The sequence below is a fragment of the Triturus cristatus genome, chromosome 8 (assembly GCF_964204655.1).
Source record: "Triturus cristatus chromosome 8, aTriCri1.1, whole genome shotgun sequence".
NCBI classification, from domain to species: Eukaryota; Metazoa; Chordata; class Amphibia; order Caudata; family Salamandridae; genus Triturus; species Triturus cristatus.
Window position 1 is genome coordinate 248,630,908 of NC_140591.1, and position 245,551 is coordinate 248,876,458.

Below are 245,551 nucleotides of genomic sequence, written 5' to 3' on the forward strand. Positions count from 1 at the left end.
AGAATCAGAGTGATAGATTCTGAAGTGATAGACGAAGAACAACCAAGCACAAGTCAGTGGGAATGGATACCAGTGATTGACACACCTGAAGTTGTTATTCAAACCAGAAGAGGAACCAGATTAGAGAGACAGGAAAGTAGTGAGGATCAGATAGGTGTAGAAGAACACGCTCAGGTAGAAGAGCACAAAGCTACCCGAAACCCTAAGCAGGACAAGACAGGGAAAGAAGAACATACTCAGGCAGAGGTGAACAGATCCATTCAAAGACACAAGCAGGGACAGACAGGAAAAGAAGAACACGTTCAGGCGGCAGAAGAACAAATTGTAGTAAGACCTGAACAGGACCAGTTAGGAGAAGAAGAACACGTTTGGGCAGAAGAAGAAGATCGAAATGAAATAAGATCCGAACAGAACCAGATAGAGGAAGAAGAACAGGTTCAGGCAGATGAAATAACAAGAAGAAGACCTGAACAGGAACAGTTACAGAGTGATCCAGATCAAGGACAGATTGTGCCTAGACATATCGATAATAAAAGGACCCTAGAAAAAGACAGAGAGGGTGAAAGTGCAGTTCAGGTTAAAAAGGTCAGAAAAGGTGACAACTGGCCAGGTAGAGTGGAAAGATTGAGATACTATCTGAGAAAATCAAAAGAAAGACCAGAGCAAGTGAATGAGGTTACTAGTCAAACTCAGTCTAAACAGTCGATTGTGAGAAACACTCGAAGAAGGCCAAGACTGAGAATTTTGAACAACAAATACAAGGGCCTTGAGTGGACCTATGAAATATTAGAAGAGTTTGAGAATTTAGATTTGAGTAAGGAATCAGAAGAAGTAGATACTGCACAGATTGATGATTGAAGATTGAGACCACCATAGAAACCAGAGTTTGAATTTCTAAGTGAAGAAAGAAAGAGAAGAGAGATCTTCTTAGATCAAAATGGCGAAAAATAAAGTCACTGAGCACCCGCAACGAAGTTTAAACCAAAGATGTTGTAGAGCTTGCATATGTAGTATTTTGTTAGTGATTTCAATATGGCTATTACTAACAGTAGTGGTGCCTTATTTTATGATACAAGTAAGAAGAATGAAACAGTTACTAATGAGAAAACAGCTACCATAAAAGGAGATAGAGTAGAATTAGAAGCACCAGATGAGACAGATTTTCATCACACAGTATCAGATAATGATACGTCCTTAAATCCTTTCACAAAATTGTTATTTCAGTATGTAAATACAATGGAGATTAGTGATTGTAATGTTTGTATGAAGTTACCAGTGTCACTGTCAGAGGGAGTTACATATCCCCATTTACCTTTAACACATGGTATATCATGTAGTGTTCTAGCAAGTCTGTTCTATAAAACCGGAAAACTTCAGTATTACTATTCAAACTTAGATTTAGTATTCTCAGAACTTCCTATTCGAAAGAATATGAATCCAGTACTTAGTAGTCAAGATGCACAGTTCATGGGTGAATTTTTCTTAACAATGAAATCAATAAATATAGTAAAAGCACACAAGAATAATTTAACATGTATATTACGTGAAGAAGAGAAAGCATTTTTGAATTTAGTTGAGGAAACAAGATAGGATTTCCAAAAGAAGGCTGCTGAACAGAAAACTCATGCACCACCATGGGCTTAGAAAGAGGGAATTTATACAGCTGGCAATGCTCATGCTGTCCTTAGACTTTGTGAAGAAAGGGAAAACCTGCCTCCATAGGTTAAAGACAGATTATAATAACTTATTTATTGGTTCCAGTGAATGTAAACATAACTTCCTAATTTTGGGAGGTTGAGGACAAAAATGGAGAACTGATCCAGTATTTCCTGGGGTTTACTACGTGTGTGGGAATAATGCTTACTATAAGTTACCTGAACGGTGGTACAGAAGCTGCTATTTTGGGATAGTATTTCCGAAAAATTTTCATGTAAAAAGAATCACTGGAAGCAATGAAACACTAATGGACTAACACGAAGAAAGACAACTAGTTTTTCAGAAATATTAGGTGATATATTTGGTGCATTGATGCCTTCAGTGGGAGTCATTCTGAATTCACACAGAATTTGTACATTGTCGACAGTAGTTGATCGTCTCTCGACTGATACTGCTCGGGGTTTCTTGATGATTAATACAGAGATGGTTGCGATTAGGTCTATGTTTTTACAAAATCGACTTGCGCTTGATATCTTATTAGTAAAACGGGGCGGAGTCTATAGAATGCTAAAAGTGCAACATTGTTGTACTTACATTCCTGATAAGAGTAAGGAAATTAGAGGGTATATTAAGAATATTACAAAACTTCATGAAGAATTGAAACCACTGGAAGTTAATAGTGTATGGGAGAGACTAACAAAAAGTATTTCTTCAATAGGGACTTGGTTTTCTGATCTAGGGAAAAGTATTTTAGGTGAAATAATTATTCCAGTAGTTGGAATAATGATAATAGTTTTGATAATAATGATTTGGGCTAAATGTTGCAGGAACAAAGGAAGAGTAAGAAAATATGAAGTGAATGGGAAATGAAGGAAAAGAAAGAGGGAATATGATGAGATTCGAATGGAGGAAATGAAAAGGAGGATATACAAAAAGATGAGAGATTTAGAAAATAAAGATGAAAATGAGAAAGCAAAAGAGGACAATAAGAATGAAAAGTGCTAAAAGTTGGCATCTGGTTTGGGATGGGTAATTTTGTGATGGCTCATAATGCCATCAGAGAGGGGATTGATGGAGCAAGGACTCGTAGAAAAAAGACTTGCTCGGACGCAATCCGCTCCTTTAACTCACTAACAAGTTATAAAAATTGTTTTGTGTTAAACTAATGCACACCACATGAATACGCGGGTTAGTAAAGCTTGCTTATCTGTTTACTAACGTGAATAACATGAACGAAGGACTAAAACCGCTTTAAACAGGGAATCTTTATTGTGCATGCATCAACTACATCTACGTAGTATGACGAGCTGTCGCTTGGAGGAAAATTCTTGCGCACGAGCAGAAGGCATTAACATGGCAGCTTAAAGGCTCGCGTGCATGACATCTGCATTGCTGAAGACAAAACAGGCTATTATACTAACTCTAATGTGGAAAAAGTATTAATAAGTAAAGGGGAATAGAATACAGGTGGGTGGAATACAGGGTGACCACTTTATTTTTTAAACTAATATTTTTCTTTCTGACTTTATCACTAGTGCACAATTGGGCCTCTCATGTATAACTGAAGTAAGCTGAATCATGTGACAACTGCGCTCGTCTACTGAAAGTTAACTAAGAATTATCACATAGAGGTTGAATGGAAGCCAAGGTTGCAACGTGCTTTACCCTGGGAACGTACGGTAAAAAGTTCAACGGAGAAGAAGTCTCGCTTAAATGTATAATAATGTTTCAAGTAAAAAGTAAAGGCGTGTGGGAAACCTATTTATGAATAAAATTAAGGGGATGGGTTTGCGGACAATAGTTGAATAGAATCTAATGTCATGTAAGCATGGTTTGATGGAGCTTCCCCCCTTGCCTGACCAATAATAGTTCGTATTTTACGATATTGAAACATTAATGGGTGGAACATCCAGAACGAAAGGTATAATTAGTACAGCGTTAGTTAGTTAGTTAGAATGGAGAGGCTGATGGAGATTTGTTGTATGCAGAGACGGAGATGCTGTGAGTGGCGCAGAAGAGGAAGATGCTGATGCTGGGAGAGATGCTGTGAAATGCTGATGAAGAATCAAATGCAAAGTCTGAAGCAGAACTTCCTTTCCTAATTTAATTGGGTTAGTTGAAGACTTGCGGAAGAATTTCAAGGAGGAAGAGAGTGTCAAAGAGGGGTACAGCGCAATCGTCGGTATTCTAGAGAGGTAACTATCCTGCCCTGAATCCTGTCCTGAAATCTTTGTTTAATGATCTGTTTCAGGGGACCCTCACCAGCCCTTTGACCAGGGGGTTGGTCTTTCACACCATCCTTGGTAAAGTATTTTTCGTTATTTGCAAATGATCTTTTCTCTCTGTCCTCTCCCTTTCTTAGCATTGATCATTGTTTGAGTCCGCAGTATATGTATTGTGTCTAATGCATTGAATTCTCTCTCCAGTGAATGAAAGTGACTGTACTGTATTTTTGGAGTGGTTCACATGCTCTAAAATTTAGATAAAGTTTTAAAATACTAAAGGAGTCTGTGGTATTTCATTTTAATTAAAGTATAAGTCATTGTCACCATCAACTAGTTTAACTAATGGTCCATCGACCAAAGGAAATAACTTTTTGATCTGTGAAGGGTTAGTTAAAGGAGAATAAAGGTATTTAGACTAATCCTAAATATTGAAAGAAACTCATAAACTTAACAACCAATGGTTTACTCAATTGTGTGTTTATGGGCCCAGGTGAGTATATGGTAGTGGAGTATCTGTTGTTGTTGAACCGCTGGATCACATGCACACAGGGGGGCACATGTTGTGCCCCCCAGCATGCACCCCAGGGCACAGAGGCAAAAGGGGGATGTGGAGTGCACATTTTGCCTTATACAAGGAAGATTTAGATTCCTACACAAGAGTGGTGATGTGGAGCACTGCATTCTACCCCAGAGACATGCAAAATCAGAGACTGGTGTGCAAATACACATAACATTGTGACAAGAATATGTCTGCCCCAGTACCTGTTGATGAAAACTCAGATGATAAAGATCACCCCCGCCCCAAACAAGTCATGTACTTTAATGTTTCTTTCTTTCACAACCCGGTATAGCAGTCTCAGCTCCATCTCTCTGCATTCAGGCTCCTTATGTGGCCTCCTGAACAGAGACACTACTGGGGTTGGAATCTCCTACGCTTCTGGAGCTGCAATTTGCCCCACTATTACAATATGTGTTGTCTCACACTTCTCAAGTGAGTTTTTAAAGTGAACAAAACCATGTGCAACATCTCCACTGTAATATCCCAACTCAATTTCAACAGCAGTGGAATTAGCCACCCGGTTCACAAACCTTCCAAACCTCTCCATTCTTGAAACGAGCTGACATTGTGTCTTTGTGCATGTGACTCCTCCTGTAATGTAGAACCCACGGCAGTCAAAGCCTATGTCAAGGCCTCCATATTATTATTGATAGATCTTTAATAATATTTACTTGTGTGGTAAACATCATGGTGCTCTTCTTTTACTTATGTACCAAGACCTCCACGATTCTTGCTGATGGTCTGCAACATCTTTAATTGTTAACAGGGGGGGCTTCTCCATTTGAGCAGAGGAACATTGCCCCACAAGCCCCAGAGCTGAAAAATAAAATGGTAATAAAGATTAATTATTACCATTTTATTTTTCTGTAAACCGTCGCAAACAGAGTGTCAGGATGGGGCGGGGCCAGTGCTACCGAGTGGCAGCAGCAGGGAGCTGTGCGCTTTAAATTGTGCATGTCCCTCTTGGGACTGCCAGCCAGATATGCACATTTTAAAGTTCTCTAACCTAGTCGGCTTTGACGGCTGGGTTAGAGAAAGCACATGCCTCTAGTGCTCTTAGGAGCAATGAGAGAGCCTGCTCTATCCAATATTGGCTCTGCTCTCATGCTGTGAGAGCAGTTCCAGGATTAAATAGTGCAGTTTCCTGGTTCAGAGCTACCAGGAGGAGAGAAGACACCAGAGGGATGACGACGCTGCATAACAAGTTAGAAAGGTAAGTGAATTTATTTATTTATTTATTGTTTGTGCCCCCTTGCTTCACCACCCGTGGTACAAGCCAGCCGCCGCTGATTGTGGACACTGTATACCAAGCATTGAGGCATCTAGATACCAAAATTGGCAAGGCGTTACAACACCCCCCACTGGAGCTTGCAGCCTATTTCGTGCATGGCACCTAAATAAATTGATGTTTCAGTATAGTCCTGCCATTACTACCACCTCAACTGGGTGGCTGGTATGACTGAAGGTTAGGTGAGTGGGTGTGGGCATTAGACAACTCTTATCCCTGCTACTCTGGATTTTTCTATGCAATGGTCATGACTGTTTGTATGCTGGGATTTCCAATTTCTATTTCCAGCCCATCCGCTTTCCTGGCTCAAGCTTCTTCCTGTAGTGATGGCATGCTTGTAGAAAAAAGCATTTGTTACTGTTTTGATTTAGTAGCATGCATGATTGAGCACAATATGTTTTAAAATAACCATCGTTGTGTAGTAAATGTGATGGTGTATATTCATTTGAAAAATTTGTTTTACAAACTCAGACAAGATTGAGACATTAGTAAGCTTTATGGGTAGGTTAAACTTTGCATTACATTTTTGACACTACAAATCCCAAAATGTATTTCTTCAGTCAAACATAAAGCAGATATGGACTTTGTGGTCTTCATTCATCGGCTTACAGATGTGCTTATACTTCACATCCGCATATAACACCAGTTTGTTAGGTAGGTTTTAATGGGATAGACCTATTAATGGGGTGATAACTCCCTCTGGTGGAAGTTGATGGTGTTTCAACTAATTGTTCCATGAGAGTTGGTGGTGTTTCCATTGAAGGGCTTCTTCAGTCCTACTAGCCTCTTTGTTTTGACTTACAAGTTTCTCCTTTGTCCTGAAGCACAGGTCATATCAAGTTTTGGATATCTCTTTAAAGGTATGATGTGTAACTCCTACATCATTTATCCCGTCTGAGGTGATGATTCCTTTTATGAGCTTGAGGCGCTTTTAACAATGATTTACCAACTAATTGATCGCTGTGAGCTGCTCCTTTTTCAACTAGGATCTTCGACTATTTCTCATTGAACATATGTATGAGAAATGGGGTTGTTGGTTGACTGAGATGTGAGCCCTGGTCAAGCAACAGCCTCGATCCATTGCAGGGTGAACCAAAAAAAGTCAATAAATGAACTGGTGCTTAACCAACGGTAGCTTGGCACAAAAAGCTGTCAGGCTGAACTTAGAAGCAATTTTTAAAGTATTTATGCAGCACAAAAACAGCAATAAAGTGAAAACACAACACAAGAAACATCCCAAACCAATAAAAAAAATAGATTACATTTTAATAAATTATTTGACACCAAAATGACAAACGTCCAGTCAGTAGAACTTGGGTTATGAATTTGTGCAGTTTTTAGTAAAAACGAGCACTTAAAATATCAAAGTGCCAACTGAAGACATCCATCGCACAAGCCCGGGTCAAAGTAAAAAAAAAAAATGGCCGACCATGAAGAAGCATGGTTTGGATACAAGAAGTGGACTGGGCACAGTCAGTCCTTACCTTCGAACTTGAAAGGAATTCTGAGAAAAAATGTCTGAGACCTTAAAGTTCATCGAAGCAAGGCTGCTGGGCGTGTCCGAGGAGGGAACTTCGTCATCAGATGGTCTTGGGTGAAAGTCAGAGTGAAGATTTCTACATTTGGACTTAGTCTCCAAAATGGAAGTCAAAAATCTCCAGCTGGATGAGGCAGAGGCCTGTACCTGAAGACAGTTCCGCAAGGTTGGATACCCCTTTGGTGAAGGACTGTTGAAAAGGATTTGCTGCTGCGTAAAAGAACATAGTGGGAGAAGCCGCAAAGTCATTCCAACCGGAGGACAGGTAAACAGGTTGGTCTTGGTCTCCTCCAGGATCTCTGAGCAGTTTTTCGCAAAAACTTTCGAACTCCTCAGTTTTGGAAATTGGGCATTTGTGCACAGTTAGTACCACGACCAAGTTTCCAGGACTGGTGGGAAACCTCTTGGTGGTTCAGGGCTCACTCGGGCAGTATCCAGGTGCGGGCACAAGATGATGGAAGCCTTTTATGTTCATGTGACACTGAACAAAAGACCAGCAAACTAGCTCTTGGTGTCACTTATGGCAATCCTGGGTGCAGGGCTCGTCAGCAGGGCTGGCCTCTGAGGGATTCAAGGCAGGCTCCAGGCAGCAAAGTACTCCTTCCAGGTACAGCAGCCATCTGGCAGAGTGCACAGCAGGTCACAGAAGCAGGCAGTCCTCTGAGAGTCCTTCCGCAGGTCCAGTAGTAAACTGAAGAGTGAGTATGAAGCTCCTCTATTTACATCCTTGTGCCCTCCATCTAGAAGTTGGGAGAAGCTTCTGGAAATTTTCTTTGAAGTGCATGGAACGTCCTGACTCCCCTGTCCTGGCTCCAACTTGGCTGCAGCGATAACACAGGGTTGTTAGGCTCTTAGTATGTTGACCGAGCACAAGCTATTCACCTCTGCCCCCCGCCATCCTGGCAGCAGATGGCTCATTGAGATACTCCTCATCCCCCTATTGTGTGACTGTCTGGGAGGAATTCACAAAGTCTGTCAGCTGCACCCAGTCATGTGACCCAAGGCAGACTGCAGGCAGAAAGGGCTAAGTCAAGAAAAATGCCAACTTTCTAAAAATTGCATTTTCAGAATGATAATAAAAAATCCAACTTTACCATTTAAGAGTGTTTATCATTACAATTTCATAGGAACCAAACATGATACATCCACCTGCTCCCAATTATGAATTACAGCTTATTAAATGTAATTAGGAATTACTAATGTTATCCTATTGTATGGGATACCCTCACAGTAGTGAAAAACGAATTTAGGAGGTGTTCACTACCAGGAAATGCAAAGCTTAAAAGTACATGTCCAACTTTTAATTACACAGCAACCTGCCCTATGGGTGGCCTAGGGCCTACCATAGAGGTGACTTATATGTCATGTAAGGGGAGTTTAAAGCTTGGCAAGAGGGTTTAAGTGCCAAGTTGACATAGCAGTTCAAAACTGAATTCAGGCTACAGTGGTAGGCCTGGGATTTGTTTTAAGGTACAACTTAACTGGGTGGCACAAAAAGTGCTGCAGGCCCACTAGTAGCATTTCATTTACAGGTCCTAGGTATATGGGATACCACTGTACAAGATACTCATATGTTAATTAAACGTGTCAATTTAGTATAAACCAATGTAACCATTTTTAAGGGAGAGAGAGAGCAAGCACTTTAGCACTGGTTAGCAATCCTATTGCCATTGGATTCTGCCTCTACTCAGCTTCTCTTTTATGTTCTCTCCTGGCCTTCACTGAGCATGTAGTGGTCTACTTCCTGGTTGTGATGTTACGAGAGACATCCGGAGCAACTCTTGCAATTTGTGACTCTTTCTCAATTTCAATTAGCAATTCAGTAATTTAAAACTATGACTCCTTTCAATTTGCTGTTTGGTAGTAGTTTACAACAGTACACAGGGATTAGCAAATCAGCAATAGCAATTTATTATTTTTTTGCTTATCTCTTTGTACATCGGGAACCTATTGCAAACCTGTCTTTCTGTTTTGTCCCACGCTGCACAGAGCTATTTCCAGCAATGGACGTGGCATGGCTTAGAGCAGTCTAAATCCTTGGAGAAAAGCAACTCCATATTCCATGCCCCTTGTAAATCCTGAACGTGAGGACTCCCTGTGGTGCAGATAGTACATCAATGTATTATAAGCTCTTATCAGTGTGACATCCTTCATAACTTGCTAAAGGCATGATCTTGATTCACAATCAGTAGATTTTTAAATAATACCAATTTTGTAAAATATGCTTTTTTTATAATTTGCAGAAGCATTTTTATCTCGGATGCATTAAAAAGGAGTTCAAGAAAGGGGGGAGCGTGGTCAAGATGGTGACCTGAGAGGACGCAGGACCTCGGGGCTCCTCGTGCCGGACCCATCTCCGGGCCGATTTTGAGCACAAAGTCCCCGATTGTGTCTCAGATATTGGCGGAGGACGGCACGGAGCCCGGGAACCAACCCGTGGTGCACTTCTGAGGAGCGCGCCGCTCCCAATCGACCCTGCAGCACTTCTCATCCCAAGGCCACGACATGGCGCCCGAGCCGCTCGGGCACTGAAACGGTCTCTGCAGGGAGGCACCACAGAAAGGATTCGGCGCTAGCTGTGCCTGGATCATCGACGCCCCTGGACCTCGCCGCGCTGTGGAGGAGCGGCGGCGGCTGTGTGGAGGCGGGGCCGGGGATCCGGCGGAGTATCGGCAATACCGTGAGGTGTGCCGCTCCTCGCAAGGAGCGTGAAAATTGAGGCCGGGGCTCCTGGGCCTACGGAGCTGCGGCCGGCTGCTGTCCTCTCCAGAGCTGCCTTGGAGGGCTCACCGCTGGTCCCCCTGAGGAGCATCTTGGAGCCCTGACGCCGCGGAGGTGGACCAGACCCCCAGCGGATTACTTTACAGGTACTGCCTTGCAGCCACGGCGGAGGGGGGCGAGAGAACATGCGGCAGCGTGACAGAGAAATGCGGCCCTCGGCAAGACTCACTGAGGCAGTAGAGCGGAAAGCAGACTTAAAGACCTGGGGCATAATACCGCAAGCAGCCAAGCACCACTTACTCGTGGGTGCCAGGGGAGAGGTCTGAGGGAGACCTATTTCCCATCATCTCGAGGTACGGAGCCCTCAACTCCCCCTGCACACGCGCCAGGTGCCGGCCGCCTATGGGTTCCGTCAGGCACTGCGGAGAATAGAAGCGAGGTGCTTGACTCGACACCATCACCAGAGTAGTGCACACGGTGGGCCCTCCGCATGGATGGTAACTGAATGAACAAGGGACCTGGCCGTCTAATGGGTACCCACGAGACAGAAAGCGCGTGTCCCCTACTTACCTCAGGAGCAAAGAAGTAGGGGGACCTACGGCCCACGCACCAGCGGTCGGGGGCGCTAGTTGCCGGTCCTATTTATCACAGGGCAAGAAGAGCCAGGCGGCAGCAGACAGTAACCCCTGTGGGTGGACTTTCACACTGGCACACCGGCGGCCTGACCCCGGAACACATACAGGGCCTCGCGCTACACCGGCTGGGAGAATCTGATTCGGCGGCTGGGCCGTGCGCTGGCCCGTGACCACCCTAGCAGCATTCCAAGGCAGCGAGCAAGACAATCCTGCGCCCCCACACAAGGCTCCCCGGTTGGCACGTCTACCCCCGGCAACCACGACACACGGTGGGAGCCCCGAATGGCCTAAGCCACTAGGGGGAGAAGAGCTCCAGTAGATGGCGCCATATCATGACCAACACAAGGAAGAAGGGAGAACGCTCGCTCACAGACATGCTCCTTAACCCCTTGCCTGCTCATGACGGAACCACTCCGTCATGAGCCACGGGTGCCGTGTGCTCATGACGGAGTGATTCCGTCATGCTGCGGCCGTTGGCGGCCGCTCCGCCCACGCGCACTGATTCCCCGCCTGTGCGGGCGAACAATGCAAGTGGGCGGAGTCGTGACGGAACCACTCCGTCATGAGCACAGCGCTCCCGTGGCTCATGACGGAGTGGTTCCGTCACGAGCATGGCGGCGCCGCTAACACCCCGAACCCCCCCAGCGCTGCGGCAAAATTCATGCCGCGGCGAAGGGGTTAAAGGTCCCCAGAAGGGAAACAGGGGGCCCCCCTCCCCTACAACACCACAGCAACAAACGGATCCGGGGGTCGGGGCGACACCTATCACCAGGTCTTTCCTGGAAACCCTCTTCAACTCCCTGCGTGAAGACTTCCACACACTCAAACAAGAGGTGGCGGGAGAGGTGAGAGAGATACGCCATCAAGTAGACAGACTAGGCAAATGAGTGGCGTCCCTCGAAGACTCCGACCAAACTAGAAGCGAGGAGGTCGAACACCTCCAACAAGAGCTTCTCCGCCTTAGAGATCAACAAGCGGACCTGCAGGCGCATGCGGAGGACTTAGAAAACAGGTCCAGATGCAATAATATCTGAGTCCGGGGAGTTCCATCCAAAGAAGAAGGAGCGGACATCACCACGTATTTACAGGGCCTCTTCTGGGAGATATTAGGGAAACCTATGGAATTTGCAATTCGTACTGACCGGGCCCATAGAGTAGGTTTGGCAAGGCGCGCACCTGCCCCTCCCCCGGACATCCTGGCCTTCCTGCTGGACTTTCCGCTGAAAGAGAGAATCCTCCGCGAGGCGCGTCTGAAGCAACCTCTTCAATACCAAGGACATTCGGTAACGCTGTTCCAAGATTTGTCAACCATCCCGCTCCAAAAAAGAAAAGAATTCAGAGAAGTCACGACGTTCCTGAGGGCCAAGGGGATACCATACTCCTGGGGTCACCCTTTCCGCCTGATCTTCAAATGGAACAGTGTTTTGCAACAGCTGAAATCCCTTCAAGAGACCTGCGCTTTGCTGGGGCTCAAACACACGGAGATGGATACCTCCCCGGATCGCTCCCAGAAACCTTCGAGGGGAGGGTGGCAACAAGTTAGTCGTAGATGCTCACCCATTGTGGAACTGAAACTGGGCCCAGCCACCATGTCACAGGAACAGGCCTCGGCCCTCAATGCAGTGACTAGAGACACGTCGCCTACTGAATGATTTACTCACGAGATTGGGACTCAATTGCATTACTGCACAGCTGGCCCGGGGGAAGGGGCGGGGAGCAGAGGGGTGTGCTCTTCTTTTACTTATGTACCAAGACCTCCACGATTCTTGCTGATGGTCTGCAACATCTTTAATTGTTAACAGGGGGGGCTTCTCCATTTGAGCAGAGGAACATTGCCCCACAAGCCCCAGAGCTGAAAAATAAAATGGTAATAAAGATTAATTATTACCATTTTATTTTTCTGTAAACCGTCACAAACAGAGTCTCAGGATGGGGCGGGGCCAGTGCTACCGAGTGGCAGCAGCAGGGAGCTGTGCGCTTTAAATTGTGCATGTCCCTCTTGGGACTGCCAGCCAGATATGCACATTTTAAAGTTCTCTAACCTAGTCGGCTTTGACGGCTGGGTTAGAGAAAGCACATGCCTCTAGTGCTCTTAGGAGCAATGAGAGAGCCTGCTCTATCCAATATTGGCTCTGCTCTCATGCTGTGAGAGCAGTTCCAGGATTAAATAGTGCAGTTTCCTGGTTCAGAGCTACCAGGAGGAGAGAAGACACCAGAGGGATGACGACGCTGCATAACAAGTTAGAAAGGTAAGTGAATTTATTTATTTATTTATTGTTTGTGCCCCCTTGCTTCACCACCCGTGGTACAAGCCAGCCGCCGCTGATTGTGGACACTGTATACCAAGCATTGAGGCATCTAGATACCAAAATTGTCAAGGCGTTACAACACCCCCCACTGGAGCTTGCAGCCTATTTCGTGCATGGCACCTAAATAAATTGATGTTTCAGTATAGTCCTGCCATTACTACCACCTCAACTGGGTGGCTGGTATGACTGAAGGTTAGGTGAGTGGGTGTGGGCATTAGACAACTCTTATCCCTGCTACTCTGGATTTTTCTATGCAATGGTCATGACTGTTTGTATGCTGGGATTTCCAATTTCTATTTCCAGCCCATCCGCTTTCCTGGCTCAAGCTTCTTCCTGTAGTGATGGCATGCTTGTAGAAAAAAGCATTTGTTACTGTTTTGATTTAGTAGCATGCATGATTGAGCACAATATGTTTTAAAATAACCATCATTGTGTAGTAAATGTGATGGTGTATATTCATTTGAAAAATTTGTTTTACAAACTCAGACAAGATTGAGACATTAGTAAGCTTTATGGGTAGGTTAAACTTTGCATTACATTTTTGACACTACAAATCCCAAAATGTATTTCTTCAGTCAAACATAAAGCAGATATGGACTTTGTGGTCTTCATTCATCGGCTTACAGATGTGCTTATACTTCACATACGCATATAACACCAGTTTGTTAGGTAGGTTTTAATGGGATAGACCTATTAATGGGGTGATAACTCCCTCTGGTGGAAGTTGATGGTGTTTCAACTAATTCTTCCATGAGAGTTGGTGGTGTTTCCATTGAAGGGCTTCTTCAGTCCTACTAGCCTCTTTGTTTTGACTTACAAGTTTCTCCTTTGTCCTGAAGCACAGGTCATATCAAGTTTTGGATATCTCTTTAAAGGTATGATGTGTAACTCCTACATCATTTATCCCGTCTGAGGTGATGATTCCTTTTATGAGCTTGAGGCGCTTTTAACAATGATTTACCAACTAATTGATCGCTGTGAGCTGCTCCTTTTTCAACTAGGATCTTCGACTATTTCTCATTGAACATATGTATGAGAAATGGGGTTGTTGGTTGACTGAGATGTGAGCCCTGGTCAAGCAACAGCCTCGATCCATTGCAGGGTGAACCAAAAAAAGTCAATAAATGAACTGGTGCTTAACCAACGGTAGCTTGGCACAAAAAGCTGTCAGGCTGAACTTAGAAGCAATTTTTAAAGTATTTATGCAGCACAAAAACAGCAATAAAGTGAAAACACAACACAAGAAACATCCCAAACCAATAAAAAAAAATAGATTACATTTTAATAAATTATTTGACACCAAAATGACAAACGTCCAGTCAGTAGAACTTGGGTTATGAATTTGTGCAGTTTTTAGTAAAAACGAGCACTTAAAATATCAAAGTGCCAACTGAAGACATCCATCGCACAAGCCCAGGTCAAAGTAAAAAAAAAAAATGGCCGACCATGAAGAAGCATGGTTTGGATACAAGAAGTGGACTGGGCACAGTCAGTCCTTACCTTCGAACTTGAAAGGAATTCTGAGAAAAAATGTCTGAGACCTTAAAGTTCATCGAAGCAAGGCTGCTGGGCGTGTCCGAGGAGGGAACTTCGTCATCAGATGGTCTTGGGTGAAAGTCAGAGTGAAGATTTCTACATTTGGACTTAGTCTCCAAAATGGAAGTCAAAAATCTCCAGCTGGATGAGGCAGAGGCCTGTACCTGAAGACAGTTCCGCAAGGTTGGATACCCCTTTGGTGAAGGACTGTTGAAAAGGATTTGCTGCTGCGTAAAAGAACATAGTGGGAGAAGCCGCAAAGTCATTCCAACCGGAGGACAGGTAAACAGGTTGGTCTTGGTCTCCTCCAGGATCTCTGAGCAGTTTTTCGCAAAAACTTTCGAACTCCTCAGTTTTGGAAATTGGGCATTTGTGCACAGTTAGTACCACGACCAAGTTTCCAGGACTGGTGGGAAACCTCTTGGTGGTTCAGGGCTCACTCGGGCAGTATCCAGGTGCGGGCACAAGATGATGGAAGCCTTTTATGTTCATGTGACACTGAACAAAAGACCAGCAAACTAGCTCTTGGTGTCACTTATGGCAATCCTGGGTGCAGGGCTCGTCAGCAGGGCTGGCCTCTGAGGGATTCAAGGCAGGCTCCAGGCAGCAAAGTACTCCTTCCAGGTACAGCAGCCATCTGGCAGAGTGCACAGCAGGTCACAGAAGCAGGCAGTCCTCTGAGAGTCCTTCCGCAGGTCCAGTAGTAAACTGAAGAGTGAGTATGAAGCTCCTCTATTTACATCCTTGTGCCCTCCTTCTAGAAGTTGGGAGAAGCTTCTGGAAATTTTCTTTGAAGTGCATGGAACGTCCTGACTCCCCTGTCCTGGCTCCAACTTGGCTGCAGCGATAACACAGGGTTGTTAGGCTCTTAGTATGTTGACCGAGCACAAGCTATTCACCTCTGCCCCCCGCCATCCTGGCAGCAGATGGCTCATTGAGATACTCCTCATCCCCCTATTGTGTGACTGTCTGGGAGGAATTCACAAAGTCTGTCAGCTGCACCCAGTCATGTGACCCAAGGCAGACTGCAGGCAGAAAGGGCTAAGTCAAGAAAAATGCCAACTTTCTAAAAATTGCATTTTCAGAATGATAATAAAAAATCCAACTTTACCATTTAAGAGTGTTTATCATTACAATTTCATAGGAACCAAACATGATACATCCACCTGCTCCCAATTATGAATTACAGCTTATTAAATGTAATTAGGAATTACTAATGTTATCCTATTGTATGGGATACCCTCACAGTAGTGAAAAACGAATTTAGGAGGTGTTCACTACCAGGAAATGCAAAGCTTAAAAGTACATGTCCAACTTTTAATTACACAGCAACCTGCCCTATGGGTGGCCTAGGGCCTACCATAGAGGTGACTTATATGTCATGTAAGGGGAGTTTAAAGCTTGGCAAGAGGGTTTAAGTGCCAAGTTGACATAGCAGTTCAAAACTGAATTCAGGCTACAGTGGTAGGCCTGGGATTTGTTTTAAGGTACAACTTAACTGGGTGGCACAAAAAGTGCTGCAGGCCCACTAGTAGCATTTCATTTACAGGTCCTAGGTATATGGGATACCACTGTACAAGATACTCATATGTTAATTAAACGTGTCAATTTAGTATAAACCAATGTAACCATTTTTAAGGGAGAGAGAGAGCAAGCACTTTAGCACTGGTTAGCAATCCTATTGCCATTGGATTCTGCCTCTACTCAGCTTCTCTTTTATGTTCTCTCCTGGCCTTCACTGAGCATGTAGTGGTCTACTTCCTGGTTGTGATGTTACGAGAGACATCCGGAGCAACTCTTGCAATTTGTGACTCTTTCTCAATTTCAATTAGCAATTCAGTAATTTAAAACTATGACTCCTTTCAATTTGCTGTTTGGTAGTAGTTTACAACAGTACACAGGGATTAGCAAATCAGCAATAGCAATTTATTATTTTTTTGCTTATCTCTTTGTACATCGGGAACCTATTGCAAACCTGTCTTTCTGTTTTGTCCCACGCTGCACAGAGCTATTTCCAGCAATGGACGTGGCATGGCTTAGAGCAGTCTAAATCCTTGGAGAAAAGCAACTCCATATTCCATGCCCCTTGTAAATCCTGAACGTGAGGACTCCCTGTGGTGCAGATAGTACATCAATGTATTATAAGCTCTTATCAGTGTGACATCCTTCATAACTTGCTAAAGGCATGATCTTGATTCACAATCAGTAGATTTTTAAATAATACCAATTTTGTAAAATATGCTTTTTTTATAATTTGCAGAAGCATTTTTATCTCGGATGCATTAAAAAGGAGTTCAAGAAAGGGGGGGGCGTGGTCAAGATGGTGACCTGAGAGGACGCAGGACCTCGGGGCTCCTCGTGCCGGACCCATCTCCGGGCCGATTTTGAGCACAAAGTCCCCGATTGTGTCTCAGATATTGGCGGAGGACGGCACGGAGCCCGGGAACCAACCCGTGGTGCACTTCTGAGGAGCGCGCCGCTCCCGATCGACCCTGCAGCACTTCTCATCCCAAGGCCACGACATGGCGCCCGAGCCGCTCGGGCACTGAAACGGTCTCTGCAGGGAGGCACCACAGAAAGGATTCGGCGCTAGCTGTGCCTGGATCATCGACGCCCCTGGACCTCGCCGCGCTGTGGAGGAGCGGCGGCGGCTGTGTGGAGGCGGGGCCGGGGATCCGGCGGAGTATCGGCAATACCGTGAGGTGTGCCGCTCCTCGCAAGGTGCGTGAAAATTGAGGCCGGGGCTCCTGGGCCTACGGAGCTGCGGCCGGCTGCTGTCCTCTCCAGAGCTGCCTTGGAGGGCTTACCGCTGGTCCCCCTGAGGAGCATCTTGGAGCCCTGACGCCGCGGAGGTGGACCAGACCCCCAGCGGATTACTTTACAGGTACTGCCTTGCAGCCACGGCGGAGGGGGGCGAGAGAACATGCGGCAGCGTGACAGAGAAATGCGGCCCTCGGCAAGACTCACTGAGGCAGTAGAGCGGAAAGCAGACTTAAAGACCTGGGGCATAATACCGCAAGCAGCCAAGCACCACTTACTCGTGGGTGCCAGGGGAGAGGTCTGAGGGAGACCTATTTCCCATCATCTCGAGGTACGGAGCCCTCAACTCCCCCTGCACACGCGCCAGGTGCCGGCCGCCTATGGGTTCCGTCAGGCACTGCGGAGAATAGAAGCGAGGTGCTTGACTCGACACCATCACCAGAGTAGTGCACACGGTGGGCCCTCCGCATGGATGGTAACTGAATGAACAAGGGACCTGGCCGTCTAATGGGTACCCACGAGACAGAAAGCGCGTGTCCCCTACTTACCTCAGGAGCAAAGAAGTAGGGGGACCTACGGCCCACGCACCAGCGGTCGGGGGCGCTAGTTGCCGGTCCTATTTATCACAGGGCAAGAAGAGCCAGGCGGCAGCAGACAGTAACCCCTGTGGGTGGACCTTCACACTGGCACACCGGCGGCCTGACCCCGGAACACATACAGGGCCTCGCGCTACACCGGCTGGGAGAATCTGATTTGGCGGCTGGGCCGTGCGCTGGCCCGTGACCACCCTAGCAGCATTCCAAGGCAGCGAGCAAGACAATCCTGCGCCCCCACACAAGGCTCCCCGGTTGGCACGTCTACCCCCGGCAACCACGACACACGGTGGGAGCCCCGAATGGCCTAAGCCACTAGGGGGAGAAGAGCTCCAGTAGATGGCGCCATATCATGACCAACACAAGGAAGAAGGGAGAACGCTCGCTCACAGACATGCTCCTTAACCCCTTGCCTGCTCATGACGGAACCACTCCGTCATGAGCCACGGGCGCCGTGTGCTCATGACGGAGTGATTCCGTCATGCTGCGGCCGTTGGCGGCCGCTCCGCCCACGCGCACTGATTCCCCGCCTGTGCGGGCGAACAATGCAAGTGGGCGGAGTCGTGACGGAACCACTCCGTCATGAGCACAGCGCTCCCGTGGCTCATGACGGAGTGGTTCCGTCACGAGCATGGCGGCGCCGCTAACACCCCGAACCCCCCCAGCGCTGCGGCAAAATTCATGCCGCGGCGAAGGGGTTAAAGGTCCCCAGAAGGGAAACAGGGGGCCCCCCTCCCCTACAACACCACAGCAACAAACGGATCCGGGGGTCGGGGCGACACCTATCACCAGGTCTTTCCTGGAAACCCTCTTCAACTCCCTGCGTGAAGACTTCCACACACTCAAACAAGAGGTGGCGGGAGAGGTGAGAGAGATACGCCATCAAGTAGACAGACTAGGCAAATGAGTGGCGTCCCTCGAAGACTCCGACCAAACTAGAAGCGAGGAGGTCGAACACCTCCAACAAGAGCTTCTCCGCCTTAGAGATCAACAAGCGGACCTGCAGGCGCATGCGGAGGACTTAGAAAACAGGTCCAGATGCAATAATATCTGAGTCCGGGGAGTTCCATCCAAAGAAGAAGGAGCGGACATCACCACGTATTTACAGGGCCTCTTCTGGGAGATATTAGGGAAACCTATGGAATTTGCAATTCGTACTGACCGGGCCCATAGAGTAGGTTTGGCAAGGCGCGCACCTGCCCCTCCCCCGGACATCCTGGCCTTCCTGCTGGACTTTCCGCTGAAAGAGAGAATCCTCCGCGAGGCGCGTCTGAAGCAACCTCTTCAATACCAAGGACATTCGGTAACGCTGTTCCAAGATTTGTCAACCATCCCGCTCCAAAAAAGAAAAGAATTCAGAGAAGTCACGACGTTCCTGAGGGCCAAGGGGATACCATACTCCTGGGGTCACCCTTTCCGCCTGATCTTCAAATGGAACAGTGTTTTGCAACAGCTGAAATCCCTTCAAGAGACCTGCGCTTTGCTGGGGCTCAAACACACGGAGATGGATACCTCCCCGGATCGCTCCCATAAACCTTCGAGGGGAGGGTGGCAACAAGTTAGTCGTAGATGCTCACCCATTGTGGAACTGAAACTGGGCCCAGCCACCATGTCACAGGAACAGGCCTCGGCCCTCAATGCAGTGACTAGAGACACGTCGCCTACTGAATGATTTACTCACGAGATTGGGACTCAATTGCATTACTGCACAGCTGGCCCGGGGGAAGGGGCGGGGAGCAGAGGGGTTTGTCACGGCTGCAAGCTCATTCATTTGACTTCACCACAGGCCTGCGCCACGAGTATACAGGCTTGGGACTATGGTAACTTGTTGGGGTTGTTTTGTTGGGGTTAGGGCTGGGGGAGGAGGGGTCTGGGTCGAGGGTTCAGTAAATGTTGAGGTCAGGGTTGGAGGCCAGGGGGGAGGGGGCCGGGTGAGGTTTGGGGCAATGGGAGGGGGTGGGAACCAGTGTGCCATGGGGGAACGGAGCTTGAGTGCGACTCCACGCAGGGGTAGTCCCCTTTGAAACCAAGCTAGCTCCTGTTCGACTTGTAAAATGACAGGGACCACTCTAACAGTCATCACCCTAAACGTGAAGGGACTCAACAATCCCATTAAACGACGTGCAGTCCTCTCATACCTAGAGAACTCTGGCGCATCTATATGCCTGCTACAAGACACACACCTTCTAACCAAAGACTGGCACCGGATGAGATCCCGGGCCTTCCCTCAGCAATTTTATTCCTCTACCACTGATAAGAAAGCGGGAGTAGCAATTCTATTTGCTAAACACTTCCGTGGGCAAGTAGGGGAAAAAGTGTGTGAGATTAAAGGCAAATTCCTAGTTTATAATGTCCGCGTGGGCAGCTTTTCCTTGATTGTGGGGTCCCTGTATGTCCCTAATTCTGGTCGAGAACCCTTTCTTAAAGGCGCCCTCTCGGAGACCTTACGCTCCCAAGAACGATACTTACTCATCGGCGGGGAACTTAATCTAGTCATGGACAGGGAGGTGAATAGATCAGGTCATCGCCTGGGTAACACCGGTGCGCTTTCACCGGACGGAAAGGATTGGATGCATCAAAGGGGGCTGGTGGACTTGTGGCGGGGCATGCACCCTCGGAGCATACATTACACCTTATATTCCCATGTGCACCATACATACGCCAGGCTGGAACATCTTGTAGGCTCCTCGGAGCTTCGCGCGTTAGTGGTGGATGCAGACATTATCCCACCCGCTGTCTCAGATCATGACTCCGTGGTGGCAACCATAAGGGTCCCACGCATCAGGGCGACAGGGGGTAGGTGGAGACTGCGGGAGGCCCTACTACAACGTAAGGATATAGTCCAACAATTACACAACCGCATCACTGACTACATTACACTTATTGACCGGCCAGATACACCCTTCGCTGCTATCTGGGGAGCCTTAGGCAGTAGTGAGGGGGGAACTGATAGCCATCTCCACGGCAGGAGTCAAAGAGCGCAAAGATAAACGGGACTCCCTAACGGCCAAGGTGACTGAACTTGAGAGGATACACAGCCATACAGGGGCCCAGAGGATCTGGAAACAGCTGAAGGCTGCTAGGGCACAGCTGGCGGGACTAGATATAGATCGCGCCGAGTACGCAGCACTTAAGCTCCAACGCACATACTACGTGGGAGGCGACAAAACTGGACGGCTCCTCGTAAGCGGGCTCAGAGCCAAGGTCTAACGGTCCAAAATCACAACCCTATATAATGCTCGGGGCGAGAAGCTCGGAGATGATGAGCAAATAGCTGAGACTTTTAGAGAATATTACGCATCCTTATACAGCGCAGAACCTTCTCTTGACGAAAATGGAGAGGCATACCTGTAAGGAGCGCCCACAACTGCTCTCTCCGCAGAAGGCGCAGCCTCGCTAGATGCGCCTATCAGAATAGAAGAGGTGATCAGCGCAATATCCCGCCTCAAGCCCCTAAAATCACCTTGGCCAGACGGCTTTTCTTCAGGTTTTTACAAAGCTTTCTGCCCATTAATAGCACCGCTTCTTACCAGACTTTTCAACTCATTCCAGGGCCAGGTTCAATCCCCACTGACATGTTGGAGGCCGACATCATTGTAGTGCCTAAGCTGGGCAAAGAGGGCACTCACTGCGCTGCCTATAGGCCAATCTCCCTACTCAACCTCGATCTTAAAATCTTCACAGGGGTATTGGCTTCCAGGCTCGGACCTCGACTCCCTGGCATCATAGAGCCCGACCAATCCGGATTTATCCCCGGCAGACAATGCAGTGATAATACTAAACGCATCCTCCATTTAATAGACAAAACCCACTACGTGTAGTCAGACTCCATGCTCCTGTCCATAGACGCTGAGAAAGCGTTTGATAGAGTGGACTGGGGTTATTTGGAGAAAACCTTAATACACTTTGGCATTGGGGAACGCTTTAGAGCATGGATTGCCAGTTGTTACGACAAAACCAAGAGCAAGGATCCGTGTCAACGGCCTGAGCTCACAACTCTTCGACATTCAACGTGGCACACGAGAGGGGTGCCCGCTCTCGCCCCTTCTCTTTGCGCCTTATATAGAACCCCTAGCGCAGAGAGTTTGAGACAACCCAAACATCCTCGGGACTACCTTTGTGGGGGAATCCCACCCAATCAGCTTGTATGCTGATGACATCATGGCCACGCTAGACAATCCCACACAGTCAGTGCCTGCCTTTCTAGAAGAGATAGAGGCCTTTGGGAGGGTGTCGGGCCTCAAACAGAACAGGGGGAAATCAATGCTCCTACCAATGGGCAGCAACTCACATATCACCCATGAAGTATCTCTGACCTACGGGGGCTTGCAGGTCCAGACCGAGCTCCCATACCTGGGGATCACCCTTACCCCCTCCACTGAGTGAACAGTCACCCTGAACTACACAAACATCACCTCTCAAATTCAAGGGGACCTCAGGAGATGTCAGAAACAGCCTTTGTCGCTGCTGGGGCGCATTGCTGCGGTAAAAATGTCCGCTCTCCCCAAACTATTATACATTTTTCAGACCGTTCTGGTGATTCTCCCCAGGGGCACCAGTAAGAGACTGCAGGATGCGCTGCAGCACTTTATATGGGCCGGGAAAAAGCCAAGGATGCGAAGAAGCCTGTCCTATCAGGCACCAGATGACGGGGGCCTAGGGATCCCCAACCTACAACAATACTTCCAAGCGACACAGTTAAGATACTTAGTGGAGTGGTACAGACCCGAGTCAGAGAAGAGATGGCTTTTCCAGGACAGGGCGATGGCGCAAACCTCGCTTTGGAAGATACCCTTCTTAAAATGCGTGGACAGACCTGCATACCTTCAGAAATCCCACATAACTCGCACGGTGCTACGCATGTGGGACTCAGTGGCAGCTAAAAGAGGGCTTACTACCTTCCCTTTGCCACTTACACCATTGTTCGATAATCCCGACTTCTCCCCAGGAATGGATGCGAATGCGTTCCAGCAATGGCGAAAGTCAGCATGCAGATCGGCGGGTCATCTTTTTGGCCTTGAGGGGTTTATACAGTTCACCGAACTACCACAGTGCTACAACATCACTGCCCCACAACAATTTCAATACGTTCAACTCCAACATTGGCTAACACATCCTGAAACACGCCCCCTAGTTGGTAGGACGATGACGATATTTGAAAAGTGGCTAGTTACCAAAGAGTCGGACCGCAAACTTATCATGGTCTTATATAAGATAACCTACCCGCCCCCAGATGAGCACAAATCGGCAGGCCAGCGGCGCTGGGAGGTGGAGTTGGGGAGAACCCTCACAAGCAAGGAATGGCAGGCTATATATTACAGGGCCCATCACACGGCTAGGAACACAGCCAGTAGGGAATCAGCGGTGAAACTTGTGACATACTGGTACTTGACACCTGTGCGGTTACATAGAGGTAACCCTAACCGCAGCCCGACCTACTGTAGAGGGTGTGACGAAGAGGATACACTAACACACCTACTTTGAGATTGCAGGGAGGTCACAACCTATTGGACAGCAGTCCTTAACGATATTGACAGTCACTTTGATACCGCAATTCCCCGATTCCCCGTCTACACACTACTGGGGCTTCCGAACGCACTTACATTTCCACTGAAATCGATCAGAGGACGACAAATGGGTTTGGTCATGAGTGCGGCTGTTCAGCACATCTTATCTCTACGGGGTACTTGCACTCAGCCAACTCACACAGGCTGGCTACATAAAGTATGGTACACATGCTGGGTATGGAACGCATCTAAGCCACTCATACGCAATCTACTGCATCCTCTCATACGACTTGGCAACCTATTTTGTCACTCCTCTCGACGGAATTTAATGAAATAACCTGCCCAAAGTATCTCCCCCTCTTGCGACATACTGATGCACAGACCCAGCAGGCCGCTTCTGGAACGTAGACACTTACCTGCTCTCATGCACAACATCACATGGAGGTAAAGACTTGGCACACTGGTTGGGGTGGGGGCAGTTTCAGGGGAGGCTTTTGTTCTTGGTGGGGGTTTCAAGAGCCAGCACGAGACCGGTAGCAGGAGCTTCGGCCAAGATAGCATATAAAAACGCTCGCTTTATAGAAGAACTTCTGCGGAATTGTGTTATTGAGCACAGGAAGAGTGGGTACCAGGACTCATTTTCGTTATGTTTCTTGGGACGCCAGAGAATTGTATTGTGCTTGCCTTATGTTAAACTCAATAAAACAAAGTTAAACAAAAAAAAAAAGGAGCTCAACAGAACAGGGTATATTTAACATTCTTCTTTTAAAATTCACAGAATAAAGAAGGGTTAACAGGGGTACACCTGCATCAGATTGTAGATCTGGTCTTTTGAAATAGACAGATTACGGTGTAAATCAAAGTAGCAGGTTTTAGAAGTGTCAAGGGTTTCTTACGACTCAAGTAATCAAGGATACAGGAGCTAGTCACATACTCTTCTCTTTCCTACAGGTGAATGTGAATGGGGCATATGTACCTATTGATTACTGCACACTGGCACAGAATCAGTGGCTAAGAGGTTTCTGCTGACTCATTCAGAGAGGACCACGGCGATTGATGTGTATTTTCATATTGCTGAAGATGGTTTGGGGTACAGGTTCATGCTGACCAAGTATTACAGCCAGCAGCAGTAGAGCTGGTGCTGCATTTACTCAGAATGAGATTTTTTATGGTTATCTGTGGTATCCTGTGCATTGCTTTTTTAAACAATTTCATTTTAATTAATCAAAAATGCACAATCAGCAGTAATAGCGATCATTCAGTCATCACAGGAGTTCAAATGTAGACTCTCCTCTTTTAGGTTTAAACCTATAATAACTGATTAAACCTCTCCGAAAGGGAAACGGCCCTCATCAGTGCGAACATATGATCACTGATAAATACCAGCACAACCACAAACTAAAATGTCATTCAAAGAAAGGAAAGTGAGAGAGAATTGGTCATTTTTATTTCTTCCTGAAGAGTCCAGCACAATGTAACTCTGTTATTTAAGGTAACAGCAAGAAAAACTGGTCGAAGATCATTCTGCCTGAGTTTTTTTTGTTTAGGGATGTCACTAAAATATTGTTTCTTTTTCTTTTTGTTGTCTCCAGTTTTGTGTGCTTGAATTAAAGGTGAAGGGTTTAGAAACTTGTTAAAGTCTGATATAATTATGTTATGCACTGTTGAAAGGCTAGGAATATTAAAACCATATTTGATTGTTGGGCAGTGCTTAATTGTTTTACTGGTTGGTGAAATGGGTGGCCCATAAGAATTGTGACCAATGTGTACTATCACATTTAGCACCAGACACCGAATGGATAAAACTCTTTGATACATCTGTCCCCTTTTCTTACAAGTCACAATTGATTGCATGTAAACTGACAAACACCCCAGGCTTTTAACATTCAAAGCAAGGTATAGTGGCAGGTAACTGTGAAAAGTATGCTGTCATCATGCACATGGAATAGTGGTGAAAACATGACACACAGCTTTCCGCATACCAACAAAATGCATAGCTGCAAGGTGATTTACTTTGTTATGAGTGATACCTTCACCTTTTTACCCAACTGAACTTTACTGCGGTGGTTTTGAGCCCATAGTTACAATCTTAACACTACACTTTCAAGTCCTAGACACAATACAATATGCTGTCTTTTAAAAGGTCAGGACTGACTTTAACTGAGACATTTGCGTAGGGGAAATTTGGCAGCTATTGAATGTCCACACAATAGCAGCACCTCCTTAATGTAATCAGGCAAATAGTGTAGAAAGCAGTAGTGAACATTCTTAAAGCACCAAGGGGTAAACTTTTTAAATTTTTGCGCTGGGTTAGCTGCACAAAAGTGATGCTAACCAGCACTAAGGGGCCGAATACAATGTTGGTCAGAAAGATTTGGTTTGTCCGAATCTGATTCGGAACTTGTATTTCTGACCAACTCGTTTATGATAGTCGGAAACCGCTTGGTCATTCGAACTCGATTCTGATCGACATTTGGAGGAATTGAGTCAGTTGGAGCCGAACATTACAGGTCAATAGACCGCGTTTCCGACCGACGCATTACGATGTCTGATTTGGACAGCCTTTCTGAATCGGTATGTCCCTCATGGATCGGCTGTCGGAATCCGAATTTGGGGGCCTGTAGCAGGCCCCTCTACACCCGGAGACCTTTGGTTGGGGCCCAAAGAGGTACCCATGGGTCCCCTCTTTCCAACCATGCACAGTGTGGCAGGCACCAAGGGGTGCCCGCAACAAGGTGCAAGGTTTTCTGCAACCACCCCATTTTTCAATGGGAGCATGTGAAGTCGGTCGAAACAGAGGCTCCCATTGAAGTCAATGGGGGTCCGACCGAACAGTGTTCGGAAACATCGTATTCGGTCGGTTGGGCTCCTCGAATCCAATTCAGTTTGAAAACATTCCGGTACCGAGTCGGTCGGAATACTTTCTGACCAACATCGTAATGAGGTCCTAAATGTTTTTTTTATCAATTTTCTTTCCAGTGCAAAATGTGCTTTGTTGTAGAAAGTACCCTACAGGTCACACAAAGCAGTGGGAAGCATTATTTTGCTTTACTTAGTGCCAAGGAGGCGTTACATGGTGGTTCATTGGCATTCCCATGCAACCACCCATGCCTTTTGATGCAAAACCCTATCTACAAACAATTGTAGACAGTCTTTATCGCCAAAAGTTAACACCATTTGAAAGGAGGTATCAGAGGAAAATGTTTTTATTTCTCCTTTCATTTCCTACTTGGCATATATGCTGCGCAGCACGCATACAAAGTGGGGAAAGTGTTTGAACTCGTCTAGACTTGTTTCTTTGTACAGGAAGGGTATCCATCCTGTACAAAACCTATGCTAGACTTAGGCACGCACCTTAGCGCTATGGAGCTAAGGTGTGTGCGTGGCACACAGCAGCTGAAATTAGTGCCAGTGCTAGGGAGAGGGAAGAAGAGAGCCATATCTCTGTAGATATGGTACTCTCCTGCTCTCTCCTTCTCACACAACGCAGTGCAGCATCTTTTAGTGCTGCGCTGCGTTGCATGACTTTTTTGAAAATCTACCCCCAAGTTTCAGGTGCCTTATTATGTAGGACTGCAAATTAATCTGGTATATTTAAAAAAGTTAAGGTACTATTCTATTGGTAGGGTTGAACCACCTACAATGTTGTAATATCCAGTAAAGAGTAGGTGAATGAACACCCATCCTCCAACTGTATCCAGGAAATTGTTGATTAAAATATTCTAATATGGCACTGTTACTTTTTAAATCCATTAATAGTTCTGTAAACTGAACAAAGACATGACAGATTGAGTGTAGGACTTGGCCTTCTCTGCCTTCTCTGCAGGTTAAACCCCAAACTTTTTGCCGCCACCCCTCCTGTATTCTGAACCCATTTTTGTTGGCTTTCAGGACTCTGTGCACTTTACCAATGCTAACCAGTGCTAGCATGCTTGTGTTCTACCCCTACAACATAGGACAGTTGACTTACATCTGATTAGTACATTTAATTTACTTGTAAGTCCCTCATATATGAAACTACATGTACCAAGAGTCCGTAAATTAAATGCTACTGCTGGGCAGCATCACTCTTTACGCCACACACAATAATTTGTTTTTAAAAACATGTCTCAAGTCAGCCACTGCAGCCTGTATTGTAGTTTTAAACAGCAACTTCCACCTGGATAAATAATCATTTTGCCAGGCAAAAACCTTCCTTTCTAGTACTGGTAAGTCACCCCCAAGATAGGCACTAAAGCCTCATAGGCAGGGTGAATGTTATTTTAAAAAAGTATGAAATGTGGATTTAAGTTTTACATGTCCTGGAAGTGAAAAACACCAAAAGTCGTTTTTTTACTGCTGCAAGGCTATCCCTCCCATGGACTAATACTGCGTTGCCTTATTACACTTAATAGGTGATACCTTAAATTTGGGACCAGAAAATAAATGCTGCTTCCTCTAAATTAATTGTAATTTAAAGTCCCCTTTGATGATTTAATCAAATTATAAGTTACTGGTCAGAAATTGCCACTTTTAGAAAGTTGCCATTTTTCAGTCTAAACCAAATGTGCCTTTCTGCCAGTGCCCAGGGCTACAAAACTGTGAATAACTCTCCTATAGTGTTTTGTGGATTCCTTCCAACATGGGGACAAAAGTTCCTTGGGTGTGAGGCAGGGTGTTGCTTTTCTGAGCAGGATGTCCTGCTAGGTTGTACTCTGCCCTTCCTGGGCCTCAAATGATAGCTGAAGGACTTGCCCACCCCTTCTGGACATCCAACGGTTGCCTTCCCTGTTCTGACAAATGCAGCTTACACATAGGCCTGCCTGCCCTTTGTTACTCTAGACAGTTTGAGCCAAACCCATAAAGGGGGAAGGTTAGACAAAAGGGGCATCTCCCACCTACAAGCTAGCACTGGGGTTAAAAGTCCAGGGAGGTGAAGGTTTGAGTTGCCAAACCCATGGTCGTTGAGTAAACGTACCAAGATGAGAAGCTGCCAGGCACTGTGTTCTTGTGTAAGTATGCTTAAATATTGACTACACCTTATGTGCCCCGGAAAAAGGAATTGTCTGACCCGAATGGAGTAAGGTGCCATCTTGTATAGGAATGAGATCATATTGGGCTACGGGAACCGAAAGCTGATACTGTCATGTTACTACGGGAGCCATGCTGTTTGCTAACTGCAGTTGTATGATTCCCACAATCTTCTAAGGACCTAGCTGGCCATTTTCCATTATTTGTAAAGTTCTGCACAGAACTCAACAGCAGAAACGATGACTTGAATCCATGTTCATCCTCCGAACCACACAATGTCCTGAATGAGTTGTGAAGCAAGCCAGGAAAAAGAACTCATCCTAATTCTGAGCCCAGGATACATTCTAGTGTGGCATGTGTTAGCCATTTTGCAAGCAAGGCAAGTCTTACACCAGAGATCTATTTACTATGAAAATGCTACTTTGAAAGTTCCTAAAATACCTTAGTGATACCCACATGTTGTACCTTGCTGCTCCCCTCACCTCATGCTCCTAGAGAACTCTGGATGGATGTCAATAAATTAGGGGTGGGTAGAATGTTCCATTCCACCCGTGAAGTTAGTGGATTTTGGCCACTTTGCATTACTCTTAAATGCAGAGTTCAGGCCAAAATCCATGTGGGCGGGCGCTGGTGTTTGCAAACGGTCTGAGGGCTCCCGTTTGAGTATATTTGCTGCCACTCGAGTGGCAGCAAAATCAAGTCGAATGGCTGTATGCTCTTGTACAATACATGGTGCTGTTCAAGCTTATTTTTGGAGATGCTCGCGCTACCAGTGCTAAATTGCAGAGCGAGCTTCCTCCTATTTTTCTCCCGTTGCTGGAATTCCACTGAATCTCTCAATGTTTTTCTATAACTCTGCTGAATTCAGTGGAGTGAAACTCCATGAGTTCCGCCCACCCCTACAAATACTAAACCATGCCTGTTTTTCTGTCACATCTCTTCGAACAGGCTATCTTCCCCCAAAATATCCTTTGTGCTTGCATAAGAGCTACTTCACACATACTCTGTTATGTAAAGGAGATTTGTACAATCACTGGAATCCTGACAAAGACCAGTTTAATCTGCCCTGCCTTCTTTTAATAAAACACATTTTGAGGCCTTTTTTTTTACCAAAGATCTATGCTCACCAATTAATTAGATTTCTGTGAAAAATAGTTTATTAGCCTGCAGATGAGTTTTCCAGCTTTTTGCTAAGCTATAACTTCCATTCCTCAACAGGCTTTTTTAACAATAGGGAAAAGATCTTATACCATGTGCAGTGGAATGTAGCTTTTCTTCACGTCACTGCAGGATCTTATACGGTACTAGGATTTGCCATTTGTCACTTCTATACTTTGTGCGTCCAGGCCTAGTGAGCTCCAAGACACTTGATATAGATAACTTAGCTAATATTAAAGTAAATTTCCCACTTACCAAAAATGACTTCCTTTGATATGTGCTGGCTGAAGGTTTTGACTACAGTAAATCTGTTCTTCAATGGAAGCCCCAAAGCCATACTTTGAGAGTTACATTGCAGCCCACTTGTCACATCTGACCTCTATTTAAGGGGCACAGCATGATCTCTTGAAGCCCCCTTGTGCACAGGCTCATCACAGGCCAGTAAATGCAGCTCTATAAAAAGAGAAATCAGGGGCGCATGCACAGAAAAGTAATTTTCGCTGCAATATTAACTTAAAGAAAAGAAAAAACAAACTTATTCTTATACAACTGCTAACATATCTATTGGAGGTGTGATTGCAGAAAGGAATTATCAGTTATGAGGGATTTTATTCATTTAATGTGACACATCAATCATTCTAATCTTATGCCCTGTCCCCGAAATCCACGAAGGCATGCATTTTTCTTCAGTATGCCCATTAATTCTGGGTGCAGTGTATTTAAAAAGTTGGACATAAAAAGTTGGACATGTACTATTAAGTTTTACATGTCATGGTAGGGAAAAATTAACAAATGAGTTCTTCACTAATGTGAGGCCTACCTCTCCCATAGAAAAAAACTGGGTTACCTTTTTATATATTTAATAAGTGATAACTGTTTGGGAACAGGTAGGAATGTCATGTTCGGTGTCTAAGGTATTGTAATTTAAAATCAAATGTAATGGCAAAGTCATATTTAAAGTCACAACTCTGAAAATGCTACTTTTAGAAATATTTTTTACGCTTTTAAAGTCAACCGAATAAACCCTTGTGGGCCTGGGTGTTGAAAATTAAACAGGCAATCGTGCCGACAAGGGATTTTGATTTTCATTCATTTTTTCAAACAATGTATCGCTTATTTTCAATGTCCAATCAGGACATCCCAAATCAATTAGCAAAATATATATCAATTCTTCTGAAAGAAATACATTTTATCAGCTGAGTGTATATCTTTTTGTTATGTTTATATCAGGAATAAGTCAAATACATAAAATCCGGGGTTCACTACAAAAATCTCACTATACATTGATAACAGATATTTTGATTATTATCAACACACAAACAGTAATGAAGTAAAAACATAACACAAAAAAATCCCACACCAAGTTAGAAAATAGAGTAAAAGGTAATACATTATTTGAAACCAAAATGACTAACATCCAACCAGTGGAACCTCAGACATGCAATTTCAAAGATTTAAGGTAAGTATCACACCTAAAAGCACAAAGCACCGCTGTTTTGGTAGTGTGTAGAGAATTGCAACATTTAATCACACCCCATAGCGCCAGGATAAGTGGATTGCATATTTAAACAAATGTGCTTACCACTTTTATTTTATTTCTTAGGTAATTAATCACTAGACCACAACACCATTCAGGTAATGTTATTATCAAATAAAAACTTAGCAATAGAACAGTTAAAAAAATATTTGATGTCTAGAGAGAATGCCGGAATCATCCCCAGGAGTTGAAAGATTCCACTATCATGCATTTTACTTGGACAGCTGCATTGTTGATACATTTTTTATCTAAAGATTAAGTAGCCACTTTCTTTCAGAACATATAGGTTACTTAGATAGCAACGTATTCAATATTTCACAGTGGATTACAGTCACATGCACAGAGTGTATCAGGAGTGAGGGCCATCTATAATCATACAGAACCCCCAAAAATAAAGGGTATACGTTTATACTAAAGGAATCAAGTATCCTGTATAATATCTGTTGTCCCTTAAGTGGGATTCATTGGGGCAAGGAGAGATATAGAGGATAATTTCAGAGATATTATTAACCAACTAAGTTGTCTGCTGGAGGAACCAATCATTAATTATTAAAATACACAGAGTATAATGATCTAATCCATCAAATTTCTTCATATTGCAAACAAAATGCATTTAACAGAAAAGTGCAAAAGTCGATGCTAAATAACATATATATTTGACTGTAATTTTTAGTATTTAATCATACTTAAACAAGTTGAACATATGTCAGAACTAATAATGTTCTGTTTTAATTAGCTTAACTGTAGATGCCCTATTAATTGCAAAATAATACACTAGCATTGAAAGGCCTGTTTTCCACGTTGAGCTGTTGTTTTGCACAAGATGTTTTTCTCTTTTGCTGCAGATGCTGTAACTTTCAAGAACGCTCCTGTTGGTTAGTAAATAGGCATTTGTTTTGTATTAGAAAACTGATAGTTAGGTGGTTCTCACTGGGAGGAGAAGAGACAACAGGATGACTGATTCATGGGAAGAACTGTCTGAATTACAAAATGTGGACAAATTATCTTGTGTCTGTGGCCGATTGTGAAGACAAGAGAGACTGCGAAGTTTACCTATTCCCAAGGGTTTTCATCCAATCTTATTGCATGTTCTGAACTAAGAGAGTGAAGCATGTTACAATTTAGAATATTGCTGTTGGACTTGGCCCTTTTGTCAGGATTATCCTCAAACCTTTTGCTTCTTCCTCCTATTTTTTCCTGACCTGTTGTTTCATCTTAGGGCTCTGGGCACTTTACCACTGCCAATCAGTGCTAAAGTGCATATGCTATCTGTGCAAATTGTGCACATGATTAGTTATCCATGATTGGCATATTTGATTTACTGGTGAACCCCTAGTAAAGTGCACTGAGTGTGCCAGGGCCTGTAAATCAAATGCTACTAGTGTGCCTGCAGCACTGATTGTGCCACCCACATGAGTAGCCCTGAAAAGGTATCTCAGACCTGCCACTGCAGTTTCTGTGTGCATTTTTAAACTGCCATGTCGACCTGGCAAGTGCACCCACTTGCCGGGCCCTAACCTTCCCTTTTCCTACATGTAAGGCACCCCTATGGTAGGCCCAAGGTACTCCCATGGGCAGGGTGCAGTGTATGTGAAAGGTAGGACATGTTCTGGTGTGTGTGACATGTACTGGTAGTGAAATACTGCCAATTTCGTTTTTCACTATTGAAAAGGCTATCTTCGCCATGGGATAGAATGGAAGATACTTTGTAACATTTTACAAGTATAACTTCCCATTGGGACAAGATAGAAAGTTGGAGTTTAGTATGCCTGAACTCAGAATATACAAATGCATCTATGAGTAAAGATGATTTTAAAATTGTGTGTTTGAAAGTGACACTTTTAGAAAGTAGCCATTTTCTTGTTTAACCATTCTGTGTGCCTCTGCCTGTTTGTGTATTGACTGTCTGGTTTTGGAGCGACAGGGGCTGCAGATGTGCATTCACTGTACATAGCCACTGGCGAGGGGGAGTTTGAGGTGTGCCTGGACCTTCCTGAATAACACAGAGCTGAGCTGAATAGACCATGGCTGAATTTAGAGTGATGAGAGGAGATTACCTTGTACCTAAATAGGGCCTGTCTCCCTTGCACAATACTGTCTCTACCCCCTGTGGTCATACTGCACCAGTGAGGACAGAACTGATTTGAACTGGGTTCACAGACCCTTGCACAAATAGAACTAAGACATTTTGGGGTATAAGTATTAGACCTAAAACCCCTGAACTTTAGATTACTTTTGGACTCCAGAGGAACTTTTGCCAGGACAGCTGGTAGGAGGAGTACTTTCCCTTTGCTGTTTGATGTGTGGGGTTGGCCTGCAGTTGCTGTTTCTGCCAAGGAGAGGACAAAGACTGTAACTTTGCTTTGAACCTGCTTGAAGAAGATCTCCAAGGGCCTGGGCCTCTTGTTCTGAAGTCTCAGGAACCCAAAGACTTCACCCCCAGCTCCCCTGAACTCTGCTGCTGAGAGTTCTTACCTGCCGGGAGGTGCCTGTTCCAGTTGTGGGCCTCTGGAGGTGCTTCCTGCTGTTGGGAGCTGGAAGAAAGCTGAAGAACTGAAGAAATCGACGCATCGCTCTCTTCTGGCTGTTTTTCCCGATGCAGCGCCGCCATGCAAGAAGAATCTTCAAGAACCGACGCAGCATGGGATTGCGGCTGAGGAAACCACCTCAACAATCACCGCCGTATCCTGGATTTCCACGCATCGCACATGTGCGGAAAGATTACCCGGCGCATCCCCTGCAGGCCAGAACTGTCTTGGAGTTGACGAATCACTTCCCCCTACAGTTCGGATTCAAAGCATCACTGTTCCTGCGTGCAGCAGAACTGTTGCATCACCTCCTCAGGGACTCAGGAACTGACGCATCTCCTTGTTTCTTGACGCTACCCATCTCTGCGGCTGTTTGGGCTTGTGAATTTTGACGCATCTACAGGTACTTTGTGTAGAATCACGCATCCACAGTTTTCTATTGACCCAGTTGTTTCAAACCTTTAAAAAGTCATATTGTTATTACATGTATGTTAGATTTCTGTCGTTTTAGTCTTATTGAGTTTAGATAGCAATACTTTATTTTCCTAAACTGGTGTGGTGCCCATTTGTGGTGTTATCACTGTATTAGTGTGTTTTGAGTACAAATACTTTACACATTGCCTTTGTGATAAGTCTGTCTGCTCGTGCCAAGCTACCCATGGGGTGAGCAGGGGTTATCTAAAGAGCAAGTGTCCCAATTTCGACAAAGGAACCCACCTCTGCCGACTAGAGCCCCCCATTTCTAACAAATGTGTGTTTATATTAGGAGAGAAATGTGATAAAATAATTTGCCCAAATTTAGAAATGCCCATGTACCATTAGTTCAAAGCCCAAACTTGACAACTGAAGGAGTTTGCCGTTCTCAAAGCGGTTGCAGTGGTGGAAACGTGAGTACCAATAGGGTTATGGTTCACAATTGTGTTAAATTTTGGCACTGTGTGGAAGTGTTGCATTTTGTATTTTGGTAAAAGCTAATACATTAGTCATGTCTGAGAGCTTGATGTTGAGCAGTTGAAGGTGTTATCGGACTCAGAGTGGTCCAAGATCCCGGGATAGTTAAGAAATAATAAGTAAAATTATTATTTGTGTGTTGAGATTTGTGGTGCAGATTTCCAAGGTACAATCGACTGCACATTTTATATAGGTACTATAATAATTGGTTGTGATTCTACTAATATTTATTGGTGTTAGTGGATCCCATTGCGCAAAGGGGAAACTACGATCAGTTAGCGTAATTTCCCACTGGTTGAGAATTCAACTGTGTGTCTGTGTGTGTGTAAGGAAGTCAGAAGGTGTTGAGGTATTATCCCCGGTTTATTTCTTGTGTGAATAAACTACTTTAAATTCTGACAGTGGAACAGACAAGTGTTATTTGTTTATTGTGCTTGGTTAAAGTTGCAGAATTTTGTATACTAGAAAATTGTAATGGCGAGTTAACCTCTGCAAGGAGTGACAATTACATCCGACTGTACCATGCTGGGATATCTCAATTAGAGTGAAGTACAGCTCTGAGATTGGTCGACAAGTCATCAAGTACTAAACTGTTATAGGCTTACGAAAAAAGGATTCTTGTCAGGATTGGAGGAAAATATTGACATGTACAAAATTATAAATAGAACAAAAAAATGAAATTTTCTGAACTGATAGTTCCTCATTTATTATTCCATTCTTGTAATTATGAAATGGTTTAAAGCTCTTAGAGATGATGAGAGGTGATGTTCGTGTCCCTGTTTGGAACGGTGAGGAGGCTCCACCAGAAAGTACGCGGAGTCATTATATTTCATCAAATGTAGGGCTTCATGCATGTTTGTGGCTTCATCAATGGCAGAATATCACTGAAAACGAAAGAGCATTCAGATTTCCATAATGGGGTAATTCTAATTGAAAGATTATTGAACATTTAAGGGAAAAGTCATATGAAATGAAACCACCTCCTAAACCCACACAGTACAAAGCATTAAATGCTTGGGAGAAAAATGCTCATGCGACAGAAAAAAGAAAGGTATCAATATAGAGCAAAGAGAGCAGCACAAAAGTACACAGATGCCCAAAGGGATGAAAGACAACAGAGATGCAGCAAATGCGTAGTTGAGGGAGCTAGAATGTACCCAGTAAAAATGATATAAAATCCTAAAAAGAATTAGAAATAGAGAAATGATGAGTCTGGAAGAAAAACTGACACTGATAGAGATTTTGGGGGATGACATTTTAGATGCTTTGTTGTCCTCACTCCCACCACCATATGTAGCTCCAACATCAGGTACAAAAGGTGTTACAACTACTAGTGGCAGATCCTGTTGACCTGAATATAACTCAGATTGAGAGACCACTTCCAGTACTTTCGATTGAAACTGCACCTGCTGAAGCATCCCTTACGGTAATAGCTCCAGGTGTTACTGCTTCTACTGTGACTATTCCTGCACCTGTGTCATAGAATATATTAGCTCAGACCTTAAGGATCACTGTAGCAATCAAACCAAGAAAGTTTGCTCCAAAACCTGCTGTTCCAAGTGCTATGACCGGGGTTATCCCAATGTCACAAAATTCACAGATAGTTGCCTGGACCCCACCCCAGAATGTTCGATCCTTGAAAGAAGGGAGACGGATTGTCTTTATGACACCTATTGCACAAGGAGAGACAGGATCTTTTGATGATGGGATTATTCCCCAAGGGTTTGAGAGAACTCCTGAAAGTAAAAGGAACAGTAGAAACATAAGTCTACCTACTAGCCACAAAAGTGTGATACCTGTAGAGGTACTAAAATTGAAGGTTTAACTGGAAAAAATTATTGGAGGATGCCCAGATATTTCACATTTGAATCAATATCAGGAAAATGAATTGATATTTCTGAGTGAGGAAACCACAAGACGTGCACCTGCTACACATGATAGATTAGAAGAATATGCAGGAAAATGCAAGGTGGACCTCTCTAAGAGTGTTCCTTTAAAGAAAAGTTTTAGGGCACAGTTAGATGATTATGCTATTGTGACTATGCGGATTGCACATTGCTGAATTGGTAAAGTGCATTTGAAAATGGAGTGATTTTGACAGGTTAGAGAGTGAGTGGGCAAAGAAGTAAGGCAAGAAAAATAAATAATCAGATGCAACAGAAGCTAATGGTACACCACCACTAGTAGCCCCAGATGAAGATGATGTTCTCACTTTCCCTATAAGGGAGATACCAGGTGGGGGTATGTTTATGTACCATGGAGTAGAGGTGTGTTAGAAATGGAGGTCTCTACTTGGCAGTGGTATACACCCTGTCCAAATAGGGACCCTTCCTTCTAATCAGGATAAGGATATTACTCATCCAAGATCTCCCCTGCTCATCCTCTTGGTAGCTTGGCACATGCAGTCAGGCCTGTCTCAGAGATCATGTGTAAAGTATTTGTACCTAACAAACACAATAACACAGTTAAAACACGACAAATGGACACCACAACAGTTTAGAAAAATAAAGTATCTTTATCTAAACCAAACAAGACCAAACCAAAAAAAATCCAACATACACAACTCATAATATGACTTTTTAAAGGTTTTAAGCAACCCTGTCCATAGAACTCTGTGGATGTGTGATTTTTACACAAAGTACCTCAAAGGCGTCAAAATCCCCAAGGCAAAATAGCCGCATAGGAGGGAAGCCTCAGAAAACACAGTGATGTGTCAGTTACTGAGTCCCTGGAGAGAAAATGCTCAGCTACACGCAGGAGAAGTGATGCATTGATTCTGGACTGTAGGGGGAAGTGATGCATCAATTCCAAGACGGTTCTGGCCTGTGAGTGCTGCGTCCGAGATGGTTGATCCACAGGTGTAATGCATGGAATTCTGGAATGCGCTGGAGATGGATGCGCTGGCGGCGGCAACGGCAAACAGGTACTGCATCGGTTTCTTCAGCCGCGGTCCCATGATACGTTGATCTTAGCAGTCGCACAGCAGTGCCTGCCTCAAAGTCAGTGTGGTGGTCTCAGTCTTTGGAGACGGTCTGTGACCTCGGCATGCTGTGGTTTTTCGGGCCGCAAACTGGTGCTGCACTGATTTCTTCAGCCATACTGAGACAGTTGGTGAAAATTTCTCCTTCATCACAGTGCTGTGTCGGAAAAACAGGCACTGGAAAGGCTATGTGTCGATTTTGATGTATTCTTGATGCTTTTTGCAGCAGGAACAACCTCCATGGGTCCAGAAGTGGAATTGGCTCACCAAGGCAGCTCAGAACTCCCAGCGGTGGAGGTCAATAATATTGCAGGTGAAGTCTTTGTGTCCCTGAGACTTCTTAACAGGAGGCAAGCTCTACATCAAGCCCTTGGAGAAGCTTCTTTAAGGAGGATACCAAATTAAATTAAACGTCAAATCCTTTCCACTGCCCACAGACAGAAACAGCAACTGTAGGCTAACTAAACAAAGCAACACACAGCAAAGGGGCAGAACTTCTCCTGGTAACTCTTCAGCTCTCTTCTTGGCAGGGTCCTCTTGATCCAGAAATGTTTTAGTTCAAATGTTTATACCCCTTTTGGCCTTGGAAGTCTTTGTGGTTTACAATTACAAGTCCCAGCCTTGTTCCGCCTTTGCACCAGACACACTCCAGGGGGGTTGAGACAGCATTGTGAGAGGATGAGCACAGCCCTATTCAGGTGCAGATGACAGCACCTCCCACCACTCTAGCTCAGGAAGGCCCATCAGCTTAGTGATGGGTCCTCAGCCTGTGCAGGGCAAACCTCAACTCCCTTTGTGTGACTGTCTAGAGTGAATGCACAAACAGGCCCCCGTCATTCTAAACCAGACGTTGATTCCACAGGCAGGCAGAGGCACAAGATGGTTAAACAAGAAAATGACCTCTTTCTCTAAAAGTGGCATTGTCAAAAACACAATTTAACAATCATTTGCGATGCAATTGGTCTTGCATTTGTGAAAGTTAGAGCTTTTGGGATTGAAAATGACAATGTTTTTTGCTTTACAGAAAAACATTTTTGGATCCATTTCACAGGGTCACAAATAAAGGAAAGGAGAGGAAAGAGAGTGTAAACACTGTTTGTTGAAGCCACATTTTTCAGCAAGTGAGGAGGAGCAAGACAGAGACAGAAAGAGAGGGAATAAGAGGAAGAAAAGACAGGGGGGATGGAGCAGTTGCCAGGGCAGAGCAGATGAAGTGAACATTGTAGGAAGGTGGGCGGTGTGAGATGAGTGTGATGAGGGGGAGGGAGGTGGGGTTCATTATATTGAGATGGGGACCCCTACATCCTGCTTAGGCAGATAAATCCATGCAATCGGTTGGATTTATTGCGAGTGGACCAAAGATGTACATTGTGACTAAACATATACAAATAATTTAAACACTCTTGCTTGTGGATTTAAAAGTGTCTGCGTCTTTTTTTCTGTTAACGAGTGACATGTACATTTTGTTACCACAACACTGCCTTAAAAAAAAATCAACCACAGTAGGCAATGTGGGGTTAGGGTGGCAGATGACATGTGCCTCATTTTTGCAGTGCTGTTAAAGCAGTGCCTAAAACTCATCTTTGTGTTTCAAAGTGAGAGAATTATCACCTGTATGCAGCATGAGGGTATTCAGGGCTTCAAACATGTTCAGAGGAGCAGGGAACATTATGCAAGGAGGATGTTTTAACACACGTTTAAACTCACAGCAAGGAAAACAGCTTATAAGGATCCAATTAAACATTTTAGACTGTACGCATCAACCAGGGATTGCAGTACTTCCAAGAATGGTGCACTTCCCCACCACGGGAAAGCAATTTTTTTCAAAGAAAGATGAGAAAACAAAAGTAGCGCTTCACTGTCAAACTCTGTAAAGCGGCTCTAATGTATGTGGGAAACACACGTAACTGCTAGGTGATGTGCACAGTGTCCAGGTGAAAGGAAAAAGGGTGCAGAGTCATCTGTTACCCTCCCGTCCTTGAATGGTGGCTGCGGCGGCCCTGCAGTAGAGGACGAAAGCACCAGGCACAAGGGTGAGTGGGAGTGGCTGCAATGTATGTTTCAGGTTTTGTTTTATATTATGCACGACGGCAGAACAACATTTCAAATAAACCAACCTTGCCGCCCTCACGCATTTTATGTTAAAAAACATTGTCCAAAATACTCCACGGACGGGAGGTGACGGTAGTGGGATGGATGGGAGCCAAAGGTAAACCACACCAAAGAGCGAGCAGGAAATAAATAATAACAGCAGGGAGAAGGAGAAGGCAGCTGCAACTTGAAGAGCGTGTGTGTCTGGGATGTGTCGTCGGGAAAGTACGTAGCTGTCGTGCCTGCAACTCCAGTAACAACGAAGAAGTCATTAAGGAAGAGGGACTAAGGAGGGGCTACTAAAGACATTAACCAAAGACAAAAAATCATTTCCAAAAGACAGTCAAAAGAGCCAATTAAAAACATGGGTGGAGCTTAAATCCCATATTCTGAGAACAACACATCTCGAAGAAACAGAGCAAGTGTTGCCTAGGCAAGTCCATAGCACCCACATTTACTAAAAGATGTGTTACTAAATTCTGAGCTCAGGGAGCCCAAACTCCAAATCTCCAGCTTTTCTCAATTGAAAGTTACACTTGTAAAATGTTACAAGGCACCTCTAATGATATTTGAAGGGAGAGCTAGTCCTTGCAATAGTGAAAAACAAAATTGGTTGTATTTCACTATCAGGGCAAGTAAAACACAGCAGAACATGTCCTACCATTCACAGCCAGCCTGCCGTCTGCTCCAGGACCACAGTCACCACCGAAGACACCACTTTGACCATGAAAGGCATCCACTCGGGGTCCCCCACGGACCCCTGCCTGCCTCACATTTACCACAGAGCTGCCTCCGCCATCGTTCCAGAACTACAACGCACCATCAACACCACCTTCAAGACAGGCACTTTTCCACGACTGGAAACATGCAGAAGTCAGACACCTGCTCAAGAAGCCCTCAGCAGACCACACAGACCAAAAGAACTACCAACCCATCTCCCTCCTCCCCTTTGCAGCCAAAGTCACTGAAATGATCGTCAATGCCCAGCTAACAAAATTCCTCGAAGAAAACCCCATCCTCGACCCCACCCAATCCAGATTCCGCAGCAACCACAGCACCGAGACTGCTCTACTCGCCGCCAGAGATGACATCCGCACCCATCTCGACCAAGGACACACCGCGGCCCTGATCCTACTCGACCTCTCTGCAGCATTCAACACCGTCTCCCACTGCACACTCACCGCCAGACTCCATGATGCCAGCATACAGGGAACCGCCCTAGACTGGATCCGCTCCTTCCTCACTGGCAGGACCCAAGGGATTAAACTGCCACTCTTCTTCACCGAACCCACAGAAATCAACTGTGGAGTACCCCAAGGATCATTGCTCAGCCCCACGCTCTTCAACATCTACAAGCCCCCCCTCAGGAAACAGCGGTTTTAACACAGGTGTTACCACGCAGATAGTTAACAACACGGTCATTACAACGACCGTGTTGTTACCACGCGTGGCTTTACATCGCAAGTCGTTTCTATGTCTTGCGCTGGGTGGCGTGCAACACTAGGGAATGTGTTGGATTTTAAATCCAACACATTCCCTGCTGTTGCGCTACTTGGAGTAGGAATAGTAATTTATACTATTCCTAAATCCAGCACACCATCTAGCGCAAGTTGTAGAAATGACTTGCGATGTAAAGCCATGCGGTGTAACAACACGGTCGTTGTAACAACTGCGTTGTTACCTACCGCGTGGTAACACCATGCGTTGTAAAGAGACACATTCCCCCCCTCTGCACCAACCTCAGACAGCACGGACTCAGCATAGTATCCTACAACATCCAGCTCATCCTCTCCCTCACCCAGGACCCCGACACCACCAAGTTCAACTTCCAGGAAGGAATGAAGGGCGTCACATCCTGGATGAGCAGCAGCTATCTGAAGCTCAACTCTGAGAAGACAGAGGTCCTTGTCCTCGGACCCTCCCTCTCTGCATGGGACAACACCTCGTGGCCCACCTCCCTCTGCAGCCCTCCCACCCCCACGGACCATGTCCAAAACCTCGGCATCGTACTCGACTCCTCCCTCTCTATGAGCAGCAGGTCATCGCCGTCGCCTCCAGCTGCTTCAACACCCTCAGCATCCTCCAAAAGACCGTCAAATGGATCTCCCGAATCAAGGAAAACCGTCACCCATGCACTCATAACCAGCAGACTGGAGTACGGAAACGCCCTCTACGCTGGGATCAACAAGTCTCTGCTCCACAAACTCCAGTCCATACAGAACACCACAGCCAGACTCACCCTCGGCATCCTCCGACACAAACACATCACCCAACACCTGTGTAACCTCCACTGGCTCCTCGTGGAGAAGAGAGTTACTTTCAAGATACTCACACATGCCTACAAATGCCTCCACAACAACGTACCCCAATACCTCAACAAAAGAATCTCCTTCCACGTACCCAAGAGAAACCTCCGATCCGCCGACCTCGCCGAAACGTCACGCATCCGCAGAGCCAGAACAGCTGGAAGAGCCTTCTTCTACATCACAGCCAAGACCTGAAACAAGCACCCGATCGACATCAGACGCGTCCCCTCCCTGAACATCTTCAGAAAGAAGCTCTTCGAATGAACGGAGCTGCTTACCCCCCCACGCCTTGAGACCCTCACGGGTGAGTTGCGCACTTACAATTCTCCTGATCGATTGATTGGACATACAACGCACCCTGCTCATGGGGGTACCGTGCACCTACCTTAGACGTGACTTACATGCAGAGAAATGTTAGGTCCTGGCAAGTGGATGCACTTGCCAGGTCGACATGGCAGTTTAAAACTGCACTCACAGACAATGCAATGGCAGGCCTGAGACAAGACAAGTTTACAGGGCTACTCATGTGGGTAGCACAATCAGCGCTGTAGGCCTGCTAGTAGCATTTGATTTACATGCCCTAGGCACACATAGTACACTTTACTGGGGACTTACCAGTAAATCAAATATGCCAATCATGGAGAATCAATCAGAATTGCAATTTACACAGGGAGCAATTGTGCTTTAGTACTGATCAGCAATGGTAAAGTTCCCAGAGTATCTAAACCAGCAAAAACGAAGTCCAGCACACAGTCAAGAATATAGGAAGTAGAGGCAAAAAGACATGGGAAACCATGCCAAGGATGCCAGGGCTAACAAGGTGATATTGCAACATTCTCAAATATCTTTCCAAAATTGAGAGAGAATCCTGCCTAATGGTATCTACAAGTTGAAAGATTTTTGAAGATTTTGAAGGTGTGGTGGACAGACTTGAATACTTTTTTTGATATTGTGGCACCAAGTGATTTATGGGCTGAATGTAAAAAATAAGTGGTGATGGGCAAATGCAAGGTGTAAATCAAACACAAATGTTCCAGTTCAGGTCTTAGTCCAGCGAATGTAGATGTCAACACAGTCACAAGTTCCTATGATGCAGGTCTCACAAGCTCCAATGGCCCCTCAGAATATTGGTAATCCCAGATTCAACATAAATCAAGTATCAAGAACAATTTCAAATCCTTTCCAAATCAAAACCCATTTCAGTAGTTCCCCATGTTGGAGAATGAGAGTTTTGATTCTGACAATTCTGACAATTTCCAAGGATGGTGCCTGAGAGGGGAGGAAGATTGCGTACATGGCCAGTCTAGGAGGTAGACCAGAGTGGACCATTTGTAGAAAGAGAGGCAAATGACCACCAACTGTGATATTTCTCATTGACACAAGTGCTACTCGTTCCATCATTAGAACAGTGGAAGTGCCAGACCTCCTGCTCTCGGGAAAGAAGATCCAAGTTGTATGAGTCACAATTAAGAAAATAACAAACCCTGTTTCAAAGAAAGTCCCTCTAAAAATAGGTTCATTTGAGGAAGATAGCCAATTTGTGATGTGGGATTTCAGTCCTGTAAATCTATTAGGAATGGATATTTTGTGCAAGTTAATTTGCACCATTTACTGAACACCGGATGGTGTTGAATTTCAAAAACATGATGAAGATGTTTAACTTAAAATGGCACAACAAGAAACATGAATGGTATAGGCCTTACCTCCCAATTTGAGAGACACTGTAAAAAGTATGGGATTTTTCGGGAAAATATAGCGGACTAATCAAAGGTGTATAACCGGTCCGTCTCACAATAAGCAAAATGCAGAATTTTCTGAGAACACCAACCTATAATCTAACACCTGAAATTGTGGCTCAAACTAAAAACATGCTAAAACAAGGAATTTTGAAAGAAATTGTAGGAAGCCCAACGTCAAGTGTCGAATTATACAGGATCATCAAAAAATGTATTGTATTGCAGTCCCATGGTACCGAATCCGGCAACAATATGTTTTCAGATTCCCTACAATGCGGAGTGGCTTACCTTTGTGCATCTCTGTGTATATGTGGGCGGGTGCGTCTGCGAGATGCTAGCGAGAGTATCATGAGAGCACAAATTCAAACTGGGGCCTTGTAACTGGTCAAGAGGCCCATTTTTACCAGCAGCCTTCTTGCTCCCACTGGAGTGAGAGACTCCCTCATATCCAACAGGAACGAGTGCTCTGATTGGCTGACTGTTGGAGGTTTAGAAATGAAATGGCCGCCATTATTGTTTACAGTGAAAACTTGCAGGTGTGTTGGAAAGAAAGTAAAAAAAAGTACATGTGGTATATAAAGGGGCAGGAGAAAGGCATTCTACCCCCTTATGTTTGGACTGGAGATCTCCAATGCATAACTACTGTGATGAAAGCAAATGTATATTGTTTTCAACAAAATGTTGTGAAATTGCGGGATTCTTGCAGGATCGTGAAAAAGAAAAAATAGTAGGTGAGCTCTCAAAACACTTTACTAGGAGAAATGCAAATTACTATCATAGCAATTGAAAGAGGTGTGTAAGGCCTAAGTACTATGATAAGTAAAATGTTGATTAATTTTCAAAACATGTTGTGCTCTTGTGAGACTCTTGGGGATTGTGAAAAGGAGTAAGAAGCAGGCAATTTCTGAATACACTCTGGTATTCACACTTGTCACTGTAACAAGCAGTCTTACAAGGGATGGTTATTAATTATCAGAGCTTAATATTCACAGCCATCACTTTGGTAAGAGGTTTGAGGCACACCCTCCCACATACATCTGATGCCCTGGGGATAGCTGTCAGCAGACAAGACAGTCCCTACCCACAGCCTACTATGGACATTCTTCACCGCAAACAGAGGTCTCAGCCATAGTCCCAGAGAAAGGTCTAAGTGGAGAGGCCAGTGCCTCTCCACACCCTATTATGCACACCTGTTATCCAAGAATGGTGTCAGCAGAGAAGATAGTTCCTCCCCACACATTCTATGCATGCTTATCATCCTGTGGAGGCATGTTAGTGGAGAGGTTAGTCCCTCCCTACTCCCTACTATGTACACCTGATGCCCTGGGGAAACCTGTCAGCAGAGAGGCCAGTCCTACCCCAAACCATACTATGCTCTTCTGTTGTCCAAGAGCGAATTCCCTTTTCACTCTCTACTACTATCCCTATATCATTTAAATGTGGAGTGTCAGGGTATAATATTTGGAGATATTTGGCACATGGGCCGTGGTCCAACGTGCACTCACACCTAAGGTAGTAGGGTGTGGTACCCTTTGTTACACTGTAACTCATCCTAATGCTTTATACTTAATTCATATGTACTATATGCCCACTAAATTGGTTGCCATATGAGGTGCTACTCCTCTTTCCACTACTACCCTTTCTTGTTGTATGTTTCTCAACCATGTGTTTTTTCAAACTTTGAAGAGTTTCAAAGAGTGTGGGGGACTACTCTCTCCGCTACAATCTGTTATTCCATGTGTAACATTGTGCTGTATACCCCCTCCGCCCAGTCCAGCACCTGTGTTTCCAAATATGATGCATTTGACACTCTGTCTGATTTACTGTTCATTCCTAGGCAACTCCTAGTGCACACTAACATACCATAGCAGTAGGTCAAGGCTTTAGAAAAGCCTCTCTATCTCTATCTATAATCATATTTCTGACCTCAGTCGCTGACCTCCAGTATTCCACTCTCACTGAGGAAATCCATGTCATGTCGAGAAACCCACTTCAGTGTGTCGACGTCTATGTCAGAGAGCGTTAAAAGAGACTATATTTTACTTATCGTCCTAGAACTAAAATACATTCTGTGTAGGAAGTTAAATTGTAGGTGCTTGAAGCATGCTTTTCTAGAAACATTGGCAGTTTGCTTCAGTATTAAGTACCAATATTCCTCAGTTAATTTCTTACCATATCTGTCGATCATTTTTCCTAGGGGTCTGTGAATGAACACTTTAAGCCTTTATATAGGATTCTGTATAGAATTGTCACAGCTTTCCTTCTCAATCCTATTTGGAGCAGTTTGCATAGGGTAGTGTTTGTTGATGACTCCTAGCCTTCACCAGCCTCAATTTTCTTCATCTTGTTAACTATCTTCCCATCTGTAAGATATTGGACAAGTGGAAAAGCAGAGGGCCATATATAATCAAGAATGGCGATAACATTATCGCCGCTTTGGCGGCAGGAAACTGCCACTAAAGCGGCAATAAGGGGCTTGATAATATGCCCTTGAGAATTCCAATAGAAGCCCAGGTTCACACCAGAACATGGGCTTCTATTGGAATTCTCAAGGGCATATTATCAAGCCCATTATCACCGCTTTAGCTGCAGTTTCCTGCGCCTAAAGCAGCGATAATTTTAACGCCGTTCTTGATAATATGCCCCAAAGTCTTTTAGCAGTTCCTGAAAGATTCCTGAAAGTTCCTGCCTCACATAAAACTCCCAACGAAAGACCCTCCACATCTGCCCAGACCACTAAATTATTCTTCCAATTAGTTCCCTCTAACCACTGAAGCTCTCAGTTCCAGAGATCGGAAGCATATGTTGCTTCAAACTAAGGGGGCGATTTAGAGTTTGGCAGACAATATGACCATCTGCCGGAGTCGCGGATGTCAGTTACCTCTGCAACTTTCATGGACTACTGCTTAGTGTATTTAGCAGTCACCACTGGCTCAGCTATGACCTCTGTGCCTACAGAGGAACAACTGTCATGGCGGCTCCTCTGAAGCCACTGTTAGTTTGGTGCTCAGCCACCATCTTTCAGGCGGCGGACACCAAACTATTTTGTTTAGTAAAAACAAGCTCTCAAAGCAGGAGCTTGTTCTTGAAACTTAAAACACTAATGACCCTAACACTCTGGAGTTTTCTGCCAGGGTGTAGTGGGTCATTTTTATGTTATTATGTCTGTTACTGGCAGATATTCCTGCAGTGACAGACAGAAGAAAATACATCCGACTGTTTATCCTACATAGGGCTTGGTGTCTCATGTCCTGACTTCAACGGGCTCTGCTCCATCGGCCTGTAGAAGTACGCTTTTTGAAGGCTGAACCACCAGGGACACCACTATCGTAAAATGATAGGCTGTCTGATTCATAAAAGAGCGGGCACAACAAGGGTTGATGGAAAGGGTACTTTGCCACAATTGTGACTGAGTACCATGTCTGCCAAACTCTGACGCTTTTATCCAGTACCTGCCGCATCTGTGTTTCGCCACCTACTACAGCCACGATAATTTACTTATTGGGCCATTTGGTTTCAGCAATAAAGTTATAGTTTACTTCCTTCTAAATTTGATAGCAGATATCTTGCGTCTAGTGTGAGGACGAATAGTAAATCTATAATTACCTATATATACTTACCCTCTTGTTATTGTGGTAGTTGATATTGTAGCTATATTTTCGCAGGACAATATTTTTTCACAGGATATTCTGGCATACAACCCTCTTGGACACTTAGAATAACTTGCAATATATTTCTACATATTTATTAATTCCAAACAACATTTCTCTGTTTAACCTCCTCCTCAACACTTCTCTAATACCCACCACCTCAATATTACATTACAGAGCCAGTGCAAAAATATCCAGAATCAATTTCCCATGATCTCTCAGCTCTCCTATGATCAACGGAATCAGCCAGTAATTGATTATTCTCTCCAGTAGGGATGGGCTCCTCGAGTACACCAGAAATCCCAGTTCAGATCTGCCTGAACTTACTATGAGTTCAATTCTCAAAGTGATTGGTGCACCTAAGTAAAGGAGAAAAGTTAATCAAACCATTTAACTAGCAGAATGATTGGGGAGAATAGAATATCCTGCTGAACACAACTGTTCATCCTTTGCTGAAAATACAGCAGTAGGGAAAAATTTGACAATTATTTACATAACTATGAGTATCGATACAGCTAATACATATCTATAGTTCTAATGAGCACATATCCGGCCAGGCAGGGATCAGATGGTCATTTGTGTTATGTTAACAGGATGCAGAGGTGTGTGGCATGTCATGCTGGATTCCTGACTGCAGTGCCACATAAACCAGGTTTTAAGTCCATAGTGCTTCATTTCAGCATCCAAGCCATGCATTAGTGGGCCCTGTATGGAGGAGTCGCTTCTCATCGTATCTGTATGCAAATGACTGCGAACCAACAAAAAAGTATAGAATACCTGTGAAAAATAGAGAAGAAAAAGTAATATGGAATTAGTAAAATATTTATAAATATGTATGTTGATAGTCAGTCTGTGAACATACAAGCAAAAAGTCACCAACCCCAGTGCTCAGTTACATAAAGGAGTTTTAGGGACTGTTGTGCACAGATATATATCAATGAAAGCAAAGTGGAGGTGTAATAGTCGAACCACGTTTACACTCGTATGCAAGATTTATTAGATTCGTTGAACCTTTTCTAATGATTTTCTGAAGAACTACCCATAATAACGAACTGAGCTTTGCAACACATGCTCTTTATTTTTGTATTTACCATATTCGGGTTTTGGCTGGTTGTAAATATGATGTAGCTCACATTATTTCATAGTCTAACAACTACATTACGCAAGTAAACACGCAAATCAATTTTGTCCAACATTGCATCAGAATATTGCTTGTAAGTGCAGATACAGATATGACGAATGGCTTTCAAATAGAGGTGAATGCTACTTCAGGTTTTGATGTAGCATTAACCCGTTTCTAAGGATTAGCAGAATGTCCTACAGAAAGCAATGTACCAGGAGTAGCATTTACAATAAAACAATCTTTGCTTAGAGCACCAATAGGATTCAAATACAATCAATTTAAAACAAGCATTAGTAATGCAATAGGTTTGACTTATGAATGAAAGTGCCTTTTGTGTCACTGGTGGGTTTAGGCACCCAAATAAGCCATCATGCTGCAGTCTGTCACTCATATTTGCACTCATGCATCCATTCATCCATCCACTGACTCATGCTTGCATTCACCCTTAAACACAACCACAATAAAGCACGCTCAAACTCAGAAGCATAAGCAATATAAATTAAAAGAATACAAACATAAAAAAGAAAACATCCTGCTCTCTTAACACGATAGGCATATGCTTGGATTAGCAAAATTAAACATAGGAACAATTGTCCATCTTGCAGTATTATTGTACATAGTCAATCATTTTTAAAGTTCTAGAATCGCCACCACATCTGGTTTGACCATCATGTAAAAGCAAATCAATAACATTCTATGGACAACAGCATTCCATAATGGTTACCTGGTATAGAGGAAGTAGCCAAGCTTTGTGCAGCATACTGCATATGAAATGAGAGGCAAGTAAGTGGTCTGTTAGCACTGCCTGAGGAGCTGCTGTATCCTTTTAAGAAAAATTTATATAGGGCAAGCAAAGAAATAACTATGAAATAAGAAAATTGAAAACTAAAGGACTAGCTAACCAGTCCTGACATTGAAGCATGCTCATTTTCAGGTGAATGTGTTCATGTGAACAGAAAATGCCGCCATCTTATAAAGGTCATGAGGACTGAACCATTACCCTGTACAGTTCACTGTCATGGATGGCAGCAGACAAAATCCTGGCTAACAGCCAAGCCTGTCATGCCTCCTGAAAAGAGTCTAGCGAAAATCAATACAGTGCAAATCTTCTCCGTATAGGGTTTGTCAAAGAGGGAAACAAACACCAAAATCCTTCCCCACAAAGGTGATCTGTGAAATTTCATATACAAAAATACCTGATGGCAAGCTTTAACATGATGCAAAATTGACCCATGCTTACAGAGCTATTGGTATTAACATATTTGTAAATAATTCAGGCCTACTGCCTTTGTTGTAACTTTTCACAATAAATCAGACCATTGGCATCTTAATTACGTCTTCTCAATGGACCAATTCGGGCCTATATCTGTTATCTTTGCCTTGTCACCATAACCAACTCAGGCATACTGTATTGAGCTTAAGCTTTCCCACAAGGGAACCATCAGCCACACAGTCATAAAATTGCTAGAAGTGTCACTCCAAAATGTTACCTCGAGAAAGAGGGTATAACAAGTATTCTTGCAGAGAAACTATTCTATATCTACTGTTTTTCAGAGGAGATTTCCAACACTCTTACCTATTATGGTAATCTGTGAGATTCCATATATCAAAATACTTATCTGTAAGCTTTAATACAGAGTAATACCAAGCCATTGTTACATGCCTATTGAAGTTAACATATGCTGCTCCACAATCACTATGTCAAGCCTAATGCCTTCATCACAACTTTTCATAATGAACAATTAGTGATATAAACTTTATAATTGACATAACTATAACCAACTCTGACCTATTATGTTAGGTTTTGAACAAAGTAACCATCAAGTATGCTGTAATAAAATTACAAAAGTGTACATGAATCTTGTTTTCAAAACAATATAAAATCTCCCCTAATGAAACTTAATAATGATTAATAAAGAAAACACAGGGTGAACCTCACCCTGTGTGCCCTCGTTGCACTCTTAAGGGTCCGAAAAACTCAACTGGAGACTTCAAAAAAGAAGTTCAATGAGACGTTCTCGAAGCTTTTAGAGATTTATTGTCTTCTTTTCAATTCATGATGTTAACCATCACATGTGAATTTGTCATCATTTGTTGATGAAATTTTTGTTTAAACAACTTGACATTCCTGTATTCCCAATGCATTTCGGGATGATCCCTTCATCAGGGGAATAGTTTCTCTAAAAAGAATAAAATTAAATCAAGAGCTAATCAACTCCAATAACATGTAAACAACTTGCAATGGTCTGTGAGTGCTACCATGTGAAAACGTGAAAAAAGATCTGCAAGTGCTTCTATGTGAAGACTGGATTGAAGAAAACAAAGTGTATTAAGTCTTGTGCGTGAAAACGGCAAGAAGAATACACCCCAGATCAAACGTGTGTACCTGTGAACTGGCAATAATGTGAACGGCTGATGTGAAAAGCAGCAAAGAAAAGCGAGTGCAAGCTCAATCGTGTTAATCTAATGTATTCAGACTCGGTGATAATGCCGTGTGCAAAAGTGCTCGACTTTCAAAAAAATAGCCGTGAATATAAAAGTGCTCCTAGGAAAAACGTGAGAGTGATATTAACACATAAGGAAATGTGAGACGGAATCTACCCAGTAAATGCCATAAATCGGTAATATCACTGTAGCCCACAGTTAAAAATGGATCCGATGCTGAAAGCAAGAATTGGAAACTTAGAATTTCGGCGCTGAGTCTGATATCTTAAATCAAGAAATCCTAGAGACAATCGAATAGGCTTACCGAGTGAAAGCGGTGCTGAATGCGGTTGAAGTCATAACTCCTATGCGCCTTCTGTAACTTCTGCGAGGCATAACATGGGTGTTAGATGGGTAAGAATCGCTGACGTCCGAAGTAGAAAGTGAACTAGGTGAAACCGGCGCCATGTGTAAAAGTGCAACATAAACGAAGAATGAAATACGGGTTTTTGAGAATGTATGTAAATTAAAAAGTGCAAAATGTTAAAGTGAAGGTTAAAAAATTCATGTGGTCAAAAGGTGAAATAAGAGATGAACACGACTAGAATGATAAGCATGATTAATCAAAGAAAATATACTGACAATTCTGTATACTGCGGTCATATGACATTTTGAATGTATACAGCACGAAATGGGACAAGATTAATCATAGGGTAAATGGAACGAGAATATTACAAGAAGCAACTGTATTCCAAATGGTCATTGAGACCCTTAGGTTGGCAAGAGTCCAATTGTTTTTATCCAGATCAGTTCTCGCTCTAATAAGCGTTTTCTGTTGTCAACACCTTCGAGGAGAGGGACCAGTTCCAATACCAGAAATCTTAATTAACTGATGTTGTGTTTTTGCGTGGTGAAATGGACTTCTACCAGAGATTTCTCTGATTGGTTTCTGATGTTACTTTTATGTTCCTTTAGGCAAACTTTTATTTTACTTTCCGTTTTTCCTACATATGTCAAGCCGCATGGGCACTTCAATAGGTAAATCAAGTTTTTTTAATCACATGTGGCTGTAGTACGTAATTTGATTGTGATATCCTTGGAAGGATGTGTGATTGTAGTTCCTTTGATGATATTGTTGCAGTGTCCACAATTTCAACATGGTACCGTGCCTTTATAGGTTCCTTCAGTATCATGTTTTGGTTGGGTTAGCAGTTCTTTCAGATTTTTTGTGCGTTGGTATGCGAACAAGGGATTCGTTTCAAAAATTCCATTAAAATCTGGTTCATTCCTTAGCATTGGCCAATATTTCAACATTGTTCTTTTGATACGGTGACTTTTTCATGAAAATCTGGATACGAATACTGGCCTATTGCTTGTATCGACTTTGTTTTTGCTGATAAGCAACTGATTTCTCTCCAGGTGTTCGAATCTGTTAATCGCCTTTTCCAATACTGTAAAGGGTATTTTATTTCTTTAAATCTGGTGATTAATCTGTTTTTATTGACTTCAAAATTCTCACTGTTGGATGTAATCCGTTTGGCTCTCAAAAATTGGGAGTATGGCAAATGTTGTTTCAAAGATGCCTGGTGACAACTGTAATAATGCAATGTGATATTCCTGTCAGTACTTTTGACGTACAAATCTGTTGCCAATTTGTTGCCTTGTCTGGATACCATGACATCAAAGAATGGTAATTGTTTCTGATCAATGTCGTTGGTGAATTTTATATGGTTGTCGACGTTGTTAATGTATTCAAGAAATTGTGATGAATCAGATTTCTCTCCTTGCCATATCAAAAAGATATCATCGATGTATCTCCAGTATGCCTTCAAATTAGTGTACCAAATGTTGTTAGATAAAATGTGATCCAGTTAGAAGCGGTACATGTACAGATTTGCGTAGCAAGGAGCTGCGCAATTGCCCATGGAAGTTCCGAACAGTTGTTGGTAGTACTCGTTCCATCGAAAATAACTGTGAAATAAAGTGAACTGAAGTAATTCCAAAAGGAATAATTTAAGTTATTCGTCAATGGAGTGATTCAAAAGGAAGGATTCCACTGCTTCAATTCCTTGAAGGTGGGGAATGGATGTATATAATGAACAAACATCAATGGAGCATAAGATGACAGGTGTGTTTTCATCAAGTTGTATGTTGTTGATTTTATTAAAAATATCTGTTGTATCACGTAGGTACGTCGACATGCTCTGGACCAACGGTTGTAAGTGTCGGTCGAGGTATTTACCGGTTGGTTCATAAATGGTATTTACTGTGGAAACGATGGGTCAAAATGGTGGCCTTAGTACGTTTTTGTGTACTTTAGGTAGCATATATATGGTCAGACTTATTGGGTGGTCAAGCAACAAGTATTTTTTGTCATTTTCTTTGATGGTACCCTTTACACATGCTCTCCCTACAATGGATTGTAGGATTTTTGGAAACGCTTCTGTTGGGTTATTTGATAACTTCAAATAGATAGACTCATCTTGCACATGCTCCTCCACACTTTGTATGTAAAATGAGGTATTCAAAATCACTAAGGTGCCTCCCTTATCAGCTGTGCAACAGGTGATGTTGGTGTTGTTAGCTATGGTGTAAATGGTCTGTCTCTCCCTGGTTGTTAATTTGGAAACTTTCGGATTGGGTTTTTTGTGAATGTCTTGAAGTTCTTTGAGTACAATGATTTCATAAGAATCCAGGATTTTGTGGCTCAAGGGTTCCATGAAGGTGCTTTTCGTTTTAAGACCCATGGTGGTATCTTGACGATGAGAAGTTTGAACGGTGACCACATTCTTAAAAAAGTGCTTTTTATCGTAAGTTCCTCATGAATTGAAACACAGCAATTTCTGTTTCAAGATCATTAGAATGATGTGTGGGTACGAAAGATGTACCTTTTTGCAGAGTGTTTATCTGAAATTTAGTCAACGTAGTGTTTGAGATGTTGATAATCAACATTCAATCCGAGTTGACTTGTCTATCGGTTGGTCCATGTTTTTTGCAACCTTTTCCCTCCGGGTTCTACGCTTGTGATTTTGCCTTTCTCTAAAAAATGAACATCAGTTGTAGAGCTGGTAGATAGTGTAATACTGTTATCAGATGTGGTAGTATCCTTACTGGGGAAATCTCTGTTGGATCCCGATTTGGGGATAGACTCATTGGGTGTTGAACTTTCACCGTCGGTGGAACGGTTGAAAAATGGACGTTGTTGCCTGCACTTGGCATAGATATCTGCCCAACTATAAACTTTGCCAAGTTTACAATAAATTGTGTCTCTCTTATATTTTCTTATTTTTCTTTCGTTGATTTCTTTGGCATAACTGTCAAGTTGTTTATTGATGTCATTCAACACAGTGTCTAATTCGTCAGCTGAGAGTTTGGTGTTTAAATCTCGTTTGATTTGGTTGATTTCCTTTTCTAGCTCTTCAATGACTTTGGCTAATTCGTCGACAATCAGTAAGATCAAATCAAGCGAACATTTGCTAAGGATTACATGCCAACATTCAGTGAATTTTGGATTGTTTTTACATAAAGTTGACTTAAGTGAGATCCTTAGGCCCCTTGGAATCCTTTGTGCTCTATGGTACCTAATTAAGGAACTGGTGTGTAAACGTTGATTTATTTCCCTTTTTGTGATGTATAGCAATTATTTTATCATACTTTGAGTAGACACTGGACTGGAAGTGGAGGGAGCAGCTTCTTGAATTAAAGAATAAATGCGATTGGTTTCCTCACGTGAAAATCCAAATGTTTTTGCATGCTTGTCCATGATATTTGTAATTTCATCATACGACATGGTCGCTGAATAGCTGCTCCAACGTTAGGAGTCAGAAGTGAACAATCTAAATTTACTGTTGGTGGAGCACACTTACTGTTCAGAAAAAAGTAAACAAAATGGTAGTGTTCAATTAATCAGCTTTGGTGCATGTAGGGTGTCACCCTCTGACTTTAGGGTATGAAGACAGCAATTAATAAAGAAAGCACAGGGTGAACCTCACCCTGTGTGCCCTCGTTGCACTCTTATGGGTCCGAAGACCTCAACTGGAGACTTCAAAAAACAAGTTCAATTCAATGAGACGCTCTCGAAGCTTTTAGAGATTTATTGTCTTCTTTTCAATCACAATGTTAACCATCACATGTAAATTTCTCATCATTTGTTGATGCAATTTTTGTATTAAACATTTAGACTTCCTGTATTCCCAATGCATTTCAGGATGATGCCTTCATCAGGGGAATAGTTTCTCTAAAAAGAATAAAATTAAATCAAGAGCGGATCAACTTCAATAACATGTAAACAGCTTGCAATGGTCAATGAGTGCTACCATGTAAAAATGTAAAAAAAGTGCTTCCCTGTGAAGACTAGATTGAAGAAAACAAAGTGTATTAAGTCTTGTGCGTGAAAATGGCAAGAAGAATACAACCCAGATCAAACGTGTGTACCTGTGAACTGGCAATAATGTGAATGGCTGAAGTGAAAAGTAGCGAAGAAAAGTGAGTGCAAGCTCAATCGTGTTAATCTAATGTATTCAGACTCGGTGATAATGCCTTGTGCAAAAGTGCTTGACTTTAAAAAAAATAGCCGTGAATATAAAAGTGCTCCTAGGTAAAACGTGAGAGTGATATTAACACATAAGGAAATGTGAGACGCAACCTACCCAGTAAATGCCATAAATCGGTAATATCACTGTAGCCCGCAGTTAAAAATGGATTCAGTGCTGAACGCAAGAATTCGAAACTTAGAATTTCGGTGATGAGTCTGATATCTTAAATCAAAAACTCATAGAGACAATCGAATAGGCTTACTGAGTGAAAGCGGTGATATTACTGATTTATGGCATTTACTGGGTAAGTTCTGCCTCACATTTCCTTATGTGTAAATCCATCCTAGGGAAACTAGCATATAGAGACCTTTGACATTTGGCATAGTTATTTCATTCCACCAATTGTTTCATAGCTTGTCATTGATGAGCATCATATTATATAATTGACCTTTCAGCACCACATGCACATATTTACTTTTTGAAACTTGCTGGTTAAGAAAGATGAAAACCAATTGAAGAACTGGCCCTGAATGCCAGTGATGCTCCAGAGTAGCTGTCCTACAATGATCAAGTGCCGAAGGATGATGATAGGTCCATAAGAGTGAGAGGCAGCAGTTTATTGTACACAAAAAGATTGACTCCTTCCTTACTGTCCATTCATAGGTTGTCTCTGTCCCACCTCACACCTTTGATTTGCAAAGGCTGAGCTGTGATATCTTGCTGGAATCCATTCACTCCCAATTCCAGTTTAACATTGAAATGAGGACTCTAGACTAATACATGGAAGGGGGATCAGCTTCTGCATGCATCCTGATGACACTCAACTGAGGTTCAAACTGTCCATTAAGAATTTTAATACAGTGGTATGGTCACAGCAAGTTATATTCGCATTAGACCTTGCAACCCTTAGATGGTGGCGATCAGCCAGCTTTTAAAAACTAATCTAACCAAGACGGAGCTGAAAGGAGAAATTGATTGTGAAAAACAGGTTGCTATTGATTCCCTACACTGCTTTTATTCCGTATAAAAATACTAGGCAATATTTTACCTTTCATACCTTCACATCTTCGTAAGACTGTAATAAATGACATTGTCTGGTCTTGATTGAAGTAAGGAAACAGGATTTGTCAGATTTAACGAAACACTGGCTTGCCCATAATGTGGCGGCTTATTTCTTAAGAGTTCATTGCAATTCATTCAGGTATCATTCACACAAACGTTGTCAGTACACAAAACTATCTTTGCATTTACAGTTAAGATATACCAGGCCACACATGCACTCTCATGCCCTCTCTTCTTCCTGGTGATTCCTCCATCCAAGTATGTGAGTATCGAAATGAAACCACATGCGCTAAGACCAGTTCTTCCAAGCTGGAAAGACCACAGCAAAACAAGTAAAAATACCACAGAAAAAATGTTAGATGGTGACCACCGCCTAAAAGCAAGTTATAACTGATTTCAATCAAGCACACACTCTTTAAATAACATTTTGCAAAGCGAAAACTATGGAAAAGTGCATAACAACTGACAAAACATTATAACGGAACAATCAATCAAGTTTTTTGTGCAGGTCTATCTATATACAACAGTGCCAAAATCATGTAATAAAGAACACCTAAAGACAACCTGCACATAGGTGGGTCCTATCAACCACTACCGATAAATGCAATTCTCATAAACACTTACATACACTCGCAAGCACCAGCATGGATACAGTTATTGTTACACATTTAATTACAATTCACCTTATCTCAATGCTGAAGCGGTATCATACTGCTGGAGAAAGAAGAGCATGCTAAAGGCCAATACCATTGCAATGACAGAGAATAAGCGCTAGGATTTAAAGGACAAGAATCAGAAATTTGAAGATGTTAGACCCTGATATCCTATTGGCATTACATTGACACTATATATCACATCCTGTCTGCCATTGCAGATGCCCTTCAGCCAAACACATGGACAAAAACCGCCATTCCCGCTCTCCTTGTCAAAAAAATTATTTTTGAAACTAGCTGACAAAGCATACAGTGGCCTTGTTGCTACATTTTCGACAACATTGGCAAAGCCATTTGATCTGGCATTTGCCGCCAGCCTTCTGGCAATTCTTATTTTGTTTTGGCTAGGTTTTTGAAACATTTTATTGTTTGGGGATAAATCTGGCCTTCATCAATCTAAAAAAAAAACATTTGCTATAGGCAAAAACGTTTTATTGGTCTCAAAATACACATACACATTGCCATAGTACTCCTTGACACTGAAGGGAACTACCTTGTGTGTGGATATGTTCATTGTGAAAGGGCAGCATGCTGTGACTTGTAGTGAAGTTAGCCAATGGCTGGAGGGTTCTAATACTTTGTCCCTTAATGGATGCTAGAGTGGGTGGAAGAAAAATGTGATTGAAACCAACGATGGCCTAATGGATGAGGTCTGGCTGAAACCCCTGTAAGTAATTATGTTAAAGATATTATTTTAGTAACATCAAAAGGTCTTCGCTAACACAGATCAAGAAAAGTCAATCAGTTTGGCATTGGCTGCAAGCTTCTTGCATTTAAGAAAGAAAGAAAGAAAGAAGGAAAGAAAGAAAGAAGGCAGGCAAGAAAGAAAGAAAAAAGAAAAAACGAAGACAAGAGAAAACGAAAAAGAGAGAGGGAAAGAAAGAGAAGGCAATAGAAGGAAAGCAGGAAGGAATGAAAGAAAAGGAAATAGAAGAATGAGAAAGAGAAAGAAGGAAGAAGGAAGGAAAGAGAGAAGGAAAGAGGAGGGAAAAGAGGAGGATGGAAAGAAAGAAAGAAAGAAAGAAAGAAAGAAAGAAAGAAAGAAAGAAAGAAAGAAAGAAAGAAAGAAAGAAAGAAAGAAAGAAAGATTAAAAAGAGGAAAACAGTTTCATATGGACATAATTTGGTATACTGTGAAATAGTAGCAGTCACAAAAGCACTGGCTTAAGTAGGCTGACACACTGCCCCATTCTGTATGCTGCAGTGAGCAGAAACAAAATGTGAATGACACAACAACAGACAAAAGTATGAAGAGAGGTGGCTGAAAACCCCTATATGTAATTGTACTACACATATTTTAGTAAAATCAATTGGTCTTAGCTAACGCCAGGCCTAAGAATAAAACATTGCATGCATCACTCAATTCAGTCAACCATTCTATGGACAAGTTAGCAGTGAATTCTGTGAAGCCAGAATGTTAAACAATAGCGGGTTCACTAAAGTAATAAGGGCAATTTAATATATGGAGCAAGCATGTTTCAGCCACAAAATGCAGTACAACAGCTGCATGCAAATAGTCTATCAAGTAGAACAATTCATTATTTCAGGGTTCCACCTATGACTCCAGACACCGAGGAACAGCTTCACATTATACACTAAAGCCACACATAATCTGCTCAGGACCTGACAAGTTAATGAGTACAATATAAGATTTTGTTTTATTTCATAAATCCATACCAGAAATGGATATTGCTAATTCTTGGTGCATGGCGGATACGTGCCCTCAATGAGGACCCCTGGATTGATTTGCTTTTGAGCACATTATTGGTGTATGGCGAAGACTTGCCTAATGGACAGTACTAGACCTGAATTGGGATAAGCAAGCAGTGGTGGCGTTCACAATAGGATAGTTGCCTGGCCCATAAGGACTGCCTCCCACCATAACCTGCCTCTAAAACTGACTAATGGTCATAAGATTTCTGCAAGCCGCCTTCATCCATTGGTTTGTTAAGGTGTCATTCAACTTTTTCTTCTGCCCACTGTAGCATAAATTGTGGGTCAGCTGGTCAGCCTACCTTAGCCATCGGCTAACCCTACTGTGAGTGACTACCTTCTATCATGCCATCTGTAAAAGGCCAACGGTGAGGTGCAGCTGGTGAAGATGTATTAGAGCTGATAGGCTGCACCATCATAGCGGGAATTTGGGGATATTTTATTGCTAAACCTGTGGAAAAGGCTACGTGTTGTGACACTCCTTATTTTATAATGTTGTTAAACCCAACAGGTGATTTTCTATAAAGACATTACAGTAAACATCAGAAGCATGCTTTGAATTAGTTTTCATGCCGGTATGTGTTTTTAGCAACATACTAATAAATACAGAATGATTGATCTACAAGATGGAATTGTTGGGATAAAAAAATCATTCGATAGAGGAGCACTATAGTAAGAAGGCGTTTAGCTATAGATGAGCATTTGAATAATGTAAAGGGTGTGGCATTTAAATTGACCAGGTTTATCGAAGTATGCTGACAACAGTCAAACGTTTTCATACCAATTACACAATGATGTGATATATAACAGCATGCTTAATAATGAAAGCAAATCTATTTAATACTTCTAGTATTGAGTAATTACACTGCGAAAGTCTTTGACATTTTTTACTATATTTTGTATGTGAAGCAATGACCACGTATGTGTTTTTATTCAAAAGACCATGTAGTTTTTACTAAGCAAATACTACTGTTTAGCTGGCAAAGCAACTGACATGTATACTATATCATGCCCTTTGAGATATACTCACTTCCTCCCCTCTATTGCATATATTTCAGATAATGGTTTGACAAAATGTATTTGATGTTTCAAGCCTGCTATATTGATCCCCTAATGTTTTTTCCCAAATGAACCCTTCTTCTTCAGTGTGACTCACAATCTTTCAGTTTATTGTTTTCAGCCCAGAAGTGCATCCATATTTATTTATTGACTTCAATTTGAGGAAGAGGGTCCCCACTCCCTCCCTCTCGTTTGTTCTTCTTTGCCTCAATAGTTAACTTACATTATCTTAGGTTCTTATCCAGGAGTTTTTATTTGGCAGACTTTCCTTGAAATATGATGCTACTGTAGTTTAGGATACCGACTTGCATGGAAAGTGTTGTGTTAATTTAATAAAACCTCTGCTTTTCCTAGTTGAACGAATGTTAAATGCCTGACTCAGTATGGATGCCTGTTTCTATTTTCATCTAGCACCGTTGAATAGTCGTTCCATGAACATGCTAGCCCATTAAACATTTCGTCTCATGCCTTAAAACTTCTGCTGACTACATAGATTTAGCTCTTCATCCCTCTCTCAAATCCTTTTATCTGTCTCTTTTTTCCCCTCTCATCTCACACCCTCTCCGATGTCGCCCATTCTCTTGCTGTGTCTACCAGTCTCGCTTCGTCCCTTTCCCTCTGCCGCTCACTTCTACTCTGTTTCTCTCTCTCGCTCATTGCCTGCCTAACGTCTTCTCTCTCTTTAACTATCCGCCTTGCTCTAATTAATGTCATATTTCTCTATACTAATTCTCACTAATCCTGTTTGGGTTCTGGATAGCGTGCTATTCACCAAAAAGCGTTACAACACCTCATCAGGGATAGCAAGCACTATATAAATGCAAACCTTTTCCCTCTTCTATCCCTCCACTATCCTTCTCAATCCAAATAGCTGACTAACATATCCATCACTCAAATTACTTATATATTTTACTATAAAATTCACCACTAGTCCTTCATGGGTTCAGGAGTAGCGTGCTACTCACCGAAAAAGCGATTCAACACCTCGTCAGGGGTGGAAAGCTCTATATAAATGCAATTACAGTACAATACAATAAGTACTCTACCGCCTACCAGCAAATCAGATAACGCATAATACAATGAAATCTTTTGGTGAGTACATTCCAATAAAACATATAATGGTGTTTCATTATGCATTAGGCGTGCATAATGCCCAGCATGTTTTCTTGTCTGTTAACTGTCTTGAAGTAAAAAAATGTGTTTTCCTTTTCGAATCCAATATTTGCTAATTCATTCACACATGTTATTGGTAACAACTACCAAAGTCAGGTATTCACAAAATCACTCATTATAGTGGAACACTTAAATGCAAGGCAACGTCAATTTATAAAAAATCAATTAAATGGTTTATTTGATTCACAAAGCTTCTTTAACCACAATCAGATCATAAAAAATGCATTAGTTTTTAAATAAAACAAAGACACATTAAAAACAAGTTAAATTAAAAATTACTGAATGAAACAAAAGCACAAATCAAGGAGATTTTGAAAAAAGACAGTCAATTTGTCATAAGCCAGTTAATTCGGAAACCTTATGGGCAACAATTGAATAAGGGTTAACTTCCTCATTTGACACAGGTATTGTATGCCCCCTTCCAAATTTAACACAACGGAATTGCGTCGACGCGTTTCGGAGGTTATTCGAAGTTTGTGACCTCCTTCTTCAGGACTATTAGAAATGGAATCTCCTTATCCATGAACGTTTGCCTAAGGCACAAATGAAAAACAATATTTACTATCAATGTACATGATGTTTTCTTTCCCCCTTCTTTTTGAAAAACAGGAGTCTAAAACATATATATCATGTCTTACGTTTATGCGACAAATACAGTTTTCTAACTATTCATTCTTTCGTACAAACAAGAAATGTACCCTCATGGATATATAACCATAGTCATATTATCTAAATTCTCTGGTTTTATAAAGCAACGTAGCCCGCATCAAGAGTGTTTCCATTTACTCACTAGATCCATTACTCATCATTCATACTTTAACTCAACACTAGTAGGAAGACTTAGTGATGAAATCTCATTAGGTTTTTAAGAAACTCACCTGTGCGACCAGCGCACTAGGCTTGCTAATTGGTTTTGCTGCGCTCCTACGGGAATGGTTTTTTCGATTAAGCACTTCCCTGGGCTGTCAAAGGAATAATAAAACGCTTATTATATCTCGTTCAATGAGTTCTGAAGATACTCTATCTTTTCTTTTCCTGTAGATTTGAAGCTCCCAAATGAAGCTTCAAAGTGGAGGGTTCTAACTTTGACTCCCCTCTTCATCTGTCTACACAGTTACTATCAAAATTCTTAAAGATACCTTTCAAAGTTCTTCGTGGGTGTGGGCAAAGGACATCTTGTTTACTTTTCCTCACTGCGTGCTTCTTTGTAGGTCACTTTGTTCCTACAAACGAGGGAACTACATTTAGTTTCGCTAGGGTTGTATATGAAAGCCTATTGGCTAATCGAAGTCGTGTGCCCACTGTTAATTGCGTCTATTCTGTATTAATATAATGAATTTGATTTATAGCTCACCTTATGTCAAACAATTCTGAGCTGTTAAGGATTCTTTTACTGCTCCGGGTACAATCAATTCGTGGCTGTATATAGAAACGAGTGTGTGAAAAAATGTGTACACACGTGTGTCTTAAATATCACGTTTTTTGCAAATAGACCTCGACTGTTTTTTAACCAAGCGAAAGAACAAGGTAAAGAATATATATACTTAGTGGCGTAGTCACTTAGTAACAGCCTGAACAGAAATCTCAATTGGCTGATTAGCGTTTATTTTGGGTGTAACATGCCGGCGAGATCTTACGTTATAAATCCACGAAGTTATTTTTAAACGAGAGTTAGTTTAACTAATGGCAACGTATCTCTAGTGCCTAATCGTTAAAGTGGATAATTTCGGCGTGCGATTCCCCGATCAGACTCGAACGTACCTGTTGAAGTCCGACGATCTACGTTCCCGGGCAGCTACTTCCGCGTCTTCCGATCGCGGCCAACATCAAAGATGGACTATGTGGCTGGGACTGCCTATTTATTCAACGTCAGTGATAGACGTCATAATAGGGGGCCGGCGAACAGTACTCGGCTAGTTCTTTTTTTGATTTTTTTGTTTGGTATAGATCTTTATTAAAAAGCCTTATTAGACTATGCTGGACAACGACGCGTACTCGCTGGAAATCTTGTACTGTATATTTTATAAATTACCTTTTCGTTCGGGCTATGATATTTGTTGAATCAGTCATTAAAACACAGCCCTATACTCGAGTGCTTAACGTTAAAATGTATAAATATCTCATGATTTTAAAGTCTCTGGTGAGATTAATTGTGATAGGGACAAGAACATAATTATGTATATGCATATCCAGAGCGGTGTGTCAAGGGAAAATATGAATCCCACAATGTATAGTATAATTAAAACCCTGGTGTAATGGAGTCAAAGAAGAATATTTTTTTGACTTTATTGACTGTATCTGAGCATTATTTTTATTAGTCTTGAGTGCGGATGTTGGAACATAGATCCGCACTCAAGACTAATAAAAATAATGCTCCCATGGTTGAGCATTTTACTAAATATAAACACAAACATACGGACTTCTCATGGTACATTATTGAAAAGATTAGCTGCTCAAAACGAGGCGGCAACACTGAAACAAAACGCAAAAATAGAGAACAATGGTACATTTCTGCTTTAGATACAGTCAATAAAGGCCTCAATACTAAGGAGGATTGGATGAAAATAGTAACGTAACTAAATGATTAACAGATTAGTTCTGTGAGTTACGATTTATCAGTGAATAGCTAGGCTAGTGATTTAAAGATAACATATAATAACTAAATCACATTTATCAATCATTGTCTCCAAAAAATACGAATTACTATGCCGTGAAAACTTGGCACTGTCGCGATGAATTGACAGATCTAAATATGGAGGATTATGCACTTGATATCTGTCCTTCGGGATAAATCGGGACCAAATAATAGATCTCTCTTTGAGAATCAAATTAAAAAATCAAATTAAAATATGGATGCCAGCCCGTTTAAATAAATAAAATATTCTTCTTTGACTCCATTACACCAGGGTTTTAATTATACTATACATTGTGGGATTCATATTTTCCCTTGACACACCGCTCTGGATATGCATATACATAATTATGTTCTTGTCCCTATCACAATTAATCTCACCAGAGACTTTAAAATCATGAGATATTTATACATTTTAACGTTAAGCACTCGAGTATAGGGCTGTGTTTTAATGACTGATTCAACAAATATCATAGCCCGAACGAAAAGGTAATTTATAAAATATACAGTACAAGATTTCCAGCGAGTACGCGTCGTTGTCCAGCATAGTCTAATAAGGCTTTTTAATAAAGATCTATACCAAACAAAAAAATCAAAAAAAGAACTAGCCGAGTACTGTTCGCCGGCCCCCTATTATGACGTCTATCACTGACGTTGAATAAATAGGCAGTCCCAGCCACATAGTCCATCTTTGATGTTGGCCGCGATCGGAAGACGCGGAAGTAGCTGCCCGGGAACGTAGATCGTCGGACTTCAACAGGTACGTTCGAGTCTGATCGGGGAATCGCACGCCGAAATTATCCACTTTAACGATTAGGCACTAGAGATACGTTGCCATTAGTTAAACTAACTCTCGTTTAAAAATAACTTCGTGGATTTATAACGTAAGATCTCGCCGGCATGTTACACCCAAAATAAACGCTAATCAGCCAATTGAGATTTCTGTTCAGGCTGTTACTAAGTGACTACGCCACTAAGTATATATATTCTTTACCTTGTTCTTTCGCTTGGTTAAAAAACAGTCGAGGTCTATTTGCAAAAAACGTGATATTTAAGACACACGTGTGTACACATTTTTTCACACACTCGTTTCTATATACAGCCACGAATTGATTGTACCCGGAGCAGTAAAAGAATCCTTAACAGCTCAGAATTGTTTGACATAAGGTGAGCTATAAATCAAATTCATTATATTAATACAGAATAGACGCAATTAACAGTGGGCACACGACTTCGATTAGCCAATAGGCTTTCATATACAACCCTAGCGAAACTAAATGTAGTTCCCTCGTTTGTAGGAACAAAGTGACCTACAAAGAAGCACGCAGTGAGGAAAAGTAAACAAGATGTCCTTTGCCCACACCCACGAAGAACTTTGAAAGGTATCTTTAAGAATTTTGATAGTAACTGTGTAGACAGATGAAGAGGGGAGTCAAAGTTAGAACCCTCCACTTTGAAGCTTCATTTGGGAGCTTCAAATCTACAGGAAAAGAAAAGATAGAGTATCTTCAGAACTCATTGAACGAGATATAATAAGCGTTTTATTATTCCTTTGACAGCCCAGGGAAGTGCTTAATCGAAAAAACCATTCCCGTAGGAGCGCAGCAAAACCAATTAGCAAGCCTAGTGCGCTGGTCGCACAGGTGAGTTTCTTAAAAACCTAATGAGATTTCATCACTAAGTCTTCCTACTAGTGTTGAGTTAAAGTATGAATGATGAGTAATGGATCTAGTGAGTAAATGGAAACACTCTTGATGCGGGCTACGTTGCTTTATAAAACCAGAGAATTTAGATAATATGACTATGGTTATATATCCATGAGGGTACATTTCTTGTTTGTACGAAAGAATGAATAGTTAGAAAACTGTATTTGTCGCATAAACGTAAGACATGATATATATGTTTTAGACTCCTGTTTTTCAAAAAGAAGGGGGAAAGAAAACATCATGTACATTGATAGTAAATATTGTTTTTCATTTGTGCCTTAGGCAAACGTTCATGGATAAGGAGATTCCATTTCTAATAGTCCTGAAGAAGGAGGTCACAAACTTCGAATAACCTCCGAAACGCGTCGACGCAATTCCGTTGTGTTAAATTTGGAAGGGGGCATACAATACCTGTGTCAAATGAGGAAGTTAACCCTTATTCAATTGTTGCCCATAAGGTTTCCGAATTAACTGGCTTATGACAAATTGACTGTCTTTTTTCAAAATCTCCTTGATTTGTGCTTTTGTTTCATTCAGTAATTTTTAATTTAACTTGTTTTTAATGTGTCTTTGTTTTATTTAAAAACTAATGCATTTTTTATGATCTGATTGTGGTTAAAGAAACTTTGTGAATCAAATAAACCATTTAATTGATTTTTTATAAATTGACGTTGCCTTGCATTTAAGTGTTCCACTATAATGAGTGATTTTGTGAATACCTGACTTTGGTAGTTGTTACCAATAACATGTGTGAATGAATTAGCAAATATTGGATTCGAAAAGGAAAACACATTTTTTTACTTCACAGTTTGTCGGAGCTCTATTTCCTTTTTGAGAATACAGAGCCCCTCTCTTACCTTGTTTTATGTTAACTGTCTTGGCCTTCTCTCTTGAGCTGGGGCTTGCCCTCACGTATTGGAACGAGTGTACATGCATGAATATCTGGATGTATATTGTCAGAAGTGTTGCTTATGTACCATGATGTGGCCATCTGTGCATTCCATGTTGGTGACTAGATGTATGCATTGTTACCATTATTAATGATCTATCTGTAAGAAGCCACTTCTACGTAGTAACAAGAATACAAAACAGAACACATCACTACTTGCAATACAGAAGAGACTGCAACTTGTCTACTAGAGGTCGATTTCCAGTGTCCGCCCTGCACTAATGGAGTGTTAATTTAAAAAGCAGGTAGAGTGTGAGTGTACTAATTTGTGTCTTGCTGCACAACATTGCAGAGAACGTGTGATGATGGCAGAAGAGGAAATAAATATTACAAGCATCCCATGGCGCTAATTTCTGAGGCTACCATCATATACATTGTGCCGATAAAAAATAAACCATTCATTCTTTTACATGAATTTCTTCTAGTCAGATAAAATGAATGTACAGAAGGCCACTCTCTTCAATAAACACTTTTTTTGTTTATATATTATGCTATTAATACACAATTAAGGTGCAGGCAGCGTAATGCTCAGGATAGCACAAGCATTTAGAATCTCTTACAAAATCACTGGAGCAATAAAGGTTGGTCACTCAGTTTATATTTACATTTAAATCATCCAATCCTGTTTGAGATCTCCAAAGTATGTCAATCAGTCTACAATTTAAGATGTGTTATGGACATTTTGGCCAACAGTAACCTAATGGGTCTCATGACTATGCCATCTGTCTCAATGATCTCTCGACATTTATTCTTATTGTAATTCACAACATGTGCAATGAGGCTTCTCAGGTGATTTCATGTCCCTTATTCTATAAGGTGAACCTCCATTAAGCTAGGAAGTCGTTCTCCTTCCGAATAAGTCATGCTCCACAGCCACATCCCCTCTTCATGGCGTCCCTCAGGGAAAGAGCAGGAGACATCAAACAAAAGTGATGACGATGATGAGGAGACAGAAGCTGAATATGTCTGACATTGACAGAACGCTGATCACTGAAAGCACAGACAATATCATTCCAAATTTCTTCCGGAATTACCTCTGTAACAATGTTTCACTTTATTTGCAAATAATATACTTCACAATAAATTGTAAACATTTATTTTGAAAAGTGCCTTCCAGGTCCTGGCAGTTTACCTAGACCCATCCCCTGGCTACACTATTTTACCACCCACCCTAACCCTTTAGCAGCTCCATCCTACTTCTTCCACTTACCGCAACTGCACCATCCCATGGCTGCATAGCACTATGACCTACCATAACTCCTACACCTCGTGCCCTCAGCACCACAAACAATCACTGCACAACGTAACACTCTTTACACTTAAGTCAAAGCAAGCGGTGTCTATGGGAATGGTTACTGGAACGGAGGGGTAAGCCAAAAAGGCATGTACATCTTCCAGGTGGCAGGAAAAGTTCTAATAAGAAACAAAGGATCACTTGAGCAAGACATAAAGAAGCATCAGGAGCTGAGACTGCTCTGTCCAGCGGCAGAGCAGAAGAGGCCATGGAGTCCAGAATTATGACAGACTGGCATACAAGTAGAACTCTGAGATTAAAAAACATTCAAATGGGATACAGATTAATGGATGCATTTCAGGCGAACAGCCCACCAACAAAAACAAATTACAACTGTTATAATACACTCCGTTTTGAGCCGGCATTCCATAAATAAAGGAGACTAGGAAATTGGCAAACGGGAGTGTGTGACCACAATGGATTGGAATAGATTCAATACGAGGTAATAAGGACGAGACCATCTAGGAAGAGTGGAAAGAAAAGAAAAGTACCCACCTACCTCATATAGGAGATGATGGAGGACAACATAGCCAGGCTGGAGAAGATTGTCGATGGCAGCATGGTGTCTCATGAAAGCATGCTGCAAAAGTTCTCAATGTCTGGACTTGAAGGAGAGGTAGAACATAGGAAAGCATTGGGGTACAGATGATGTAAGGGTCATGAGATGCCTGTCTCAGAGTGTGCCTGAGTGTGGTGCATAAGACCTGACTGGCATGTGGGCTGCCATAACTACGGACGAGTGTGGTGCCCTGCAACAATGCATCCACAGAAAGGAAAGACTACACCTCTGCCATTTATCTCTGGATCGATACAGCACCAATACCTGGGAGTATTGGTAAGGGAGGGGGGAGCAGATGGATAGAGCTGTACTTTCCTTGGCCCCAAAACTGAGACATCTGAGACATGTTGAGCTACTGTTGCTCAAGTTGCGAGACCTGAATGTGAAAAGGTGATCCTGTCTTCTGCTTGCTGCCTCTCCTCTGTCTGTTGGCTGATGGTGAGGATAGACTCTGTGAAAGTTCTCATGACTCTGAAGAAATCCCATCCCTGACCCTTTTTGTCCCACTTTGCTGACCCAACCTCCCATTGAGATGACCAAACCTTCCTGAAAACATATTGAATGTTCGTGAGGGCAGACAGGGGGGGTTGCAGTGTTGTGGAGATCTATAGGGGCGATGGCTGCTCTTCTTCCAGGCCATCTACTCCATCAATAATTGCAGTTCCTCTGCAGCTGTTGACATCTCATAGAGTAGCAGCTTCGTCTACCTGAGCCAGTGGGTTCTCAGGGCCCCTATCAACTGAGAACTCCAATGCTGCCCTCCTTCTGGGTAAGGGGAGGAGTGGAGCATCCCTGGTTCAATAACTTTTACCTGTTCTTAATAGACAATATAGGGGAGGCAGAAATTGCTGCCCTGGTGGAACAGGCAACAGAGCTGTTAGACGTGGTGGCAGCAATGAGGCTGGCAGCAGGGTTGTTGATAGTGGTAGATGGCTGGGTGCTGGTATTTGTGATCTAATAGCAGTGGCTGGTCAGGTTGCAGTCATCGTGGTGGTGCTCACTGACATGTTGCTGGTAGCTATGGAAGTTGTGGCTGCCCTGCATCTGGCAACCATGGTGGTGGTAACAATGGCTGGACTTCTGCTAGCAGCTTGGTGGTTGCTGATGTAGGGTGGGTTGATGATCCCTCAATCATCAGTTTCCTCATGGAGGATGTCACCTGTCAAGGGAGGTAGTAATCTGTGTGTGCCATATTTACACACATCTTTCACTCTTCCCTCTGGTCTCTGCATATCCAAAGAACATGCCATTGAAAGCCCAAATAGAGCTCACCCTAGGTGCAGCTACTGTTGAATTCCTACATCCACTCATCAGAATGTTTGATATTGTGTGTTACTGGTGTTTAAATCAGGTGCAGTTTTAAAAGTTACACACGTTGCAAGCATGAGTATTCCCGCAGGGGTTAATGGGGGAATGTTCCTGGAGTCCAACCATGTAATCAAGTTTTGTTGTTTTTTTAATTCAGTTATAAAAGCCAACTCAATCATTGTCTGTGGAAAATGAGTCTGTTGGTGGCACCCCTTCTTTCATTATCAAGAATGATCTACATGATGGTGCAGAGTTGTGAATGCAATTGCCACCTAAATGGATTCTTGGGGGCACCAATCTCCTCTTTATACCTTCCAGGCTTGCCAAGTTGAGGATGTTGAGTTCCTTCTTCTCTTATAGATTCATCTCTGATTGGCTTTTGCCACAGTTGGCCGGGGTTTCACAGCAATGGCTATTTATTTATTTAGTATTTTTACATTGTGCATATTTTTACATTTTTACTATTTACTGATCAAGGGATCAGTAAATAGTCTCATAAGTACAAGAGTTAAAAAAAAGCTTTCGCCAGCTGTTTCCTACATGGAGATAACATGTATTAAACTTATTATTGAATACCAATGCTTTCCTCTAGAACAGCCAAACCTGCTACAGTGATAATCACTCTGAGGTGCAAGTCACTGTAAAGGTATTTTTAACATTAACATTTAAATGTCTTACTTTTAAATATCATCCATCCTGCCTTAATGGGCAGTAAAAATTACTTGTGGGTGACTTATAGATATTTAAAAGGAGTGTTTTAGGTCTGTCAACGGGGTTATTTTGAAAGGTTGAATATGCAATCCTGCACAGCCAGGCAACTGGCGGCAGTTCTGCAGTCATGTTTGCATTGTCACTGCAATTAATAGCACAATGAGTGGTGTAGTCCACTGGTGATGCTTAACTTGCAGGCCTAGGGACTCTGTGGGTACCATATACTAGGGTCATATAGGTAAGTTAAATAGGCCTATCGGGAGTATACTAATTTTACAATGTTGAAAGGAGGAGCACAGGCACTTTACAACTGATTGACAGGGGTAAAGTGCACAGAGTTGTATAGCAAACAAGAAAATAAGGTTTAGATAAAAAAGGCAAAAACCTTTGGGGTGACCCTTTAGAAAGGGCAACTTCCAACACCATCTACCTGAGAATAGACTGCTATATCTTTGGTCTTTTCTTTGTTAGTGCACCAAAGTCTAGATCACACCTTCGGAAGAGGGGGAGTGTTCATGTTCAGATGGCCAAAGATCTCAAGTTCCTCTTTAACCACCTCCTCTTACAGTACTTCTAACTCATGATCAGAGAAGATAATCTTTTCTGTCAACTGACAGATGATGTTAACAAGTTCGCTTGATGTTGCACAGAATGTACTCTGGGTGCCTGGATGATGGATCCATTCTGTTGCATTTAGCTGTAAAACACGGAGAAAAAATTGTCACGTCGTTGTGCAGGTTGTGGGGGTGCAAAATGAGGTTACAGGACACCTCTCAGGGTGCCCTATCCTTCAGCCAGATGGTAGCATGTACCACCACAAGTTATTGGTGCTATGATGCTTGGAAACACACTTTCAAAAAGGTTCATTTGTACATTGTTTCCTTGTGATTTAAATACATACAAAATTTATGGAGGTATTAATTCCACTGCCTTCGAAAATTTACAATACTCATACCTTGCAACGACAATTTTCCATGTATTCATGTGTGCACTATTATCCCATGGCTTTGTGTTTTCCTGTGCAGATTTTTGTGAGCAAATTTAGTGTTAGACTTCTGTTGGGCAGCACTCTGTTATTATTTAGTATGATTGATATTCAGGTTTTTAATCAAAAGCGTGCACACCAGAAGATGCTGCAAAATCCCCCATGACCTTTATTTAGACCAAAGATTGTCATTTCTTCCAAATTCTGCCAAAAATACATTTTATTGTGTTATACTATTTTTATAGCACTTACTAGCCCTATGTGGGGTGCTGAACTAATTATCCATTTAGGTAGAATGCTACACAATGTGTGGGTAGAAGTGTGTTCTGCAGGCTTTGAGTCTATTTGGGAAATGCTTCCATGTCATGTGCGGTCATCTTGTTATGGTATACAGTGCTTAGTTGTGTGATGGATGAGTAAGTGTGAGAGACAAATACATATTTTTATATTTTGTGTTATGCAGCTCTGATGAACTCTGCAAGTCCCTTTATTGTGTTTGTAATTTGTCTTTTTTTTTCTCAATACGACTTTCTATGCTGGCTGTGACAGGAGATCGTCCACTCTGGACTTCATGGATCTGTGAATGGTAGCAGGTGTATTCAAAAGTGAGGACTATTGGAGATCTGCCCACATAGAATATGTCATAGTCTGCTTTTATGTAAGAAATTTGGTTATTTATTGAGGGAGATGGAAGCCCCACTCAGGCAACAACCACAATCCTTGTCAGGGTGAATCACAAAAGTCAACACTTTTTTCAAGTCATTATTTTAGCAGGCATGGTGGCACAAAAGGTAGCGTCTCTTATTGTTTTTTTGTTTTTTTGTTTTTCATTGTTAATCACGCTGCATGACATAAGTTCACAAATGCTTGGTGGAGTTCACTTCATGCTATATTTAAAAGTCTTTGAGAATGCGCATGTTCACATAAAACAATAATGTCCTCTAAATTCATAGGATGCATGTAAGTAATAGTTAAGTGGCACCAACAAGGGCCAATGTATACATGCAGTGTTAAAGTGAAGCTTAAAAAAATCATGTGGTCAAAAGGTGAACTAAGAGATGAACATGACTAGAATGATAAGCATGGCTAATCAAAGAAAATATACTGGCAATTCTGTATACTGCGGTCACATGACATTTTGAATGTATATAGCACGAAATGGGACAAGATTAATCATAGGGTAAATGGAACGAGCATATTACAAGAAGCAACTATATTCCAAATGGTCATTGAGACCCTTAGGTTGGAAAGAGTCAAATTTTTTTATCCAGATCAGTTCTCGCTCTAATAAGCATTTTCTGTTGTCAACACCTTGAGGAGAGGGACCAGTTCCAATACCAGAAATCTTAATTGACAGATGTTGTGTTTTTGCGTGGTGAAATGGTCTGCTACCAGAGATTTCTATGAGTGGTTTCTGATGTTACTTTTATGTTCCGTTAGGCGAACTTTTATTTTCCTTTCCGTTTTTCCCACATATGTCAAGTCGCATGGGCACTTCAATAGGTAAATCAAGTTTTTTTAATCACATGTGGCTGTAGTACGTTATTTGATTGTGGTACCCTTAGAAGGATGTGTGATTGTTGTTCCTTTGATGATATTGTTGCAGTGTCCACAATTTAAACGTGGTACCGTGCCTTTATAGGTTCCTTCAGTATCATGTTTTGGTTGGGTTAGTAGTTCTTTCAGATTTTTTGTGCGTTGATATGCGGACAAGGGATTCATGTAAAATATTCCATTAAAATCTGGTTCATTCCTCAGCACTGGCCAATATTTCAACATTGTTCTTTTGATAAGGTGACTTTTTGATGAAAATCTGAATACGAATACCGGTCTATTGCTTGTATCGACTTTGTTTTTGCTGATAAGCAACTGATTTCTCTAGGTGTTCGACTCTGTTTACCGCCTTTTCCAATACTGTAAAAGGGTATTTTCTTTCTTTAAATCTGGTGATTAATTTGTTTTTATTGACTTCGAAATTCTCACTATTGAATGTAATCTGTTTGGCTCTCAAAAATTGGGAGTATGGCAAATGTTGTTTCAAAGATGCCTGGTGACAACTGTAATAATGCAATGTGATATTCCGGTCAGTACTTTTGACGGACAAATCTGTTGCCAATTTGTTGCCTTGTCTGGATACCATGACATCCAAGAATGGTAATTGTTTCAGATCAATGTTGTTGGTGAATTTTATACGGTCGTCAACGTTGTTAATGTATTCAAGAAACTGTAATGAATCAGATTTCTCTCCTTGCCATATCAAAAAGATATCATCGATGTATCTCCAGTATGCCTTCAAATTAGTGTACCAAATGTTGTTAGATAAAATGTGATCCAGTTCGAAGCGGTACATGTACAGATTTGCGTAGCAAGGAGCTGCGCAATTGCCCAGGTAAGTTCCGAAAAGTTGTTGGTAGTACTCATTCCATCGAAAATAACTGTGAAATAAAGTGAACTGAAGTAATTCCAAAAGGAATACTTTAAGTTCTTCGTCAATGGAGTGATTCAAAAGGAAGGATTCCCCTGCTTCAATTCCTTGAAGGTGGGGAATGAATGTATATAATGAACAAACATCAATGGAGCATGAGATGACAGGTGTGTTTTCATCAAGTTCTATGTTGTTGATTTTATTAAAAAAATCTGTGGTGTCACGTAGGTACGTTGACATGCTCTGGACCAAAGGTTGTAAGTGTCGGTCAAGGCATTTACCGGTTGGTTTATAAATGGTATTTACGATGGAAACGATGGGTCAAAATGGTGGCCTTAGTAAGTTTTTGTGTACTTTAGGTAGCATATATATGGTCAGACTTCTTGGGTGGTCAAGCAATAAGTATTTTTCGTCGTTTTCTGTGGTGGTACCCATTTCACATGCTCTCCCTACAATGGATTGTAGGATTTTTTTAAACGCTTCTGTTGGGTTATTTGATAACTTCAAATAGATAGACTAATCTTTCACATGCTCCTCCACACTTTGTATGTAAAATGAGGTATTCAAAATCACTAAGACACCTTCCTTATCAGCTGTGCAACAGGTGATGTTGGTGTTGTTAGCCATGGTGTAAATGGCCTGTCTCTCCCTGGTTGTTAAATTGGAAACTTTTGGATTGGGTTTTTTGTGAATTTCTTGAAGTTTTTTGAGTACAACGGTTTCATAAGAATCCAGGATTTTGTGTCTCAAGGGTGCCATGAAGGTGCTTTTCGTTTTAAGACCCATCGTGGTATCTTGACGATGAGAAGTTTGAACGGTGACCATATTCTTAAAAAAGTGCTTCAAGCGTAAGTTCCTCATGAATTTAAACACCGCAATTTCTGTTTCAAGATTATTAGAATGATGTGTGGGTACGAAAGATCTACCTTTTTGCAGAGTGTTTATCTGAAATTTAGTCAACGTAGTGTTTGAGATGTTAATAATCAACGTTGACTCCGAGTCGACTTGTCTATTGTTTGGTCCATGTTTTTTGCAACCTTTTCCCCTCCGGTTTCTACGCTTGTGATTTTGCCTTTCTCTAAAAAATGAACACCAGTTGTAGAGCTGGTAGATAGTGTAATACTGTTATCAGATGTGGTAGTATCCTTACTGGGGCAATCTCTGTTGGATCCCGATTTGGGGATAGACTCATTGGATGTTGAACTCTCACCGTCGGTGGAACGGTTGAAAAATGGACGTTTTTGCCTGCACTGGGCATAGATATCTGCCCAACTATAAACTTTGCCAAGTTTACAATCAATTGTGTCTCTCTTATATTTTCTTATTTTTCTTTCGTTGATTTCTTTGGCTAACTGTCAAGTTGTTTATTGATGTCATTCAACACGGTGTCTAATTCGTCAGCTGAGAGTTTGGTGTTTAAATCTCGTTTGATTTGGTTGATTTCCTTTTCTAGCTCTTCAATGACTTTGGCTAATTCGTCAACAATCAGAAAGATCAAATCAAGCGAACATTTGCTAAGGATTGCATACCAACGTTCAGTGAATTTTGGATTGTTTTTACATAAAGATGACTTAAGTGAGATCCTTAGGCTTCCTCAAGTGAAAATCCAAATGTTTTTGCATGGTTGTCCGTGATATTTGTAATTTCATCATACGACACGGTCGCTGAATAGGTGCTCCAACGTTAGGAGTCAGAGGTGAACAATCTAAATTTACTGTTGGTGGGGCACACTGTATTGTTCAGAAAAAAGTAAACAAAATGGTAGTGTTCAATTAATCAGCTTTGGTGCAGGTAGGGTGTCACCCTCTGACTTTAGGGTATGAAGACAGCAATTAATAAAGAAAGCACAGGGTGAACCTCACCCTGTGTGCCCTCGTTGCACTCTTGTGGGTCCGAAGACCTCAACTGGAGACTTCAAAAACACAAGTTCAATGAGACGCTTTCGAAGCTTTCAGAGATTTATTGTCTTCTTTTCAATCACAATGTTAACCATCACATGTGAATTTCTCATCATTTGTTGATGCAATTTTTGTATTAAACATTTAGACTTAGCATTCCTGTATTCCCAATGCATTTCGGGACGATGCCTTCATCAGGGGATTAGTTTCTCTAAAAAGAATAAAATTAAATCAAGAGCGCATCAACTCCAATAACATGTAAACAGCTTGCAATGGTCGATGAGTACTACCATGTCAAAATGTGAAAAAAGTGCTTCCATGTGAAAACCGGATCGAAGAAAACATAGTGTATTAAGTCTTGTGCGTGAAAACGGCAATAAGAATACAACCCAGATCAAACATGTGTACCTGTGAACTGGCAATAATATGAACGGCTGAAGTGAAAAGTAGCGAAGAAAAGCGAGTGCAAGCTCACACAGCACACATGGAAACAGCAAAAATGAGGAAAAATTAAACATTTCTCCTCATACTGCCATGATTAAGACCAGGTTTTCCCTGGTCTTAATTTTGGTGCTGTCCAATATTTACACCACCCTTGCAAAAATGGGGCAGTGTCAAAATCAATTGGGTGTTGCGGTGGAACGCCCACCGCAACACCCATTGCCCTCCCCTTTCACGCTAAGGATAGCATGAAAGGGTGCCTTATTTACAAGGCAGCGTTACGCCCCCTTAAGTGGCTTAATGCCTTGTAAATAAGCCAAAACCCATATCGCCACTACAACGTCTTTAAAAGTGACGCTATGGTGGCGGCAGGGGCTTGTAAATATGCCCCTTAGTTTCGTGTTTTGTGTTAATACATTAATAAATCAACACATACCTTCTGATTCAAATGCTGCATTAACTGTATTATTCATCCCGGGGAAATCATCCTTAATTTGTTTTGGATATTCCATTTCCATGATGCTAGTAACTTCATCATATCTAGTACAAAAGGAGAGATGTACACTGTAATTTGAAAATAGTGCAATATATATGTGACAACATGCATACCCTTACCATATTTGGAAACATACAATGAAACAAAATGAAAAAGTTTTGTTGGACTTGACTCTCTCTGAAGGGTCACCCCAAGTTTTTTTTTTGCTTTCCTCCTCCTGTTTTCTGAATTTCATTTTTGTTGTTAATAGGATTCTGCACACCTTACCGTTACACTTTAATAAGTGCTGTAGTGGGCCTACAGCACTTATTGTACCACAAACTTAAATAGCCTTTCCAAACATGTCTCAGACTTGCATTTGCAGCCTGTAGTGCAGTTTTAAACTGCCAATTCGACTTGGCAAAATAAATCTTTTGCCAAGACTAAACATTAAATACATATGAGTCAATCCTAGGGTAGGGTGGATTTTTTTTTAGAAAGTAGGACTTGTGGGTTAAAGTTTTACATAGTCTGGTATTGAAAAACTCCTACATTTTGTTTTTTGCTTCTATAAGGCTTATCTCTTTCATTGGAACATTGGGTTACCTTATTACATTTAATAAGCGCTAATGTTTGTTTGGGAGCAGGTTGAAATTTCATGTTTGGACTCAAATGAAATGTAATTTAAAATCCATTTTAATGGTAAAGTCAGATTGTAGATTACAATTTTGAAAATTCATGTTTTAGAAAGTTGGAATTTTCCTGCCCTAAACTTTTTATAGGTTTCCATTTGCCTGGTTATGTTAATTCCTCCCGGATCAGTAATGCGTATTGGGCACCGACTCTGAGCCATGGGACCTGGGTGTAGCTGGGAGAGGATTATCCTGACAGAATGGGAGGAATGGAGCTGTTCCTTGCCCCACTAACATTTCAAAAGAGCTGCCTCAGCCCACTCACAATGAACTTGACACCAGGCTATTGTCACCCCAGACATCTTAGGACCCGGGCCGGGAGGAAGAACATTCCACAGACATCTGTGGGGGGGAAACTCCGAAGGTTTCTACCACTTCAAAGCTGGCTACTGATATAAACAGACCCACTCTTCCATACACTCCTGGACCTGCAGAAGACTACAGAAGTACTGCCTTGAACTCCAGAGGGCTGCTTTGCTGCTTGAGGTCTGCCATGTTTCACAGAGGACTGCCCGCCTGCTGGTTGAGGACTGCCCTGCTGCCTGAGGCTTTCTTTGCTTGAAGGAGAGAAGACCATCTCCTTGAGCCCAACACTACTCCAGTGACTTCAAGGGTCACTTGGCTGACCTCTTATTCAGAGCTACAGGGACACAAAATGTTCCAGACGATTCCCAGCAGCTGCCCAGCTGTCCTGCTGTGACTGGACTTGCCTGAACCTGTAATTAGCCCTGTCTTAGCCTTGTTGGCCTCTGCTAAAGTGAGTCTATGATCCACAAGAGGCACCACCCAGGTTTTGGGCCCTTGGTTGGCATAAGATTGCACTCCTCTGAGGAAAGATGAGAAATCCTGAAGTTTTGGGTTCTTTGCGAGTGAGAACAGGCTTGTTCGTGCTGAGGTCTTGCTGCCCTCAATAACCGCATATGCTCTGGTGAACCCGACTCTTTAGCTTACTGCCAGCTAAGACCAGTAATGCGAGATCTGCACTTCACTACAGCGATGACAGTCCTTGGTGATGGCCAATGAAAAGCTTCAGCAAATACCGTCCTCGGCACCCGACAGGATCTTTGTGCTACAGCGACAACCCTCTGAGCCGCCAGCCCTGCTCTTTGCGCTGCAGCGACAACCATCTGTGATGCCCTCCTTGCTCTTCATGGGCTCCTCCACTGCAAAACTGTACTCTTCGCGCTGGAGTTTGAGAAAGTGGCTAACTTCTTCCTTTTATCTGGAATGCGCTCAATTGCGGTCAGCCTGAGCTTGTGACTTTCCCACGGACTAGCATGACCAGATAACCGCAAGTGGTGTTTTGTGCTTTTGGGTACTATACATACCTAAATATTTGAAATTGCATATCTCCAGTTCCAGTGATTGGATATTTTTGCTTTTTGTCTTCTTTTATAGATTAATTCCTACTCTATTTTTGTAAGTTGGTTTAGGAATTTTCTTGTGTTCGGTTTTCACTTTATTATTGTTTGTGTGCTGCATAACTACTTTACACATTTTCTCCAAGTTAGGCCTGACTGCTTTCATGCCATGCTACAAGAGGGCTAAGCACAGGTTAATTTCATGACTTGTGTGGTTCACCCTAGCAGGGATTCTGGTTGTTGCTTGAGAAAGCTTCACACACCCCTCAACCAAAAACCCAATTTCTCATATGTTTAACATACCAGATTAGCATTCTTCTCTCTCAATACAATTAATATGCCCGACTCCAAAGGGGGAAGTTATCTTGCAGAAAGTAATACTCTCAGCAGCCAAGGAAACACGTGTTGCCAAAGCCAATTGGTAAGGTTTTTCTGTGTTAATGCTTTCACACAGGTATGCATACATGTTGTCTGCATGCATTAGCACTTTTGAAAAAAGACCTATTGGCTTTGCTTATGCTTGTTCATAAAATGTGTTAAAGAACACTTATGACATTCCTAAATGCAGTAAGTAACAGATGTTACATTGCTCATTAATGGTGCTCCATTGCAGACCTCGGTAGTATGGAAGCCCAATTTTGCCTGCCAGAGTTTGAACTTTACAGATGGCAGGGCCCGATTCACAGAACTAACTTAAGACAAAATCCTAAACTTACTATTTTTGGTATTCACAGAAGGTATTTAGTAGTAGTAAAGTTAGGATTTTGTCTTAAGTTTGACTTAAGACAGACTTAAGATAAACTTAAGACAGACTTAAGACAGACTTAAGACAGACTGAAGTTAGGATTTTGTCTTAAGTTTGTCTTAAGTCTGTCTTAAGTCTGTCTTAGGTTTGTCTTAAGTCTGTCTTAAGTCTGTCTTAAGTCTGTCTTAAGTCTGTCTCAAGTTTATCTTAAGTAAGGCTCCCTGTTTTCCGTTTTTACTGATTTTTACATATACATACAGACAGAAAACCATTCATTTTCTTGTCTGTATTTATTTTTAAATGTGGATAAAAACGGAAATTGGGTGCTTTTTGAGTGATTCTAAATATACTTTGAAATGACTGTCAGGCCAATAACTGTGTGGATTGATAGGAAAGGAATTTTATTAAAGAGGCTTAAACTGCAGTACCAATGCACAAGGTTGATACTGAAATGTGCATATTTTCATGTAAGTGCATTTATTTATCTTCGGCAGTTGTTCATATCCCTGAAACCTGGCAGGCATTCAACCATGACTGCATATTTATTGGTTAAATAAATGTGGAAATATCCCAGTTTCAGCTTTACTTTTTTCAAAAAACCCATATAAATATGGATAAATACAGATAAAGCTGACAAAAAATAAATATGGATAAATACAGACGGAAATGACTAAAAAATAAATACCATAAAACCGGGAGCCCTAATCTTAAATTTGTTTTAAGACTAAATCCTAACTTTACTACTACTAAATGCCTTCTGTGAATACCAAAAGTAGTAAGTTTAGGATTTTGTCTTAAATTAGTTTAGTGAATCGGCCCCTCAGTGTCTTACATAAACTTGTTTAACACATTGATTTAGAAAAGATTACCCAGAAGTGATCTCATATAAAGGTATTCCCCTAACATACTAGTCTTGCAGTTAAAGCAGCCTTGCTCAGTTTTTTGTTATCTCAGGCCTGTCGCACTGAAATTGTTAGACTGGGACTTCCCGAGTTCATATTTATTCACACACGGAAATTAAGCTCTCCTGGGATAAATTTATCGAGCATCTATTTTATACGAATCTTGATCTTTTTATCATTTCTCTAAAAAACCCTTTATTCTAGCAGTGTTCTATCATTTGACAGTATTTAAAACTTTGATTTCGGATTATTTTGTGTTATTTTTTATTTATTCTCTAGATGGGCATTGGAGTAGAAATATTGCAACAGTTACGGAGCCATGCAGCAGAATGAGGCTGTGACTGGGGAATGTGGAACAGTGTAGCTACAATAAAGTCCTTGGAAATGCAATGTATCTTTTTGAAGTATGTTAACAGTTTAATGAAATTTCCATGAACACCAGACACGTTAATTTTGGCAAGTGGCACAGCAGAAGCACTTCTGTAAAGGACATTTGACAGTTCTCTTTTGAAACAATGCACCCGAAAGGCACAAAACAAGTCCTTTGCCTTTTGCAAAGTTTCCTGGGTGTGCGGGGGTGACGAAACAGTGACTCATGTGGCCGGTTCGGCCTTCAATACTTGTGATACTTTATTGTCAGTAATGTATTAAATACAGCGCTATTAATATATTCTAATGAGGACACACATGCACATCTGCAAATAGCTGTTTATAATATCAGAAGCTGGTAAACTTTTACAATGACGGGCATATATATATATATATATATATATATATATATATATATATATATATATATATACATATATACATATATATATATATCAACACAGATTGGAGTCCCAAACGCGCTCTCGGAGTCACAAAATCACCAGGGAAACGGGAGGTCACTTAGACACAGGTAGGTTTATTAACGTCATAAACCTGCTGCAACGCGTTTCACCCGCGAACGGGCTCGTTCGCGGGTGAAACGCTACGGTCTGCACGCATGCCCTCACCCAACCGGGTTAACATTGTTTGTGACACTGGGAGGCATCCAATCCACTGGGGTGTATAGGGAACGTCAGTTTTTAGCAGATGGACTGCATTTACCAGAATGCCATGCCTGCTTACGCCCACTGGGGCGGGACTGTTATTTACCAATAAAAGTTCCTAATCTATGTGGATGCCTCTCTGTGTTGATTGCAGGCTGGTGATCAAGGGCTACGGCCTGAAACGTTTGGCATACTGCAATCAGGAAGGCTACGTATGCCCGTGGTGTGGGGTTGCTGCCGGAGATGGTGTGCGGATACCCTGCTGTGTGCGACCTTTCCTTTGGGGACACCCTTTGCTTTTGATGTTTTGCGGCTCGTCCGGCCGCGGAAAGGTCCCGCTGCTGAACTTTGGCGGATCCCGGTGCTCGTCATTACGGGCACGTATCGAGAACAGAAGGGGCCTCATCTTTGGATTGTATTGGTGAGCTACACTACGGTCTGCACGCATGCCCTCACCCAACCGGGTTAACATTGTTTGTGACACTGGGAGGCATCCAATCCACTGGGGTGTATAGGGAACGTCAGTTTTTAGCAGATGGACTGCATTTACCAGAATGCCATGCCTGCTTACGCCCACTGGGGCGGGACTGTTATTTACCAATAAAAGTTCCTAATCTATGTGGATGCCTCTCTGTGTTGATTGCAGGCTGGTGATCAAGGGCTACGGCCTGAAACGTTTGGCATACTGCAATCAGGAAGGCTACGTATGCCCGTGGTGTGGGGTTGCTGCCGGAGATGGTGTGCGGATACCCTGCTGTGTGCGACCTTTCCTTTGGGGACACCCTTTGCTTTTGATGTTTTGCGGCTCGTCCGGCCGCGGAAAGGTCCCGCTGCTGAACTTTGGCGGATCCCGGTGCTCGTCATTACGGGCACGTATCGAGAAAAGAAGGGGCCTCATCTTTGGATTGTATTGGTGAGCTACACTACGGTCTGCACGCATGCCCTCACCCAACCGGGTTAACATTGTTTGTGACACTGGGAGGCATCCAATCCACTGGGGTGTATAGGGAACGTCAGTTTTTAGCAGATGGACTGCATTTACCAGAATGCCATGCCTGCTTACGCCCACTGGGGCGGGACTGTTATTTACCAATAAAAGTTCCTAATCTATGTGGATGCCTCTCTGTGTTGATTGCAGGCTGGTGATCAAGGGCTACGGCCTGAAACGTTTGGCATACTGCAATCAGGAAGGCTACGTATGCCCGTGGTGTGGGGTTGCTGCCGGAGATGGTGTGCGGATACCCTGCTGTGTGCGACCTTTCCTTTGGGGACACCCTTTGCTTTTGATGTTTTGCGGCTCGTCCGGCCGCGGAAAGGTCCCGCTGCTGAACTTTGGCGGATCCCGGTGCTCGTCATTACGGGCACGTATCGAGAACAGAAGGGGCCTCATCTTTGGATTGTATTGGTGAGCTACACTACGGTCTGCACGCATGCCCTCACCCAACCGGGTTAACATTGTTTGTGACACTGGGAGGCATCCAATCCACTGGGGTGTATAGGGAACGTCAGTTTTTAGCAGATGGACTGCATTTACCAGAATGCCATGCCTGCTTACGCCCACTGGGGCGGGACTGTTATTTACCAATAAAAGTTCCTAATCTATGTGGATGCCTCTCTGTGTTGATTGCAGGCTGGTGATCAAGGGCTACGGCCTGAAACGTTTGGCATACTGCAATCAGGAAGGCTACGTATGCCCGTGGTGTGGGGTTGCTGCCGGAGATGGTGTGCGGATACCCTGCTGTGTGCGACCTTTCCTTTGGGGACACCCTTTGCTTTTGATATATATATATATTACCTACTGGCGGTCGCCAGTAGGTAGTTATAGTTAGGACCCTCTTACCATAGGAAATCCACAACATTCTATTTTGAATAACTTTGGCGCCGGTCGACGAATCCTCGCCAAATTTTCAAAATAGGTGGGGCGCTGCGCTCCGCTCCTACCCTGAAAGTCTCGGGGGGATTCGTCAAGCGGGGGCTGAGATAAAAGGGGGGTCCCAAAACGCATTTTTCCCATGCATTTTTCCATAGGACCTTTAGACACAGCTACAGCCCGAACGGCTGAACAGAGTTCCTTGAAATTTGGCAGAGAGGTAGTCTACAGGTCAAGGAAGTGCCTTTTGTAGGTTTGGTGTAAATCTGTTCAGTAGATTCTGAGAAAATAGCCTTTAAATCAATATATATATCTGAGCCAGCTTACGGTGCGCTTACGGTGCGCTTACCGTACGCGTACGGTGACGTGCGCGAGCGCGATTCTGATTGGCTGTTCGATCTAAGTAAACATTCGAATCGGTCGAAACCAGGAAGCGGCGGCCGCCATTTTCTCTCTTGCACTCTGAGGGGGGCAGCAAAAACAAAGACAAAAACCATCTAAAGGGGCAGTATATTCAGTTTTTAACCACCTAGCATCGATATAGGTGTCCCCAAACAACCCCCAAGGCCAAAAAAACAATTTTATTTTTTTTCTAAAAATCGCCGATTACGCTTACCGTACGCGTACGGTTAAAATTATTAAAAAAAAAAAAATTATCCACACTCTCCACACCCCGTGTGCAAATGGTGCCCGAAGGGCACCATTTGTGCATGACATATATCACCACGAAATAGTACAAATGAATACCTTTTCACAACGAAGCGCATAATATGTCCCCCATGTGCGCACGGTGCGCGAAGCGCATCGTGCGTACATGGCCCATCCCGCATAACGTGGGCACGCGGTGCGCGCAGCGCACCGCGTGACCACCGTGCGTGCACGGCACTAACTGCGTAAAGTGGGCGCAAGGTGCGCGGAACGAACTGCGTTAACTGGGCGCGCACGCCACAAATGGCGTAAAGTAACTTAGCATTTAAAAAACCGTACAAATTCACTGAAAAAACCATAGGTTTCACACACGATATAGTTAGGAATTAGCATTTAAAAAACCTTGCAAATTCACTGAAAAAACCATAGGTTTCACACAAGTTATAGTTAGCTGTACATTTCACTCGTAAAAAACCAATGAAATTCCCCCGTTATAGTTAGTGCAGGCAACTATAACTCACGCGACCGCAATCCTCTGCTGATGACATATGTGTCTTTATGAAAAAAAAATATTTGTAATATATGTATAGCTAAAATTTAATGGAAGAAGACATGGGCAAATAAGTGTCTAAATACAGTATTAGCATCAGCAGAGGATTGCGGTCGCGTGAGTTATAGTTGCCTGCACTAACTATAACGGGGGAATTTCATTGGTTTTTTACGAGTGAAATGTACAGCTAACTATAACTTGTGTGAAACCTATGGTTTTTTCAGTGAATATATATATATATATATATATATATATATATATTACCTACTGGCGGTCGCCAGTAGGTAGTTATAGTTAGGACCACGTTTCCATAGGAAAACCTCAACATTCTATTTTGAATAACTTTGGCGCCGGTTGACGAATCCTCGCGAATTTCTCAAAATAGGTGGGGCGCTGCGCTCCGCTCCTACCCTGAAAGTCTCGGGGGGATTCGTCAAGCGGGGGCTGAGATAAAAGGGGGGTCCCAAAACGCATTTTTCCCATGCATTTTTCCATAGGACCTTTAGACACAGCTACAGCCCGAACGGCTGAACAGAGTTCCTTGAAATTTGGCAGAGAGATAGTCTACAGGTCAAGGAAGTGCCTTTTGTAGGTTTGGTGTAAATCTGTTCAGTAGATTCTGAGAAAATAGCCTTTAAATCAATATATATATCTGAGCCAGCTTACGGTGCGCTTACGGTGCGCTTACCGTACGCGTACGGTGACGTGCGCGAGCGCGATTCTGATTGGCTGTTCGATCTAAGTAAACATTCGAATCGGTCGAAACCAGGAAGCGGCGGCCGCCATTTTCTCTCTTGCACTCTGAGGGGGGCAGCAAAAACAAAGACAAAAACCATCTAAAGGGGCAGTATATTCAGTTTTTAACCACCTAGCATCGATATAGGTGTCCCCAAACAACCCCCAAGGCCAAAAAAACAATTTTATTTTTTTTCGAAAAATCGCCGATTACGCTTACCGTACGCGTACGGTTAAAATTATAAAAAAAAAAAAAATTATCCACACTCTCCACACCCCGTGTGCAAATGGTGCCCGAAGGGCACCATTTGTGCATGACATATATCACCACGAAATAGTACAAATGAATACCTTTTCACAACGAAGCGCATAATATGTCCCCCATGTGCGCACGGTGCGCGAAGCGCATCGTGCGTACATGGCCCATCCCGCATAACGTGGGTGCGCGCAGCGCACCGCGTGACCACCGTGCGTGCACGGCACTAACTGCGTAAAGTGGGCGCAAGGTGCGTGGAACGAACTGCGTTAACTGGGCGCGCACGCCACGAATGGCGTAAAGTAACTTAGCATTTAAAAAACCGTACAAATTCACTGAAAAAACCATAGGTTTCACACACGATATAGTTAGGAATTAGCATTTAAAAAACCTTGCAAATTCACTGAAAAAACCATAGGTTTCACACAAGTTATAGTTAGCTGTACATTTCACTCGTAAAAAACCAATGAAATTCCCCCGTTATAGTTAGTGCAGGCAACTATAACTCACGCGACCGCAATCCTCTGCTGATGACATATGTGTCTTTATGAAAAAAAAATATTTGTAATATATGTATAGCTAAAATTTAATGGAAGAAGACATGGGCAAATAAGTGTCTAAATACAGTATTAGCATCAGCAGAGGATTGCGGTCGCGTGAGTTATAGTTGCCTGCACTAACTATAACGGGGGAATTTCATTGGTTTTTTACGAGTGAAATGTACAGCTAACTATAACTTGTGTGAAACCTATGGTTTTTTCAGTGAATATATATATATATATATATATATATATATATTACCTACTGGCCAGTAGGTAGTTATAGTTAGGACCACGTTTCCATAGGAAAACCTCAACATTCTATTTTGAATAACTTTGGCGCCGGTTGACGAATCCTCGCGAATGTCTCAAAATAGGTGGGGCGCTACGCTCCGCTCCTACCCTGAAAGTCTCGGGGGGATCCGTCAAGCGGGGGCTGAGATAAAAGGGGGGTCCCAAAACGCGTTTTTCCCATGCATTTTTCCATAGGACCTTTAGAACGAGCTACAGCCCGAACGGCTGAACAGAATTACTCAAAATTTGGCAGAGAGGTAGTCCCTAGGTCAAGGAAGTGCCTTTTGTAGGTTTGGTGTAAATCTGTTCAGTAGATTCTGAGAAAATAGCCTTTAAATCAATATATATATCTGAGCCCGCTTACGGTACGCTTACCGTACGCTTACGGTAAGCGTACGGTGGCGTGCGCGAGCGCGATTCTGATTGGCTCTTAGATCTTAGTAAACATTCGAATCGGCCGAAACCAGGAAGCGGCGGCCGCCATTTTCTGTGTTTCACTCTGAAAAAAAAAGAGTGAAAACAAGAAAAGGGGGCAATGAGGAGAGTTACAGACCCCCTTACATTTGTGAGGGGGTCAAAGAAGGACTGTAAAGTACAAAACAAACATTTATTGATTTTTAAAAAAAATCACGGGGTACGCGTACGGTAAGCTTACGGTAAGCGTACGGAAGAAACATGGCGTGCGCGAAGGAGATTCTGATTGGCCCATAGATCTTAGTAAACATTCGAATCGGCCGAAACCAGGAAGCGGCGGCCGCCATTTTGTGTGTTTCACTCAGAAAAAAAACAGAGAAAACAAGGAAAGGGGGCAATGAGGAGAGTTACAGACCCCCTAACATTTGTAAGGGGGTCAAAGAAGGACAGAAAAGTACAAAAAAAACATTTATTGATTTTAAAAAAAATCACGGGGTACGCGTACCGTAAGCTTACGGTAAGCGTACGGTAAAAAAAATAAAAATAAATAAATGAAAAGCAGATTTAAGAGTTTAGAAATTAGGGAGCTCTAAAAAGAGCTGTTGTGTTTATGAAGTCATTTTTTTAGTGGTACCTACAAGTAAGTACCGATGCAGAGTCTAAGGTTCAAGAGGAAGACTCTGTTCCCTTCATCATTGAAGTGCACACCATCTCCTCTATAAATGTCTTGCATGTCATAACGCAAGTTGTTGTGGTAAATGGCACCCATACCATAGTCACGGAGGAAAGCAGAAACAGATTTGTTGACGTGCTTTCTTGCTTTGTCAATCTGCGGACAGAAATGATTGGACCAGTTCCATTTTTGCCTTTGGCATATGTTGGAAAACACAAAGGCAGTTTTAGGGAAAAGTGTAAACAGTTGTGCAAAGGTGTCCTTCATAAGCATTTCCAGACCTACCCCAGTCAAAGTGCCTAGGTCATTGCCACCACAGTGCACTATTATGAGGTCAGGGTGTTGGATTTGAATGAAGGATTTCACCAATGGCATCAATTGGTGCCACTTTAACCCTCTCTGACCAATCCATTTAATGTCTACATTTGGCAAAGCAAGGTCTCTCACCATACCTGTTTTCTCTGCAAACTTTTCACTCCAGAAGACATAGCTGTGCCCTACAATCCACACTGTGAACATCTTCAAAGGAGAACTGGATGCACTCAGGAGGTGTCTTTCAGTAGAATGGCAATATGAAAAGAAAGACAGTTTGGAAATGGAGGCATACATATTTTTTTCAAAACAAAAAGAACTGATTGGCTGTTTCATACCATTCTAGAATAAAAACTAGGCTGTATGTGTAAATTAATAGAAGCATGTTTTGTATTGGTACAAAAAAATGTGTAACCAAAGAACAGTACTATGGATTTGCTGTAAGGTTTGAAAAGTCAAGCACTCTTGCTCTGTGGAATTGAAACATTGTGTGTCGAACTTCTGACCTAACTCTACACAGCAGTGTTCCATGAGCTGTTGCTATGGTAGCAGGCAGAAGTCAAGTTGGGGGAAGGGTACTAGGCAGAAGTCAAGTTGGGGGAAGGGTACTTTTGGAAAAGGGTTGGTTTTCAACCAATAGAAATGTGTGATTACATTTGAAAAAAAGGGGGAAGGACTGAGATTTGAAACTTACATGTATATGTGTGGAAAAATAGAGGGAAAGTTTGCCATTATCTGGTTCTGCTGAGAGGAGAGAGGTGAACACAACAGAGATCCTGGCTCTGATAATCTGCTGTTTGAGTGTCACATTTCTTTCACAACTAACTAATTTTAAAGGTGAGTTTACAGTTTGAGAGGGGATGTATGTGGTAACTTAAGAAATGAATAATAGAAATGGGAATTGTTTTTGTTGTAGTTACACATGGTGGTTTCATAATGTGTCAGTCTGTAAAAGTGATTTACACTTGCCCCGAAAAAAAAAAGAGCAGTAAGTGTGCTTTCAAATTGGCAAAGAAATTTCGTTTTGGGACTAATGTGAAAACATGACTCTGTGTGCATAGAAGAATTATAGGCAGAGATTTATTGCGTCTTGCTCTGGTGATTTCACAGTTGCATTAGATGGAAAGGGGGAGCGAATTTTTGGGGGAAGAAGCAGAGTCTTAGCACACACCCATGTGCTTGCCATGTATAGTCATGCACAGTATTTAGAAGCAAGTGGGGTTTTCAGGTTTAAGTCTGTAATGCAAATACATTCAGCATCACTAAGGCTGGTTGCCCTTGCTGGAGTGTAGGCAGTCACAGAGAATACACATGGTGGTGGTCTGAAAAAACAGCTTGGACATGTGCATTTAAATAAATCAAAAAAAGTGGTTTTATAATGTGTCAGTCTGTAAAAGTGATTTCCAATTGTAAAAAGTGATTTTCACTTGGCCCGAAAAAAAAAGAGCAGTAAGTGTGCTTTCAAAATGGCAAAGAAATTTCGTTTTGGGACTAATGTGAAAACATGACTCTGTGTGCATAGAGGAATTATAGGCAGAGATTTATTGCGTCTTGCTCTGGTGATTTCACAGTTGCATTAGATGGAAAGGGGGAGCGAATTTTTGGGGGAAGAAGCAGAGTCTTAGCACACACTCATGTGCTTGCCATGTATAGTCACGCACAGTATTTAGAAGCGAGTGGGGTTTTCAGGTTTAAGTCTGTAATGCAAATACATTCAGCATCACTAAGGCTGGTTGCCCTTGCTGGAGTGTAGGCAGTCACAGAGAATACACATGGTGGTGGTCTGAAAAAACAGCTTGGACATGTGCATTTAAATAAATCAAAAAAAGTGGTTTCATAATGTGTCAGTCTGTAAAAGTGATTTCCAATTGTAAAAAGTGATTTTCACTTGGCCCGAAAAAAAAAGAGCAGTAAGTGTGCTTTCAAAATGGCAAAGAAATTTCGTTTTGGGACTAATGTGAAAACATGACTCTGTGTGCATAGAGGAATTATAGGCAGAGATTTATTGCGTCTTGCTCTGGTGATTTCACAGTTGCATTAGATGGAAAGGGGGGCGAATTTTTGGGGGAAGAAGCAGAGTCTTAGCACACACCCATGTGCTTGCCATGTATAGTCATGCACAGTATTTAGAAGCGAGTGGGGTTTTCAGGTTTAAGTCTGTAATGCAAATACATTCAGCATCACTAAGGCTGGTTGCCCTTGCTGGAGTGTAGGCAGTCACAGAGAATACACATGGTGGTGGTCTGAAAAAACAGCTTGGACATGTGCAATTAAATAAATTAAAAAAAAAGGTTTCATAATGTGTCAGTCTGTAAAAGTGATTTTCACTTGCCCCGAAAAAAAAAAGAGCAGTAAGTGTGCTTTAAAAATGGCAAAGAAATTTCGTTTTGGGACTAATGTGAAAACATGACTCTGTGTGCATAGAGGAATTATAGGCAGAGATTTATTGCGTCTTGCTCTGGTGATTTCACAGTTGCATTAGATGGAAAGGGGGAGCGAATTTTTGGGGGAAGAAGCAGAGTCTTAGCACACACCCATGTGCTTGCCATGTATAGTCATGCACAGTATTTAGAAGCGAGTGGGGTTTTAAGGTTTAAGTCTGTAATGCAAATACATTCAGCATCACTAAGGCTGGTTGCCCTTGCTGGAGTGTAGGCAGTCACAGAGAATACACATGGTGGTGGTCTGAAAAAACAGCTTGGACATGTGCATTTAAATAAATCAAAAAAAGTGGTTTCATAATGTGTCAGTCTGTAAAAGTGATTTCCAATTGTAAAAAGTGATTTTCACTTGCCCCGAAAAAAAAAAGAGCAGTAAGTGTGCTTTAAAAATGGCAAAGAAATTTCGTTTTGGGACTAATGTGAAAAAATGACTCTGTGTGCATAGAGGAATTATAGGCAGAGATTTATTGCGTCTTGCTCTGGTGATTTCACAGTTGCATTAGATGGAAAGGGGGAGCGAATTTTTGGGGGAAGAAGCAGAGTCTTAGCACACACCCATGTGCTTGCCATGTATAGTCATGCACAGTATTTAGAAGCGAGTGGGGTTTTCAGGTTTAAGTCTGTAATGCAAATACATTCAGCATCACTAAGGCTGGTTGCCCTTGCTGGAGTGTAGGCAGTCACAGAGAATACACATGGTGGTGGTCTGAAAAAACAGCTTGGACATGTGCATTTAAATAAATCAAAAAAAGTGGTTTTATAATGTGTCAGTCTGTAAAAGTGATTTCCAATTGTAAAAAGTGATTTTCACTTGGCCCGAAAAAAAAAGAGCAGTAAGTGTGCTTTCAAAATGGCAAAGAAATTTCGTTTTGGGACTAATGTGAAAAAATGACTCTGTGTGTATAGAGGAATTATAGGCAGAGATTTATTGCGTCTTGCTCTGGTGATTTCACAGTTGCATTAGATGGAAAGGGGGAGCGAATTTTTGGGGGAAGAAGCAGAGTCTTAGCACACACCCATGTGCTTGCCATGTATAGTCATGCACAGTATTTACAAGCGAGTGGGGTTTTTAGGTTTAAGTCTGTAATGCAAATACATTCAGCATCACTAAGGCTGGTTGCCCTTGCTGGAGTGTAGGCAGTCACCGCGAATACACATGGTGGTGGTCTGAAAAAAACAGCTTGGACAAGTGCAATTAAATAAATTAAAAAAAAAGGTTTCATAATGTGTCAGTCTGTAAAAGTGATTTTCACTTGCCCCGAAAAAAAAAAGAGCAGTAAGTGTGCTTTAAAAATGGCAAAGAAATTTCGTTTTGGGACTAATGTGAAAACATGACTCTGTGTGCATAGAGGAATTATAGGCAGAGATTTATTGCGTCTTGCTCTGGTGATTTCACAGTTGCATTAGATGGAAAGGGGGAGTGAATTTTTGGGGGAAGAAGCAGAGTCTTAGCACACACCCATGTGCTTGCCGTGTATAGTCATGCACAGTATTTAGAAGCGAGTGGGGTTTTCAGGTTTCAGTCTGTAATGCAAATACATTGAGCTTCACTAAGGCTGGTTGCCCTTGCTGGAGTGTAGCACTCTGGACATGGGCTTTTTAAAAAATCTGAAAAGTGGTTTCATAATGTGACAGTTTGTAAAAGAGATTTTCACTTGCCCAAAAAAAAGAGCAGTTTGTGTGCATTCAAATTGGCAAAGAAATTTTGTTTTGTGACTATTGTGAAAAGAAATGTAGTAATATATTTAAATACAATAAAGGATTTTTTTTTAGTTTTTTTCAGGTATTGCTGAAGAACAGTGAACAAAATTTAAGATGCCTACAAAATCTCGAGTTCAAAAAACGCTAAAAAAAAAACTATATTTGAAGACAACTGGAGGACCAAAGTTAGTAGAAGATGCTCATGTTGGGAAAAAGAAAAAATCTTCTGGTAAGCAGAAAAAAGAATTTCTTAAAAAAATATTCAAAACAAAGAAAAATGTACAAAATGTCTGTCCAGGGAAGAATGTAACAAAACGAAGAGAACAGCAAAAAATTGAGAATTTAGTTAATGCAAATATACCTTCTGCAACTGAAAAGTTTTACATAAACAGAAAAACAGCGTTTAAAGAGATACGTAGAAAAATGTTTCAGAGAAGAGTTATGTCCAATTTGATAAAGGATGTGAAGAAATATAAGCAAAAGGCAAAATATTACAAGAGAAAAAAAGAAATTGAAGCCATTGCAGCAAAAGCATTAGAATTAAAAAGGAAACTATTCATATTAATTTTGAATAGGATGCGTACATTAGATAAAATGGTTAATGTACTGAAATCACAAAGCAAAAGCAAAAGAGTAGTGAACAGAACAAACTTTTGTAAAGTGTTTTTAGGAAAGTGGATGCATAGTTCAAGTAGTGAACCTTTTTTTAATGAAGAGAGCTATTTTCAAAGTAATAGTTTGCTGCATGCAGTTGACACCAGAGGTCGTTCATACGAAGTAAAAAATGGTTGCATAATGGAGAAGGAGATAATGGTTCCAAGAGATGAGGTACAAGTGATGGCAGATGAGGCAATGGGGAGACGTCCTAAAGCCCCAGTGTACACTTGGAATTGTAGTAGTATTTGCACTGTGCGTCAGGAATCTATTGACAGATTTCGAGAGTTTCTAAGAGAATATAGTAAAAAAAGTGTAAAACAGAAGATTAAGGTGCTTCAAAGTCTGGATCCATGCAGAGTGAGAGAGAATACTGGTTTGCAGGGTCATTCTCTGGCTTGTCTATCTAGAAAAGTGTGCAATAGTGTTTTCCATCATTTTAGGATGCTGGCTGTTCATCATACTGAAATGAGAAAGTTTGTGAGACGGTTGTATTTTGCCAAAAGTCCAGCAATAAAGTTAAATGAATTGAATAGGGCTCTGTTCCGAGGAACGGTATCAGATGTAGAGAAGGTTGTTGATGAAATTCAGTTTTGTTACTTTGGTCCTGAACAAAACAGTGCAGAGAAGGACACAGTAAATGAGGAAGAAGTGGAAGAGAATGTAGAACCTTCTGTAAGTAAGACATTTAATGATCACATAACAAAATTTGCAATAGTCTCTAATGAAAGACCAAATGTTACTTGTATTTGTTGCCGCAGAACTCATTATAGAAAACAAACTAGGAATGTTGATCTCTACAGAAAGAGTGAAAATGAAGATAATTATAAGTGGATGGATTTTGCCACATATATATTTCTTGAAAATTGTTTTGAATTGGGTGAAGATCAGCGTATTTGTAAATACTGTTACAACAAGTTAGAGGAAAATAGAATGCCGACCAGAGCTGTACATAATAATTTAGAATTGGATGCTATTCCTGCTGAACTTTCTGAATTAAATACATATGAGTCTATACTCATTCAATGTGTTCATCCGTTCCAGACCATAGTACGTATGGAGCCCAAAACTGGTAAATTACCTCCTTCAGATTTACTGAGAGGTTTAAAAGGTAGAGTGGTGTATTTGCCCTTGGATTTGAAAAAAAATATGGAAACTATTGATGCGGATACTTTGGAAACTGAACCATTAATTATTCTGGTTAATGGTGTACCTACAAAGAATAAGAAGATTTGGCAGGAGCTGGTAGATGTGCGGAAAGTACAAAGAGCAAATTTGTATTTGAAAAAAAATAACAAATGGTATGAATCAATTTATATAGAAGAAGAAGAAGAAGACGAAGATTTTCAAGAAGACACAGAAACACCAACTGGACAAATTGAAAAAGTGGACAAGACAAAGGAAGAAGAAATTTATGAACATTTTAGCATACATCCTCTTCATTCGAAAGAAGTTATGGGAGACAATATTGATCTCTTTCAGATGAAGAAAGCAAAAGGAACTCCCGTGAGTGTATGGGAGGAGAGCTTGGAAGCTCGATGTTTTCCCCAGCTGTTTCCTACGGGAAAAGGAGGACGATACGATGAACGTCCAGAACAGATTCCAGCTTCAGAGTATCGGACTACAAGACTATATGCTGAAGATCCCAGATTTCGACAAAGTATTCCTTATTTGTTTCATCTTTTATTTGAAAGCGACTTGTCTGCACTGTCTTATGCAGTAAATCACATTTTAAAAAGTGGAGTACATTTACAAAATGTGTCTGCTAAGGATTTTATGGAGAAAGTGCAGCACCGAGATGATCATTTGGAAACACAACTGATCAATCTGATGGCTTGTCAGCGTGGGACAAATGAATATTGGTACCGACGCCATGGTGAACTAAAATGCATGTTACGCAATTTAGGAACACCAACATGGTTCCTTACCCTAAGCTGTGCCGAGTACGCTTGGGATGATTTACTGGATTTTCTACGAGAGGCCAATTCAAACATTAAAAACATCGAATACAAGACAGCAGGAGAACTGTGCTCATTGGATCCGGTTAATGTTTGCAGATATTTCAATCATAGATTTGAGGCTATGATGTCCTTCATCTGCAATAAAAAAAATCCACCCCTTGGAGAAGTAGTGGATTTCTTTTGGAGAAAAGAGTACCAGGCAAGAGGTGCTCCTCATATTCATATGCTGTTGTGGATCAAGGATGCCCCAAAGTTTGGAACAGATACTGATGAAGCAGTGTTATCTTACATTGAAGAATATGCAACATGTGGTATACCAAAAAGCACAGAAGAGAACAAGTTAAAGGAGCAAGTTTTACGTTTCCAAAGTCATCGGTGTGGAAAATACTGTCGACGGAAATACAAGAGCAAAGAAAAATACTACACTAAATGTCGATTTGGATTTCCTAGACCTGTTCTTTCAAATGGAAGAGTAAACAGTTTTATGTCAGCTGTGAGACATACTATCACAAGAAAATCACCTAAGAATACCTACAACCTTAAAAGAAAAGAAGAATCAAAAAATATAAATGACTACAACCCAGTCATTTTATCCATGTGGAACGCTAACATGGATATACAGTATGTAGCTGACAATTCCATTGCTGTTGCACGATATGTAACGTCTTACATTACGAAATCAGAAAAAACAGAATTGAAGGAAATGTGGGAAGAGATTTCTCACGAGAAGACTGTCAGTAAGAAGCTGTACAGTTTCAGTTTGAAGATGTTATCGCATCGAGAAATTGGATCCTACGAATGTTCAGATAGGTTATCTTCTGCAAGTCTCTACTCGAAGTCAAGAAGAATAATTTGGGCAAGTTTAGGCCTTGCAGCAATGAGAAATCGGGTACTGAAATCTGTTGGAGAAATTGAATATTTGGCCGAGAATGACCCAGAAAGTACAGATATATTGAAAACAAACATGTTGGACACATATTATCCCAAGAGAAGTCATCATCTGGAGAACATGTGTCTCTATGAAGTGTTGCAGAACTACATTTATTCACGGAAAGCTGCAGAAGACATTAATAATGGAAAATATAAAGTTGTTGGTGAAGAAGGATGTTTGGTGAAGCAAACCAAAGGAAGTTTGATAAATCACCGGAAGCTGAGTTGCGACACTACCGACAAGAAAGAATTTTACTACTTGGCTCTTTTACAGTTGTTTAAACCATGGCGTACAGAGGATGAACTACTGGGAGAATTTCAAAGCTATGAGGATTCATTTAATGCTTGCAAAGACAGCATACAATGCAATACATTCACAACTTATCTGCAAATGTTAAATGAAGAAATTGAACAGGAAACTACAATTGCAGCAGAAATAGCTAGAGACAGTTCTCAGGACAGCCAAAGTTCAGGAACACACAGTCAAGATCCCCTAGGACAACCAATCGTTGAAAATGAAGCATCAATAGCCATGAATGAAGTGGAAACAGCTATGAATCAAGCTCAAGAAGAATTTATAGACTTAGAAAATTTGGAAAGACAACTGAATCAAGAGCAGCAACAAATTTATGAAGAGATCAAAAACAAAATTGATCACGGATTTCTACATGTAAAAAAAGAGTGCTCATGCACATCATTTCATCCAATCAGGATGTATGTAAGCGGACAAGCTGGCACTGGAAAAAGTTTCCTAATTAAAGTCATCAGAAGCTACCTAAAGCAAAAAACGGATTCTACTTTGTCTTGTGTGGTTACTGCTCCAACTGGGTTAGCAGCATATAACATAAAAGGAATCACCTTACATCGTTTGCTAATGTTACCAGTGGAGCATGAGAACAAAATACAATTCAACAAGCTAACTGGAGAAGCATCCTTGGAAGTTTCACGAGTATTGAAGAAGATGCAAGTTCTCATTATTGATGAGGTGAGCATGGTATCAAACTTAATGCTTGCCTTTGTGCATTTAAGAATGCAGCAAATTTTGAAGACAGACTATGACGTGTTATTTGGTGGAAAACACGTCATAGTTTTTGGAGATCTTTTGCAACTTACTCCAGTTAAAGGACAACCAGTGTTTAATACTGTGACACATGAAGACACGAAGAAGTCATTGGGAAGTATCGGTAATACAAATATTTGGTCCTTCTTTGAGTACAAGGAACTTACAACTAATATGAGGCAAGCAAACGATGAAGAATATGGAAGTATTCTGAAAGATATCAGGATTGGACTACTCACAGAAGCTGGCAAAAAAGCATTACAGACTCGGCTGCTACATAATTTATTTCCAAAGGAAGAAATAGTTGCAGAGAAGATATACAAGAACATTGCAGAAAACAAAAGTGTCATCTGCTTAATGCCTACTCTACGTGAATGCTCAATATTCAATGAGGAGCTTTTGAAATTGGAAAAGGAAGAGATCAGGAAATTGGAAGCAGTGGACAAAATTGAGGATGGAAGAATTACTGTCACAGTAACAGGCAAACTGAAAAATAAATTGGACTCACTAGAGAAGAACATCTCCAAAACAGCTGGATTAGAAAAAAATCTATATGTTTGCATGAACTGTAGAGTGTTTTTAAGGAGAAATTTGGATGTTGAGAAAGGTTTAGTTAATGGAGCGATGGGAAGAGTTGTGGGTTTTATTAATTATCAGAAAAAAGAAGGAATTGAATGTTTAAAAATAAAATTTGATCAGATAGATGAAGTTAAAGATATTTGTCGTTGTACAGTTCGTTTTATGCTTGTGAAAGACTTATATGTACGTAGGAAGCAGTTTCCGTTTTCTCTAGCATATGCTGTAACTATTCACAAGTCTCAAGGATTGACTGTAGATTGTGCATTTGTGAACATTGGTTCAACTGTGTTCAAAGAAGGTATGGCATATGTTGCTTTGTCACGAGTCAAAACATTATCAGGTTTATTCATGATAGACTTTGAAGAATCAAAAGTTAGTGCTGATACAAATTGTGTAAAGGAGTATAATAGATTAAGAAGAAGCTATGCTCCTCATTTAGGTCAGTATCCTGTGTTGGAGAAACGTGTAGTTTCTCGTAAAAGAAAAAATGAGAATATCTGTAGTGAAGATGTAGAGAAGAGGAAAAAAAAGAGGAGTGATGTAATTGCAAGCAAAAAGAAAAAGGAAAATGAAGAACAGGTTGTAGGATGTCATTTTGAAAATAGCTCTGGTGTCAACTGCTACGCAAATGTAGTGCTGAATGTTGCATTTTATCTGGAAAGTTTGCAAGAGCAGATAATAGTAAATCAGGGAAAAAGATTCTGTTCAGAGCTGAGTCTCCTTTTTCAAAAGTTGAGTAAAGATAAAACTCAAATAGAAAGTGCTACTGACATTAGAAAACTTTTAGATGTATGTTCAGGACGAACACAGTTTTCTCAAAATGAACAGCAAGATGCACATGAATTTTTGATGTATTTTCTTCAGGTAGTGGAAGAAGAAGGAGTTCCCATTGACATTTTTTTTGGTCTCTCTTATAAATGGGAACATAGTTGTGATAATTGTTATAATATATGTGGCTCTATTGTTGATAATGAAAGGTTTATTTATTTGACATTGCCAGAGAGTAAAACAGTCACTTTTGCAAAATTAGTTAAAGATGCTAATCATAGCATGAAATGTGGTGAGTGTAATTCTGACATGTTTTCAACATTAATTTTAAAGGAATACGGACAGTATGTAATTTTAATGATGCAACGATGTAGAGCTGATGGTTCAAAATTGGATACTTTAATAAAGAAGTTTACAGGACAGCAATTATCAATTTCAGGAAAAACTTTTGTAACTGTTGCAATAATTTTCCATGATGGACCTACTGTTACTTCTGGACATTACACAGTTTATCTAAAATGTGAAAAAGGCTGGACACTGTGTAATGATTCCCAATTGATTTTCAAACAACGTTTGCCTTTTGATTTAGCAAATTCCTATCTAATCTTCCTGAAACCTAAATTTTAGAGAGACTTGGCAAGATCTGGACAAAATAATTTTACCATTTTACTGGATTACCATTGCAATTTTGTAAAAAAAAGATTTTTAAAATTATCATTTGGCCTAATGGAAAGATAACCAATTGTAATGTGGACTTTTTTAATTTTTAATGCAATTTTGAAAAACCAATAATTTAGAGATTATCGGTAACTTCTGCACATTTTAAATTTTGGAATGTTATTGGACTGCCATTGGAAATTTTTTCAAAAATGATTTAAAAAATTACTATTTGGCCATGTGGAAAAGTAACCAATTCTATTGTGGACTAAATAAATTATTCAAAAAATTTTCGTGAACCAAAATGTTACAGAGAATCGGTGAGATCTGGACAAATTAAACTTTAGAATTTTATTGGATTTCCGTTGGAAATTTATTCCAAAAAAAAAATTAAAATTACTATTTGGCCTAAAGGAAATGAAATCAGATGTATTTTGGAGTTATTTGAGATATAATATTGTGATTATAGTTCTGAAACAAACATATCAGACGGTATTTTAAAGAAATAAGTATTGGTATTAGATGATATTTTTTTACAATATTATGCATTTCTATAATGTTAAGTTTAATTAAAAAAAGAATCAGGGCTTTTTTAATACAATCTTTGTGATTGGTATTTTTTTTTGCCCGCTGTAAAATGATGAATGCAATTGCTTTCACAATTTATAGTGAAATGCAATATATTCTGAAAACAGCAAAAATAAGGCAAAAAGATTTTTTGGTAAAAAATGTAAATATGTGTACTGTATTATAAAATGTTTAAAAAATATTAATACTTTTTTCTTTTTTTCCAGATAGATATAGAAAATTTTCGAAAACTACAAACATTTTTAAAACTATTTTTTAAAAAAAGAAATGAATAAATATTTTTTCAGTGAGTATGGTAAGTCAATAATAATAATTGTAGTCTCTCAAGGACAATGTAATGTGATAAATGATTTTTAGTGTTTTTTTTAAAAAATAAAAAAAAAGTACGCGCACCGTACGCGTACGGTAAAAAAAAATAAAAAAAAGTTTTTAAAAACATATGTAAAAAAAAGATGAAAGATAAGGTTGGCTCTTAAAAGAACCGTTGTGTTCATGCAGGGACAGAGGAAAGGAAGCATGGGAAAATTATTCAAAGCGACAAATGTGCTGATCTATTTTGTTGTTCACTAGGGAAACACTGGTCTCCCTATGGCAAATTAGATCTTTACAAAATGTGCAATGAATATCAACCTTCCGAAATCGAGGGTTCATTTCCAGAGGGCCAGCAAAAGGAGATTCTCCCCCCACAGATGAAGGGCTCACCTGACCTGCAGAAGAAGGAGTAAGCCCTGCAGGTGATGGTCCAGGCTGAGCTGCTGTGGATGTACTGGCTCGTCTTTCTGAAGAGTTACCTCCAAAAAGATGACCATGTGTCCTTCTGTGTACATCCTGGAGGTGTCTCTTCATGGTGTGATTCCCAAAGGAATACTTCCTGTTAGGATTACCTCTAGAAAGTACACGCTGACACAGCTTGCAAGTAACTAAGGGTGCATTCACCTTTTGCTGGCCTTCTGGAAAAGTAAAATAATCCCAAACATAAGAAGGCTTTTGTTTCCTCGATCTCTGCCTCAAGACAGTGCTGCTAGTGCTAGCCTCACTCTCAGAAGAGCTCTGCTGTTCTGCCATCGTATCCCAAAGACAAACCAGCTCCTTCTCCCAAGGGATCACAAGCAGAAATGAGGGGAATGGGTGTGGTGTAGGAGAGTTCTAGAACTGAAAGTAGTTTCAACCAATCAAAAGTTGTGTTTCAAGATCACATGACCTACCGTACGCTTACGGTACGCTTACGGTACGCTTACGGCAAAAAGTACGCGTGCGCGTAAAAAAGACACGCGCTTGCGCGCATGCGCATAACAGTCACTCCCCGGCACTTCCGCGTAACGTGCGCGTGTGGTGTAAGCGCGCACGCGTCCCACGCGCAGTACGCGCGGCTACGCAAAGTGCGTAACTATACGCAAGCAGCGTAGATAGATTACGGACGTTGCGTAAACCGTACGCTTACCGTGAGCTTACGGTACGCGTACCAAAAAAAAAAAAAAAAAAAAAAAAAGAACTGGAAATAAATTTTACATGTTTATTTTAAAAAATATATTAAAAAAAAATATTTAAGGATTTTAAAAATTAAAGCATAGTCTTTATAAAAGGTAAGTAAATTAAATTAAAAATATGTTTGAAAAAATTGAAGAATAAAAAAAAAATTAGCATTTAAAAAACCTTGCAAATTCACTGAAAAAACCATGGGTTTCACACACGTTATAGTTAGGAATTAGCATTTAAAAAACCTTTGAAATTCAGTGAAAAAACCATAGGTTTCACACACGTTATAGTTAGGAATTAGCATTTAAAAAACCTTAGAAATTCAGTGAAAAAACCATAGGTTTCACACATGTTATAGTTAGCTGGACATTTTACTCGTAAAAAACCAATGAAATTGCCCCGTTATAGTTAGTTCAGCTAACTATAACTCGCGCGCCCGCAATGCACTGCTGATGACGTCACATATTACATCACTCATGACATGGTCAGTGACATCACTCATGACATCATTGATGACATCTCAAATGACATCACTGATGACATCACTGATGACATCATCCTTGTGATAGAGTGGCAGACCTCCTCTTCCCCTAATATAACCTTTGACACACACATTCAAAAATAGAAACTACAATGTTCAAAACAATGGACATACCAATACCAGATAAAACAACCTTTTCAGTAATTCTAAGATCCACATACACATCCACTCATTCACCAACAGTCCAATTCAGTCACTCATACATGTACTCACTCATCATATGTACTCATACACCTATACATCCTGTTACACAATGCCACTCATCCATAGAGTTACTCACACACATAGTCACTCATGCTAACAAAGAATCAAACATACATTTACTTGCATATACAGTTATACACACACCACCACACTTACTTCTACGGAAACTTACACATACTTAGTCTTTTAAACAATCACTTATAGAAACACATACTTATTCATACAAGAACTCTATCAATCTCTCACTCTCACATATACTCACATATATACACCAATAGTCACATATACTAGTTTAAAACATATGTAGTTACTCATAAAGACACTATTGAGACAGTCATTCACTCAATAACACATCCATGCACACACTCATCCACCCATACAGTCCTGCACACATGCTGTGTTCAACACATACAAACAGTGAGTCACTCATTCATACACCTATGCACTACGTAATACCCCCCACCGAACCATGCAGACACTCAGACTGATACTCAAAAAACCAACTAATAACCTATATAGACACCCATGTATCTACTCACCAACCCATGCAGCCACTTATACACAAAGTGAGAGACTGATACAGATATATACATATTTAAACATTACTCACTAAAACATGTATTCACTATGATACACTTAATCAGTCAGTTAAACAATCAATTTTTCAAAAACAAATCATCCATTTAGACACTTATATACCCATTTATTCTTCCATTGACCTTGAGATATACATATATAAAACATATTTAATTTTCAGAAAAACCCACATTCACTGGATGATGTCATCAGTGATGTCATCAGTGATGTCATTTGAGATGTCATCAGTGATGTCATGAGTGATGTCACTGACCATGTCATGAGTGATGTAATATGTGACGTCATCAGCAGTGCATTGCGGGCGCGCGAGTTATAGTTAGCTGAACTAACTATAACGGGGCAATTTCATTGGTTTTTTACGAGTAAAATGTCCAGCTAACTATAACATGTGTGAAACCTATGGTTTTTTCACTGAATTTCTAAGGTTTTTTAAATGCTAATTCCTAACTATAACGTGTGTGAAACCTATGGTTTTTTCACTGAATTTCAAAGGTTTTTTAAATGCTAATTCCTAACTATAACGTGTGTGAAACCCATGGTTTTTTCAGTGAATATATATATATATATACATATATATATATATCAACACAGATTGGAGTCCCAAACGCGCGCTCTCGGAGTCACAAAATCACCAGGGAAACGGGAGGTCACTTAGACACAGGTAGGTTTATTAACGTCATAAACCTGCTGCAACGCGTTTCACCCGCGAACGGGTGGCCATCCAAATTGCCAACAAAGAATTTCGGGACAAATTGGCCAACTGGAGGGGACGCAAGCTCATTACGGAAGCGGAATTTAACTTCCTGAAAAAAGACAACCCTGTAATTCCCACGCTGTACTTTATCCCCAAGATACATAAGGACCCTGTCAAACCACCAGGCAGACCTATAATCTCAGCACGTGAGGGTATGTATGAGAAAACGTCGCAATACATTGATTATTTTTTACAAGACTTTGTTAGATCATTGGATTCATACATACAGGACACTGGGGATTTCTTGCAAAAGATCAATGGAGTCCAATGGAGGGATGGCTATTGGATGTTGGCTTTAGACGTAACATCTCTTTACACCAGCATTAGCCATGATGATGGCATACAGGCCACTAAGTACTTTCTCTCACGCAAACCCACTCAATTTGAAAGCCATAATGCGATGTTAACCGAGATGCTTGAACTCTGCCTCCTTAACAACAATTTTATGTTTAACGGCTTGCTATATCGACAATTGAGGGGCGTAGCAATGGGGGCTAGTTTTTCCCCTAGCTACGCCTGCCTCCACATGGGGTACTGGGAGGAAACTACCCTTCGCCAGGACTATGCACAGTGCCTCGCTGATAATGTTGTCCTATGGCTAAGATTCATTGATGACCTTTTTGTTTTTTGGAAAGGGTCACTGGAGGAGGCACTTGGGTTTATTGAAAGTATAAATGTGAACAACCTCAACCTTCATTTCACTGCCACATGTAGCCAAACACGAGTCACTTTTCTAGACACTGAGGTATACACCCATGCGGGCAAACTAGAAACTAGGCTACACCGTAAACCCACAGCAGGCAATACAACCCTTCATGCCACGAGCGCACATCCACCCCACCTCATAAATAGTATACCTTATGGGGAGATGGTACGACTGAGGAGAATCTGTAGCAATGAAAAGGATCTCCAGATAGCTCAAGAGCTCAGTAAACTTAGGTTTAGGGCGAGGGGTTACTCGGCGAGTACCATTGAAAGTGCCATAACCCGATCCAATGCTCTGAATCGTGAAGATCTACTAAGACCCATCAGCGGAGTGACTGGCAACGCATTGGTGCCCTCCAATCCTGAGGAGGCCAATAAGAATTCCTGTCACAATTTTAGGATCATCATGGGCTATAGCAAACAACAGACTGATTTGCGTAAAATCATTAACAAAAACTGGCCCATAGTACGTAGTGACCCGGTACTAGGTTCTTTACTACCGCGTCAGGCTTCTATTACACACAGCCGAGCCCCCACTATGAGACAAGCATTGGTCAACACTAATCCTGAAACAGTTGACAAAACGTCCTGGCTACAGCTCAGCAGTGGTTTTTACAAATGCAAAACCTGCAAAGCCTGTTCTCATGGAGTAAATACTAAAACCTACATTGATCCTTTTAGCATGAGGCAGCTCAGGATCAATAAATTGTTGACCTGCAAGACAGAATTCGCTGTATATGTCCTCACTTGTCCATGTAACCTGAAATACATAGGCAGCACGAAGCTAGCGGTACACAAACGTATTTTACAACACTTGCGTGCAATTACCAATCAAGACAATACCTACCCCGTGGCACGCCATTTCAGGGAAACACATAATAGTGACAATAGGGGCTTAAGCTATTATGTTATTGATTGTATTGAACCCAGTAGAAGGGGTGGGGATCGAGAGTCTAACCTCCGCAAATTGGAAACAAGATACATTCTACAACTGAACACCAAGGTCCCCACAGGTCTAAACATGACAGAGGACATGCATACATGCTTGGGTTGATTTTACACTTCTTTTACTGTTTTTTAATGGGAAACCTGTTTTATCTGATGTGTTCTTAGCCATTTTTTACGGATTTTTAGTCATTTGTCATAATCCTATTTAATATGTTTTTTAGGTTATTTATTTAGTATTTTACTATTTATTGTTGACATAATGCACTTTATCCCATGTAAAATTTATGAGATTTGCACATCCGGTTGCCATTATAGAATGTAATGTTCCCCAGCCTGAGATCCATCACTGAACTCACTGTTGCTCATATGCTGTCCGTTTGACCATGATAGTTCAATCACACTGGTACAATTTTGAAACCCTCTCCGGTCCCATCGAGCAGTATGAACTCTATATGAACTAGTCTGGCTCTCTCAATTGGGAGTCCACGGTATCCATGAATTTACCTTCCATGCCACCGATTCCACCTTAGTGGTATTCACCTATTTAATTACCCCAATCCCTGTGTAGCATCTGGATGGGAGCTGCATATATAATAATTCTTTCTATTACCCTGGGTATGCAGTATCCCTTAACTTAAGAATTCAGGCACTTTAGATAACATGCTTATCCACATGTTTTTATATTTACTACATTAGTTTATTCATTTTTATATATATTTCTTTCCCACACTATTCACTTTTTTAATAAGAGGGGTTCATGGGACAACTTGAATTAACCGTATTCAGTAATGTTTTTATGCCTAAAATGTTTTTTTTATATATATTTATATATTTATTTATATGTATTATGCAGTTTTATGGCATTACGGTCTGACTAGCATGTTTGTGATCCATCTGATTGGTATTTTGATAATCATGAGCAACTGGTTATTTTTATTTCCAGGTCTCACAATAGACAATTGCTCCTATCCTTTCCGAATTTTTAAAGCATTCAAGCCGATATTTTAAATCATTACTTGCTTGTTTAGCTATTTATTATTTTACGTGTTGAGTTATTATCTCTTGTAAATTAGCGATTGGATACTTCTTCTCTTTTTACCAACGGTGTTTTATTCTTGTCTATGTCTATGGCTGTAAATGTTAAGTGATTCCCCCCATGTGACCTACCTTTTCACTTTAAATTTGTTACCTCACGAACTATTTGCTGTCATGTGATCAAGGCTCCACGGAGCCGAAACGTTATGGCCGTCGCTCTGGGCAAATAAAGAAACCAGCACCAATTCCAGGCTCGTGTACTCTTTCCTTTAGCAGTTGAAGGATCCTCAAGGCTGTTGGAAGTAGTCGTTCTGATATACATATATATATATATCAACACAGATTGGAGTCCCAAACGCGCGCTCTCGGAGTCACAAAATCACCAGGGAAACGGGAGGTCACTTAGACACAGGTAGGTTTATTAACGTCATAAACCTGCTGCAACGCGTTTCACCCGCGAACGGGCTCGTTCGCGGGTGAAACGCGTTGCAGCAGGTTTATGACGTTAATAAACCTACCTGTGTCTAAGTGACCTCCCGTTTCCCTGGTGATTTTGTGACTCCGAGAGCGCGTTTGGGACTCCAATCTGTGTTGATAAAATTGCCGGTTGTCTCCGCCGGTCCGCGCCACCCCTCCCAAAAGGGGCTTGAACTTCAGAAGGAGTAACTTTGTGGACTAATATATATATATATATATATATATATATATATATATATTTATATATAGATATATAGATATATAGGTGCCAATTCCGATCCGGTAAAAAAATTCCCCGTCCGACTCGTATCCGGATTTTTTTCCGTCCGAATCGTCAAAGTAGCGTACAAACTGCCAAGTACGAATCGAACGGAAAAAAGTCCATACGAATCGCATTGGGAAGATTTCCCCACACGTCCTCGGGTCGGGAAAAGTCACCGACACGTCCCCGGGCGAGAAACCCACCGTGCGGAAAAATAAAGTCCGACTGCGCAAGTACGATCCCTCCCGTCCTCCCCATTTCACAACCGTACGCAAAAAACACCGTCCGAACCGAACTCCCATAGCAACCATGGAGACATGTGCCAGCATACGCGCCGAACACCCCACCACCCCCCCCCGCCCGCGTATGTATGCCCCGAACCCCCACCCGTGTATGTACGGACCGAACCCCCACCCCAGCAGAGTATGTACGCCCCGAACCCCCACCCGTGTATGTACGGACCGAACCCCCACCCGTGTATGTACGCACCCAACCCCCACCCCAGCAGTGTATGTACGCCCCGAACCCCCACCTGAGTATGTACGTACCGAACCACCACCCGTGTATGTACGCACCAAACCCCCACCCGTGCATGTACGCCCCCGCACCCCCACCCGTGTATGTACGCACCGAACCACCACCTGTGTATGTACGCCCCCGAACCCCCCCCAGCCGTGTATGTACGCACCGAACCACCACCCGTGTATGTACGCCCCCGAACCCCCCCCAGCCGAACCACCACCCGTGTATGTACGCACCAAACCCCCACCCCAGCCGTGTATGTACGCCCCAAACCCCCACCCGTGTATGTACGGACCGAACCCCCACCCCAGCAGAGTATGTACGCCCCGAACCCCCACCCGTGTATGTACGGACCGAACCCCCACCCGTGTATGTACGCACCCAACCCCCACCCCAGCAGTGTATGTACGCCCCGAACCCCCACCTGAGTATGTACGCACCGAACCACCACCCGTGTATGTACGCACCAAACCCCCACCCGTGCATGTACGCCCCCGAACCCCCACCCGTGTATGTACGCACCGAACCACCACCCGTGTATGTACGCCCCCGAACCCCCCCCAGCCGTGTATGTACGCACCGAACCACCACCCGTGTATGTACGCATCAAACCCCCACCCCAGCCGTGTATGTACACCCCGAACCCCCACCCGTGTATGTACGCACCAAACCCCCACCCCAGCAGAGTATGTACGCCCCGAACCCCCACCCGTGTATGTACGGACTGAACCCCCACCCGTGTATGTACGCACCCAACCCCCACCCCAGCAGTGTATGTACGCCCCGAACCCCCACCCGTGTATGTACGGACCGAGCCCACACCCGTGTATGTACGCACTCAACCCCCACCCCAGCAGTGTATGTACGCCCCGAACCCCCACCTGAGTATGTACGCACCGAACCACCACCCGTGTATGTACGCACCAAACCCCCACCCGTGCATGTACGCCCCCGAACCCCCACCCGTGTATGTACGCACCGAACCACCACCCGTGTATGTACGCACCAAACCCCCACCCGTGTATGTACGGACCGAACCCCCACCCGTGTATGTACGCACCCAACCCCCACCCCAGCAGTGTATGTACGCCCCGAACTCCCACCCGTGCATGTACGCCCCCGAACCCCCACCCGTGTATGTACGCACCGAACCACCACCCGTGTATGTACGCCCCCGAACCCCCCCCCACCCGTGTATGTACGCACCGAACCACCACCCGTGTATGTACGCACCAAACCCCCACCCGTGTATGTACGGACCGAACCCCCACCCGTGTATGTACGCACCCAACCCCCACCCCAGCAGTGTATGTACGCCCCGAACCCCCACCTGAGTATGTACACACCGAACCACCACCCGTGTATGTACGCACCAAACCCCCACCCGTGCATGTACGCCCCCGAACCCCCACCCGTGTATGTACGCACCGAACCACCACCCGTGTATGTACGCACCAAACCCCCACCCGTGTATGTACGGACCGAACCCCCACCCGTGCATGTACGCCCCCGAACCCCCACCCGTGTATGTACGCACCGAACCACCACCCGTGTATGTACGCCCCCGAACCCCCCCCAGCCGTGTATGTACGCACCGAACCACCAGCCGTGTATGTACGCACCAAACCCCCACCCCAGCCGTGTATGTACGCACCGAACCACCAGCCGTGTATGTACGCACCAAACCCCCACCCCAGCCGTGTAAGTACGCACCGAACCACCACCCCACCAGGGAATGTACGGACCGCACCCCCACCAGTGCATGTACGGACCGTACTGACGCCAAAAAAACACGTACTGAACCCGGACAAACCATATTTACACAAGGAGAGTCAAGTAGAGTTTCCCCACACCACCAAACATGCCCAACAACCCCACAAACATCACATACACTCACCTGCAACTGCCAAACAGAGGCCCAAAACTCAATCACTCCTCATAACACACCCACACAAATTTCAAACACAGCCACACCCACAAATGGACCAATAAAAATGGACCACACACACAAACCATGAGCCTTTGCAACAGACCCACTGCTGCCAGAGCCCACAGACGACCCACACCACCATACTTGAACCTCACACTTGCATACCTTCACACAACCACCTACACAAACACCCCCTCATCACATTCACACACACACCTCCACTACCACACCCACACACCCACAGCCATCCACACCCACACCCCCACAACCATCCACACCCACACCGGACGCCATGTCCACCACCAAGAATCCAAAGTTCACAAAGGAGGAGCTGGAGATCCTTGTCGACGAAATCCTCAGAGTCGAGCCACAGCTCTTTGGGACATTGGTCAGACAGACCAGCATATCCGAAAAAACCGCCATGTGGCAGAGGATCGTCGATTCTGTGAATGCTGTTGGGACAACCAGAAGGACCAGGCACGAGTGCCAATCCAGGTGGTACGATCTGCGGAGGACGGTCAAGAGGAAGATGACTGACAATCACAACCAGGGGAACATCACTGGAGGAGGGCCGCCCCCCAGACCGGTACAATACTATCCCTGGGAGGAGAAGGTGATGTCCACGCTGGCGGTGGAGGGACTACACGGACTGCCAGGACTCCCAGACCCTGGTGAGTACACAAACAACTCACCTCACATGGGGGGGATGCCATACACAATCAATCATGCATGCCACCCCCCCCAAGCCACCACCGGACACAACAACACTCCACAAACACACACATGCCACTAGCGCCTCCATGCCCCATGCATCAATCAGGGCCATGCCAAGTCACAGGCCACACAAAACACCAACACAACACAGGATGTGGTCGATGCTGGGAGTGGGGGCAGCAAAACTAACATTGAGCAACTCACAAGCACACAACAATGCCCTCAGCCCATATGGCCCAGGGCACAGCCATACAAACTGTGTGTACCCACACAGTACTGTCTTGCCTGCAAATGGTGGCTGCCATGCAGGATGACATGGGTCTGAAGGCACAATTTGCACATAACAGCAGACAATGAAGATGCATCGCTCTGATAGAGTCTCAGCACACACCGCCACAGCAGCAGCCTACACTCAGACACACTGCCCAATGGGTGCCCGGAGAACAGGGACTAACTCACATGAACAAGCCAATGGCCATTCAAAGACCGGCTAACTGTGTGTGCCCAGGAAGCTGGCCTGAGGTGACAGAGAGTGACAAAGAGAGGGAGGGAGAGGGGGAATGAGAGGGAAGGAGACAGAGGGGGACACAGGGAGACAGACAGAGGGAGGGAGTAGGGTGACAGAGGGAGACCGACAGAGGGAGGGAGGAGGGTGACAGAGGGAGACCGACAGAGGGAGGGAGGAGGGTGACAGAGGGAGGGAGGAAGGGAGACACAGGGAGACTAAATCACCCTTGGGTGGTGTGGCCATGTCCACTCGTCAGCCGGTGGACTGTGTGCATGCAGACCAGGTCTGGCAGTGCCTCAACCCCCCCTTCCGTAGATGAAGACCGGTCCATGTGTCAATCTGTGCACGAGTCCATCCGTGCTGCAGGCACAGACCTAACCACACACCCAGTATACCCACCCACTGTGTCGGTAAGAACCCTGTCACAAATGCTTCAGTCCCCTACCTGCAACATTAAATTGCCTTGCCAAAACACCATTTGGCCACGTACAGTGCAACACGTAAGGCGCCTCTGCATGGCTCGCTACGCCCGCACACCACACTGCTGACTGTGTACCCAAATAGATGCATCAACTAAGATTGTGTCTCACACATGCGTAAAGCCCTGACAGCTGTGGCCAAGGGACATAGCCATGCACAAGTGCACTGTGAGAGGAATGCAGGACAGATCCAACTACCCAGAGGAAGAGTGCCAAATCAGAAATGCATGCAACATGGATGCCACATGTGACACTGTTAACATTGTCTCTCTCACACACAGGTCAACGTCGACGAACACCCCCCAACACTGGGGGGGAAGTCTCACAGGACCAGGCTCCGCGGGATGAGGACCCCACCGCCAGCGATGACTCTCACCACTCCGTGGATGACGCAGACCAACCTGGCCCCTCTGGTGTCCAACCACCTGCAGCACCTGCGTCAGGTACAACTGTGCCAACCACCACCCCCATTCCAGCCACATCCCAGGAGACGTCCAGGAGCCCTGCCCGCACACGACCACCCAGCCAGTCTGCCCAGGAGGGACACGGTCCTCCGGGCACCCAGGAGGAGGCAGGCGGCAACGCAGATGCCATCCCTCAGGGGTCCCGGAGACCCGATGCACCCACAACGGCAGGCCAGGTGCACGTGGGCAGGGGTGGCGGGAGTGGAGGACGGCGGAGGCGCAAACCTGACCAGGCAGCTCAGGACCCGGTAGTGTCCCAGGTCAGCAACATCCTGGATACATACCGGCGTGACACCAGGGGCATGGACCAGATTGCGTCCACCCTCAATGACATCAAGGGGACCCTCCAGGAGATGAAGACCCTGCAGTCCCAGCAACATGCCTGTCAACTGCAACACCAAGGAAGGATGGAGGATAGACAGGCTGAGCTCGTGGCGGTGCAAACCCAAATGACCGGTGTACTCCGTCGGATTGCCGACAACATGGGCAACCCTCCCTGTGGCACCAGGCGAAGGCCATTACCAGACACAGGGAGGGATCAGGAGGAGGAGGATTCATCCGACGGAGCGTCACAGACATCGTCACGGACTGCTTCCGAGGGTCCCCGCAGGAAGGTGGGTCGTCCACGAAAAAGACTGTGAGAGTCAGCAGAACATCACCATCTCCCAGGTCACCTGGCCTGGCACCTGGCCCTCTGGCCCAATAGCAGCACATGACATTCTCTGCCACATGGACTTGCTGGTCACTGTCTGACCTATGTTGACAAAGACTGTGGCATGGACTCTGACATTTTGCTACGGCAAGGATACCAACTCCCCCAGTGAACTTTGGATTCTACACTCCCGCTGTGCACCTCTTGTCATCCCCACAAACCCGTACCCCACCACAAATAAATTAATCACACTTACAAGATGATGCCGTGATTCTACATTATTACAATACATGTGTGTGTCGTACAGTCAAAGCATGCCTGATCTCAGAATTAACTCCAACCATCCAAACCGTGGGGTAGCAGTCTTGCCCAGGACACACATGGGTCCCAATGTCTCATCTGATACAAACATGGAGTACCATACTCACCTGTGCTGGGCCCAACCAGCTGAGTGGTTCCCGCACAACTGTGGCTACAGACACATTCAGGGGAGCAACAGTCATGCGCAGAGGTCAGGGATCATGTGGAGTGACCTGGCTTGCCGCTCCCAGGTATGTCTAGACATGTGTCCCTACAATGTGCAGCATGCTTGCGTCAGGCGGATGTTGAGAATGGTGGCTAGGCCAAGGTTGGATGCATGGAGATGCCAGAATGCAGTTTAGGATCACAGTGCCACATGGTTGTGTTGGGGTTGTGGGCTGCATCATGAGTGTGGGCGTGGATCGAGAAGGTCATCCTGCAGCTGCCTGTGAAACATTCCCCCCATCCCGTTTGGACGTTGATGTGGCCTGGTTGCCCGACGCAGTAGCAGAGCTGTGCAGATGCACTCCGGATATGGACAAGTACCATGGGAGTCGTAAGGCACATGTCCGTAGACTGCAGGGTAGGATTCGACACGGATGTAGTAGTTGCCCTGGGGGATGGTCTCTCTTGCATTGAGGTGGATGTAACTGTGCATCTTGTGCATAATACAGTTCCCACTCCCTGACAAACCCCTAGCATCTTGTCACTCTACACATAGACACATATGCACCACCTATGAAAACTATGCCAGACCTGCCGCACGCACAGTGGCAACAGGGCACCATTGACAGGGAAGAGGCACCTTGGAGACAGAGGGACAAATTTATTAGTCATGTGTGTTGGAATGACAATGATACTCTGTCAACACATACACAGGTCATGTGGATGAACATGTGGGAGCAACACTGGCACCCCCCATTGCAACACAGATGCTGGCATCCCATTGACCTGGCACACAAGTGACGGATAACAGCTAAACACCCCCTGCTGCCACGGAGAGGCCGCTATACACCATTGAGGCCCTGATGGGGCAATCACACACCATGTCAACCCGGTGCAACCTGTATGTTTCCGAGGCCAGTGTTACACACAATGATGGCCTCATCACAATCCCCAATCCCCTGCCACATGACAGTCACCAAGTCTGAGCATGGCTCCAGGTGAAGCCTGCCCCATGTCATGTTCCCCATGTAGGATCACCATGTATGCAAATGGAACACACATGAACCGGAGAAGTGCACACAGACTACAAACAATTCACACACCCAAACCGACGTGAGGCATCCCTTACCCTAAGGAGATTTCAACACTTGCCCGTGCATGTGACGCTGAATCAGCACATGTTGCTGTGTTCATGAGGAGTAGCAGGAGCACAACAATGCCACCAGCAGACAGCATGCACATGGACCTGTGGAAGAGAGACACACAAGGATTCAGCACAAAGGAGCACATCCGCAAGCATGTACTCAACACGTATCATGTAGTTAACATGACAGGTGACAATGATGACCCTCAGACAACATCCTTCCATTGCGCCATCACTTGAGTGACACTTCAATACACACCACTGACTCACTTGGCAGACATGCAGATGGACACACACATTGCAACACATACCACACACGGCCCAATGCGTGCACACTCAGACACTGGAACTCACCACTAAGCAAAGAAGTTGCGTATGAGCCGACTCCGCATGTCCTCCACAGCCTCCTCCTCCTCCACATCACTTGCCCCGTTACCAAGGCCTTCATCCTCCACGGGTGGATGGTCCTGGTCATCTTGATCCAGTATGAGTGGAACAGCTTCCTCCACTGCCATGTTGTGCAGCATGCAGCAGACGATGATGATCTTGCACACCTTCACCGGGGCATATGGGAGTGCTCCGCCGGTCTTGTGGAGGCACCGGAATCGGCTCTTCAGAAGTCCAAACGTCCTCTCAATGACTCTCCTGGTCCGCCCATGTGCGTTGTTGTAGCGGTGCTCGGCAGCCGTGCTGGGGTTGCGGACAGGCGTCATCAGCCATGGCATGTTGGGATAGCCAGCGTCCCCTACAAGGAAACATCATGGACAGAAGTGTGTCAGCACAGGCAGTGAGATTGGAAGATGACGCCAAACACTGAACTGCCAGAGTCTACCCACCAACAATACATGCTCGCTCGTTCCGCAGCTGCAGCATCATTTCAGGCACCCTGCTACGCCTCATGATGAAGGCATCGTGTGCTGATCCTGGAAAGCGAACACAGACATGTGAAATCACCATGTTGGACAGACACACCACAAGGGCATTAATGGAGTGATAATGTTTGCGATTCCTATACACCACCTCCTGTGCCTGTGGTGGTACCAACGCAACATGTGTCCCATCTATGGACCCAATGACATGGGGCATCCCTCCCAGGGCATAGAACTCACGCTTGACATCTGTCAACTGCTCACGATTTGGGAATTTAATGTACTCATCCAGGTGAACCAACATGGCCTCTAAGAAATCATGCAGAACACGGCTGAACATCGTCTGGGACATGCCCCCGACATCAGCAATGGTATGTTGGAACGTACCCGTGGCAAGGAAATGTAGGGATGCCATCACCTTCAACTTGGGTGTCAGTGCACTGGGATACCTGTGGCGCGGGCGGAGTTGTGCTTCCAGCCGGCCAGTCAACTCATCAATCAACCGTTGGCTGAATCTGTAGCGGCGTATACAGTCCCGTTCATGCAGGGCAGCAATGTCTGGCATACGTCGAGGGAGAGGCGGAGCCCTGCAGTGAAATGGAAGGAACACCTAAGAGTGAGCACTGTACAACAACATCGTCAATGCACTGAGCACATGTTACACAGCCAATATACATATGCCACGTTGAGAGTCAGGTCTGTGCCACAGTTCCTGGACACGTACGCCAGTCAGGTGACACTCCTACCAAGGGATAGCCACTAACGGAGGGGGGCAAGATCACGATGACATGGCATGAGACTAGCTGTGGGCCAGTGTAAGTGAACATGCACACGCATCACAGGATTCACAGACATCCACACATGTGCAGAAGTAGTATGCGTATGGTACAGACAGGTAGTTGGATGCGATATGCACTGGTCACATGTCATAGGAATAGGACAGGCCACACACATTGCCTTTGAGGAGTACATGTCGAGACAGAACATACATAGGGAGCATGTGGATAGGTACTTGTGTTGATACTCCGTGTAGTTGGATACATACACACCTCATGGCAAATCACATATGTGGGCTGGTGTGCGGAACAGTGTGCCATGCCCATCGACACACAGACACATGTTGGCAGCAGCAACTGCTGACGCATTGAACCACACACCTACAGCAAAATCATGGAAAGACATGCCACACACATGACATGGTTGCAGCGTGCAACGCAGCCATACACGTGTCATGTGTAATATTCCGTGTACCTGGCATCAGGGGACAGGTGCGGGTGTCCGTGACTGGGACATGCAAGTGACTCATGGCTCCACTAGTGTGTACGACATGCACACATGTCAAAGGAGTGCAGGGGATGTGTGGTACAATGCGCACCATCACACACGACATGTGTACACAGCTCATCGTACATGTGCTTTGCCCACACCTCAGGGGTAAAGTGCCACATCACATCCTGACACACCTGTGTCACACACATGTGGTATTGCACAGACAATGCATTGGTGTCCACCCTTGGCAATACCTGTCCGCTCCATTCCTGTCTGTGTGCCGCCTGTCACCACTGACAGTTGTGAAACGCACCGTACATACGCTCGGAGCGCGTGTATAGGGTCCCTGGGCCAATATTTCCGCTGGCGTATGCGTACGCCACAGTAGTACGGACTGTACACGCGCTTGTGCGGTCCGGATCACAATATGGGCGCTGGCGTATGCGTACGCCACAGTAGTACGGACTGTACACGCGCTTGTACGGTCCGTACTACTGTGGCGTACGCATACGCCAGCGCCCATATTGTGATCCGGACCGCACAAGCGCTTGTACGGTCCGTACTACTGTGGCGTACGCATACGCCAGCGCCCATATTGTGATCCGGACCGCACAAGCGCTTGTACGGTCTGTACTACTGTGGCGTACGCATACGCCAGCGCCCATATTGTGATCCGGACCGCACAAGCGCTTGTACGGTCCGTACTACTGTGGCGTACGCATACGCCAGCGCCCATATTGTGATCCGGACCGCACAAGCGCTTGTACGGTCCGTACTACTGTGGCGTACGCATACGCCAGCGCCCATATTGTGATCCGGACCGCACAAGCGCTTGTACGGTCCGTACTACTGTGGCGTACGCATACGCCAGCGCCCATATTGTGATCCGGACCGCACAAGCGCTTGTACAGTCCGTACTACTGTGGCGTACGCATACGCCAGCGCCCATATTGTGATCCGGACCGTACAAGCGCTTGTACGGTCGGTATCACTGCTTGTGGGGTGCCCTAGGGCGTGGAACGCACCGTACCTGTGTGTAAATGTATGAAAACACATAGGGGACACATGAGGGACAAGTATAAGGGCCTAAATGCCTGATGGTTGCCATGGAGACTGAGTTAAATTTTTGAATTTGAGCACCAGGTGCACAGCAGAAGTCAGTTTGAAAGAATCTACATTGTTGCAATGTGGATGTTGACTTGACATCATTATCAAAACTGAAACCATGCAAAGCCACACACTGGGGTAGGTTTGAAGGGATTGGATGAAACGTAGGATGCTAATGTGACTGACCAATCAATCTGTACTCCTATACATGAACAGGCCAGCCAGGCATATATAAGGCAGCCAGGTCCCATGAGAGAGCACTTGCCTGCACATCCATTCATCCATGACCACTGCTGCTGATAGTGATTCCTCTGGCACCATGTCCAGGACTGTGGAGAGGTCACAGCCATTCACCCAGGAGGAGAACCTTGCCCTGATAGATGTGATCCTCCCACAGTTCCAGAGCCTGTATGGTCGACCAGGGGTTCAGGTGAGTGCAGACTCCACTAGCTTAGACTGTGCCCCTTTTGTGTGACAGTGACTTCTGGCATTGTGTCCATGTGTGACAGACATGCGCTGTTGTTTGGAGTGGGTCCCAGGGTGTGGAAGGCCTCATGTCACCCATGCAGAGCATGCTGTGTTTCCTGTGTGCACTCCTCACTTGCATAGTGCCTACTGTGACAATGAATGCAAGGTGCATGCCACATTCTGCCTGTATACTCCTCCTGGGGATGTTGGTTCCACAGTCCTGATGTGATCCTGTGTTCCCCCCAGTGTGACAGGTGTCAGTACCCATGGATGTGTGTTTGTTCAGTGTACCTGTGCTGTGAGTGTCCAAAGGCCGTGTTCGTCCCCTGCACATTGGTGTGTGTGTTAGTCCCCTGTCATGTGGGTGAGTGCATATGGGGAGTGTTGCACACAAGCAGCATGAGGGATGGATATGGCCTGGCCATCCGATGTGAGCAGGGAGCAGTGCTGTGTGCATGCCGTGCTGAGCCAGCCCCACACCTGTGACACCCCCGTCTACTGGCACATGGGCAGAGTGAGGTGTGTACCCGCAGTTGGCAATGCCATGTGATTGTCCTGTACCTGTGTGTGTCTGTGTACTCTGCTGAGGTAGCATCAGTGTGCTGGGGCAGGTGACTGCTGTGAGGTGCTGTACATAATCCTGGTGTAGCCTGTGAGGCACAGTGTGATCCCTGGTCAGTGAGTGTGTGGTACCCCTCATGCCACCCGTGTGCTTTCACTGGCACGTAGTGCATTTGGCCTTCCACAGTGGATAATGTCCCTATGACAAAGGTGCAATTAGTTGCATGCATACCATGGCCTGTTCATAATGAGGATTGTTCTATATGTGTGTCTCTGTGTCTTTGCTCATGTGGATTAATGTATTCTCTCTTTTGCATCCTCACAGGTAGGCGCCATTGCCAAGGGGGAGATCTGGAGGGAAGCCGTCAGTGCCGTGAGGGGTACAGAGGGTCGGAGGCGGAGCCTGTCTCAGGTGAGGAAACGCTGGCAGGACATCCGGTGCTGGACGAGGAGGATTGCACGGCTCCTGCTGGGGGACTCACCTGAGAGCCGTAAGAACCGTGGGCGCCGTCGTCTGACCCACATCCAGAAGCGTGTGCTGGCGGTGGTCTTCCCCGATATGGACAGGCGCCTACAGGAGAGGCAGCAGCAGGAAGGGGGTAGGTACATGTGTGTCAGTTGTGTGTCCCCAGCCAATGTAAGTGTGCAGTTGCATGGATACACTGCCAGGGTTTGATTGTGCAGTGCGTCAACTTCTCCACAAAGTAGCACAGTGCTGTTCTCACTCCCTCCCTTCCCCTCCTTGCAATGTGTTCCCTGGTCTGTCGCCACTCTTGCACAAGGTTATTTAGGCAGGCAGTTCATGCAGGTGCCCTATGCTATCAGCATCATGTGTGGGGGTGATGTGCCACAGGTATGGGGACCTTGCGTGTGCCATGGCCAATTTCAGTCATTGTGGTGTCCATGTCACTTGGCACTGATTGTGAATCACGACATAGGGGTGTGTCTCCAAAATGTACAGCCTTCCAGCATGCATGTCCAATTGTGTGCCCTCTGACATGATGTGCCTGAGTGGGAGGCCTGCTAAGTGCAGGGACGGTTGCTTAATTTGCAGTCATGTCCATCCTGGACCATGGAGGAGTGTGGGCACTACTGTGCCCTGGGGCACCTCTTCCTAGGTATCATGTGCGTCATCCAACAATATGGCCATTCACTGTGTCTTCGCCATGGGTTGCGTAGGGTGGCATTGTACCCTGGGCTCAACTGTTAGGACCTACAGGTTGCTACATGTGTCCACTGTACAGGGGGACCCATTTTGCTTGTGCATACTCACAGTGGGCATTACCTGTGTGTGTTGTTGAGACAATCTGATGATGTTTGCCTGTCAATGATGTGTGGACATGGCCACCAGGGGCTGTGTGTGTACAGTCATGAATTAGTGGAGGCCATGTGTTTCCATCCCAGAGTAAGAGGTGTACATACTTTCTCCGTCTCAATGAGATTGTCTCAGGTGTGGGTGGGTTGTGCGTACAAGGCCTACATGTCAGATGCTTCATCCTCCTTGCTGGGTTTAGCCTGTGTGTGATGTTTGACTGGACATACGCTCAAGGTGCAGTGACCCTGTCATGTGTGGCCTGGTTTCATGTATTGCCTTTGCAGCATGCGGCAAGAGTAAATGGATATGATTCATGCTCATCCCTTTTTGACGACGCAGTGTGGTGCAGGTGCCGTGCACATTTGTCCCCAGAGGCTGACTCCTCTCTAAAATTTCAGGTGCAGTGATTTGCTGTTGTGTCATGATCTCCATTGTGTCTCAGTGGCATGGTGGGTCGAAAAACTGTGTGTTCCATGGCCTACATGTGTACATTGTTTTGTAGGTGTTACTCCTGTTGCTTTTCAGGCTATGCAATGTGACCTATGTATATTTGACTCATGTGACATAAGTGTACAGGTGTCTGATTTTCTCCTGTCTCTTCACCTTGCCCACAGCATCGCCGGGGGACACGGAAGGAGACACTAGCACGGACCGGGAGGAGGGATTGAGCACCAGTGCCAGCAGTGCTGTCCTGTCTGCCACATGGAGTGGCACGGAGGCCGAAGGGAGTGAGGCGGAGGACCTGTTGACTGCCAACACAGACTATGACGCAGACGGGTCCGAGGCTGAGCTCCCAGAGGTGGCGGAGTCTGCCCCCCCAGCTGATGGCAGCCCTCCACATCCCCCCGCCACCTCAGGTTCCATCACCGGCCTCCCACATGCTCGTGGCCCTTCCCTCCGTGCTCGGTCCCCACATGTCTCCTTCCTGCCAGGCACCGCACCCCCTGCCCCTGTCACCACTGCTGCGGTGAGTGCGGAGTCTGTGGACATCCTGAGGCAGTTGCAGGTTGGTCAGACTGCGATGCTAAATGTCCTCCATGCCCACACCCAGGTGCTGACCCAGATGGAGGCATACATGGAGGGCATGTCGGCTGCGCAGTCTGACCAACGGCAGTTGCTGAGGTCCATAGACTCCACACTGACTGCAGCACTGGATCTCCTGCAGCGCTGCGTAACACCCCCTACCCCTGCCCCATCCCCAATTCCCACTCCCGTGCCTGTCCCACGCACATCCAGACGTCAGCGTGCACGCACCCCAACAGACACAGGCACCACACCACCAGGGAAGTCGAAGCGCACACCTCCTGTCACGCACACACAGGGTGAGGAAGGCACACCCACTGGGTCGGGGGGGGAATGTAGAACACGCAGCCACAGTGGGAGTCCGCATTCCACACAACCCACTCCCTCCAAATCCACTCCCCTTAGCTCTCCTGGCCAACAGTCAGTGACAGCATCATCCACTGCGAGTGTGCCCCCCAGCCCCAGGATGACACCACCCCGCAAGCGGTGGAGGCGGGACCCGGCCAGGGGAGTTGAGTCCCCCACCCTGTCCACACCCTCCCCCAGTGGCGCTGCGACCCATCCCTTTGCCCCCCCCCCTCCTTGGGGCCTGTGGTTGGATTGGGTGCGGGGGAGTCGCTGGGGGAACTTGCCGATGTGTGCAGCGCCATTCTGTCCTCCAGCTTTGGCGCTGGCACCCCCCCTGTGGCAGATTCATCCCTCCCTGCACCCACAACACCTACCCTTTCCCCTCCTGTCCCTGCGGTGCCTGTTTCCACCCTCCCCCTGATGCCCCCTCTTCTGTGGATGAAATGGACTTGTGAACTGTGCAGGCAAGCTAGGGGACACACGTCCCGATGTGTACCCCCCCCCCCGGACATTGCTGCTGGGCTGGCCCATGGCCCTTGTACATAGTGGACATTTTCTCTGATATATTTTCCTGCTGAATAAAGCCTTTTCTTTTTGTTTTGCACACTGATGCTTTCCTGGACTTGCTGTTGGTGCTGGTGCTCCCTGCGTTGGGGTGGTGATAATGTGTTAGGGGTCTGTGAAATGTTGGAGTGTGCTGCTCATGGGGTGTACCCTGCCATCTGCGTGCCATCACAAAGGTCTCTGCCAATGGTATTTGGTCATGTTTGCTCTCACTGTATGGTGACATTGTCCCAAGGTGTGTTCCATCCTCTGTGGCCCAGGCCATTTTCCCTGCAGGGTGTCTCCCAAATGCTGTGCTGTGCTGTGTCTACATTTCCTGGATGTGTGAGGGTTGCCGTTCAATATAGCCATGCTGGCTCAGCGATGGCTCCGCCTGCATCTGGGGTTTCACCCTTGTAGGTCACTGAACTTGTTGATGGGGTATATTGTCCTATGTCTGGGCACTGCTGGGAGTGATAGGTACACACCCCTCCTGTGTCTGGGCACTGCTGGGAGTGATAGGCACACACCCCTCCTGTGTCTGGGCACTGCTGGGAGGACCCTGCACCCACCCCTCCTGTGTCTGGGCACTGCTGGGAGGACCCTGCACCCACCCCTCCTGGGTCTGGACACTGCTGGGAGGACTCTGCACCCACCCCTCCTGTGTCTGGGCACTGCTGGGGGTGTTTTGCACACCCCATTCTTATAGCAGGTTCGGTGCGTACATACACGGGTGGGGGTTTTGTGCGTACATACACGGGTGGGGGTTCGGTGCGTACATACACGGGTGGGGGTTCGGTGCGTACATACACGGCTGGGGGTTTGGTGCGTACATACACGGGTGGCGCTTGGGTGCGTACATACACGGGTGAGGTTTCGGTGCGTACATACACGGGTGGGGGTTCGGTGCGTACATACACGGCTGGGGGTTTGGTGCGTACATACACGGGTGGCGCTTGGGTGCGTACATACACGGGTGGGGGTTTGGTGCGTACATACACGGGTGGCGCTTGGGTGCGTACATACACGGGTGGGGGTTTGGGGCGTACATACACGGCTGGGGGTTTTGTGCGTACATACACGGCTGGGGGTTCGGGGCGTACATACCAGGGTGGGGTGGGGGTTCGGGGCGTACATACACGGCTGGGGGTTTGGTGCGTACATACACGGGTGGCGCTTGGGTGCGTACATACACGGGTGGGGGTTCGGGGCGTACATACACGGGTGGCGCTTGGGTGCGTACATACACGGGTGGGGGTTCGGGGCGTACATACACGGCTGGGGGTTCGGTGCGTACATACACGGCTGGGGGTTTGGTGCGTACATACACGGGTGGCGCTTGGGTGCGTACATACACGGGTGGGGGTTCGGGGCGTACATACACGGGTGGCGCTTGGGTGCGTACATACACGGGTGGGGGTTCGGGGCGTACATACACGGCTGGGGGTTCGGGGCGTATATACCAGGGTGGGGTGGGGGTTCGGGGCGTACATACACGGCTGGGGGTTCGGGGCGTACATACCAGGGTGGGGTGGGGGTTCGGTGCGTACATACACGGCTGGGGGTTTGGTGCGTACATACACGGGTGGCGCTTGGGTGCGTACATACACGGGTGGGGGTTCGGGGCGTACATACACGGGTGGCGCTTGGGTGCGTACATACACGGGTGGGGGTTCGGGGCGTACATACACGGCTGGGGGTTCGGGGCGTACATACCAGGGTGGGGTGGGGGTTCGGTGCGTACATACACGGCTGGGGGTTTGGTGCGTACATACACGGGTGGCGCTTGGGTGCGTACATACAGGGGTGGGGGTTCGGGGCGTACATACACGGCTGGGGGTTCGGGGCGTACATACCAGGGTGGGGTGGGGGTTCGGTGCGTACATACACGGCTGGGGGTTTGGTGCGTACATACACGGGTGGCGCTTGGGTGCGTACATACAGGGGTGGGGGTTCGGGGCGTACATACACGGGTGGGGGTTCGGTGCGTACATACCAGGGTGGGGTGGGGGTTTGGGGCGTACATACACGGGTGGGGGTTCGGGGCGTACATGCACGGGTGGGGGTACGGGCCGTACTTCCACGGGTGGGGGTACGGTCCGTACATACCCCTGCCCACGCTCTGCGTGCCTGGGTACGGGCCGTACCCATGCCTTTGGTGGGTGGGTACGGTGCGTCCCACCATTGTTGCGGGGCCGTGGGGTCCGCACCGTACACAGGCCTTGGGGGCGTGGCTACGGGTCGTACCACGCGTACCCCTACATGACCCCAGCAATGCTGGTACGAGCTGTACCAAGGCCTTTCTGACGTGGGTACGGGCCGTACCGCTATTGTTGGAGTGACGTAGGGGGACGCGTGGTACGTTCCGTACCCACGCTCTTGCGGCCTGGGTAGGGTACGTACCGGTTCGCGTGACCATCCACTTCCGTTGTGGCGGACGCTTGCGTTGCTGGCCTCGCCCCCACACCCTGGCAGTGTCCAGGCCCTGATGGTCAGGTATGTCCAGGCCATGTGTGATTTGGTACCATGTGTTGGTGTTGTGTGTCCTGCCCCTGCCCCCCCCTTTGCCCCTGGTTGTTGTGCTAACCTTCTGCGGCGTCTGCGTCGGTTCCTGTACGCCAGGTGGACTGCTAGGAGGGCAGGGATGGCACGTAGGTTCGGGTCCATGTCTGTTCGTCGCGTCCAGCTGCTCCTTGCGTGTGTCGTCCTGATTTCCCGGCAGTTTTTGGCAGCCGGTAAATATTTTCCGTGCGGGATGACGTCGGTTCGAATCGTACTTCCTGGTTCGTGAAACGTAGGCTGGATGCGTACCGACGTCGCGTCGGCGCCTTTCAGGATCGGAATTGTGTTTAGTTTCTGTTCGGTCGGTGTTTTGTTCGATTCGTACGGAAATGGTGTTTCCGTATGAATCGTACTTGCATTTTCGGATGGATTTCGCACCGGGTACGAGTCGGACGGAGAAAAGGCTCCGTCCGACGGTTCGTACCCGGTTTTTACCGGATCGGAATTGGCACCATAGTGTTAGAAATGGGGGTCTCTAGTTGGCAGTGGTACACACGCTGTCCAAGTATGGGCCCTCCCTTTTAGTGATACACACCCAAATAACCCCTGCTCACCCCATTGGTAGATTGGCACGAGCATTCAGGCTCATCTCAGGGGCAATGTGTAAAGTATTTGTACATAACACACAGTAACACAGTGAAAATACTACAAATGGACACCATACCAGTTGAGAAAAATAAAGTATAATTATCAAAACCAAAACATACCAAAACGGTTGCAAGCAAGCAATTTTGGCCATAGAACTCTATGGATGCAGTGATTTTACACAAAGTACCTCAGACGCATCAAAATCCACAAGGCAAAACAGTCGCAGAAGAGCGAAGCGTTGCAAAATGCAGCAATGTGTCAGTTCCTGAATCCACAGGGAGGCGATGAGTCAGTTCTGCTGCACGCAGGAGAAATGCTGCGTCAAATCCGGACTGCAGGGGGAAGAGATGCATTGAAATCTAAGATGGTTCCGGTCTGCGGGTGATATGTTGGAGAAACCTGGAGCACCGGTGTGATGCATGAAAATCCAGATGCACTGGAGGTTGATGCAGCAGCGGCAAACAGGTGCTGCAACGATTTCTTCAGCTGTGGTCCCATGATGTGTCCATTCTTTCAGCAGCACAGCAGGGTGTGCATCAGAGTCAGTGCGGGGGTCTCTGAACTCAGGCTGAGGCGGTTTCCTCAGCCGCCGACGGGTACTGCGTTAATTTCTTTAGCTGCGCAGCGGCAGTGCATGGAAATTTCTCCTGCACAGCAGTGCTGCATCGGAAAAAACAGGCGCTGGAATGTTGATTCGTCAGTTTTGATTGTTTCAGGCAGGTCTTTGCAGCAGTAACAGCCTCCATAGGCCCAGAACTGGATTGTGCACCCCAAGGCAATGCAGAACTCCCAGCAGAGTAGTTCAGGGATGCTGCAGATGAAGTTTTTGATGGCCCTGAGACTTCCAACAAGAGGCAAGCACACACAAGCCCTTGGAGAAACTTCACTAGCAGGGTACAAAGCAAAGTCCAATCATTGTCCTATCCCAAGCAGAAGCAGCAACTGCTGGCCAACCCAGCAAAGCAACACACAGCATAGGGGCAGTACTCCTTCTCACAGTTCTTCAGCTCTTCTCCTTGGCAAAGGTTCCTCTTAATCCAGATGTTTTCTACAGTCTGGGGTTTTAGGTAAAATACTTATACCCATTTGGCCTTTAAAGTTGGTATTCTTCAAAGGATTGTCTTTGTAGTTCACAAGTTCCTGTTCTGCCTTGGTTCCAGACACACTCCAGGGGGGTGGTGGTCTTAGTTCCAGACACACTCCAGGGGGGTGGAGACAACATTGTGAAATACCAGGCACAGTCCTATTCAGATGCAAGTGAAAGCTCCTCCCACCACTCTAGCTCAGGAAGGCCCATCATACTGGTGCACACCTCAACTTCCTTTGTGTGACTGTCTTAAGTGAATGCACAGACAGGGCCTTTTCAGTCTAAACCAGACATTGATTACACAGACAGACAGAGGCACAAGATGGATAAATAAGAAAATGCCCACTTTCTAAAAGTGCCATTTTCAAACACACAATTTAAAAACCACCTTCACTAAAAGATATGTTTTTAAATCCCGAGTTCATAGAGCCCAAACTCTAAATGTCTACCTGTTCCCAATTGAAAGTTACACTTGTAAAACATTACAAGGCAGCTCCAACTATAGCCTATGGGAGAGCTAGTCCCTGCAGTAGTGGAAAACTAAATTGGCAGTAATTTACTACCAGGACATGTACAACACTACACTTGTGGGTGGCACAAGCAGTGCTGCAGGTCTCTAGTAGCATTTGATGTACAGGCCCTCAGCACGATAGTGCACTTTACTAGGGACTTACCAGTAAATCAAATATGCCAATCATGGAGAACCAATCAGAATTACAATTTACGCAGGGAGCACTTGCATTTTAGCACTAATCAGCAGTAGTAAAGTGTCCGAAGTACATTAACCAGCAAAAAAAGTCCAGTATGACATCAAAAATTAAAGGAAGTAGAGGCAAAAAGACAGGGAAAAACATGCTAGGTGTAGAGCAAGAAGGGGTTTAGGACAACTGGACAACCCAAGGTCACACAGTGCACAAGTCCGTAAACAAGGGGCAAGCTGGAACAACAGCCATAAAGAAGCTCCTTAACCACATGTGTGACAAAAAGAAAAAAAAATATTGAAAGTATGTACGCAGAGGAAGAAAGAGGGATAAAATGCAGCTCAGGAGCAGAGCAAGATGAGAAAACTGAAGTGGTACTAGGGTTACCAGTACAAAAACGATAGACCTGGTACTATATTTGTATTACTAGCTATGAGCACTCCATTTTTGCGGAGAATGCTCACTCCAAGTCAAATTTATGAGCCACACAAAGCCACTTTGCAAGGCTTTGAATAGCTTCACAAATATGGAGTATTTCAATGCAGCGCAAATCTCTGCGTTGCCTTGTTCTGAACAAGGGAGGCGTTCCATGGGCGTTGTGGTGTATGTTGCCACACAACTCCCATTGTTTGTGATGCATTCCCAGATTTACAAGGACTTGTAAACCTAGGAATGCATCGAAATAGTACACCTCCCAAGAGGGGAAATATCTTTATTTCTCCTCATTTTTCCTCTTTCTATGAGTGCTGCATTGTGCAGCACAAACACAAAGAGGAAAATTCCACTATGTATTGTTTTTGTGCAGTAGAGGGCCCTTTCCTGCACAAAAACAATCCTGTCTACAACACAGGCACCCTTGCACCACGGTGCAAGGGTGCCTGCATTGGCTCTAGGCTGCCGAAACAGCACCAGCACAGGGGGAAAGGACAGGAATGCAGCATATTGGATAAATAAAGTGCATTGCTGCCCGTTACCTGTGGCACAGGGCAGCAAAAAAAGGTAACTTGCTGCGCTGCCCTGCTCCACCATCTCGTAAATATGCCCCTAAAAGCAGACAAAAAGTCAATGGCGCTTTCAGTTCAGGGCATGGATATCAAGAATGCAATTTTAGCATCTGGAGGTGAGGGCAGAAAAAAAACAACTTTAGACCATTCACCCTAATTAGACAGTGTAAAGTCTTTCCTCCGACAGCCTATACTCTCACAGGCCATTGGTGGAAGCATTCCGTGGACAGAGCCAACGGGTGATCCATCAGCAGACTACTTACGGTCCACTTGACACACTCCAATTAGGAACGTCAGTTTGTCGGACAGAGTATATTAGTGATGGAGTACCCTGTCCGCAAACTCTACATCGAGCCTTATGTAAGATTAGAACAGTTTACACAGTAAGAACTAGCTAACTTACAATAAATGTGGCAAACATAAGCTTAACTGCAGAGAATTATTTCAGAGTTGCTGGAAGTCATTTTAACTAGGAATACTCAGAACTCTTGCCGGTAAAAAGATTTGTTACTTCTGTCGAATTTAGGACATAAGGTATAATAAACTTCATTCAACTTGCTGGTCCAGGGTCCTTCTTTCCTCCATAGCCCCCTGTGGAAGGGCTACTTTCTATCTGTTCATCAGATGCTTTTGCAAAGTTCTATCGCGTGTGGTCAATTTAATATTTTTATTATTTATTTAGTTATTTAGTTATTTGTTTATTTGTAAAGCACACTTAGCACATCTTGTCCTTACATACAAGGCGGTTTACCAGGAAAAGCCTAACTTTTGCTTTTATGACAAGGGATATGGATTGCATTTTTCGTGCTACTGCAAAAGTTCTAACTGGGACCTAAACCTGAATCATGCCTTTCATGAGCAGGCGAAGAATGAACAGTTACATTTCCTTATGTGCAACACGTTGGGTCATAAACGGAATCCTTTGGGTGCCCAGCAGTCAATAACGTCACCACAGGTTTGCAACACGTAGTCAAATTACTGCAGCACAGACAGCAGTCTGAAATTCGTACTTTGCACACTTCGAAGTTTACTGATCAGGGAGGCAAGGCTGGTCTTATTGTGATATTAGAGCTGGATTGTATCACCTCCTATAACAATGACCTATACATATTCAACTTAAGAAACGTGGGGCATATTATCAAGCACGACGGTAAAATTATCGTCTCTTTAGCGGCAGAAAACTGCTGCTAAAGCGGCGATAATGGGCTTGATAATAAGCCGGAGAGAATTCCCATAGAAGCCCATGTTGACACCAGAACATGGGCTTCTATGGGAATTCTCCAGGGCATATTATCAAGCCCATTATCGCTGCTTTAGCGGCAGTTTTCTGCCGCTAAAGAGGCGATAATTTTAATGCCGTTTCTTGATAATATGCCCCCGTATTCCTTATTTAGAAACAAACTGCTAAGCAGTATAAAAAATCTGAAGGGCATATTATCAAGAAACGGCGTTAAAATTATCGCCGCTTCAGCAGCAGAAAACTGCCGCTAAAGCGGCGATAATGGGCTTGATAATATGCCATTAAGAATTCCCATAGAAGCCCATGTTCTGGTGTCAACATGGGCTTCTATTGGCAATCTCTGCGGTGTATTATCAAGCCCATTATTGCCGCTTTAGCGGCAGTTTTCTCCGGCTAAAGCGGCGATAATTTTAACGCAGTGCTTGATAATATGCCCCTGAGTGCCTTTGTTATATGCAGGTGACGAATAATTTTGTGTCATTATTTAAAAAAAGTGAAGGTGGGTGACTGAAATGGTGCTCTTTAGTGCTTAACTTGAGCCTGTGGTTGCAGTTGGCGTCAGCAGCACTTCTTTTTGGGCCCAGGCACTTAATATTCCGCAGCTGATATATACCGAGAGCACCAGAGGGAAATACATAGAAATCAGAAAGTGAAGCAATAGAAAGCATCACAAAGGGAGAAAGTGTGAACTTGCAAGTGTGAGATAAAGAGAGGGGGAATTTCTGGTATTGGATTAAAGAGAAATGAGGTGGTTTAAGAGTATTTGGCACAACGATGTTCAATTGCACCTGCTTTCAGATTCTGAGCAGAGCTGCGGGCACCTGCACTCTTCCTTGTACACATGAACCACTGGCTGAGCATTAATACTGAATACTCCAGAAGACATACCCTGAGGAAATACATAAATGTTGGGGTGTGTCCTGGAGGTAAACAGAGGGAGAGACAAAAGCAGCCCCCTTGCCCTCACGAAGAAGCAGAATGAAGAAAAAGAAGTTCTTTTGGAACCTGCCTATACTGATCTGGAAGTGTGAAAGGTCGTCCAAAAGAACCACGGCTGAAACCTCTAATGTATCTGCTGTTATTCAAAGACCATTTTGTACCCCCCACCCGTACGTATTCAATAGTTCGAGCCGGACCAGATCCCGCTTGCCATTCATCCAGGTGGCAAATTAATTTTATGTATGGACCCAGCCTACTAGTGACAAGTGAGTTTGCTAGTTAAAATTGTGTGGCTAAATTTGAGGTAGTCCTTAAATTGGCTGAGTCCACTGGATAGAGTGAAAGCATTTTATGTGCAAAAGGGCAATAGTTTATTTAATGTTTACTGGGACTTTACCTCTTGGTTAGTAGGAATTTCAATATCTCTATTGGTACAGTGAATACTTATTTTGGCATACTAGAGACAGTGACAATCTGCCATTATAGTGTCATGCTTTGACTAATTGAGGTCTTTGTATCTTCATAGTGGAGTTTTGTTTATGATCCTATGATGCTTGCATAATCCTATGACCTACTAATCTTGCTCATCTGATTCTGAGCTGTCCCCAGAGAGCACTGGTGAGAAACATATACTGTATTACACTCATTCTGGGCCACAGTAAATTAGGTATATCCTTTCAAAGACACTTGCATTTCATTAAAAACATTAGGCGAGCAGGTCACTACGACTCTCTACAGATAAAAATAGGTATTTATTTTCATATTCATATTGACGGTATCTGAGTTCATTGTCGCTGCTGAATGTGTTTACCTGCTCGCTACAAAATACAAGTACGCTCTGAATTGTAGAATGAGAAAAGTGCAGGATGATCCGACCGAGAACCGTAGGGGCTTTTTAATTTTTTGTAAAATCAGATTAGGCAGAAATAGTGTCTAGCATATGCCCAGGGATATAAGTGGATTGTGTCACCAACTGGGCTAGAGGAAGGGACTCAAGAGCAGGTTCCTACGAAACCAATGACAGGACTTTCTATAAACGAGCTTTGCTTAATTATAAAAAATCTGTGCATATGGAGAAAATGTGTTATTTTACTACAGCTATAATTACGGCAAATAATTCCTCAAAAGAACTTTTTTCCATAGTAAAAAAGTTAGCCAAATCCCCCGAGGACGAGAGGCAACTACCTCGAAACACGTGTCCAGGGATGGCTAACGCAACACATACTGTTCTTTATACATTGTGGCATAGGCGTACCCGCCGTCGCCACTACATCTACCACAGTCCCTTGGGGCAACTTGCTGGTGTGACGAGCAGTGTGCGACCAACCTTTGCATAAATGCCCCGAGGAGACTGACTCACCAATAAACTAGACCTTTTGCAATTCATTGGCCACGTTCTTTCAAGATAAAGTTAATGCTGTTTACTATGGCTTCTCCAGATGTTTTTCTCACAGGACGTTGCCCTCTTCAGGGACTCCAGCTATTTGCAGTGAGGAAAGGGAAAGTCCCCTATGCACTTCAGACATCAGTGAATTATTCTCTTTTCCTTCTTTAACTACTGATGAGGTCACCAATCTCCTGCTGTCTACCAAATCTGGCTCCCCACTGGATCCATGTCCCGCTAGAATCTTCCACCTTCTACCATAAGTATTTGCCTCTCATCTGTCTCTGATTTTCAATCACATGTTTTCCGCTGGTATATTCCCCATCAACTGGAAACTGGTGTCTGTCCCCCCCCTCCTAAAGTGAGCAAACTTAGATGGGGCAGATCCTAATAATTACCACCCTATCTCCAGACTCCCTTTGCCCTAAAAAATGGTGGAAAAAGCCATGAATAATGTTATATCAGACTATATTGAGAGGCATGCCTTTCTGGACGCCACTCAGTTTGGCTTTAGAAAGCACCACCGTACCAAACCGGCACTGATTTCGGCATCCGAATTAATTAGGCAGACAGTCGATGCAGAAGGCAATCCAGCACCTATGCTGCTTGACCTCTCTGCCGCTTTTGATATTGTGAATCACCATAAACTATTGGAAGTCCTGGAGGGGATTGGCATTAAAGGGAAAGCGCTTGCTTTACTTAAATCATTCATATCTGGCTGGCAACAGTTTGTGGCTCTATCAGAATTTAAGTCACCAAACTCTACTCTGCCATGTGGAGTACCACAGGGCTCTTCGTTGAGCCCCACTCTTTTTAATATGTATGTTGCCCTGCTGGCGAGGCTAATCAGATCTCTGGGCTTCTCTGCTATTTCTTACGCAGATGATACCCAGATTGTGGTTTCAGTGACAGGTTCACCGGCAAACACAGCGGCACAGTTCCATACCTGTCTTCTCCAGGGGGGGGGACTGGATGGCCACTAATTGTCTCAAACTGAAATCTAGTAAGACGAAAGTCTTACTATTTGGTAGCCACATTAATGTCTGGTCCCCTGCTCTTTGGCCTTTGGAGTTGGGCTTGTTACTGAATCCTATGGATAATGTAAAGAACCTGGGAGTAACGTTTGACTCCATGCTTTCCTTTGAAGGCCATGTAAACCAAGTTATATCCATTTCCTTCTATACACTAAAATTACTTAGAAGGATTCTTCCATTTATTCCGGTGGATCTGCGGAAGTTAGTGATCTTGGCTCTTGTTTTACCCAGAGCCGACTACTGTAACGGTTTATTCATGAAACTTCGCAAGGATTGCTTGACCTCGTTGCAGATTGTGAAAAATGCTGCTGCTCGTCTATTGATGAACATTCCAAAATATAAATCTGCCTCCTTGGTACTCAAAGAGTTACACTGGTTACCAGTGAAATGACGGATTGAGTTTAAGGCTCTCTGTATAGCTTTTAAAGATATTCATGGTACAGGGCCTACCTTTTTTTAAATAGAATTTGCAGCCATACATCCCAGCCTGCCATCTCCACTCAGCTCACGCCCATAATCTGGTAGTCCCCAGGTTCAAAAAGTGTTCTTGGGGTGGAAGGAGCTTTCTGGTCAGCATGACCAGACTTTGGAACTCGCTTCCACTGAAGTTAAAAGAAGAAACACACCTGTTGGCCTTCAGGAAGGCGTTAAAGACGTGGCTTTTTAATCTCTGATGTGGTTTTAAAATCGTCCGGTATATCTTGTCTGCTGAGCTACCGCCTTGACACCTTCGGGTGAATGACTTGCATTTTATAAATTTCTTTTTCATTTTATTTAATTTGTAAGACATGGATCCCTCATCCCTGGCGATATCCCCTAGTGGCTTGACAGCCCGACTTCCTAGTGGAAACGACCAATACACCAGTGGCCCTGCTCCCTAAACGATCCCTTACGCAGAAACCTTTCTGGTGTTTCTTATCGCCACCCCTTTTCAGGGCCAGACTGGGAACACAAACCAGCCCTGGCATTTCTAACGAACCTGCCTGAGGGGGGGGGAGAGAGTAGTTGCTAGTTGGAAGCACTGCTGCGGCTTTTGTTACAGGGGCTCAATATTGAGGCACTGCTGCAAAACCTGCCCCCAGTAACAAAAATGGCCCTCACTGCTCCAAAACAGGACCCCACCCTTCCAGACCACTGGGAAACACCCGCTATGGCCAATCTGGCCCTGCACCTTTTCCACACCTTGCTACCTCAAACATATGTTACTAGGAAGAATAGACTGGTTCTAGTGCATGACCCAGGGGGAGGGTGTGAGTTTAGGGAAGTTGAGAAGAGATCTAAATATGGGCCCGCATAAACATGTACTGTTTCTAAGATATATGACAATGTTATTTGACTGAATGGAATATGATGATTTGTGAACCAATAAAATCTGTTTGAAAGTAAAATACAATTGATGTGCAGTTTCAGGGTAGACCATACCCTGGACTGAACGTGGACTGAAAAGCTGAAGTTGTAGGAAGGGAGATCAGTTTTGTATCAAGAGCAAGAGATTCAGAGATGCTTGGGAGATATTGGCACTTTCACCTCCCTGGTGATACTCACAATTATGGTCTAGTATTTATACCATTACTGGACTGTGTGCAAGTTTTGGTGAGGGGGTGCCCTCAACCCAGCTTTCACTGATGAATATTGTATTTGGTTTATTTTTGTCAATAAAATTTAACTTTCTCTTTATGGAAAGTAGTGATTAGGGATTCAACAGGATACAGCGTGGCACATTTTGTATAGGAATCCATGACACACCAGGATCGCAAGATGGTAGCCAATGCATATATCTGTAATCATTCTAATTGTAATAGATGATGGATCGAATACGATTTAACATAAACTTTAACTTGCTCCACTGACTAGTACATCATCACAGGGTGTTTCGCCTGTATTTGCTGCTTGTTTAAGCTCTGGCCTTCTATCATATCCCCTCACTCACATGCAAACACCAGGCATTTCTGTCCTAGTATACTTCCCAAAAAGGATCAAACAATCCTCTTTCAGTCTCTCCTTTTGTTCATATCTTGTGAACTTCCATGCTGTGGTCAAGACCTATTGCAAGAGCAGAAGGCACAGATGTTTAACTTACACCACAGCCCCAGCCCAACTCAAGTATCTGCAGCACTACCAGCCTTCAGCCATGCAGGGAGAAACTAAAAGGGCCACTCCAAAGTCTATGCCAACTGCCATAAGCATGCTTATTCCGCCAAGTGCTACTCTACTCCCAGGCACTAAGACACTCACAATTGACGTGGGGTTGTTGTTGACTCATATAACTACTGTTATCTTTTTATGTAAAAGGAAACTCCCACTTTTCGGTACTAGATAATAGGGGTTTCTAGGTCATCTTTTACAGAGGTGGGCGGAATTTGCGAAATCCACTTTCGCAAACCATCGCGAAAATGTTAGAAATTATCGCAAACACGCGGAAATATCGCGAAGATGCGGAAGTTTTTTTACCGCATGTTCGCGAGATTTTCTGCATGGTTGCGGCTCGCCAACTTACCCATGAGGTTGCTCGCGGGCGCGGCCATCTTGTTTTCAGTTGTCTCGCGGTGCATGATCGCGAGAAGAAAGACGTGATCGCGCGACGCATGACGTCACTGCAGGCGCGAACTGTCGCGAGACAGCGCAAATGGCTAAAAACAATACAACATCTCATGGAAAACGCGACCGGATCAAGAAAACTTGTCGGTGAACGCAGGGATTCAGGTAAGGCAATCGCACGCGCACGAGAATGTATTATTTTACAGCGCGAGCAAGAACCAAATTATCGCTAAGCTGCGGAATGCGGACATTTTGACATTTTCGCGCTTTCCGCAGAACGCGAAAATGTCAAATTATCGCAATTTCCGCGAACGGAACAAAATTTTCGCCCAGGCCTATCTTTTACAAGACTCAACATTTTGTAGACCACCAAATATAAGATTGCTCTAAATTTCTCCTTATCAGTAATCCTAAAGATCAAAATCAGGGCACCTTATACAAAGAAACCAATCAAAAATGATTTTAAGAATCATACAATAAATATTTTCTTCAAGAGATATTGTATGTGTCCGTTTAAGCACAATTAAAGCAAAATACGTGTTTGTGGTCTGGGCAATGTTTAGCGTTGAAATAGATGAGCAATGCTCTACACTGCAATGTCTGTTCGACCTAACCACACAATGCATGTTATGACTGCTGGCATCACTGTAAACAAGATGGAGACTATTGTAAGCAATTATGTATTGCAGTGTATGAAAAGGAAATTAAACCTAACATGTCGTAAATACCGCCAGTAGACGTTTCCCACGAAGAAGAGGGTCTTTTGAATACTTCTTATGTAGACTGCTGCATCAATATTGTTCACATTTGAAGGGAATCCAAAATCAACAAGAGAGTGCTCTGACATCTCCATGGTTAAAGTATTTATGATCCAGTATTTAGAACCTAGGAAAATAGTCGACAAACATATTTTAACTGGATATTGCAACATTTTCATTATTTCTAACTTCAGGTAGTTTATGATCATGATAATTGCAATAGCTTATGAAATGCAGAACGATTTATAAACTTACAGTTACTTTCTAATATTTTAAAGTGAATGAGGATTTTAATAAATCTCTATACTGATTTATTTTAAGTAGGCCCCGGCGGAAAGTTTCACTCTGCTTGAGGAATTGGCATCCCATAGCACAATTTCTGGTTGCTAAGAGGATTTCCGGAAATATTCCGAGCAGTCGTGGATGCAGGCACGGTCAGAGGACTGCTTCCCGAGAAGGTTTTCTACTCAAGCAGCAGCAAAATGAACTTGGATAGCCACGCACTCTTTCACTCTGTGTGGTGCCTTTCGTGCTGAATTTTCAGTGCGGGATGCGCTCTCTGCGCTAAATTGCAGCATGAGCAGCACTACATACATATTTCCGCCCATTGGCTGAAATCCGCAGAATGTCGCAATATTTTTATTAACCCCCGGGCGGAGTTGGTGTAGTGCCACTACACGGAGTTCCACGGAGTTTGAAAGAAACTCAGTGAAACTCCCCTCAGCTCCGCTCCCCTCCCCTCCCCTCCACCCTCCCTAATGTAATTATAATTAAAAAAAGGCACTTACCTGTTGTGGCTGACTTCTCCTCGCCATGCTCTCACTCCCCTTCCTCGTCCTAGCCAAGGACGGAGGCAGCCACAGCTGGTAAGTGCCTTTTTAAAAATTATAATTACTTTAGGTATGGTGGAGGGGCCGGCTAACTCCGCTCCTCCATGGAGGCAGAGTTTTGCCTGAGTAGGCAAAACTCCATAAACTCCGCTGGCGGAGCGGAGTTACCCGCCCCGGCTTAGTTTTTATGAAACTCTGTGAAATTCCACAGAGTAAAATTCTGCAAGTTCTGTCCACCCCTAATTTTACGATTGCAGTAATTTGAGAACTGAGTGATATAAATGGCCAATAAGACAACCAATACCCAGTGCTGTGCAGCATAGGAAGACGCTGTGGTTCATTTTCTTGCATGTGAGTCAACATACTGGGCACCGTCAAAGGGTTTCTGCTGGGGATTGGCAAAACTCACATAATTTAGTGTAGTATAAATCACTACAAAATGATGTGAAATGATGCATAATTCCAGCAAAATGCATCTTGCATTCCAAAAATTCCCAGAATGCTCAGTTTGGGCAAAAATTCAACTTGAAAATGTAAATTCAAGTTGATTTCTGGTTGCTTGCATTCAAAACCCTGCTGCTCGTGTTTTGATAGTTTTGTGCTTAAAAGTTACCCAAAAAATCCACTTGGGTAAAAATCTACTTGGAATGTTTGTTGACCGCCCGCGTTAAAGGAAGTCGATGCAGGAATCTTAGTTTCTGGTGGGGGGGAATCCCTAATCTGAGTTTCTGGTGGGGGGGACCCCCTACCCAAGCAGTAACCACAAATTTTGTTAGGGTCAGACACAAGCAAAACCCAAATCAACCTGTGCGCAACCCTCTGGTAGCTTGGTACAAAGCAATCAGGCTTAATTTAGAAGCAATATGTGAAGTATTTGTGCAGTACTTTAAAGTGATAAGAAAAATCCTACACCAATTTAGAAAAATAAAGTAATAGCGCAAACTGTGGTCCTCTGGTTGAGATGCTAGGTCCTGCGTCGGAGATGCATCGTGCAGCGGTGGTTCTGATAGAACTGCAGGATGCGATGCAAGGTGCTGCATTGGAGATGCGTTACACAGTGGCTGTTTTGATGTGGTACTGTGAGGAGATGCGTCACCCTGCATCGGTTCTGCCCAAGAGACACAGCTGAGGCTCGCAGAGCAGGACTGGGGAGGCACCACTTATGGATCACTTGGGGGGGAGGACTCACAGAAGGCGGAGTCCAGGAGCCGGGTTCAAGGTGGTTGGGACCTTTTCTGTCCCTGAGACTCTGATCACGAGGTCAGTCAACTGGCCCTTAAAGTCAGCCTGGCGGTCCTGGGTTCAAGAGGCAGGTCCAGTCCTTTTCACTCAAGCAGCAGGGCAACACACAGCAGGGCAGCAATCAGCAGGGCATCGGAGTAGCAGGGCAGCAGTGTAGCAGTTCTTCTTGCAGAAGAGCAGCACAGCAGTCCTTCTGAGTCTTCCACAACTCCAGAGGAGTTGGGACTGAGGGTCCAATATTTATACCTTGCACCAGCTTTAAAGTAGGAGAAGGTTCAGGAGGTTTCCAACCCCAGAGGAGTTCAACATTTCCTACCTCCCTGCCCTGGCCACAGCTTGTCTTGGGGCACAACAGACTAATTGAAACCCTGTGTCTAGTGTGCTGAGGCAGAGCTTTTATAATGTGTAAGAGTGGTAGGTGTGAGCTCCTCCCCCTGTCAAGTCAGAGATCGCCCATCCTGCCAACACCGCCTCCCCCTTTGTCTCACTGTCTGGGAGCAATACACAAATGCCCATTGTAAGCTTCACCTAGTCATGTAAACCAGGATACAGGAAAATGACACTTTTCTGAAAGTGGCATTTTCCAAATTGTGACTTAAAATCCAACTTTACCATTAAAGAGGGTTTTAAATTACAATGCTTTATACACCACACTCAACATTCCTACCCGCCCCCAATTGAAAAATATAACTTATTAAATGTAAAAGGGTAACCCAATATTATCCTATGGGAGAGGTAGGTATTGTAGTACTTAAAAGTGTTTTCACTCCCAGGACATGTTAAGCTTGAAAGTACATGTCAAATGTTTTAAATACACTGCACCCTGCCCTATGGGCTGTTTAGGGCCTACCTTCGTGGTGATGGATATGTACTAAAAAAGAAGGTTTTTGCCACACACAGGCTGCAATGGCAGGCCTGAGGCATGTTTGACAGGCTACTTAAGTGGGTGGCACAATTCGTGTTGTAGGCCCACTAATAGCATTTAATTTTCAGGCCCTGGGTACAGGTACTACTGCTTTACTAGGAACGTATGAGTAAATTAAATGTGCTAATGGGATGTAAGCCAATGTTACCATGTTTTAGTGAGCAAATGCACTTTAGCACTTCTAAGGCAAATAAAAACAAGATCAGCAAAAATGGAAGAGGAAGGTAAAAAAGCTTTCAGGAAGACCACCCTAAGGCTGATAGGTCTTGTACTTGCATTCGTAACACTGCCATTCGTATTGAGATTTGTATTTTCACACTCAAAAATTACCTGAATGGTTTGCTTGGGTAAGAAATCTGTTCAGGTCAGAAAATTACCTGAACAGTGCACCTTGCATAAACATTTCTCTCCGAAATTACGCAATGTGGCGTAATAGTATAATCATGGCCATTACGTAATGGGAAATCACCAAAACTATCCCAATTACTCTAGCATGATTAAAACTATGCCCAGGCCTACTTTCTGAATGCTGAGATTACAATTTTTTTTGAGAGCCAAGAAGCCTGACTCTCCTGAATCAAACCGTAACGGAAACAATGTTCCCTATTAATTCAATGATAAACATTTCGGGGTCTATACAGGAAATCATTTCTGAGTTCTCAAGGGGGTTCTCCCGCACTACTACTTTATGTACTTACAAATGTTATTCACAAATCTCTGGGGTTAGCTCTCTGCCAGTGTCTGCCCTATTTCCCCAGGCAGAGATCTCTGTTTTAGTAGTAAATACTATAGCACTGTTGCACTTGGCAGACTGGCAAATGTCCCTTGCAGTGTACTGCTTTGAATCCAAATGGAAGAAATGTAATCCAAATTTGACAAAGGTTGCTCCAACATGTCATTTTATTTCAAGACATGGGTTGTGGGTCTTTCATTATTTCATAAAGTATATTTCTCTTCTATATCTTACCATGACAGATAACCCCCTGGCGAAGGGCAGGAGATTGCCCGAAATGCATTGGGGCTAAACAAACACAATTTGGTGTTTCTTAAGCATTTTAATTATGAATTGATATAGAAGAGATTCAAGGCAGTGCACTGCGAGGGACATTTGCCAGTCTGGCAAGTGGAACAGTGCTATATTATTTACACACCCAGGTTTAGAGGGTGATACCTCGGTGCACGCCGCCACAGCATTTCTAATTACGAATAACGCTTGGATTAAATCATTGGTAGAGAACACGGTGTGCAGTTTCCAATGCCAGTTGATTAGTAGTAAATAAGACAGAGACAATAGGAAGTGGTAGAAAATAGGGAATATCCACTACTGAATGGTTGGGGTTAAGAATAAAGCATGAGGGGTTTAGGGAGGGATATGCAAACACTAAATTACATCAATCAAACAGTAAGACAATTGCCATTCATAAAAGTTACACCTACCTCTTATCCAACAGTACTACTGACAAATTGGCTCAAATCGACTCCAGCCATGCCTCATAAAAAGCCAGGAGCCATACATGAGTAATCACAGGTACCTGAATGCACTCTCTTAGAATTCAATGAAGGCAAAGAATAATACTACCCACCTCATAGGAAACAAAATGAAAATGTAAGTTTATAAATATAGATAATTTTTAAAATAGTAATTTTTGGTAAAAAATAAAAAAATCACAATAAGTTTAGCTAGAATAATAGAGTACCTATATTGCAACAAACACATACCTTACACCTGCTACTGCAATGATGGGAGTGACCAGTCAGATGACAGGTGGAAGTCAGTACTGAACCACACACAGACTGCCGACATAAGAAAGCAAAACACAGCCTGAAACCTTTTTAGTTGCCTTTTTTATTAGGAGAGGGATGGTTTATAGACAGAGGATCGACATTTTTGGGATGTCCAGGGAAGCAGTCATTCATAGATATTACTTTCCACTTAGATATGGTTGCAGACTGGGAGAAGGCGCTCAATTCACCTAAAACCTGCTAGCCTTGTGGAGAGTATACATTCATTGGGGGAGAGGAGAATAAGACAAAATGAGATCCAGATCCACCAAGAAGAGCCTCGGTCTCCTAAGCCCTTGAGAATGCTTCCTAGAGAACTTCTCCTTTATCCACATTCTCTTGTCCTGCCACTTTTTTTTCAGGTCCTGATGTGTACTTCCACCCCCAGTGTGTTGACAGACTCTGACAACTCCTGTTGCATTCTCCGCTCCATTGAGGATGTATGGAGGCCATGTATTTCCCTGTAATATGATACACCAAAGATCATTTCAAAGTCTATTACCTGCTCAGTGAAGTTCCTCTTCCTGTTCAGTGGGGTGGGCTGCATTTTGCAGCTTGAGTGTCAATATGGCATCTTAGAAGCCACACAGTCCAAGAATTCTGTGTTTGCTGGATTCATGAGAGTCTGGTGTGTGTGATTGAGGTCAGGTGAATAGCATTTGGCTATATTTTCCATTCTGAGATTCACTATGGAAATGTCAGTCTACAGAGGTAGATCAGAAATCTAGTCATACCGTTACTAAACTGTACAGTTGTAGATTCTGTGGTGAGAGTATCCACCACATCATGTAAGTGGGGTGGAGACTCAGAAATACTACAACATTTTGGAGATTTCTATCCCAAATTGAAAAATACCCTTTGGGCAGAGATCTCCATCCAGGTGTAGGCGGACATCTACATGTTCAGGGATCTTCACAAGTAGAGCTCCTATTGTAAAGCAGGTCCTCAGTATCCTTATTATGAGTCTGGTGCGTGCTTACTTCTATACTTGCTCAAAATGAGCCTTTAGTCATAAATGAAGAAACAAAGTGGGAGCTGTTGGTGATCACTGAAAGTGGCTTATTTTCAATGGCTTAGTCATCAAGTACTGTCAAGTAGCATCTAATTTCTACATATTAATTAAATCTAAGGAGACTCTACAGACAGGGCAGAGCTCTCTGCATCATAAAATAAGGGAAAAAATAAAAATGTTTATTTAACTAGAAAATAAATATATTTTGTTAAAGCAAATATCAATGTAAATGCATTGTATATATTTTCTATATAAAAAATGCCATAGCACTATCTTTTGGATTAAAACTTTAATTAATGGAAATATATCAAATTAAAATAAAATTAATTTTCTGAAGTTTAAATTTGCACCCAAAGAAAACAAGAACATGTTAAATATGCATTTAGAATTATTAAAACTGATGCATAGAATTATTCAAAATTAATGTTATTGTTTTAAATAAAATGTATTCTTAGATTATTTTCAAATTCAAAATAGGTTGTTAATATATTTTATAATTAAATAATAAATATATACTTTTTATATTTCATAATAATAATTATATTTTTTATATTTTTTACTATTTTAAATAATTTAATTGGGTTCCTTTCCAGGGTTATGGAACTCTGAAGTGACTTACAATATTCCAACATGTACAGCAGGGGGTACTCCATGGTGACACCATCATCTTTTCCACAAACAACTTAGGGCCTGATTCCGAAGTTGGCGCAGTTACACCGGCTCTGCGCCGGCACAGCTGTGCCAAACCCACGTAAGGAAGGCTTGCCGTATTACGAGTTGAACTCGTGTACGGCTGATGGTCCTTTGCCTTTCCCATGGCAGTGCCTGGAAAACCGGCACCGCAATGGAAACGGCAAAAAAATTCCAGCATGGCATGGACGGTGACGTCCATGCCGTGCTGGAACTTTGGAGGTATACAGACCGAGGGGCAATGAATTCCTATTGAAGGGGAGCATGGGGGCCCTGTGGGGACCCCTTTGTTCCTCCACTGCCAGTATTTTTTTATGGCTGGGCTCCTGCCATGAAATGGCTGGCGGTGGTGGAACTTGTAATATGCTCAGCGGGACTGCGCCCACTGAACATACTACATTGTGGCGCACCCCGCTACTCATAATCAGGTGCTTACATCCTTGTTGCATAGAAGAGAGAACATGTTTGCAAACATAAAGAATAAAAATCTAATCTCAATTTCAAAACTAAACCCATTAAAAAAGATGTTAGATATTTGTTGCAAAAAGATATCAGAAACAGCTTAATAAATGTCAGTATTAAAAAAAAGGCGTAGTGGAAACGCGCAGAAAAATTCTAACTTATCATTACTTACCCAAGAGGTGAAAAAAATGAGTGTGTTGCCATAAATATCTCCTTTCTTCTTGTCGATGTACAGCTAGAAAAACATTTTGTTTTTCGTTCTTTAAACAGCAGCTGTAATAAAGTTCCTCGAACTGACCTGACTTTCCCCTCGGCTGCTGACAACAGGCACTATGACATCAGAACTCAACTGTAATAAATAATTTCAGTTGAGTTTTGGTATTATAATGGGCGACTGGGTGCATCACAAGTTTGCTGTTATAAAGAAAATAAAGACAGGTTTTTATACAGTGATTGCAGAATCCTAGGTATTGTACTCATTATAACATGTACCAATTGATTCTTCTCTTTCAATTTAAATTTTCTGTTAATTCCATCTATTGTGATGAAATATGAGTTTAAATATGTTCTTTCTAAAGCCACTAAAATGGTTTCCTTTCATGTAATGCTAATACTATCATTTTATTGGTCCATTCTTCAATGTTGCTTCATTCATTTATTTCACTTCTGTAAAATCATTCATATTAAAAAAAAGGGATAGATATTACAATCCATGATGTGTGATAGCTGTTTCCAATTATGTCAGGTGTCATAGGAAAGATAGATGATTTATCATATTTAATCAGTGAACTCTGCCTCTTTGGTGAAATCCCAATTTTTTCACCTTGCTTTTCTTGCAGAATGCATTTATGTTAAATGTCAAGGAGCTAAACCTGCAACGTTGATACGATTTATTGGTTGGATTATCATCAAATTGGAATTGCACAGATTTCAGATGACCTTCCCTGTATAACTTCAGATCATAACACTTTAGTCTTCAGATTACAACTGTGAATGCACTTTTTAGTCCAGGCCTGAGGATTGAGACAGTATAAAAACATGGTACTCATGAGGCTTTCTCTCAATACCACAAATTCAAAGTGTTCCTTACTGTTTGTTGCATATAACCAGAATGGTCTTACCTGTAAAAAGATAGACAGCACTCTTGAATGGAACTTCAGAAGCAGCTTCAATGTTTGTCAAAATCTTTGGAAAATAACTTTGGATGAATCCTTGCAAGTTGTTAATTCCCCAATGATTGTTCAGCCACATATACCTAATAAAATATAACCATAATAAAGATCTTTATTTTCAAACATTTGAGGATGCATCTTCCTGAAGCAAAAAGGCACATTGATTTATCAATTGCTTGAGTTCAAATTTTCAATTATACCACCTACGAAAACAAAAGCACTTTATAACAATTTAGCATTGCTTACATTTAGGGGCAGACTCGATACTTGAGTTATGGCTACATTCTCCCATTCTTCCATGTAGGTGCCACTCGCTCTCAAATAGATAATCTGTTTGCCTTCTGAGTAGAAGCTAATAGTATTTTACTATTCAGAAAATGCGAATATTTGTTTTTAAAATACTAAAACACAATTTTCTTTGAATGGTCCATTTTTATATTGTAATACCCTAATTCATTTCCTTGGTTTTGCTACATGTGCTTCTGTAGTGTCTGTCTGACATGATTCTTTCTCCTTCCTGTTTTCTTGCTTGACTACCTCTCACTCAAAGGACCTCATTTAGGGCCATATGTAGGTAGCTAAATACCGGTCGGTAACGGCCGAAATTCTGTAAATATCCCGTTACCGACCGGTATTTAGGCATTTGAGATGTAGGAGGTATGATTTAAGGATTCGGTAATTTACCGAATCGGTAATGGATCGGTAAAATACCGAATCGGTAAAATACAGATTCGGTAAATTACCGAATCCTTAAATCATATGTAGGGAGCACTAAAGTAAGTGTTTTATTGTATTCAGGATTCGGTATTTACCACCAAATACAGGTTGGTGATAAATATCGAATACCTTTCAAAAATCAAATTTTTTGCTGTTTTGACAGTGCCATGTGGTAGACATACATGCCCTTAGGGCATGTATGTGCGCCACATGTGCACACATGCACGATTCAGGGGTGCAACAGGGTGTCAATGTGACACCCTGCCACCCTTGAATATGCTCCCCGTATTACCATTCGGTAATGGTGAATGGCTTCCCATTGATTCCTATGGGCCTCCAGGCTCATAGGAATCAATGGGAAGGTATGCCTCATTACCGATTCGGTAAATACCGAATCAGTAATACCGAATCTTTCCGAATCGGTAAAATTTACTGATTTTTTACCTACATACTATTTACCGATTCTTAAATACCGAATCGGTAAAATTCGGTATTTATGAATCGGTAAATAGTATGTTACCTACATATGGCCCTTAAAGTCTGATGGCATATGAAACACTTCACTCCTTTTAGCCTTATTTGGCATCATCAAGTGAAAGGACATCTAATCCCTGTTAAGAGGCCATTTGTTGACAACACCCAGCCTTCATGGGCCAGAAGTCAAGCCATTGTCCTTTGGCAGCAGGGTTGTCACCCCCAGCCAGAAATGTGTATTGAGTCTCTGGAGTGTGCTTACAGTCAAAACTACTTCTAAACCAGTATTGACTTAGACAGCTCAAAGCACACCAGTCTATCTATCTATCTATCTATCTATCTATCTATCTATCTATCTATCTATCTATCTATCTATCTATCTATCTATCTATCTATCTATCTATCTATCTATCTATCTATCTATCTATCTATCTATCTATCTATCTATCTATCTATCTATCTATCTATCTATCTATCTATCTATCTATCTATCTATCTATCTATCTATCTATCTATCTATCTATCTATCTATCTATCTATCTATCTATCTATCTATCTATCTGCCTCCCTACAGACATACATATCACCCAGTGGTGGTTGCCACTAAGTAGTTATAGTTAGGATATAGTTCCATAGGAATGCATTTTTGTGTTACTAATAATTTTGGCCCAGCTTGAAGAAACTCCACATGTACTGAAAATGTTCTACTTTTGAACTAGTTTGCACATGGAAATTTTCAGGTTGATCCGTCGGAAAAAGCGGTGGTCCCAAAACGAGTTTTCCCATGCAATTTCCAGCAGGGACTTTAGACACAGCTGCAGCCAAAAGAGCAGAATGCAATTACAATGAATTTGGCAGAAAGCTAGATCTGTACTCAGAAAGTGTGCAGTTGTGATTTGGTGCAAATCCATCCAGTAGGTTTGGAAAAATGAAGGTTCAAATTTTATGTATGTTTCAGGCCACGGAGAATCTGTGGATATATTCAACAGTTCAAAAGGTTAAACCTAATTGTCTGCCATCAACACCAACAAAAATGTTGCGGCAGCCATTTTAGTATGCGGGGACTTAGTCCCCTGTCCTGAAATTATTATTTTTTACATTTAGGAGGGCATACTATAGGAATAACCTGATCCTATTGGCCCCCCCCCCCCCTGGGGCTCAATCTTATTTTTTCAAAAGATCCATCGGGTGGGCCAGAGTCCAGGGATGAGGGGGGTTGATGCATCATTTGTTTGCAGAGGAGTTTTGAGGAGTTGTTTGCCATATTTTTTTTAAAGAACTCCAATTGTGTTTGGTTTCATGGTTGAAGTTTGTTACCTGAAGATTGTTAAAGTAAGAATCCATTACATGTTTGTGGCTTTTTAGAGTGAAAGTACTTTATTGAGATCATTTTTGCAGCAATATTTATGATTAATCATTGAAATGTATGTACATTGGAATACATTGGATTATAATTGTTGATAAATTATTGTGGTGATTTAATGACAATTGCAGTAGGACTGGTTTATATATGATGATGTCCTAATTCACTGATAAAGCCAATAGGCCTGTCTTTTTGGTTTTGGATTTCTGACCCTTACACAAAGCCAGTAGGTCTGCCTTACTTATAATGACATCCGTAATATTGTCACTCTACATAAAATGGTACACAAATATCTTGGTAAAAATATCAGCCACAACAAATATCAACTTTACATCCTTATAATGTAAAATATAAAAATATTGTGATCAAAATATCAACATTATAATTGTAAGTATACATTTAATTGCAATTATATTTCAAAATAAAGATTACATTCTTTTTTTTTTACATTAATATATCCAAAAACATGTAACAGATAATACAAAAATAACCTTAATTTATTAACTAGAAAATGATACATATAACTTCTAGAATTAATTTTAAAAAATCCAATAGATATTACATTAAAAATGACAAACACATTATTATACACATAAAAAATTATTAAATACAAATGTATAAGTGTAATTTATAGTAAAAAATAAATCACCACATAAACATATATTTAAGAATCCTGTTTGTATAAAGCAATATTTAATAATCTAACTCTATTACAATCCTATCATAAAACTAAATAAAAACGATTCAAATGCGCTAATCCAACTATAAGCTTACAAAAACCGGGAAATTTGCGAACACTGGGAAAGAATGGGGATAGAAGTTCCTATTCTAACTTTGAAGGTGATCAGGTTTACTATTCTAACTTCACTGTCACAAACATTGGGGAAACTGCATACAAGGGGGGTAGATTTAGTATTCTACTTTAGTCAAACTAGCATTGGTGAAAGAGCATGCATTAGAAGGGGGGAGAATTAATATTCTAACTCCAGTCTAGCAAACATGCAGGAAAGGAAGGTTCATCTTGGAGGGGGTAGGTTTGCTTTCCTCCAGTCTAGCATACATTGGGGAAAGTATATACATTTGAATGCTGAGATATATCATTCTAACTGCAGTCATACAAATACTGGAGAAAATGTATACATCTGTAGAGGGGCAGATTTACTATTCTAACTAAACTATAATAAACATTGGGGAAAGTGTATACTTTGAGTGGTGCGGGCGATTTAATATTCTAACTCCAGTCTAACAAGCATTGGAGAAAACACATACATTGAGGGGAGGGTCAAATTTACTATTCTCCAGCCAGTCTAACAAACATTAGGGAAAGTGCATAAATTGAGAGGGTTGGACTTTTTTATTTATTATTTATATATAGGTTTGTGAGCACTGCATAAAACATCTTTACATACATAAAGCCAATAATATTTTTTACTGTGGTAGAATTTATACAAAATTTATCAACATTTTTACAGACTTTGTTGATGTTGTCAGACAAACTGCCCTGTCCCACCTCACCTCGCTCCCTTCGGCCATAAATCGGAACTCCCCTCTCCACCCCCCACCTGGGCTCCCACCCCTCCCTCACCCCAGACTTCTCGTCCTAACGCAGAACGTCCTCCAAGTCCCCCCGAACTCCCAGCCTCCTTCCCCTTCTCCCTGATTCCCCAGATGCATTTTAATATAGAACTCCATCTCGCTAACCTATCGTTTGAACTCACCTCTCTCAGAAAGGATGTTAACTCCCTCTCCTCACTTAACCACCCCAATCATTCTATTTCCCTGTGTACTGAACAAAACAATACTACATTCCAACAACAATGGGATACTACCCCCCTCTGTAACGATACACTTAGAACATTCCGCGCCTCGAACCTCCTCCCCGCCTCTGACCTCCCTGACCTCTGTAATCCTTACCCCACCTGCTCTTTGACTACTGACCCTCTGATCCCATAGGCACCTATCCCTGTGATCCTTGGGACTAGCAGAATTCCAACTTCCCCGGCTTCACCAAGACTTCCCCCACAATTTACCTTCTATCCACTCCTGGCCCCCCACAGCCAGCCCTATACCCCTGACTTGCATGCTGGTTAACTGTCGCTTGGCTGTCCAACATGCAATTGAAATTTTGGAACCCATCCTTAGTGAATCAATTGACATCGCCTTTCTTACCGAAACTTCGCTTAAAGATCACTCTTCTTCCATTCTTGATATGCTCTCTCCCCCTGGCTACTCCATCCTCAGAAAAGATAGACCTGTCAAAATTGGAGGCAGTCTAGCAATAATCTATAAAAACGAACTCCAACTCTCCTCTATGCTAAATTCCGATCATTCTACTTTTGAATACCTCGGAGCAGAACTTAAAGTGCAGGGCTCCCCTCCTATTCGACTACACAATATCTATCATCCTCCCGGCGACCCTCTTCCTTTTGTAGATGAATTGTCCGACCTTCTTACCCAATCCTCACTTTCCAACTCTAAAAACCTCTTCCTCTAGGATGATCCTTTGGTTAACCTCCTCACTGATCTACTTGACAGCAATGACCTAAAACAACTATGCCACTCTCCTACTTACTCAAAGGAGCCACTCTTGACGCTATCATTACTAGCAATGAGCTGGCCTCCCTTTCCTCCATCGTTCCCATCGACTGGTCCGACCACCACCTCATCCTTTTCTCGATCACTAACACTGTACTTCCCCCTCCACCCAAAACCACCAAACAGATGAAATTGAACGGGAATCTTCATCTTATTCCCCCAGGCGAACTTGAGACCAAAGTCAAAGCTCAACTTCAACTCTCTCCTCCCTCCCAAAATGCCAATGACCTCACCGAACACTTTAATAAATCCATTGTTGAGGTCCTTGACCAAATTGCCCCAGCCAGACTAAAACAACAGAAAAACTCCTCCTCCAAATCCTGGTTCAATCCAGATCTCAACAATGAGAGGCGCGCACTTTGATCGACTGAACGCATTTGGAGGCAAAACCCTTCCCCCTTTAATCTCTCTATCCTCAAATCCGCTAGGTCCAACTATAAAAAACACACCCTCAATGCTAAGACTTCCTTCTTTCTCTCACAACTCGACCGGGCCAAAAACAAACCTAGGAAACTCTTCAGCATTGTTAAAAACCAAACATCCTCTGCACACAACAAGGTGATTGCCACCACTAAGAGATGCGAAGAAATTGCCAACTACTTCTCAGAAGAAATCTTCAAAATTGATCAATCCTTCGCCCTAACTCCCCTCCCTCTTAACCTACTTCTCTCACCAGACATTCCCCCATCTCTACTTCACTCTCTACGCTTCCTCATGACTCCTCATCATTCCCTTCTATCGTCCCTATTCTTGAACCCGTCCCCATCATACTTGAGCAAAAAAATAATGCTTCCTGGCACGACTTCCAACCAGTAACTGAACTTGATGTCCTTAACATCATTTCCAGACTTAAACCGTCATCCCACACTAAAGACCCTCCCTTCCAACCTTGTCCAAGATCTAAAACATATCATTGCCCCCTATTGGACCTCTATCATCACCTCCTCCTTTAACTCGGGTTGTGTCCCTGCTTCCCTCCAATTGGGACAAATCACTCCCATCCTCAAAAATCCTGCTGGTGACCCTAATGACCTAAATAGCCTTCATCCTAGCTCTAACCTTCCTATTCTCTCAAAAGCCTTTGAAAAATGCGCCTTGCTCCAACTAGATAGACACATTGATTCATTCAATCTTTTAGACTCTTTCCAATCAGGCTTCAGAAAGGGATGTAGTACAGAAACGGCAATGCTAAACATAATTGATGACATCTATCACGCCCTCGACAAAGACGAATCCTCCCTTCTCATTCTCCTTGATCTCTGCGCTACTTTCGACACTGTCAACCACTCCACTCTACTTAACACACTGAAAGATCCTTTTGGCCTCAACGGTTCAGTCCTCAAATGGTTCACTTCCTTCTTCCAACACAGAACCCAGCAAATTAAAATCCGTGACTGCCTTTCCAAACCTCTGCCCGTCTCCCTAGGGGTCCCCCTGGGCTCCATCCTCTCCCCCTCTCTATGTAATCTCTTCATGGAACCACTCACCCTTATCCTTAAACAAGCGAGAATCAATTACCACCTATACGTCGATGACACCCAACTCTACTATAAGATTCAATCCCGCTTGGATGTTCTTCACCTCAATGATGCCACTACAACCACCTCAAACTCAACCCAAAAAAGACCAAAATCATTATTTTCTCCCCTAAGAATAACTCGCTCCCCATTCTATCATAGATCTCTGACCATGCCGCACTCAACTGCTCTCTCACTATATAAAACTAAGATAAATCCCTCGGATGGAACATTGACCAGAACCTTACCCTTATCCCCCACATAAAACATTTGGCCAAAAGCGCTCTCTTCACACTCCATCACCTCAAGAAAAAGAAACCCTTCATTCCTGCAGACGACTTTAAATTAGTTGTCTAATCACTGGTCTTGTCCAAAATCGACTATGGTAACCCCATCCTCGCTGGAACCCCTAAAGCCCATCTAGCCCCAAACAAATCTGATCTGAACCTGGCTGCTAGGCTCATTACAGACCTCAAGCGGTTTGATCACATCTCCCCTACACTTAAAGCCATCAATTGGCTTCCCGTTGAAGGTAGAGCTTACTATAAGACAGCTTGCATTATGCACAAAGCCCTGCATCAACGCTCCCCGCAGTACCTCTCAGATAAACTTCACAAAGCTGGCTGCTCTAGATCATTGAGGAGCTCCAACACCCTCGCTCTTGTCCCTCCTCTGTTAAACAAAAAAACCACACAATCTCGCTCCTTTTCCGGGAACGCGCCTAACATCTGGAACTCCCTCCCTAAAGATCTTCGTTGCAACCCCTCTTACATCAGCTTCAAAAAAGACCTCAAACTTCTCTTGCTCAACAAATACTGGTGTCCTTAATCCCTTTCCTGAGCACTCATTCCACCCCGACCTCCTACTGTTCTCCTCCCCCTCTCTCATTTTCCTTTGCCCATTAACTCCTCCCACTAGCCTTTCCCATTGGACTTGCTTCTTCCCACTTGGTATTGCATTAACCTCCCCCCTCCTCAGCCTCGCCCCATTCCCATACCCTTCCCCCTTCTTCTCCATCCTTTCCCTCCCACGCTAGGCTAATAACCCATTGCAATACATATAATTTGATTGTGTAAAACTGGAGTTGTTTTTAATGTCCGGATGGGTTTTGAGTACTACCTCATTGTAATTCTGTTACATTTCAATTAATTATCCATGTATAGCGGTAGGATATTGCCTTAACCTACCCCCCTCCCTAGCCTCTCCCCATTCCTATACCCTACGTCCCTCTTTTCCATCCTTTCCCTCCCTCACTAGCCTAATCTCTCAAGATTTGCTGTAGCCCATGTCAAATTTTTAATTTTGATTGTGTAATATTTATGCTGCCTTTCTGCTGTTTTTTTTTTTTTTTTTTTAAACTACCTCATTGTAATATTTTGCCTTATTGCAATTAATACCCATGTAAAGCGCTCTGATACCCTTGAGTCCAGCCAGCGCTATATAAAACCTTTTTAAATAAATAAATAATAAAAAAAAACTGATAAACCTTTACAGCATTTGTCAGCCATTGTTATAAAGTTATCAATATTGCACCACAAACTGCTATGTACAGGAAATACATCTGTGTCAGGCGTTTCACCTGAGGCAAAAACACAAGGCACCTCTTGGATGAGTTCTCCATCAGCACGTTCTTCTTACTCAATGGTAGAGAGTACACCATAATTCAGGTACGGAAGGAGGAGAGTGGAGCAAGGTGAGATAGTAAAGTAGTGAGAAACACTATTGGGTAGATGTAGTTTAGAGAGTTATGCTTGAAGGTACAGAGCTACGGGTGCAAGTCAAAAACTTTATGTTGGAGATGCTCATGAGTAAATAAGGATATTCTTCCAAGGGTCAAGAGATTGTATAACAGAAAGAGCCAACATTATAAAGGTACGACAGGGGTAAGAGTACAAGCTGAATATAGGTTGTAGTAATGACATCAGTGAAAATGGTACAGGTTTGCAACAATATCAAGCTTTTCACACGAACCTACAAAACTGTTAAAATAAATCAATAAAAAAAGACACCAGGCAGAAATAATGAGGAGGGCAGTAGAATAATTTGCTAAGCCATCCAGATTTCTATATGCAATGTGTACATGTGATACCTTACCCATCTTTGATTAAAAGAAGGCCATTTCCAAAAGTGGTTACTGCATCAAGTGATAAAGCAGGATTACATTTTTCAGGAACAGTTACCATGGTCGCTTTTCCAGAACGAGGACCTTAAAATAAACATAATTCCTAATATTTACTACAGATTGAAATAGCATGCACATAGTAAACAGCATATGAGGCAACGCTCAGCTACGTCATAAAGCTGTTACACAAATGTATAGATTTTTTTTTAATTGTAATTTTTAATAAATGTGAACTGGATTATGGAGCAATTAGATTAATGCATTTGATTTGAAGGAAGCTAAATGTTTTATGCCACTTTTTGAGTTACTCTTTACCACCCATGTAAATATTCTTGATCACGTATTAAAAATGCATGTTTAGTAGAATTTGCATTTCCTCGATAAGTATTAGTTCTCTAAAGATCCCAACCTCAATAGAACAAATTCATGCTTAGTTCAATATGTTGCATGACTCTTTCTAATATACCCTAAATGTTGTTTCACTTACCATAGAGAGACTGAATCCCCATGACGTCATCAAGTGAAAGGTGATATGTGCTGGGCTCGAAATACTTATACTTTGGAAACATCAGAGCATTTGGGTCCTTTGAATGTCCTAGTCCAAGTGCATGGCCCAACTCATGAGCAACAACATTAAACAAATCATACCCTGCAAATGTAATATGATAGGTTAATTACACTTTTAAAATAATTTTTGATTGGTTTTAGTGAATATGAGACATTTTGAATGTGTCCTCATTCCAATATGTCTTGGGAATTATTGCTGATGACTGCGAAATGACTAACACAGAGATCCTACTTAACCTAATACACCAAACAATCAATATTTTTCATGTGCAACAGTCCTCAGGGCACAATGAACACTGTAAATACTATCATTCAAACTGATAGGGGTGTTGCTTGACAATCAGGAGACTGGCATCAATGAGCATTAAGATGACATAACAGTAACCTCAGCATGGTACAGAGTGTGTTCCTCTTTATGACCTAGCATCAGGATCTCAGGTCAAATCCAAGTCACTTGCTTGTTTTCACCTCCATCACTCATGCAATGCATTAATTTAGTATGCTTATACAATGACTTCCAACTCCTCTGTTTTTTGGCCATGTGAATAATAAGTCAAAAATAGCCAATCATGCTCCTAATTTCTGCTCCACCATCCATACTCTGCTATTTTCTTACATAGGTAGGGACATGCTCTGCTCCCAAGCCTACAAATAATCGCCATGCCGTCAACAAAAAAACTTGATCTATGCAGCTGCGTCCCTGACCAAGTATAATATAACATATCCAAATCTCTTCCAAGCCAGGGGAATGAAATTGTCCCACATCTAAATCAAGACATACTGTACAATGAAAAATTTCCTAGCTATCGTAACGGAAAGTTTCAATTCTATTGAGAACTCGGTGGCAAGGATTATGGCTTCTCTCTTCTCTTTATTCAACAGCAGCCATTCAAAACAACAAGACTACATTTCCCATGAACCTGCTGCTGTCCAATAAAGTGAAGAAAGAACAGCATAATCCTAGCCTCTGGTCCTGACAGAGAATCTTAAAATCAATCAATCAATCATTTTGCTCCACTCAATCCTTTGGAAGTTTTTAAAACGAATGTGGTTGCTGAAGGGATTGAAGGTAATGCTACACACACCTGAGAGTTGTTGTATGGAAAATGTTAGATCTAGACTATTTCATATTGCATCTTTACCTGCTAGATTTAAAAATGTTTATTGACATTTAATGTTTTTTTATTTGATTTTATTTAGTTTTGCTTTGATTTTTTTTATAAGAGGGAAGATGATGTACCAATAGTAAGTGATTATTATTTACTGTTTAGTTTCTTGAGCTGCGTTTCAAATCTGTTTTTGCGTCTTTGATCTGCATCTTGAGTCTGTTTGTGTTCTTGTGGGATTCTATGTTCTGGATTCCTTGGTAGGGCCGGGTTTGGAATGATCGTTTCAGGAGGTTGGAGGCTTGACTTTACCGGATGGGTGCAGGACGTGGGGCTCTCTTTAAATGGAAATACGTTCTTCTTTAAACTCACCATTTTGCTGTGCGACCTCCTTCTTTACAGTGATGCAATGCCCCATTGTGTGAGGGCTAAACTTGAAATAGAAGCTAATTTTCATGCCTGTTAAATTTTGAACCTCCTTGAAAAATAACAACCATTGGTTGACCAGGACCTCAGTGTGATATCAGACTAACTGTGATGGAGCAGAGGTCAGAGACATCAAGCTGGTAAACCTGGGTGAAGGTTTTACCTTCAGACTTAGTCTTGGTAAGAACAGCAAAATCCTTCAGTGGGGCCATCTTCAAAGCTGAGGCCAGTGAGGATCCCCCAAAGTTAGATAAGCAATTTCTGAGCGACCACTGAAGCTGTTGTTTTTGCACCAAAATGTAAGAGTGGGCTGAATTTAAGAGCTAAGTATATCGCTTTGTTGCTTGGATGAATTTGCTTCCTCGCTCTATCCCTATCTCTTTTGTGGTCTCAATTAACTTCGGTGGGACATGGCTGAAAGCTGTATCCAGGCATGGCTCCAAGAGGCCAGATACTTTTACCACGAGGCCTGGCTGAACCCCTTTTCAGCACAGCAAAATGATCTGAGTGGTACATACCTGGTTTTCTTTCCTGCCTTTCCTGAGCTGGTCCTGGTTCTCCAAAAGGGGGAAAAATTATCAAGTTCCACTTTCCCCCAACTGCTGGAAAAGTTCTTTTGGGACAGTTTTGCAGCCTCCCTGTACTCAAGGCAAGTTTCTAGGCACTAGCTCTCTTCCCAGTCAGGGCTTCCACAGGGTCCAGTCACAGCCCATGGATTCCAGCAGGAGTCCTTGAATCCTCTTCCTCTGGCATGTGCCAGAAGTGAAGAGTCTTCTTTTTTCCAGAAAGACTGTTGATGAGGTGGCAGTGGGCAGTGAGGTGCCACTGTTATCCTGTGCATGAGCCAGTGATTGGAGAATTTTCCCTAACCAATCTTGTCTACTTTCTTGCAGTACATCCACCTCCTTTTTATCAGAATTTCCCAAATCCCTCTGTTAAATACTGCTGAACCCTTTTTTCCTCTTGAATGTACAGGCAGACCCAACATTTTACCGATTTATATAAGATCTCCTATCCTCTGGCATGGCCAGAACTGGCTTTCCCTCCTGATGCGATTGGAGCCAAATGGTCTATGAGGGTTAGGGAATGAATGAGAGCAGAGCCTACCTGCCCCATTTTGGATTAGCAAGTCAAAGGAAAAAGTGAGAAGGCTATTCTTCGCTCTGTCAGCTGCCCTGTACCTGTCCTGACTGCTAATTGCAGACAATACCCCTGATTTCCTGCGCCCATGTGCCAAGCCATTATACCCTGGCAGGAAGAGTCACCAAGACAGAAACAAGAAGCAAAATAGGAAGAGAAAGATAGAGAGTAATAATAGGAGGAGACTGACAAAAAATATATGGGAAGAGAAAATGCTTGGAAATAAAGACGTGTAGAATAAACAAGACGGTATACTGAAGGGTAGAGCAGCTAAGGGGACACTGCTACATTGGAAGCACAGAGAGCGAAAGAATGTGTAGGAAATGGAAGCACATGTCGGAAGAAGCAGCTTGCAATTCTAGAAATGACGAAATTATGTATTTGAATTTTGGAATAGCACCAACCAATTCAGAATCTGCAATCAGCAGTAGCAGACATATCGCTGTGTGCAGAGGTGCAGGAGTGGGGAGATCCTGATTAGTGCAAAGGAGCATTGTGCACTCTGGTGAATTCCTAGTTTGTGACATAGTAGAAATCAGTTCTGCTCATTTCCTTTCCTGTCCATCTTGATCAGGTTGCCCAGGAACTGGGCTATCAAATGTGCATAAGTACATTAGCACTATGTTCAGTGGATATCACAGATGCACTGATCCTCAATTATGACTGTCATTAGCCACCGACCCAAAGGACAGGTGGATCAAGTTGCTTGTTTACATTAGGGCCCAGTGCTTCCTTGCCCTGTCGCTTATTTAAGTTGTATAATCCATCCTTCAGCTGTTATCAGAATGACTCATTTTGGGCTCTCAAATCTCAGCTGTCGGAAGATGGATCAACTGCTAATGGTTCACAACTGAAGTTTAGGATAGAATAAACGTCACAGATTCGAGTCCCGGTTGAGCAGACAGATTTTCCTTTCCACTAAGGTCTGTAGATTAATCATCTTTGGGTTAGATGGTGCTGCAATGTTTTTTATAGTTTCTAAAGCAATTTATAAAAAAATAGTACAGCCCACTATCAGATAGTACTCATAAAATGGGGAAAGCGCGAAAACAGAAAAACTTACCGGACTGTCCTGCTTCTGCTACTTGACGGGGGTGCTGTCCTTGCCCTCCCTGTTGCGCCGCTGGCTTTGGTGGTGCTCTGTTGGTGCTCCCTCGCCGGCCGTGGGCTGCCACTTCGTCGCGCTGCCCGGAGCGGGGAAAACTTCAACCCCCAGGTGCCCCGGCGCTCCCTGACGACATCGAAGCGCCCGGAGGCGCATAAAAGATTGCTGCTACCCCCGCGTCGCGGGACGCGCGCTGGTGGGCGCCGGGAGAAGGCCGGGACAAGGGCGGGACCGTCTGTGGCCGTCCGGGGCAGACCGTGGCAGGGCTGGGCCACGACTCTTGTGACTTCATTCCTGAGCCCAAGACACGTGAGTTTGCTGTTAACCTTTCGTCGTGAGGAACTGGTTGCTTGTGGACCTGCGTGACATATAGTTACGATATTTCAACGAGAACTTTGGCTGGGGGCAGTATATACCTCCTTGTTTTTGGGGTTGACATTTTTGTTAGATTTGTGTTCTGATTATGTCGAGCAACAATCCGGATTCGGGTACAGTTGTGGCCGGCCCTATGGATAACTATTTAGTGAAAATGGTCAATAAAATTAATAATGATCGTAGGCTTTCACTTGGGAAGGGGGGCCCCTCCGTTTTGCCTGATACCACATGTATACCTGTGGTTGTAAACCCTTTTGACGATAATATTAGTGTATGTGTTAGTCCAGTTGCATCGATAGAAGGCCAGGTTCTTTTTGAAAACGCGGAGGAATGTTTCGATCCTCAGGATTTGGCCTCCGATGCTACTGAGGAGGTTCTCCCTAGCCCAAGACCAGTAAGAGCTTGTAGGAAACTTTTAAATAAAAGGGGGGGAGGCCTGTCAAAAAAAGAGCAGAAGCTTTACACAAAGCTCAAAATAATACTGCTTCGGGGTCTGGTCCACAGGAAACAAGTAGACTGGGTGGTAACACTCTAGACCCAGTCCAATTTGCGTCACTAATAGCTACTCTTGAGGCTAAATTTGAGACCCTGTTAGCCAAGCATATGCAATCCTTACTGCTCCAATTAAAAAATACCAACAAGGAAGTACAGAGGCTTGGTGAGCTGGTAGCGAAACTTCTGCTACGTAGTGGGGAATCTAAGTCGTCAGATACTGGCTGTGTTGGGGTCATTGATGATAATGTCATAAAATCTCCGTTACCACCTTCCCAGGCACCCGCATTTCCAGTTCCTGCTTGTTCTGACCCTCCACCTCCCACTATTCCAGTTAAGCTACCCTCTGTGAGACAGGATGGTACTTCTATTTCTAGATTTGGAACTTCCTCTGGTTTTACTAATCTTCCCCCCGAGTGTGCTCCTTATGTGGTCGTCTTGACTAATGTGCCCGTCCTAGGAAATCTGCACGCCTGTTCTGGTGAGGAAACACACGAGTCGCTAAAAAACAAAACTATAGCTTGGCTCAATAGAAGATGTGGCTTCCCAGTACATCTTGCTGATCAAATTATTTCCACCAGAAGGACTAAGTGGGTTGGTCCGTCCCAGAAAGGCTGCAGTGGGGACTGTGTTATAGTTAATTTTAGATCCCCACAACATGTTAATACAGTGCTGATACGTGCAGCTTCCTTGACAACTGAAAACACTAGTGTGTGTGCGCGCTCGTTGGGTTATTTCTACAAATGCTATGGGAGTTTCCCGAACAGAGTGGTGTCAAAACCCATTCTAGCTAGGGCCCCCCAGAGGTTTCCAGAACCCCAGTGGGACAATAGGGCAACTTTTTGTAGGGAAGACCATAACATTATTACCCGAAATAGATTTGAGGCACTCTCAGGCCTAGACGCCTGTGATTGACAGGAGGATTCTGTAATTCAGGGGAGCGCTAGTGTGGTAAATCCTGTCCCCAGAGTAAATGCTGAAACCCTAATGCACCATGGAACCTCACAATCAAACTCCGTTAATATTGTTTCTAATTCAGGTGAAACCATAAAATTTATGAGTTGGAATATTGCGGGTTTACGGTCAAAGAAGAGTGACCGTGGTTGGTTAGACACTTTACAACTATATGACATCATTGCCCTTCAAGAGACTTGGGACAAGGACTGTGACTTCTGGATGGATGGTTATACCTCTTATTTTGTACCGGCCCAGAGTTCTAATGCGGGAAGAGATAGGGGAGGTCTCATGTTCCTCGTTACTGTAAATATTTTGGGCTGTGTCAAGAAGGTTGTAAGTACTTCCTATAATTGTCTTATTTTGGAATTTAGTTTGGCAAATGATGTTAAGTTTTTGTTAATCAACTGCTATAATTCCCAGCAAGAAGAGTCCCCTAACGAGCATATCCTCTGGCTGACCGAATTTTTAAAATCCTATAAGGACAATCATACCACTTTTTGCCATTATATTCTGATGGGTGATTTTAATGTTCATTTATGCAATGTTAATTGTCACTATAGAGATAAGGATGGCACTGAATTTTCAAACCCCCAACACTTTGAACATAGTTCTAAAGGGGTTGCCATGGAGTCCCTTTTGGCAAATTCCGATCTTTATGAGGTTGGATTTCGGGATATGCATTCTCGTGTCCCCACCTATGTTGCTAGGGATAGGGAAACCATAATTGACTATATATTTTTATCAGCAGGGCTTTTAAATTATGTACTTTTTTATAACGCCCAGAGCTCCGTTTTAGCGATCACAACCCGGTGATATTGATCTTGGCTAATGTTTTTCCAATTATAGATAAACGGAACTTGACCCCTGTGGTGGTTTCGGTGAATCCTAAAGATCAAGGGAGGAGATTACAATGGTCCAAGGTTATCCCTGAAGATTTTTTTAATTTAATTGTCTCAAAGGTTGGTTTCGAATTAAATACATGTACCGACCCATCTTCTTATGACAAAGATATAATTATGGCCTTTGAAACCATTTGTTCTCAAGTAGCTACGGAACTTACCACCAAAGGAGGCCCTGTTAAACCCAAAACTGTCCAAGGTTGGTTCAATCATAGCTGTACTTCAGCTTTAACACAACTTAAAAAAGCCCTTAATGAAAAACCGAGGAACAAAGGATTGGTCACACAGTTAAGGAAAGCATACTCCCAAGTAATAATGACACGGAAGAGGGAAATTAAAGAAGAAGCTTGGGTAGCCCTAATGGATAACGCTACCCTGAAAAATAGTTCCAAATTCTGGGAAATTATTAATTCTCCTTTTTTATCCGGTTCCCAGAATATGGCGTTGGAATTAAATATTCCGGAGGAAGACTGGCTAGCCCACTTTGAAAATATTTATGGGAGTAATCTTGAGCAGGAAGTATTTAAGATCCCAATTTCTAGCTCTCCCCTCCCTCCTATCATTTTTTCCATCGAAGAGGTGGAGAAAGCAATTGAGGGCTCGGCCGGTCGTAAGGCACCAGGTCCGGATGGGGTGCCTACGGACATGTACAAGGCTAATCCCAAGTACTGGGCCAAAGTTTTGTTAAATGTTTTTAACTCTGCATCTTTAGTAGCCCCACCGAAATCATGGTCACAGTCTATTATAATCCCTGTGTTCAAGAAGGGTCAAAGGGGTGATCCTAGATGCTATCGGCCTATATCCCTGTTAGATTCCTCGTTTAAAATTTTGGGAAAAGTTATCCTGGCCAGGATAAATAACTGGGCAACTGACAAAGGGGTTATCTCTAACGCCCAGTATGGGTTTAGATCAGGGAGGGGTACAGAGGACCAATGCCTGAATTTATATTTAATTATCGCAAAGTACACCAAAGCTTCTGAGGGATCGATTTATGCAGGTTTCATGGACCTGTCTACGGCTTTCGACCTGGTCAACAGGTCTAAGCTTTGGTCGATACTCATAGAGTTAGGCTTGGACAAGCCCCTCGTGTATTTTATGGCAGAACTACACAAAGACCTGAAGGCCTCAATTAGGATGACTAAGGAGGGGAAATGCACTGCTAGCTTTAAATCTGGTAGAGGGGTACGCCAGGGGTGTGTTCTTGCCCCTCTGCTATTTACTTTGTATATAAATTCCCTGGAAGATAGTTTGCTAGCTTCCTCCCTTGATATCCCTAGGATTGATGGTATTCCCGTACCTGTGCTCCTTTATGCGGACGATACCGTTCTTTTGGCGCGGACTCCACTTGGTCTTCAAAGACTATTGAATTCTTTTGGTAATTTTATGTCATCACTGGACCTGGTGGTTAATAACGGCAAATCCCACATAATGGCATTGGGGAAGGGAAAAAACCATCTTAAAACGTTTTATTGCAATGGAGCGGCTATTTCTAGAGTAAAAGTTTTCACCTACCTGGGCATCGTTTTTGACAATAAAGGCAACTGGTTACCCCAAGTAACTACAAAGGTGAAAGCTGTGCGTAGCTCCTCGGCTGCAATTTTGAGCTTCGCAAAAAGGTTGGGAGGGAAACCCTGTGAGGCTATTTTGAAAATTTACCAAGCTAAAACTATATCAGTAGCTAGGTATGGGGCCGCTATTTGGGGGTATATTAATCTTGAACCCATCCAAGTAGAAGAGAATAAATTTTTCCGAGCCCTTCTTGGCCTCCCCCAATCCACTGCGACCTATTCAGTACATCTAGAATTGGGGACGGGATATATCTCTGACATTTTAAAGTTAGCCCCACTTTTGCTATGGATAAGAACCTGGTTGAACCCGGATCTCACAATGAATCACAATATCTTGAAAGAATGTTCTAAATTGGATAATTGGAAGAATATTCAGTGGCTGTCTTACATTAAATTAATTGCAAAGACGGTAGGACGACCTGAACTCTTTTCCAACCCCGAAAGTTTAAGGAAAGCTGATATAGGGTGGGTCAAGATGTATTTTATTAAGCACTGCGAGGTTGAGCGAGAATCTCAAGAGCTCGGTAAAATTTCAGTCAGGGCTCATCTCTTGCTTAATTTATCTACGGTCATGCACCCATATTTGTCTATGGTTACGAACAATTATCATAGGTGGCTTTTGACAAAGTTTCGTTTTAACCAAATACATCAGGTTTTAAGTGTTCCGCAGGGTTGGTTTAGTTCTGAAGAGGGGGTTCCTTGCAGATGTGACAACTTTTCTGCCCAAGATGTGATGCATTTCTTATTTTTTTGTCCATTGTACTTAGAGGCCAGGAAAAGGTTTATCCGGCCTATTTTAAGAAAGGAGGCTTTTGTCCAGGTAAAACCAGCTTTATTATTTTTGCAATTAATGGAATCACCAACAACTATGTTTTGTGTGGCTAGCTTTTTAGTTGCCTGTATTAGATCAAGGAAATCAAGATTGACTGTTTTGGAAGAGATCAATTAGGTTTTATATTGGCAATCACCGGGGTAAATTATTTTTTTTTTTAATATGTATATGAATGGATTGTTTTTCCTCTTTATCTGTGTAAATGTATTGTACACTTTTATGATTTTAACTAATCGAATAAAGTGGTTTTGATTCTGATTCTATCAGATAGTACTCATAAAATGTAGCCATAGTGCATTGTCTGGTACCCTCTCAGATGCTCCTATACATGCTCCATGTTTTGGAAGCTGGATTTATTCGCTAAATCTGCCTTTACAATGGAGTCTACAGCACATTGACTGGGAGTTCTAATCCTGCTACTGAATATGCATCTATTTAATTGGTAGGTGTATAGATATTTTGTTGTCCAGGGGAAAGGATGATTTGGGAGATTAAGGTGATCATACCCTCATTAGAAAATATGACTGGAAGACTTAAACCTCAATTTAAACTATGTAGAAACCTAGCGGGGGCATGCTCCCCAAAATAAGTAGGCTGTGCTGTCCATTAAAGGAGAATTGTCCATGTTGTGACACGACTTGTGTCTTGGGTTCATCTGCCCATTGCTTTCCTTAAAAGCTCACAGTGCACCTTTGTTCAAGGCACAGGGTTGTGTCATAATAATGATGGGTCTGCAGGTGATGCATATAAATCCATGACTACCTCCCCTGAAGATAGCCACTCCAATAGTAGAAATCACACATGATTCTTTGTGGGTAGGCATCTTGTTTTTCCCATCTATATCTCGAGAATACTCACCATGATGTTAGCTGCATTGGATTGCAGGGCCGACCGGCCGTAGAGGGCACCTGGCATTTTACCGGCGGGCCGTAAGGGTGGGGGCCGATTTTGGAGTGGGCGGTTTTGTTACTGGGGACTGGCTTTGCAGCAGTGCTGCAATATCAGCTCCCTGTAACAAAAGCGGCAGCAGTGCAAAAGCGGCAGCAGTGCTGCTTCTCACTAGCAACCCCCCCCCCCCCACCGGGCCAGTCCTGCACAGTTGCCAGGGCTGGTTTGCATTCCCAGTTCGGCCCTGTTTAGTTGAGGCCTAGATCAGAGCCCGACGGCATGCTTGCTAAATGCTCTGGCCAGTGTTGCTCATGATGGTCCTATTGTCCTACTCTGCATCTATAAGCCCTACAACCACTGACTATTCAGTGAGGGGTGACCAGCAGTTGGTGGGTACAATGCTTGCGGCTCCCTTACCCCTCCCTCCCAATCACTGTCTTCATTCCTGGTTTCATAGTGCACCTCTCTAGCCCCTCCAACCACTTCCATTGCTGCTCCCACTCCCCTGCTGCTATCACCTGTGCTTCTGTCTCTCTCATTACCGCCGCCCTGCCCCTCCCTCTGTGGCTCACTGCCACTCCTTCCACCCCTGGTGGTGCCTTCCAGCCCCACATTCTATCTCTTAAGCCTCTTTTAAGATATTGCTCTTTACTGCTAGTCCCATTCCCCTATCTCTCTCTTTCAGATTTTGTCTCTTTCACAGCAACTCCCTAGGGTCTGCAGAAGAAAAAAGCTTTGCTGGCATCTCTATGACCTCACCACAGTAATGACAAACCTATTGTCTTTACGAATGCTTGTCTTCTTTAGGTCTCAGTTGGAGTGCATGTGTTTTCTTGGTCTGTAAAGTCTCCCCCACTTATCCGGCTGCTCCCACTTGTACTCTTTATTTTCCGCCCCACTCCCCAATGCTCCCCGACATGCTCCTGTTTTCTATTCCCTAGAAGGATCAAGCTCCTCACTTCCTTTTTAACACTGCAGTGCATGCTCTTTTTCCCTTGCAAATGTCCAATTCAAAATTGTCATCTGCCATATTAGAAAAGTAAATAAAAAAGGCAACAATGGATGCTGGAGTTCCATGAAGTATGCATGCCTCACAACAAACACGTATGCATTGGCGAGTATCTTGGCATTGCGTTTTTAATTGAAAATCTATTTCATGACAGCTGCCCATGTGTGCACATGAATACACATGTATTATGATGTATGCCTTTGCATGCGCTACGACACATGGACTGCCAATCTGGAGTTTTCATGCCAATGACAAAAACATTGGTTAAGCCAATAGCTTGTCGTTTTAGAGCCAAGACCTATTGGACTTGCCAATGCTTGTTCATTTGGATATGTAGCTGCGCCACTGGATGTTACACTTCAGAAAATGAGTATAATGTTTAAAATATACTTTTGTAATGAAGAAATATGACAAATACATTGATATGATTTCAAGATACAGTGCATTGGTCACAAAATGCTGCATCCAAATTGCTCTCTAAATTGTATAGGAAATGTATATTTGGTTATGTCCTCTTTGAGCACCTGTAGTTTGTAGCACCAAGTAAAAAGATCATACTTTAAGAGAAATCTGAAAATTATAGTACACCCTACATTCCCAGAAGCACATATTTGCGCAGTCACGTGGACCTCTGGGTGAGTTTGTGTATGTACTGTCCTGAGTTAGTTTTCTGAAGAAGCTTAGTCAATCTTTAGTTCACTAGAGTATTGATCATTGAAATATATACAAGATTAGGGAGGGAACTGAGAAGCAAAATGTTCTTGGGCAGACATATAAATAAACACAAAGCACCATTTGGCTGTGGACTCAATTATTGAGGATTAAACGTGAAGCACATGATTGTAATATTTGAAATGATTACATTGATGAAAACTACGACCAGGTATCGTACTTATGAACTTCAACATTAATAAAAAGATGTGTATTCAAGTACTCTATAGACTTTGGACCTGATTTATGGTGAGGTGGAGAGGGTACTCAATTGCTACGGCGACAAAGTAGTCTCTCCTCATTTAGAGTTGGGCGGACCTGCATTATCTCGACAGTGGAGACTGCTCAGTCAACATAACCCTCCAATGGCCCAAAAAACTAAGGGCCAGCCAAGGTTTGATGTGCCCGCCCACCTGATTTAGAGTGGGTGAATACATGGACAGTTTAACTGTCCCCCGCCACTAGGTAAAACCTTCAAAAAATGCCCCCCCCCCCTTGTCATCTGACAAAACCCCCATGGCACGGGGAGCGTTGCTATTCTAAATTGTTTAATACAAAGTCCCACTTTGGGTTTTTGGTTTGGAGAATAGAAAAAAATTGCAAATTTACTGTGCCTCTCCGTCATGTTGACGGAGGTGTCCCTCAAACTTACAAATCATTGACAAGAACCACAGTGAAGGCAGTTCCTACCAATGCTAGAGATGTCTGCTGGACCAGCAGACATTTCAGCAGGCAGGGACTCCGCCAGGGCTATGGGTACTTTAGAATCCGTCAAAACTCTAAATCAAGCCCTTTGATCTTAATGCCCTGTGATCACCTCTATTTGCCATTTGTTTTGTTTTGTTCCAAATATACGGAAACATCTAAGGGTAATAGGTGATTAGAGTCTGGCTTATTCTTGCTAACCCTCTTTTTCTATTTTAGACAAATAAATTCTCACATCACCAAGTAGCTCCTACATTTTTGTGTTTCTATGATCAAAAAATATTACAGTGGTAAACAAATATACCTTTTTTTACATATCCCATTGTCCAAAATTCCTCGTCATCCAGGTGAACATCTCCACCTATGCCTTCTCCTGGTTCATATGCATGTGCAAGTACACCACGAGGACCATCAAATGGGAAAAAATCTCCATGCCCTAGAAAAGTGCAGACATTATAGATGGCCATTTATTCACACCAGCAATAAATTCAAAGACTCAGGGCATAATTCACAAAATGTCTCTGTATAAGTGGCGAAGGCCCCACAGTCGTGGGAGAGTCTCTGCACATGGGACAGAATATACGCAATGAGAATTTGCATTGCAGAGATTCCGCCTCGAGTACAGAGACTTCACCACAACGGAAGGGCCTCCGCCATGAGTGCAGAGGCCCTTCGCGAATCAGGCCCACATTTTCCATATTTAATATGTGCACTGTACAATACATTCACCCAAAGCATGACTATCATCCCCAGGCCCCTGATACTTTATTGAAATTATACAGGGCACCTCGTATTTTGATGGCCTGCCTTTCAGAATCCATACACCAATCTAATCTGTTGCACCATGATGACGGGTCCATTTGACTGCCCTAATCTCATTGTACTTTGTGGTAATCAAGGTAGATTCTCCGGTAAAGTATTTTATTTAGTTACACGGAAAGCGGAGGGACGCGCTTCCACCACAACACCAACTTGTTGCAACTGCTGATACTTGAACCTTCATTTACATTCTTCCTAACAGTCTACATTCTATAATAGTGCATGCCACACATCTTCCCCCAACAATAATGCATAATACATAAATAATAACATGCTAACACAATAACATACATCAACTTACAACTAAATCTCCTTAGCATGCACATAAATTAATAAGGTCACCATAATATACTTTTGATGAAAATACAGCATTCATTGTACTAAAGACCCTACTATAGTAAAAATGTATACTAGAGAAATAGATACATCTAACGCTATACCTACTTAAGCTCATTTCCCTCTCCCAATGTGCACCATGATAAAACCCCCATAAAAATTGTAAATATAGACAAGAAAACACAGCAATTCATGCAATTACATAACTTCTTAGGTAACACTGCACTTTCACCCTTATTGACAAATCCCATTATTCACATTTCTACACAATTCTAATTGACATAGATTCCATACCCTTCCATCCTCCAATTTGACTGCACTACCCGAAACCTTGCTTACCATTCTTCTCCATTTATCACCACGGGCTAAACAACTATATGGTTGTCTTTCTCTCAAAAGTTCAAATGGCATTTTCCCTATTACAGAATGTGCTATTATTCCATACGATAAGAGCATACTCTATAGAGATTTCTTCCAAGGAAGTCCTGATTTCAATGTCAATTGTATCGCTTCCTTAATGATTCTGTTAAATCTCTCAACTTGACCATTTGCTTCGAGACAGTATAACACCACCTTAGAATGCTGTATGCTGTATTTTTATCAGAAGAAACTAATTTTCTCAGACATAAATTGCATGCCATTATCTGACACTAATACTTCAGGGACTCCTCTTGAAAACAATGTTTTCGAAAAATCTGTCACAATTTCAGTAGTAATTTTGCTTTTTATATGAACTTCCAGCTATTTTGAAAAATAGTCAATCAAAACAATGGCATATCTCCCTTTAGTTGGCAACGTGGAAAAAGGTCCCATAAAATCTACAGCAACGTTCTGCCAAGGTCTATCCGGTAACTCCACAGTCACTACTGTGGTCTTGCACTTTTATCACTGGACTCACACACGCAATAATTCCTTACCCACCGATCGACCATGCTATCATTTCCCAGCCACCAAAAATTTTCTTCCAGTAAAGTAGTAAAAGTATTTTATTTAGTTACAGGGAGATTGGAGTGGCACGCTTCTACCAACAACACCATCTCAATACAAAATCTATACTAGCCAGCACAAGCAACACCTTTTCACTATGATGGAAAGGTGTATGCTTGGTCCTAAAGGGCGCCAGTGCTGGGAAAAAGAGCAGCAGCAGCAGGCCTGCTCTCTCCCACTGATGCAGTTCAGCGCAGTAACTTTGTCGGACTTTAGCTCAGACACAAAATGAACACTGTATAAATACTCTGAATCCTTGGTCTATGAACACTCTCTGATATGCATTAACTGACCACAATAAATTGTTCTTCCTGAATCCTCCGACTAATCACTCCTATATGGTTTACTGAACACCTAATTACCTACTGGCGGTCGCCAGTAGGTAGTTATAGTTCGGACCTTGTTTCTATTCAAAAAGAGCTTTTTCTTTTGCCAATATCTTTGGAGCCGTTAGATGAATCTTCACAAAATTTTCAAAACTAATGGGGCGGACCGGTCATGTTCTGTGTTGAAAGATTCGGGGTGATTCGTCAAGCAGGGGCTGAGAAAAAAGGGGGCCCCAAAACGCATTTTCCCCATGTTAACTTCTATAGGAAACATAAAGAGAACAAATAATTTAAAAGTGCTTTGTCGATATTTGAGAACTCAGAAAATATGTCCTCATTTTAGTTTTTTGGAGCACTAACCATAATTTCTATGCAAGTAAGACGCTCTCATTTCTATATTTTTTAAAGGAAATGCTTTAGGTATTACAATTTTGAATACATCAAGATGATGTCAGGCGTGCCACACTTTTGTAATAAATATAGAATGTTAGCAATCTAGTTGTCTCTTGTCTCTTTCTGCACATCTCTTGCCTCTTTCTGCAGCTCACTCTCTTCTTTTGCACCTCTCTTGCCTCTTTCTGCACCTCTCTTCCCTCATTCTGCAGCTCACTCTCTTCTATCTGTACCTCCCTTGCCTCTTTTGCATCTCTCGTGCCTCTTTCTGCACTTCTCTTGCCTCTTTCTGCACATCTCCTGCCTCTTTTTGTATCACTCCTGCCTCTTTCTACACCTGTCTTGCATGTTTCTGCACCTCTCATGCCTCTTTCTGCACCTCTGTTGCCTCTTTATGCACTGCTCTTGCCTCTGTCTGGACTTGTCTTGCTTATTACTGCAGCTCACTCGCTTCTTTCGGCACCTTTCTTGCTTCTTTCTGCACCTCTCTCTTGCTTCTTTCTGTAGCTCACTCTCTTCTTTCTGCACCTCTCTTCCCTCTTTCTGCACCACTCGTCCCTCTTTCTGAACCTTTCTTGCCTCTTTCTGTACCTCTCTTGCCTCTTTCTGAAACCCACTCTCTTCTTTCTGCACCTCTCCTCCTTCTTTCTGCAACTCTCTTGCCTCTTTCTGAACATTTCTTCCTAGCTCTGCACCTTTCTTGCCTCTTTCTGTACTTCACTTGACTCTTTCTACACCTCTTACCTCTTTCTGCACCTCTCTTGCCTCTTTCTGCACCTCTCTTGCCTCTTCCTGCAGCTCACTCTCTTCTTCCTGCACCTCTCTTGCCTCCTTCTACACCTCTCTTCCCTCATTCTGCAGCTCACTCTCTTCTTTCTGCATCCCTCTTGCCTCTTTCTGCACCTCTCTTGCCTCTTTCTGCACCTCTCTTGCCAATTTATGCACATCTCTTGCCTCTTTCTGCACCAGTCTTGCCGCTTTCTTCACCTCTCTTGCCTCTATCTGCACGTCTCTTGGCTTTCTACTCCACTCTTGCCTCTTTCTGCACCTCTCTTGCCTTTTTCTGTACCTCTCTTGCCTCTTTATGCACCTCACCGTCTTCTTTCTGTGCTTCTCTTGCTTCTTTCTGTGCTTCTCTTGCTTCTTTCTGCACCTTTCTTCTTTTTTCTGCATTTTTCTTGCCTCTTTCTGCACCTTTCTTCCTCTTTCTGGACCTTTCTTGCTTCTTTCTGTACCTCTCTTGCCTCTTTCTGCACCTCTCTTGCCTCTTTCTGTACCTCACTTGCCTCTTTCTGTGCCTGTCTTCTTCTTTCTGCACCTCACTCTCTTCTTTTTGCAACTTTTGTGCTTCTTTCTGTGCCTCTCTTGCTTCTTTCTGCACCCCTCCTGCCTCTTTCATCACTTCTCCTGCTTCTTTCTGCACCTTTCTTCCTCTTTTTGCACCTCTCCTGCTTTTTCCTGCACTTTTCTTGCCTTTTTCTGTACTTCTCTTGCTTCTTTCTGCACTTCTCTTGCTCTTTCTGCACATGTCTTACTAGGTGTAGTTGGAAATTAGCATTTAAAAACCTTAGAAATTCACTGAAAAACCAACAGGTTTCAGGGATGTTATAGTTAGAAATTAGCATTTAAAAAACCTTAGAAATTCACTGAAAAAAACATAGGTTTCAGGGATGCTATATCAATCATGCATTTTTTAAGCGCTACTACTCACCCGTGAGGGTCTCAAGTCGCTGGTGGAGGGGGGTTTTGCAGGTTCCAGTCCATCAAGGAGGGGGTCTGCCGAAGAGGCAGGTTTTGAGGTTTCTTGTGAAGATAGATGTTGTCTGTCTGAGGTGGAGAGGGAGGGCGTTCCAGGCTCTGGCTGCGAGGAAGGAGAAGGAGCGGCCGCTTGATCTGGTCTTTCTGGTGTGGGGGACCACAGCGTAGGAGAGCTGGGCTGATCGTAGGGTCCTTTGGGGTGCGTGGAATTTGAGTTGGCTGTTCAGGTATGCTGGTCTGGTGTCATTGAGGGCCTTGTGAGCATGGGTGAGCAACTTGAAGGTGACTCTAGCTTCGATGGGGAGCCAGTGGAGTGTGCACAGGTGCTGGGAGATGTGGCACTATGTCGCAGATGCTGGGAGGTGTGGCACTGATGACTTCACTGATGTCATCTCAAATGACATCACTGATGACATCACTGATGACATCATCCAGTGACTATGTGTTTCTGTAAAGTTTAAATATGTTTTATATATATATATATATTCACTTGAAAAACCATAGGTTTCACACATGTTATAGTTAGCTGGACATTTCACTCGTAAAAAAACCATTGAAATTCCCCCATTATAGTTAGTTCAGATAACTATAACTCGCGCGCCCGCAATCCACTGCTCATGACGTCACATATTACATCACTCATGACATGGTCAGTGGCATCACTCATGACATCACTGATGACATCATCCTTGTAATAGAGTGGCGGTCGCGCGAGTTATAGTTATCTGAACTAACTATAACGGGGGAATTTCAACGGTTTTTTACGAGTGAAATGTCCAGCTAACTATAACATGTGTGAAACCTATGGTTTTTTAAGTGAATTTGTAAGGTTTTTTAAATGCTAAGTTATGTATGTTTTATTATATTTTTTATGTATATATATATATATTTTTTAAGGTTTTTCACGGTGCGCGCACCCCGCTATTTTTTTGAAAAAAAAATAAAATGTTTTTTTCACCCTTCGGGTCCTTCAGGGACCCCCTGACAAAGGCTAGGGGGTCAGGAACTCTCTACCCTGCCCCCTTTTCACGTTCTCCACCTTTCTTTTTCACTGTCACACACAAAACCCACAAAATGGTGGCCGACACTTCCTGATTTCGACCAATTCGAACGTTGACTGACATGAAACCACCAATCAGAATTACGCTCGCGCACGGTTCGCGCCTATAGATATTTATGTACTTTTAACTGCAATTTTCTCAGGAACTACTAAACAGATTGACTCCATATATGCAAAAGGCACATCCCTGACCTGAGGACTACCTCTTTGCCAAATTTCAAGTAATTCTGTTCAGCCGTTCGGGCTGTACCTTCGACTAAAGGTCCTATGGGAAAATGCATGGGGAAAACGTGTTTTGGGACCCCCCTTTTTTCTCAGCCCCACTTGACGAATCACCCTGAGACTTTCAGGGTAGGAGCTGAGCGGAGCGCCCCATTAGTTGTGAAAATTTCGCGAGGATTTGTCAACCGGCGCCAAAGTTATTCAAAATAGAATTTTCAGATTTCCTATGGAAACTCGTTCCTAACTATAACTATCTACTGGCGCCCGCCAGTAGATAATATATATGCCAAGGTGTATTGAAGAATGAGTGGGTGTACTAGTGTCTGAATAGATGATTTAGTAGATGCGTGACTGACTGTATAAGTGAGTGATTAATCGTGTCTTACTGAATGCATGGGTTCGTGACTAAACTGTGTGAATGTCTGCATTAGTCTGTCAGTTGGTGTGTAAGCGGCTGCATGGGTTGTGAGTAGCTACATGAGTGTCTATATGGTTTATTGATTGGTTGTCTGAGTATCTGTATGGGTGCCTGAGTGTCTCTGTGGGTGGGTGGGGGGGTGTGACTCTCGGCATAGATGTGAGAGTAGGTGATTCACTGGGTGTATGGGTTCAAGAGTGCATCTGTGAAGGGCTGTATGGGTGGGTGAGTGTGTGTATGGGTGTGTTGGTAAGTGAATGGATATCTCAGTGGTACATGTGTGAGTAACTACATATGTCAAAGGCAGTATATGTGAGTGTTTGAGTATATAAATGACTATATGTGAGAGTGAGTGATTGTGAGAGTGGCTGTGTGGATGAGAGTGTTTGTGTCAGTGATTGTAGAAGAGAGTAAGTATGTGTTAGTATCTGTATGAATAAGTGAAGTGGTGTGTGTATGACTGTATAGGTGAGTAAATGGGAGTGTGATTGAATCTTTGCATGACTGACTAGGTGTGTGAGTAACTCTATGGGTGAGTGTCTGTATTGGTGTATGAGTGCATATGATAGTGCTGTATTGATGAGTGGCTGCATGTATGAGTAATTGTATGGATGAATGAGTAGACATGTGTTTAGACCTATGAATCAGTGAGTGGGTATGTAGTAACTGGTATTGGTATGTCTATGGTTTCGAAAAAGGTAGTCTGCATTTTAGAGAGGGTGTATCAAAGGTTATATTAGGGTGTGCATCAGATTATCACGTGGATAATATCATCAGTGATGTCATCAGTGATGTCATTTGAGATGTTATCAGTGATGTTATCAATGATGTCACTGACCATGTCATGAATGATGTAATATGTGATGTCATCAGCATTGCGGGGGCACGAGTTATAGGTAGCTCAACTAACTATAACGGGCAAATTTCTCTGGTTTTGTACTAGTAAAATGTCCAACTAACTATAACTTTCCTGAAACCTATGGTTTTTTCAGTGAATATAAATAAAAAGGCAAACTAATAAATAAGGACATTCAGCTCTAATATGAAAAAAGCTAATATACTAAGTTCATATTGTGCATCATTCTGGGAGAGAATCACAGCGCAGTACATTTCTATCTCATTCAGAAATAAAATTATATTATGAATAGTCTTGAAAAGATCACCCTTTGCAGCAAATGTTATGATGATATCAGGATCGCCATGATCAAGTTTGACAAAAATCAGCGGTGTAACATCACTCCACACTTTAAAAGCTTTTTCAAGAGCTTGGTCCACATCATCATGTGTAAGTTGGCTGGTGTAGTTTTGCACCCTGCAGATAGAATAACACAAATATATGGGCAAGTTGGCATTTTTTACTTCAAGAAAGCAAGAAAGCAAGAAGATGTTAACCATTATAGTAGTTTGTGCAGCGTGGCCTCATTGCAATTGTAAATGTAATTGCATTTATATACCGCTTACTACCCTTGACGATGTGTTCAAGTGCTGTACAGTGAGTAGCATGCTACTCCGGACCCCACTGCTAGTGGTTGACAAAGTGGTTATGTTGGTTATTGGGATTAGTCATGTGCTCTCAGGAAACCATGACATGCACTCTTGTTTCTTTGTGGTCTATTAAATTAATAGGAGTTAAGTGTGATTGTTAGATGGGGCTATGTGGATTCATGCAATTTTTTAGTGGAAAGAAGAGCTAGGATGGTGGAGATTAGGTATTGTTAGGTTTCAGGGATAGGGTTTTAAAGAAGGCACCCTTGTGATCAATTAAATAAGGTGTTTGCTATTTGCAGAAACATAATAATAAAGATTAAAGCAGACAAGCATGTGACTGAGGGACGGGTACATTCAGAAATAGGAGGCAGGCTGAGCATGGAAGGTAAGAGGAGAGGGCCAAATGTACAAAGCATTATTTCTTAAGTAAATGGCTTAAAATTTCCCGTACTGGCTTTTTGCCTATTTTATGGGAGAATCTAAAGATAGCCTCACTTGATCTCAAAAATTGATATGTGCGCTCCATGATCCTTTGCTGTTAAAAAGTAACCCCAGATAAGGGAATGTAGATGTCCTTTCGATGGGTACTCTCCCAACATAGTGGGTTCTACTCTTGGCTTTATTTTTCCCACACGTTTGCTCTAACTTATTTTTAGGTCTTTTTCAGTCATGAAGTTTGTAAAATTATCAATCAAGAGTTGGAGGCCGATTGCAGTCCTAGATATTAGGACTGCATCATCTGCATATAATAAAACTGGGGTTACAGGTTTGCCAACAATGGGGCCATCAGCTTTCAAACTTTGTAATAAAAAGTCAATACCATTAATATATGGCAAGAATCAAAAGGGGGCAAGGACGCAACCTTTGTCTAATCCCACAGGTTACTCTAAAGTGCACTGTGCATTCCCCATTCTGACCGTAGTGTATCTTTGAGGTTAAATGAGCATATATCTGTGATATAAAGCTGATAATGTCATGTGGGGCGCCCATCCCTTCTAGCGTCTGCCATAACTTAGTGTGGTTTACTAAATCAAATGCACTAAAAAGGTCAACAAAACAAAGGTGGAGTAGACCTTCTTTGGCAAGGGTGTATTTCCCTATAAGCAACTCGAGGTCAACGCACTGCTCAACCGTTCCAATGCCCCTTCTGAAACCATACTGGGCTTCAGTTAAGATGTTTTTGTCTTTTACCCAGAATTCCAACCTGGCTAGCAAAACTCTGCCCATTAGTTTAGAGGTGGAATCAAAAAGGGATTTTGGACGGTAGCATTTTGCGCTACCTCTGTTGCCTTTTTTAAAAATTGGGACAATCACGCTTTCAGCCCATGTTACAGGTAGCACCCCATCAATAGTTGCATTAAAAAATGTAACGAAAATAGGGGACCAGAAATCAACATTATACTTACAAATATCAATGGGAACCCCATCCGGTCCTGCAGCCTTCCCACTTGCGCTATCCTTTAGGGCAGTTTTGATCTCTTCTACAGTGATATATTCTATTTTAGCAGTATTTAATAAAATAATATTGCGATTTTCATAGTCAAAGTGAATTAACCAATCTTCTGATGTCACTAATGTATCAACCTTAGCAGATGAAATATCTTTAAACAAGGATTGGTCTATAGTTTTCCAAAATAAGAATTCTTAGACTCAGCTGCTTGGATCAGACTATCTCACACACTCTCCCTATTCCTAATCTTCGTTTATCTGGCCTACAGTCACTCTGTGAAAAGGAAAAAAGAGGAATCAATCAAGAGTTGTAAGTCAAGGTCAATTTTTCAAGCAGAGTTTTAGTATTTTAACACTGATGGAGGCTTTCTGAGATAACATGCAATCAGAGGAGTTAAAGTTGTAAAAAGAAACAGCCATGAAGTTGTGCTTTATGTAAAGCAAAGATTGCTTAAACCTACGAGTTCCGGTGTGCATTTCATTGAAACATTATGGGCCTAATTTATAAAGAATTGGCGTGGGACAGCGCGGCAAGTCTTTTTAATATGCTGCCTGTAATGTTGCTGAAGTAAATTAATTAAAGAGACTAGGAAAAGTTCAGGAAACGTAGGTTTATTTCAGTAACAAGGGTTCCCAACTGCCAAGTCCAACTCCCCTCAGCTCACTGCCCAACATTCTACAGTGCACTCTCAGGAGTTTCAAGGAGGAACCATTGTCCCAGGAGAACAGGGGTGGAACAAACCATTGTTATGATAGGTAAAGGGTGAAATAGCTATATATACAAGAAATGCAAATAAATGATATACACTTTAAAGTGGAAGATTACAACACAACTCCATTATCACAATTGTTTTTTGAGAAGAGTATGTACATGAAGCAAACCACAGGACGGAAAGAGAAGAAAAGGGCAGAGGGAGGGAAAGAGAAGGTGAGGAAGAGAGACAGAAACAAATTAGCTGAATGATGGTGGGAATCACAACCAAAAGAGACACTGGGAAGGTACTTAGTTTATGACATAGTCCCTGTGCAACTTTGGTGAAATCCTTCTCCTACCACTTAGTTTCACATTACAAGTAGTGGGCACAACATCAGCACTACTGACACTCTTGTTGCTGTTTTGCGCATGATGTTGGACCAATCTATCCATGCTCCACATGCGTCCATCTGCCATAATGACCACATTTTTACCCACTTTCTTTATTTTCTCTGGACCATAGAATTTATTATACTTGTCTGATTAGTGTCAGGCTTCCTTATTAGGACCCATTGTCCTACTCTCCATTCACGTAGTTTAACTCCCCATCTGGTATCATAGTCTTGCTTGTATTTCTTTTGATGCACCCCGATTTTCTCTTTGGTAGCTTGCCTGTCCCACTCGAATGAGTTGTTTTCAAGCAGCCAATTAGGTGGAAATTTGGAGCCTGGTTTGCTATCCCTCAATAGACAGAAAGGAGAATAACCTGTCACACTGTTGGGTGTGATATGATACGACCATAACATGTCTTTGATGGACTGAATAATGGGCTTATGTGCAACCATGGCCAATTGCAAAGCGTATTTGATCATTCTATTGCAGCGCTCCGCTAAACCATTAGCACAGGGCAATATAGGGGAGTGGAAGTATGCTTGATTGCCAAGCTGACAAGAAATTTCTTAATTTGTTCTGACACTAATTGGACACCATTGTCGTTAATGAGGGTATGGGGAATACCTTCATTGGTAAACCCTTCAGACAAAAAAAATATGATGGTTTTGGTGCCAACTTTATTGACAAATTTACGAAAAATACATTTGGAGAAATAATCCACCAAGAGTTAAATGAATCTTTCTTGCAAGCCGGATATTTGCAAAGGCCCAATTATGTCTAAACCTAGTTTATCCCAAGCTTTAATGGGGATTTCTACAGGTTCCAAGGGTGCTTTCCTTGTGCTTTTAGATTTATCACTGAGACCACAGGCATGACAGTCTTTCACTAATTCCTCTATCATGGTATCCATGTAAGGGAACCAATATCCTGACTGTAGCTTACTTTTTGTGAGATTTCTACCTAGATGGCCCTCGTGAGCTATTTCACAAATGCGCTTTCTACGTTTTTCTGGAGGAATGATCTTGTCCAATTTAAATACGTTGTACCCTTCTATGGACAGTTCATCTCTTACATTCCAATACGGTTGTATTTCCGTAGGGAGATCTCCACATTTCCTGGGCCATCCCATCTTGATACTTTCTTTGACCACTTTTAACGAAGCATCCTCTGACATGTGGATCTCCCATTCTACCTTAAAAATGGCAGGAATAGCAACTTGCAGCACTTCAAAATCTTGCTCAGCCCCCTCCTCCCTTTGCTTATCAATAGGAAGGCGAGACAGAAAGTCTGCTACTAGGTTCTTATTGCCTGGTACATATTCAACTTTAACGTTGAAACTTTGCAAAGATTCTAGCCACTTACCAATTTCTGGGTGTAGTTTTCTCAATGTCTTTAAAGCAAAATAATGGCACCAATGGTTTATGGTCTGTTCTCAATATAAATGGTATTCCCCACAAAAAATACCTAAAGTGATTAGTGGCTCAAAAACATGACAAAGCCGCCTTCTTAATGGTGGAATAGTTAATTAGTTAGGCGAGTAGGTCTTGGGTCTGCCGTAGGTGGGTAGGGAGGGTGTTCCAGGTCTTGGCGAGGTAGGAGAAGAATCTGCCACCCAAGGTTGTTCGTTGGATGCGGGGGACAGAGGCGAGGGCGAGGTTGGCGAAGCGGAGCTGGCGGGTGGGGGTGTAGAAGCTGAGTCTGTTGTTCAGGTATGCTGGTCCGGCATTGTGGAGTGCTTTGTGTGCGTGGGTGAGGAGCTTGAAGGTGATCCTCTTGTCAACTGGGAGCCAGTGTAGGTTTCTCAAGTGGGGAGTGATGTGGCTGTGGCGGGGGACGTTGACGATCAGTCGGGCGGAGGCGTTTTGGATGCGTTGTAGTCGTCGTAGGAGTTTGGCTGGGATTCCTGCGTAGAGTGCATTTCCGTAGTCCAGTCTGCTGCTGACGAGGGCCTGTGTCACCGTTCTTTTGTTTCGGTTGGGATCCACTTGTAGATCCTGCAGAGCATGCGGAGGGTGTTGTAGCAGGAGGAGGAGACGGCGTTGACCTGTTTGGACATGGAGAGGGAGGAGTTGAGGATGAATCCTAGGTTGCGTGCATGGTCGGTGGGTGTCGGTGCTATTCCAAGTGTGGTCGGCCACCAGGAGTCGTCCCAGGCTGAGGGGGTGGGTCCAAGGATGAGGACCTCCATCTTGTCCGAGTTCAGTTTCAGACGGCTGCTCCTCATCCAGTCGGCAACGGCCTTCATTCCCTCATAGAGGTTGGTTTGGGCGGTGTGTGGGTCGTTGGTGAGGGAGAGAATGAGCTGGGTATCATCGGCGTAGGAGATGATGTTGAGGTTGTGGTGGCGGGCCACTTGTACGAGGGGGGCCATGTAGATGTTGAACAGCGTTGGGCTGAGGGATGAGCCCTGGGGGACGCCGCAGATGATGTCCGTGGCTTCGGATCGGAAGGTTGGGAGGCGGACGCTCTGGGTTCTGCCAGAGAGGAGGGACGTGGTCCAGTCAAGGGCCTTCTCTTGGATTTCGGCTTCTTGGAGGCGTGTCTTTAGGGCGCAATAACAGACAGTGTCGAAGGCAGCTGACAGGTCCAGGAGGATGAGGGCTGATGTTTCGCCTTTGTCTAGTTGGCGCCTGATGTCGTCTGTGGCGGCGATGAGGGCTGTATCGGTGCAAGCAACACTTGTTCTTCATTTTTGGGGTCTAGTTTGATGCCTAAATCTCTTTGGTGTGTCCATCCCAGCAGGTTACTACCCTTTTCTGTAATGTAGATTTTACTTATGGAGTGTCTGTCTTTAAATGTTATGTGCATCCTCACCATTCCTTTAAAAGGAATGGGATCCTTATTATACCCCCCCGGATGTATGTTTGGCTTCTCCAAGGTATACTCATTGTCCTTAAACATCCCCTGAAAAGTTTCCTTATCAATTGGAGTGTAAGGAGAACATGAATCTGCGAACGCACTCACATTCTTATCATCTAATAGAACCTCACAGACAGGATATCTGACCCTTTCTTCCTCCTCTGGACAATGCACTTGAAAAACAAATTTGTTTTCTCTGGTGCCAATATCGGGTTGCTCATGAAATACATGAATATTTTTTCCCACTTCCCTAGACTTACACATCTTAGCAAAATGTCCTGGTCTGTTGCACTTTCTACAATTAACTCCTCAGGCTAGACACTTGGGGAAATTGGCTAGATTATTTGCATTACCACATCTGTAACATTTTACATTCTCCCTCCTTGGTTTGATCAATCCTAGTATGAGTATTGTGCACTTTCAAAATCTTATTGTCATCCTTTATTTCATTTACATCCCTTTCTTCACCCATGGTATCCTTGTTATTTTTCATTTCTTTTATACAATAAGCAATGTGCTTGATGCTTTCAGCTATTATTATTGCTTCCTCTAGATCAGGTTTTTGAGTCAACAACCTCTCTTGTACCTTGTGATCATTGTTGCCGCGAACCAATTGACCCCTAATGAGGGAATCAGTAAGAGTTCCGAACTCACACGTTGCGGATAAACCCTTTAAAGTAGCTATATATGAGGTGACCTTTTCATTCTTTCCTTGCCCTCTTCTAAAGAATTTGTGTCTTTCCAGAACAACATTTACCTTATCCTTGAAATGGGCAACCAATTTTCTTAGAGTGGTAGTGAACACATCCTCATCACCTTCTCCCTCCCCTCCACCATTGTCATAAAGATCTTCATAGACATTCCTTCTTTGGATCCCCAAATTCTGTAATAAAATATGTTGTTTCCTTACAGATGAACATTTTTCTACACCAATGGCATTCAAATATGAATGGAATATTTTAACTTCTTCCATGCTCATGACGTCTCCCGGCCGTCATGAGTCACGATGGGCGTGTGCGGACGATGGTCGGGAGACGTCATGACCACCCCGCGATCGGAATGTCAGCACTGCGGGAGCGCTGCGGCGAAATTTGCGCCGCAGCGAAGAGGTTAACTCATCTGTCCCATGGAATATCAGGTTCACCATCTTCATTTAAGAATGGAGGGGGTTGATTAATATTTGCTACTGACATGACAAAATGGGAGGTAAACAATGTAGAGGTAACTACCACACAAAGGTTGATTAGAAAGCAAGGCACCCTGGAAGCACAAATGAGACCACACTGAAAAACAAAGGTAGAAAAATAATGGTTGTAAAGAACAATTCTAGCAACAAAGGGGTATTGCCGTGGGCTAAATGTAAACTTAAATGTAAATGTCACACAGAAATATGTGGAAAGTCTGCTGTGCCTATCAGCGTGTGGGGAATTTGAGATGCTGTAGGCAAATTTATGCTGTGCCTGTCAGCCTAAGGTAACAAAGCGAAAGCTGCAGGCAAAGGAAAGCTGTGCCTGTCAACGTAAGGTAAACAAGAGAAGGCTGCAGGCAAATGTAAGCTGTGGCTATCAGCGTAATGTAGCAAAGAGAAAACTGCAGGCAAATGTAAGCTGTGCCTGTCAGAGTTTGAGGAAGGAGATACGAGGATGAACAGTAAGAGGAAACTGCAGCAATGAGGAAAATTTTGAAGTGAACACTCACCCAGCAGTCGTGTAGGACCTGAACATTACCTCCACCTGACCGCAGCAACTCTCCCGTAGATGACAGGGAATACCTCAATCAGGAAATAGCGGAGAGAGCGGTGAAGCCACAAGTGCAGATGCAGTGAGGAAATGGGGAGTGGAAGAGAGCCTGGAGAGAAAGTCCTCTGAGTAACTGTGGCGCGTTGCAGGAGGCGTCAGCAGGAAATCGATGATGATAGAGGCATCAGGAGGAAATCGATGACGATGACGAGACCTGAGATGCTTCTCCTCTGAGTTAACTGTGGCGCGTAGCTTGAGACGTCAGGAGGAAATTGACAAAGATGACGAGATGTGAGACGGTTCTCACAAAACCAAGGCATGCCAAGGGGTTACGGAGAGGTGAGAGATGAGGAGTCCTCTGGTGCTCTTTAGTATGAGGAAACCCAGGAATGAGAGCCAAATAGGGCATGCGCGTTGGAGTAGACGCTAATCCAGAGTTACCTCAAGAGTTGAAGTTGAGAAAACTGACAAGAAGGAAGCAGCGAAGTCCGACCTGGCAGAAAAGTCAACCTCCCACAAAGGGGTTGTAGTGCAGACACAACAGAGGTGCTCACAGTGGAAAGCGAGCCTTAGAAGACGAAGTCGGTCACTTCGACAGGGGCAATTGCCGGTAGGTGGACTCCCAATAAAATCTCCTCACGATAGAGTAGTAGTAGCAAAATCACACATTATGATGGTGAGCAGTCAAAAAGTATAACTGAAGGATGGAGTAGAATGTGCAAGCAGGTAAAGCATACCAAGGAGGCAGGTTGGACTGGTGAAGAAACAGGGGTGGGAAACCACAGGTTCCCCCTGCGCAGCGGTCCTCAATCATCGCCAAAATGAAGTAAATGAATCCAGGAGACTAGGAAAAGTTCAGGAAACATAGGTTTATTTCAGTAACAAGGGTTCCCAACTGCCAAGTTCAACTCTCCTCAGCTCATTGCCCAACATTCTACAGTGCACTCTCAAGAGTTCCAAGGAGGAACCATTGTCCCAGGAGACCAGGGTTGGAACAAACCATTGTATATGATAGGTAAAGTGTGAAATAACTATATATACAAGAAATGGAAATATATTATATACACTTTAAAGTGGAAGATTACAACAGTCTCATTTTTGGTTACGTCCACCGGGCGTCATGAAGAAGTCAGTGCAGCTGGGGTGTTCAGTGCTTTGCCCCCGGGACTGATGGAATGTTGGTTTATCCCACACCACGTCGGACTGTGTTAACAAAAAAGGCTGCTGCCTGGCCTCAGAGAGGGACCCCGAGCATTGTTGCCACATTTACACTACTTCGTGTCTCTGACCCTCATTTAATTACAGGCCTTGTTGTCCCATTAAGGCTCCAACAACCACCCGTGCTCACCATACCTGTACTTCCATTTCCGGAGTGCAGAAACACAACATTGGCGATGAGCTGGTGCTCCTTGTTGCTCCCGACATCACGTAGCGGCCACGTGCTAAGGGTGCTCGGTGCTCGCGCTGCTTGTTCGGCCCAGCCCTGATCGGCCCTGTGCGAGTACCCTGCCGTTGTGGGCGACTCCTCCAGGTTATGATGTGTGTAGTCAGTGGGTGTAGCGAGGCGCTCCTGCATCTCTACTCCTGGATCGAGGAGCCCCTCTCAGTGGCTGTCTTGCTCATTCACAGGAGGAGGTGTTTTTGGCGGTGAAAACAACAAAATTAAAGAAAATCCACAGGTGGGCAAGTCAACACTGTTGGAACAGGACGGTTATGCTCAGAGTTACTCAAATTGGAAAAATTAATATGGACACAAGTAGAACCTAAAGGTCAACAACAATATTCATGAAGAAGGGATTCAGTCAAATACAGCACATTTTGCTCTCATAGGGGGACTTTACTGATTACATCCTCAAACATCACACACAGTACACTCATTTAACAGCCATACCCAGGCTGAGTATAACTGGAGAAGGAACACAAGGGGAGACACAGGAAGCAAAGCTAAATCTGATCAAATGTCACTACACCCAGAATGGCAAACATCCCGGCAGTGGAACCTTTCATAGTGGAGGGTGTCTCATCAGCGCAGGCACCTAAATGGAAAGAGTGGGTTGAGAGAGTAATACTTTTCTCTGATGCCACAAAGGTCGATAATGCTCAGAAACAGGCAATGTTACTCAATCAAAGAAGCAGCGCCAAAGACGCACCTCACTCTCATAGCAGCTTTAACAGCGCGCTTTGAACTAATGACAAACCAGGACTACGAAAGATTTGCGTTTTGACAGGCAAGACAGCAGGCGGAAGAATCCATTGATCTCTTCTATGCACGTCTGAAGAGTTAGCCAGTACATGTGGTTTCAATGACGAGAATGAGGAAATAAGAGGGCCAATATTCCAAGGGTGTGCCTCAACTAAGCTACGTGAATGGATCCTGGAGGAGTCAGGCAAATCTCTAGCTGACATACCGGCGCTCAGCCGGACAAAATAACTTTCCAGAGCTCGTGCTGTGCACATGGAAGCAGCATTACAGAAACCTATCAAAAAAGAATCCGTCAACATAATAACCCCAGCCCCTGTAGCAGAACAGGACAGGAGACGGGATGCGAGGACCCGAACCTGTGGGTGATGTGCCGGACCAACTCATCGACCCTCGGTGTGTCCAGCCAGGGGCAAGAATTGCACAGGGGACGGAAAACGTAATCATTTCATGAAGGTCTGCGGCTCGGGAAAGGGGTGCTGCCACGTAACACTGTCAATGCAATACCAGAGGTGCAGGAGAGAAGCATCAACATGGATGATGACGAGAGACAGGAACACACGATTCACTCAGTTTTTACCATTGGCAAAGCTTCTCAAACCACAAGGCACCTACCGCAATGCCAAATACGGGTTGGAGACTACCCATCCACTGTGGTGGTAGACACGGGCGCGACAGTAACCATAATGTCGGCGGAAGCCTATGGAGCCATGCGGTCACCCCGACAGCTACTCCCAGCCACAATCCAAGACTTTGCATGCAGTTAAGAGAAACCTCTTGTGATGCGAGGGAAATTCAAAACCACTGTAACATATGGTTCTCAATCAATAGAATCCCCAGTGCATGTTACAGAAGAAGGTTATGGCATGCTTCTGGGATGCAGAGCAGCCGAGGCTCTGGGAATCGTAACGATTCATCAGGAAGCCATAAATCATATTCTGGACAAATTTACAAAGGTATTTGAAGGTATTGGGTGCCCGAGAGACAAAGAAATCCACGTGCATGTAGATCCATAAGTGCAGCCGGTAGATCTCTGACATCGGCGCATTGTATTCTACCTAAGAACTCTTGTGGAAAAGGAACTAAATATGCTTGAGGTTGCAGGAATCATAGAGAAGGTGAAAGGGCCTACCCCGTCGGTATCGATAATTGTTGTTGTGAGGAATCCCAAACAGCCTGGAGAGGTGAGAATATGAGTAAATATGCGCTTGACGAATGTTGCCATAAAAAGACAGCGGCACCTTACTCAAACAATAGATGACTTAATTGGTGAGCTCAGTGGAGCCAGCTGGCACTCTAAACTGGATCTGTGCTCTGGGTATCGCCATCTGGTTCTTGCTGAGGAGTCTTGTTACATTACGACATTCTCAACACACGTGGGACTCAGGCGCTACAAGCATTTAAGTTTTGGAGTGTCCAGTGCAGCTGAAGTATTTCAAAATATGATTCAAAAGCTTTTCCTGGACATCCCTGGAGTGGTAAATGTCAGCGATGACATTTTAATTCATCCCAAGACCGTGCCAGAACACAACGCTCGGTTAAGGATGGTGCTGCAATGAATTCAGGACTCTGGTCTCACCCTGCATCGTAACAAGTGTGAATTCCTACAGCAAAGGCTACCTTCCTTTGGCTATATCTTCTCGTCGGAGGTAGTTGCTCCTGAACCAGAGAAGGTACGGGGTATCAAGGAGGCACCAGCGCCCACCACCGTGACTGAGATGTGTAACTTCTTAGGCATGGTCAACTATCGCAGTTGCTTCATAAGGAATCTCACAACTCTGACGCAATCTCTCTGAGAGTTAACCAAAGGATCTATCCCATGGTCATGGAGGTCTGAGCAAGAAGCTACATTTGAGGCCACAAAATATGCCTTGTCATCCTCCACCACATTGAGTTACTTAGACTCGAGGAAAAACACAATGATAGCCGCAGATGCCGGCCCTGGAGGATTAGGGGCCATTCTGCTGCAGAGATCTACTGATGAGGAGGACTGGGCTCTTTGCAAGTAGATCCCTGACAAACACTGAACAGAGGTATTCTCAAATAGAGAAAGAGGTCATTGCTATCCATTGCTGATGCCGCCATTTCCACCTATATGTATATGGGAAGCCTTTCCTGGTTAGCATGATCATATGCCATTGATTCCACTATTCACGGGAACCGCGTCCAAGCCACCTCCAAGGATAGAGAAGTGGATGCTTCAGTTGCAAGAATACAACTGCCGAGTAGAGTGCTGCCTGGGGGCTAACAACCCAGCAGACTATTTGTCCAGGCACCCCCTGACAGCCACTGCTGATGAGGATGATGACGCTGATGTAATTAAGGAATATGTATGGTACGTGACTGACAGATCCCGTCCGATACCACTATCCGTGGAAGACCTGTGTTGTGCCACCATTCAGGATGAATGTCTTCAGAAAACTCTGGAGACTGTGAAAATGAACAAATGGCAAAAGTTTCAAGAGCCAGTGGGTTGTACTCACCCCTGAAGCACGGCGGGCAATGGAAAGTCTATATCATGTCTGCCAAGAATTGAGTGCTGATCTATTATAAGGACATCATCAGGTCATCCCTGCCTTGCTCACTGGGAAGGTGATTCAACTGGCTCATGCTGGTCAACAGGGTATGGTAAAGACCAAAAGCTGACTCCGAACCAAAGTATGGTTATCCTTAATGGATGAGAAGGGCGAGGAAGTGTAAGGTCTTGCCTGTGGTGCCAAGTGTCAGGAATGCCAATCCACCACCGCCCATACTGACTGAGAAATGGCCAAGTGGTCCGTGGGTATGTGCCAGCCTAGATTTTGGGAGCCTCCCAGATGTGAGGCATATTCTGGTGATAATTGACGATTATTCCAAGTATCCAGAAGTAGAAATTCTGTCAGTGCCTCTGAAGTGGTGCCCAAGTTGGAAAAAATCATGGCTGCCCTTTGATTAATCAAAGAAATCTGAACCGAAAATGGTCCTCCCTTCCAGGGGGAGGAAATAGGTTCATACTTAAATTCTTTGGGAATCATCCTCAAGAAGATTACTCCAAGGTGACCCAAAGCCAATGGGGAGGCTGAGAGTTTCATGAAGACTCTAAATAAAGTCATCTGGATTGCCACTGTGAATCACAGGTCTCCAGAGCAAGCCATTTACTCCTTCTTATGGGACTATAGACAGAGCCATCACTCTACCACGGGGAGAGCACCTGGACGCCTGTCAATGGGAAGGGTAATTGTGGACTGTATTCCTCACCATCCTAAATGGGTTCCTGGTCCAGTGGATGATCACCTGGTTTATGAAAGGAGGAAGACATCCAATGATAAAGTGAGCCATCGCTGAAAATCTAAGAGATCAAATTTAAAAGTGGGTGACTTGGTGGTTGTACAAGATCGACATCCGGGCAGCAAGTTTAGGTTACCATTTGAATGTGACCCCTGGAACTTTGTATCTCTGCGTGGCACTCAAGTCACTGTGTGTCGTGGGCCAGAAACAATAACTCTGAACATTTCAGCATTTAAAAAGGTCCATCCCTCCTGAGGCGGTGTCCTGAGTGGTGAGGACCCTGTTGGTGGGAACAATAAGCTCAATGATTGGTCTGGAGAGTGGGTCTGCGGGTGGTGTTGAGCCGAGAGTCCAAAGTCCTGGTGCAGTCATTAACCCCGTAGAGGATCCTTTCACCAGTGATGCTGGTCTCCAACTTAGCCGTGATTCTCAACCAGGTACAACCTCCACAGCAATCCCCGGCCCTTGACCAGACTGAAAGATCACGTGGTCTGATGAGTTGTATGGTTCATGGTGAGAAACAAAAATTCCTGATCCCAGGTATGTTGGACATGTGTGATGCTTCAGATGTTCGGGACTTTCTTACAAACGGTCAATTTGTGTTATACTGTTTTTACATTGTTACAGACACACCTATGTTTGATGTTTTTGTATTTTTGGGAATAATGTAATGTTGCCCTTTTGGTGACGTCCACCGGGCATCATGAAGAAGTCAGTGAAGCTGGGTGTGCTCAGTGCTGTGCCCCCCAGGCTGATGCAAAGTTGGCTTATCCCACACCACGTGGGACTGTGTTAATAAAAGAGGCTGCTGACGGGCGTGGCCTTAGAGCGGGGCCCGAGCAGTGTTGCCACATTTACACTACCTCGTGTATCCGACCCTCATTTCATTACAGGCCTCATGTCCCCATTAAAGCGCCAGCAACCACCCGCGCTCACCTCACTTGCACTTCCATTCCCGGAGTGCAGAAACACAACCCCTACCTACGCCAATTCAAAAGGGACGGAATGCCAGGTATTTACAAGAAACGGTGCATTCCTGTCCTTTCAGCCAGCACCGGCGCACAATTTGCAGCCGAGCACCAACGCAGGCACCCTTTCACCATAGTGCAAGGGTGCCTGTGTTGTTGGCATGATTGTTTTTGTGCAGCAAGGGGCACCTTCCTGCACAAAATCAATCACGAGAGGTGCTTTCTTTGTTAAATGTGTGCTGCAGATGTGGAAATAGGCAAACATTAGGAGAAATTAAAACATTTCTCCTCAATAGGCCTTCTCTGGGGAAGCATAAGGTTTTGCCGCTGCCTATGGTGTACATGAGTTTGTAAATCTGGGGCAGCATCAAAATCCACGGCTGTTGCGTGGGAACACCCACAGCAACACTCATGGAATGCATCCTTGACGCAGAGTAAGACAAAGCGCTGCCTTGCCTTACTCTATACTATGAGGCCATGCAAAGCCACGCAGGGTGGCTTTGCGTCTCCTCATAGATATGATTCAGAGGCCTGTGCCACCTGGGTGTCAAAAAAGGGACGCTCCGCCAGCACATGCCTCTTGTAAGGGAGGCCCTAAGCCTCTGAGCATGCTGTATGCCAAGCCATGGGCAGACATTTTTTAACACAGTCTGGAGTACTTAGTACTGGGTCAGTGTCCTGCTCAGGGTTAGGGGGTGCAGACTTCTTCTTTAACGAAAAGTCTCATTTAATTATCTTTCCTCTATTAACATCACTGCACTAAAAAAACGTGTTCTTCCTGAAAAGGAATTATATGGACTCCTTGGCGTGGTTTCCCCTAACATTTTGCCTCTGCCTCCTGTATTATTGACTGTGTGTTTAAATTCGTTTTGTCCTGGTTTAGTTACTCTGGGCACTTTGCCACTGTTGATCAGTGCCAAAGTGCAAGTGCTCCCTGTGTAAATTGTAAATATGATTGGTTATTCCTGATTGGCATATTTGATTTACTGGTAAGTCCCTAGTAAAGTGTGCCAGGGCATGTAAAGTAAATGCTACTAATGGGCTTGCAGCACTGATTGTGCCCCCCAAATGAGTAGCCCTGTAAATGTGTCTCAGACCTGCCTCTGCAGTGTCTGTGCGTGCAGTTCTTTAACTGCCATGTTGACCTGGCAAGTGAACCTACTTGCCAGGCCCTAACCTTCCCTTTTCTTACATGTAAGGTGCCCCTCAGGTAGGCCCAAGGTATCCCTGTGGCCAGGGTGCAGTGTGTGTGAAAGGTAGGACATGTACTGGTGTGTGTCACATGTCCTGATAGTGAAACAGTGTATATTTTTTTTTCACAATTGAAAGGCTGTCTGCCCTATGTTATGTTATGATGCATTTATAGCACGCACGGATACTCAAGAGTGTCCCGGCGTGGAGTTCTATTGTCGGAAGCAGAGGAGGCTAAGCATACCTAGGCTTAATCAAAAAGCAGGGTTGTGAGATGCTTCTTGATCAGCCTAGTATCTTGGATGTTGCGCAGTTCCAGCGGAAGAGAATTCCACGCTTCAGCCGACTTAAAAGATATCGAGCTGCCCCCCATACAAGTAAGGCGGAAGCGGGGGATGACCCTATAGATTAACATGGGAGCTGATTGGTACATCTTACAAGTGTAACTTTCAATTGGGCCAAGAAAAAGAGGTTAAGCTCTCAGAACTCAGAATTTGATAAGAAATGTTTTAGTACAGGTGTTTTTTAAATTGTGTGTTTGAAAATGTCACTTTTAGAAATGGGTCATTTTCTTGCATTACCATTCTGTGTGCCTCTGCACGTTTGTGTAATCACTGTCTAGTTTTGGAGTGATAGGTGCTGGGGATGTGAATTCACTCTAGACAGTCACAAGGGGGTTTCAGGTGTGCCCTGACTTTCCTGGGTGACTCATAGACCTTTCTGTGATAGGAGTTTTCACTAGCACCTGAGTAGGCTGTCTCCTCTGCCCAATGCTGTTTCCACCTCCTGTAGTGAAACTGGATCAGGGAGGAAAGAACTGGTTTTACTGAGCTCAGAGACTCTTGGAACAAAGACTACACAGAGGAAATGGTGTATAAATGATGTACCTAAGACCCCAGAACTCTAGATTACTTCTGGAATCAAGAGGAACCTTTGCCAAGGAAGAAGAACTGAAAAGCTGTGGGGAGGAGTGCTGCTGTGTGTTGCTTTTTTGGGCTGGCCTGCAGTTGCTTCTTCTGCTAAGACGAGGACAAAGACTGGACTTTTCTTTGAAACCTGCTTGAGAAGATTCTCCAAGGGCTTGTGTGTGCTTGCCTCCTCATCTGAAGTTTCAGGGACACACAGGCTTCATCCACAGATCCCTGGTACTCTGCTGCTGGGAGTTCTGACCAGCCAGGAGGTACCTCTTCCAGTTCTGTGCCTCTGGAGCTTGTCCCTGCTACAGGAAGCTGCCAAGAAGTGAAGTTCTGAAAGAAATCGATGCTTCGCCCTCCTTGCGGCTGAATTTTCCAGTGCAGCACCGCTGTGGAGAACAAAATCACGGTGCACAGACCTGTGCTGCTGAAACAATCGAAGCAACACCTGCCAGTGGCCCGAGACACTGCAGCACGCTGAGTCCCATGCACCGATCTCAAAGATCACCGCACCGACTCCGACTCTGACTCCAACGCTGGCCCTGCTGGGTGGCAGGAAGAAGTGACGAGGCGCCGGTTGGCTGCTGGAGAAATCGATGCAGCACCTGGTGCGCCACATCGCTTCCTGCACGTCCACACCTTTGAATTGAATCTACAACAATGCTGGGGCTGTAGTAAGAAACCAATGCACCACCTCCCCACACAGTAAGAACTCTACATGGGAAAATAGGGTAGTTTCAGTTATGGCATGATGGGATTCTCCAAAGAGGGGACCGTTGGTGGGAAACATATATTAACATGATAGTCATTCCACTTACTCCAAATAGAAATCCATGTTTTTGGGCATGCCCTCGCAACATAAACAGACTTTTCCCTTATCATACACCAATACATGTCAGCTTCCCACTCCACCACTGTGGGTGGTACCCCCGCCCCCAACAGCCTAGCCAGGCTTCCCACAGGGTTTGGGATGACCGATCTGATTCCCTATTTTCCAGAAACTAATTATCAATTGCTTTTACCAGTTCATCTCTCACCATGGGATGACCACTTCTGCCCTTAGTGGGGAGTGATCGGATATGCCTCGGGCGAGATGTCCAATTTCTCAAATATTTCCCACTTGGGATGCCGAAGTAAGAAGATAGTCTGTGCGAGATAAGCTATTGTGCGCTCCTGAAAGTGTGTTAGATACTTTCTAGGTGGTACAGTCTCTACGTGTCCACAAGGCCCAGTGCATCGAGAAAATTCGGGAGCCACCTATGTGAGAGGCTTATTGTGCGTGAAGGGAACCAGTCAAGGGAGCCGGATACTATGGAGTTAAAATCGCTCCTATGACCAGGTAGCTTTCTGGGAATGACAGTTTGATTTTACCTAAGTCTTTGAAGGTTTGGCCCTGCAACCCCAGCGGGATGTACACTGCTGCTAATGTAAGTAACTTCCCCTCCCACTGTCCCGAAATTGCTGCATATCTACCCATCCCATCCGTCCAGGTGTGTTTTATTGACAGCGGAAAGAAGTTTTTTAACAGGAAATCCACTCCCCTGGAACCCGAGGTAAAACCAGAATGAACCACCAGTCGGTAGCCACATCTACTCATGGCTTTACAGGTGTTGCCCACCAAGTTAGTTTGTCCTTAAGCCCATTCACATTCCAACTTAGAAGCTTGAAATTCTTATCCCAATGTGTCCCCATTTATGTGATTGGGGTTCGCTTATCCCATCTTATGTACCACAGTATTTGGTGCCGCTCTCTCAACGAAAACATTAAACAACCCAATCCCAACCCAAATACTCCCCTCCCTGCTCCCCTGCTCCCCTGCACTCTGGGCCTAAAACTGCCCATGAATCAAACCATGCAGAGTGCCTGTCGCCCGAACTTGAACTAAAAGTAGAATACAGTGGGGGGGGGGGAATGCTCCGCCTCCCCGACCACCTCCCAATATCAAAAATATTCTGACTTGCCAGAGGGGCCCATATAATGCCCGGGAGGATAATTGAAACATGCATCGCTGTTAACCAAACCATTGTCCATCGTACAGGTTCCGCCATCACCTCAGATCAGAGTCATTACTTGATTCAAACGTTCAAAATTAGTCCCTGGCGCCGCTCTCTTTCCGAACACAGCCATGAGTCGAGTTTGCCAGGTCTGCCACTCAGTGAGCATTGTGGTCCTTTGCTGCTCTCCAACCCTCCAGCCAGTCTGCAGCCACCTCCGGGTTGTTAATAAACTAGACTTTGCCCTCAGCCTCAACCCCGGGCCGGGAATAACATTGCGTACTTGAGTCCTTTGTCTCGAAGTCTCTTTTTCACCTCCAGGAATAAACGACGTTGTCGCTGGACATTAAGGGTAAAGTCTGGAAAAAAGGGGCTCTCTGAGTACTTGCATCTCAGTGGAGGGGCCACTGGTGCCGCGTGTAATATAGCGTCCCTGTCCCTAAAGTTTAAGAGTTTCACCAACATTGGATGGGGAGGTTCTCCCAGTTTCGGTCATCCCACAGGGACCCTGTGCGCCCTTTCCACAACAACATTTTTTGATAACCCCTTAGGCTGAAGATGGTTAAGTATGGGGTCCTCCACGAAAAGGTTGACACCAATTATTCTTACATTGTTCCTTCTGGTTCGCCCTTCATAGTCATCCAGCTTGTCCTCCGCAAATTTACAAAAATCCTGTAGGTCTTTGATGTCTTGCTGCATTTGTGATGCGTCTCCATTGAGTCTAGAGGTTACGATTTCCATTTGTTTCACCTTCTCTCCAATTTTGGTCAGATCAGTTCTGATCAGTGTCACCTCTGAAGTGATGGTGTCCATCCATTGTTCCAGTGATGAGCGGACTCCTGAGATGGCGTCCATGACATCTTTTAATGTTGGATCTTGAAGCTCCCCCTCCGGGCTGGGCGCCTTCTTCCCTTTGGCACAGTGGTTGGAATCAACGTGTTTTGGTAGTGCGTACTTGGCGAGTTTTGTCTGTTGCGATCCCTTTAAACCAGCCTCTGTCTCTTACTATGAACCTCTCCCCCAGCAGAGGAGCGCCGCACTGCACAGTAGCACCCCAAGATACCCAGTAGGTATCACCAGTTTAACCTTTCCGAGGGGAGAGGGGTAAGTCCCACAGGGCACTGCCAGCCTATGATATGCAAGGCCATTTGTTCAATATGCCACTCAGACCCAATGCGCAGTGGCGCTCCATCCAGCTCTCTCCAGTCGCGCGTTCATTCAGCGTCTTCAGCCTTTTTTCTTTCCTCCCATGTATTCATTCAGTCTCAGCCCCAGGGCACTATCACAGTCCTCGCGCACAGATAATCAAAGGGCTGACGCGGGACAGGGCATTCTGCTTTGTAGGGCACTGTGATATTGCGTCTGTCATCAATAACTTGTCTCTAAGGTAGGCCGCACCCCACTCCAGCGCCACAGTGCCAATTCACCTGCACTCACTTAGGGGCATTGCAGGCCGGAAACGTCAGGCAAGGTCCCCTCCGGCACCGCTGTTTGCCACTTCCTCCGTCGATCCCTCACGCTCGGCCCCAGTGGAGTTGCCGCCCAACCCCTCATGGGTGAGCATAGATCGGGTGTCAGTGCCGGCGGTGGCCGATCCATAGCGCGATCTCACTGTGCTTCGCCGGGGGCCCGACAGAGTTCATGACCACGGCCCTGCATTGTTTAGGGGCCGGGCCCGCTGATCCGTCACGCCCACTGCTTCGGACGGCAGTCCCCGGCTCCCGGACCCAGGTAGGCCACAGCGTTCAGGGTCAACTGCGCTGCTGCTCCAGGGACCTAGACAGGCATCCGTCGGTTCAGTAGCCTCTACGGTAGTTCCGGTGGCCCCTCCTTTATAGTGGCAACAGATAAGTGTGCCGAATTTGCAGGAAACGATCGGACTTACTTCGGAGCTAGTCTATCTGGCCGCCATTTCTCTCCGCGGCAAAGACACGCTCCTTGCTTGTGATTTTGATACATCCCAGGTACTTTGTGTTGACAGTGACGCATCCTTAGTTTCCTATGGGCAGAACTGTTTTTACCTTTTAAAAGTCATAGTTTGATATCTGCATTTTGGATTTTTGTCGTTTTGGTCTTGTTTGGTTTAGATAAAAATGGTTTATTTTTGTAAACTAGTGTGGCATCCATTTCTGGTGTTTTCACTGTGTTACTGTGGGATATATACAAAGGCTTTGCACATTGCCTCTGTAGTTTAGCCTGACTGCTCTGTGCCAAGCTACCAGAGGGTGGGCACAGACAAACTTAGGTTTGTAGGTTAATGATCCTAACTAGAAGGAAAGGCCTCTACTTGTACAGGGTGTTAGCCACTGCCAACTAGAGACCCCCAATTCTAACACCCACCGACTCACTTAAGGTGAAACCCAGTGAGGCAAATCGACACCAAACAAAGTCAACCAATCTCTAAATCTTCTTCAAACAGTGAAAGTGATGACGGTTGTGCCTTGTCGATGCTTACCTCAGAGAAACGTGTGCATGTTGAACTGGTCGCATGTGAGGAAAAATACTGGTCCAAGAGAAGTCGACATGACAAAGCACCAAAGTCATTCAAACAATGTCTGAAAATTGCACTAAAGGTCAATGGTTGTTTAATAACTTCCATTATCGATAGTGGTGCATCAATGAATGTTATGCCTGAGGAAAAATATAATGAACTGTCTCCATTGCCTTATCCCATCGAAAACTAAAGTGTGTATATGGGCTACATCGACGCTATTAAAGAGTCAGGGTTCATTTGTAGCTGCAATGAAGCACAAGAAAATAGAAGTACAAGCATACCTTCTTGTACTTCAAGGTACAACCCCAAGTGCCTGTTTACTCTGGTTCAGCAGAGTTGCTGATATTGGACTGATATCCGTGAGCTATAACATGAATGCAGATCACAAAATAGTAATTGAATTCTCTTTTTTCTTTTATGGCTTAGGAAAACTCAAGACTATGATAGTTCAATTACACATTAATGAGGAAGTCCATTATGTTGCTCAGACACAGACAAATTGCCATTCACTTCCAAGAAGCTGTTGAAAAAGAACTTGAATCCTTACTCAAACATGATATCATTGAGCATTCCTCTGGTACAACTCCATAGCGGTAGTACCCAAAAAGTACAGTAAAATAGCTGTATGCATCTGAGTAGATATGCGTCAGGTGAACAAGGTAATTGAAAGAGTACGACATTCAGATCTGCATAATGCCAACATGATAACACAATTGAAGGGTGCAAAGGTATTCTCGATACTTGATCTGAATAAATTATCTCATCAGTTGGAATTCGAGGAGAATTGCAGGTACATTACAACGTTTTCTACACATGTTCTGTTCTGTTACAAAAGACTAAGGGGGTGATTATGATTGCGGGCGGATCGCCACCGCCCAGCCGGCGGTGGCGATCTGCCCACCATCATAACCTCATTTACCCCCGCCATACTACCATGGCGGGGGTATTGAGGCAGACACAATGTGCGTCCGCCGCTTTTCCGCCTGTCAGCAATCGTTATGATTGCCGGCCGGGCAGACCTGGGCACTAATATGGTGGCGGAAAATCAAACAAGCTATTGGGAACATTAATGAAATGGCATACTTTGATCCAAACCTTCATATTGAGGTTGTTGTTGATACTAGTCCTGTCGGATTAGGTGCCACAGCGGGCACCCAAATGCTCAAAGAAGTATTGTGGCATATGCAAGTCGAAGTTGGTCCCAAACTGAACGTGCTTATTCACAACCTGAGAAAGAAAGCCTAACAGTGGTGTGGGCTTGTGAACCTTTCCATGTATTCTTGTATGAGAAGCCTTTTATGCTTGTGACCGATCATCAAGCATTGTTGACTATCTTCAGCAATTGAAGGGCAAAAATGCCTCCTCGGATTGAACTTTGGTGTCTGCGATTGCAAGAATACAATAACATAGTTGTGCATCGTCCAGCAAAAGATCATAACTCTGCCAATTACTTCTCATGAGTGCCTCTACAGTACCCTGGCACCCATTCTAAGATGATTGAAGCTTCCATAAAATTCATTGTGAAATCAAGCACCCCAGCTGCCACTTTGTTAGAACAAATTATCATTGCCACAAGTGAAGATAGTGACATGCCGCAACTGAAAGACATTATTACACATCAGTCATCGAAAACCACCCAATACCCCTTAAACATGTCAGAGTTGCCAACGCATGCATGGGAAAGAATAGCCATTGACTTTTTCAGTCTGCTTGACAACGGACATCACCTGAAGGTTCTAGTTGAAGAATGCTCCCATTTTCCATTGATAGGAGATCTCTCATCTATTAAGAACATGCCATTGAGAGATTAGACAGCATCTTCATAATGTGGGGTTTTCCTGTGATCTTAAAATCTGACAATGCCCCAAATTTCAAAGGGCGAGAGTTCTGAGATTTTCTCAGTAATCTTATTGTGAAGCATCAAAAGAGCACACCTCTTTGGCCACAGGCCAAAGGACTTGTTGACAGTTTCATGAGTACTCTTAAGAAGGCTGTCCAGCATGCTGGACTAGAAAAGCTTGAACTTAAAACTGTCTTAAATTAGACTTACTGTTCAACCCCTCACTCAACCACAAGTGAAAGCCCTGCAAACTTGATGTTCGGGAGAGCCATTATGGCCAAATTACCACAATGGACCGACAGAAGATCAAATACCGAGTAAGAAACCCACATGAAAGACTTGAATCAAAAGAGGAAGATCAAGGTCTATGCAGACAAGCGTCAACATGAAAAAGACGTTACGTTCACTAGAGGAGATTTAGTGCTTGTTCGTCTGCATAGAAAACAAAAGTGGTATGCTCGTTTTGAAACTGAACCATTTCATGTTGTGACCAGCAAAGGACACATGGTGACTGCTTAACGTCCTGGGAAGTCCATTAAGTGAGATGCCTCGCATTTTCGATGTGTGGCTCATCGCTCGTAAGACACTGATGTCAATCTAAAGACTGGATCTGAAAGGGCATGTGAAGACTGCTGCTATTTGTACATCACCAGTGCCGGTCATGGACACTTTTACTGCCTGCCCCCAGTTTTTGAAGGCATGGTCGGGGCATTTGATAAAAGCACCACGAATACTCATAGAAGAACTATGATCATGTATATATATTTGTAAAAATGTTTAAAAAATGTATTTAACAGATGCGGAGTTGTAGTGTGGCGTGAATTTGTAATGATGGAACCCTTATGGTTCCTGATGGACTCCATAGAACTGTGACACAGTCATTAGAGCGTAGGGAAATCAGTGCAGGTTTAGAATGTTGAGTCTGCGGTGCTATGCAGAAGAATAACGTGGAATAAGTTTACGTGTTATAGTAAACTCTGTGTGTTGCATATTTGTTGGTGAGTACCTGGGCTGGGGAGGACAATACACCCAGCAGTTCCTTCCGTGAATTTCTAAGGTTTTTTAAAAGCTAATTCCTAACTATAACGTGCCTGAAACCTATGGTTTTTTCAGTGAATTTCAAAGGTTTTTTAAATACTAATTTCTAACTATGCCTACAGAGATAGGACATGTGAAGAAAGAAGAAAAAAAGCCAATTAAGAAAAAAAAGAAATGCAGAAAGAAGCAACAGAAGTCCTCAAAGACAAAGAAAAGTGCAGGAAGAAGGATAACGTGCAGAAAGACCAAACAGAAGAGCAGAAAAAAGCCTTGTTGCAAAATCATCCTGTACCCTCAACTTTGTCAGACGGATACTGGTGGTAACTGAGTCTGACTAACCAGTCCTAGAGCCAGTGCTATGTTAAAAGACACTCAGAATACAGTGAAAACACCTACATACACTAGGGAACACTATGTGTTGGGGTCCCCCTGTGATCAGCATGACCTCCTCTGTAAGCCCCTAGTATATAATAGGGCAGGGGATTAAAACTACCTCTTAAAACGCGCCACAGGGCGTGTTTGCACACGTCACCTCAGGCCCCGTCCCCTCCCTTCACCACTGTGTAAACGCGCCCTGTGGCCGTTGTAAGTTGAGAGATTAAGTCCCCTTGAATCCTAAGGGTCCCTAGGGTCAAACTAGCCCACTAGGTACCTCCAGTAAGCACCACAGAGCTGCGTTGCATAGAGGTGTAAAAAGGGGCGTGGCCTGCACCCTAAGTTTTTTTTGTTGAAAAAAATAAATTTGGCCCTCCCAAGGCCTTAATCGGCCCCGGGGACCCCAACCCCCAGGTCATGGCCTTTTTTTTTTATTCTTTAGGAGGGGGCTGCGTTGCCCCCCTCCTCAGGCCACTTATGGCCCCGGGGACCCCATCCCCCGGGGCCGGCCTTTGTTTTTTATTATTTAAAAAAATATATATATTTATAGAAAAACCTAGGACATGCTAGACAAACCGTATGTACCTATCACCATGACGATTTGCGTGATATTCATTAAAAGGCGACTATGCATAGAATGAATCCACATGGAATGTATTTGCACCGCTAGTGAAGCCCTGATGTGTCTGACGCCCTACCGTGCCTAATCCCGGCGCCCCCGCCGGTGGGTACTCTCCAAGTAGACACCCTTGTCGTTTATTTATACAAACATGGGTAGCTATTGACGGGCACATTTAATATACATGCACACCAAGCCATTCAAAGGGGATTCGACAAAAATTCGACCAAACAATGCAAGAAACCCCCCTCACGGTTAATAAAACACACATCCACCGCCGGATGTGTAATACTTTTTATTTTACTCTCTGGAAAGGAGACGAACCTCACTTGAGAGTCACAGCGTGCTCCTGGCTGAGCCCAATGCTGTGTTACACCCACCAGTGCCCGCCGAGTGCCTCACACCTCTGTGTTGTATTCCACCAGCTAGTGCGTATGCTATGACACTCTCTAGCCCATGTGCACTGTAATACCACCCCGTGAATATGTCATGCCACACTTGCCTTCGCACAGGTTATATTGCCCCATCTAACGTGCCTTCCTCGATGCCTATGTTATAACGCACAGCGCTATGCCATACATATTACAATCTGGGATCCATATCTTTGTCACAGTGCATATGCAATGTTACACTCCCCAGCACATATTTCATATTACAACTTTAGAGACTAGTTAGGTTACACAACACTGCCCTGTGCATATTACACTCCAAAGCGCATATCGCATAGCACGCGCTAGTGCCTCTGCTATCTCGCGCTCTCCAATGAATATGTCATTGCGCACAATGTATTGCATATTATATTTCACGCCCCGCTTCATCTTATATCACACTTTTTGGTGCATAGTTTATACCATATACTATATCTAGTTTTCATTTTCTATCGTGCTCTCAGGACTATGTTCTATATAACACTGCATCCACCTACCCTTTTCACGGGCAATACATTTTGCGATGGGGGGTGGAGGGTCAGGGGTTGTTTCTGCCAAGTGAGCCCGGAGTCACAGTCACAAACGTCCTCTTCTTCCTGAATAAAAGTGAGATTATGCTGCAAACTTGTTCATATTTTAAGTAGTTCGCACAGACACACATTTTAAAAACAATAAAGTTCCTAATACCCACCTTCTCTGAACAGTTAGCTTGCTGCCCCATCCACCTCCTCCCTATCCTCTGTTGTCTGAATCCATGGACTAGCCTCCTCCCTCCTGCCATGCATGGTCTGATGTGCTGCCACTGCCCTCCATTTAGCATGATGTACCAGTCCACTCCTCCTGCCCTCCATTGCCCAATTCTATGGCCCATCATTGACCTCCTGCTTAGCCTCTGTGCTTAGCTTGCTGCCCCTATTCTCCTTCCCCCTGCCCTCCGATGTCTTTGTGCATGCCCCTGCTCCATCCTTTTTGCCCACCATGTCCCATGGACCTGCCATTCCTATCTACTCTGAGTGTTCTGTTGAGCTGCCACTCCCCTCCCACCTGCCTAGCATTGTCAGATGACTGTAACCTGTGGTCCATTTGCATGGTCCTGTCCCCTCCCTATTGCTTTCTATGGATTGTTGTGCTGCATTCCCGTCCCGCATGCCCTGTGTTGGTGTATTGTGCTGCTGCAAACCCTGATGCCTGCCCTGTAGGGTCAGTTTGGTGCACCTCTCCATGTCCCTCCTGTCCTCTGTTATCCAAGTCCATGTCCCTACCCCAATTCCTCCTGCCTACCATGATTCAATGTACAATACATGCGAACATTTTGAACTTGGTAAGACGGAGATTTTGAAAAAAAAACTGGGGTATTGATTTTCCCCTTTGAGTTACATTGAAAAAGAGGAGACAGGTCAAATAAAGCCCATTTGAGCTTAAAAACATTGGACGTTTCCTGGCTGAAACGGGTCTGTTGGCATGTATGGTTGTACTACCACTGCCTCTTCCTTCTGCCCACAATGGTTTATTATATTGCCACAGCCTCTCTTGCCAGTCCTGTATTGTTGGTTTGTTGCCCCTGCCCCCCTTTCCACTGCCCTCCATAGTCTGTTGTGCTGCCACTGCCCTTCGTGCCTGCCCAGTGTGGTCAAATTGTTGCCTCTGCACTCTCCTACCTACCTTCAATTTTCAGAGTCCGTGCCCCTGGCCTCTTCCTCTCAACAGTATCCCAATGAACAACTAGATTGCTAACATTCTATATTTATTACAAAAGTGTGGAACGCCTGACATCATCTTGAAGTGATCAAAACTGTAATACCTAGAGCATTTCCTTTAGAAATTACATATATGAGAGGGTCTTATTTGCATCAAAATTATGGTTAGTGCTCTAAAAAACTAAAATGAGGACATATTTTCTGAGTTTTCAAATAGCGACAAAGAAATGTAAATTATTTGTAATCCTTATGTTTTTTTATCCAGTTCACCACTTGATTAAATGTTGCACTTAGGTGAGAGGATGTGGTGTTACTTCCAGAGCTGCAGACTTTGCAACTGGGGAACCAGGTTGGAGTTTCTGCTTCAGCTCAACATTCTGTGATTCTGGTCAAATCACTTATTCTCCCTATGTCTACAACCAAAATGAATTTGATCTTGTGTGATGTAACCAATGCTCATGTAAAGCACTCCAATACCTGACAAGTCTGCACTATATAAAACTGCAAATACACAAAAAATAAGTGTTTTGCACACCCCTGTCATTGGGCTACATGTGGGCTACATCTGGGTGATATTTGTGCTGCATTTGGGCTCTTTTGTCTCTGGTGGCCATCTTGGGAGATTTATTTGTTATGAAGTTTCCTAATTTCCTCATTTACTGCAGTCTCCTCAGTAGGAAATACTTTCAGTTTTTTACTTTGGTTCCATCAAGAAGGCATTCAGATGTGTCACACATTTGCCACTAATTCTGAATGTTAGCACTCTAGTTGCTCATTAGATCACTGTAGTAAAGCTACTGCTCACCAGAGAAGTCTTCTGCTGGTATTCAAAGTGCATGTTTCAGTCTGGATGTCAGAATTTTTTTATGAAATAGAAGAGGATTTGAGAAGTCAAAATGTGCCCTAATTTTTCTTTCCGCAGCATAATTTCTATGGCAAAATGAACCCCCTCATTTTCTTCCTTTGCAAATTAAATGTTTTAAGTGTTACCACTTTATTCCAATCAAGATGGCTTCAGGTGTGCCATACTTTTGTCATAAGTAAGACTGTTAGTGCTCTAGTTGTTCGTTAGAACACTCTGGGACATTCTGTCATATGGCTATACTTGGGCTACATCTGGGTGATATTTGTGCTACATTTGGGCTCTTTTGTCTCCGGTGGCCATTTTGGGAGACTTATTTGTTATGAAGTTTCCTAATTTCCTCATTTACTACAGTCTCCTGAGTGGGAAATACTTTCAGTTTTGTACTTTGATTCCATCAAAAAGGCCTTCAGATGTGTCACACATTTGCCATAAATTCAGAATGTTAGCACTCTAGTTGCTCATTAGATCACTGTAGTAAAGCTACTGCTCACCAGGGATGTCTGCTGCTGGTATTGAAAGTGCATGTTTCAGTCTGCTTGTCAGAATTTTTTAATGAAATAGAAGAGGATTTGAGAAGTCACTCAAAATGTGCCCTAATTTTTCTTTCTGCAGCACTAATCATACTTTCTATGGCAAAATGAACCCCCTCATTTTGTTCCTTTTTAAATTAAATGTTTTAAGAGTTGCCACTTTATTCCAATCAAGATGGCTTCAGGTGTTCAATACGTTTGTCATAAGTAGGACTGTTAGCGCTCTAGTTGTTCTGTAGAACACTCTGGGAAGCTGCAGTAGAACACAAAGGAAACAACTGACAGTCTCTGCCCTTGTTGGATGTACATGTTTTACTGAGAATGTCAGACTTCATTCTCACATAACTGAGAAAGATAATGTGAATTTACAGAAAATATGCTCTCAGTTTAGCTTAGAGATCATCTTCCAAACCTCTGTGGGAAAAGCATGAGAAAAGATTTTTCTCTCAAACATGATTCATGATATCACAGCAGAAGGCTTTTTCACATGGTAAAATCACCTAAGAACACACCACAATTCCTAAAATGAGTATGGTACCATCAACAAATGATTTATAATGTAACTAAAGTCTTAAAACCTTCTATTAACTGCAATGCTTTTTAATGAGGTGCTATCATGTATATTGGTCCCAAGATGGCTGGCAACACTTCTTGGATGAAGTACTGACAGCCAATCAGATCTCACGATGAGATGTGTGGTTAGGCTCCGCCCAGATATATCTATCTTTTTTACTCTCATTTTCTCAGGAACTACTGAACGGATTTACACCATTTAAGCAAAAGGCATGAGTCTGAACTGAGGACTACCTCTTTGCCAAATTTGGTGTAATTCCGTTCAGCAGTTCGGGCTGTAGCTGCGTCAACACGTCCTATGGGAAAATGCATGGGGAAAACGCGTTTTGGGACCCCCCCTTTTTTCTCGGCCCCCGCTTGACGAATCTTTTTCAGGATAGAAGCGAACCGGAGCTGGCCAAAAGTTTGGAAAATTTCGCTAAGATTCGTCAATCGGCGCCAACGTTATTCCAAATAGAATGTTGCGGATTTCCTATGGAAAATAGGTCCTAACTATAACTACCTGCTGGCGACTGCCAGTAGGTAATATTTACATGTTTTTATATTATTTGTAAGTTATAATATAAAGTGGGATAAATAGTTTAATAACATTTTTGTAAGTAGATATATGTAAATTAGGGGTATTGCGGAATTTGCGAAATTCACTTTTGCAAACTATCGCGAAAATGTTAAAAATCTCCGCAAACACGTGGAAATATCGCAATGACGCAGAAGTTTTTTTCCTACCCGTTCGCGGTATTTTCTACGGGATCGCAGCTCGCCAACTTACCCATGCGGTTGCTCACGGGCGCGGCCATCTTGTTTTCACTTGTCTCGCGGTGCATGGTCGCGAGAAGAAAGACGTGATCACGCGACGAACGACGTGATCGCGCGACGAATGACGTTAATGCGGTCTGCGAGACAGCGCAAATGGCGACCAACAATCCAACATCTCGTGGAGAATGCGACCGGATCGGGAAAACTTGTCGGCGAACGGGGGGATTCAGGTAAGGCGATCGCGCGCACGCGAGAATGTAGTATTTTACAGTGCGAGCAAGAAAAAAATTCTGGTAAAATGCGTATTGCGGAAATTTTTACATTTTTTACATTTTTGCTCTCTCCGCGGAACGCGAAAATGTCAAATTATCACAATTTCCGCGAGCGGAACGGAATTTTCGCCCAGGCCTAATGTAAATATATATATTAATTATAGACTGTTCGGTCGCATCCCAACACTTTTCTATGGGAACATGTGTTATGGCCGAAAACCGGCCGTAGTACATACTCCCATAGGGAAATGGGAGGTGGTGTTAGTCCCAGCACTCCGAACTAGGGACCTCAAGGTGCCTGCCACTGTGTGCAGGGATTAACAGGAGAGCACTAAATGTGCTCCTTCGGCCACCAACCTGAGGCCGTATTGGCAAGGGGGCCCTGCTAGGGGCCCCCATACACGCTCTCCAACAGGCTTTCCACGTCAGAAGGCCCAGCATCGAAAACCTGCCAGAGACCTAGTATCGTAATCCCAAGGGCGTAAAGGCCACCCTTTGGGATTACGGGTCGGTCTCTGCCTTTACCATTTAATATATGTAATAATTATTATTCTAATTTATATATATTTATATATATTTAAAAATCGATATTTAATACAACTATATTAATGACCGATTATAAAGATATGATGACGATATTTTTGTCCTCGATGTTTTGGTCTCGATATTTTTGCATCTCGATATTTGCAGGGTCTATATTGTTTCAGCAAGCCATTTGCAAGCTGGGACAGCTTTGATCTTGTAAAGACAAGCTCTATAAGTGATTTGCAATGGATGGAAGACTGCATGGATTGAGCTTGCTGCAGGCAATGTTTGTTTAAATAACAGGGAAATCAAAGGTAAAAACAAGCCCAGCAGACCATAAAACAGGCCCACAGGCAGCCAGAAAACTGGCACACACACTGACTTTTCACATCAGCCCCTAGGTTACTGCCTGATTGCCCAATAGGCCAGTCCCCCTACGGCGGTGCTTTAACTTGGCTTGTGTTAGACAAAGGAGACATTTGGGTAGAGGATGCCTCATGCAATCTTATGTTCAAAGGATGAATAGAAAAGACCTGATAGTTTCTTGCAAAATAAGGTCGTTTCATATACTGGTATGATTCCCTGGCATGTTCCTGGTTTTTAGTCTCTGTGAATCAGTTTATGTCCAATGGAATAGATATTTGTCGATTGCGGTGCTTCTATTGTTAGAAAAGCAAAGCCTCTGAATGGCAAGTGGCAGTTTTCTTCTCCCAGGAGATTGTTGATCTATAGGCTGTGCTTCGTGGATGCCACTGTATTACCCAGGCTGATGTGGAGGACTCAAAGGGATGTTTCTACTCTTCAGAAGGTAAAAGTTGGGTGGACGTCATTGGACCTGGTAAATAGTGATACTGTTGAGTTGCCTCTCTTTAGATCGGACTCAATGGCACAGCTGTCACCAGACCTTATGTGACCAACAGAAAAAAATCTTTAAGAACCATTACATGACAGAGGGGCTGTTGATTTAGTTGAGTATATCATTCGATTGGGCAGATGTTGTCTGCTTCCCCTGTATTGTAGTTTTTGTCATATGGGAAAGCTTTGCGCCCAATGGAGCAGGCTTCTAACAACCCCTTCGGGGTAGAGAAATTGTTCTGTAAAAATATTTATTGGGCCTTCACAAAACGGGTTGTATAATGGTTTGACAACTGTAAATTGTACATATTCCTAATTTTATAGCTGACCACTTGATGGTTGCCTTCTGGGAAATCGTATATTCTATGTAGTGTGCCTGGGCTTTTAATGGTTACTAGCCAATGATACACTCTACGTGTCTGGTTCATGGCAAAGGTCTTTTCAGATTCAATGGGTCATATCTATTTATTATGAAAAGAGATGACAAAGACAGGAGCCCAGACTATTTTAATTGTGAAATCAACATGCAAAAGGTGATGGTGGGAGGAATGCTTGCAATTTGTTTATCCTCTGGCAATTGCTCGGATAGCATCCCAACCCATAGTTCATATACAGTGCACTGCATCTTGTATAGTCCATAGTACCTTATTACTTTACCATCGCAATATGGTTGCCACATTTAGAAGTATTATTTTTCAGCCATCTGGGATTGGTACAAAATGAACAGGCGCCCCCCTCGCTTAGAGGAGGGGCGCGTTTAGTCGTGCCATGAAACCGAAGCCCGTGGGGGTGCCAGTGGGGATGGTCCTTCTCCCCGATGACGTAGGGAGGCATGTTGGGAAAACCGAAACTGAAAGTTGTCGGTTATATAAGGCGGCGCCCCTGGGGTCTCCTCCTCTTTGTCTCCTGGGACCCCGGGGAAGCCGCAAGAACGTCGAAAGCAGCGAGGCGTGTGGCACGGTGGGTCTAGGAAGGCCGGGCGTAGCTTTCTAGGAGCGGTTAGCTCACCGCAGTGAGCTTTAGTCTTGTGTGTAATGGGCACTAGAGTGTGGGGGGGGGTTCGATCCTCACGTTGTTAAAAAAAAAAAGTACAAATTGGATCTTACATGTAGTAGAGATTTGCCTTCTATAGAGCTATCCGCGCTGGGTATCGCGGGTGGTGGTTGTGCTCGGGCGAGCTCCGCAGTGTGCGCGTTTCGTGGCAGCTGTCGGGGGCATGTCTTGGCCTCTGTGATGCTGGGGGCCGTTGCGGCGGTCGGTGTGGAGTGGCGAGTTCCGGGACCCGAGTCACGAGGGGTTGTGGCGGTCATCGGGGTCTGGCCCCCCTCGGTTGCCAGAACTGTTGGGGTTGTATATACAAAGTTCAGAGGGGAGAGAGATTCGGTCTGGTGGCGGCATTCTGCACATGGGGGCGGGGCTTCAGCACCTTGTAATGCGAGCCGGGCATTTCCGAGACCTTGCGCCGCGGGCGTGCCTGAGGGATGGTGTGCATAGGGAGCGCATGTAAAGCGCTCCAATATCTTCCGGTCGAATTCGCGCTATGGATATGCAGCGCAGCATGGCCGGTCGTCATGCGGGAGCCTCATTTGCGAGCCAACTCGAGGTGGATATATAAATATATATATATGGAAATGTTAACATATCAACCTGTTTGGCTTTCATCTTGTGTAATGAGGAAACCTGTTTTGTTTGCATAAGCACATTTCTCCTGTTTTAATATGTGCTGCAACTGGTATAGAAGTCATTTCGTATCATGTCTTGCCCTTAGCCCCGCCGCTGGCCCCGCCCACTTGCCACACCCCTAGCTCATCTTAATGAAAAAGAAAAAAAGGATTTAATTGGGCCATTATTTAGCTGCAGGTGGTTCCGATCGTGGATTAAAAATAAATAATAAATAAAAAAGAGAGGACATGGAAGGGGGAGTTAAAAGGGTTATAATAATAAGTAATTAATTAACGAATTAGTTAAACAAACGTATTTATCGACGTGTAGTAGCACGCAGGATGCGGTTTTGGGGCCGGTGTTGTATGTTGATGTATGATATGTTGTTTTCTTTCTTATTAGTAGGTCCAAGCATGGCACCGAAGCGCGCTCGCGCGCAGGCTGGAAAACCTGCATCACAGGAGGTCTTCCATGCCCTGAGTGAACTCTGGAACGCAGCGAAGCGGCATGGCATGGAGGCGGCGTTGCGGAAGTTAGCGGGTGAACCGGACATTCGGGCACAAGAAGAGTTACCGAAGCGGCAGAGGAAGGTCCCGGCTCGTTATAGAGAGGGGAAACAGGTCGACACGGGCCCGCAGCCTGCAGCAACAGCTGCTGGGGGTGAGTCAATTCCCCAGAGCACGGCCACTCCCAGAGTGGACCAGGTAGCGCAGGGGCTGGCGATGAACATTAATGTGGGTGCTGGGGGGCACAGTGTTTTGGCAATTTCAACGACAGCGGCAGCGAAAGCGTTGTCGCAGGTGGGCAGGGCGCCATTGGTAGTACAAGGGTCCGGGAGCGCCGTTCTTCAGCCTCCTGTGATAGCCAGCGGGGCGCTGGTGCTGCCCCCTCATTTGCCAGGCACATACTCGGGATTACAAGGGGAGTCCCCAGTGCCAGTATTGCCGGGAGGGTCAACAGGGTCAAGTCCACCGGGGAAGGTGCAACTCCCGGGAGTTCTCGGGACAGTGGCAGCGCAGGTCTGGGCGCAGCCCAAGGGGATACCCGTATCAGGGGCCACAAGCGTGGCGCAGCCTCCCTCCGCGCTACCAACGGTGGGGGTGGGTATGGTTCAATTGCCCCCGTGGTGTCCTCTTTGATATTTGGTTCATCATCCCTAGTGTTGACCCCTTCTTCAGCAATTTCATGGCATGTCCCAGTGGAGATCCGGGAAAAAATCCACAAAGGCGAGTTTGTGAATATCTTTGATTTGATCAATGCGGGGGTGGTCCGAAGTAGGCCAAGATCAGGCAAGTTAGCCGATTCAAAACCGAAGACGGTATGGGTAGAGTGGTCCCTGCGAAACTGGGTGACGGGGTTTGCCATTTATGCGGCCATTCTGACAGAGAAAAATCCTTCATTGGCCCCACAATTATTCGGGTACATGTCGCTCATACATGGGGCGGCCTCCGAGTTTACAGGTTCAGCCTGGTTGCAGTACAACGCTAAGTTTCGGCAGATGAAGGCGGTTAGGCTGGAGATAGCTTGGGACCAGAGGGAGATCAATCTCTGGCACGCAGAGTTCCAGATGTCACAGACATCAGGGAGGGCGGTTCAGTCCTTTCGATTCGATAAAAACTTGGGGGACAAAAAACTGGCCTGCTGGCACTATAACAGGAAAGAGTGTAGCAAGGGGGCGGCATGTAGGTTTAAGCACATTTGCGCCTTCTGCGGAGCGCAAGGACATCCAGAGTTCAAATGTTTCAAAAAGCTTGGCAAGCGCGGGGAACAAGCGACCCCCAAAGGTCGACCGCCGCCCAATTGATGGGTGAAGCTCCCCACCCCAATCCGCCTACATGTTCTCGCACATCTCCTCAGCCGTTATACGAACAGCCGCGATGCTCATATGTTATACTATGGTTTCAGGGATGGCTTCCGCATTCCTTCACACACCCCTCCAACATCAGTCCCTCCAAGAAACCAGTTGTCTGTGCGGCAACACCAGGGGTGGGTCCGAGAAAAATTCATGAAGGAGGTGCATGCCGGGAGGGTTGGGGGCCTCTTTGGTTCCCCACCTTTGGCGTCTTTGATATGTTCACCGCTGGGTGTGGTGCCTAAGAAAGAGCCAGGCAAGTTCCGATTGATTCACAACCTTTCTTATCCCGCTGGCACGTCTGTCAATGATGGGTTGGATCCCGTTCTTTGCGCAGTCCGATACACTACCTTCGATGCCACTGTGGCCAAACTACAGAGATTAGGCAAAGGGGCCTTAATGGCGAAGTCTGACATACAGTCAGCCTTCCGCCTTTTGCCGGTTCACCCTGACGACACTCATTTGCTCGGTTTCACTTTCGAGGGACAATACTTTGTGGATCTATGCATGCCCATGGGATGTTCCATAGCCTGCTCGGTATTTGAGACGTTCAGCAGATTCTTGGAGTGGGCGGTGAGGGACTTGGTGTCATCGGATGATGTGGTGCATTACCTTGATGATTTTTTGTTCATGAGTCCCCCTGGGGACCAGGCGTGCGGGAGGGCCCTGCAAGGTTTCCAACAGTTGGCCAAGGCATTGGGGGTCCCCTTAGCTGAGGACAAGACCGAGGGCCCAGCCACCTGTCTATGCTTCCTGGGGATTGAGATAGATACCATGGCCGGGCAGTGCAGGCTGCCGCAGGCGACAGTGAGGGCATTCAGGGATGCGATAACTGCCTGTCTAACAGCCAGGAAAGTTACACTTCATCAACTGCAAGTTTTGGTGGGACAGCTTAATTTTGCGTTAAGGATAATTCCGATGGGGAGAGTTTTTGCAAAAAGCATAGCGCGAGCAATGTCAGGCCTGCGGGCAAAACACCACCATACCAAATTGTCGGCAGAGGTTAGAGGGGACCTGAGAACATGGCAGGCCTTTTTGGCAAATTTCAACGGAACTCTATTATGGCAGCGACCTTCCCAGAGCAACAAGGAGATAGCACTGTACACAGATGCGGCGGGTGGCGTTGGTTTTGGGGCAGTGTTGGGCTCCCGGTGGTGCATGCAACAATGCCCTGGGGAGTGGGTTGCGTCTGGGCTCACACGCAACGTTACCTTTTTAGAATTGTTCCCCATTATTGTCGCCCTGCACATATGGGGGGCGTCAATTGCTAATGCGAGAATTATTTTTTGGTTAGATAGTATGTCTGTAGTGCTGGCCATGAATAATCAAAGCGCCAAATGTCCTTGGGTGCTGCGTTTACTAAAGTATCTCATCCACTTGTGTCTATTGCATAACATGCACTTTTCTGCCAAACATGTACCAGGGGTGGATAATGCAGTGGCTGATGCTTTGTCTCGATCTAAGTTGGCAGAGTTCAGGGCACGCTGGCCGCAGGCGGACGAAGCGATGACGGAGTTCCCAGAGGAGTTGTGGAGGCTTGGTGCCCCATTGCAACAGACCTAATTGCAGCATCACTGGCACCCAAGACTAAACGTATGTACGAAAAAGCTTGGGGGGTGTACACTGCATCGTTCAATTTGGACGAGGATGTAAACAGATTCTCTCCTGAAGGGGTGCTGGCTTTTCTAGTGCAGCAGAAGGAAGGGGGGAGGTCATTGTCATTAGTGCGCCGGCAATTGTCCGCCATTGCTTTCTTTGCTGGGCTGCGGGGAGTTAGGGATCCCACCAAAGACTTTAGAGTGAGGAAGGCCATCAGGGGTTGGGAGCGTATAGCACCGGGTGCACCAGACTGTAGGCGTCCCATCAACATGGAGAGGCTGGGATGACTTTTAGGAGTTTTACACCAGGTATGTTGGTCTGAGTATGAGACCAAGTTATTCAGAATCGCCTACGTGCTGGCGTTCTTTGGGGCTTTTCGTATTTCTGAGTTAGTACCACAGTCAGCGATGGTTGAAGGGGGGCTAAGTGTAACGGATGTCCGTCTTGAGACAAGGGCTCTTTATATCAGGCTTCGTAGGTCTAAAACAGATCAGTTAGGGAAGGGCATTTGGGTAAAGCTGCTTGCAGCAATCTGGGATTGGTACAAAATTTTATTTTCATAGTATATCACTGTTTTACCACTCCACAAAAGCCAACATATTGCTTCTAAACGTGTCACCCATGTTGGAACTTGAAAACAACAATACACTATGTACAGTACCATTGCAAGACGGCCACCCACTGCTATGTATAATTTTATTATTTATTGCAAATATAACTCTGCCATGTTTAGGTAGTGACATGTTTTCTTCTTATACTTTTACTCTTTCAATTTATCTTACATATGTCTGTTGACTTAATGTGTGTGTTTTTTAGGGATTGAGTAAGTGGGTAAAAGAATGGATGCATGAGTGCAAAGATGCGTGACATAGTGTATGTATGTTAAGTGCCTAAACTCACCAGAGACTGCAGACGCACTTTTTTTGGTAAACGCCAGATCTATTGGCATCGCCAGTGCCTTTTTTGGTTTGGTGCATGGGTGGGCATAGGTGACTAACCAGACTTCAGACATTCACTAATAACAAATACCACTTTGTGGCTGCTTGGCAGACACACCACAGAGATTAATATTAATAAATGTACTTTCTGGAAACTTAAATGCAGATGTAGCATGCAACACGTCTTCACTTGCTTCAATAGTACAGGTATCTTTTTCCTGCAGTATCTGTTAAGAAGTCTCTATCCTGCAGTGGAGGAAAATACCTTGTTGGCGTGATGTTAGAAGACATACCGGTATGTTATTGTATTCCACTGCCATTTGGGTTTATTTGCGTGGAATTCATAGTTTTGAACATCTGGGACTCCACATCGAGGTTCCTTCATATGAGACAGGGTTTCAAGGTCCAGCAATCCAGTCACGTTTAGGCCAAAAAAATCCTGCATTTTTTTCATCCTGCTACTGAATGTTTCAGTGAATCTTTTCCTTCGTAGTGTGGCATTTCTACCCAGGCTGTAATATTGTCGAAGATAGTCCTATAGAAAAACACAGTTTATACAGTAAATAATAGGTGCAGCAGGAATTATCTTGCCCATATGCAAGGTGTGACAATTTATATCTAATCTAGATCTATACCCATAAATGCTGTTGTGAAATTGCTTCATATTTAATCAGTTTCTGAGCCATTTATTCAATTGGCCCAAGTTATACAGCTAACATGTCTCCGGAAATGTTTGTGCTGACCACATGTCTTCCCCAGGTGTGACCAAGATGGCGACCGAGAAGCAGCCTGATCCGCGAGGCTCCGAGATGATGGAGGTGCAGCGGAGTCACTATGGGGGTGCGGGGGTGCGGACTGCACCGGGTGACACCCTCACATGGGGTGACACCAACAGGGCCGGTGTGCGCAGAGCAACCTAACGCACTGTCTCCTCTCCCTTCTTTTATTTGCTTCTCTGTGAAATGGATCACTTTTGCTGGAAATCAATGTCGTATTTTTCTGACATTTAATTCCAAAATTCAGCATCGGGAATGAAAGTTAAAAAATATGAAAAATAAATAACTAAATAAAGTAAGACAGAGTGGTAGCAAACTGTCCAGATTGATTTTATTCACACCCAAACACATTAGCGCCACTTTTACAGAGTTTGTCAGTGAAGCGCTATTTTTGTTGTTTTGGCTTTGTTTTCCCTGGGCTTTGAACTAGTGCACCAATCCTGGATGTACTGCAATGTGAGGATTGAAAAACAAAATTTGTACTGCTGCTCTGTATCTAGGGATGTTGTCTATACTGCTTACGTTTTGTAAGGATATAAGCAATGGCCATTGAAATGGGTGCATTCAGGGCCCTGTTGTCATGTCCTTAACTTTTCAGGCAAAAGCACTCACTGATTTCAGAACAGTGAGTGTAAAAGTGTTAAGGTAACCATGTTGTTCCTGCTTACATTTCACATGGTTTGCAAAAATTTGCATTCCCTATGATTGTTTGCTTTTTCCAGGATGCTGTCACTTTTTTTTGTGGGCCACATATTGCTCTTGCCCAGTGCGGTTTTTAAATTGAGCCGCATCCAGGTGTTTATAGCCAGCAACAATTGGGTTTTAGTTGAAGGCAGTCTTAGTTTTTCTCAGTGGGGCAGTATGGTGTTCAGTGGGGGAGAGGATGTGGCACTATGGCCAGAGCTGTTGAATTTGGAACTGGGGAACCAGGTTCAGCCTTAATAACCAGTCCGCCAGACCACTCTCCTGAGAGAGCCCTATCTCATGCTAGACCTTAGAAGGCTTCGCAAGACATTAGAAGCCCCGGTGTCGTAGCACCAGCAGGTGGACCCTAGCATGACAAGTGTAGGTTAACCTTCAAGGCATGTCCACCACTATTTATACTGAAGTTCACCTCCAGTCTTGCGGGCAGGCCTATGAAGCAGTACACCCTAGAACAGTGACCCTGTCACTGAGATCACAGGACCCTTGAGAAGGGCCAGCTCTAGGGTGGTGCAACCGGTGTGACCGCACCAGGTGCTCACTTTAGGTGGAGGCATAATTTTTGCAAGTATATTATGGTTCTAAAAGCGCTTGCTGCCTCCTTCCTGGCCTCCAGTAATTTTCGGTAACAATAAAAATGTCATGATGACTCTGGTGATTAATGTTCTTCCTAGAGAGAGATCGGAATTTTGTCTAATGGAAGATTTGACTCATGGAAAGGTAGCTCAGAGGGTTAATGTACCTGCTGCAAAGAACATGTACCATGCAGATCACAAAGTGCACATAATGTAAATAGGCCAGTGGGCTATTGCTTTTGACAGAGAGATCCTTTTGCTACTTGCAGTTTATAAGTTAAAATCCTAACATAGAACAGTGAGCTATTAACTGTCATCTACTCCGCAGCAACACAAGTCACATTTTTTATTAACTTTTGATACGTTTGAGCTACAAACAATTTATTAGTTTAAATGGTCAGATCATGCTGCAGATCTTGCATTATGAGGCAAATATGGCAGAGCCATTATTATTTAGAAAACATTTGCAAACTAGGATTTTTAGCCATTCATGTTTGAACTGCTGTTTTGGAAAAGGGAGAAGTGCTGATGACAGAAACTCCATGGCTCGGGGACAAATGGCTTGTGCTTCCACATTTTATCGTATTTGGGGACATTCTGTGATTAGAAGCATATCCCACTTTGTGAACATATTTTACTGTCAATAACTCATTATAACCTTAAATAATCATGTGTATCCATTGGTTGATAGAGCTAGGCAGTGAAACCAAACAAATACACAAAATTGGGATGTTTGCGCGCTCTGGGCACGCCTCTGCCCACTGATCCAATCCTTGGGTTATTTCCGCCCTCTGATTCTCCGCCCACAGTTCCCCTACTTTTTTTCCCCCACTTCGACCACTGATATATCATGTTGCTGGATAGTGGGAACATCACATCAGTAAAAAGTACCATACCTATGATATTATAAATTCCAATAAACTGTTGACTAGCAGGTAGCCCACTGTACAACCTGATTAATGAATCATTACCACACTGTTGTTAACAGGCACATTTTGTAAATATAGGACCTACATTTACAAGCGTTACTAAGGATTCTGTATGGTCCCGTTATTTGCCAACTGTGTCCACTGGCAGATTCGGGGCGGAGGAGGTCCATGCGGTAAGTCGTGAGGGGGCGACACCATGAGTTACCCGCACCGGGTGACACCAACCCTAGTGACGCCACTGTGGGGGTGTAATTTGAGCACGCAATGACAGAAAAACCTGTGGAGGTACGAGCTAGCTGGATTGAGGTGCCCTCTGGCCCCATGCTGACAGCATCCAGAGGACCTGATGCTCAACATGGCAGGAGTGTCTCAAGTCTCAAGAACACCACTGAAGTTCTCTCTTGCCAACAGGCAAGTAGGAGTGTTAGAAAAGTGACAGAGGCAATGGATCAGGACGAGGGAGGGAAGACCAAGAATAACAACAGCCTGGAAACAAAATGTCTGGGTGTCAGGTCTGTGCTTGAATACGGCTTACTCTTGCATGTGGTCACAGAGACATTATGGACCCTACAACCTCCGGCCAGTAATAGGAATCAAACAGAGACTGACACAGGGACACGAGAGGAATGGGTGTCTGAACAAACTACAAACAAAATCTAAAGAAAATAAATAAAAGGGACTATTGTGCTATTATACATTTTGTCACAGAATTATCTAGGGTCTCGTGTCATGTCATCCGGTAACCTCCCCCATGACAATCACAGACCCCACCAGGGTAATTAGGTGGCGTTTGAGATGTACACCCTGACTGGGTAGGAATGTGATTTTAGATGAATTAACAGCAAGAGACACAAGTAAGGACAAACATACCAAATGTCTAGACTTATACACTTCTTTTACATATTCTCTCACTCTTAATTCATTGTATTTTGTAAGGTCCTTGACCCAGTCTTTTAGACCTAGGTTACGATGGTTTGACATTTGCATTTCTGATGACCTGGTCAAGTTCCCAGATTTGCCTAGTGCTGTAATGTGGAACTCTTTTAAGTTACTGGGCGCAGGGGACATAAAGCATGTTCAGAATCAACAACAAGCTTTCTTTAACTGGAGTGCTTTTCTTCATCTTCTTTCTTAAGCATCTATGTCCGAAGCTCAGGACAGTGTACTCAAAATTTTTCAGAGCATAGAAACATATTCAGACAGTAACACATGCAGTATTCCAGATGTGCCCTTTGATGTCTGAGGAAACACATGCAAACAGACACAAACTCAGTATGCAAGATGTGCCTTTCAAGGCTGGATATGAAATATAACCCCCCCCCCCACTTGGGTAGCAGTTCCAAATGTGTGTGCTAACAGTACCAGGAAATTTCTACTCTCACATCCCTAATATGAGCATCTCAATACTTAGATAAAGACGTATCTGTAGCCCTTGTGGGTAAGATTGACTCACTAAAGGATAAACACAGGCTTGAAGAAGGGAAGTGCAGTAACCACAGATGCTGCCACTATTCCATCCCAAACCCTCCGTGTACTAAATGTGAAGCATCATGTTTCCATGCGCATGCTTAGAGAGGTAATGAGTTGAAAACGAATGCAGAAATTTTGATATCTCATGGGATATCACAAGTCTCATGGGATCTCTCAGAAAGAGCCATTAAGGATCAAGAAGGCCTGAAGGCACTGTTGCTCCTCAAAAGAGGCTTCAGTTGGTGTCTAGCTGTGTACTAAGGAAAATAACAATGAAAATAAAGAGACTGCAAGCAAGCACAAGCAATGTTCCGATAATGCATTCATCATCACTCAACTTTATTTCGGTCATAGATCATAAAAGTGCAAAGTCCAACATACAAACAATTGTTAAAATCAGACCTCTACATTGGGAACCAAATGGAGGAGTACACGACATGAAGTACGGTACAATGAACTTTAGTACACTGGTAACTAATTGGAAGTTAAAAAACACAGTAGGCTAAGACAGAGAATACAAATATCCATAGGAACGCAATCTAAAAGTCCATTGTGATTTGACTGAACACTGATGTGAGGTAAGAACCAATGACAACCAAAGCCTTTGCCTAAACCACTCGGGCGACAAGGCCCGCTATGCTGGCAGGTTTCTATGCTTTTTACACACTCAAAGAAAATAAGAGGTTGCCCAGTGAACCCAAAAGAATGATGCGGGGGTAATTTAAAACCATATGGATACAGTAGATAAAAAGTTAGTAATCTCTGTAGGAGTTTCACACTTTCGACTGGTGCCGTCTTATTGCCCACATGTGGTCCAAGAACTTGGCAACGGCACAAACAATTGTTGAGCTAGGATCTGATCTTAAGATAAGAAGTGCCTTAACATGGTGGCACGTACCCGGCTTCTTACAGATTGGTTTCAGCCATTTCAGTCTTGGACACGAGTACTTGGACAAACAAAGAATACATAGGCGATGGACTCTATAGCAGATGTGCACCTGGGGCAATACTGAGAGGAAGTAGATGTTTGCCTCCACGTGCTAGTATATGAATTTAAAGGAAAATATCCAATTGCGTATAGAGTTTCCTGTCCATGGGGAATTGTGATGATTTCAAAATATTGCTCATAAAATTCAGTAATTTAAAAATTAATAAATTCCAAGGTGAGGCGTCCCCACAAGGATCTGGTAACTGAACCCTAGGCTACCCAATCCCAGTAGTATTTCTTAGTGTGTCTTTGCTAAGGGGCGGTAAATGGTCCTTAGTATCCCAGAGGCCCTCTAGACCTAATGCTCTTAGAGAGGATTTCACATTACGAATCCAGCCAAACTTACTGGAAAGGTCACGTGTGACCACTTTACCAAGGGCCGCAGCGTACGAGGACAACTGCAGGTTGGACCTACTGTGCAGCCAAAATGTAGGGGGGGGAGCTTCACCTTTTCCACAATGGTGGCTCTACTCAAGTCGAGTCGTAACAGATGGTGAGGTGTGCTCTGCGATGAAGAAACAAGAGACTTAAGGAACTTTGACTCCGAGTTCAGTAACCTCCATCCTTTCAAATCCCCATCCTTCCAAACCCCCATAATTCTGCACCACAAAGCGCGGAGCCCACAGCTTTAGCCCCATAGATCTGAATTGGGGCTGCCACTGATTTAGTAAAGGAAGTTCTATGTTCCTTGAGCAAGGCCCGGACAATTTGTCTGTGCTTGAGCGTCTGCTTTTCTACATCTGGTTTTAATGACATATCTTTGGAGATGGTAATTCCCAAGTAGTCAAACGTATTCACCTTCTCCAGGGGGACCCCTCCTATTGTTAGTTTACCTCTAAATGACTTATGGGGATTGAAAAGGAGGAGCTTCATCTTTAGGGTGTTAATCTCCAGACCCCTTAAATCGCAAAAGGATCTAAAGCAATTCATGAGCAGTAGGAGCCCACTTGGTGTTTTTGATACTAACAGAGTATCATCAGCGAATAATAGAGTTGCCCCTTTTTCTTCCCCTATGGTTGGGGCATCCGCTGGAACCTCTGAAAGATGCTGGACTACACCATTCACAAAGAGGGAGAAAAGTGAGGGAGCCAGGATACAGCCCTGGCGTACCCCCCTGTTGATTACTGTCGGGTCTGAAAGCTGGCCTTGACAGCCCCAGCGCACCCTAGCAAAATGTGCCTCATGGAGTCGTATGATAAGTGATAACATCTCCTTGGGGAGGCCCATATCATTTAGAACTTGCCAGAGTTTATTCTTGAGCACAAGATCGAAAGCAGTCTTTAGGTCAATGAAGGCTATGTAGAGACTCCTGCAACCCAATAACGCTTTGAATATAAGGCATTCTTCAAAGCCCAGGCATCACTTGTGGCTTTCCAGCCACACTATCCGCCCCAACCATAACTAAGCGTATCATAGTGATAATACCATAGTAGATAGATAGATAGATAGATAGATAGATAGATAGATAGATAGATAGATAGATAGATAGATAGATAGATAGATAGATAGATAGATAGATAGATAGATAGATAGATAGATAGATAGATAGATAGATAGATAGATAGATAGATAGATAGATAGATAGATAATTAGCCCTGGCTCCTTTGCCCACCGGAAGCGGACCACAGCACCTCGCGCCGGAGGGCGAGATAAAAACAGCTCTACCCCCCGCGTCGCGGGACGCGCGCGGGTGGCGCCGGGCTAAGCCCGGGACAAGGGCGGGACCGTCTGTGGCCATCCGGGGCTGACTGAGGCTGGGCTGGGCCCCCCCTCTAACTTTGGCACTAGCCCATCTGCCCCATATCAGGTACTGTTGTTGTTGTATGTCGATATTTGCCTAATGTTGTAGACTTGGACTGTGGTTGCGTTTACTGGACATTATCTGGACACTGTCTGCGCTAGCCGCACCTTTCTCCTTCGCTTGTTTGTGGCTGGGACTCCCTCTTGATATGTGCCTATTTTTTATATCTATTATATAGTATCCTTCGTAACCTGCTGTCCTACTTTCTGTCAGGGGGTTGGTTTGAATGTACTAAAGGCTTGGTCCTGTATTAGCGGTGTCAACTCGCTCAGATAAAAGTCTGAGGGGGAGTGAGGGGGGTATGGCTGGTACAATGGACCAGTTCATTACCCGTGTGGCCAACGTTATCGATAAAGAAATCACCATGGCCGAGCGGCGGCTATCTCGAAGCCCATTTGGTGATAGACGATCTTCTATGGGCCCAATAGCCTTGATACCCTCCCCGGAGCGAGCATTGGACCCGCTCCTCCCTGTCTCCTCCTCCTTGGATCACCCTCGTGTGGCGGCCTTGAGAGCTAACATAGAAGGGCTGGAAAATCTTACTGCTACGGCACTCAATACTCAAATTCTTGTGGCCCCTGTCCCGGCAGCAACCAAGTCAGCCATTTCTATTTCGCATCCGGCTGACCCCATCACCCACCCAATGTCGCCCTCTCCGGCGGCTTTTGTGGTGCAGGCGGAAATCCATCCAGCCCCCCCAAAGAGGAGAAGATCTGCCATTATACGGAAAAGCAGACTGTCCAAAAATTTTAGAAACCGGAGGTGGGCAGGTATCAAGAGGGGTGATTTCAATAATGTAGTAGGGGGGTACCCTAGCCCATTGCAGGAAGAGAAACAACAGGGCACTACTGAGGGGTTTGTGACCTCTGTTTCCAATAATCACACTGTTGACAGTATAGCGACTCTTTCCTCAGATTCTCACTTAATTACAAAAATGGAGGATCTAATGAAATCTCTACTCCTTCCAGTCTTAGATAAAATTAGAGGGCTAACCGAGCGAGTGGACAAAATGGAGCAGACAACTCTAGATAATTTTTTCTCATTAAAATCATTCATAAAATTGCAGCTAAGAACGAGGGAGGATGGTTTAGGGGATGGACTTGTTAGTAAGGTAACGTCTACTGTTCAGCATAGTTCAGCTACTATAGTTGATAACCCACCAGTTGCATCGGAAGCGACTAATCGGAACCTGTACTCTACTGTGCTGGCGGTAGGTACTATAAGTAACCCCGCTCACCCTTTTCCTAAGCCTGCAGAGAAATCTAAGTCCCCCAAGACCACCACCAATATTCCAGGCAAAAAGAAGGCATGCCCACCCGCCCCGATTCTTACAGTTGAGGAAAATCCTACTACTATTGCCATCTCTTCAGTAGCCCATAGTGTACTTGAGATCCCAACTTCTAAACCAGCTGAAACTGCAAAAGCCCACGTGTTGCAGTCAGACGAGGGACTTTTTCCTGGGAGGGAACATAATATAAATCTCCCCCCTGATTGTCAGCCCTATGTAGTGGTGTTGGCTGCGGTACCTGTGTTTAGCCCAGGTAAGCGTGAGCCTTATATTGAATTGTTTAACAAGACCTTATTTTGGCTCAAAGAGAATAGACCTTTGCCCGAGTTCTGGGAGGGCCGGATCATTCACGTGGGTAGAGTCGGATGGATTGGCACCAGGAAAAAATCCATAAGTGGGGATTGTATCATAGTGAACTTTGAAGATCCAAGGATCGTTAGCTATATATGTAGAGGACCCACGAACGATCATAGTTTAACAGATAGCAGGGGTTCAATTGGTATTTGCGACCTTAGTTATTTCAACCCCCAAATTCCCCCCGCAAGGCAAGCCGGAATTCATATGTGGGAGGGTTGGGACAGCAGAACTCGCGGTTGTATCTCTAAATTTAGTTTATTTAACAATATCCCGAGCCAGCCGCAGGGTCCTTTTTGGCAAGGTTGTTGACAGGAAATTTGTCCTGTACGGAAGTCGCATATTGAAGTCTCCGGGGAGCCACAAACTGTTAGCTTATCCCCCGGAGAGCAGCAGGTGAGCTCTTCCATTACTACCCCTTCCTCCTTATCCACTCCTAGGGGAAGGTCACCGGTGCCGCCCCAGTCCAGTAGGGACCTGCCTGTTGAAGGCTTTCAAACTCCTTATGTTGCGGCAACACCCGTTGTCGAAATGGACATTGCCTTTGATAATACCCCTACTAAAAGGGCTTTAACATTGGGGCAGGGAGGGGTTCCCAGCATGCCTCTGAAGGTAGCTAGCTGGAATATAGCCGGTCTAGCTCAGAATATAAGTATCCCTGATTGGAACACATTTATTGAATCCTTTGGGATTTGCTTGTTCCAGGAAACTTGGTGCCTGGAACCGCAGCACAAGCTGGGTTATACCACCTACTTCGTACCAGCTGTTCGTCCAAACGGAGGTAAGGGACGTCCCTCCGGAGGTTTGCTAATTTGGGTAAACATCTCTCTGCGATACACCATCAAATGCATAGCCACTAATTCACCGGACCTCCAGAGATTATCAATGAGAGGCCCGTGTGGAGGAGGAGTGCTTGAAATATTTAATATGTATGTTAGAGATACTAGGGGTGGTCTATCCACTCTCTCCCCAACCGGTATTGACGAGGAACTCAAGAGTTGTGGTCCAGATTCCCTCGTCTTATTAGCTGGGGATTTTAACTGCACATTTGAACCGCTTAATGCGGACGATGTGCTGGGCACCAGCGACGACGATGTAAGGAGAGGCATCCCGCTTTTGTCAATTGCCCCAATCAGGAGATGGACCCAAAATGCAATTGACCTTAATGTCCTCTGTTTGGAGCATGGTCTTAGAGCAACCAACGGCAGATCCAAATCAGATCTAATGGGGGCACATACGTTCAATAGAATAGGCCATTCCTCTAGGATCGACTACATTATGTTGAACTTTCATTTGTGGTCTTTCCTGGTGGACATGGAGGTCCGGCCATCCATTGACAGCGACCATAACCCTTTATCTCTGTCTTTGGCCCCTTTGTGGAAGGGTAGCTCCTCTCCCCCAATCCCACATGTGTGGAAATCAACACATGAAGTGTGTCCCTCCAACTGTGGTAGGCTCCTGAAATGGAAGAATATCATTGGTAATGAGGGTAAGATGCTGGAGATACAATCTATTATGGCTAATATTATACCTCGCATCGATTCCCCATCTTTCAGTGTGCAGGAGGTTCCCGTAGTTTTTGCACAAACTACGAAGGCTTTAGGCGAACTATTTGTTACCCACAACGTGGGAAAGGGGGACAACAAGAGAGGCGGTAGGAAGGGCTCTGCTGGGTGGTTCTCATCTGCATGCCGAGTGGCTAAATGGGAACTACTAAAGGCAGTAAAATCTAAGAACAGAGTTCTGGGTTGTGCTGCAAGGGGAAATTATAGGAGGGTCCTATCAAAGGCAAAAGTAGAATGGGATGATCAGTTCTGGTGTGACCTGAAGGCCGCTAGCTTTAGGAAGGATGCAAAGGGTTTTTGGGACCTATTAAGATCTAGGGAGAAACCTGTGGACACATTGATTACATGTAACGTACCCGAGTGTGCGTGGGTTGACCACTTCTCACAACTTTATTCAATGGCCCCGGATGAGGAGGAAAGTTTGATAGTACGACACCCTTATGCATCTTCCCAGTCCAAGGATGAGCTTCTGTTCACATCTTAGGAAGTGGTGGGGGCGATTAATTGCCTTGTGCCCAACAAAGCAGCAGGTCCGGACGGCATACCAGGAGATTTGCTACGCATTAACCCGGAAGAATGGGGAAAACTTATCTCCGCCCTATTGAATTCCAGTCTTGAAGGGGCAACTTTCCCGACCTCATGGAAGGGGGCTGAGGTCGTTCCAATCTTTAAGAAAGGCTGTCGGAATGACCCAGCCAATTACCGCCCAATAAGCCTCTTAGACACCTCACAAAAGGTGGCTGGTAAAGTGGTCTTGGCAAGGATATTGCAGTGGGTAGAGGAAAAGGGCATTCTTTCAGATTTTCAGGCTGGCTTTAGATCAGGCACGGGGACTATAGAGCAATCCTTTCGACTCATGATGTTATACTGGAAAGTGGTTGTACTGGGCAAAGGCAGTCTGTACCTCGCTTTCATAGACTTGCGGACTGCCTTTGACCTAGTTCCCCGCAGCCAATTATGGAGTGTGCTTGACGAACAGGGTATTCCACCCTATTTGCTAAGCATGTTGATAAAACTCCACGCTGATAATTTTGCAAAGATCAGGTGGGGTAACCAGGGGCAAAAAACAGCACGTATACCTGTAAATAGAGGGGTGCGCCAGGGATGTGTTCTTGCCCCCACTCTATTCTCATTGTATGTCAATGGAGTGGTGGAGCACCTGCTACAACATCCTGCAGATGCACCAACCCTGGCTGGCAGAAGAATACCTACCCTTCTATTTGCAGATGATACCCTCCTGATCTCTAAAACCCCGGCAGGCCTGCAGAGCCTATTAGCTAACTTTAAGTCTTTTTGTGATGCAAGAGGGTTAGTTATTAACACAGCGAAGACCAAGTATTTGGTCCTTAACCCTCCGAAAAAATTGGCCAAACCGCCGACTCTAGATTTCGTTGCCCTTGAGAGGGTCTCAGAGTTCGACTACCTTGGCATTCGTCTCTGTGACTCCATGAGTTGGAAATGCCACCACCAAAAGATGTTGTTGACCCATAAGAGGGTGGTGGGTGCCCTTCTTAAGGAACATCGCGCTTCATCCCTTAAACCCATTGCTCCTGTTCTAGACATCTACAGGGCAAGGGGTGTTAGCGCTGCCCTTTATGGGGCTGTACTTTGGGGGGTTTATAGGGCGGACCATCTATCTCGCTTCGAAAGTAAATTTCATAAAGATCTAATGGGTCTCCCCCATAGCACCCCAACCCTCCCACTGCTTTTAGATATGGGTACTCGGCCAATTAGTGACCAGGCTAAGCTCCGCCCTCTTCTCCTTTGGGCAAGAATTTGGAGAACACCAGAATTATCCAGCTATGCGGACGGCCTAACCGATGTTTTGGGGTCACCAGGCTGGTCCAAGATTCACTGGTTGAGGGAAGTCAAGCGTCTTCTCGTCAGCCTTGGTCTTGGCGAGGCCTGGAATAATAGATCTGCACCTCCTAAGTCTGAGTTAAAAAAGATATATTGGAGCTGGGTAGCCGATACCAGAAGTAGCAACGCCAACTTGTGTAGGTCCACTATGGATTTTCTTTTGGTCAAGGAAGTGTACTTCTGTGACCCATACCTGGATGTCATCTCAAACCGCAAGGATAGGGCACTACATTTTCAATTTAGAATAGACTTACTTCCTGTTGGAGAATTGACTTCTAGGTGGAAGGTACCTACCCAGACAATTTCTTCTTGCCCATTTTGTACAAAGAGGTCTGAGTCTGTTCCCCATCTTCTGTTCGAATGCCCGGCTTATGCAGCTCCTCGGAGTAGATGGCTAAAGCCACTCTGCAGAGAACTTGGAACTAGACACTATTTGGAGGCCCTACGAATATTGAAAAACGACCCACGGCCCCTCTTTGCTTGTGGCTTAGCTAAATTTCTAGGGTGGGCATGGCGTATCAGATCTATTAGGCTTTCGTATCTTGTTTAATCTGTTTTCTTACCAAATTATACAATCGTTTTTAGTTAATTTATTGGTACCAGTAGTAGCATGAAATGTTCGTCTATCTCTTTTATGTACTGGTTCCTTTTTACTATTTTATTGCTCATTATTGTATTTTTGCTTTTTAAGATATATTTATATCGAAATAAAGCCTTTGACTGACTGATATTAGCCCTGCCATTTGTTTTGCGCAATAAGGCAGCCCCCTTTATAAGAAAAATCGGTGTGAGCGACTGTTGCAATACAGCCATGCAAGAGCAAATCATCTTGGATTTGTGTAAATTCTGAAATTCTCAGGCACACTCAGGACCAGCTGGTATGAAATATCAATGCCCAATCCAAATAAGAAACAGGAGAAGGAATGGGAGAAGGTAAAGAAGGAATTTGACACAAGACCAAACCTCTAATTCATCTTTGCTGGATAATTCCCATAAACCGCTATCATGGAACTGTTACAGAGATCTGATTAGAAAAACATAAAATACTGCTATGCTTATTTCTAAGTTCAGCAGATTACAAGAATCAGTGAAGTACTTAGAAGTTGCAGTTGGCATTAGTGGATAAATGAGCGGCAGGCCGGAAGTGAGTTTGCAGGAAAAGGGGACATCACCAGAGTAAAGTAAGGAATGGCACTGGATTTAAAAGGACAAAAGGTGATGAAAGAGGATATATGCAATAAGTTTAACCACTGACAATAGCTCGGGTAGCACTCCAACCCATAGTTCTCTCGCTCACCATGCCACCTGAGTTTGGACCTAGCTATGTCCAAATCAGTCTTGACCCTGCTCCAATGGGAACAGTCCAGCCTGAACTGCTAAGCCAAGCCCTCCCTGAACCAGAACACATGCAACCCAGGACCGGTCTCGCCCTAGGTCTGGCCTCATCAGCCGAGTACAGCTTGGTTAAAGTGGTACAGTGAGCATGAGACCCAAGTCTGGGCTTAACCATGCCACTTTGGGTGGATTTCAACCACCAACTCTACCAGTACAAAAAGAGAGAACTGTTGGAAAATGCAGCCTCGGATACACATATTTGAGTATTAGGATTTTCAGAGGATGTGGGAGATGAGGCTCTGTCATAAACAATCTCTGATGCACTTGAACACCAACCCTGGAGGGATAATGAGGTGCTTTTACCTGCGATAGCCCAAGCCTGATTTGCCTGGCAATTGGAGAAATCTGACAATCATAATAATAATTGTGTGATTAAGACACAATGGAAAATGGTAGGTGTAGCCAAAAAGAGATCAGACATCAATGGTCTTGCATGGAAATCTGATTTAGTACTTGAAAAGGTTGGATACCTGATTCTTTTGGGAGGCTGAGGATGCCTGGAGGGTACCTTACTCGACAGTGTGAGAGTAATCACTGAACCAGAGGAAAGGAGTTCTAAGCTCTCAATACATATTAGACAGGTCAGATGAGACTCAGAACTGCCCCTACTAGGCATAACATAAATTAGAGAGCCAAAAGAATAAAGAAAATAGTTATAGGAAAGGAAGGTGAAGCCACAAACTCAGTCAGATGATGGCAAATCACCCAAAGTCCTATAACCATTCTGATTAACTGACATAATGTCTAGTATGCACCTCACCATTTGCTTTCACCCTCTTTTCTCTCCTGCACTGCTACTCGGGTGAATCCACTATTCCTACCTCCATGTTCCACACTTTTCTATATAAATGTTTTCACATTATACTTGCTGCTCGGTGGGATGACCTGGAAATGCCACCTCAGTTTCCTTCCATCTTCAAGAGAGCAGTAGGTGGGGAAACTATGTGACAGGCGGTGATAGTAGTTCTAAGCTGAGGACTAACTATGTGCATTGAGGACTAGACTTCGTATAGATCCAGGTTGTTGTTGAGATAACTTGCCTACAAGTGGAACATATGATCAGTGGATATATGTAAAGCACCCTATTGGTAATCAAAATTGTGGTACTATTTGAAAAACAAACATAATTTACGTTAAAAAAGAATCAAGAATGCTCAATTTTTAAATATAGTAAAGTCTATGGAAATATGAGTGTATGCCATGTCCTTTAATTTGAAATATATTTGCTATAGTTTTTGATCCATTATTCTGCTTAACTTTTTAGCCCCTCTATGATTGCACAATGGGCTGCGGTGCACTAAAAGCAAAGCTTATTCTGAAATGCTTGGTGAAACATAGCCTATGCAATTAGAGTTGGGCATTTGCACACATTGCTTGACTGTGATCATGCACATTATAGCAATAATTGAGAGATTCATTCTTTCCTCTCCTAACCTATTGGATATGCTTTTGCATTACTAGCCTTTATGAGTGACAAAGCCTTGCCCTGTGCAGCAGAAGGAACATGCTAGAATTAATCTGGTGTATATATAATTATAGAAAGGGTGACATATGACAGTACTGTATAACTAAATTTGCAACCCTAATATGTAATTTGGCTGTGTTTGGCAAATGAGGAATATGGGTTATATTATATTATATTATATAATATTATATTATATTACATTGCATTATATTATATTATATTATATTTATTATATTATATTATATTATCCAAAGCAGTAGAGCAAACCCCCTTCTCTCTAATCAAGTAGGGAAATTAGGAAATTGGCATAATCTACTGGGCACGACTCTGCATTACCCATCTCAATGGGTGATAAAGCCTTCCACTGTGCAGCTGAAAGAATATGCTAGTGTCAATCTGGTGTATTCACGACCAAAGAAACGGTGACATATGGTCCTACTGTATAACTAAATGTGCAACTAAAGTATAAGGGCCCGATTCACAGAACTAACTTGAGACAAAATCCTAAACTTACTACCATTTTGGTATTCACAGAAGGCACTTACTCATTTTGGTAATCACAGAAGGCACTTACTCATTTCGGTATTCACAGAAGTTAGGAGTCCTAACTTTAGGACTCCTAAATGCCTTTTGTGTATACCGAAAGTCTTAAAATTAAGATTTTTCTCAGTTTAGTAGTAGTATAGTTAGGAGTCCTAACTTTAGGACTCCTAAATGCCTTCTGTGAATACCGAAAGCCTTAAAATTAGGATTTTTCTCAGTTTACTAGTAGTAAAGTTAGGAGTCCTAACTTTAGAACTCCTAAACTGAGAAAAATCCTAATGTTAAGACTTTCGGTATTCACAGAAGGCATTTAGGAGTCCTAAAGGTAGGACTCCTAACTTCTGTGAATACCGAAGTGAGTAAGTGCCTTGTGTGAATACGAAAATGGTAGTAAGTTTAGGATTTTGTCTTAAGTTAGTTCTGTGAATCGGTCCCTTTGTGTTGTAATTTGGCTGTAGTGGGGTAAATTAGGAATAGGGGTGAGAAGCACACTTTAGTTATACCAATAAAGGGTATTAAAAAAGGTCAAAATTGAAGATTTCTTTTGACTGCATCAATATTCTATAGCATGTGTTTTAAACTTCTGCTATGAAGTTCTTTATTTATATTGGAGTTCCAAGTACGAGGTGGGAATCTGCCAGCGCATTTCACATGCTGCATCTTTTATTGCGTGTACCTTAGGATCGTAAGATCTCTGAGAATGGAAAGGGATTCGTTTGTGTTTTGTTCAAAGCCTCGTAAATACAGCCTCATTCAGTGTTTTAGCTCAAGTAACTCAGTGTAGGGTTGTGGAAAGAGCATCAAAAGGGCTTTAGGAGATAGCAGCCAGGAGTAGGGAACTTTCACTATCCCTCCATAGTGGTCAACAGCATCCTGGTCAGTTTCCTGGCATCCAACCATTCCATGTAGGCCTCCTTCTCTTTAGACGTGCTCTGCTTTCGAGGGGGAGGGAACACCGAGCCATACTGTACTGGTAACTCAATAGTGAGTGGTGGAGGCACTTAACCCACTCTCACAAAGTTCCCACACTGGGGCCCTTTCCGACTCTACGGCTTCTTTCTTGACGTATGGCTCGCTGCATTGGAGAAAGCAGATTTGGGATTGTTTACTAAAATGTGGTGCTCCATGTGCCTGCCCGTAGAGATGTCTATTAAAATGGGGTTCCTTCCTCTTGCCAATAGTGGAAAACATACACAGACTGGCTGTGCCCCCTCGGTATAATCCTGTGTGAGTGTTACCAGTATGGCTATATGGCCAACTTGAAAGTCATGCTCAAGCCACATTTCCCTTTACCACAAACAGGCATTCCAATCTGTCCTTTGTGTTGGTCAGTTTGTCTAATCTTCTACCCCCACGTCTCACATTTCTCACATTGATGCATGCAGAAGTGTTCTGGGTGTGCAAGGTCCTGTAATTATCTTTCACTTGTTCTGCCTGCACAAGTCCCCCAGGGGTGCACCTGTCTAGAAGACAAGCATGTCTCTCCTCGAGCCAGGCATGCAGGTCTTTTCCTTGGCAGCTCTGGGCTGAAGGAACATTATTACAGTAACTGCTGAAGACCAGAGCCCCACAGATTCAGTTTAGGGAGCGGGCAGGGCTGAAATCAACAATGTTTCTAAAAAGAATCTTGGTTACACCAGCACTAAAAATCTGAGCTCAGTAATTATTTTAAATTTTAATAACCAGCAAAATGCTGCGAAAAATTGATTATACTAGATACCCATGCCAAGTATGATTTAATAGATTTTATACATAAAGTAGGCCTTTTGCAATTGGAAAAGTTGCCTTAACCTGAGCAGTAAGACTTCTTACTGAAGAGGCATACCAGTTACAAACTTGGCATGTCTCACTTCTTCACATTATGCGCATAGGAAGAACATTTTAAAATACCGTTTTGTAATGGTTAGAAGTAATGAAAGATGTTATTCTAAAACTGTTTGCTTCAGTTGGGCCTACAGGCATTCAGGGCTTCAGGGGCACCTTCGATGTAAGTGCATTATAGGAGTGGGTAATATTATTAAATGTGCATTGCCTGATCTGCTGCAGGCTTGCCTGGCTATGTACTGCTGGACTTAAGTGTCTTTGGCATTTTCAGGGTGTTGGGTTAACGCGACTGAAGCCGCTTGAATGCTATAACTGAAGTTTTCAGGATTAAAGGCCTTGCAATGTGGATGTGATTGTGGGCCACACAGTACAGGACTAATTCCAAATAAATATCACTGCGTCATAAACATTCTCTGGTTGGTGTATGAATACTGTACATTTAACCCATCAAATACCATTTTTCTGTAATTGGATCCTAACTGGTCTCTACATACCCCACTGTCCTATGTACAGCACTTTAATTTTGAGATGCTACAATATAATGTTCTGTTAAAAGTTGCCACCTGGTCCTTAGAGCAAGGTCTGTGTTGTATCAAATACCATGTGCTGCGGCAACGCTGGATGAATCCATGAAGTCCATCGTTCTTTTGCTCCCTATGCCACCCCAGTTTGACCCAGCCATATGCAAATCAGTCTTGACCCTGTTCCTCATGGGGACAGTGCAGCCCAAACTGCCAAGCCAGGTCCTCCCTGGACCAGAAACAAGCAACCTGGTACCGGTTTTGGAGTAACACCCCCATCAGCCAGGCTAGCTTAAATCCAGTGGCACAGCGAGCAAGGGACTCGCGTCCGGGAATACCCATCCCACTTAGGGCGAAAAGTGCTGCAGCAACAAATGATGGATGGAATGCTTTTGCTCACTACGCTACCCCAGTTTGGACCAATGAGGAACAGTGTCAAGACTGACTGATTTGCATATGGCTGGGTCAAAACTGGGGTGATGTAGAGACCAAAGGAACAATTGGGGTGATTACAATGGCAGTGAACCCGCCACCGACATGGCGGTTTCACCGCCATTGTGAGGCCATTTCCCGCCTGCCATATTATAATGGTGGGTGTACCGTAGCGATCGGAAACTCCGACCTCCACACTTATGATGGGCTCCATGAGCCTGCCAGGTAGCGGAGGCCCTCATATTCCCATAAATGGTGGCAGTGCCTATCAGGCACCACCGCTGGGATTACGATGGTCTAGCCTTTCCATGGCGGTTCACCCACCATGGAAAGGCTGGCGGGATGGACTTTGGGGTCCATAGCGTGTCCCCCTTTCACTCTGGCACTTTCGTTTTGTGTTGGGGGAACCTATGGGGACCCCCTGCCTTTCCCTGCACTAAGTGCTAGGCTCCGCATGGTGCATGCCACGTAGTGCAAGGAAATGTAAACAGTGCCTTTTTTGCATTGCGTTGGGTGCTGTAGCCAGCAGCACCCGCCACAATGCAAAGTATGGCGAATGTGACCGTCAAGGTGGCGGTCGCATCCTAATACCCACTGTGGGACCACCGCTTTGTAGGCGGCCGGACCCACTCGCTGTGACGATGGCAGACTGAAGTCCGTCCACCATCGTAATCACCCCCAATGGTTTTAACCTAAATCTCTTGACTGTGGGTGAATGTTTGATTCATTCAGTATTCCGTCCATAACTTGTTGCCGCAGCACTTTTTGCCCTAAGTGGGAGCTTAGGTGTGACTTGATGGGAATTATTGGGCTATTATCTGACTTGATGGCGGAGCTGAGCATTGCCTCACTTACACCTGAATAGGCTGTGTCCTGTCCACAAACAAAGGGCTGCATACACTCCTATAGTGAGTCTGGAGCCAGGGCAGGAAGGGCAGTGACTCTGTACACTCCAAAGGCATCCCTTTAAGTCTCCCACACTTCAAAAGCACAATTGGGTAAAAGTGCTGGACCCCTCACACCACCAACTCAGTACACTTCTGGATCTGAGTATATTCTGCCAGGAAGAAGGATTGCAGTGCTGATGAACGGACTGTCAATCTACTGGTCTCTGCTGGACTCCTGCTCAGCTCTGCTCTGCTGTGCTGACCTGCTGCCCTCTTGCCTGGGAGTGAGAAGGACTGGACTTGCAACTCTCCAACACAGAACCAGAGTGACTCTAAGGGCTTGTCTACTTGCCTCGTGTTGGAAGTCTTAGAAACATAAACAACCTCACTCACCAACAGCACCTGTACTCTGTCGTGTGAGAGGCTTGCCCTGCCAAGTGGTGCCAGTTCAGTACAGGTCCTTGGAAGTCGGTAGGAAGTCATCCACACATCGCTGTTGTTGCGTGGCTAGGAACCGACACACCGCCCTCGATGCAGACACATCGCCACTGCTCCAAGGACCGAAGATATTGCATGCAAGGCGCAATGTCTCCAGCTTCCGATGCATTCTTGACCCGCACAGCTCGATGACAACGCATCACCTACATCTTTGGGTTCAATGATGAAGCATCTCCAACTTGCGTAGCTCGTAACCGATGCATCACCTACATCCGAAGGGACCGATGCTGATGCATCGCCTCCTCTGCTCCACAAATTGGGTCTTTGTTGACTATGCTGCAAGGTATTTTTCAGTGGGACAAGGTTGTTCAATGTATCGGACCAGTACTCCATGGCGGGCGGCCAGAACTTTTGAATTTGATCCGTTCTACTGTGACCAGATAGCCCTGGTTGGCGCTTTATGGTTTTAAGCACTACATTTCAGTCTATTCTTTAAAAAATCAAAACTGATTCTTGTCATTTTGGTCTTGTTTTGCTCAATAAATTAAGCTCTATTTTTCTAACCGGGTGTGGTGTCTTTTTGTTAGGGGTGAGCAGTGAACTCTGATCCACTGGCGGAGTTTGCAAAGTTTTTTCCACTTTGGAGCTTGGAGCGTGGAGTTCAGCAAAAAACTCTGAATGCCCGTAGCATAGCGGAGTATACCGGCACCAGCCACCAGCCCACCCCTAGTTTCAATCCAGAGCTCCGAGTCCCTGCTGGCCAGAAGAGAGGAAGGGTCTGGATCGTGTGCAGGGAAAGCCCGGCATGCCAAGGGCACCCTGATGGCAACGGGGACAGCCTGGAGAGCCTGAATAGTGTGCACGGAGGAGAAAGCCAAAATCCACAGAGTGGAGTTCTGGATGGGGGCAAGGAGAGCGCCGATAGTGTACTTGTACAGTTTGTGTGAACTGGGGAGTCCGGCACAGGAACTATCTGATTCCCAGGGCGCAGGGGAGTTTTGTGGGCACTGAGGAAGAGGAAGCTGCACCCGGCAGTAGTCAGGGTGGAGCTGTAGAGCCTGGGCCATACAGACGACGGGGGGACTTTGGGACATGTGAAAATGGCTGAGAGGTAAGCGCATTTCTTCAGCGTGTTTTACACAGCTTTAGTGCAAAAGATGCCCTATACATTTACCCAACGAGGTAACACTTACTAATTAGCTGGTAAAAAAGTACTCCAGTTGAGTAGTGGTGTTGCACAAAACATGCTCTCCTCTTGTATAAATATGCAAGACAGGATTCATTTTGGCATGATGCTTGTGAGACAAAAAATAAACCTCAACAGGAAGCACTTACAGCAAGACAGCAGGTGCCCGAGTTGAAGCTCCACTTCTGTAACTGTATTAAGCAAACTAACTTTGTGCGCATGGTCAAGGCCAAACCAGTGTTTTTTCTCTACATTTACATAGTGAAAAGTTAGCTGTAATCCTTGATGGAGGTGTTTTCATCTTTGCTTTTCTCGAACTCATTACTTCATCTAGTCACGAGGAGGCTCTTTCTCGTCGTCTGCTGCTGAGACGAGTGATCGTGTTCTGCTCTTTTATGAACAAGAAGTATTTAAACGTACCTACAAGCCCCGCCCCATATACATTAGCTAGGGCGGAGTGGAATTCCTCTGAATTCGACTGAGTTTTTATGCAACTCCACGGAATTCTGCATATGCAACTCTGCAGGCTCTGACCACCCCTACTTTTTGTGTGGTGTTTCCACTGTTTTACTTTACACATTTGCTCTATACGTAAGCCTGACTGCTTTGTGCCAAGCTACCAGAGGGTGAGCACAGGTTAATTTAGGGTGTGTAACTGGCTTACCCTGGCTAGAATTGGGGTTCCTTCTTGGACGGGGTGCATACCTATATCAACTAGAATCCCAATTTCTAGTATTTATAATCTCATAGATAAGAAGGAGTGTGGGATAAGAAACATGTAGGTCATGCTGTGCTGACACTGGCACCCAGGAGCTTCCCACAATGCAATGGCGAAATGCTTAATGCCAACCCATTTGCTAAAATAAATTCCTTGCCAAAGTTGTTATACATTCTCCCTCTCGCAACCTTCCCAAACTAGCATGCCAACTCTGCATTAGCTTTTTGAGAGATTCATAATAACACAGGGGCGGCTCCTCAGCTAAGGTGTAGGATCGTCGCCCACAAAAAAATTGCCCCCAGAGATGAAAAAATAAAATGGCAAAAAAGTTAATTTATTACGATTTGATTTTTCAAAACCCCGTCCTAAGCCGAGCGTCAGAATGGGGGGAGAGCTTTCTGATTGCTGCTGCTGCCAGTCAGGTAGCAACAGAAAGCAGTAATGGGCAAGACATTTAAGTTTAAATTGCACTTGTCTTTTTAGCCGGCTGTCTTGTGTCGGACAGCCAGACATGCACATTTCAAACCTCTCTAACCCAGCTGTCTTAGACAGCTGGGTTAGAGACAGCATTGAGCTTCAGTGTCCTTGGGAGCGTCGAAGGAGTCCGCTCCCTCCAATCCTGGTGCTTCTTTCATGATGCATGAGAACAGTGCCAGGATTGGTCACTGGAGTGTCCTGGCTCCTGCTGCAGCCTGCCTGGAGAAGACCAGAGCGAAAAGGACGTCGAGGCAGGAAGGTAAGTGGAATTGTTTTTTTTACTTATTCCCCCTGCCTCCCCACCCTTCTTACATGCCAGCCGCCACTGCCATAACAACCTACACCTTTTGAAATGGAAGTGTTCGCTTCCCGGCCTTACTCCTGTGGCCTTGTAAATGCATGTCACATTTTTGTGAATTGTGCCCCAAGTGTTTGGGAAACTTTTGGATCTTTATCTGGCTCACATTTAAGGTTCATTATCTGGTGGAGGTGCAGCTTGTGCACATTTTAGGACAGATTTGTGCCAATCAAATGCAGTAACTGTTGCACTGCGTTGATTTATTAAGTGTTTTGTGATAGTGATGTCATCAGCTACTCAAATAAGGCTGTAATTGAATGACGATAAACATAGTTCATCATTGCGCCAGGGCGTGTAGGCAGAGCAAGCAGTGTTTTACATGAGTTTTGGATTTGAGACACACTCTCGAATATCAATGGTTTTATACAAAAACCGGCCAAAGGTAAATCGAGTGGTATGTGTAGTTTTTCAGAACATTATGCATATTACATGTGGTACTAGTGTGAGCTTTTCTTTGGCCCATTGTTAGCGCCTGTTTTACTTTTATTAGCATTTCACAGAAAACCACGTCACGCTACTGTGTAACTGTAGTTGATATGACTTTGCATGAACAACTAGGTCTGTTACTGCCCCATTATGCCAACTTTCCTTGACTTATTGGAGCTTTTGTAGTATGCTGGGCAGTATGGCATAGAGCTGCTCTCGCAACATTTTTTTGTGCAAAATACTTTAAAGTTGATTGATACTTTTGTTTGCGTCATTTGGTGTCATTTTGCGTCATGAGAGCGCCCTTCCAAAGTGATAGCAAACGGTGGCTCTGTATTTATTCAGAAAGAATAGTAGGAAAGTGAAAAATTAATGCAGCAGTTACTGAATTTCATTGGCTCTATTTCATGCAGAAATGCACTCTACACAGCTGTCAGTCTACAGGCATGCAGGGCCATATTTATATATTTTTCACGCAGCGCAACGCAGCAGGACACCTTCATGTGCTGCGTGAAAGGGCAGGAATGCACCATATCTATAAAGATATGATGCATTGCTGCTCTCTCCTTGCCCTAGCACCTTTTTGGCTGCCTGGTACCAATGCGGCCACCCTTGCACCGTGACATTGCAGGCAGGATTGTTTTTGTGCAGGAAGGAATACCTTCCTGCACAAAAAGAATAATCTGAGGCTTTTTCCTCTTTCTCATAATGCAGCACACGTAGAAAGAGGTAAAACATATTTCTCTTCATTATGCCTCCCCTGGGAAGGCGTAGCATTTTAACCCATTCCCAGGTCTAGCTCTCATGATAAATCTAGGAATGCTCCAAAGTCCATGATTGGATGTGTGGGAATACACATGCTCCACCCATGGAACGCCTCCCTGGGACAGTGTAATGCAAGGCAGCACCTTGTGTTGCCTTGTGTGTCTCTAGATTTAGCAAGCCAGGCAAGGTGGCCTTGCGTGGCTTATTAAATCTCATTCTGGGTTTTGTGTTGTCCTGCGTCCCCTTGCGTGGTGCAAGGGTGACATAAAACATTTTATAAATATGGCCTCTATTTGCTTGACAATGGTGCATGGCGCTGCTTTCAATCACAAGCTAATCAGTGCATTTCAAGGCATGGCCAGTAGAAAGTAGGCAAGCAATTTCAATGAAATAAGCTCTTATTTTGATATTTCAGCATACTACATGAATTTAGAGAATGCCTACTCATCACCTAAAAAAACCTTGATTTAGAACATGTCTGGACAATATTGCAGACATCTCTAGTCTGGTATTAGGGGCTCAGGTGAATTGTGTCACAATATATCTCCAAACCCCAGCTGACATTATCAAACAGAGCAACATCCTAGAACATCCGTTGTTGATGATTGTAGAGATGGGAATAGAGTCATTTTTTTGCTCTACGCTTGATGACCAATTTTAAGATTATCAGAACAGTTTCTTTACAATTCTATCTGGGTATTGTGGGTAATACCTATCAGGAAATTCCTTCCCCCCAGTGTTGCTGGAACAATTTTTCAGCACCACTGGAAGTAATACGGACTGTGGAAAATCTGTCACGCAAAGGATTGTAGCAAAGGATTGTAGCCTGTTCAGCGGGAGAGTGGTGGGGGTGGTATCAGTGTTGCAGTATCGAGCCCACTGTCACAAATATATTACTAAAGCACGGTATGATGGCGCACTGCCATTTACAAACAGCCCAATATCCATTGAAATGCCTACAAAATCTGCTCAGACTCCTAGTTTTATGTGTAAAACTGTAGAGTGCACAAACTATACTGTGTAGAGAACGGGTTTCAGGGAATATGTATCATGTGCGCTTCACAAAGTAGGATACCCTGATTTCTTTTGATCCAAATCATGGGGCAGATTTATGTTAGACTTGCGCCACTTTTACGCCGCCGTTGCGCCACTTTTGTGATGCAGCGGCGGCGTAAACCCTGCGCCACATTGCGCCCTATTTGCATTGTGACGCATCTATGGAGATGCGTCACGGTGTAAAGCCCTGCGCCACATTAAACCTGCGTCAGGTTTAATGTATGCAGGGTGGGCGTTCCAGCGAAAAAAGCCTCGGAAAAGTGATGCAGTGAAATCTACATGATTTCACTCAGTCACTTTTCCGACGCTACTGCGTCAAAACCGTGCGCCTGCTTGAAGCAGGCGTAAGGCATGACGCAGCATGTAAGGTATGGGCAGCCCCTAAACATTGCTGGAGTTGCGTCGTGCTTGCAACACATCTCCAGCAATGCGCCGCCCTTACGCCATTAGATGCGTCACGCATCTGTTTATCCTTGAGCCACGATGCGCTGCATTGTAAATGTGGCGCATCTGTGGTGGGCAAGGGTAAACTTGCGTGACGCATCTTTCCTGGCGCATCCCTGCTGATTTGCAGGGATGCGCCAGGAAACATAAATCTGCCCCAAAATCTCTGTTCTAATCAAACTTCAGAATTGAAATGTGCTTCATTTATGCTTTACTAACTGTTTATACATAGTGAAATATGCGCACAGATCATTTACAGGTATTTAAATGTGGCTATGTGTGCATGATATCCTATGTAGCCTTTCCTTTCATACTCCCAGTACCCCAGCAAGATTGTCAAACAGTTCACATAAAAAACATTCTCCTAGTTTGCAGTCAAAGAGAGGTACTTCCATTCTCCTTCGTAAAATAACAAACATCAATAGCCTCACATCTGACCTCGTATTCAAATGCACAGCTAATATGACGAGTTATCTGTTCTGGCCGCTGCACCACATCCTCACCCACCTACTCTTCAGCTAAACAAAAGCCTGAAAACGTTAAAAATGGCCCTTGGCTCCTTTCCTGGTCATTATGTCAGGATTTATAATTACTCATGCCAGAACAATTCTCGAAGAAAATGATTACCACCAAGCTCTAAACACACAATGGGCATATCTAGCGCACAAACTGCAGGCACAGCGCTATAAAACAGGACCTGTACCTACCTCTGCGAAGGACAGGTCTTGTCGACTGATGCTCTTGACTTCTCTTCTCAATGGTAAACATGATGTGTAGCCCCAATGTGACAGAGCCAGGAGCACGAGCCAGTGCGTCCCCATGCTATCAGATCTAAAGGGCGATTGGTTCCTCTCCAGAGTATACCCGCTTTATACAGCTGTACACATGTATCTGAAAGTGAGTCACGTATTTTCAGAGCACTGATGTAATCCAATAATGAGTGCACAGCTAGACGTGCATTTTGTTAAATAGGACAGTGGATTTTTAGAACCACTTTAAAATACTATGCATTGAGCACTGACACTTTGCTTGTGTAAAATGTATGCGTAGTTTTAGTTTAATATGCAGTGCCAATATGTAGGACAATGTTGCACATATTTTACAAAGCTGGCCACTACAGAGCAGGCTTTCGAAGTTAAAATAGGAAAAAAATAGGACTTTTAGTATTCTTGGGCAACATGTTGCATCCTTTAATTCTAGAGATTACAGCTAGGAATGCATAATCGCTCAGTCACCACACATGATCTGCTGCTTCCTGCTGCTGCAACAACAACAGCTATTGCACAGGGGGCAAAAAGCGCACGTGGGAGCAGGCACCACAGGCTCTATATACACTGATGGTGAACAAAAGATCACAAACTACTCTACAATTCCAGATGCACATAGACACAACCAGAATTGTACAAGGGAAGTTGTCAAAAGCGAGGGTGGTTTTCACCAATGCTTTTTGAGTCATATCTGAGAAAACAAAGCAAAGTTTGAGTGCACAACACATTTGCATAAAGTGGTTGTTGCAAATGAATGGCATGAGATGAAAACTGCATGACAAGCTGTAACCCTTATGCATGCCTGATTCTCTACCACTGGACTTCCATGGAGAAGCATGCCACCCGTCCGCGGGTGTTTTATCGCCTCCTCGGGGGTACTTTGGGCCTGATTTAGTTCTCGGCGGATAGGTTACTCCATCACAAAGGTGACAGATATCCCGTCCGCTGAAAAATAAATCTCACAGGATATAATGGAGTTTATATTTCAGCAGATGGGATATCTGTCACCGTTGTGATAGAGTAACCCGTCCTTCGAGATCTAAATCCGGCCCTAAGTACTTACCTTACCATCTGTCCATGATGTTATTCCCCTTCCCCTGTTGATGCAGACCCATGTACCTATTTTTTTGTCACATGGCCCACCTGTAAGCACCTTTTCGGTATGACACATTCGAGAACCATAAAGCTATTCTCTGGATGGACCAGGAGCTGTGTTATCTCCTAAGGATTTTGGTGTTCCACAGCTGAGTCTGGTCAACAAATCAATACATTGAATACAATGTGAAACACATTAGGCTCCACAAAAAAAGTGTAGCATATTTTAGTATGAAGGTTTACTAAAAGCAAATAGTTTAGATATATCAAAATCAGGTTAACAGCAAATTATAATTAGAATGTGTGTACTTAAATTAATATGTAATTCAATTAAATCGAATCTTAGGAAGCAGAGAACGAACAAGCATGGGGTTGCCTCAAAAGGAAGGATTAAGTATAAGTCAGATCTCTCTGCGAGAGCACTCTAAAAACCTTCCATTCTTTTCTGTCCTACTCTACTCTAATGGCAAACAAAATGTAACATTTTACACAGTTTACACAATTCTTCAAAAGACTATCCGATTAGGTTAAAGCAAAATGATAAAATTACATACTGAATACGTGGTCAAGATTCAGCATAATACAACTTCTTTCTGAGTCCTTCAATTTACACTGTCTATAACGAGAAAAGATACATAGACTAGTCAGCACACTGCAGGTGTCTCTTGAATGTGCCATTCAGTAAAACAACATCCCACAATAGTTAAAATAAAATAAAACATGTCTTCATATGGGAAAGTACAAGACAAGACATTGCTTTCAACAACATCAAAAGTCAAGCTTTCCTAAAAATAAAATGTTCATGTGTCACATAGCAAAGACGACATTTATCATTAGGTCATTTTAAAATTCAGGCCTGTAATTGCTTAAAGAAATCCAAATGAAAATAAACATAATTTCTCTCTGCAAATACAATTAGCGTGCCTATGTGGTACTGTCAAACTCCAAACATTTACTATATAGAAAAACATATCCACACCCTACACATTCTTTTCTAGTTCATCCTGAGAAATGGTTGGGAGAGTTTGTTAGACCTAACATCTTTGGTGTGCTATCCCCCCAAACTTTTTGTCTTCACTCACTGTTTTGCTGATCTACTTTTTGTTGGCATTGAAATTCTGCCCTTTACCCCTGCTAACCAGAGTTAAAGTGCTTGCGTGCCCTCCCTTAAACATGGTAAAAATTGGCATACATACAATTGACATATTTAATTTACTTGTAAGTCCCTAGTAAATGGTATCACATGTACCAAGCGCCTGTAATTTAAATGCCACTATGTGATGCAGCACTCATGATACCACCCATTAAAGTAGCACTGAAAAACAAAGCTCAGGCCTTCCACTGCAGCCTGTAGAGCAGCTTTAGACTTCCATTTTGACCTGGCAAAATAAACCTTCCTTTTTAATACTTAAAAGTCACCCCTAAGGTAGGTTCTAAAGACTTTTTAAAAAAATTAGGACACGTGTGTTTAAGTTTTACATGTCCTGGCAGTCAAAACTTCTAAAATAATTTTTCACTGTTGAAAGGCCTATTCCTCTCATTGACCAACACTGGGTTTCTTTATTACATTGATTTCAGATTGGAAACAGATAGAGAAATGTTTCTTCCAGTCGAATGAGTTGTAATTTAAAATCCTCTTTAATAGTAAGGTCAGATTTTAAGTTACTATTTTGAATTTTTTTGAAAATTGGCATTTTTCTGTCCAAACCAAATGTACCCTACCGCCAGTGTCCAGGATCTTGTAACTGCTGTCCCATAATCAATAAGCTGGCGAACCTCCCTTCTATACTGTCCCCTTTGATGGAGTCTGATAAAAACCCAAGTCTATTCAGACTCCTTACTCAGACCAACAAGGTAGCAGGAACATTTAGGTCACAAACTGATCATTTATTTCCTTTCAACTCAGAAACGCTAGTAGAGTGTGAGCCTGTATTGACTCAAACTGATAATGTAACCCCCTCCTCTAATCATGCATATACAGTCTTTCTTCCTGGGCCGACATATCCACCTTAATCAATTGTAGCTCTATAGGGACACTTGAAGAATCAAACCCTTTGTCGATAAAACAAATGAAAAGCTCTAAAAAGCAAATAAGACCTGTAAAACAAACATATTTGGTAATATCACTGCAAATCCCAGGTTTGTTTAGTTTATCTGATTATGCATTAAATATTAATAATTCAGAATTTTCGCCTCAAAAGGGAAAAGGTACTCCTGATGTAATACATAATTGTGCCATTTACTTATGTCAAATTTCAATAAAATTATTTTGAATTTCGCTTTTAAAAACTATCACAGGAACTGCAAACAATAATTGTGAAATTATTATACATAAAGTTAAATAGTAATTAGAAATGTGGATTTCCTGTTGTTCTTACTTGGTGAGGCACAACTTCGGCTGTGGAAATGTTGATTATGCCGCAGGTATTATATTTACTTTGAACGTTTCATACCATTCTTTTTTCAAAACATGATAAAATCATTTTAGATTAGGAGTGGGTTATAAGTACTTTGAGGCATGAGTTATATTTTCTTGAGATAACTATAACTGGTGAACTTCTGTGGTTTTGTTAACTTAAAATAGTTTTTTTTAACTGGCATTCATTTTTCTTTCTTTGGGAAATTACCCCTTACCTCCCTTTACCTGTACCTGCCCCTGAACCCTAACCAACCTTAACCCTCTACCTCTACCCTTCCCTTAACCCTAAAATCATCCTTCCCTCCCTTTATATGTACTCACCCCTTTCCTAAATTCACCATTACCCCCATTACTTCTACCTAACTCTTAACCCTAAAATCACCCTTCCCTCCCTTTATATCTACCCACCATTTAACACTAAAATCAACCTTACCCCATTTACCTCTTCAAACCCCTTTACCTTAAAATCACCTTACCTCCCTTTACCTCTACCCATCCCTTAACCCTAAAACCCTCCTTCCCTCCATTACATCTACTCCGCCTTTGACGCTAAAATCACCCTTACCCCCATTTGCCTCTTCCCACCCTTTAAAATTAACCTTACTCTTATTATCCCAACCCATCCCTAAAATCACTCTTCTCTCCCATTACTTTCACCCACCGCTTAACCCTAAAATCACTCTTACCTCCCTTTATCTCTACCCACCCGTAACTCTAAACTCACCCTTACCTGAATTAAATCTACCCATTCCTTAACCCTAAAATCACTCTTACTCTCCTCTACCTCTATCTGCACTTTAATCCTTTTTTAAAATAACATTAAAATAATGTTATTTAAAATAAGATTACCTTCAGAAGAAAGTATTGTGTGATAAAGGATGCAGGCTAAAGGTAAAAAAAAGCAATGAAGACACTTACCTGCAGAAGTGACGAAGTCAAAGAGAAGGTCCTCATGTCAGCTCCCCCTGTGACAGTTCTCTTGGCTAGCTTGCCCGCAGTCCGCTACCCTCTGCTGTCTGTCTTCCTGCTGCCCCCTGTTTGTGCCTCCTCTGCTTGTTTCTTGAGCTGTTTTGCCTTTTCTGCTTGTTTTTTTGCCCTGTGTTTTGCCTTTTCTTCTTTTTTTCCGCCCTCTATTTTTCCTTTTCTGCTAATTTTTCTGCCTTTTGTTTTCCCCTCTTCTGCTCAGTTTTGCCTTTTCAGTTTGTTTTCCGTTCTCTGTTTTATCTTTCCTGCTAGTTTTTCTGCCCTCTGTATTTCCTTCTTCTGCTCTGTTTTGTCTTTCCTGCTTGTTTTTCTGCCCTCTGTTTTGCCTTTGCTGCTCATTTTTCTGCCCTCTGTTTTTCTTGTTCTTCTCATTTCTTCCCTCTTCCCACTGTCTCCCTCCTCCCTCCATTTCCCTCCTCCTGTCACCTAGTGCCAACCATCCCTCTAGAACCTACTTAATGGAGGCTACAGCGTGGCCCCATTGAGCAAGTCCTCGTGCCAGCTCCCCCTGCGATAGTTCTCCTGTCCAGCTTGCCGGCACTCCACTACCAGCTGCTGCCTGTCTACCTGCTACCCTCTGTTTGTGCCTCCCTTGCTCGTTTTATGCTCTGTTTTGCATTTTCTGCCCTCTGTTTTGCCCTTTCTTCTCATTTTTCTATCCTCAGTTTTGCCTTTTCTGATTGTTTTTCTGACCTTTAGTTTGCCTTCCGCTGCTCTGTTTTGCCTTTTCCGCTTGTTTTTCTGCCCCCTGTTTTGCTTTTTCCGCTTGTTTTTCTGCCCTCTGTTTTGCCATCTTCTGCTCTGTTTTGCATATGCTTGTTTTTCTGCCCGCTAGTTTGCCTTTTCTGCTAATTTTTCTGCTCTGTTTTGCCTGTTTCTGCTCGTGTTTTTCCCGCAGGTTCCCTCCTCCCACCACCAAATGCCCCGTCCTCCCCCAGAACCTATTTAATGGAGGTCGCAGTGCAACCCCATTGAGCAGGTGCTCATGCCAGCTCTCCCTGCACCAGCTCTCCTGTCCAGCTTGCTCACAGTCCGTTACCCTCTGCTGCCTGTCTACATGCTGCCCTCTGTTTATGTCTCTACTCGTTTCTTGCTCCTTTTCACCTTTTCTGATGATTTTCTTTGCCTTCTGTTTTGCCTTTTTCTGCTGGTTTATCTGGTTTCTGTTTTGTCTTTTCTGCTCATTTTTCTGCCCTCTATTTTGCCTTTTTCTGCCCTCTGTGTTTCCCTTTTCTGCTAGTTTGTCTGCCCTCTGTTTTTCCCTCTCCTGCTTTGTTTAGCCTTTTCTGCTGGTTTTATTGCACTCTGTTTTGCCTTTTCTACTCGTTTTTCTGTTTTAGCTTTTCTGCTTGCTCATTTTTCTGCCCTCTGTTTTGCCTTTTCTGTTTGTTTCTTCCCTCTACCCGCTGTTTCCTCAAGACTTGGCTTATCGACAGATACCTCACATTCCAGCACTCAGATAACCCAGGGGTGACAGCTCTAGAAATACTGATTGATTGATTGACCTACATGTTACTTACCTGAGTGGTAAAAGCTGTGGGGTAAAGACCATGCAGGGTAAAGACTGCGGGGTAAACACTACATACTGCTTTCAAATATATAATACATGTGAATGTGTTTGTATTATGGTATTTGCACTGATTTTATGGGTTCCTTCATAAAAGTAATCAAATGCACTGAACAATGCAATTTTGCAGATGTGCTTTTATATGTATGAGTCTCTCTGAAAAGAACAAATGGTGAGGTCCATTAGGATTTTGGAGCGTGGTGGTCTCATTGGAATCACCCTGTATGCAATCACCTCCACCGACTACATTTTGCTCGGAGACCTCAACTTCCAACTCGACAGCCACCAAGACCCCTACTCCATCTCCCTCCTGGAAAACCCCCATGTCATTGGACTCAATCAGATCATGTGTTACAACAAACAAAAGATGGACGGAATGCTGACAATGCAAACATTCTTCCCCAGTCAAAAGATCTGGGTTAAATCCATCCTTCTTTTGCCCACTATGCCACCCCAGTTTGGACCCACCCATATGCAAATCAGTCCTGACCCTCTGCCCCATGGGAACAGTCCAGACCGAACTGCCAGGCCAGGTTCTCCCTGGACCAGAAAAAATCATCCAGGGACTGGTTTCAGGGTAGTCACCCTTCTTCAGCCAGGCTAGCTTGAATCCAGTGGCACAGTGGGCAAGGTACCCACGTCTGGGCATACCCATCCCACTTAGGGTGAAAAGTGTTACAACAAACAAAAGAGGGACAGAATGCTGACAATGCAAACATTCTCCCCAAGTCAAAAGATCTGGGTTAAATCCATCGTTCTTTTGCCCACTATGCCACCCCAGTTTAGACCCAGCCATATGCAAATCAGTCCTGACCTGTGCTCCATGGGAACAGTCCAGACCGAACTGCCAGGCCAGGTCCTTCCTGACCGGAAACCAGCATCCTGGGACCGGTTTCAGGGTATGTCACCCTTCTTCAGTCAGGCTAGCTGGAATCCAGTGGCACAGTGAGCAAGGGACCCACATCTGGGCATACCCATCCCACTTAGGGTGAAAAGTGTTGCAACAAACAAACCGGTCCTAGGATGCTTGTTTCCAGCCCAGGGAGGACCTGGCTTGGCAGTTTGGGCTGGACTGTTCCCATGAGGCACAGGGTCAAACTGGAGCAGCATGATGAGCAATAAAACAATGGATTTAGGCCCAGATCTCTGTACTAGGGTGAATGTATGACATTGTTCTGCATTCTGTCCATCAACTGTTGTTTTTGCATTTGTCACCCCGAGTGGGAAGGGTATGCCCAGACGTGGGTCCCGTGCTCTCCATGCCACTGAAATCAAGCTATCCTGGCTGAAGAGGGGTGAAACCCCGAAACCGGTACTAGGATGCTTGTTTCTGGTCCAGGGAGGACCTGGCCTGGTAGTTCGGGCTGGACTGTTCCCATGAGGCACAGGGTCAAGACTGATTTGCATATGGCTGGGTTCAAACTGCAACGGTATGGTGAGCAAAAAAACTATGGATTTAGGCCCAGATCTCTGTTCTGGGGTGAATGTATGACATTGTTCTGCATTCTGTCCATCAACTGTTGTTTTTGCATTTGTCACCCCGAGTGGGAAGGGTATGCCCAGACGTGGGTCCCGTGCTCTCCATGCCACTGGAATCAAGCTATCCTGGCTGAAGAGGGGTGAAACCCTGCAACCGGTCCTAGGATGCTGGTTTCCAGTCCAGGGAGGACCTGGCTTGACAGTTCGGGCTGGACTGTTCCCATGAGGCACAGGGTCAAGACTGATTTGCATATGGCTGGGTTCAAACTGGAACGGCATGGTGAGCAAAAAAATGATGGATATAGGCCCAGATCTCTGTACTGGGGTGAATGTATGACATTGTTCTGCATTCTGTCCATCAACTGTTGTTTTCGCTCAATCAGATCATACCAGGACCAACGCACTCAGCAGGACACACCCTCGACCCTCTCTTATCAGAAGGAAACTCCATCTCCTTCAGCCACACCTCTGAACTCCCATGGACGGACCGCTGCTGGGTCCACTTCACCTACAGAGCGAATATCCCCCGCAGACGCCCACCCCAGCTCCAATGCACAAACTAGAACCAGTTCTCCGACAAGCAGCTCACCGCCACCCTCAACGGCTCCGCTATCACCGCCTCAGACAACGAACCCACCACCGCAGCCCGTACTCTACACAAATGGTTCACCGACTGCGCCAAGACCGTCCCCCCCCCCTCAGGAAATCCTCCAACCCTCACGCCAAGAAGGCCAGCTGACTCTCCATCGACCTTCAGGAATCCAGACGAACCTACAGACGTCTCAAAAAACTATGGAGGAACTCCAAAACCCCAGCGAACCTCGAGAACTACAAAACAGCCACCACTGCCCACCACAAACTCATCAGACACTCTAGGAAGAAAGTACTCCAGGACAGAATCTCCGCCCATGCACACAACAGCAAGGATCTCTTCAGGATCATCAAAGAGTTCACCCAACCCAACAGTGAGTCCACCGACATCTCACATTCCCAGCACCTCTGCTACAAAGTCAGCGCCTTCTTCCATCACAAAATCAAGACCAACCATGACATCTCCGACAACAACAAGATCCATGAGAAACCCACACATACCGCATCTTGCACCACACAGCCGACACTGGACAGCTGGACGGCCCTCAGCATCGGAGACACCCGAAAGCCCATGAGGACCACCCACTCTGGAGCCCCCTCGAAAACCTGCCCCACCACATCTACCACAGAGCCGCAGACATCATCGCCACCGAGCTACAAAGAATCATCAACCGATCCTTCGAGACCGCCTCCTTTCCCGATGACTGGAAACACGCCGAGATCAACCCTCTCCTAAAAAAACCCTTGGCGGACCCCACCGACCTCAAGAACTTCAGACCGATCTCCCTACCTCCCTATCCAGCGAAAGTCATTGAAAAAGCCGCCAACAGCCAATTTGCCTCTTTCATAGACTAGAACAACATTCTCGACTTCTCCCAATCAGGCTGCAGGAAGAACCACAGAACAAAGACCGCTCTCATTGCCTCGACAGATGACATCCGCTCCCTCCTCGACAGAGGAGAGAATGTGGCCCTCATTCTGCTGGACCTCTCCGCTGTCTTTGTCACAGTCTTACACCGCACCCTAACCCGCAGACTCCATGTCGACAACTTTCTTAGGACCAGTTACCCCTCCCCCGCTGAAATTAACAACTGCCAAGGAATGATCAGTCCTGACATTGTTAGCATTGGTCACTTGGTACTTTTCTCCAAGTATGATTTGGTCAGTACCCACAAAATTCTCTGTCACCATAGTGACACTTGCACCTGTGTCCCTGTATGCCATGGCCTCCTTACCATTAATCAATTTGCCCAGGTTACTGGGACTGACAAATAAGGTGGCAAGATCCATTCCACCATCACAGACTAGCACAGCCTGAGCTGGAGTTCCGACTAGGCCAGAACCCATCTCAGAGCACAAGGTTAACCTTACTAATCCCTTGTTCCCTGTACCACCACCTGTACTTGTGCTAGGGGGCGCAGTTGCCTTAAGGGCAGTGGTGGTAGGAGGATTTTCCTCAATGTGTCTTCTGTTTACAGAGATAACACCAAGGTTTCTTTTTTCCTTTACCTTTATTGGATTGTGACTCCCCCCCAGATGCAGGTTTGTGGGGCCCTGATGAAGACTTCTGATCTTTACCCTTGTCCCCACCCTTATCTGGAGTTTTAGCATCTTGCTTCTTCTGGTCACCACCACTGTTCTGGTTCTGCTTCACCCTGGTTCTGATCCATGGGGAGAAGTCAGATCAGAGTCAACCAGGTACTGATGTAATAACTGATTTGGGCAATTATTAAGGATCTGCTCCCGCATAATCAAATTGTACAATCCCTTGAAATCATTCACTTTGCTGCTAAGCAACCAGCCTTCCAGACCCTTAATGGCACTATCCACAAAGTCTACCCAATTTTTTTTTATTTTTTTTTAAAAAGATTTTATTGTGCATAAAAAGGGTTACAAACACGGGCCTACAACCACCAGGGCCGGCCGCTAGTAGTCGAAGTGTTCCAGCATATCAGAAAACAATGACTGGCCCACAGGGGCTCCGCACTATCACAGTAGATCAGACTGCACATAAGGGAAATCAGAATACACACTTTTAGTATAAATAGCAACAAAAAAGAAAAATACAAAAATACAACAAACAAGGCGAAACGACTTATGAAGGGCGGCGAACACCAGCCGGGGGAGTCAACACACCAACCACCCGAGGGCGGTCAATAAAAGAAGACCTGAGAGGGAGGGGGGGGCCACGAGAGAACCAAATCTGTACTCCAAAGTACGAGATGCACAAGGAACCCTCAAGGATCAGGGGGACGAGGCAACCCCAGACGTATCCACCAAAGGGGGAGCACAGATAGACCCACGATACGCGTTCCACTGCCCCCAAATTTTACCCCAAGCCCCCGGTTTACCACGAGCCACATACACCGTTTTCTCCCTGAACATGCACCAGTCCATGTTCTCCTTCCAGACGGACACGGTGGGAGGCCGCTGGGAACCCCAAAGCTGTGCAATATCTCTCTTTGCAATCATGTTCCCCAAGGCCGCCCACCGAGCCTGAGCCGCGTTGCAGTCATTGGGCTCCCATACATTCAGCACACAACGACGCACCTCCGGCAGCAGAGCGACCCCGGTGACTCGTCTCATAATATCATGCACCCGGCGCCAGTATTCCGCCGCCTCGCGGCATTCCCATAGGATATGGAGAAAGGTAGCACTGAGCCCGCAGCCACGCTTACAGAGTCCGTCGTCTGAAAACCCCATCGAGACCAGGCGGGGGCCCGTCACATATACACGATGGAGAATCTTAAGCTGGACCAGGCGGAGACGGGCCGGGATGGCCACCTCCTTAGGGGATGACAGTGCAGTCTGCCAGTCCTCATCGTCCAGCTCCACCCCATCTCCCGTCCATGCCTCCCGAAGACGCACCAAGAGGTCAGCCCGATTGTTTATCAGTTTTTTGTAAATCAGGGAGATAGTACTGTCGGGGACGTGACCATCGAGTATGCGGTCCTCGAGAGGCGAAGAAGAAGGGACCGTGGTCCCCTCCCCAAAGACCGAAAGCAGGGCGTGCCGAACCTGTGCATAACGGAAGAACTCTCTGTCACTAAGCTCATACTCGCGCTGAAGCGCCGCAAAGGATTTAACCGCACCTTTAACCCACAGGTCCCCCACTCTGCTGATGCCGATCGTATCCCAGCGCTCGAAGCCTTTCGTTGTCCAGAGGCTTCCCAAGCGGTCTGAGTCGAATAGAGGAGTGGCGCACGTTAAACGCTCACTCCAGCCCATCGCAACGTTAGCCGCCTTCCATACACGGACCGCAATCCTGGTAGGGCCCGTAAGGGCCCCACCAG

The 245,551-nt window shown here is 43.9% G+C and overlaps 1 protein-coding gene across 1 annotated transcript; it reads right to left on the reverse strand.

Moving 5' to 3' along the window:
* Positions 1-47,557: 47,557 nt before the first annotated feature.
* LOC146801920 (collagenase 3-like) lies at positions 47,558-234,177 on the reverse strand. Its single transcript, XM_085624067.1, has 10 exons — positions 234,064-234,177; positions 208,407-208,648; positions 171,203-171,351; positions 164,025-164,156; positions 151,428-151,589; positions 150,913-151,024; positions 142,102-142,235; positions 134,008-134,164; positions 76,420-76,523; positions 47,558-48,050 (listed from the first exon to the last, which is right to left on the reverse strand). Exons 1-10 carry the CDS (start codon positions 234,175-234,177, stop codon positions 47,950-47,952), a joined length of 1,407 nt encoding a protein of 468 aa, XP_085480193.1. The 3' UTR covers positions 47,558-47,949.
* Between the last annotated feature and the right edge of the window lie 11,374 nt (positions 234,178-245,551).

What these genes read in the sequence shown, in the direction of transcription:
- LOC146801920 (XM_085624067.1), bottom strand. Translation starts at nt 234,177, where the DNA reads ATGGGGACGCACTGGCTCGTGCTCCTGGCTCTGTCACATTGGGGCTAC. An exon ending in AAGACCTGTCCTTCGCAGAG is followed by an intron (nt 208,649 to 234,063) that starts GTAGGTACAGGT and finishes GTTTTTCTATAG; the next exon opens with GACTATCTTCGACAATATTA. An exon ending in CTTCTTTTAATCAAAGATGG is followed by an intron (nt 142,236 to 150,912) that starts GTAAGGTATCAC and finishes ATATTTTATTAG; the next exon opens with GTATATGTGGCTGAACAATC.